Raw genomic sequence first — 225,607 nt, 5'->3', positions numbered from 1 at the left:
CCTGCCCTGGGCAGGGACACCTCCCACCAGCCCAGGTTGCTCCAAGCCCCGTCCAGCCTGGCCTTGAACCCCTCCAGGGATGGGGCAGCCACAGCTTCTCTGGGCAACCTGGGCCAGGGGCTCACCACCCTCACAGCAAACAATTTCTGCCTCAGATCTCATCTAAATCTACCCTCCTCTAGTTTGAAGCCATTACCCTATTTTTGAAGATAAGTATTTGGTCATGTACTACTAAAACAGAAGAAAGTTTAGCCTGCGTGGTTTTTCCCTCTTCCTGGAGAAAGACTGGAAGAGGTAAAATGTCAATGGCTCATTCGGTGTGGGGTGAAGCCAGGAGATGAGCCCTCCTCCACCCCCCAGGATGCTGATGCTGTCGAGTCAGGGTGCTGGGGGCCGCTGGGGTGCCCCAAGGTGGGGAGGGTGCCCCGAGGGATGCTCAGCTGCAGCGTGGGGGCAGGGGATGCTCAGCTCCGGCGGTGGCTGTGCTCATGGAGAGCTCTGTGTTTGCATGACCAAGAGGCTTTATGCTACAGGAAAAGAATGTAACTAGGGACCGTGTGAGGTTTGCCTTTTTTGTGTTTTAACTGCCGAAGAATTTCGGGGGTTGCTGTTGTTGTTGTTAAGGTCCTGTATCCTTGGAGCGGTGGGTTTCTTTGTTTGCTCTTGCTTGAGCTCCTCTTGGCTTTTTCACCCTTGGCCCTGTTACAGCAGCCTGCAACAGTCGCTGTGTAGTTTCCCTATAAAGCGGTACATAGAGCTTAATCAGCATTAAAGCAGAGCTGACTCCCCTGCTTTGTTAGAGAAAATGAGCTGTTTTCCAAATCGGCGTTGCAGTGGTGGAGCAGGATGGACCGGGCAGAGCAGGCAGGGGAAGAGGAACGTGATGAGCAGGTACCACTTGCTGTCAGCCCAGCTGTCCTTCTCCCAGGTAGAAATGATGCTAGCAGGCAATGTTCTCCAAACACGGCTTAATGGAAGGGGCTTGCTCCCTCAGATTATGTTTTATCCCTGAGGCAAACTAAACATAGTCCATCTCATTTATTAAAGGTATAAACAACTTCAGAATGGCTGTGTCAGTTTTACTTATAGTGAATACAATGTTATGATGCTTTATCATTCAAACAAGGTAGGGGTCGGTTTAGTTTCTTCTCTATCAAAAAAAAAAGGTATCTAGAAACATTTCAGTTTGGGACTTCCATAATAAAATGGGAAAGATGAGGGGTGATGGGTACAAGTTACTCCTGGGGACATTCCAGTTGTACACAGGAGGAAAATTTTTCACAATGAGAACAATCAGCCATTGAAATAATCTCCGCGGGGAAGTGGTGGATTCCCCAACATTGGACACTCTTAAGATCCAGCTGGGCAGGGTGCTGGGCATCTTGTCTAGATCGTGCTTTTGCCAAGAGAGGTTGGACCAGATGATCCTTGAGGTCCCTTCCAACCTGGTATGCTACAATTCTATGATTCTATGAAAATTAATTCAGCATTATACCCCGTCGATCAGCTGTAGCGGTTCAAGGTTCTCTACAAGTACACAGGACTGTGTTACCTCAAATAGCTCACAGGTGCTTCTCAGAAAGAAACAGTCTCCGCCCAACAAAACCCCAAATTTATAAGCGTGTCCCTTGCATGTCTGCAACAAGGGAGAAACTGAGTAAATCCTTGGTTCTCAAAGCCAGGAGGAGTCTATCCCTGGGATTACACTGGGCTCTACTGAAACTCTTGGGCCACCAGATGGGCAATGGGAGTCCATCGACTCGAGCCACTCCTCGTGGAATGGTTTGCCCCCTGCTCACCGCTCCCAGCTGCACAGGCAAATTCCAAGCTTCGGGGCAGAAACACCAGATAAATTCAACGTTATGGTACCTTTAGGACAGGAAGAGAAAAAGGTCAAAACCAAAGGAGGGAGCAGCAAGGGAGGAGGAGGTAGGAATGTGTGTACTGATAGCAGAGAGGGAAGATTGCTGCCTGTGCGCTGCATTTCGTGGGCTGAACGTCTTGGTCCAGACTCGCTGCGCTGCTCAGGGCAGGACGTCGGCTCGGCTCAGAGTGCTGGAGCGCACGCTCACCGAAGATACGGAGGATGGAAACTTGCCCTCCTAGACTAGGAAATCTATAGAATGCAACTTCTCCCAAGTACGTGCAGGAAACAATATTTACAGCCAGTATTTAATTTCAATGTGCGGAGCTGACGGATGCCATTCTGGGGTGCCTGCGATTTGATGTCAGAATGTTGTGACAGAGGCCTGTGGCAAAGCTCCGTGGCTAAAGGTCACGCTGTATTACGCTGTATCTACGCCTGTTAATTATAGAGGGCTGTAATCTGCCGCTGCAGTCACCATTCCGCTGGATCTTGATTCTGCGGAGAGTTCATGAAGTGAGGGAGGACTGGAGACACAAAGTCTCCGCAGCTGGCTGGGGGACACGCAGATTTCAAAGGGAAAAGCTTTTTTTGTTTTGTTTTGTTTACTCTAAGAAGCAAAAACTTCAGCCCGGAGGCCCCAAAACTGTAGATCCCTGTAGCTAAGCCCAGACAAGTCTTCATGCGTTTTGGCACATACGGGAATAAAAGGACTTGGGTTTCTGGATAATACTCGATGCTGTGACTACAGCGCGGTTTCCTGGATATCCCAAAGGAGATCGCGGCTGATCGGGGAAGATGTGACAGCAGGGTTACAGTGGTGCTTTCTCCCGACCAGAACCTCTTCTCTTGAAATTGTTTGACTGTCGGAGGTGGTTTATCCTCTCTCCGTTTAACTCAGGCTGTGATGTAGGAATGCAATTCCCGCTCTAGCAGAGAAGGGTAGCAGACATAGCTTTCTTTTTTCTTCTTCTCTTCTTTTTTCTTCTCTTTTCTTCTTTTTTCCTCTTTTTTCTTCTTTTTTCCCTTCTCTTTAATACTCCATACCCTATAGCATATCGTAACCCATCTCACTAGTCCCGTATAGTTTGTCACAATGCTTTGTCACGAAAGCATACAGTATCATAATCTGGAGGTTTTAGGCTTAATATATCTTCTCTCCACTCTTTTTTTTTTTTTCATGGTGTTTCCATCAGTCACTAATTCCTTCTCAAATCTCCTCCTTTAACCGAGGGGAAAATAATGGAAGTTCATGTTTTCCTCAGTGCATTCTCCTCCTTTCTGGTGTCCGTCCTATCCCCTATGCTATGCTTGCTTCCCGGTAAATTATTCCACACTGCTCTCTTCCATATTGCTCTCTTCTGAATTGACCTTTTTGGTGCCATGTGAACTAAAGCTCCTGCATGAATTAGTAATTTGATAACCAGAGTCCAGGCCAACTGCCTGTATTGTCAAACAGTCAAGTATTCAGTGTTAAAAATCACGAGCGCTCTTTACATCACATTATTTTCATATGTAAATGCAGACTGAAAGTTAAGCTACTTCAACTTGACCTATTAAAGTGACACGGTGACACAAGTCGGAGGCGGGTATGAGAGCTGGAGAGAAAAGGTTGCGTAGCCTTAGCCCGGCTTCGTGAATGGGGAGAGGCAACGATTAATGCAGGACACATTCCTGGGCACCCTGTGAGCGTTACCAGTTCGCACAGCATCCAGCCGACAGAGGCGCGTTAAACGTTCCCAAACCACTTGGCGGGGGGAAACGGGGGCGATGCAGCTGAAAGACATGCCCGACGAGGGGTCCCGAGAGGGTCTCAGAGATCCTTGGCGCTTCATTCCTTGCTCTTTCCTCGAGCCACGGGTGACCCGCAGCCCCGGGATGAGATATTTCATCCGCACGTCTCACAGTACAGAGATGCTACAGCGGCGGCATCTGTGCCCTTCAGGTTGTAGTGAGTGTGTGGCTTGTTTTTGCTGCAGAGCAGAGGCCGAGGCTTAAAGCAGGGCGCAAACCAAGTACCAGCATATGCCACCCTAGGAATATAGAAGAGATCGCAGTGTATTGTGTCTCCCTTTCCCAAGGTGACAAAACTAAAGTGCAAAAAGACTATTTAGCTGTTCATACGCTGTTGCTACTGCAGGGTAGTCCTAAACTAGCATAAAGCGGAGTGCGTGCTTTGGTAAGAAAAGCTACTAGTGCTTGAAGTAAAGAAAAACAGGATACACACAGCAAGGAAGATAAGGGGGGCAAGGAAGATAAGGGGGGGTGGGGGGTGGGGGGGGCATCAAGAACTAGTAGCAAAAGATACAAAGGTAAAGAAAATCCCAGAAGCAGTGAGACACCCCCCACAGCCCTTCCCCTGATAGTGCTAAAGAACAAATCTGGGAAGGAAGGAAGGAAGGAAGGAATGATGGATGGATGGATGGATGGATGGATGGATGGATGGATGGATGGATGGAGAGGCATCGCCCGCGGGAATAACCTGGAGAATCAGGATTGTGGCCCCCTTTGAAGCAGCCACACAACCTGGATGCAATTTTCATTTCCTGCAGGGAAACTCAGCCTTGTTCTTCTGAAGTGGATGAACCAAGCCTCGTAAAACTAATTGTGGGAGGTGGTTTGACATGAGAAATTAAAAGTCAAGGTTCGGCCTCTCTTATGCACACAATAGTGAAGCAGGGGCACTTCAGATTAACTTCCCTTTTCCTTGATTTTTTTTTTTTTTCCGAAAGAGTTTTGAAACTGCTGTGAAATTGTACTGCTGTTCTCCAGAGCCAGGGGTAACTGCAATTCAGTAGCATTCCGTTATGGATGTCGTTAATAAAATATTTGGGACTCTTTTGTGATAAACTATCAATTAATCTATCAACTTCAAGACCATAAAATCAGTGTGGTAAAATGCAAGTGTTCCTTTCTGGTTAAGTTTTGGGGAAGGAGGAGGAATTCTGATAATATCTAGTTCATTCGTGCTAGTGAATGACCAAGATATAATTGGCTCCACGTTCTCTGTTAGCAAATATTTTGACTCAAAATAAAAATATTACCATTTAAGTGAAAAGCCATGTGGGATTACCAAAACTCTATTTAGAAGTCTTTAGTTCCCTTTGACTGATTTTTTTTAATGGGGAAAATACCTTCAAAGAATAAAAATGTCTACATGTCTTTTATGGTGGCCTTCTACAAAGGGATCGTCTATTTTAATACTAATGTTTTTAACCAATGTGCTGCATGGAGCACGTACGTCCTCAATGAGATAGTCAATAGAGTTCATTAGTTTATATTTTAAGGGATGAAATTATGCTGACTTTAGCTGTTAAAATGTAATTGATAATGGCTGAGTAGGGAAAATTTAGCATTTGGGTATTTAAAGCTATATATAGGATAATCCTCGACTGCTCGCAAGGATAGGGGGTTCCTGGGAAGGGGGGGTGATGAAGAAAACGTGTGCTGCAGAGGTGAGACGCGAGGGGTAAATGCAGACAGAGTTCAAAATCCAGAGCAACTGGAGGTGAGTCCATGGGTCTAGTTTCGGGTAAGGGAAGAAAATGTACTTTTCTGTGAAGAAAAGCAGCTGTTAAGAGGCCTTTCTGCATGTGCTTCCCGATCCCAGCTCTTTTCCAGGTTTATTTGTGCTGAGATTTGTGCTGACGTTACCACCATTATCCGGGGGATGTGACTGTCCCTGGCGCGGTTCAGAGACGCTCTCAATGGCACAAAGCCGGCACGAGGCACGATGCAGGGATCCGGCTTGGGAACGGCAGCATTTTGCACCCATTGAATTTCTGCTGGGACATTTATGCTCTGAGCTGGGGAAAGGCATGGTCTGGATCACTGAATGGTTCCCAGCCTCTGCTCCAGAACAGACCCAAATCCACGGTTCCAAAAATCAATTTTTTAAGTAGGATTGCATGGTCGTTGTGCTTTCTGACGTACAGACACCTATTAGGCCAGTTTTGCCAATTGTTTCACGCACAAGGAACGTGGGGCCAATCTGCAGAATTAAGTATCAATATCCAAAGTGCGATTTGGGAAGAATCTTAATAAATGCAAAATAAATCTGCGCAATGAAAGTGTGCGAGGATTTACAGGATTAGGATCTTTCTTTCTACTGCTCTGCAGCATTCTGCGCAACATGTGGGCGTTACATGTATTTTGGTGGTACGTTAAGGAATAGATAATCTGTATTTAGTTATTCTCCCAGACAGTCAGTAATAATAATTTGAATGAGGAGGATTTTAAAAAATGCATCTGGCAACTCTGTGGGTGTGTTGGTTGTTTTTTGTTGTTTTTTTTTTTTCTTTAAAAAAAAACAAAAACAAACCAAACCACCCCACAATATAAAATAAGTCGGAGGCACCAGGAACAACTCTGAAATAATTATGGAACTAATAAATAATCCCCGAGCTCTAACGTATGCAGATGGCTTTCCAGAGGAAGCAGCCAGGGCTGTGTGTGCAGCAGAAACGGGGAATCCTTGGCAGCTGGGAGGGAGAAGGCGGGGGGGACCCCAGAGGTGCCCCCCGCCACCCCCGCCGGAGCGGCGGAGGTGCCTGCGCGGCGGCGGGCGGTAGGACCCGGCGGAGCGGCGGGCGCGGAGCTCATTTGTTCCACGCTAATGAGCGCGGGGAGCGCAAGCCAGCGCGGACGGGCTGCTCCTTAATTGCAACGGTCAGCAGCATTTCCCTTGCCAAAACAAACAAAACAAACGAAAAAAAAAAAAACAAAAAAAAAACCAAACCATCCAAACCTCTTTAAAAAGGAAGAACAACTTTTTTTTTTTTTTTAACTTTTTTTTTCTTCCTTTTTTTTTTTTTTTTTTTTTTTTTCCTCCCTCCCCTTAAGAAAGCAGAGCCCAACTCATCAGCGGGAGCAGGAGGGGTTTTGGAGTTAACTGCATGCAGGAAATCTCTCACATCCTGAGTCCCGGCTCGCTCCTCTCTGTAACTGTATATTATGGTGCTGCTCTCCAGCCCCAGCTGATGAAAGTTTGTCTCCCTCAGTCTGGGCTAAGATGTCAAAGCGTCTCCATGCCGAGCGGCAGCGCTTCCCTCCTCCGCACCCCCCAGCCCAGATTTCCATGCTGCTGCTGCTCAGCCTCAGCTGGCTCTTCTTAGCATCACCCAGAGCGCAAGGTAAGTTCACGAGATAGAGAGAGAGAGAGAGATTTAATTTTTTTTTTGGTGGTTTTTTTTTTTTTTTAATACTTCCTCACCTTACGCTCCCTTTTAAGGGGACCAGCAACAGAAAAATGACTTTTAACAAAGCGCACCCACAAGCTCCCGGCGCGGATTTTGCGCGCCCCCCCCCCTCCCGCCTCCCTCCCCCGCACCGCGGCCGCGGTGCGGGGGAGGGAGGCGGGAGGGGGGGGGGGGGGAACCCGCGGAGGATGGGGGGTGCCCTGCGGGGGTCACTTATCCCCTCAGGGGTCCCCTGCGAACAGCAGCCTTGGGGCTGAATTCAGGTTTTGAAGAGTATTGTCAGAGAATTCCGACTCGTGTTTCCAGCCGGCGAGAATTGCCTGGAAAAAGCCAAATCCTGCTGGTCAAAAAGCGTCTCTTTCTTTTTTTTTTTTTTTTTTTTAATTTTTTTTTTTTTATTTTTGCCGGGTAAAAGTTTCCTCGCCGCCGCGTTCAGTCAGAGTGACCCGGGGAGGGGTGGGGGGGCAGATCGGTGTCTTCAGGTTTGGTTTGGTGTTTTGTGGTTTTTTTTTTGTTTTTTTTTAAAGATGTTTTTGCAAAGTCGTGGCAGATGGGGGGTGGGGGGGGGGGGAAGAGCCTAGAAAAAGTCACCCGTCTCTTTGTACGCCAAGTCTGGGGCTTTTTCGGGAATCCTTGGAGGGCCCAGGCCCTATATTTTACGCGAGAGTGGAAGGGAGATTCTCTGGCGTAAATATATGTAGCAGCGCTGAAGGGTGCGCGTGTCCCTACGTGTTACTACAAACTCTTGTCCCCCCGGGGTCTTTTTTGGTGGTTGGGGTTTTTTTGGGGGGGTTTGTTTTGGTTTTTTTTTTTTTTCTCATTGTAACTTTAAACTTTGTAAATGTTTGCTTGTCTCCAAATGTATGCGCAGCGACTCTTTCGCTGGGACTTGGGCTCTGGACTTGCGAAGAGGAAGAGAGAGATAAACTTTATATCCCGTTAGCCAGCACGTTGAAATCCTAGGGCAGACGGAGCAAGTTTAATGGAGCGGGGAGGGTTTATGTTAATGAAGTAACGGGAGGTGAAGCTTTGCTTGGCTTTTGTGAGGGGTTCTTAATTTCTCTTCGTTAACATTGGTGTTTACACCAAAGCAGCGTGTATGGGTTAAAGCCTGCAGCAGTTCTCAGGTAGATGAGGAGAAACAGGTCCCCAGCAGTGGTGGGTGGAGGGGGGGGCTGTTTGGGTGGGGGCACCACGTGCCCCTTCTCTGAGCGTGGGACCCCCTGGGGCTGCCCGGGGCCCTCCCTGTGTTGGAGGTGGGCTAGCACAGAGGGTAAACTTGACCACGTATCCAGGAAGGTTTGAGGTAAGATGCTTCAAGCATTCACCCCTGACAGAAATGAAGAACTAAACGTACCCCAAGCAGTCGTCCCTCCAATAAAATAAGAGGGCAAACTGCAGGTGACTTGGATCTAGCACACAGATGAGAGGGCGGAATGGTAAGTGGGGGTGGAAATCCTGCTACCTGTGGTTTGGGATCCCCCGAGAGCCAAGCTGAAGCTCTGGGGTTACGTTTGCGCCGCTGAATTGAGCTCCCGTAGAGTTTGTGTCAGCTGCTCATCTTCATGGTGCCCATCTTCTGGTGCCTGAGCTTGAGCAGCAGTGCTGCTTGCTGACCCAGCTGGATTTTAGGTTTGCCTTGACACATCCCTCCCACTCCTTTTCTTCCCGTAACATGTCTCTAACTTGCTCTTTTGCATCTGCAGCCAGAGTGCCCAGCGAGCAGAGCATCCTCTCCTTTAATTCCTTTTTTTTTTTTTTTTTTTTTTTTTTTTTTTTTTTTTTATCCCAGGGAAGCAGAGACCAGCTTTGGCTTTGCCAGAGCGTGTGCTGCTCTCTTGGTGGCAGAGGTGCTGAAAGTTACAGCCGCCTGTTTCAAGGCCCGGCGAAGCTGCCCGGTGACGAAAAGTCCTCTTAGCTGTGCTGGCACGCATCTCCACCGCCGTTCTGGAGCTTTGCAACCTCTACCTTTACCGCCGCGCCTGCCCTTGGCCCGGTTTTAGGGATCTGAGGTGCTGCCAGGACATGCTAATTTTTATATAAACGCATGCTTAGTGATGAAGACAGAAGTTTAAATTATGCGATGTCTTGAAAACTGGTTTTGAAATGTGGCAAGAGATAAGCATAACGTGGGACTGCCCTAGTAACAACTCTTAATATTAAACAGAAATTCTCAGGTTATGAGATAGACAACTTAAAGAGTAGCTTTGCTGCTCACTTTTAGTTTCCTTTCCAGTTTTTATGGTTTTACAATGGCCTTTTCCAGTTTTCGGTGTTGCTAGCTGTTGGTTGTTGGCTAAAGGACCTCATGGACTAAAAGGAAAACCAACTGAAGTACCAGCCTCAGCAAAGCGAAATGAGCTTTGCTATCCTGGCGGAGGGTAGTACCTAGTAGGATAAGATCTAGTCTTAGAGATTTAGTCAAATGCCTTAAAATCTACATCTGTATAAGCTTTGTGCAGAGTCAAGGCCCTCCTGTATCTGCAGGGCAGACCATGAAAGTGATGGTGTGTAAAGGTAAACTCCAAATTAGTGTGTGTGTGGAAACTCTTAAATCTCTTTGGGGTATTAGGCGCTGGCTGGAAGAACAGCGGAAAAATGAAAATCCTAAAATTGCAGTTGAGAATTTTTTACCTTCAATTAAAACAACTTTCTCTCAGTTTTTATTTTTGTTGCTGACTGCGACTGTGTTGGCTGGAATAGAAATAAATTGCAGAAGGAGAAATCTTTCCTTCTCTCTCGCTCTAAAACTGATCTCTCCAACGCGCTTCGTGTTTTAGAGCTCACTTTCAAATACTCTCCTCTTTCAAACCGTTCCAGCGTCTGTGGCAGATATTTACGGTCTGTGTATAATCACCTTCTTGTCTGCCGATTATCCCTATCAGGTCCCCTGCAGATAGCCTGGCATGAGCTGTCACTGTCCGTGGGGCTCCGTAGATCCATGCCAAAATACACCAGCTGAGGATACTATGCCCGCTCTTCGAATCATGTTCGTGTCGTTAGCTCTGCTGCTCGCTGGGGAGCTGCCGGCTTGTTTGCCGGTGTTTTGTCGGGGCTTCTCATCTCTTGCTTTCCTTGAGATTTTTGGAAAGGTCGCCATCCAGCCACAAAGAGCATCCTTGATTGACAGGCTATGTTTTGGGCGGCTTTTCATCCTGCTCTAAGGACACATGAGTGATGCTGGTGGATCAGGGCTGTGTTTATCTGCTACTTCCACTCAGGCTGTCAGCTGCTGCCGACGCTATTGATCATGAAACTCTGTTTTAAAAAGGCTGAATTTATGTAAAGACTTATTTGGTCCTCCACCAGCCTTGTTCAGACCTTGCCTATCCCAATCCTGACAGATTTATCACTAGTGATCCCTATTTTTCTAACATATCTCGCATTGCCAGTGCAAATAGTCCAAGGAGTCCAGCTGGGCTGTGTTTTATTAGCGTTTATGTGCATCCTTTTGGGCAGTACCGTTAGCGCTCCAGGGCTGCGGCGTTGCACGGGAATGGCGAGCAGCCTCCGCCAGCCCGGGGTGGCCGAAGCTTCCGCTGGAGGTGCCACCAAGCCTCCTGCCAGAGAACCTGACGTTTGGAGGCTGCACGTTTGAGGGCCGATGGGATGGGGTTTGGGCCTGACTTTTGCCGTGAGAGTTGGAAAGCGAGAAGTGACATTTCCAGGGTGTTTGCAATTAGGCCTGAAATACCGTTAACGTTGATATGGCCAGGCGCCGCTCCACCGGCAGGCTCTCCCCAGCTCTGCATCTCACGCAGCATCCAGCCCTGCTTAGGATGCCAGGCCCTCCATGCTGTTCACCTTGGAGAGGTTTATTAATTTAATGCCTTTTTCTGTTGCCTTTGTTTTTCCTCTACAAGTTCTTATATTTTACTCTACATCATCTCAGATTCTGCTCTTCATGTTGCGTGCACCTTGTACTTGCATTTCAAGTAGCTTTTCAGATTACTCCTAGGACAAAAGCACGTTATGTCCAAAATTTTCTAGTACTAGAGGCCGAAGTCACGCCTGCAGAGGTTTCTTGTAGGCCCTGCTGAGTCTCCAGGGCAAACCTGTGACAAACAAAATTAAAAATCCATGGTTTGCGTAAGTCTGTTTAGAGGGTTGGCGGTTGATTCTCGATAGGACAGTGCAGCCCAAAAGGACAATGCATCTTGTTTCTCGCTAACACAAAACAAAGTGCTTCAATTGCATTAAATTTGTATCTTTTTGATAAAAGGATCGCACTGAGAAAAGGTCTTGTTTCTTAGGAGGCCCCTGCTCCAGGACGTTGAACCTTCTCTTTTTAGTGTCTGAGTAAGACACTAAAGAGTAAGAGTTGGATATCGAGGGTGGTGTTGGCATCCGTGGTTCAGAAGGTGACTTGATCGGCTGCATCATCTAATCAGAAATGCTGACTCCTCGGTTAAATCACTTCATGTTGTTTCATAATTTTTTTTTACACCCTATATAAATGAGGTTCGCTGCTTTCCATGACTTGGAGATAGGATGGGAAATACTTGGTTAGCTTGGGGGCAGGGGGTTGTCCATTCACGAGGCCAACGGGATGGAACCGCTGATTTGATGAACACATTCTTTCTTGTCCAAAATATATAATCTAATAAGGCAAGAAGTGAATTTTTTTCATGGCCTGTTAACCATGCTGGGTAATACACAGAAAGGCATAAAAAGTCTTTTGGCGCAAAAGAATCTTTAACTACTTATCATATTCTGAGATATTTGTTAAGAGGAACCGTGTCAGTCCCTGTAAATTTAGTCCAATAGTATATGTCAGATGCGTTGAGTGAAAAACCTTCTTCTGACAATGGCGAAAGTTTGCCGTTTTTGTGCTTCTAGTTAATGTTTTCTAATTCTGAAAACAGCTGACCAAGTGAGAGAAATAAACCTCATGGGTGACTGCTTACCTTTGAAAGAATATATTAGAATATAAACTTCACCGAATCCCCCGTGTTTATGGCATTTTGTTTGGATGTAGTCATGTAAAAAACAATATTGAAAAAATGAAAAATCTGGACTTTGTCATAATGCTGCATTTAATAAGGTGAGCATGTGGGCCTGCCTGACCCTGCGTGGAGCTTCGCTTCGCCAGTGTCTTTATTCAGCAGTGACGGCAGCGTGCTGAAGAGCCTCTGCTACTTCAGCAGTTAGAAGACGTGAGGAGGAGAACCATTCAGTCTGGACTACTGAAGTCTGTATCGCTTTCCTTTCCTGCCATGGAGAGCGCTGCGGGGACAGAGCTATAGCTGAGAATAAACTGTGGCCTTCGCAGCTTCTAGGGGAGGATGCAGCATCTCATTTCTGATCCACGGCCCTTTTTGAACTGGAGGTCATAAAACTGTATCCAGGTTAAAAACCGCTCTCGCACGTTGATGCAGATGTTAAAGCATGAAGTACGCATTCCAAGTGAAATAGTATTTATTTCTTCGCGTATTGCCTCTCGAGTGAGGAAAATGCACCCCAATGAAGAGACGCTTTGATTAAACGCTTGTGGTTGAGGGGAAGGCCCGGGGTCATGGCAGAAGAAATCCTCACGCCTCAGAAAGAAGGAGCTTGTCTATTTATTCTGGGTTGTGTACATTCCTTGTTTGTGAGTCTGATCCTCAGCTGGGATGAACTGTCTCGCCTCCGTGGATGTGGCTCCTTTCTACAACCTGGTGGTGACGTTCCGTGCTGTTCATTTAAAATCTGCTCGGCGGGATGGGAGGATGCGTCGGTTAGACGAGCAAAGCTATGGGGAAGGTATCCTGGGGGTTCTCCCTGCCCTGAGGAAACAATAAAAAGAAATGGTCATTACTCCCGTAGCTCACCTCCTGAAGAAGCCTGTGAAAGTCAGGAGTTACGGACTGATCCGCTCCGTATGGTGACGTTTGTTCTGAGGTGGCACACGTAAGCCTGAGCAGGGTAGGTGGCTTCAGCAACATTAAGTAACTCTTAAGTTTTCTGGTCATTCGCGTTTTGAAAAATAGGAAGACAGAGTTCAGTGACAGCTTACGTTAGCACAGGTGCGGTTAATTTTTCTTTTTCTGCTGTTGTGTAATGCGAGTAGCAGGTATTCCCCATGCAAACAAAAACGCCTGATGGATATTAACTCCCCGGGCCAGTAGCTCATTTGCTAGGCTTGGGAAAGAACTACGGATCGTTTCCCATCCACGTTTACCTAAATTAGTACTGAAATTTGCTTCAGCTGGATTTTCTGTGTTTTCAGTGGGATTTCCCAGAGAACGTCTGAATGAAGTTGTGTGCGTGTGACGAGCACAACTCAAACTCCCACTCAATACTTTTTTTTTTTTTTTTTTTCACTGATGGTTGTATATGGGAAGGAGCATCCCTCCATACAGCTATGCTAGGGATTCCTTGTACTCAGTGGGGGAGGCTAGTAAATCCTTGGAGAAAAGGATTGTACCGTACCTTTTAAAAGACCGAGAGGAAATTGTATTTTGGGCAGCAATTTTGAACTTTATTCGGTGGAAAGTAGCCTTTCTTGAGGGTTCGGAGGGCAGGAGCTGGAGAGGAACGCTGGATCTGGATTTTCGTGTAATTATGTGGATTCATTGCTGAAAAGTGAATATATTCAGTGCTTTTTTCTTTGACATTGGAGCTCTACGGATTAGTTGTGTCTGAGCTTGTAAAACACAGGTTGTTACTTCTCTACTCGAATAAGTCTTTTTGTTAGGTGCTGCCTCGCTGATGCTGAAGGGTGAAAGGCTGAGTTTATAATCAAAATGAGAATCTCTGGGAACGGGATCTTTTGGGGAAGGAGCAGCGGTTTGGGAAGAAGCAGATGTGCCCTAGTAGTGCCTATGCTGGGGTGATGCTGAGTTAAGGTAGGACATCCTTCACTATGGCATCCTGGAAATTCCTGTGGGAAAGGCGATCCTCACTGTTTTTCACCTATTATTAGTCCTGTCCTATGTTTTTTCATGAGGAAGAATGACTGAGTCAATTTATACGGCGTGCATCAGGACTTGGAAATGAAGCAAACTTAAAACAGGATTTGCAGCAAGAGGACAGAAGTTCTCCTAAGCCGTTATATCACTTGCCTTTCAAAGCTGCTTTGGGTTTGAATCTTGTACTTACAACTTGCCCTTTTCTGTGCACTCTCCGGGCTGAGCAATTCCGTGGGGGGAACCTCTCGATACATACCCATCACCCGGTGTGCCGAAGTGCCCTCCGCCTCAGTGCTTCCCTGCTTTATTTCTCTCGTATTTTGAAATGTTCTCTTCTAGGAGAGAGAAAAAAAAAAACGACAACTCTGTCTTTGGACTGGTCCTGAATAGTAATCCCTCAGTCAAACGTAACAACATCACAAATGAGCCTGGGCAGCTGTTTCCCAAATATAGTATACGTATACATTCTATACACGGTAATAAAGCTGGGTTTTCACTATTTGAAACCTTCCGCAGTCTCCCTGCCCCCTCCTGCAGTCAATGGCAAATGTTGTTCTCAAAACTCCACTTGTCACATTTTGTTCTCGAGAACAGGGAGGATATTGAGATATACTGGCTTCTTTCCTTGAGTGCATTTCAATATGTATTTTGTATAATGAGAGCCCAAATCCTTCTCGCATTACTTAGGCTTTAATCACACTGTGCTCTCCCAAGATTGCTTTAATCGCATTTGCATCAGCAGGAGTAACTCTGTATGATGAGCAATATTTCATCTGCAAACAGAGGGGACCAATCTCGGGCGCGTGATGAGGAAGGAACTGGCTGTCCTGGATTCGTTACAGCGCAGCTCTCTAGCGAAGAATGGGGTAGCATCCTGATTTGAGAAATGGATATTCAGGAATTAGAATGAACAAAAGCTATTTTTACAGTTTTCTTGAGGACCTGTCAAGTGTGATAGTTCTCTTTTAATTTCCTAGTAAATGGCTTTTTGGCATGTGTTAACTCCCAAGAAGCGCGATGCTGCCCGGTGCAGCAGACATCATTTTGTACTCTAGCCATGACATTACCGTATATGAGAACTGAAAAGTTATATAGATATTACACCAATATATAAACCATGTGTGTTAGAAAGACAAGTTCAGTTTTGAAATATTTGACTTAGCTATGCTTTTCACTTTCAATCTGTGCCAAACATGTGCTTGAATGACTGATGGAGTCATATGGTTCCCTGAATAAAGCACTTTATTGTGCGCAAACTTAGAGCCTTCCAACAGTTGTATTACAGAAGCTTGAAGATTAAGATGATCCAACTGCTTAGGGGGTATGTTCCACAATGAACATTTTATTTTTCTTTTTTTTTCCCCCCCCTCTCTCTCTATTTTTCGCCCTAAAATGTGTCATTAGTTTGTTCAGCTGGTCGCGCGGTGACACTGACCGCAGAGCCTTTGGTGGAGAAGAAACAGCAAGTTACCCTCAAATTTAAGCTTTCACTCCCGTGTCCATGTTAAACTGTTGAACACATGACTTTTTCCATGGAGTTTATGGGCTTTCGTGGGGGAGGGGTGGTAGGGCTGTTTCCTGTGGCAGATTATTTCATCAGCAGAATTAGATTTAGGAAGGGAATAGCTCGTGCAAGAACAAGTGATGACAGGAGATAGTTCTTAGAATTTATAAAATCAAAATATTAAAAAGCATGTTTCTAATGCTGTTTAGTTAAAAGGGATCAGTGCCTCTCAAACTCCAATTTCTCATCCGGGCGGTCAGTGCCCGTGAAGCTGCTTAGTGTGAAAGATCAAGTGGAGATGCTGCGGAGTCGCGCACGGATCAGTTCAAAGTTGACAGACCTGTCAAGCTGGCGAAGGGATCTTCTTTCATTGGAAGCAGAAAGAACAGAAAATTAAATTCAGAAACGTGCGGAGTCATCTTACTGTTGCCTGTCCTCAGGCTCATCAAAGACCTTTGCTGACTTTTGATGTTTTAAACAATTTTGTACCTGAGTTGTAATTTTGCAGCGTGAAGGAAAAGGCAAGAATCAAGTCCAAGAAGATCCACAGAATTAGTTGCGTTCCAAAAGTTACTTGTGCTTAAATGCTTGAGGTCTTGGGTTTGGGAATGGGGGAGGAGTGAGAAGACAAGTAGAACTTTGTTTTAGTTAGGTGGCTTGCTTGCCTTTTTTTTTTTTTTTTTTTTTTCTTTTAAAGAATTATTTTCCAGGCAGGCCATGAAAAGCCTAATTTTACTAGATTTTGCAGAGAGAATCAATATACTGCTTAGACGTGCAAAGGTTAGTTGGAAAAATAATTTATGATTTTGAACGAATAAAAACTTTTCTGTAAGAAAAAGATTTTTATTTTATGCACAGTCAAATCTTGCCCAGACTTTTGTGCTTGTTCTCAGGTGGGGGCAGAGTCTGGCATGTTATGTGCTGTCTCTTTTAAAGCTGTATAAGTCGCTTTTAGCGGGATAATGGGAAGTACCTTATCAGTCTGGTGGAGCTTCTGATTTGTGTCCTTTCTTTTGAGAGGGCGGTTGTGTCTTCAGATGGTGGTTAGTGTAAAATTTAAGATGCATGGACAGTTGACTTGAAGGCAAGCTATTGCCCATTCGACCCTATGCAAGTTACTGGGCTTTCTTTCTTTAATGGTTACGCACTGGAAATCTTTTACGGGTTTATTTTGCAGCATTTCCTTATTTATTACCAGATATTATTATAACTTGTATTTTTGTTATGTTAACAGGTGACAATTTATTATTTTTCCTGTTTCAAACAGAACGGGTACCATCGCAGAAGGTGGTTTCAGCGAGATCTGTACCTGGATAATGTTTAGCTTGGGTAATGTTTGGGCTTTTGCTGGAAGACGGATTGAAACGGAGGACTGGGAGCACGCATCCTCCCCACTCCTTGGCTGGATAGTTGGATAGTTGACACTTTTTGGTTTTGGCATGATATAGTCTGAGTCCTAATGTTAACAATTTCCATTTAAAGCGAGTTGATTTTTAATTTTTTTTTTTTTCCTTAATGCACAAGAGCTGGCTGCAATCCTCCTTTGCTCTGAAGTCCTGTATTGCAATCCAATCTAACTTCATGTGTAGCCATTTTCTGCTCTTGCCATCTATAAATATATCAGCGCTGGCAAGATAAATACCAAGAGGTATATAAAGCTAAAGGATATTCATGGGCCCTGTCATCTTTGGTTTTCTAGATTATGCAAAATAATTCTCTTTAGTTCCCTTCTTGTAATTAAGTCTTTCCACTTCCCTGATCACCCTGGCAGCCTTTCCGATCCACCAGCTCCAGGCTGAATTAATGTTCCGTGAACGCAGGTGAGGAGAAACGCCCGCAGTATTCAGATGTTCTTGTGTTGGTAACTCTCAGCAGTAACTTCAATGTCTGATATTCACTGGAAACACCTCTTTTGATGCATCGTTCCAGGACTGTCTTTGCTTCATGTGACATCGATGTCATAGTGAATAGCATGTATGGGTCGGTCTTGTGTCATTTGCCTTTGGGGATGACCACATAGAGCAGAAAACTTACTAGTCTCTAAGAATACGGCCTTCCATTCTGTACTACGTGGTCTCAACCCTTTGCTCCGGTCTGCAAGTTATTGGGTTCTTTTGTAATATTCCTGTCCTTCTCTGTGCAGATGTTGTCTCCTAACTTGGAGCACTGGAATTCAGGAGGACATTTCTGCACATTAAGTAAAGGTTGCCGATAGAAATATTAAGGCTGATCCTACTACATTTTCTTACTAAACCTTGACAGAAGCCTTCCTTTACCTGGTTGGTTAGCGATGTGCTTGGTGGGTAGTCTCTATTCCTTACCCAGTTTCACGCCCTTCTTAAATTTTCTAAGTTCACCCCCATAGAATCATAGAACCGTAGGGTTGGAAGGGACCTCTGGAGATCATCTAGTCCAACCCCCCTGCCAGAGCATCTTGAAGGGCAAATGCTTGGCCCTCTCACTGTGTAAGCTTGGTAATTTTGGATTAAAAAGTTCTATTTTGAGTCTGGAGGCGATATAAAAATCGGCCCAAATAAGACACGAGAGAGAAGTAACAGATGGGGGGGAATAAAGCTCTTCTGATGGATGTCCCTGTTGGCAGTGGTGGCTCTCTTGGGGTTCCTGCCCAGCTTGCTGGTGTGGCGGCACAGAGCAGATCCAAGGTATCCTGGGCTATCGGGGAAGCCAGCTGCTGGGAGAGCCTGTGGGGATGCCTCCATACCCTGCCACAAAACTAATTGCCAATGTTCCGGTGAGTGCAGGAGGCAGCCGCGTATATACAGCCCTTCCTCCATAGCCAGAAATGGCCCATCCAAGTCGCGGATCCCACTGACTGTGAACTAAGCCGAGGAAGCTGGAGAAAACGAGGAGGGAAATGGATAAAGTATGCTCTTCCTGGCTTCCACGCCTTGCGATACAGAGCAGTGCCGGTAGCTGTTTTCAGTTTGCGGACAGATTACTCTGTCCTATTATTATTTTCTGTCCTAAGATGATTCCGGTGCATCGGTGCTTTGTTGCAGAGGAAAAAGGCGGCAACTTACAATGCTGAGCCCGTTTGTAATATGAAAGGTAACGCAAGGAAAATAGAATTTAATTTAGGCTTTTTTTTTTTTTTATTCCCCCACCCGCCGCTTCTGTTATTATGGGTGACACGAAGGGTGCCTGGGTGCAGTGTGCCGGGGAGATGGGCTGGAGATGGGCATCCCGCAGTATCACTGGGGCTGGGCTGCAGTGGGGCGCCCTCGGGTGCCTGGGGACCCCGATGGGGTCACGTTAACGTTTGTGGGACAAGGCGTGCGGATGGGACTCCCAGAACGCGCGCTTCCACAACGGGAAGGAAGCGCAGTGTCGTATGTTGGCTTCGTTGTAAATCTGTATGTGGATAGATGGATGGTTTTTATAAACCACCCCAGGTCTGACTCCGCGCTCCTGTGCCGCGCCGGGGCAGTGGGGAGCAGAACAAGCACTAGCAGGACGGCAGGGGTGTGCAGCTGGGGGGAATTTTATTTTTTATCTTGCGCTTCAGCCCATTTTATCCAGACCCACTCGGTATTGAGAGCATTCACCTTTTTGTTTATCCTGAGGACAAATAAATTGCACTGCCTAACTAAGAGCTTATTAATTTTAAGTAAATGCAAAACTGAAGTGCGTCTGGGCTTCTTCAGGAGGCAGCGGCCATTAAACAAAGATGTCACATCGCATGCTTGGAGTTTATTTTACATAAAGCTCAGAGGAACTGAAATACAAAGCCAAAAGATGAAAACTGTTCTTAACTTCTTTGCCAACAACTCCTTGTATGATACTGAGCAAAGAAGAAAAGTTGTAGAAGTACATGGCAGATGAAAAATATTTAAGGCGCACAAAAGTCACTGACAGATAACATCTACTCATCTCACTATTTGTACGAAGTATCTTTTATATTACTGGGGAAAAAAAAAAAGAATAAAGGGCGCTACATCAGCTTGTGGGCTGCTTGTGGATCAAAAGCGTTACCTTCAGCGCAGGCTGAAAATAGAAAACAGATAGACACGACTGTGAGTTTTTCATGTGAAAAAGTGGGAGACGAGCTTGCGTCAGGAAGAACTGGACAGAATTTCACTGAAATGGAAAATAAGAAGGTGAGTAAGTAGGTGCATGTGACACAAAAGATAGGAAACCTGGGTCTAATAAAAGTTTCTGGTAATACAGATGGCCTGATTTTCTTCCCCTCTCATGACACGTTACCAGAATTTAAATTCTCTGATTTCAATTATTACACTATTTATATTGCTGTAATACCAAGAGTCCCCGTAGAGAAGAGGCCTCATTATTAATGTAACGCAAACAACTCTAATGGTTCCAGCTTCAAAGAAATCCTAATGAAAATGGGTAAAGGAGATGAAGAGTGGCAGAGGGGAAATACCAGCACGTCTGCGCGCATGAAGGACGGCAGCGCTGGGAGCTCACGGGACGTGATCAGGGTGATGGAAACCCTTCGTTAGCGCAGATCTCCGGTCCTGTCCCACCGCGCTCTTCTCCTGGTGCTCCTCGGACAGGAGGGCTCCGCTTCTGCGCGGAGATGGGTGGCCCGAAACTAACAGAAGAAAACTTGGACTGTGTTTTGTTCAGCCATTGGGCAAGAGCCAGGGTGAAGTAGCCCTCACTAGGATAAATTCTTTGGCGTTTCCAACTTTGAGGCGAGGGCTATGAGTGCCGAAGGCGCTCCGAGGTTGCCAGCAGCCATCCCACCTGTGTAGCTACTCAGAAGCCCACGCCGCCGCTCTGGGGCTGCGCATCTGCTTATCTCGTTTCTTCAAATTTTCCTGCACACTTCCATTCCTATGCCTACCGTTTTTTCACCTGGCTCTCTTCGTATGGTTTTGTGTTGGTTTTTTTTTTTTTTTTTTTCCTCCTGACTTCGAGTCTTCCTCTACCTCTGTCTTTTCCGTCTGCGTCCCGTTGTTCGGTCGGGCTCCATGGCCCTTCAGATGCTGGCATCTTTCCCTTCTCGACAGATGTGTGTGGGTCGCTCTTCGTTGGCTGCGATCCCTTGTTTTCTGCAACGTGTTCTTTGGAGCTTTGCGGTCGGGCTGCAGAGTCCTATTTAAAGGATCTACCTTTTTATCTTCCCCCTACTTGTATATTTAAAGACTGATCTAGAGCTTACCTGTCAGTTATACGGGTTTCTTTATTATGTAGTCTTTCAGTACGTAAATATAACGACTTTAAATCAGGAAAAACATCGTTATTTGATTTACAAAAGAAACTTAAATGTGCATATATCACACTGAGGATGGTTGGGAGTTAAGCAAGTGCGTAACATTAAGCATGTGCCCAAGCGCTCTTCAGGTTGAGGCCCCGTGACTGGGCTGCGGTGCTTCCTCCGCCTCCTGCAGGAAGCCGTGATTTTTATCACGCCCAATAATTTAAATAAAAGCATTCAGATAAGCAGCAAAATATTTGGCTGAAGGAAAGCAACTAGGCAGAACTTGATCTCCTGTTTTATAAATGCTACGGCTTCAGAAAAGTTTGCAAACTCTAAAGCTTGTCTGTTTTGTTTCCCCCAAATAAATTATCTCTTCCAATAAAGATCCAACTGCTGCCTATAAACCTGTCTTGATGTCTGTCTCCAGACTATCAACGCGTCTGCACAATATGCATTTTCAGTGTGCAGATAAATAAGCATGTGTGTAAGATTAAATTTGCTTGTTGTAACCTTGCTTTGTTACGCACCGCAAGCATCACTTTGTCATGATGAATAGGAGTGGCAAAATCGAACCGCACTTTGTGTAGATATTGTTCCTTTTTCCCCCGTGATATTTTTATAGCGGTTGCACTTTCTGGACCACGCGATGTAATGGGGGAATAACACATCTGTGCACAAATGCTGATCCCTCCCCCTCTCCTTTTTCTTCCCTTTCGGGTAATGTTGTGATGTTAATGCTTTGCAGAATTAATAAGAAAGGCAACTTGCACATGTAGGAGTACCAGAAAGACTTTGATGCTTCCTGGTCTCTAGCTGCAGCTCCGTGGTGTAAGACTGGGTGGAAGCAATGTAGACAATGCATCCGTGGGAGGAAAAGTGTGCTCACAGGGTTTCTTAAAACTTAGATTTCATGAAACTTTCGGAGTGCAAATCCTACAAAATAATAGAAGGGCCTGAGTCATTTAATTCATATAGTTGAGACTGCTCTAGTGAGCCAAGAAAAAAAAAAATCAGGGCTAGAGCCAAACTTTTCTCATTTCTGTGAGATATGCTTCATAAATTTCTGTTCTGTGCAGGGACCTCACTGCCTGATAATCAGAATAAAAAGCGGTAAGGTTCTGTTTAGACCCTCCTAGGCAGATGAGATGCCTCCAAAGGGGTGAACCCATTCCTCTGCAGGGTTTGGAGCATCCCTTCCAAGGGCTGACACTCCCTGTCACTTGGGCTTGGGCTGTGCTGAAGGTGGGGTGAGAACCCTTTCTCTGCTAGAACACCCGTATTATAAGCACATTTCCTCTCCCAAATATACTTTATCTTTTTATCTTAGCCTTCCCCCCCTTCCCCCCTGCCCTGTTTTAGGGCGAGTGTCATATTTTTAAAAGCATGCTGGAAAATACTGAACTTGTCTTCTTTGCACTTCAGCTTAACCCTAATGGCTGCGTAGGTGTTTTTAAGCTAATCTAACAGTGGCTACAGTGGGCTCATTCTGCCCAAACGTGAAGTCGTGATCCTCAAAGAGTGTTAGGTGGCCCGAGAGGGCAGGGAGGTTGCTGGGATGGCAGTACCCGGCACTGGGCTGTGTGGGCAGGTCTGACCCGACAGCTCTCCTCTCACTCCCGTAACACGGTTCAGCCGCTAAAACGGTACCCCATCACCTTCCCTCTGCACCTCCTGGCACGAAGGCGATGGGGGGAGGAGGAAGGCGGGTAATGCTAGCGTTTCTCCACCTTAGTGGAGAACGGACGTGTTTCCAGAGCATCTGTGAAGACTCAGGTCTCATCCTCATGGGGTCCAAGTGCAGCGGAAGGCTCGGTGTGATGCTAGGTCAAAAGTGTGGCAAACCCCGACAGCATTTTGGAAGCCGTCCCTATCTTCACTTCAAGATTTATTCTCACCACCATTTCCAGCTCTTGAAGTAGGATACTGCTTTTTAGGACTCTGCTTTGACAGGCACGATACCATTAGTATGGTTAGTGAGAGGAAAAACACTTGATAAATGTTGCATGCAAATAGCTTTTTGACGTTGTAGTATGAATTGAAGTCGTCTGACTGTGTAGGAGTAGGGCATTATTTTACTGGGAGTTTATATTCTCTTCCAGTCTTTTTTTTCCCCACTAATGGGAATGTGCATCCTTGATGTTACGGGGTTCTCAGTATTTCGTGACTCCTTGCGTGTTCGTATAGAAATGCTGAGGCTGCTACGTAAATATTCAGTCTTTTGTTGTACACAGTTCGGGCTTGTTAAAATGGAGTACAACCGCACGTTTCCATGTTTAGCCGACTAAGATGGCTCATTAAGAAACGTTTGGGGGATAATAAAATAGCGAGGATTAAACCTGGTCAATCTGCCGTGTACGATAAACCTGGAGCTTTCAGCAGCCCCGAACCAGGCTGCTGCGTCTGTGCTGTGACTCTGACCCGCAAAGCAGAAATGGGAGGGAGATAAGGGAAAATCTGGGGTCACTGTCTGCGCTTAGGGAGCCTGTGTCGTGCAGGGTTTGTTCACCTTGGGGAGGGCTCCTGTGACACCCCCAGGGCACTGTCCCCCCTCCTACCACCGCTGCTTTGGATCTGATCCAGCGCGGCTGTATCTGGGACGAGGGATGGGGAGAAGCGGGACTGGGGAGTGGAATGATCAAGGCTAATCTTTTACCTTAATTGCGGAAGAATAGTCGTGATAAAATCTCTCTTCTAAATCCCTGCAGCTCGCTTCCCCTCGTAACGGTGACGTTGAAAAGACAGGCACCTACTGCATTCCCCCTGCTGTCATCTTCGATGGGGGGGAAAAAAAAAAATCAAACTCCAGTACGATAATTAGTGTAACGCTTTAAATAGTTGGTGCCAATACCTTTCCGAATTTTTTTTTTTTTTTCAGTCTTGCATCCCAACTCCTTATCTTTGTACCCTGGTATCTCTACTCTTTGTTTTCTGCTGGTGCAGAAACGCACCACCTCATCGACGGTGGAAATCACCTCCAAGCTTCTCTCCCGCAACCCCAGCTCTCTGAGAAATTTGTGGGGGCTTTTGACACTGACGTTATGACCCCACGGTGTTTTAATGTTTAGTTCTTTTCCCGAATTATTTCCTTTCGAAACATGCTGCCGGGTCCCTTAAATAACAAGGTTCGTGTTGTCAGATGCTGTTCCCCACTAACCTGCAGTGCTTCTCCCTGTCCCTAGGCGAGAATGTGGGCAGCAAACTGGAGTCCTCGAGACAGCAGATGCCAAAGGACCAGTCAAAAGACTATGAGATAACAATTCCCTTCCTTTTGAATGGAGAACAGTGGAGACCAGTAAATGGCATTTATTCAAAGGTTAGTCTTCATTTTGCTTGTTATTTTATGCTAAGGTGGGAAGGATTTAGGGGAAAGTAAACGCGCTTACTTCATCATATCAGTTATAAGAGTATATTTTATATTTTTGTAGAGAGTCTGCTGTCTAAAGTTGTCACCTAGTTTAAGAAAATGGGTAAGGTCTTTGGTTGGAATGAATACATTTTTTACTGTATAGTTGCATTCTCGTTTCTGATGGCAGAAAGGGACGCTTAAAGCGAAATAGTATTTTTGGAGAAGTTAACATACGTTGCTTGAGATTGTATCACGCAAGGGCGAAACAGCCCCAAAACTGAAGGAGGGGCAAAGCCAACGCACATGTTTGGTTAAATACAGTCCGACAGCCAGAACTTTAAGGAAAAGCGTAAATAATGTTGCTTCCCTGACTGCAGCTGGGGGCGTTACCCGGAGCCCGTCTGGGATGCTCCGCGGGGGAGTCGGGGATGTCTCCCTTCACGCTCCGCTCTCCCTTTGCCTAACAAGGGGATAACCTGCCACTGGCTGTGACTGAGCAGGGGTCGTTTCCCCCTCTTGACAGGCCCTGATAAGCTTCCTTCCTTTTTTTCCCCTCGGACGTTGACTGATAATATGGGTAGCTGGTTTTAGGAGAAAAGGGCTGTTTTCTGTCTCTTGCTTGGAGCATGAAGGCAGGTTGTTATTTATTATCACCAAAAATGTCATGGGAATATCTTACCCAACCTTTTAAACTCAGGTCCGGTTTTGATCCAGCTTACTTTTTTTTTTTTTTAGTGTTCTTTTTATTGTCAGAATGAGGAGAAAAAAAGTTAAATTTTTCTAATAGTTTAAAAAAAAAAAGAAAAAATCCAAGGAAGAAACTTCACACGCAAACAATGCAAACAGCCAGGGCAGCCCATTAGAAAGAGCTTGCTTTGTTGCATTGGGAAAGGGTTTCATGGAGAAATGCTACTTGACTACCGCCACCGTTTGCGGGACACGGTTTTGGATCAGCAGCTGCTGATTGACAGGAGTAGGTGGGAAAAGAGATTTCAAAACAAGGGATGTGACTTTCAAAAAAAAATCTTGTCCGGCTTAAAATTTTGCTTCCTTTTTCTCTTTCCCTTCCTAAATGGGAAAGAAGGGCCGGTCCTGGTTTTGGATATCTGCAGTGATGAAAGGGATATCGTTGTGGGTGGATAATGGCTTATCTTAGAGAGATAACACAGATGGCTTGGTCCTAGACGTATGTGCAACTCTATTTTTAGATCATTTAATTAGAAGCAGGCATTCTCCATATAGAGTTCTTTTAGCTACTCACTGTAGCTTTCTGAAAGAGTTACAAGAGTATCTTTATGTGAGTAATGATAATGTGATTTATATCATTAATTTGTTTCCCAGAATTGCTTTCAGTTTAAGATGAACATTAGAAAAGATTTGTGGTCTGGTAGAAAGATCCACGTGCTGCATCAGCACTTCTTTTCTTTGAATACTTCTTTTCCATGGAAACTGTTATAAATTAAATACACAAAAGTGCAGATCAGGCTGTGGGAAGAACAGCAGCATTACACTGGTAGAGGAGAAGAGTAATGAATAGCTTGTCACATAAATATTGATCAAAAGCACAAAAGTTAAATACTGTTGTATTTGATGGTTAAATAGGACCTATTGTTCTTCAACTCATTTCAAAGTGTTCCTCCGTTTTATTTTAATTTTATATGAAGTAAAAAAAAAATGCGAAGAAGCGTGTACTCGTAACCAGGGGAATGGTATTGCAATAGAATATATAGTAAAATAAATAATGTAGTGGTTATAAAAATGCCAAAGTATTAAAGTTATTTGTGTATAGATAATTGCCTCGCAATGATAGCCCCATTCTCCAATCCTTTGATCGTAAATACTCCCGCTTAACAATTAGTCCCTGGGAAACCACGCTAGTCATTTAGTGCAGCGTACTCTTTCTTTCCCATCTTGAAGATAAAACTGTCCTTTTATTTACCCCAGGAGTCACTGCAATATCTGTTGGAATATCTCATTCGGAATCTGTCAGGAGTTATTATTGAGCCAATGACTTTCTCGTTGAGGGCCATCTCTGCGGTACGCTGTGCAGCGCAGAGGCAAAAAAGCTGAAACTAGTCACACAGACCTGCTCAGCAGCAGCAGAATTACATTTACTGAGAAGAAAAAAATAATAAAAGTTACTTAGCTAGAACCTGGCTTTACTTTAATACAGTTAAGGTGTAGTCCTTCAAGGACACCTAATGATTTAGGTGCTTCCTAAGAATGACCGTTCAAATTAATGGTAGGAAAAATCCAATCTTAAAATCGTGTAATCAAATGATATATAAAGAATTTGGGTTTCCCTAAGTATAAATATAGCCTTTTGTTTCTGGAGAGAACCTACCCTTTACTGGGCGGATCGATTTTTCTCCCTGCCCTCCCCACCCCAAATCCAAGCCGTAAGAGACCAAGGCCAGGATCTCATTGTGGTAGTATTATTTCAGAAATGCTGTTACTTCTTCCTTGTTTAAAAAGACGAACATTTTAAAACTAAATTTGTACACTTAAGAGAAGTTAGGATGGAAATATGTTTATGTTTTTGCAACCGTATGATGCTGCTCGCCTAGTTAGTGGTTCCTAACCTTTCTCCTGACATCTTTTGTTGAATTCAGAAAATTTAGATCATTTTCAGTTGGAGTTTTTGAATGGTGCCCAGTTACATTCTTTTATGAAGCGGATATAATATTCCGTTGCTAATCCTGAACACGCTGCTAAAATTAGTGGCTACTATTTCGAGGATCCAGTTGTTGCTAGTCAGGACTACACTGATGAGTAACTGCATTTGTGGGCGTGTGACAGGGAAATCGGGACCCCGAAGTGTTGTGCAACGTTGCTCTGTGCTTTCAAACAATAGCTGCCCATATTCGGTGCAGATGTGATTTCCGTCTTCGCTGAAATTTTGTGTGCATTATAGAACGTGTTGATAGGTCATTATACATTATAGCTCCAGTTCTCCTTCCACTTCTCTTTTTCATGTGTTCATCAATTTGCATTCTGAGTCAATTTTTTTTTTTTTCCCCCCTTCCCCAATGCTTGGTTTAAACCCAAGAGGGTTGGGTTCTATTTTTCTTCACTTTTTCTAAGGTTTGAGCAAAATTGTTTCATTTTTATATTATTCAAGTGCAGGAAAAAGGCACTTTTCCCCGCATGTTTCCAAGCTGAATATTTTTCTTCAAACTTGGCTTGAGACGTGCAAATCAAGCCAAGTTCGATGAGCGTAGGGTAAGCGATGTTTTAGTACACAGAACACTTTAGGGAAGATTTTTAGAAGACCATCTGTTTGGCTTCAGCTTTTATCCTCACACCCTGTTAGGGACACACACTGGTTAATGTGCGCCAGATCCTTGCACCACAGGAGCTGTAGGTCAGGTAACACTGGTTGTGTTAGACCCGAGCCTGAAGCACGGGCCTTCTCTTGGAGACACAAGCGCTAGGTAGGAAGCGTTTCACATGGGCATTAAGGGTTTCTTGGCTCCATTTCTATGCTTAAAAGGTCGTAACTGTGGGGATACATTCCCTGCCAGAGACCAGACGGGGCAGGCATGAAATAGCTGTAACGCGGGGGGGGATCCCGGTGTGGCATTGTCCTGGGCTGACATTCATTCTCCCGGAGTGACACACTCATTAATGAAGTTGGCTTTGGATGCAGGGTTTAGTCCAAATCTTAAAACGCATTAAGTTTCTGGGAAATTGAAAGCGTTTTGTGCATATATGATATGATCAATTATGCAAGTAGACACAGAGTCCTCAGGTGGTGGCATCTGTCACTCAGGTCTGGGGCTTTTCTCTAGTCTTGGCTGTGCAGGATCTATAATGTCATTGCTGGCACCTGCAAGGACTCAAATATAATCATGAGGCTGATCAACTGCTTTAAAAGATTTAATCCTCTGCGGTTTCTAAAAGCATATGAGCAAGTTAGGCGCAACTCTCCTTACTGCGGGATGCCTTGCATCTTTTGATGCTCATGCACGTACTTTTGTAATTCTGATCATAGAATCACAGAATCACGGGGTGGGAAGGGACCTCTGGAGATCATCTAGTCCAACCCCCTGCCAGAGCAGGGTCACCCAGAGCAGGTGGCACAGGAACGCGTCCAGGCAGGTTTGGGATATCTCCAGAGACGGAGACTCCACCACCTCTCTGGGCAGCCTGTGCCAGGGCTCTGCCACCCTCAGGGTAAAGAAGTTCCTCCTCATGTTTAGGTGGAACTTCCTATGCTCAAGTTGGTGCCCGTTACCTCTTGTCCTGTCCCCGGGCACCACTGGGAAGAGCCTGGCCCCATCCTCCTGACACCCACCCTTTCAGTATTAATAAGCATTGATAAGATCCCCCCTCAGTCGTCTCTTTTCCAGACTGAAGAGACCCAAGTCCCTCAGCCTTTCTTCATCAGAGAGGTGTTCAAGTCCCCCTGACTCTTTTTAAGTACTGCCACTGACCTCAATATATAAAAAAGTGTATTGGAAAAGCAACCTCTCCCTCACCTTGCAGAGAGCGAGACCTCTTGTTCGGTGGTGGATGCTGAATGGTTTTCCACGCACCAGGAGATTTGGATCTGTTCCTGTTGGAGTTAGAGACAAGCAAAGGAAAAGAAAGATGCCCATGGTGGGCAGAGAGGATGGGAAGACCTGCAGAGGGTTCCCTGACGAAGAACAGCTATGACTATAACACCAACGACTCTTAAATCCAAATAAATCAGAAATTCATTTCCCCTTGGGAAAGGGGGCGTGGACTCACAGAACGCTAAAACCACATCACCAGGTTTAAGCTTTCAAGGCCAGATTCTGAGTTAGTGTGAATCAGTTTCCCTCCACTGGCTGGGCTGGTATAAATCAGGTTTGCAAAGCAAAATCTTAAAGAAGTGTTTTCAGAAAAGGAGAAAAGAAAGATGAGAAGATAGAATTCCTTTTCTTGTAGCAAGACTTTTTTTTTTTTTTTTTGGTCTTCTTTCTTGGTGTTATGTTGTACTTTGAATATAAACTCTAGCAATGAAATGCAAAGATAAAGATGCTATAAATATATGCTTAGACCATATTTCTTCTGGTTTTTTAAGTGTACGCTTGTCACAGCTCAAAAGATTCTGCATGTAAAGTGGCGGGAGATTACCATTTTTTACTGCTCAGCATGCACTGCGTCTCACTGAGCTTGCAAAGAAGTAGCTTTTGCATTGCTGCCTGCCTCATTCGTGAAGTATGGTCTTCTGGGTTGCGTTCATAAACAAACATCAGAGTCTTGATTATCCGTATGTCACTCTGGACACTATTTAAATTTCAATGTGAAACTCTGCACTATCTGTAAAAGTATCGTGTGCTCTGACTGTTGATAGTTATCTTTATGGTTCTCCAGATTTACGAAATGTATCGGATGTTACACTGATTCTTTTCACCTTTTTTTTTTTTTTTTTTTTTGCATTTTTTTCATGCCTTCACCGGAAGGCCCTAATTCAACACCTACTGAAACAGGGATTTTTGCCACCGAAACAAAATATCGTTGGAAGGAACAAGAAATAACTTTAAATTTGTTAAAAAGTCGCAGGAGTGATGCTGGAGATTCAAGACCGTATTCGAAGCTGCCAAGCAGGGATGAGCCTTACCCTTCCTATCTTTATACTCTTGCATCACCGCATTTCTCTTGCAAACTGGCAGAACAGGCACTGTCTGTCATAGCCCGGTCTATCATCTGGAGTTATGGTGTGCACACCAGCTTCAGTATTGTTATGAAGTTATTGGTGCACCCATTAGAAAGACCCCAATTTGACAAGATCTCGGTGGTGGTTCATGTTTCCCCTCTTTGCTGCACCTCTCAGTGTTCTCGCGTGACTCTAATATAGGGTTTGAAGCATGGAGTGCAGCTGAGAGGCCTGCTAGGTCAGATAATTAATTTAGTGCTCAATGTTTTCGAGAGCAAACCCATTCAAGTTTATTTCATAACTGGCATAGCCTTCGTGCAAGTGATAATTGTTTATATTCCCTTCAACAGAGCCTCCTGCTGTTCTTTTTCATTTGAAATAATTACCAAAGTTTAGGCTTCCAGACAATTGTATTAAGGGGAATCATACGGTGCTGCTTAAACAAGTCTTTGAAGGCTGAGAGGACAGCTTTCATAGCTCTTTTACATAGCTGTTTTACATATCTTAAGAGAGAGAGAGGCATAAACAGAATTTATAGTGCTCTCCATATTTTTATGACTCATGAGTATCAAATATAAGAGGCAGAGCCGTGCATGCTGCTAAGGCTGTGTCATCAGCTGGGAATGTAGCTTGGCACAGGCAGCCTCAGCGGTGTGAGAAACTGCACTAATCCTCGATAAAATTCTCTGGGAGATCTGCTCCTTGAGCCTTTAATTAGGAACCTGGTAGTCATTAATTTAATAGCCCAGTAAACAATCTGTTATTTCTTTTGCTTTTTATGATACCTATACCCCTGCCTTGTAGGGCCACTGCGAGGGCTAATTAGTTCGAATATGCTCTATTATTTAATAACTCTTCTGCATTTGTTTAATTCAGAAATAGCATAATTTTTGCACGGAAGCTATTAGGAAAGGGAGTGTGTCGCCTCCTCTGGTACTCGGTTGAATTTCTGTGACTATGCTAGTAGGGCTGGATTGCTTCGTTGGGTGACCAGAAGCAGCTTAAAGCCATCCCTCTCACCTTATCTCCCGCGAGAGGAGGTCCTCACGGAGGAAAACGTGTTCCCTTCTCAGCCAGCCCCGTACCCGTCTTTAGCCAATGGGTCAATCTGATAATTGCATTTATGAACCAGGATACTCATGCCGACGTCTCTAAAAAGTTTCTAGGGGCTTGCTGGATCTTACATACCAGCTACAAGCTTGAGAAATTCCTGGAGCTGGGACCACCAATAAAAACTTTGTGTTGGTGATTGAGTAGGGGAAATTCTTTTCTCTGTCTGCACTGAATCAGTGCCCTAGTTTCAACTAGATATACTAGTATTCATTTCCTGCCTGAAACGCTTGGGCATACTGGGAAGTGTTAAGCAATTGGGATTCATCCCAGAAAATGGTCCATTTCGTTCTTAGCTTAAGTGATACAGTGTGTTAAGTTTGTAAAGTTTTGTGCGATAGTTTATGCACAATATAAATAGCAGATATTATTGAGAGGGATTGCTGTTTCAATAAACAGAAAATGTAGAGTTTTATATTAACCATCCACCAGACACACACAAACACCCTCCCCCTCCCCTTAGCATCTCGGAGCCCCCAAGAGGGTGAAAGTCGCTTTCCTGAGCTCGTATCACGCTGAGCTGCTGGGAGGAATTTTGTCATACTTGGCCAATAAAGATCGCCAGTGATATAAGTCTTGGGCGAGCTCTGCCTCCCCGTACCACCCGGCCTCCCTCTGCCAGCAATTGTATACGATGGGACTCGGCGGAAGGGTTTTGTTGCGTTTGCTGCCTGTGAACCCACCCGCTATGAGGTAGTGTCTCAGATTTGAGCTTGAGGAATCCATTCATATGTTCCTCTGTAAGGTGATGGGGCTGAAGCGATGTTCTTTGACACAAGTTTTCAGACTGGTATTAAAAAAAAAAAAACAAAAAAAAACCCCAAAACCCAAACATCATCCAAACAAACAGATCATACTTTCCATAATAAAATGGAAAAGAAATATTTTGATCTTAATGATGCAGTTAATGCTCACAACCCTTTAACGTGGTATTAAAATCTTAAACTAAGTTCTTGCAATTATGTGGCATTATGCTGGGTTTGTAAAGTGCTTGTACTGAGGCATTTTCATATTGAATTAATTTAGCTTATACTTGGCTATTTCGTGTCTCTTGCAACAGATCTTGAGAGCGTAAGGTATGAATTTCAGTGTTGGATTAAAGTAATACTTTGCTTTCCAGCTTTGAACACGTGATTGGCTTTTTACAGGCAAAAGGAGAATCTCCCTTGTTCTTAATTCTTGTTGTGATTGCCTTGAGTCAAACTGAACCCAAGGCAAGTCCTGCCGCAGGCTCTCTCCCACCATGAGCTCTTGGTGTTCAGCTCCTACAAGGAGTCGTTCGAGGGCTCGCAGGTGACGGCAGAAGAACTTGGGGCCTTTCCAAGGACTTAAGTCCTCTGAGCAGGGAAAGACCGTGGAAACTAAGAGCTGCTGACACCTGCTGTGATCAAGACCCTTATCTCAGGAAGCCATAGTAAACTGAATTGTACTCAGTGTATATTTTAGGGACGAAGAGGTAAATTTAGCCGGTCGATCCACTGAGTCCTATTGTTAACAAGCCTGACGCCTTTGTTGTTGAATTATAATTCTACTTCAATATGATTTACTCAAACCCCAGTTGATTAACCTCTTCTACAGGAGTGTTTCTCATTTCTCAGAACTATAATGAGGAATCATAGAGGTTATATACAGTTTAAAGCTTGATAAGAAAAAATAATTAGGATTGATAATAAGCTTTTTTTTATTTTTTTAAATGCAGTAGTAATATCTTGACAACAAAAGGATTTCAAAGTGTTGCTATTTTTCTAGAAATAAAATGACTGCCAAAAAATCCGCCAATTGTTTTTGAAAGCTGGTGTAGATGAAGTAAAAATGATCTGTATTGTTATGATATTGTAGCAGAAAGTTTGTGTTCAATTTCTATCTTGAGGAAATTATGTGTCCCTTTTGTGCACTGTCTTTCCTCAAGGACACAGTTTTGAAGTATAATTGAGCGTTCGAAGCTTAATTTAACAAAACGATCGCAATTTGCAGCATTGCAGACACAGTGGAGTGATGAAGCTTAGTGAGACTGGAGATGAAATGCATTCGGTGATAATTTGTGGGATGCATTTCCATTTGTGAGATGTGTGTGTGCGGTGGGGATGCTGCCAGAGCTGCAGGCGTTTTACTGGACTTGATCTGAACCCTGTCCTGCAAGGATGTGTTTGGGATGTTTCTAGTCAGTGTAAGGATAAATCCGCTAGTGAAACTGGTTGTACTGAGGTATGTGTTTGCTCACCCTGATACAGCATTTAGACACACATGGTGCCTTTAATGGGGCATTGAATCCAAGGAGATTTCTTGTTGCCTCTCGTTGCTCCTCAGCAAACCAGAATCACAGAATGGTTTGGGTTGGAAGGGACCTTAAAGACCATCTAGTTCCAACCCCCTGCCCTGGGCAGGGACACCTCCCACCAGCCCAGGTTGCTTCAAGCCCCGTCCAGCCTGGCCTTGAACCCCTCCAGGGATGGGGCAGCCACAGCTGCTCTGGGCAACCTGGGCCAGGGGCTCACCCCCCTCACAGCAAACAATTTCTGCCTCACATCTCATCTCAATCTCCCCTCTTCCAGTGTAAAACCATTCCCCTTTGTCCTATGGCTCCCCTCCCTGCTCCAGAGTCCCTCCCCAGCTTTCCTGGAGCCCCTTTAGGGACTGGAAGGGGCTGGAAGGTCTCCCCGGAGCCTTCTCTTCTCCAGGCTGAACCCCCCCAGCTCTCTCAGCCTGTCCTCACAGCAGAGGGGCTCCAGCCCTATGATAACCTTCACGGCCTCTTCTAGACCCACTCCAACAGGTCCACGTCCAGAGCTGGACGCGGTACTCCAGTGGAGTCTTAGGAGAGCACAGCAGACGGGCAGAATCCCCCCCCCCCTTGCCCTGCTGGCCACGCTGCTGGGGATGCAGCCCGGGCTGTGGGGGGGGGGTTCTGGTCTGCGAGTGCACATTGTTGGCTCACGTTGAGCTTCTCATCAGCCAACACCTCCAGAATGCATTAAGCTCCATTTAGATCTCCAGCTCTGGCTTTGTCACTGCCTTTTCATCCTCTGCCCCAAGTCCCAGGATGCTATGTTGCTTCCTCTGAAGTTTGAATCACTGTCAGGAAATGAAGTGCTCCTAGGTCCTGCCCTCATTCCTTTGCCCTTACTCTGTCTCCTGCCTTAGGATTAACTTTATTTTGCTTCTGAATGAACTTGTTCCCCCTTCCTCTTCTGGCCATCTCCCTCCACCAGGAGCTACTGGGCGGTTTCTTGGCAGGGTTCATCTCCTTGTTTGCTCCTTCTGTCTCCACTGACTGCGTCCTTTGAGGAGCGCTTCAGCTGTCCTGCACAAAAATGGCCTTTTTGGGGTGAACCTGCCAGTCGTCACTGTCCGGAGTGATTTGCCTCCTCCTGAGGTGGCAGCATTTTACACTGTGTGTTTGAAGTGAAGCCTACAGATAATTTTAATATTCAGGAGGATTGTATTTGTTACCTGAGGCCACTTAAACAGGCACAGGAGCAAATGTTGTTAGTCAAAGCTGCTGCCTAGCTAGGGGAGGATCAGATCTTCATTGAGATGCCTCCTTTTGCACGCTGGTGGATGCTGTTTTCCGGCACACTTCATTTGTGTGAGTGTTGGAGATGGCAGGCTTCTTCGGGCAGCAGTCTTGGATGAAACCCTACACTGGTGTCTCTGAGATGACATTATTTACTTTAGTTTCACCCATTCCATCATCTTTCCCTAGATGTTTTCACATTAAGTACATCTTGTACTGAAAAAGAAACGCTGCTGAAGGAGATCTGCTTCAACTCCTGGCAAGTGACGATGAGACAAAAGCTCTTAGATGTGTTAATCTAAACAGCCATAGTATCCCTGTCCCAAAAAGGACCGTTTCCTTGGCAGATACTGAATCTGCCTTTTTCAAAGGAGAGGGGAGTTTCTGGAAATGAATTCGTTGCGGGAAAAGCCAGTAAGAGAAACTGTGTAATTTTGTCCTCAAAGCAACTTCGAGCATATTACGGTTTTAACATTGCACACTCCCTTCTGCCCACGCTGACATTGGCAGGGTGCGTTTTCAGCAGCAGAAGAAAAACTGGGATCCCCAAATCGAGTATCTCCAACAGAAACTGCCTTTCTCTTGGTTCCAACAGACAGAAACATTGTTTAAACCAGACTTTTTTTGGCATTTACTGGCATTACTAAGAAAGAGTTGGCAAGGAAAGCTGGCAGGAGGAGATGAGTTGGATGAGCTTTAAAGATTTTTATTTTTTTTCTATAAAATGAATATCCAGAAGCTGTGTAAATGTATTTTTTCAGTTTAAAAAAGTATATAGAAAGACAACATATACACATTTTTTTGACTGAAATAGCATCTCAGCTGGCCGTGCCCTCCAAATTCTTTTCCCTCAATTAAAAAGATGGGGGCGAGGGGAGGGGAGCGGGGAGAGAAAAGACAAAACAAAAAAACACCTCAGGAAATCCCTAGAATGTTTATTCGGGAACAGACCAGCCTGTTACAGTCATTAGCTTGCAAAGGTATTTCTGTTATAGTCAGAGGGCAAAGTGAATTTTAACCTTTTATTGCCAAGAGGTGTCATGTTTGTTAGTGAAGTAGCTACTGAGATACACCGAGGCATGTAAATCACTGTGAAAAAGTGAGCGGCATATGTAACAAAAACAAACCAAACCCCAAAAGTACACCCTGCAGAGAAAAATGAAAATCAATTTAAATGCCCGTAATTAAACCTAAAGTCCTGTATTTCATACTTTATTGTGTTTCTATTTATTACTTTGGCATTTCTGCTTGTAAAAGGCTTCAATTGCAACAAAAAGATATTTCAAAATATTGCTCTCCTTTTTTTTCGTTGCAAGTTTAGTGCAGAATTCCTTACTGCCGCGGTATGTTGATCATAAAGGAAAAAAGGGAATAGGGCTGGACTAGTTTAAACGGGGATCTGTGGGAGCCTGCCGACCAAAGCGGTTGTTTCCCAGGATCCCCATAGGAGGGGAAGAGGAAAGGAAAATGCTACTCTGTGGAGACCAAGCATCAAGAGCCTGGGAAGACTGCAAGAGGGCAAATTTAAGATATGGATAGAAACAGTTGGTTTGTTGGTTTTTTAGGTTTTTTTAAGATCGAGACCTAAATTGTTTGCTTTGTACAGTCAGACATCTCCCCTTTTGTTGTCTTGCCCTTTTCCATCTATAAAATGGGAATAAAGTTTAAACCAAGCCATGGGACACGAATTTGATTTTTGGTAATGGCCTTTTTCAGATTAAAAGTGTTATTTGTATTCGCACAACTTTTAGGGACCAAGGGTTTGCTGTTCTGGGGGAAAGGGGGATGTCTTGCACGCGTGGATAAATCACGCGTGTGTTGTCAGAACAAGGGACCAAATATTTTCACGATTTTAGTACTCAAAGAATCAAGGAGGAGGAGTGTTTGCGATGCTGCGTACAAGGATTTTCACTGTTACAATCTTGGAGGCCATTTAAGACCAGCTTGTAAGTACCACGAAGAACAATAATTGAGATTTTTATAGTGTATGATGAGCCATGTGAATCAGTCCAAGTTTAGCACAATCACCTGTCTTTGAGGAAGATTAACATTGACATGAAAACACTTGATTTTTAAGGAACGTTTTGAGAAATAATATTTTAGTGTATTATGTATTTTTCTTCCGCGCTCACATTTTTACTGCTCTCACATATGCAGTTTAATCATCAAGCATCAATTTATTTTTAAGATTGAATTTATTAGGTTTAACACACTTCCATACATCTTCTATTAACTAATTTAAAAAGAAATTCCTATGTGCGGAATTGAAATCAACTCTAATTTCCGCCTTCGCAGCATTAGTATTTAGCAATTTCTCCCAATCTGTGTGTTTGGGATGGAGGGAATGACAGCTAGATTTGAAGCATTTCTTTAAAAGAGATTCCTGAGGCCTTCGCACCGCATTGCTGAATTTACTGGTAGGTGTATCTGTATTTAGATCGATATCGTAGATATATCAATATCTATATTGCTATCTATATCTAGACATACATACAGATACTCTCTTTCCAACCTTGTCTCAGGATTCAGCTTTTAAATCATGGTTTGAAAAGTTTTGCAACAGCGTGCGAGGGGGAAGATGGTTGAGTAAGGTTACAGCAAGACTGTGTGTTGAAATCAAATCATAAAATCAAGTAGTTGAGAGGAAAGTTATATACCATTGAGCGAAATTCCTGTCAATGTTTCTGCTTTGCTAGGACACGTTCTTGGGAAGGAATTACATTTAGAAGCAGGGAGCTTATCAGTGTGTCCTTGTAACACGCTTGCCAATGTCATGGACTTCATATATGGAGACAAAGTTGTTCTAATTTTAGGACTAGGCAGTGGGGGGAAAAAAAATAGCATAATGTAAAAGAAATAAAAGCAGCATTCAGCCATTGAAAGTGTGGATATTATGTGTGTCATCATGAAAGAACTTAAAAATTGCAACAGGATCAGCAGCTACAGATATTTTAGTTGATGTATTTGAAGTAAGTGTCTTGTGGGGCTCCCCCGTTATGGTGTATTCGAGCTGAACAATGTTTCCTACAACTCTAATAATTTTGGCCAGGTAACAAAGGGAGATTGAGGTTTTTTGTGGGTTTTTTTGTTTGTTTTTGTTTTTTTGTTTTTTGTTTTTTGCACAGAAACATCAAGAAATTCTTCACAGCCTTCATTACTAAACAATTTAGACAAAGAGCCCAGTCTCTGCTTGAAGTCTTCAAAAGCAATGCTGGTTTGTTTTTCCAGCAAAATCTTTATCTTTCTCAGGGAAAGTCAAATCGATATATCACCGGTAAAACACAAAGCTCTGTCTCGCCGAGGTATATTACTTAAGCTGAATGTGAATTCTTACATTAGCCATCACAAACAAGCCAAGTGATTTGGAAATACCGCGATAGGCTTTGTTTTTTCAGCAGCCACCATACCAATTTATGTTTTCGCATTCTATATTTTTATATTATATGCGTATATTTTCTTGTCATAGCAGTAGCAGTTTCAAAAGTTCCTCAAGAACTGTCTGGCGCCTGACAGTCTACCGTGAGCTAGTGAGAAATTTATTCAGCGTAAAATAAAGTCATGTGGCAATTTATTGCTGTCTTTACCTATCCCACAAAAATCATTCCCCTGCATCTCTCGGAATGTGCAAATTCGCTTCTTCGATTTTAGGGAGCTGTATCTTGTCTGTTGATGCAATGTCACCGTCACAGCCTGGGTACGTGGAAAGGAAATAACTTGTCCCATGTATTTAGCCTAAGGTAAAGTTTGTATGTGCAAGGTATTCTTGTCTGTGAATTCCGATTTGTGGACTAAAATTTGAGTTGTTTGGAGGGGCAGTTGCTATATCTTCTTTATCAAATGTTTCATGAAATTTAGGTTTCTTTAAAAAGAGCGTCTCTATGTAAAAGCAAGTAACTGTTGTCTGAGGGAATAATGCGGCATCCCCCAGCTCAGGCAGTTCAGAGTCGGTTGCTCGAGTCCCTCTGGGGACGAGGACACACGTGGCATCTTCGCTCTTCCTAATTCTTTGTCTAAATGTAACCAATTTACTCAGTCCTCAAATGTTATTTTCTTGTGCACCTCGATGAATTGTCCGTCTGAGTTCCTCTCTGAAACGTCTTCAGTTTTCTGATGGGAAAGACTTCTCATTTCAGCTTTGTGATAAGGCTCTTTTCCCTCCTCCTCTCAGGAAATCAGCTCAGTAGGGGGAACCCCTGCAGAGCCCTTCTCCATTTATATGTTGATGAGCCTGGATGAAAACTTCCAAAAAGACTATATATGCTTTTAAACCTGCCAGGAGACTCTGGCTTGCTCTTGTGCTTCAAAGCCCTGCTCTAAACATACGGTATTTGCTGGCACTTTGCGATACAGCATAGTGGTACCTGTATCAGGCAAACACTTGCTATTTATAGAGACACTAATGAACCTTTCCAGAAGCCTTCCTCTTCGCATTCTGCGAACTTGTGTGACTCGGGAGGACAAAAACCAGAAGTCTGGTGTGATATGTCGTGTTTTAACAGGCAGGTTCATACACTCACATTACAGAATCATAGAGTGGTTCGGGTTGGAAGGGACCTTAAAGATCATCTAGTTGTTGAATTTCGTACTTTCATTTAAATATGCAACACGGTGCAGCATTAAAACTTTTTTTTTTTTTTTTAAGGGCTGTAAAGCAGTGGTAACTCAGTAGTTTAGGTGCATACCTCAGTGAAACATTGGGCTTCTTGCTTTCTGGAGAAAAAAACCAACCAACCAAACAAAAACCCCAAAAAACAGAAACAAGGAGTGTGGAATGGCTCAAGAACAACAGTGGGGTCCAAACCTGTTCATTAATAAATTAGTGGTTAATAATCTATGGAGTACTCATGAGTGTAGGTGGGAGGCTGCGGATCCGAGGCACTGAATCTCACAGGAGATTGCAGCCCTGGAGACTGTACATGTTTCATATTAGATCCTCGTTGAATAATTACCAGGAAGGAGGACAGCCGTTAAAATAAATGAGACAGGGGTCACCTGGGGAGAAGACAGGAAGGAGTGCAGGGGATGGCTGGAGGTCTGAAACCATGGCCCACGGTGAGGACCAAAGAACTGGGATTGTCAGTCTAGAGAGGAAGAGGCTGGGCAGGGACATGATAAATTGTCCAGTATGTAAAAGGCTGCGGGAAAGTACGAGGGAGTAATTAGTTTCTGTGTCACTGTTAGATATGCTCCCTGTCTAGCAGGGACAAGAAGAATGGCCTTACAAAGCAGCAAGTAAGAGCTCAGTAATGAAGATAATGAGAAAAGAATGTATTTACATGCATATAGCCAGGAAGGGAAGCTTTGAAGTCTCTCAGAGTGCACTTGATTTTCAGAAAAGCCAGAGAAACAGCTGCTAATGAGAGAGATATCGTTGATCCTGACATGGGGCAGGAAGCTCTGAGGTTCCCGTAAGCCACGTCGTCTATGATTTGATGTGCAGACCATTCTTTCTCCTTTATCAAAACCTGCTTTGCAAATTTTTGCCATCTCTACATTTCAAGAACAAGATTTGGATATTTCTGGGTTTTTAAGTACCTAAAACTTCACAGGGAACACTTCCGTTTCTTGCCTAGGATGAAGACATTGTTGCCCCATAGCTTTTCTTTCTCTTCTAATGATTATTTTTACACAACGTAGAACCAGACTCTAAATAATACATAGACAACTAAAACATCAACTATAATCATGTCTCAACTGGATGAAGAGAAAATGCTCTAGCAAAAGTTGAGCTTTTTTTTGTTCTTTTAAATTTTATTATTAATTCAAGGATGGACAGTGAAATCACAGAGGTGGATCAGGATGCCATGGAGCTGAGATGTTTATGACCCAAAGAGGTTTGGTTTAGGGAGGAAGTAGTTACGGCTCTGGCAGAACTTGTTAAATGTTGCGTTGTGCTACAGAGTTCCCCTGGACAAATCAATTAGCTTCTCCGCGCTGCAGTTGCCCATCTGTAAATGGAGATAGTGGCACATCTCTGCCTCACAGGTGCTCGGTTGCAGCAGTGGTGGAGGCTCTTACGGACATACAAGATAGTTTTAGAAAACAGTAGTAGACAGCCTGAGGAAATCCTTTCTTTGAGGAATCTTGGAGCTTCAAGAAAGAGATGTAAAAGCCATTCTGTTGAGACAGATTATGAAAAAATACAGTGTCCCCGTGAACTGTTGACTGTGTCCTGTAGTAGCACTTTCCTTATTGCCTCTTTCCAAAGTATGTGCTATAAAATATTGTAAACAAAAATTGCATGGGGAGATTAATCTTTTGAAAGATGGGTGAAGTCTCTTTTGTATATCCTCCTGGATTTTATGGAAAACTTGTTACATAGAAATAATCAGGCTTCACCTGAATTGAAGAGGCCCTTCAATGGCTTTCTGGGAGCATAGTGCCACGAACAATGTTGGGTGGCAGCAGCAAGACTCGTATCTGTCATCTGTTACTCTGAGAAGCATCAAAGCTTCAAACGATTTTTCAGGAAGGGGGAAGGGAGGAGAGGATTTAACTGCAGTGCATCATAAATAGACCAAATCCTGAGATGACAATTTCAACTGTTTACAATAAGCATGAAGTAATTCAAAACACGTTCTGGGACGTTCGGGTTGTAAAGCCCTTGTAGATCACACGGGCTGTGTTGCAGAGCTGTCTTAGTTTTAATTAGCAGTGAACAGAGACATGGTGATGGGCTTGGGTGGGGTTTTTTTTTGTTTTGTGTGTGTGTTGTTTTTTTTTTTTTTTTTTTTGAAGGATCATCTGAATGAAAACACACTCGCTCCAGAGCTGGTTGTGAGTCTTTTTTTTCCTTTCAGTATCTTTTCTGCAGTTTCGTGTTAGTAGCTATGGAGGAAGTAGACGGGATGCAGAGCGCGGCGTGGTTGGGGCAGATAATGCTGTGGTTGGCCTTTTGTTAGAAATTTTCAGGTGTTCAACAGATTTTTTCACTCAGTGCTCCTCAGTAATATATCTCTTTTGTGGTTACCAACTCTTCCCAGTGCTAAGCTGGAAAATATGATTTTTCTGTTTTCATTTTATCTTTTTTCTTTTTCTTTTTTTTTTTTTTTTTGTACAAAGGACAGTTGGTTTGTAGTTCTAGGTCTAGAAGGAAAGCTCCTCTGTGTCTAAAAGTGAGAATTTTCCCCCAGAAGACAATAAATCTCCAAAGCTGATGGAAATTCAGCAGCATATGGCACACAATTCATCTAGTGCAAATACCGAAATACTCCGTGTATCATAGCCCATCCCTGGGGAAACTGTTGTATTTAAATTTCCGTTGGGGTTCAATCCTGGGGGAAAAAATATCTCTGAAACTGAAATAAGAGAATTTGAGAGTATCACTAACATTTAAATCAGTGCGTTGTCAGAGCTTTACGGCGTTTGCTCAGGCAAAACCGCATCAAATAAGACTTGTCTCAGACAATCTTTATTATTCTCTCTTACCTGTGCTAATTCGCTGGCTTCTGGTATTGGGGAAGGCAGGCAAAATAGATCAGGGCTCATACAAATAATGGAGTGACTAGAAGAGGGGGAAACATTGTAAATACATGCTTGAATGATATATTAACATAAAGGCAGCTGAAAGCTGTCCAGAAAGGCAGACACACCACCCTCGCCCATGACGGGATGCTCCGGTAGCCTGGGTTTTGCCCAGGCAGATCCTGGACAGAGGTCCAGTTACGCAAAGAACAACGAAAATAGAGTTTGCTGTGTGTAACTTCACTTGCTCCTCATCTTTTAACTGCATGAACGACTGCTGCTTTCTTCCCGAATTTCAAAGCTGCTGTCAGGTCTATTTTCCAGCAGTCCCTATGGGTGTTTGACTCCGGCATCCACTGGCTGACCTGAAAAATATCGTTGCTCGTTCTGTTTTGCTGCATTGGTCCATGAGACTGGTTGGGTAATTGAAACATTTTACGAGCCTTCCGTGGAATTTTCATTTTTCTGTTTTCTAAGCCCGTGCAGTCAGTTCAGCAAAGAAATGGGAATATTTTTGTTCATTTACACTGGACGGTAGAGCAGCTGAAGGTGACAGCGGACTTTATACTTTTATCACACGTTGCAAATGCCTTTGAGATGTTTCTTTCTTTGTTATCTCAAAATACTGTGCTATATTGATTTTTGCTTTTTCTCTGAGGGCCTGAAAATTTCAGCACTAACCCTGAAGCCAACTGAAATAATTGATTATCTGTTTTTACCTCCTCTTCAGTTATTTACCTCATGCCCTTCAATGGAGAAAGGGTGTTCTATTTCTAGATGATTTAGTGTAAAGCAGATCTTTGCTGAGCTTTAATATCAATTTATATAACCTTGATACAGGGGTTATTTTTTAGACCCACAACTTTATCTAATATGTCATGGGAGGGCTTGTTCTAGAAATACCATGTTATAGCTTATTCTTATTGAACCTACGAGTAATAAATGAAACTGATTTTCTGTAAGCGCAGTTAGCAATTGAAAATACTTAAGCAAATTATCTACAGAAGGAATTATACGCATATTGGCCTTTTATAATCTAGTTAGATATCTTTTAAAATGTATTGTATAATTAATAGATACATTTTGTGTGCGGTTTTGTGTGTATATATTAATGGTAATGGCATTCTCATCTGTGTTTTGTCTTTGCCCTTTGTGGCAAGAAATATGCTGGTCATTAATACTTTAAATCTCTGGGTATCATTCAGAATAAAACGTATGTTTTTTGTTCTAGGGAGTACTTTCTTAGATAAGTTTTCTGAGCTTTCCACACTACTTTGTGTCATTTATTTTCTATGAGAATGTAGAGGTATAGATGTGGTATCTGCAAGTAAAGCCTCTTTCTAATTAAGCCGAAAAGTGCGAGGTGCTTCCCACAGGTTTGCAGTATCGTTTGCTTTACTAGGAAATCGTCAGATCCTTCTTTCTCTTAGGGCACATTCCAGGATATAAAAATGATTCATGTGTCTTAGAAGTGCAGCTTTGGAAAGTTTGTCAAGTTATCTTGAGTAGCCCAAGACTGGGGTGAAATCTCCCCTTCCATTAGTTTAAAAAATATTAATATTATATCTGTCTTTGTATAACTCATTCGTCACCTTCAAAAGATCATCAGAGACAAATTACAGTTTGAAGGAGTGGAAATTAGATACCAGCTCCTCACTCCTGGTTTGCATTCTGGTATTTGTGATGCAAAAGGGAACTTGAATCCAGAAGCACATCTGTGATTGCAATAACAAATTAGCGAAGAAGATTTAATCTGAGCCACATAATATGAAAAGATGTTTAGGCAGGACGAAGTCTGAGCTCAGAGATCTTGGCACAGACGTGGTGCGGTGGAGCAGTGTGATTGGAGGGGAGCGGGAGGGATCTGAAAGTGAAGAACGGCATGTGAATTAAGCCAAGTAATTAAGTGATTTAAGCATTAATCTAGCCAACCCTCCGAGTTCATTCAGAGAAGCAAAACATATATCATCACTTCTCTGGGGATTGTTGCATTGTCAAGGATTCCGTATAGCCAGGACATTTCGACCTACCCTTTACTTGCATTAAAAAAATTCTTAAATTTCTCATTGTCTGAAACTGATTGTATCTTTTTGCCTTTCAGTAAGTTTCATTTAGTTGCAATTACTCTGGCTTCAAAATCTTGAAATCAAGTGAATTAATGAAAATGGAAAATCAGAACTCTTTCCTAATTAAGAACTGAGCTTTTCAAGGAATATGAAAGGATCTAATTTAGAGAAAGATGTTTGGAGAGCATGAAATGTGGCTTGAAGGAGATACATGTGCATTTAATATAACTTACTGAGCCCAGCCAGATTTGTATTGACGGGAGACAAAAAGCATCTGAAATCCTCTTTCAGTGATAGAATAATTTATGGGCTTTCTTGAAGCATTCTGAGTTGACTTTCAGTTCAGTGAAATGGGTGGCCATCTCAGTTTGCTTCTCGATGGACACAGTTACTACTGAATTTTGCATTCCTTTTTTCTGTGTTAGCTAGCTGAACCATGGAATTATTGGGAGGGGGTTGTGGGTTTTCGGTTTTGTTCTTCGGCGGCTTTGTAGCTCTTCTGTATGGATGTGGAGAAGCCCCCATCCTGGAAATGTCGCAGTTGCAGGAGGCTCAGAGGATGCAGGTGACCCTGAAGGGACATAAGGAGTGGGCAGGCGGCTCAGATGGTGTCTATAATGGGCACAGTTCAGAATAGACTTAATTTGCTATTGACTCTGAAACCCAGTTCTCTTGGTCTGTCTCTTCCCCAGCATACACAAACACGTTGTGCCTGCCCTCCCCGTGTGTAATACATGGTGCTCATCGCCTTGTGCCCTCCTCAGCGTGCCGGCCAACTCCCACTGCGGAGAACGTTTTCAGATACTATCTGGAGGACGTGTCACTTCTTATCGTTGGGAACTGAGAAGTAATTATCATCATAATTCTTATCCCCCACAGTGCAAAGCACGTTGCGGGTTCCCCACAAATCTGTGCTGCAGTAATTACGTGCACAGAAGGAGAGAAGAGGGAGAGAAGAGGTGTTTCTAAAGAGCTTTGCTGTTCAGCTCCGGCTCTGTTAAAACACAGTGGATGTGTGGGTGGTAAAATGTTGAGCTATTAGGTGGGAATACTCACAGAAATTACAGCAGGAGAAAGGGAGCAAGGTGCATAAAATATCCTGACAGTGGGTAGCTACTCAGACTTGGACGCCGTCCATGCTTGACCTTGATTTTTTGAGTACATTGGAAGAATATGATGTTGTAATCAAACTTCTAGTAGAAGGAGGTCACGGTCCCCAGTTTCCTTACAAAGAGGAGGAATTTTACTTTTAAAGCTACGCGTGGTTTTAAACCCAAATGGGATCTACTAAATCTAGATGGCATAGTCCTCAAAGAAGTTCACGTACGTTTTAAACTGGCAAATATCAACAGCTGTTCATTCACATTATAATTACCCCAATTGCAAAGGACCGTCTGCAACAAGTCCTGTTCAATAACTACGGCTACCCAGACCCACTGCAATTGGCAGCTTCCGAGCTGCCAGCTCTATTAAGTTTTGTTTTGTAACACTTTGCTACAGAACAGACATGTTTGTTTTCTTTGCAGCAGCCTTCCACAAAGCATTGTTTAAGCAGCACATAATGTATTCCAACAACGAGGTACTTTTTGCTCCCATCTGTTTGATAGCAAAATGAACAGTTGTGACTCGTACGTACAGTGTAAATACTGTGTAATGACTATGGGTTTACTTTGAGCAAATTCCAGGTTATTTCATTCCTGTGCCAGGTTTTAGTCTGCTTTTGAGTCAGGGAAAAATTTCTGATGTTGGGCCTGAACTTTTCAGGTGTTAAGCATCCCTCTAACAGAGTGACCCATCATCATCCAGAGGTGATGGCAGCAAAAGGCTGCCACGAGCAGACCTGAGAGCGCAGCAGGTATCGGGAGGATGAGCTGCCACGTGCTTCTCGGACTTCCAAGGCTGTGTGGTGTCTAGGCACCTTTCCTGAATAGTAGGTCACGCAGACACTCCCCCAGAGGCTTAAAAGGGCTGTGGTATTTCTATTTTTAACCTTTTGGGGCAACACAATAAGGAAAAACAATCACAGAATCATAGAATCGCTGAGGTTGGAAGGGACCTTTAAGATCATCAAGTCCAACCTTTAACCTACCCCCAATGTAGGGGAGGTTTTAATTTTTAACCAGTCTTCAAGTCTCTCCAACAAGAGACTCTTCCCTCAGACTCTTCAACAAGTCTTTTTTTTTTTTTTTTTTTTACTATTAAAAAGACCTTTATATTTGCAGGTCTTTCAAAAAAGCTAAAATGTGCATCGCTGCAATCGACCTCCTATCCAACCTCTTCGGCAAGGTCACGGTGTGTCAGAGGAAGGGCAGGGTTTTTCCAGCCAGATTAGGGAGCGGGTTGTGATAGCAAACAACACACCCCTCCATCAAACTCGGATTAAAAAGCACTACTGCTCTTGACCTGCTTCCAAGCTGAGGACCTACCAGTTGTACAGATGGTGTGGGTAGAAAGTCCTGTGCTCCGTGAAGTTGGGTCAGTACCTGAATGACAAAATTTGGTGGCCTTAGGTAGCTTTGTGGAGATAGTCCTTCAAAGAGATGGCAGGCAGCACCTTAAGTGGGGGGCTGTTTGGGGTACCTCACAATAAATCATAGAATCATAGAATAGTTTGGGTTGGAAGGGACCTTTACGGATTGTCTAATCCAACCCCCCTGCCATGAGCAGGGATGTCTTCAACAGATCAGGTTGCTCAGAGCCCCGTCCACCCTGGTCTTGAGCGTTTCCAGGGATGGGGCATCTCCCACCTCTCTGGGCAACCTGGGCCAGTGTTTCACCACCTTCAGCATAAAAAAATTTCTTCCTTATGTGTAGTCTGAATCTACCCTCTTTTAGTTTAAAACCATTACCCCTTGTCCTGTCTCTACAGGCCCTGCTAAATGACAGCTGGCTAAAAGCATACATATTTTTTTATTATTTTTATTACTTGTTCTTAATGCAAAATTGAGTTCACAGTTTGGTGCAGTCATTTCCATTCAGTCGAAACCATATGTTGTTTCATTTTCCTTTCTTCCTTCCTTTGTGATTCAGGAATCTAACGAATCGCCCGCTCCCAGATGCGGAGCAGGCTCCTTGCAGGTCATCAGGCACGCAGAGAAGTGTAATAAATACACACCGAATGTTGGTTTGTGTTGGTTTGCATCCATCCTGCTCCAAAGATACAGGAAGGGCTTCAATACCTCGCATTGGCTGGTTTGTGTTACAGCACGCATCCTTCTCCCAAACCACATCCTGACGCGGAGGATAGCCGAGCTCGCTCCCCATCGGCTCTTTCAAAGCGTTGGCAACACCACTCCCCTTTTTCATAATTCACTAGCGTTTGTTCTCCCAACTTGTTTTTAGGAATCTTTGAAAGATTTTTCTTTCAAAGTTTGTCCTGAAAAAGGAGTATTGATTTTGACCTATTTTTAACCAGTATCGTTCAGCAGATAATTGGATAGCTGCTTTAAAAACCAGGGCTGCCCTATTTGCTCTGCTGAGATTTAGTTAGAAAGATAGAACACATTTTACTTTTCTTTTTTTTTTTTTATGTATAAAGTTGTGAATTTTCTGCTAAACCCAGTTTAGCTGGCCAAATGTTCATAGATATGTTTTAGTGCAACTTCAGTGCCGGATAATGAAAATGTGGCGCAAACGTTGAATTCAGCTTTTGTACCTGACTTTTTACTGGCACCAAATTCACAGCATAACAACTCAGCCTTCGAAGATGCAGATTTCTTTAAAACATCTAACTAGTTATTTTGGATTTGCTCCTGAAATATTTGATCCAAATATTTTGAACATGTTTTAGCAAGGTTATTCTTTGATTTTTAAAAAAAAAAAAAAAAAAGTAAATCGGGAATACCTCACAAAAAGGATGTAGCTAAATTGTAAGCATGCTTTCCCCTTCCCAGAGTAGTCATTAGCTTTGTATTTCTGCATGGAAACCAGGAAACTGTGTGCTAGAGCTGTGTAGTTTTATTGATTTTGGTCTGGCACAATTAACTTCTCAGTTTCCTCTTTCTGGAGTGTTATTTGCTTGAATTTTTAACTCTGGATAGGGATCTTGGGACACCAACAGTGAGCAAGGAACTGTTAATTTCAATAGCCGTTTACAGGGTTTCGTAGGAGCTTCAGCAGATGTAGCCCAATACCCTGGTGGCCGGTGGCTGGGACTGCCAGTGCTATAGAGGCAGTGCACCTAAACTTTTATTTTTTTTTACGTTTTAATGGAAAATCTTTTTTAGCTTATGAAGTCTGCTGAATTCGGGTCATTCTCAAGGTTGTCCTGTTGCTCCTGTTTCATGTGTGTCACATGAGCTCCATGGTGGGGTTTTCTATTCCTGTAAGGAAGCCAGGGAAGGGGCAGAAGAGCTGCTCCCTTTAGGAACCCGTCCCTGCTTTAGGACCTCAGGTGCAATGGTTTCTGCTGTGTCTTGTGGTGGGCAGCAGTATAGGACATGGGAAAAGAAAGAGGTGGAAAAGCCTGGCTACCTCCAAACAGCAGGTTCATTAGCTATAGAAGGAGGTAAGAAAAAAGGAAAGAGAACAGGAAAAAAAAAAAAATTAAATTAGAAATTATGCCTTCCACATGGAAGAATCTTGGACCTATTGGTACAGTCAGCAAGAAAGAGAAAAGAATGATCGTCCTGTTTTCAAAGAACCACTTTATTTTAAAGTTGGGAACAAACTTGGAAGTTCTTTTGGTTTCCTACGTTATTGGAGTGGCTCAGCCAATTTGTTAAGCGGCCGTGATTCTTTGCTGGGCCATTAGAAAAAAACCAAACCAAAACAAAAAAAACACAGCAAAACACTCTGTTCTCTTTGTTGCTACTCATTACATACGGCCACAGGGATACATGCTTGTCATTTGACAGTAAGGAAAGCACAGCTGAATTCACTGCCCTCAGGAACCTGCAAAACAATATGAATTAAATGTTTATACTTTTCATGTCCGCATGAAATATCGCTTGGTTTTGGAGGTGTTTGCAAGAAACATAGCCTCTTGTGTTCACTTCTAAACTAAAGCCAAAAGAAAAGGATGAAATTGATTTAAACACAATGCATGCAATTTATGGTATTCGTTGCCGTTTGTAATGATCTTAAATGTATATACTTTGTAGACAGCTTGCATTTGTTGGATTGAATTCCAGTTATCATGGTAAGATTCCCCAGGTGGCTTTATTTCTTATAGATTTCCCAGCTTTTCCCTCTTTGTGTATTACAGATAGTAGAGGAATAATATCAGCCCAGACATCTGACACCTGTAAACATACCTTTTAGCTTGTGAAGGCGCCAACACAGAACATCAGTGTGTGAGAAGGGGAAAAAAAGGTATTTTCATATAGATAGCAGAGAATGGCATAGAATGTGTCCCTACTGGAAATAATGTACTCTTTCCTCAGTTATGCAATTTCTAATTCCTGATGTTAACTCTTCAGATACGAGAAAAAGCATCTAGATTTGTGTGGAATGTAACTATCTGATACATCTCAAAAATCCTTCATTCCCAGAGCTACGCTTAAGAGATAGCATAAACTTATGACCCTCACTTTTTTGTGCTGGGATTTCTGTTTCCAGGAGCGTAGAGGAGAAAGTAAATAGAGTCTTATCCTTAGAGTAAACTTTGGTGCTTTTTTGCACAGTTTTAAGACTCTGGATTAAAAAATGCTCCCAAACTATCCCCTGTTAGACTACTTTGACTGTCACATCATCGAGTCTGGTTTGACGTGTGTTAAAGCTGGTGGAAACCAGGTAACCAAAAGGCGACAGTCCTCGTTGGCTGTCTTTGGCCACTTGTGAGTAGGTAATTTCTGCGTGAACGAGCTATGTATTTATTTTCATTCTAAATGCATGCTGAAGTTTCAGAAACATATTCTAGTTTCTTCACGTTACGGAGATGTCTCTTCGCTATTCCTCTCACTCTTTTCATAAACAGACCCTGATTTGCTTGCTTCTGCATCCAGCTGCCTTGTATAACACTGCATTAAGCTACCACCCACAACCACATATATATCAGAGCCAGGCTGGCTTTGCGCTAGCTGGTCAAAATAAATGACACTCGTCTCTTGCATCTCAATGTTCTTTATGCATCCTATGGGAAAATTGCGCTTTGTTGCTGTGGTTTGGTACAGCGATGACAAGCTTTGCGCAAGGCTGGAGCGGCTTCCAGAATCTCTTCTCCTGGGCTTGTCACTGATGATGTGATTTCTCTTACTTCACACTGAAGCCCAGGCACCTAATTATTAAATTTGACAGTCTATGAGGTTTCGATGTGTTTCTACTTTTGCCCTGTTTTTATTTTTGCTACGTTCTTATTTTTGCTCCATGTTGAATGCCCGGAGCCTTATTGCCTGCAACTATTTGCAATCTTATTGCAAGTAAGTTCTAAGTTCTCCTTAAAATTCTTCTTGTCCTTACCATCTTGCCAATTCTGACCCATTTCAGACGAGGAGTGTCCCACCAGTGACCCGTCAGGACAGTTCATGCAAACTGTGGCCTGGCCTGTGACTGGCACTTCGTGGGTGTAGGTCGACTTGACCACACGTATAAATTTGACTCTGTTGCAGGGTTGGCTTTTGCGAAGTTAATACCAGCTCTAGAGGAACTGGAAACCACTTTCTTGGATTAAACGAACTTGACTATCTCAGCCTACTATGTTAGGATGTAATTTAAAACTTTGAAACCAGAGAAGCGAAATCATCCCTTTTGGTTCTATTTCTTGTGCTGATGTCTATTCTCAAATCCTGCATGTGGACGTCTGACGCAGCTAAAAATGCGTTTCTCTTTCCAGATGAATTAATGCTGCTGTTTTGAGTTTATTTACACTCTTTCCCTTGTCTATAGATATTTCCTCTTACTTCTGTCATGTAATTGCTAGAATATTGTTTTTATTTAAAGTTGTAAATGCTGGTCTAACTCATGTATCATAATCCAATAAAATCCTTTATCTTTTATAGAGAGGAAGCTGCAAAAATATATGCATTAGAACTGTCCACTTCATCAGTTTTCTTTCTCTTCAAATGTAATAAGAAATGACTTGAAGTATTCTGTCCCTATCTCAACAGTCAGTATCAAGGGAAAAGCTCCCAGCACCGCAGTGCGATCACAGTGCGTGCCAACTCCACAGCCCAGAGGAAGAGATGATCCAGCAATGATTCAGACTTTTTCCTAGATCACGGTGTAGAAAAATATGCTCAGTGACAACTACTTTGTATTCAAAATCCAGAATGGGCATGCCGTCACAGCGAACAAATCTACTCCAAATGGACAGCTACTAGTATTTCAGGCATAAAAAATATTTGGTTTTTGGTTTTTTTTAGGTTATCATATCATTATTATTAGGAAGTAGTCCTTGAAAGTATGAGGAGTTCAAAATCTGCTATTGCGACTCTGTCTTGGTATTCGCGGTGATGTGATAAAACATGAGCAATTAAAGGAAAAAAAGTGTTACTGCTATTTTTGAGCCCCTGTTCTTATAATGCCTTGGTGCCTTCACCAAGGTGTCTTCTTGCTCACCTCTGCGCTTAGGGAGCAAGCCTTTAAAACAGTTTACATGCTAAGTAGACGAAGACAGGAGGATGAAAACTATTGCCATGCCCATTTTGGAGCGGGAAGTTGGAGGAAAGAGGTAGAAAAGCTGAATGAAGCGTAGGAGGAGTTGAGATGTAACAGGTTGGCTCAACCGGAGGGTTTTCCTGTTTCCCCCAGTGGAACACGGGTGTCCCAGCCAAGACACAAGTCCATGGTAGAGCTGGGCTCCCAACACCATCTCCGGGTTCACAGGGGAAGCCCTTAGTCCCCAAACCATCCTTTCTTTTCCCTTTCTATATGAAGATCTGGAGATCAATATGATTTAAAAGGGAAAAAATTAATAGTACCTAAAAACATGTACTAGTTAAACTAGTTTTACTGGCGCATAGTGATTTTAATTCCATTGGAAGAAAACAAGAAATCTTCTCTGACTCAGAAATAAGCTACTGACTCACCGACTTCCAGTTGTTCAAGTAGTGCTTTATTCATTATTTTTTTATGCAGTTTATCAGAGAGAATTCTTCCTTGGCCTTACCTTATTGTTTCAGTAACTTCCTTCAGAATATTAAATTTCACTAATGCCAATTCAGCCCGACATCCATCAGCAAGCAAACAAGCACGGAGCAAATTAATGGGGGAGATGATACTTTTCCTTTTCTGCTGGTACAATTTGATGTAGATTTTGAAAGAAAATCCTCTAAGAGGGAAAAGTTACGGAGAGTACTACTTTAACCGTCCTGAAGTCAGTTCTGCCTCTTAGGATATCAGGGAACAGTTTGTGTGCATCGATGAAATCTTCTCTTGTGCCACAAAAAAACATTGCCCAAAAGAACACAGCGAATTGTAGTTCAAGAGTAGAAAGAACTAGAAAACATAAGTCTGTAGAGAAAAGCAGGTAGAACCATACAAAATTATTTATTATGGTTTAAATCATGCTACTCTCGTAAGGTTCACTGTGCTTTCATATTTTATAATTTTAAAGGGATCAATGTGGGAATAAGTTGTGGTATCGGCATGGAAATTATTTTTTCTGGCTCTTAAGAAAGGCTTCTAACGAGTGGTTCTGCAGTGCTCTGAGCAGAAGTATATATGCCCTCACAACATGCTTTTTCGATTATTCTAAACAGAAAATATAAAACAGCAATCTAATATCTGTATTTATAGTAATTCCCATTTCATCTTGCAACTCAGTTTCAAAAATATTGATTGTAAGGGAAGAGCATTATGGTGCTTCATGAGATTCAAAATGAGCTTTTAAGGTCTTGTAGAAAACTGTGCAAATACTTTAGGGGAGACTCCAGCAATGCTGCAAAAAAGGTAAAGTAAAAGATCCGAGTTCATTTCACAAGTGTATACATTTTAAAAAGGGGATGAAAAAACCCCACAAAACTAAAATGCCCTTTCTGAATGATTCCCCCCCCCCCCCCCCATTAGAAATGTATCATTTCAAGTGCCTGTGTGTTTCCAATCTCCATACCACTTGAGCAGTGTTTAATTTTTACTGTATTTATGCTTATGGCTGCCAGTCAGAATAAGAAAAAGTGTAGTTTCATCTCTTCCCAGATGGCAAACAGGGAAATGAGCCATTTGTTCGAAAGAAAAGTCTGTGGTAAAGCAAGAACCTGAACCTGGGTCTCATGCAAAGCACTCCAGCTTCCGAACGGGGGACGTTACTGTGCTCGATAATAAGAAGTTTCAGCTCTAGGAATTGTCTGAGAGATGTTTTCGTCTCGTAGCAGTCGCTTTGATTCCGCAGCTGCTTTTTTAACTTTACAACTTACTAACATCAATTGACTGTCAAATAACTACCACTGTGAACTCATGAATAAACATAGTTATCATTTACATATTAACGGAGGGCCTTTCGCTGAAAAGAATCCATTTGTGCTACTGCAATATCTTAATTATTTACTGTGTTATATTGTAATTAATTGTATTTCACTCTCGCAAAACTCTATAGCATGTATATCTTACGGGGTTTGGAACCGATGCGCTAATATTAAAGTGGTAATCAATGCTGCTTCTAAATATTCATGCCAATAAATGGTTCCCATGTGTTTGCTGGGTGCCACGGATAGTCTGAAGCATTTATTTAGCATTCTAGTGGGACCCAGTTTCTGCGAAGTTCCCGTAGATGCAGAATTTCAATATTGTTGCTGTTTTGCATGGGGAGAGGGAAAACAAGTTTGAATTTGCACGAGCAGTGGGGCAGGACGCTTAGAAGAAAGCAATGGTATCTCCGTCAGTCTGGGCTTAATAACGTCTGAGAGCTCTGGGGAGCTGTCAGCTATTTTTTATTATAATAAAATTACAGTTTTGTTTAGTCTACGCCAGCCTCCTCATAATTTCACTTTTTAATAAACATCTACAATTTTCCAAATCACTTAAAAATCCTTACGTTTCAGGGGCGGGGTGCTCTGACTGCCACGCAGCCGGGGCTCCGTCGAGGCACCGCTGTAACAATCACAAATTCAGACCTATTTCCCAATAAATCAATTAAATACTACAACCCTAAAATTATCCTGCTTCAGTACTGCAACTGGCTGGCATAAACCTTCAGAAAAGCAGACTGAACATGCAGAGGAAGAACTGATTTGTTGAGCTACTGTCGGGATTTCAAACCAAGGGAATACTGTCTCGCAAGCCAGTAAGTTTGTTTAATGAAATGTAAGTTAAGTGTAAACAGTCTTAAAATACATGGGAGTTCAGTCTTTTGGATTAAGAGTAAGCAGCATATTGTAAACTGCGTTTTCCCATTTGAAGTGCAGTTTCAAGAGCCGATATAGGTGCTCTGCCCCTTTCTGCAAACGAGCGTTGGAGCCTCCGCTCCCCCCTGGCTCCGAGGGCGGATGGGCCACCAGGTCCTTCTGATGCTCTTTCATGGCTTCCAAAAAAACCTGGTGGATTTACCTTCGGATGCTTGAGATGGGAAAGAACTTGTTTTATAATCAGGAGAACGGCAAGACGAGGATTGCACGCAGTCGCGATGGTGCTGAAAATGCAATCCAGATGTCTCCATGCGGGAGTGCAGTTGGGATTTCCGTGTGCTCTGCCGTTGATGTCTTGTTTAGAAAATTCTCTTAAACACTTGTATACGTACAAATACTTTGTCTGTGGTTCTCACAGAGATGCTTGATGATAATACTGTTGACCGTATTTCTAATTGCTCCGACGCCAATTCTTTTCGTTTAAGCAAAAACTTAATTATTCCTCATGAAAAGTTTAAAATACATATTAAAATATTGAGCTGTTTATAGGGAAGAAAAATACTTCAGCATGACTGTACTTTATGTTTAGTTTCCGTGATGGTCTTAGATCACGTGTGCTGTTCTACATGTGAATATTTAGCATACTCTGCCTTAAGGGAAGTAGCATCTCTGTTAGAGCCAGTCAGTGATCACAGCACTTACAGGTCTGCTCTTAAGGCAGGAGGTACCAGCTTTGAACATGTTTATCTTCAACTAAAAATGGTCACACGAAGCCCAAACCTACTTACCTGTACCTCACTTTAAAAAAAAAAAAAAAAGTATAGCAAGATTGAGCATTAATGAGAGATTATATTAGTGTTTAATGTAGTTATGCTATTTTATGGGGAAGAAAAAGAGAAAATTCAAAACTTTGTCAGATGTCTCCTGGAACTGATGTCTACTGCATCGCTACGCTTATCTTCCCAGGCAAGATCCACTTTGATCTACGAGGTTGCCGGTGATGCGACTGCTTAAGGGCGCACCATGGTGTCTAGAGGACCTGTGCTGCCTCGCCGCGGTTGTTCGCACTGAGCTGTGGCCAAAGAGCTGGGACACCACGAACACTTCTTTTGGTAGCTCCTCCCAAGTAGGGCCTGGTGCTACGATGCCATGTGTGTGTCCAGCTCCCTGGAAGAGGGGGGTGCAGGATGATGGGCTCTGAGTTTGGATTCAGCCAACTCTGTTTTCCTTTTTCAGAGTCACCCAGCGCTGCTGCAGTTTGTAATACAAGCTGAAAGTAAACATCTAGTCATCAATCTGGAGAGGAATGAGTAAGTACCCTTATTGCATGTTCACTTTATATCGGAGGTTTTCAGAGAAGGGTTATAATTTTAAAATTGATGGTTTAAAAGTAACCTGTGGCCAAGTTTGCTACTGGTCCCTTACAGAACAGGGCCCTAACGAGAGTTTTGTTCCAGTTTGGAGTCTGTGTATTTGCACACTGATTATACAGCGAGAATCTCTATGGTCGTCTGCATTTATGTGGGACTGAAGATGGACATGTTGCCTCTCAATGTGTTCTTTTTATTTGATCATTATTTTTATTTGATTTGGGTTTGTCCTTTCCTGTGGCAAGCCCTGTTATTTACAGTAATGTGGAAAATCCTACAGTCTTCGGAACATTTTTGGAGGACACATCCCTCCTAATGCTGCCTGCATCCATGATTGCCTCCGTGCAGTGGCTGTCGGCATCTGCTCAGGGAAGATGAGTCAAGCATTTGGGCTTAACTCCTGCTGGACTTTTAAAGGGGAGTTTGCTGGCAAGGGATGTTTGTGCTGTTCACGAGGCCTGTGACCAAACCTGAGCTTGAGCCCTTGTTTGTGGGCTGTAAATATTGCATCTTCTTCCACGTGCTCTTGAGAACTCCTGCTCATGTCCATAAGCTTTCAGAGAGGGCTACCAGGGGCTGCTGTAGAGACGGTCCCATCAGCAGAAACCCAAGAGAGTTTTTACAAAGGGGTACAGAACCATACAGAAGTGAAGTCCTTCTCTGGAAGTACATGACAAATGCAACTAAAGTCATCAAAGTCTTAAGTCTACCTTCTCAACTGTTCAATTGCTTTTCCTCTAAGAGCGTCTCAAGAATATATTGTAGGAATCCAGATCAGGACAGCTACGTGCTGCTTGTCAAAGGAAAACCAAAGATCACGCTCAACCTAGGGAAAACTTTTTATAAATGTTAGCAAGCATCTATGTGTTCTGTAGGTTTCCCTGCTGTGAAATAAAAGCAGCAGAAATATTTTTTTTTACTGTAATAGAGAGGCCGTGGACTTAAGCGGTGCCGCTTTGTGTTAAGATGAAGGAATGTGCGTGTGAAAGCAAATGTCCAAGGGAGGCCGGGTACATGCTGCCTCGGGCTGGTGATGGACAACTTCAATGGAAAAACGACGGGGCACCTCTTTATTCCTCTGCAGTAAAACAACACAAAACGCTTTGTTTTCCCCGTCATTTGGATGAACCCTAACATTACCCAGCTGTGATAAAATCCAGCTCACTTTATTATTCAACATCGGGCCCAAATCTTTCTTTACATTATTTTTAATGCTTCTTAGTTGTTCATTTCCTATCCTAGAAGGGTATGTTGATCCCCCATACATAGGTTGCTCTGCTTCAGTAACTAGAGGAGGATTTAATTCCTTTAGTAAATAGGCATTTAACTTTATATTCTCTTAATCTTTGTCAAAGGGTGTGCCTTCCTCCAGGAATGGGAAGTATGCAGCAATTGAGGAAACTATTTACATTCCATGTCAGCGATTAAAAGAACATAAAACTGCTAATACAGGCCTCACTGAACGTACCAAACTCTCTTGTACCTGTAATAAAGTCAGATTTAGAGAATTGTAAGATGCAATATCCACCTCTTTTAGAAGCAGGACATGAAAGTACTGTAAATTAACTCTGTGAACATCTGTCTTGACTAATCAGATTGGGAGATGTTGAGATCTGCTACTTAAGAAATGTAGTATTTCTCAATGATTATTTTTTAGCTGACCTATCTCTATGGTGGGGTGTCCACCAGAAGATCTGCATTCTAGAAGAGTTGTGTATGGTGTGAACAACATGAGGTTCCTCATCTTAGCAGGAGCTTCTAGGTAGCATTGTGAAATGGTACAGTTAGCCTTGCCTGTGGTTGGCATTTGTAGGATACGAGGCAGTTCATAGATCCCAAACCACGCAAAAAGTTGGTCATGGTTTTGCAAAATCATTTCTCCCTTTTCGTCGAGTGTTACTGACTTTGATTTTCAGAAGAAATAATGGTCTGGGTGGCGCAAGCCTGTGCAGAAGTTGCTCCGGTGGGTGTGTGCGTAGGTCTGTTTGTTACCTGTTTCTGTAAATAGCACGGTCTGCACGACTGGGCAGTCTCGAGGCCTCTGGGCTTGTCTGTGGAAAGCGGTGGTTGCATTTCTTCTGCCTGCAATGACAGTGTTGGGCATGTTGTCACTGGCATGGAAAGGCAAGTGGCAGCAGAGGAGGTGAGACAGTTGGGGCATGAAGCAAGGGTGTCCTACAGCTTCATGGAGTGAAAAATTACGCCCAGGAGAGAAACGAGAGAATGCATTTCTGCAGAGCAGAGAATGGGGAATAACAGCTGGTGGCAGTGGGACAGACTGGACCCAAGGTAGATTACGGACTCCAGAGGTGTGAGAAGGTCATCACATAGAATCACAGAATGGCAGGGGTTGGAAGGGACCTCTGGAGATCATCTAGTCCAAACCCCTGCCAGAGCAGGGTCACCCAGAGCAGGTGGCACAGGAACGTGTCCAGGCGGGTTTGGAATGTCTCCAGAGACGGAGACTCCACCATCTCTCTGGGCAGCCTGTGCCAGGGCTCTGCCACCCTCACAGGAAAGAAGTTCCTCCTCATGTTCAGATGGAACTTCATAGCTGGAGAAGGGAGCAACGTTTCCATGCTGTGGGTCCTGCCCTTGAGTCTCCAAGGCTGCAGAGAGGACCAGCAGATGCGCATACAGACCCCGTCTTCTCCAGCCTGCTCTGTCTTCCTGATGCTGGCATGAAACACGCGGCTCAAATATCTTGAAAGCATTGATGCTGAGCATTGGAGTAGCCATTAAATGAGCATGCTTTAGGGAGAAGTAGAGCGTTAAACACAAACATCTTTTCTTGAGTAATAAGTGGCAACACACGTGAAGCTCTGATATGTGTGCTGTTACTTTTCTGTAGTTTCATGTAAAGCATGTTGTTCCTTGGAGAATGGTGGGGGTGGAGGTGGATGGGACCCCTAAATTACATAATTTCTGCATTGGGTCATGCAAAAAAAAACTGGATGTGATTTTCCATGGTTAGTAGAAACAGCTGCTTTGAGTAGTCTTGACATTAAACTCCATTTATTGAAAACCTTAGAGATTTTCCAAACCTTGAGTTACATTTCAAAACATGATTCAGATGCATTAGGCAACCCCAAGTGGGGCCTGATGTGTTAAACCATCTGTTATCTATGGAAATACTTAATGTCAGTTTGGTGTTTTCTGATATTTAGACTCAGCAAGATGTGTTCATATGTACTGGGCAAGATACCGTGAGTTAGTTCTGGAAGAGTTACTGGTACCTGACTTCACAGCGTAGGGCTTAAAATCTTCTCTATGGTTTCCAGCTGTTGAGTTCACTTTTGTACATATTCATTAAATGCTTTAGTGATGAATTTCCAGGCACTGCACATTTGTAATTGCAAAAACAAAATTATTTGCCGTGAATTCAATTTGTCAATCGTAGCGAACCTGCGAGTGAGCTTATGTTGCGAGTACATTTCTTACGATGATTGAGTTGCAAAATACGATTGCGCTCTTGAGAACCTTAAGCTCTGTAGTACCTTAAATGTTTTAGAAAAACTTGTCATATGGAGAGATTTCCAGAATCAGCAAATCATCGATCAGCTACAAAACAAACGACCCTTCAGAGGGACTGGCTGTACTGGTGTGCCTTACATCAGTAAGACTGATGCACTTCTGGTGTGCAAGGGACAGTAATGTATGCACAGAAATTCCTTTCAAGCTGATGGCAGCATGTGGGTCTTAGAGGAAAGTAGGCTTACGATTGTGTAAATGAAACAAAACCCCTGTAAGATTAAATCTGAGTTGGAGGGTGGAACGGTATGTGACTACTGGCTGTTTTTCTGCAACTGGAAACATTTTACACCCTGTCAGAAATCGGGCTGTATACAGCAAAGTACTTAAGTGTTCTTTTAACTTTAAACATATGAGTAATCCAGGTAAAGTCAGTGGAATTACTTATTTCCAAAATTAATTTCATGCTCAAATGATTTGCTGACAAAGGTCATAATTATGAATGTCAAAGAAATATAATTTTGAACAGATGTTAGAGTTTTTCAACTCCTGTATATACCTGAGTCTATGGCAGATGAAGATAGAAAGCTGAGATAAGTCAAGAGCATGTGAGGGCAAGTAAGGAGGTAGGGTGGCTTTGCCCTGAGGACATCGGCCTCGGCGGCATCTCTGGTGTGTCCTGGATGGTTTTCTTCTGGTGGGACCTCGTTGACCAGCTTTGCAGAGGAGCAGCGAGGGTGCAATCAGTGCAGTCATGGCTGAGGGGCCATTGGCAGTGTCCAGGGAAACGTGGAAATGGCAGAGATTCTAGTGGCAGAGATTGTAGGTTGTCTGGTGGGACTCGATGATCTTAAGGGTCCTTTCCAACCATGAAGATTCTGTGATTCTGTGAAATGGAAAGAAAAAGCTCAAGTATTTTAGGGAAGCAGAGATGACTGTTCATTTCCCCATAACTTCATACCCTTTATCGTCAGGTTTATAACACAGCCTTTAACAAAGCAATATAAAAAAGGGAATATATGCGTTTAAGTTGCTGCCTTTTATTGCCTCAGTAAAAATTCTTTATATTTTATCAGGAGGCAAAATCCACCCCAGGCCATGGTATAAGTCCCAATCTTATCCTTTAAATCCCCTAGGATCCCAGAGATCTCCAGAAGTTCAGAGCATCTGTGACTGTCCCCCTTGCACGTATACCACTTCTACATGGAGACACAGTGCCAGGGATGCATTGGGATGTAATGGTCCGGTACTGGAGGTCACTTTGCAAGCTTAGCTCCAGGACAGAGGAGGTTCCAGCAGTATTCCCTCAGTCTGAAAAGCAGGCAACAGGCGACTTCATGCATAGTGCTAAGGTGACCTGTTCCAATGAGGCTTCAGTGTTCGGGAATTTTTGTATTCTTTTTTGGTTAAAAAAAAAAGTAGTTCTCTCTTCGCCTTCGCTTCGCCTTCGCTTCGCCTTCTCTTCGCCTTCCCTTCTCTCTGACCTTTCTGAATAGGAGCGCTGATTGGTGTGCAAGTGACATTCTAGCTGGATTAATTTAGCAGGGAAACAACCCATTTCCAGTGCCAAAGAAAATAGCTGACAAAATTTGTTAATGAATTGACATGCTTACGTACAATCAATGGCTTGAAATACAGATAGAGGAAACAAATCTAAACAAACAAATACCAAATAGAGAAACGGGACCTTGCGGAATACACTTGCCATTATAATTCTGTGCTGTAACTTAGCCGAAAAACTGTGACCCATGACTCTCCTACCTGCAAATGCGGGAGCTGGCAGCTGTACTGCAGCGTTTCAGCGTGAGCTGACAGTTGGGGTTTCACTTCAATTGAAGTAAAAGTTTCATTTTAATGGGAGTAACAATTTTTCCCTCCTCTAAGGGCAACAGCCAAATGGTCTACACCATGCCGAAATGCAAAGATTCAGCTCCCACAGCTACAGTAATGATGGCGTCGACGCGTGTCTCTAAGGGTACAGGTATTTGCTATAGCTTTGTGGTATACGGATGGCAGACGTAGTGTGGGCATTGAGATACCAAGATTTTTTCTGTAATTGAGGGAGTACTAGTGTAGGGTGGTATTGGCAGTGGTGATCGAGGCTGTGTGACTGGGGCTACCTTTGGCTGTGTCGTTGTGGAGCTGCGTGTTGGAGTGAAAGGGTTCAGCTCCATCAGGAGAGAAACTGCTGCTTTCTTGATCTGTTTTTTTCTCTCCTTACATAAATACACCAACAGAAAGGAACAATGAGAGAAGATATTTATACGCTGATATAATATGCTGGAAGTGGAGAGGATAAAAAGACTGGAATTTGTATTCTGGATCCTTGTGGCCAAATGTCATAATCTCTTAACACGGTCAGGCTTCTTCTCTTCCCGTGCCCCATAAAACAGTGGGGCAGTGGGGCTGCGCCAAGTCCCCTGGGGAGAAGAGAGGACTGTGTCCTGGTCACAGCCCAGGCCCCGGGGCAGTACGTGGGGTCGGCAGAGCCAGCGCTGCTCTGTCCCTGCCCCGCAGCTTGGCACGTGGGAGGGACTGGGGCAACGAACCCCTTTCTCAGATGGGAAAACTGAGATGTGGGGAAGGTTAACATTTCTGTCTGTACCGCGGAACGACAAACCTTGTTCACGTAGCATGCAAAAAAATTACAGTCTGGTGGGTAGGCCAGGTACCGTTTTCTCTGCGCAAACGTTTTCCTGAGAATGGTGGTTTCCACTGCTGCATCGGTTGACAGCTTTGAACCAAGTTAGCACAAGGTTTTGCTTGTTCAGTGTCTGTCAGTCGGAGCGACCCTAGAGCTCTACCTTCCAATTAAATTTGTAACAATAATGGAGAGGGGAATGTCCTTGCTGGTGCAATAAATTTAATAAAGGAGTGTCTGCTTTAGATTTTGCTCCCGAGATATATTGCAGCAGTAGAATATTATATTTTCAGAACTGTGTTTTAATCTCCCTTTGTACTGCAGAATACGAGGTTTTCGGTGTTTCATTTTGACGTCGCTCAGCAGAGAGGTCGGGGAGGAGAGCTGGCTATAAGAACACAATAGGAATGTGCACTCCCTCCCTCCCGCGGGCGGGCTGGAGTCAGCTTGATCGCGATGATAACGAACACACAGGCAAAATGTAATCATCTGGGACTGTAAAATAAATAATTAGGGGAGAGACAAGAGATAAAAACAGCTTTCTGGGAACCTTGCAATCTCCCGCTGATAGTCAGATGCCAGCCCGCGTGGCGCAGAAGCGTTTTGCGCCCGAGGAGCGATGGCCAACGCCGAGACGTTTCGCAGGTTGGCAGGCGAAGTACGGGTGCGTCCAGCTGGACCCAGGCGCTGCTCGCAAACCTCCGGGGTGTTCCTCACGTGTTCCTGCTATCTGCTGCTTGGGCAGGTTTCAGATTGCTTTTGTTTCTAACAAGAGTGAGCAGCGTTTCGATGGCAGCAAAGGGAAAGCTTTGCATCGTCATGTGCCCCAACGTTACCCGGGGTGTTTGGTCTCCTTTTCCCAACACATGTAAAGATACCGGGCCAAAACCGAGAGGATTCTCCTGCTTTTCAGAAACATTTGTAGATATTGCTTTCTGCTTCAGAAACACAGGGAGGACTGTAAATGAGTTTTCAAGTCAAAATTGAGGCTGAACCTGCTTTTGATGAATTTTCTATTAGATGTTTTCACTTTGATGCTCAGTCCCAGGGGTCCAGTGCCTTTGAATAAGAGCAGATATGTGACAGTATGTCCAGCGTCTCTCTTTTTGCATCTAGTGGCATTTTGCTGGCACACGCTCGGTTCCTAGGATCTCAACTTCTCCTGGAGGCTCTGCAGAGAGAACAGTGTTGCCTTCATAAAATTCTATAGGGAAAGATGCCAACTATTTAATTTGCTTATGGTGTTCACTGTTTCATGTATTTATTTTTAGGGGGTTAGTGAATAGAGAGTACACTGAAGTACAGTTCCTCAGATGAATTCTCCATTATTTTATGTTGCATGTGGAAGTGTTCAGCAGGAACAATTCAGTTCTGCTCGTAATCCCCGTCCAGGAGCCTGGTCCGCGTCCCCACCAGGCACAGGGCTGGGCACAGCACGTTGGGTTGGTGCTGGTCTCTTCTCACAGGTAATTAGCGACAGAACAAGATGGAATGGCTTCAAGCTGCAGCAGGGTAGGTTTAGGCTGGGCATTAGGAAAAAATTCTTCACAGAAAGAGTGGTCAGACACTGGAGTAGGCTGCCCAGGGAGGTGGTGGAGTCACCATCCCTGGATGTGTTTAAGAGTCATTTTAGATGTGGTGTTAAGGGATATGGTGTAAGGGAGAACTTTGTAGAGTGGAGCTGATGGTTGGACTCGGTGATCCCAAGGGTCTTTTCCAACCTAAATGATTCTATGATGAATATTGAGTAATGGAGTTAAGTTCTGTAATGCAGATTTGTGTCTATAGATGTCCAAAGTTATGTAAAACGTAAATTAATCTTCAGCATCTGAGCGAACATCCACTCAAGCCTTCCGCTCTGACCCACCAAAGCACAAACTGCACACGTGCAACGAAGACGTACACCTTACTGTTTCCCTAAAACACATATTTTAATGTGGTGGACTACCTATACATCAGATTGCCGCTGCTGTTGGCACGTGTTTGTATCGTGGCCCATTCAGGTAACTGTCCCTTCCCTGAGTTTGCACTCCTAGGATTTTAGCTGGGTGGTGGATGTATCAGAAAGGAGATAACAACAGGAGGAGGATGTCCCACGTCCAGGCAATACATGTCCATGTCAGTACAGACTGGAAAAAAATGCAAGTATTTGAAGTTCTTTTTAACTTTCTCTTTTGTGATATTTAAAACTCATATCCGCAAGCTTTTGTGTTCTGTCATAAGTTAGAAAAAATCCCACACCAAAACAAAACCCTAATAATATTGTCGCAGTCATGGTAAAATCCTAAGGTTTGGCAGCTTTGCCATGGAGTTTGATCAAGGAGTTTAGGTACATGAAGGTCCAAGAAGACTTACTCTCCCACGCACTTCACCCCAGGTGATTTGTATTTTTAGGTCCTGGGACATGGTTTTACATCCCTGTAGCCTTAAAGCAATAAATGTTTATGAAGTTCTGAATGTAGGAATATTTTTAAGGGTCCAAAGAGAAATTAGTCATCGTGTTCTTGTGAAGAGTTCATACCTTAGGTTCCTTTAAAAATCTCAGTCAGGAATTTAGTGCAGGAACTTCCACATTAATTTTGGTCTAATCTGTCTCTCTTTTTTCTTTTTTTCCTCTTTCTTTTTTTTCTTCTTTTTTTCCTCTTTATTGCCTTTTTTCAAATCCCCTTTTCCAGGTGTATATAAATTTCCATAGACAAAATAGGGCAGCCATCAGCTTTTCAAGCTTTTCCCTCCTGCCAGGGGTGCAGGTAAGGAGGCCAGCGTGCCCAGACCCCTCTCCAAAAATATTTGGGTCGTCCTGTCTCACAAAATACAGGGAAAGAGGAGGGCCAGGGGGAGGAAAAAATTAATGCCCCACGTCGGCAGGAGAAGAATATGATCCCTGGATGTTTCTTTGGGCAAGACCTGATTCAACATCCCTGATGTAACGGTTTCTTTTACATTTTTTGAGAGAGGCGTTGTGTGACTCAGGCAAGAGGCATGTCTGCAGAGCTGCTCGCTGAAACAGCTGTTTCTCTGCATCTACTTAGGGAAGGTTTTCCTCTTTAAGTTAAAAAAAAAAAAAAAAAAAAAGAGGAAAAGAAATGAAAAAAGAGAGGAGAAGAAGAAAACAAAAAGAAATGAAGAAAGAAAGAGAGAAAAAGCCAGAGGCAAGGTACTTAAGGACAAGAGTCTTCTGTATAGGGCTGGATTCGGAGGAGAAGCAGATACTTTCCTGGACGCTAAATGTGAGACGCTTTCCAGAAAATGTCAGTTCCTTTCCAAGTGACAGAGCAGTTTCTCAGGGCTGCAGAGGATGGCAGAAAGCACTGCCGAAGAAATAAATGCCCGCCTGCGAAGTGCGGTGGGGCGAGAGGTGCTCGGCCGCCTCCAGCTCTGCGAGCCCCGGCCAGGGCAGCTCGAGCCCCGAAATAGGGCTCAGGGTATTTATTTATTTCATTTCCTTCAAGCGGAGCCTTGAGGATTAATTTGTTCACATTTTGAAGATGAAAAGCAGCATACGAGCACTAAGTATTGCAATATCGGCCAAGAGGGATGATTCAAAAAGCAGAGTCTATACGAAGAGTCTGAGTGTGGAGGAAATACATATATGGAAACATAAGCTTGGCAGTAGGGCGCTTTTTTTTCCCCTTCTTTGATGTCTGGCCTCAGTAATCCAGACAGATTCCTTCAAGAAATTGGTCCAATTTATTTCTGTGCTTTTATCTTACTACCTGCTACTTGTTCATTTGAAGTAGCTATGGAAAAAAAAAAAAAAGAAATTAAAAAAAAAAAATGGAGTACCTGGCTGTGTGTAGCAGTATGCTTTTTGTATGAATAAGGTAATTGGAGTACACTGTAATACTCCCCCTAAATGGGACTGTTCTTGGCAATTTGTGCTTCCTGAGTCCTCTCGGGACGAGAGCAGAGCTTGCCTGTTCCTTCATCTGACCCACATATTTGCACTTTCTCAGTGTTGCTCAGGCCAGTGAGAGCAGGCTCTCCTCTGCCTATCTGATGCTCTTTTTTCCCCTAAGGGAAAAAAAGAGTTATGTTCAGTCACGGCTCTAGTTATGATCCAGTTTCAACGCAGTCTCCATCACATTACGTATTTTATTGCACTAGCGTTCTGGTATCTGTGTTTTGCTAGTGCTTATGTGTAAAATGATCACATCTTATTGCAGTTTTTCTGTCAAAAAAGAGAGAATAAGAGGAAGTACGTATCTCCTGTGCTGTGATCAAAATATGTAAACTTTTGGCTTCAGAAAAGTTGCATGTGACATTTAGATATAAAGTAAAGCAAGCCTCCTAGTCCAACTCACTCAGAAATACATGTATGCAGCCCACTCTGACTTCAGGGGAATGGTTCTTGATTTACATGAGAAAAGAATTTGATAGATATGAATGTTATTTTTATCCTGGATATTAGAAAAAGGAAAAAAAAAACTAAATAGGAACTAGGAGATAGAAGTAGATAATATTTTTACAACTTAGCCTTTGCTACGTCTCTGACAGCCATGGAAATAATAGTTTTCTTTACATTACATACAGTCCCTCAAATATAGCCTAGAATTTTTGCCTGCTTCCCTCTGTCACTCGTGTTGATGTGGTTCACAGACAGGTTCTGCCTTTTCTTCTCAGCACAGGTCCTTGCTTGCCCTTGGTGCTCTCCATCTCTTCCCCTTCCAAGTGATAGGCAAAGGACAAAGTCCACATTCTCCCCGCCGCCCCCCAAAATCATTTTTTCCTGTTATAATTTAATACTAAGGCAGTAAATGCCTTATCAGTTTTGAAACAGCAGTCTGGATAATTCCAAGCAGATGTCTCTCTCTCTTTAATCACAGCATCAGTTATTTCTTGGTCAGTCTTGATTAGCTGATTCTTACATAATGAGAAAGTATAGTTAATGGCCACTTATATGTGGGTTGAACATGCTGAAAAGAACAGCTTAGCCCCTTGAGAACAAGAGGCTGATGAGCCAGTAAAATCAAGCTAAATGGAATGAGTCTTCATTATGAGTCATTAGAAAAGATGACGCTTTGGCTAACAGACGAAATATCTTTGATGAAGACCAGTTGTAAAAGCACAACTTAATGCTTAATAAATGTATTGGGGTGACTCATAAATTCAACGTACACATTTGTTTCTTCGCAGTACGTGTCAAGTCCGGTGCAACACCATTTCCTGTATTAGATGCGTCCCCTGGCTGGATACGGGCTTTAAAAAGACACTCTTACAGTCACTGGGTGAAAGATGACGGTACGATAACTTGGCAGAGGACTCAAAATGAAAATAAGAGTGTTCAGACCCACTGCATTTGGCTGGAAAACGGGCAAATCTCCCTTTACGGACTGGCTAGTGCCTGTTAGGTGTATCACTCTTGATTAGATTTGAAACTAAGCTAGCTGGAGATGGGGTTGATGGAAGCTACAGTAGTTTAACTTGTTCCACAGACCCATCGGATCACTTATGCAGTATTAGTTGGACAAATAAAAAACTAATTTATGAAGCGGCAGGGATTTTGAATGCTACACAAGAAATGAAAAATAGAATATAACTCTTACCCCTACGTAAACAGCAAAAAAAAAACCAAAACAAATGCAAAGTAGATAATGTCACTTTATTAGCTGGGCAATAGTGTTGAGGTAGCATAAAAACCAGCAATGATTGTAACATAAATGCTTCTAAAACAAAAATATTTGGGGAGGAGGGGAGGGAATGTGATCGGAAGATCCTTTTGGGTTTGTTGAAGAAGTGGGAAGCTATCACTGTCTTCTGAAAATAAAAGAATCAAAAGTAAGTAGCTACTATTTTCACTTTTACTTGCATTTGGGTTGAAGAGTAGTACAATCTTTGTTCGTAGAGGAGTTGTACCATCTTTAAAAGTCTTCATCACTTTATTTTGTGGATATAAATTGTGCCAAGTTAATGTCTTTCCAGATTGTTATGGGAACAATACTTAAGTAGTGCATGCATTTGACTTCCTTCAAACTCAGAGGTGTAGTCATTTGGTATAATGGCCTTTTTTAAAATGACCAAACCCATTTTGTGTTAAGGTATTTTTATTTAGTGTTACCTGTTTGATCTTTTTAAATAAGTGCTGTTATTTTCAGAAAAAAATGTGGATTTTTCTACAAATTTAGAGGAGTATCCATCAAAATTGCAAGCAGCAGATCCTTGAGAGGCATCACAGATGCCTGAATGTAAAGATGGGTTTATCTTGACAACGTTTGCCCAAGCTGCTCTGCAAGAAACAAACATTTTCCCTTAGTTTAGCAATTCCTGGAAGAAAAATATTCGCCATTGTCTAGGCAGCATCAGAGAGACTGCTTTATTTCTTGTTTTCCAGGGGGTGAATTAATTTGTTTCATTTCCACGTGTCCTAATAATTTAACTCCCGTCAATGGTGCAGTCCCAAAGACTTTCTGTCCTTCTTGCTACAGCAAGACTGACATTGTTGTAGACCCAAAATCTCGTAGTAACAGGAAGAGATGTACTTGAATCTTCAATTTTCTCCCCGTGCTTGTGCTGCCAGCACAGGGCCTTCTCCTTCCCCCCAGGCTGGAGGTGCCCCAGGGGCAGCATCGCTGCCCCCACCAGTGAGCCCCAAGGTGTTGGGGTCCAGCAGTGAGTCACTGGGAGCAAAAGAGCCAGCAGCAAATATATATTTTTAATAAGTAATGAATTCACTTAGTAGGAAAGGGCAGGGTAGAGAATGAATTGTTTAACAGATTAATGTGAATGTCTTTTATATTTTATAAACCTCTTAAGTCCCTGGTGTGCTGAGCCAGGTTTTGTTTATGCACATGGAAACACAAAATCTTTTCCAGTCCCTGTGCAAATAACACAGAATTGGACTTCATTACATTGGCTAATTTAACAAGTCCTAGGAGGCTTTTTGTTACTCGGTAATAGAGGAGGAGGCACAAACCCCAGAACTGCTGCACCAGCACAATCTCTTTGAATGAAATAATCTTCCTTGCTTTCTAAGCTCTCCATCAAGGGTTTTGCCTGCGAGGCCTGAGTTCACAAGGAACAAAGATTTGGGGCGAGACCCAGGTTTCCTCCGGGGCTACCTGAACTGCTGAGCCCTGGTGGCAGGCTCCAGCCCAGGTTCCTGCTGCGGCATTCTCTAATATTAGTTTCCCAACAAATAGTTGGAAGCATCCAATTTTGGTGAAGCTATGAGCTTTAATGAAGGATTTGAAGACCTTTTCTTTATGATGAAAAGCACTAAAATTCTGAAACTGGGAATTTATTTATCTCTCATCACTGGTGGATAATCATGTGGCGCTGAGAAGCGAGGCATTTTAAACTGCTGATATTATTGCAGCTATGCCCGTTAAATAGAACTAATGCAAGCATTGCATAAATATTTTAATAGCTTTTTACAGTATTTCTTTAGAAAATGTTTAAAGAGCCACCTAATGTCAGAGATACTTCCTATGTAAACCCTTGTTAATTCTCTTTTAATGGCTTTATTAACATTATTTAATTGAATATTGATGTATTTAGCAGCCCTTTAAGCGTCCTATTTTATTGAAGTTTTAAACTCACATATTGATAAGTAGCACAATGTAAGAGCACTGATTAATTGCATCTTTGCTTAATTCTGTTTGAACGAGTTCAACATGAAAGATGAAATGTAGGAACAGGAGAGCTCCCTTCTTTTATCAACTTTATCTAATTTACATGCATAGTTTGTACCACTTAATTTAGGTTCATTTTGATTCCCAGTATGCCCAGTTAGTATGAGTGTGATCACACTCTCAGAGCTAAGGGGGTCTAAATATTTTACTCTGTGAAATGTTCTGTCTTTTATCTCTTCTGTTATGAATAATTTACTTGTTGCTACAGCTTCAGAAGTGAATCCGGTTCTGCAAAAGCATATATGTTTTACTGGAAAAAGTTAAGTATTACAGTGATATTAGCTTTCTCCTTGGAAACTGTCCTTACAATATTAGAAGTCTGCAGAGAGGTGGATGCCTTGTCTTGTGTTACTTGGCTTAATAGCCAGCTGCTTTTCTTGTATACTTCCACGAGGAGCACTGGCATTAACCATACATATTTAATCATAACATGGTTGCTTTTCTCATCTCAAATGTTCTTCTTTGCTTCCTTATGCACATTTTTTACAGAGTTCAAGCAGGGTGAAAATCGCTTCAAGAGCAGAGGGAATGTGGAAGATCGTGTAGTGTACCGAAACCACATCTCTAGGGCTTTTGCTGTTGCTGGATTTTTGCGTAGGCTCTCTGCACTGGGGTGAATTGTGTAGATTTTTACGAATATTTAGTCACCTATTGTTAAGACAATTAGAGGTGTAGCAGTTTTATTTAGTTTTTCATACTTCTTTTCATTCACACAGTCAGCTGAAGCCATAATACACTTTGGGTTTGAGTAGAGTTACTGGGTAGGTTTTGAAGGGTCTATCAACATCTGAGCGTTAAAGCAAAGCAGGATGTGACCTTATTTATTTGTGTTTCAGTTGGAAAACGTTCTCATTTTTGTCAGTAGAACTGAAAGGAGAAAATCCCTCTTTTGTTGGCTTTCCCATACTACTCTTACTCTAAAGGAAAGGTATGGATTTTTCACCCAGGTAGACCACGGGGAGAGTATAAAGCCCACAGCACAACGTGTTTTGCAGGAGACTCAGATCCTGAGATCTGATCTTAGCTCTGTGGATTTTGCCGTGTTTCCTGAAGACCATGCAAGGGGGCATGTATGTCTGTGAAAATTCAGTAGGTGATAACTGAAATGTCCAAGAACTTTAGATCCCACGAGGTTCCAAAATTTTACATTACTGTATTTTTTTTTTTTTTTTGAGAAATCAATATGGTTTGGTGACTGCGGTCTACAACCTGAGCTCTTCCTTACTGTAACGATGGAGTTAGTCTTAAACATCGGACAGATGCAATTTCTTCCTCCTTACTTTATGTAAAGGGATCACCTAAAAGACTGCTGCTGCTCGTGACAGTTGCCGTGAGCAGTACCCTGACACTGCTGTGGGACTGGAAAACACGGTGTAGCGCTTGTGCGTTATTAGAAACGTTGGAGGAGGAACGCAAAAAAGGTCTTGTGCGTAGGTTACACACGAGTTGGAGCACCAATTTTTAAGTAAAAGTCTAAGATGGGAATGTGGGGTATAGGCAATCTCTTTAGCCATGATTATAACTTCGTATCAACAGCAAAATGAAACCATTGCCGCAGGCGCTCAGGGTCTTGACTGATAGTCGCTTCTCAGGAATGCCATCCTTGGTCCAAGTGTAAAATGTTGGAAAATTGTCCTGATGGTGAAAGAGACAATCTAAAATTAACTTTTGAGTATTAAAGGGTTTGGGTGTTTTTACTTTAGGGAGCGTAAAGCACCTGGGGAGTAACTGAACAGAAATGCATCTCCATTTGGATATAAATCAATAATTCACTTGAGACATGGGTTGGATCAGAATTCAGTTAGCTCTTCTAGAGTTTTGCATTCTTAGCAGAAATATATTTGACATAAGTTAGCTAATGGGAATATCAGACACAGAGCAGAAACTCATTAAATGAGACTGTCATGTTCTTTGTTTACCAGTTTCAGTGAGGCAAAGGTAGAGAAACAACGTAGTGGAATAGTGACAAAAGAATCTGAGGGAGGAACTGGATGAAGACAGCAAAAATGACACAGGCAAGTCTTTTCTGGAAGAAGGAGTAAGAATTTTACCATCGTTGATGATTTAGGGGGAAAGGGGAGAAATGGAGACTCCTTTGGGAAAGGTTTAGCACTGAAAGGTAAAGAGGTCAGTAGGAAAAAAAATCCTTGACGCTATTGTCATGTTAAAAGGAACAAAAAAGAGTATGTGAAAGAGAGCTGGAGGTAGTAGAGAAGTTGTGATTGATAGTTTGGAAGAAGTAAGAGGTAGTACTGGTACTATGAGGGTAAGGAATCTGGGGGGATTCAGTCAATCTGGATGCGGATGGGCTTGCTGATGCCACGCGATCACAGAATTAACTCACCTGGCTTTCACACAGGCATGAAATCCTGCAGTGAGGTGGTTCCCGAGAAGGTGCGAGAGGAGGCTGTGATTACAACCCGGTTTACGTAACACAGCAGATATGCCATACAGTACTCCACCCTGGGCACCACTTCTAGCTCTTCACAAGAGGCTAAGGAGCACTGGAGGGGCAGATGTGTGTTTTGTGTAGGCGATGGCAGAGAAGAGACGGTCAGGTAAGCTATACACGTAGGAATCTCCTAGGGAAAACCTTTTTTGCATAGCAAGCTTGCACAGGAACTGCTGCTAATGACCTGGAAGTCAGGAGATCACGTATGCACCCGGCTGCCCTGCTAAAGCTTGTTTTGGTTTTCACTCCCAGAAGGATTCTGAGAACAGAATTTATTAAGAAGGGATTATTGCAATCCAGAGATAAGGAAAAAAATTAAGATAATAGCTCAGTCCAAGCAATGGAAGAATGTCAAGTATGTGATTGACAGTATAACCATCGATAGGACTAAAATATGCAAATTACTTTAACCCTGGAAGTTGCACACTAGGTACAAGGTAGAGTGCCCAGATGGTATTGGAAGAGGATGTTGGGAAACTGTCTTTCCCCTTAGGAAATTATGTCAGGAATGAAGTATAAGGAAACCAACACAACATGATAATTCCTGACTAAAAATTGTACAGGAAGAGTAGGTTAGGTCAAGAGGACACATTACTCATTTAAGGTCATCTTAATTTGTAAAGCTGTAATGGTGTCAACCATGAGCAATTCCGGTGTGTTCTCCGTATCCTTGTTTTCAGTTGCCTAAGTAAAAAGATGTTTTCAAAGAAGAGAAGAGGTAGAGAGGAAGACAACAGGTAGCAATGGGAGAGAACAAATTGGTCACAGGATAGATTCTTTGTTTAACAAAACTTACATTAAAAAGAAAACTACTGGAAAATATGCCATGGTAGAGAAGTAAAATGAAACCTAATAATTTAAAAGACTTGAAAATATGCTCATTCTATAGTAATGTGTAATTTTTTATTTTCTCTGGGATAGTGAAGAAACAATTTTATTGATACCAGAATTAGCTGGCTGATTTTGATTGCTCACGCTTATGTAGTAGAGGAAGCAACTCTGTTTTCTATAGAAAAATAGAAAACCTTATATTTAGGAGGGAGGGAAACAAAGGATTCAGAAGCACAGGATTTTCTCAAATGGAGCACAGACAGAAGTCTTTGCATCCACTAGCAAACGAACAAAGACTTGGCAATGGTGCTGAGTTGAGGTCCAGTCAAGGAAAAATTAGGAGACTTCAGGCTTAGGAAGAGGTTTAGGATGTGACTTAAACTTAAGTACTAAAATAGCCCAATCTGGAGCTTGGGTATATTCATGCTTTGTATCGTCTGCATGCGCTTAGTTCAGAGGAGAATGGGAACTCCGCTCAGACATGCTTAGAGAAGAGCTAATGTGCTATTCAGATATTTTAGCGAAAGTCAATTCTAATTTATTTCCGTGTATTACTAATGTCATTGAATGAATCATTGCAAAAGATATGGAGATGAGAATAAAAAAAAAAAAAGTTAAATTGGAAAGGCCTAGTATTTTTCATACCTTGTCAGTTATGACATTTAATCTTAATTGTGTCTGAATTTGACTGATTTTCCAATTGCCTGAGTTTAGCAAGAGTTATGTTGTTGCTAGGACACAGCTACTTCATGTGATACATCTATCATAATGTAAAAGAAAGATTCTAAAGACTGATTCTTCTATTTACACACACGAGTATATTTTGAGCAGCGGTGTCCTAAATGCAGAAGGACCATAACACCCTTATTCTGAAATCAAGGCATCAAGTGGTGGTTAAGAAATGTTTCCTTTTCTAATCTCTCTGTGGATAAATAGGGAAGAGGAGCATGCTTTACGCTTGCTCTTGTTTCCTGTGACTCCTTAGTCACGGTTTGTTTTATCATTTTGAGGTTCGCAGTGGCGAATTTGATTTATTCTGTTTCTTTTCTGTTGCATGTGAAAGGTATCCCAGTACCATTCTTTTCTGCTGCTGATTTGTGTCCTCCTTTTGAAAAATGAAATTTGAATTTTTAATAGTCACAGATACTCTGCTGGTTCCGCATTCCCTCACGGGGTATCTCTGAATTTATTTTTTTTTTATTATTGTCATGACATAGGGGAATTCACTGCATGTGTTCATCTGGACTCTGAACTGTGCATGTAGTAATTCTATTCCATATTACAGGTACTAATTTTATAGTGGTGACTTCCAAGGCCAACTTTTGTAACGTTTTTATGGAAAGATTTTATGGAAAGATTTGAGACGCTGATTTTTCAGTGGGCCTGGGTGAACTGAATGCCTGTATCAGCAACAGTGCGTTCGTTTCTGACTCTCATACCCCTGAAAGGCCACAGTAGAATTTCTGTAATGATGTAGAATAAGACCTATGAGGTCCTTCTCATGTTTGATTCATGTCCCTAGAGCCCACAGGTGCTCTGCAGGGGGCTCAGATGTAGAATTGCTCCTCACAGCTGTAGTAAATGAACCTCTATACTGTTAATTGGTTTGAACTATTTATATCTGTGACCCAACTGTTACAGCGTGTCACAGCTCTGGATGCATTTCTAGAACCAATATCTTGCCCTTGGTGACCTGACAGGGTTTTTTTTAAATCCTGAGAGACAAGTAGCATGGAAATGGACTCATTAAGACTCATCTATTAGTTAGGGGTCTTCCAAATTATGGCCGTGTCTGGGTCCCAGTACGTTCACACCACAGCCTGGCCACATGATGAACTAGCTCGGTCACATCTATTATCACTATACGGGTAGTAAATATGTAGGATGGCAGCATGGTTACAGGAGCGGAGCTGGGAAATCCTTTGGCTTCCTATTTTTCTGCTCTGAACAGGCCTCCAAAATAATCATGAATTTGAACTGAATATATCACGCATTTTTTCCTAGGAAATAAGAGGGACATTTAGAACATGCTAAAACATTTAATTTCCCAACTTTATAGAGAATTTTATGTCAGAACTGCTAAAACTTTTTCTTGATATCAACTTTTTTGTTGGAACTTAATGTTTCGATATGGCAACACGGTGCAAAGCCAAGGCCTCAATAATGTGTTATGAGAACAGTTAGAATGTCATTCATCTTCCGAGTTCATGAAAAACTGAAAGAAGTTTGAAATCTATGATAGTAGAAGACAATGACTATTTTACTAGGGCCATTTAGGACTGTCATTTGCATGAAATTAAAGATGGTTTCTTATAAATTTATGTATGAAGTTCTGACAATCCACATCATTTTAGAGGCAAAGATTTAGAATGTGATACCGGAATAACATTTGGTAGATATATTGCTAGATCAAAGTATGTTGACATTAATATGAAATCTCAGCTTTCTTTATCTTTTACAAGGGCCTTTCCCCCCCCCCCCCCCCCCGGAGCAGGCTCCAGTAATCAGTGGTTCAGCGGGATTTTAGCACGCCCTACGCGGGGAAGGGTAGAACACTCTTTTAGCACTCGTTGCTGCTTGATGTGTTTAAAAGGTTTCTCCAAATGGGCACTTTTGAGGTGAGAATTCAGTGCGAGGGGAAAAAAAGCTCCTTTATCCAATATGAAAGCTCCATATGCCAAAAGAACAGATAGATATTTATTGATGTACAGAGAAGCTCTTGTGCTTTGAGGGTGGAGTAGCTTGTAGGACTATAATACAAATTCAGATGCCATGAAAAAATGTAAGCAGTCATGTTGTATGCCAGAAAAAAATAAATGGATGATATTCTACTAATAAAATATGCTCATGTTATCACCCTTGGCTAGCGTTACTGACTTAGCTTGGGTTTTGTATTAATTATTGAAAATTGTGGGTTTTGTCCTCCCCAGAAGAGTGCTTTATTATTACAAATGCAGATGACATCTTGCAGCTGCCAGCACCTTTTTAAACGAATTCCATCTTCTTACTTCTTCTGTGTTTTAATGTACGCATCAGCTTGCCAGAATGACAGTGTATTAGAGTATTAGACATCATGGCAGGGGCAGGCAAAGTAGCATAAGTTAGGCAAAGCTGAAAAATAAGAGCAAAGAAACCGGTCGAGTAGATCCGTCATTGACATAAAATCAATGGCCCTACACCAATTTATCTGACTATGCTGATTTACAGTAACTGGTGATCTCGTACAACAGGTGGTAGAAAAAGCATATTAGAGTAGATGTAATGACCTAGCATTCATCATCAGGTTAATGGCTAATTGACCTAATGCTCATCTTTGGTTAATACATTTATAATCATGATTTCCGAAGATGTCCATGATATCATTCATGGTCTGTAGCCGTAACAGGCAGTGTCCTCCTGGCTGAGATCTCGCACTGTGATCGCTTTCTTCAGGTGTCTGTGACTACTAACCTGGCCACATTTGAAGACCTCTGTATTGTGACGTTGTCAGTAAAATATGCTCTAGACATCTAGTTTCACTCCTATAGCAATTAAAAAACCAATAAATCATAGGATGTTTACCAATGTAACTACCCTCTAGTTACAGAATGTAACTACAACAAATGATTTTCAGAACATCTGGAAGAACATGGATAATGATATGCAACTGTAACTTATCTGGATGCAACTGTACTTAATTTATGATTAATATTATATCTAGATGGTCATCTTTAGAAATATTGTTTGAACATAATACTCTTTATTTTGAAATGTCTGTTTATTTTGACAGTAAGATAGGATTTCCTCTATCATATGGATGTAGACGAGTGAGTACAAAACTCTCCAGGTAATTTGGCTGTCCGGGTGTTTTCAGCTAGCAAATCTGTTGCTGACGGAGGGATTTGAGGCGGTGGCAATACCTTTGATCTCTTCTGCTGTCCTCCTGTGGCACAGCAAAGTTTTATGGCTTCTGGGCTTCTTTTCTGAAGGCTTTTGTTTTATTATGAGATTCTGGGAATTTCTCAACCTGAGATGAATGGAAGTGGTGTTATATACACCCTTCTGAAGTGAACGTTTATTACCAGGTGAGTCCTTCTACTCCTACATTCCTGTGATTCTTTTGCAAACTATTATGTCATGCGGTTTTATCAAGAAACAATGTAATTTAGTCATTTGAGGGTGGAAATGTAAAGATCAGGGACCTAGGATACTGGGTGAAGTTTTGTGGCCTATTGAATTTGAATGATATCTAAGAATATATACATTAGGCTCCCTGAAAACAAAGCTACAATCTATTTTTAATATGTTAATAAGGAGGTCTTATCTGCTGAATAGAAAATATTACTTTATCAGGTACAAATTATCTTTAGGTTGTGCTTTAAAAATCCTGTCAATATTAACATTTTGGTTTTTCAACTGTTCTTGAACTCAACTTTTCAGAATATCCTTTAAGACCTCAACTTGTATTGCAGGAATACATGTATGCAAGATTTGACTGGTATTCCAGTATGGATCAGTGCTAACAATGTTAACGCAGGAAGATGAATCAGAATAAACATTAAATTATTTTTGCATTTGTGCTTGTGTCTGTGCAAGCCTTGTGTAGTGCGGTGACTGATTTCTTCAGGGGAAAGATATCTTTGAACGTAGTGTTGGATCAGTTCCCTGCAATCTGTCTAAGTCAAGCTTTCAATACAATTTTCAAGCACGTTTCTTTGAAGAAAATATTTGACCTAGTAGATCATCATATTTCACTGTCACAATTGTCATTCCCTTGATAATTAGCCCTGTTTATCCAGTTTCAGATGTTCTGTTGTGCTCTTCCTCACCGGTAGGAAGCTGATGCTTTGGAAATGCAGTTCTGGCAGGGGTTTATGCGACCTCGAAGGATGGACCTGCAGTTTCTGTCCACGTGCTCTTTCTCCAGAGGCTTCTTCTGGGGCTGACCAAGTGGACTGATGAATCGTCCTTAGTGCGGGACCACCCCCTTCCTGGGGACAGAGTGGGGAATACAATCTATGCACCTACAGTGCACAGTTAATCAGAGCCTTGCAGAGGGTGCTGGGTCTTCTCTCTGCTGGTAAAGTCTGTAATTAGAGCGGGGACCGAGGTGTATGGCATTACCAAAAGGGCACGGCGGATCGGCGCGTCACTGCGTATCAGCAATGTGACGAGCCGGGCCAGAATGGAAAACTTCCATGAAGGCTTTGGAAGCTGGGGTCTGATCTCCACCACAGTTTTGTTATGGTTTAGGGAGATTCAAGCAATTGCGTGTGGTTGCCAATCTAAAGTGGTTTGGATTCCAGTGTTTTAATTTGTTCCTTTAGCTGAAAAGTTTGTATAACGTAGCTGTAGCTGAACTCTCAAGCATGCGAGAAGGCATAGCGTGAAAAAGGCCTGGAAGAAGACCCAGCTGTTTAGCAAACAGTCCGAATCATCAGCTGTGAATCCTTTCATTCGAGGAAATAATATCGGATTAATAAATGAGGCATTCAGGGTCTGGGCTGGGAGGTATGCAGGATCGAATAACACACATTCTAGGCAAAGACAAACTCAGACTGTAAATAGAGCTAAGAAACCCTCCGAGTCTGAACAGCACGGGCTGTGTTACAACCTCATTTGGTCAGGGAATTAAGAATTGATCCTTTTAGGGACTGACACTGAATTGTTGACACTCATACGTGTCCTCCAGCAGCTTTTACATCTACGTGAGACTTGTTACTCTGCAATCTAGAATATCTTAATCTAAAACTCTATTCATGTTGGGCTTTTTGTGGTTTGTTTTTTTTTTTTTAAAGGCAACTTGTTACAGCGAGATGGTCTGAGAGACTGGGACAACAGCAAAGGTGCTTTTGCCATTTATTTGCAAGTGTCACGGTTGAACTCTTAAGCCGTAAAGGACTTTTCTACAGATCGTAGAAAACCCCAGCTAGGGCTGTAAAACTGACTTCCCTGTTTTGCTGGTGGAGATTCAGAATTATTCCTTTTTCTCTGGGGATCACAAGGAATCAGTGACAGACTATAAAGGCTGTGCATGAGATTTTCCAGTACTGACCTACTTCTTCTCTCATTAAAATCACTTTGAGTTTTGCCATTGACTTTTCAGGCAGAGTCAGGCCAATATTGTATGCTAATGAAATTGCTTTCCAAAAAGCTTCTCCAGTAGTTTTGTCCAACTGTTCCAAGCCATGGGTCACAATATGATTTCAAAAGTCCTGAGGAGCCCGTCAGCGTTGTGAAACACATTTCCTGGCCCTGGGTGGCTCAAATTTGCATCTCGTAAGCTGTGGCAGGAAGGGAAAACCACACAGAGGGCCCATTTCAGAAGAATCTGCTGGTGCGTTTGCCTCTGTGGTCGCCTTCTCCAGGTCTGGTGGAGCAAAGGCATCGCATGGAGGAACCTGGCAGGAATACATAGGGGTTGCAGAATTCATTGCTTTAAGATCTCTATCATTTCTATAAAGATTATTATTTTTAAAAAAATTTTTTTTTTTCCTATTAATTCTTTCCTACTTTGCACCGTAGCTCAGTGCTTCACCCTATCTGGACACTCATCAGCGGAGAGAGCTCTGCCAGAACAGCACAGGCATAATGAAAAAGGATTTTATTTGGAGTTCAATGCATTTCCTAAAGAAGGAGCTTTACCTGGGTCAGGTTTTTCCTCAAGTATCTAGAGGAAATGCTGAATAAGCATAACAGCCTAAATGGATGTAAGCCCAATTTTCCTAATATTCAGGGCAGAATCAGAGCCAGGGATTTGGTTTTGGTCTAAATGAACTCCAGGATATAAAGCCGAGACCAAAAGAAAAACAGAATTTTAAACTGTATGCTTTAAAGTTAATGAATAGTTACACTGTCTGGAACGCTACACAGGAAATAAAAACTCTGGGGGTTTTTTTTGGCTTTTTATTTTTGGGGGTTTTGTTTTATTCTTGCACAATTTAGCAGTCAGAGTTCTATAAAGGGAAGACTTGTGCATTCAGACAATTTGGGGAGATAAAATATTTTTTCAAAGGGGAAAAAAAAAAAAAAAGATTATCTGTCCAAAAATGTATGTGATGAGCCTGTGAAAGCCTGTGAAAGCAGCAGCAGTGTGCCCTCCAGTGACTGCAGCTGCTACAGCAGCAAGAATGACAGTCTCTTGCAAGCTCCCTGGGGACTTCTCTACACAGGGAAGCTCGGAAAGTTAAGATGGATTAATCAAAAATACAAAGTTAATACAGGCTAAGTGGAAATATCTGCATTCCACTCTCACCACCCTCCCTTCAGCAGATGCTTTCATTCAGATGTGGAGTGCCCTTGATTTGCTGTAGTCTTCATACCCTTGGACATTCATAGAATTGGTTTTGGCTTGCAGACTAAAATACACCAGAAAAAGAATGCAGTTTCCACATACATAAGTAGCTGTCAGTTGTAATAATTTTATATACTTTGACGGATAGTCTTGCAGGAACAAGGAGCTTTGTGCTGTGCGGTACACAAGACCTTGATTTTGCAACTGGATTCCAGAGGAAACCCACTGGTTTGGGGCAGGGAGCTGTGACCGAGGGTGCTCGGCATACTGCCCTTCCTTGCACTGGAATTACTCCAAGGACCGAGCCCTGAAAGAAAATAGTCTGGGTCACAAGAGAGGAGAGAGGACCTGGAATTTCCACTGTCCTCGGGGCAAAACACTTGTGCTGGGGGCAGGGGACGGACGGGACCAAAAAGACCATTGCAATGCAGCATTTTGGGCTAAAGATACTCGGCGTTTGCTGGTTGCTCTAGCACTTCCAGCCTTGTTGGTGGGGCACGAGCGTTCCTTGCATGGCATACAGATGATTGGGTTGTGGTTTTTTTTTCCCCACATTGAGGCAGCGTTGTAAACTTGACTGATTTTACAATGAGTATCATTATAATCGTGTCTTCACTTAGGCTTTCAGCATTTGCGTGCCCTAAGGGCATCCCCAAAAGACAGGCAGTCAGAAGGTAAATGGAGGCGTATTTGTGTAATGACTTCAAAACTGGATCTTGTTCTTCGGCGCGGAGGGGATATAACCACGGGGATTGCAGGTCAGAGTTGGCATCTTTTTCTGAACCCTCTTTTATTGTTTGAAGTGTGGGTATCGATGCGAGACTCCCTCGCCCTCCCTTTCTCTTTTTCTCATGCACATACAACTGTTTTCGGAGAGAGAAATCCCAGAACAAGCGGGAAACCGAGAAAGGAGAATGAAATCAAGAAAGCATAACAAAAGGCAGTGTTTTTTAAGAGTCGTGTTTTGTTGATCCGGGTGATGTGAGCAGAGATTTATGGGTTTGCTTGAGCAAAAGTGGAATTGTCTGTCATCTCGCGCTGCGGAATAATCATATTGCACACAAGGTCTGCCTTAAACATATGAAGAGGGAAATCCTTTCTCTCCAGTGAAGTGAACCGATCATATGGAGAGCAGCTGGAATTGAGCTAGCTCTTGATTTAATAAAGTATTATTAGTAGTGACACTGTCATGGCAGCACTTTGGAGTGGCACTCACAGTAGTTGCCAGGTGGGAATCACCAGCTTTGTAACTATTCTCTCCTGGCTTTTTTTCTGCGCTACTTTTTCAGAAGGGGAAAAGTACAGAGAGACCTCAGGTTACATAGACATAAGCGCAAAAAGAGATATTTTGATTAAAAAAAAAAAAAAAAAAAAGATATTTCGGTCAGATGACTGTAAAACATCAACTTCTTAACCAATATTTTTAGAGCTTTAGAGTGCAGCTGTTTGCATGTTGTTTCCATGACTTCATGTAATTTTGAAGAGAAATAGTTGGTTTACAGAGTAGAAGAAATTGTTGGTTTGCAGTAACTATGTCATTGAGGAGAAGATGCAGGTACACGGAACCACGTTGGGTTCCCAGATGGTAGGAACAGGGTTCTCTTCTCTTAAACACTTCTTAAAGAATGAAATAATTTGATTTTTAAAGCATGTCATACAGTGTGCAAGTTCTCTTTGGTGTCTGTGGTTGATCCACTTTTTAACGGGAGCCTTCTGTGACCTGAAAAGTTCAGAGAAATTTAGCTTGTGCATATCTGTAAACTCAATACTCCTTATATTATTTAACTCCTAATCCAGTTTCCTGATTTCTGCAATCTGAATCGTACAGGCAGATCTTTATTCTTTTGTAATCCCACCGTGTTGATCAAATTTCAGGTTGCTCTTGAGGTGTCTGGGTAAGGGCGTGGAGGCATTTGCATGTACCTATAGGAGAAATGGATTGAAAATCTTAAAACTTTCTTGGCGTTGGTGAACACACCTTGTTAAGGAAAAGGAATTCCATTGCTTCGGCATTTGAAAGGAAAAAATATTAATTTCTGTATTTGCTTTAAATTGATTGAGCGACTGATTGAGCGACAGTACAGTTTTGTCATTTTATTTCCAAAAAATATGCAGCTCTGTTTAAATGGATGCTAAAAGAGAAACATATAGCTATGAATAAAAAATGTACCAGACATGATAGGGCTAGTAATTTCTGATTAGAAATCACTGCTGCAGTTGTTACTGTTGTAGATCAAATTTACAGCTGTCTGAAGGTGTTACATTTAGAATAGTCTCGTTTGGAAATCATTACCAAACTTTGAATACACTTTAGGGGGTTTGCCTTCCTTTTTTTTTTTTTTTTTTTTAACCTCATTTACAATCAGCGTGTTGAAATCAGCGTGTCTTATTTCTGTTTTTCTTGTTTACTTCCTATTTGTGTTATTAGGGCTGCAGACTTTTAAAAGCAAATTTATTCCTTACGGGGGAGGACTATGCATAATGTAGAATTCATGCTATTTATCAAAGCCTGAAAAATAATTATGGAATTTGTGCATGAAGGAATAGAATTTACACGTGTTAGTAGGATGATATTGTTGTTTATCCACCAGAAAAAATTTGTTTGCCCGAGGCCAGGAAAGTGTAGTATTTTGCAAGACTTGCTTATCAGAAACCTCCCAACTTTGTACGATTCTTGTGTGGGTTTAACTGCCAGCCGTGCTCTTCACTGAAAGAAAGCAAAATAAAAATAAAAAAAAAGCCTTCAGTAAAACATGGGGTTTTTTTTCCAGTGGTTTTGAGGTATTTGGTCTCATTCTGACCTTTCAAATAATTAGAGATCTTTCAAAGTAGCTTGTCCTAGCGAACGTGGAGCTCAACCAGTCTGGGACTGCCCTGAGCCGCTATTTTGGCTACGATGGCTATCTTGAAGAGAAATTACTGTCTTTGGCTACGTGAAAAATTTAAACGCACTTTAGACGCTTAGTTTTCAGTGGAGTCTTTCGTTACGAAGGTTTAACTACAGCATTAATGTTATTGTCTCCATGAATCTGCCTACTGAAAGTTGTCTTTTGAAGCCAAGTGGTTTTCACTCCGTTGCAATTTAGCCTTGTTTTATTTGTATTTGTAAATATTTCAGAAACCTAGAGTATTTCTGATGACTTAATTCACAAATTATGCAGCAGAAGGCTTTAGACCGAATCCTCCTCTCCCTCAAAAAACACCAGCATTCCTGAACAACCGAGACAACGGCACAACCTCAAGCCTTGGTAGCCTTAAACGGGTGTTGTAGACATTGCTTTTCCCTTTGTGAATCAGAGTTTCAGTAGGAAAAAGTAGAAAGAGAGGAGAGAGTCACGTGTCTGAATGAAACCCCTTCCCCTGCAAAACCCCACCTGAACAACTTCTGTCTGAATTCAATCTCTGTAGACTTTGGTCGTGACAGACCTCATCCCGAGTATATCCCTAAAGGCATGAAAATAAAACACCAAAACCTCTCCCTTCAAATATTGTCACCGGCAAGGGACCTTAAAACTTTAATCCAAATGTTTGCATTTCTTTGTGTCAAAATACATATATAAAACCTTCTAGTTGCACAACAGCTAAACTAAAATGAATGCAAAATGCTATTTTATGACTTATGTAACCTCCGGCTGTTTAACTGGAGACTATATGCTATTTTACGCAATAGCAATTTGGAATGCTATAAAAATAATTACTTTTAAAATCTATACTGCACATATGCAGATGGTTAGCAAACTCTAGCTTGCTCACCAGATGAAAATGATATTGGGAAAATCCATGCTCTAGAGATAGTGCCTTTCCATTATGAATGTGCAAAGTATGCAAAAACATTACATCTGTATTGTTTTCCAGAACAGACTGTATCTTAATGCCAGATGTTTTATTCTTTGCATATCTTGTTATAACTTAACAATTACTGTTCTTTGAGTTTGTCCAGACTAGGGAAGGAAATGTGTGTTAGATGCACTAGCTGAATGCTTGTCTGGTACAGACGGAAGAGGTTGTAGCTGGTTGATCTATCTACCAGCCCTCTCCTGGTTATTCCTCTTGCCTCGATAACACCTAACTCCTTTTGTTTTGTCCACGCTGGAGTTTAAAGCACAGTATTAGTGCTGCAAATACATAGATTTTGCGCCAGTCAGGACAGTTGCGTCCACGGGAATGAATGGGAGTTTCTGTCGCCTGGAGAAACGGCTTAGGCACTAATTAGCCAAGTGAGCCACCTCTGCTGGCCTCATTGATTCGTCTTGTAGCCTTTGCCTGAATGAAAATTCATCCGTGGTGGGAAAGACCAGCTGAAAATTTCCATTTCGTTATGGGTCCAAACCTAGATTTTACTGAACTGAAATTTGTAACATTTTAAAGGAAACATTTAGATGCACTTTTAGAGAAAATTTGTAGCTACACTTTCCATAAAACTACTTAAACCTGCCTTTATGTGGGATCATTGCCGAAGGGTGCAATACCATTTCAGCCTACGTATGAGTAGCATACACGTATCAGACATTTACAGATAGATTTTTTTCAGTGAAATCAAGATTTAAAAAGTCATTTGTTCAGTTAAGACTGGATGATAAACAGTGAATTTGCTGGTTTTCTTCTCAGAAGACAGCTTTCCCCAAGATTTATAAAGCACAAGTATATTTTGTAGTATACAGAGGGATTTTTATCATGAGTTAAATCTATTTCAGTTATCATCCTTTATTGTTATTACTGAGTTATTTAATCAGTAGTTTCTGAGAGCAGCCATAATAACTGTCACAGATATTATAGGAGAGTCATCAACGCTCTGCACGTTAATAAAATTTTAAGTTTTGTTAGTTTTCCAAGTGTTCCTGTTTAGCACCAAATACTATTGCCAGTGTTTTGCCCACAGTATTTCATAACTGAAGGAAATCTTTCCTTAAGTAAGTGTGGACTGCAATTGTAGGAGTCTTCTAAACTGCAGCGCATAGTCTGCGTAAGTATGCGTTAGGAAAAGAATCTAAAATATGGTTTAACAAGCATGTGACAATAAATTAAGGAAATACATTTTGATATGTGAGAAAAATTGGTTTCCACAAAAATACTCATCTCCTCCTAGTCACAGCTGTGACTTTTGAATATGTATTAAGGTCTGCAAGGATAGCTAAGCTAGGAATTTGGCAGTAATAGTATATTCATAAATATACATGAAATGTGAAAAAATAGTTTACAGAATTGAAAGTGAACATTGGAAAGGGTAAGCATACATACCTTGAGATAAAAATTGCAATTCATTGTCAGCATATGAAGCCTGTGCTTTTAACTTATAAATGCTATAGTGTCATTAGGTTTTCTCATATATGCTGCATTACTTATAATTGAATAGTGTATTAACAACTGAACGGCTGTTGAAAGAAAGAGAAAGAACCCTCTACCCAGGTAGTTTAAGTTTTAATATCTACTCTCCAGGAGAAACAACTCATTTAACAGTCAAAGAGAGATCTTGGCTTTTTCTCTCAACTCACTTTGCCTCAACAAACCAGATGGCAAATGTCTCACGGAAAGAGCCAGTGGAAACTGTGTCTGCATCTGCCCACCCTCGTGTTTTCCTTGCCAGTAAAGGGGAGACGATATTAAATTTAGCGTCTTCTATTAAACCCTTGCAGCTACATTTCTAGTTTTTCCCGGTTTGCATTCTGTGTATGCCAACACGCTGACAGATTTTACTTACCCTGATGTAGAGCAGGGAATGAAATGTATTTATTGACATCGTATTTCAGGTGACATCTTCCAACAATGAGCAAATGTGCCTTTGACTGGTATTTGGTATTTTCCTGTAAATGTTTCACTTACGTAAGTAGAGATCTCATTTCCAAGGTGATCATTTGTGATTTGAAGGCAGAGTTTTCTTGTAAATAGATGGTTAATACCTATACCTCCAGAAGCCTTGCATAGCACAGATACTAGCTTGATTTACCAATTTAAGCTTTTGTACTTCAAGTAGCCAGAAAAATGAGTTTATTTCTTAGGTTTTTTATTGCTTACGTCACCACGGAGAACTTTGGAAATGAGCATCGCACATTGCCTTCAGATTTCTGGGGGTTTTCTGGGCCCTGTCAGCTTATAAGAGTCAAGAAACAGGAAGAATGGAGCATATGGAAATTGTTTTCATATTTCTTCCCGTGAAATCTATTTGGCATTAATATTATCACATTAAGAATTTGATTACTGGCTGATGAAATGAAAAGTGAGGTAATAAATCATGTTCTCAATGAGTTCATGCAGGAAGAGTGGGCGTGTTTTAAAGGACACGTTAAATTATGACAAAACTTAAAATGGCACAAGAGTTTCTGGTCCACGTCGGTGGTAAAGGAGAGATCTTTAGGAAGGAGGGATATTGGAAGAGAGAGGGTAAGACGGTAAATTAAACAATATTGAGTCAGATTGTGTTTAGTAGGAGCCAGTGGTTGCACCTTACTTATTTTCTATTGCACATATAGGTATTTTCTTTAATTTTTATTTAACGTGCTCCTTGGTGAGTTTTGCAGTGGAGAGGTATGTACTGCAACGTGGCTCGGTGGTTTCAAAATATTCCCCAAACTGGATAAGCAATACATTGTCAAAATAAGCACACCTGAAAATCGCAAGTGAACTCTGAGCAACGGTGGTGGTGCTTTCATGGACCTTTGCCGGAAAGCACCACCACTATTTTCCGTAAAGGGCGGGGAGGAGGGAGAAAAGGAAAATCAGATGTTTTTGATGTTTTTAGATTACGCTTGAGATGATAGACAATAGATGTGATCAGTTCAGAGAATCAGGGGAGATTTTGTTCGCATAAATTGTAGCTGCTCTACATACTTAACCTTGAAAGCCTTCAGTCAGAGAAACGCCGTTTTGTTAGAGAAGTATCAAGCCTCCTGCGCTGCAATACCTCATTGTTCTGGAATACCTTGCATTCCCGGGCAGCCGGCAGGCGCTCCCAACGCTGTTATCTGCTACTTTGAACAGCAATGTCCAATTTGTTTATCCAAACCAAAAATGGTGGTTGTGGAGAATTCGCATTAATTCTGAGCAAAAGTCCTTATTGGGAATTAATACACGGGCTAGCTGTCTAATTGTGTTTTCAGACCACGGTATAATTTAAAGAAATATGTATTTTTAAAAAATGAACTTTTCCTGCTGCGTATTTTAACTTGCATCCCAATAACCTGATGGATGGTTAGTAATTACAGGCAACATGTACGATGGCGGTTGAGAAGGTTTCCACTAAATTCAAAGAGGAAGGAGGCCTCTGAGTAGGAGCAGTCACCAGATGTATTGCCAGCAATGCTCCTCACCTTTGTGTTCTCCGCATAAGAAATGCGTAGCTTTCAGAAGGTCTGGTATGACACAGAAGTTGAGATCTCACTGTTATGAGCTTTATTTTAAACCTTCTGGTAGTGAGTAGCGACATAAGCGCCTTGGTATTCTCCAGGCCACTTAATATGCTGCTGTCTGTCCCCGCCGTGGGTACAGTAAAAAAGGCCACAGCATCCCATATCCACAATTCCCAATTTATGCTGCGTTGCCCTGGGAGATGCATTCCCAGCAGCCTTTTTCTCCTTGAAATATTTTTGCATCTAATCCCCTTGTTCTCGATTGCGAGACTCACACTAATAACGTTTCCTTCTGCCTCCGTGGTGGATATTTACACAGAGATGCGTACAGAACATGAGGTCCAACTGTTATTTTCTCTAGACCGACCTCTTATTTATTCCGGAGCAGTGGATGCTGTTGAGTTACGCTTGTGCCGGCATGGTTGGCAGAGTGAGCTACCTGGGGTGTGCTTTTTGCTTGGCAGCGCAGTGCAGAGCCCCCTGACATGCCTGGTGAGCTAACTCAGACCTTTCCAGACAGTCCCAGTCTAGATCAGAAGAATCTTCCTCAATATTTTTCTCTCTTGTTGTTTTTTCCTTTGTGAAGCCCTCAGAGCTGTGAAGCTCCCCCTCTCTCTCACTCTCTCTTCTTTGCTATTTTCTTAAAGGTCCTGTAATGATCCTTTGAACCACTCACCGAATTATCTCAATTTTCTGCTACTTGGGGGCACTTTTCCTGATTCTCCCAATTTTGGGTCATTCTTTCACTTGGCTGCTTTTTCTCATGTCCAGAGACTCGGATGGCTGATGTTACGTACAACCCTGTGTTCTTCTACAGTCACCGCTTTCCAAGAAAAATCTCTCCCCCCTTCTTTCTCACTGACTGTACCTCTGTAGTTATATGCTGCATTCATACATTTAAGACTATCAAAACCACCACTGATTTGGAGAAGTTTCTAATGGATGAATGGCTTTGTGTTTTGCTGCACTAAGAGACACCTTCCTTGAAGTGGCCCAATTAACGGCATAGTCCTTTAGTCCTTTTGTTCTCATCGTATGAATTTTCTTTCCAAGTTTGAGTAAGCTGCATATTTTATGTTTGCTTCAAAGTTGTTGATTGCAGTGCAGAATAACACAGTGCCTGCTACAAAAGCCTGTGGAATCCCACCAGGAACTGAACAAGACCATTCTTCGCTGACACTCGTTTTTTTAAATTTTCCTGCTTCACTAATCCCTGTTTCATTTAGGATGTCTTGTACATGGATCTTCTGTCAGTTTACTGTACGATACTAGGTCAAATGCTTTGCAACAATTTAAACCATGTAATCATCTTCATAAAAACAAACGTGTAATCGTGTCAAAGAATGAGATCAGGTTTGCTTGACGTGACCTATTTTCCTCCAATAGTGCCGCCAAAGATTCACTTACAAAACTTCCTTTTGCTTGTAATTGTTTCACAGGTCTCAGCCTTTTCAAAATGCTAACGCGGTGGCTTTCGTCCTCACTCCAGGTTAAACTCGTACGTTCTCGACAGGCAGAGCCGCTCGTAGTGAACACCCCGTGGGCGTCATGTTGTAATATTGCTCCATGAAGTGGGGGGGGTGAGCTGAAGTCGTTCCCAGTTCAGAGTCTTCTGCAGCCATCTGGTAATGGAGGAAAGAAAGGAAGGGCAATTAGAGGTATGAAATACGCCCTGATATAAAAATAAAGCACACGGAAGCCTCTGTGATGCTGCTTTAGGGAATGTTCTTAAATTCATGAAGGCTGGGATATCAAACATCCCGGATTTAACATAGACCCATCTAAATTTCTGTTGCTTGTTGGATTAGATTCATTAACATGTTTTCCTCGTTTGATTTGAAATACAATTGTATTATGATCATTATTTTTGTGACTTCTAGCCTGCTGAAGGGTGCCTTGCTGGCTCAGTTTAGGGTTTTAAGTTGTATGCTGGAGCTGGTCAAACCCGGAGCCTTTTGGTATCAGTGACAGAACCTCCATCACGTATTCCCTTTTAAAATCTCGGTTTCCTAATACGTGAAGGAAATGGGCACCATTCAGGTAGACACAATGGTGAATGTGTGAGTGGAAGAAAGGCTGGAATACAGCTGAGGAGAATAAAATGCTGAAGCTACAAGACAGAGAGTATAATGGGAATCTGAAGAGGTCTCTCCAGCCAAGACGACAAGATCACAGAGTCTCTAAGTGCAAGAACTGGCAAAGTCGCTCTCTATAGAATCACTGCAAAATTTAAAGCCAGAGAAACAGCCATTAAGGGATGTCAGCATCCAGGTCTGGCTGCTTTGTATTGCCTTTGTATTGCACACGTCTGCACCTTACAGAGCACTTGAAAGCCTTGTCCTCCTGAGGAACAGGGTATGATTTTAAACGCGTTTTAAAAATGTGCGTTGAAATGCTAAGATAGGAAAGAGGCGTTATAATTCTAATGGATTTTAGCTGGTAATGCTGAGTTCCTCTCTAGATTTTCCTTCAACCAACTAACTGATGTTAAAACTAACAGTTTGGGGATCATGTCTGAAAAATAAATGACTTCGCAAGATCTCCTTTCTTTTGAATACTTTATGTAAGAATACTTTTTACACTTGAAAGAAGTGGTAAATGTTATATACCTGTAACTCATCGTGTGGATTTGAGCTTTGCTTTTTGATGAAATGGGACAAGGGTGATGGATAAGAGTGTGAATGTAAGAATAACTTCTTTAGATCAGTGCTGAGAACAAAATAGAGGCCATTGGCGGCCAGTTCTTCATCTGTACTCACACTGTTCCTCATTCTTTCTTGCTGGCTAAATAACTTTTTTAAAAGGTGATGAATACTAAGTGTTTTAATAGAATATCATAGCTGTTGGAGGTAGTGTAAAACTGCTAAAACCTAACAGCAGAACAACACAACATACGTTGTTTGAAGACACATGTGTAACGAGGTTACAGTAGAGTTTTATTGGAAAGGTAAAGATAGAAGTATTGATGCAATTCTAAAACAAACCAACAATAGAAAGATATGCATTTTTATACAGACAGCAGTAAATTACCCCAAATAACTTGTAATTCCACATATTAAGGTGGATTATTATTTAGCAGTAGTTTTTACTTTCCTATTTCCCTTCTTCTGGAGCTTCTTTCTCACCTGGTAATACAGTTCTGTTCTCTTCCTGAGTTCTTAAGAGGTGAACACGTACTCGTCATAAAGCCTTTCTCTGCTGCTGATGTGATAATGTGTTTTGTGTTGATAATTAATAGCGATCAGGCTAACCACTTGGCTAGAATTTGCCAGCATCAGAATAGCTTGTGGTGTTGTGTAGTCAGCTCTAATTTGCCTGTGGCTGTAGTGAAGATATGTGTATAAATACCGGTGTCTCTTTCCTCCTCTGACCGGAGCACTCCATCATCACACCCACGGTGCTACTGCCTTCACCAGCCCATTGCCCCATGCTCCTCTTTGACCGTCTTCGTGCTGCGCAGATTGCCTCATCTGAGCACGGAAGTTCCTCGCTTCCACAATTGTCCCTTAACGCTGCTGCATTTTTAGTCTTATTTTCATTATTCCTCTCTTGAAGAGAAGTGTCTGAATTGTGTTTCAGTTTTAGTTAGGAGCTTTATTTCTCTTTAAGATCTTGCGTTAGAAATGTGATAAAACTAGATATGGAACTCTTCACATTGTGTAACCCTGGAACTGTAGATGTTTTGTAGCACCAGACTCCACGGGGCTATGTGATATAAATGGTGAAGATCGGCAGATCCCACAGTCTCGTCTGCAGTACTGGCGCCTGAGAGCGTAACTGCATTTCACAGATGAAGAAACTATGGAATTGGACAAATGAAGAGAGCTCCTGAAGGTGCTTCAGCAGAGGAGTTAGGATTAGACCCAAGGGGTTCTTTCTGCTCATTTTTCTCTTGTGTCTCCCTCATTACTGACTGCTCTGAAGTATTATTTCAGATGTTTCTCTTTTGGTCAACCTTTAAGTATCAGATGTTCTTTTTTTCCCCCCTTCCCTTGTTCTTCATCATATTGAGGAAGCTTCAGTGTGTGTTTCAGGGATGGTGGGTAGTTATGCTTATAAGAGATAGAAGGGTTAAATCTAACCTAGCACTTCCCAGTGTAACCAAACCTCGGCAGGGACTGACTGATAGTTATGCCAAAAGACACACACTCTTCAATTTCCTTAGCAGTCTTCCTGTAAAACAGCAAAATTCATTCACCTTCATACTGTGAGATACAATCATAGCGCAATTCCATAAATGAAAGTCTGCCAGTACCTCTTTATACTTTAACCCTTTGACTTCATTTTATAATGATGGATCGATACCTTCACAATAGCCGTTCGCTAGGATGGGCGCCCTGCTCAGTCTACAGCAGTTAGACTAATGGCCTTTCTTGCCACTGTCATTCTTTTTCTTTCTTTTCACATGCTTACATTGAAAATCCTGTTCTGTTATCAGCTGATGTTTTTAATTCATTTATAGCGACTCAGCATTTTACGAACTCACACAGAAGTCTAACGCTATTATTGAGATATTAACGTTAATATTGAGATATTAAGCCTGAGATATTAACGTTAGTGTGAGAAGTAGTGAACTAGCTGCAGTGGCATGTTTAGTAAGTCATAGCTGTTGGCTTGAACTGGTTATGAACATTTTGGAGGCCGCATGGAAAAGATGCTTTTATTCTGGAAATTGCGTAACCGCTGACACCTCAGAGTACCATTTGGACCACTTGTATAGGACAGTGATCCTCCATTGTACTATACCACAATTTCTGTTGCTGTTCTGCAGTGCTTGGCTCAAGATGCTGGTGAACCCGGGTGTTATGGAGATCCCTGCTACTGCAGACCCGGTGTTGGCCTGGAGAAGGCAGGCGAGTGAGGAGCTGTAGAAGCAGCCCACCGGTTTCTGTGGTGCAATCTCCAGATACTTTTAAGTTGTTATAAATAACTTGAGAAGACTGTAAATTGTGCTAAGGCTTCTGCGGTCTTCTGGTTTTTCAGAGCCGTGTTCCTTGTCTCTTCCATTTTCTCTAAAATATATTGAAAATTCTCCAGTGAATTTTATTGGATTTCATTCTGCCTGGAGTACAGAAGCTGCTGATACTGGAACTGTGGTTTCAAAAGGCTTCTTTTCCATAGTTATCCCTTCTTTTATTTTAATGAAGATTTTTTATAGTGTTTGCCAGACTTGTACGGGAGCTAATCAGATGAGAGGCAGAAAGCTTTTGATACTTGTGGGTGACCGTGAATACCTGGGGGAAGCAGAAGCTTGCCTCGCCTCGTGTGCTGCCCAGATCCTGCAGCAGTTGAAACCGAACTGCTGGTGACCCATCAGCCTGGCGTTCAGCGGCTCAGGGCCCGCCTGGTTTTTTGGGAGGCAGGAGCCGAGCAGTCAGAGGACACTGATTTCTGAGCTGCTTAGGCCAGATGCCAAAGGGTAGCTGTAGAGAGAGAACAGGTGAACCAGCAAGAGTAGGGAAGCCAAATTATTATTTTCTCTTATGACGACACTTTTTTATTTCTTGACTGGACCTGCCAAATGACTTTGCTAACTCATCCGTGCTTCCTTCGTGATAGGATAGGGTGGCACTTGCCGTACTCTCAACTTGTGATGTTTGATTTGCTTTCGTGCTCCGAGGAGCCGGCATTTTTCTGTCTGTACCTGGATATAAGAGCGGCTGCAGTCGATCATGCTGGCACGTTTCATCGGTACACTGAGCGCTGGTACTTTTTTTGCTCTTTGTGTCGTAGGGATGATTTCTTTGTTAAATGGGCCACAGTTAAGAGTCATACTTCTGTCTGGATGTTTTCAAAAGTTACTGTGCACAAGCGAGATGAAGCACAATTCATTTTTTTTCTTCCTGTTTGCCGCGTGTTGGCTTTCTAGATATAGAAACATCTTGGCAGAAAGTGCCCTGAGCAAACCTAGGCTTGTGTGCTGTACAAGTCCCAGTTAAAACCTACACACTTGAGTGCTGCTTCTCTTCTGAAGCACTCCGTTACTTAACATTTACTTTTATCAAGCGGTTTAAAAAAAAACCCAAAAAACAACACTTAAAAAATCTTCAGCCATGTGCTTAAAGACTTCTCTGAAAAGAGCTGGAAATAAGCATGTGTTTTTACTTAAATGGGTGCTGAAATCTCAGCTGGATCCTAGCCATAATTCTGCAGTTCCCTATTTAGTTTTGGTAGGCTTTGCCCATTGGGAAGAGGAGGAGATATTTTTCAAAACAGGAAAATGAAATTGTACCCCCCCACACACACAATTGGCAGGCGAATAAAGGGAAAAGAGAAAACTTGAAAATACTCTTCACTGCAATTTAAATTGACTGGACTTCATTTTCTTGGCAGCAGTTCACTGTTGGCATACTTGATGCATGTCTACCTCTGCACAGACACAATTTAGCTCTCCAGTGTATTATCTGGTACATGTCTGTATGTCCGTCTTAGACTGAATGCTGTCTGCTGGCTTACCCCTTTCTTCTTCTACCTACAGATAAACCATATTTGCGGTAATGATTTGAGTGAAATACTGGCCCTGATGAAGACAGCTTGGGGTTTGACTCCAGCAGACGGGTTTTCATCTTGTGTGTCAGAAAGCCACTGCATGACGTGTAGCATCATCTGCACCAACCAAGTGTGAAATCAGCTGTGCCAAGCAGCTAGAACGTTATAATGAGGAAATAATTTCTCTGTGGAAATAAAATATTCATTCTGTGGCACACCTGCTTTTTTAACGTGGAGACATACAGTGAGAAAGAGGATTTGTCAGCTTTTTTCTTCCTTGCTACGCACAGCTGACCCCTTACAATAAATACACGGCAGGTTCAGGGCTCTGCTACAGCAAGAGCTGTGTCTTCATGAAAGAACAGGATTCCTAAACGCTGATGTTTACATAGGGGGAGAAAAGGTCTGAACAGTCCACCGAGAGCTGCGTCAATGAATGCAGGCTGGCCTGTAATTTGTTTGTGACATGTGGCAGCTTTTTTTGAATTTGCAGCCTTCAGAATGACAGTTTCTCTTCCTCTCCCATCTTGGATGGATTTTTGTAGACGTTTTGAAATTTCTGCTACTGGAGAGATATTGTTTTCTTGAGGATTTCTCTTTAAACCGGTATGTTCTTCACGTCTGTGATTCCAGGAGCAGGTAATTATTAGGAAGAAGCAAAGGTTAAAAAGAGCATTATACATTCCCAGTTTTGCTGGTGGGCAGAAGCCTGCGGGTGGTCGGTCGGTCTGCACCACAGAGCGCATCTTCCCGTTACCTTGGCATTGATGCCGAAAGCAAAAAGGTTTTCTTCCTTCAGCTGGGAAGCTTTCCATAGCAACTCAGCACATAAGGGCCGTGATTTAGCAATTTTACATGAATTTGCCTTTTGGATTAATCTTTGGCATCTTGAATTTGGTACGTTATGGAAAAGATACGCTGATATAGAGTGGATTAGTCTACTATCGCACTGACTGCAGTTGAGAAAATAGACTCCTGCCTTTGAGAGGCCAGAAGAGGAATATTCTGGGAAGTAATTTGAACTGATATTGTTGGGAGGGTAATATTGCTTGACATATCTGTTATGACAGCTGAAGATATGCTGAAGCACGAAACAGAAAAGGAAAAGACAGTTGTTAGGCTCACGACAAGATGAAACCGTACTACTTACGACAGCTGTTGGCAGCATGATATCACTGTCCTCAAGCTTTCTACTGATCTGGAGTATTAGAAACTTCAAGATCGCGTTCGTTGTGTGTTTCTAGAGATCTTGTTAGGGGTAATGCTCTCTGACAGCAGCCAACTGTAATTGGCAATGGGGATTCTTCAAATACAAACAAATATACAAAGCGTCAACATTTTCTTGCTGATCCTTTCGTAGGGTGGTTGGTCATTGCTTTCATACTGGAACCATTTGCATCTCAAAAAGTTATAAGACTTTCTTGCTTCTAGTCCATCAAAGCAAAAAATATCTGAAGACATATAAACACAAATAAGCTCAGTGAGATGCAGATGGGCATTTTGGGAAGCAGGGGAAGCTTTGCCTTCAGTTTGTTGAGGTGTAGAGTCACAAGCTGAGATGACATGTTGCGTGATCAATCCAGCTTTAGAAAAGCTTTCAAGTAAACAGTATCTTTACGTACTGTTACTTATCTGTACGTATCAGCAAACTGTCCAGAGATGTTCCTGTGTCCTCCCCCTTCCAGACACGCTCCTGGCTATTTTTCTGCCACCTAGGCTTTCCAGGTGGTTTTGCTGAGGTTCTGCTACCATTCCAGCTTTTAACCATAGGGAAGCTGAGACAAGCCAAATAGTCTTTGGTCAGGTCTTGTTAAAGTTTAAAATGCCTTTTTGGCAGCACTCTCTGTCTCTTGGCAGATTGGGGTCTCTGTAGCTGCAGTTACTTTCCTGTCCCAGTGACACTATACTTTGAGCCTCTCATCCATCAGAAAGGATAAGAAAAATTTCCTCTTAGGAGAGCAGATTTCTGGAATTCCAGTTCTGTGATGGTTTGGGTTTTCTTCTTCTTTCATTAGGCTACAATTACTGTCTTGCATTGAGTTCAAAACTCAGCTTCATTTGTTTGCTGCCTGATTTTAATCGAAGGACCCAGTCTCTTTTGCATTCTGTGTTTCATTGTCATATCTCTTTCAGCTGATATGAATCACCATAGCTCAGGAGGAGATAATGAGGTTCTCCTGATTTGCACTAATAATTATGAAATACTTCTTCCCGCGCACTTTCTAGGTGTGTCCAAAATATGCTTATGAAACCAAGTATGTACATTCATCACTTGAAGTACTCTTCAAGAGTAAAGATTTCTATCAGATCAAGGTGAAGAAATGAACTGCTGCACGGAGGACCATCTTCCAAGGAAAACTTCCTCATGGTGCTGAAAAACCCCAGTATCTTGGGCTGCGGACCAAAGCTCATCTCTCTTGGCGTGTCACAATATGGGGAAACAGCACGTCTCAGAAGGTCATGTGAACTGCAAGCCATTGCACTTCCCAAAGTACAGCTGGAGTATTAGTTCTCTCCGGAGCATGACAAATTGGAACAGACCAAGGGGAAACCCAGGACCAAGCAGATTGGCCTTAAAGGGAAGGGTCAAGTAGAGGTATTTCATTAATGGCATCTAAAAATGTTAGGGCTGTGGTGACAGTGGTTATCGTAAAAACTTCTACCCTATCTAAAAGCCGTGGCAGCGTACATGTGGTTTACTACCGAAATGAAGGGTCTGACTCCTATACGGAAAATTAGGCCAAAATGTGAACGCAGCGAAGGTGCAGTGAAAATTAAATTTGGAAAAAACAGCCACTTCCCATAAAAAATAGTCAGGAGGTGGGGAAGAAAAGCATTCAAAGCAGTAGAAGGATGTCCTAAAACATTACCGACAACTGGGAAATGCCTACAAATATTAAGGAAAAATTCTACCTACTTCTTTGGTGGTTGTTGCTTTGATTTTCTAGCTGTTTGTCCATATTTCTCTTTCTCTTTTGTTCTTTTTATTGCATTAGTTAGCTGTCTGAGATGCCGGGCTTACATCTCTGGGACTGATGAGCTCTGCATGCAGAACCTGTAAACCGGTTTTCCTGCACTCTTCTATTCCCTGCCCGCTTCATTTACCTCAGTCGTGTTCTGCCTCCTGTCTCCCAATAGCGAGAGAACAGTTGGGAGTTTATACAGTATCTCCTTCCTGCTCAGACTGATAACAAAAGCGACAGTTGGCGGAATTGAGGGGGGAAAGGGGAATGTGGCTGGATTGAGTGTATTGTACTATGATATCACTGTCTCATCGGACATCGGCTCATTTTTTGCAATCTACGCATCAGCCATCAGTTGCTAAAAACCTTTCCATTATTCTGGACAAGGATCTAATTAAAAACACAAGTCTGGAGGGGAAAGGCTCAGTATCCCATTACACGTTTCCCAAATTGTTGAATTCCCTGCTATTTTGTTAGTAGCTCCGATCGTGTCTTCTGGTCTCTCACCTATCCGAGCTGGGGGAGAGCGTCTATGTTCAGTATTATCTAGATCTCCCTGACAACCTGGCGTCTCTTCCGTAACGTGTGCTTTCTCTCTAACCTTTGTGGACAACGCTGTCATTGGCTTAGCAGAACAGATAACGTGAGTGGTAGAAGGTCTCCGTGCACCTTTAGTGGGTGCTGGGTTGTTTGGGCAGCTGGCACGGTACCCATAAAATCTTACGTCCTGCTTTTTGCTATGGAAGCGTTGTAGCTAATTCCCACAGTGCAGCACAATGTAACATCTCTCATCAAATAAAACAGCCGCATGATTTCTCTGTCAGTATTGACCTAATGGCAGAGCCCCACTTAGATAAAAAAAAAAAAAAAAATTTAGGTAGGATAATCAACAATAAAATATCGCATGCATTTTCGGGGGACACAAATACATTTAAAGGCTAAAAATTCAGCGATGTGCAAGAAAGCAAACAGAAATTTCTGACGTTTGCAATGCAGTGGACAATTATACGTCGATTACCTCGAGCTTCTTATAGGGTCTCAACAGTTCTTCTTTGGAGAACTCTTTTGGAGGGACTTACTCTAGGGGTTTTGTCATCTTAGCGCTGTCGTTAAAAGCAATCTCTTGCCTTTTCCAATACTATCCGACACTGAAACATGGAGGAATATGTCCTGGCTTGAGTGTAACTCAACTAAAATAAAGATAATTCTGAGTAGTTTGGAAATAACCAGGAGATAAAGCAAAAAAAATCTTATCCTTTCACGTAATGAATTAACCTTTCTTTTGGTATTCCAGATGTGAAGGTTGCAAAATTTTCCTTTTGGCTATCGACTGGTATTAACGTGTGTCTCCACGTTCTCCGGGTTTAGGTTTCTCCAGTTTGCAATGTGCTTTTCTGGGCAGAGGTTTTTGTCCTGCTGGCACAGCCCGGTCCAAGGCACTGCCTTCTCCTGTTGCCAGGAGGAGACAAATTGAAGGGACAGAATAATATAGTCTCGTCTTTTCCATGTCCCGGTCTACTCTTCAGCTTTTTGGCAAAACTTTTACCCTTATGAATTCCTTGGTGATGTGCGCCGTTTCTTTGACTGATATGCATAGGCAGGGGGACATTTCTACATCACTGCCCAAACTTGCTGAAACATACTTAAATAATTTACATAAAATACAAATCTGCATGTGAAATATTCTCATGAGTCAAGGGTTTATTCACTGTGAATTCATTCTGTGCGTGGGAGGAAACCTAAACTGTCTTGGATAAAATGGCCTTTATAAAATATAGATCTATTTCCCAATATTTATGTCAGAACCTATTCATTATATTTTTTTCCTCTTTCTTACTTCAATCTGAAACTACCTCACCAGCCCCTTGCTAGCGGTGCTTCACATGGATGTTAATACTAAATCATTAGTTTCTTCTGTGCCTGTGTCATTAAATAGTTTCTCTCTGATTTACCAGAATGTGGATTGTAACAGAGGCATTAAAAAAGGCGCGTATCTGTAATTGCTTCTTAATGCCGTTGCTATTTATGGGTAATTTTAGTTTCAAAGTACCCTGGAAAGCCATGCAAAAACATAAAGCACTTGATGATAAAGGTGTGCCAAGGAAAATTCATCATACGTGATGTTATTTAATTGAAGTATTTTTAAGGATCCTAGAATGAAGCAGGTCTGTAGGTGCAGTGTATTATACTTACGCAAGTCAAACACGGTGTCGTAATAATTATTAAAAATTTATAAACAGTAAAAAAAAAAAAACATATGTAAGTTTTATAAGAGCATTATTAACAATTATAGCAGTTCCAGGTATGACAGACATGGCCTGATCCATAAATAGTAAAAAAAAAAATATTTAAACTGATGTTAATTTGGTGCTGCGTGGAAATGGATGCCCTATATTTATACAGCAACCCAGATTTTGTATGTGAATGATGTAGTTCCCAACGCAGAGGAAGCTGAGTTAGCTCAGATGTCTCCTAATGGGTTTTACATCGCTGAACAACTTCCAGTATATCACTTCAATCTTAGCTCAGGAAGGATGGCTCTCCAGAATCCTGTTGAACGGTCTCTCAAAAGATTTGTTTCTTCACTCTGGGCATCTTCTAAGTCAGTAACACCTACACAAGATAAAGCTGCCAGGATTTCTCCACTCATGCCTGCAGTAGTAGCGTACATATGCTTTTTTTAAATGTGAATAATTCTGTGCGGTCTAAGATGATGGGGCATCGGGAGCATGTATTTTATGTAGGTAACAGAGAAATATGAGCATAACAAACATTTTCTAAAGTAATTGTCTGTGTCCAACTTGACCAAGTGCCTTAGAGAAGACCGATTTTCAGAGGATGGTTATCCAAGTGTCCGAAGGTGTGTATCTGAAATAAACATTTGCTTTTAAGAGTATTTTATGTATGTGCAAATGCATATAGTGCTCCAAAGTATGTTTGACTGCATGTTTCACTCATGTCTGTGTATATGAATAGCTTGTATATAATCCTATGGAACTTTATTTTCTGGCAGATGAGTCTACATTAATTCCTAAATCCCTGAGCAACAACAGAATTACTTTGCGGTGTTAGGGGGGAAAACATTACAATAAAAATGAAGCATACTTTTAATTATCTGTAGTCATTCGGATGAAATCTATAATGAGCTTGATAAATGCTGATGCTCTAGGCATCAATTTTTCAAATGAGAGTAGAACCAAATATATCTGGAAAGGCATTGTTAGCTTAGAGTACACAATATTTCTGAGGTCTTGGTTAGTAGGAATAATTAAAATGACTTATGTAAGATAAGTGTCATATCTTTGTCAGCAACTAAATGTTAAATGTTATTATAAACTAATTACTTCCTTGAATTGAAAAGAAAATCATAATTTTGTGTCTTAACTGCTAAAAGACAGTGTCTGATCCTTCTCTCGCCCAAGCTCTTTGCCGGTTTATCTTCATTCCTTCAGTGCCATGAGATGCCCTCGAAGTGAGTGAGAACCAAGTTTGGACCCCTGGGCCAGCAAAAAAAACCGTGCTGTAGCAAGAAGTCAGAGTCTCTTTCTGACATTAATCGCTTCCTGAATAGGTAAAAGCAGAAGCAGCCGATGCTGTGGGGTTTTTCCTTGTGTTTCTGACCACAGGCTCGCTGCCGGAGCGGGGAGGTGGGATCCTCATGGCCCAGCCCCACCGCCTGCCCTTCCTTCCCACCTCTGTCTGATGCAGCTCTGCCACGCTCCTGGTGGCTAAAGCCACAGGTATTGATCTGATGTTTTCCTGCGGTCGTTTGCTGTTGAATTAATGTTCTGTTTAATTGGTTCATCGAGGCTTCTGACACGTGGCAGAGTCAAGGAATTAGATACAGTGGAGGAGTGCAGCAGAGAAAGAGGTGAAAAAAACAAAGAAAAAAGTTAGTAACATAGTTTAACCTTATCACAGTGTCCTAATTTCGCTGGCTGTTCTTCCTTTCCTGCCTGAAAAACTTGAACGTGGAACTTGATCTGACAAACAAGTCCATGTTATCTCCATTGGAGGTCCCACTGAAGTCACGTCTTGTGGAGCTGGTTGCCTGGTGCCCTGGCAACTGCCAGCCTCATGTAGCACGTGGTGGTAGCCCCGGCTTTGAAGCTTGTTTAAGAAAAGCACCAATGTGGTTGTGTTTCTTTGTTGTGTCTTGCTCACTAAGAAAAATGTATCTCCTGTTTAACAGCGTAATAATAAGCATAGGCATGTAAGAGGTGACGAAAGGAGGGCTGTGGAAGAATAGCATGGAGAAAAGGAGAGGGAATGGAAAGATGGTGAAGAATGGCTAAGGTAATATGTAGGACTGTAGGAGAGTAGTTAATGCGTAAAAGAGAGGAAAGGTAGGAGGACTATTTTAACCCCCATCCTTTCTCTCACATTCCCTCACTCTGTAAACTTGCTCGTTTCTTGATACCTCAGGCCCATGCTTTTGTTTTGCAAACACCCGAATCACCTCATCCCCATTTTAAGTCTTAAGGTGAAGCAGAAGCCATCCTCCTCCGAGAGTGTTGTTTACTTGATGTTAACTTGAAAAAATCACTCCAGGCTTTCCCAGGTCACCTGAAGTGCCGTATGCCAAGAGCTGATGCTGTGTTTGGGATGGGCTCCCCAGCTGCAGGGGCTGGGGCGGTCGGTGCAGGGCAGGAGCATCCTGCCCTCTTCAAGCGTGAACGGTGGCGGATGTGCTTGTTCCAGAAGTGGCTTAGAAAATGTGCAGTTACACCTTCCTGCGAGAAATGATGCTGTTAGCAACGCCAGAGAGTGAATGTGTTTTTATTGGATCAGAGGAGTGTTAACAGGAGTCCATGATCTCATGCAGCTTTGCTTGCTCCAGTAAGAATCACCTTAACACACCTGAAAACCGCACGAACATTCGTGGTCAGACTCCAAACAAAAACTCACAGGTTACTGAGACAGTGAGTATATTACTGGCTGTGTTTCTGTCCCGGTAAAATGGTGCAAAATCAAAGCCTTATCCATCGACTTCCACGGGAGCAGACTTCAGAGCACACCACGCTGTAATTGCTGTCATTAGCCTTAAATCTGCAGCTGCGGTCTTGTTGTGTTACCAAATTAATTGATCTTCATGGAAGTCACTGCTTTAATTGGAAAGAAAGGCTTGTCAGGAGAGAGCGAGAACACCCTTGTGAGTTCTTGTTCAATCTCATAGTCTCCACTCCGCATTTGTCCCTGGCTCATAAAGGATTTGGAGGCAGAGCAGGAGCACTATTTCGGGTAAATGTATCATGCTTGCTCTCTTCATGAGTTATTTCCCTAGCATTGGCTGCTGTTGGAGACAGAATATAGGATTAGGTGGACCTTTCATCTGACAGCCCGCAGCCAATCTTACGGCTTTTGCACCTACTTAGTTTTAAATGAGCACGCGTACCAGATTTGTAGGCTTGAGACCTAAACACAGATTTTTTTGCACAAAAACTTCCCTACGCCGCGCTGCTCTCTCCGTCTAGAATTTTAAAAGGTTAGAGAGAGACAGTGAGGCGTAGGGCAAAAAGGAAGGCGTATCTGTAAAAGTCACTGGTGTCCTGCAAGTGAAATACGAGTACGGCCTGCTTAGAGCAAATGGCTCGTTCTTGTGGCAAGGAAAAAATTATGAGTTTAGTAAAACAAAAATACTATTTTATGTTTCAACAAACTGGCAGAAATGGTAAGACAACTGCATTTAAATTAAAAATGCAAATGTAAACCTACAGGCACACACTCAAAAGCAAGAATAAGATACGGAGAGGATGTGATTGTCGGTTGGAGCCTAAGAATAAACCCAGGCTCAGTGACTTTTCATTAATGTAAGAGCCTGGCTTTCTGAAAGTATTGCAGATACTTACATATAAGCTTTTGTAATCCCACAGCGCTATTTACATTTTGTTAGTTATATTTTAATAAGTTCTGATTTTTCATTGGAATTGGTTATATTTCTATGTTTATAAATTTTCCCTGTTTGGACTAGTTTCCTTGGATGTTTTAAATACAATTCTGTACTAGTCTGGAAATGTTCAGATGAAAGTACAGTTAGACAATTTGGCCAATGACATCTGTTCGGCAGCAGAATTTTGCTCAGCTACAAATGACATATTTAATTGAATGAAACATTTCAAATAGACTTTGACAGTTTTCCAGCCCAGTACCTCCAAACTTACTATTGAATGAAAATATGCCATCCTAGAAGTGTTACAGGGGCTATAAAGGATTCCTTTTATGAAAGGCAGTACTGTGATGTTAGAAAAGAATGCATTAAAATATTATGTCTGCCACTTGTGATATACGTACTACTTAGCTTCTGAAACATCTCAATGTTTTCTAGTGAATCTTTTGAGCCACGATTTTACGGTCCTGTCTGTGTTGCCTACATCTATAACTCTAATGCCGCATGCAAGATCGGAATGTTAAAAAAAAGCCCCTAAATTATCTTGTACAAATTTTAGTGGAATCATAATAATAGGAAGTATGTATTTCATAACAAACCACAGTATTGTCATCTGAGGAACAGATCCATGGAAGGGGAGCCAGAAGTTTCAGAGCCATGTTAGTCTTTAGTCTTGCCAGAGCCAATTCAGAATCCTGAGTTGCGTAAATTTGTCAGGGATCAGCCTGCAGCGTCGCAGTGCGTGTTACTTTTGATCTTTGCCATAGACACTTCAGAGGTGTAGTGGTTCAGTGGTTATTTCCAGCATAATGCTTTACTTTTGGCACGTTGCTTCAGGCTTTCGCAGCCACTTCCAATAGTCAAAGTTAAAACTACTTAATATAGCTCACGCAGTAAAGTAGCTCTAAAGCGGTCAGCCTACATAGTTTGCCTAAATGTAAAGAATTGTATTTTCCTTCAAAAATCAGTTATCCAAGAAGTGCTGTCATCTCTCCGTAGCTGATGACGATTTGTGGCTGGTGTTGTCCTGGAGCCTATATGAAGGTGTTTGCTTTTCATGGTATGCTGCCCAGCTGAAATGATAACATGATTTCTATTATTCCACTCCCCAGGGAAGCTTGAGGAGGTAATGTAAAATATTCCTCACAAGGAGCCCTCCTAGGACAATTCCGTCAGAGAGATGCTGAAGACTTGTCAAATGCTGCTCTGGGATATTAGAGTTGGCCGGTGAAAAACAAAGTCAGAACATCTTTGAGGTTAACGTGGGCGGGATGCTGGGAAACCAGTTCTGACTTTGGCTTTCAGTGTGTGGGAGATGAGCAGTTTTAGTCAAAGCTCACAGAAGTGGAGCCGTTCCCTCTTCTGCCAGAGAAGTTTTCTATGTCTCCGAGCGCTCTTGCGAAGACAGAGCGAACCGTGCTGGTATTCCGCTCATGCCCCCACGCATGCCGTGTGGTTTCTTCTTCCCTTAATGACCATCCGAGGTGCAGGGTACCTAAAGCTGTCCCATTATGAGTTTGGCCCAGCTGAAGCCATTTTAAAGAGAGAACTTGTTTTTACCCATCTGCTTGGTTGGAAAACATGTTGTTTATCTTCTTCCAAAGGAGAACATGCTTTCACCGCAACACTGGTTAGCAGTAGTCTCTTCATTAACATTTTGGAATTAGAATGAAAAAATAAATGCCACAGTTGTGGCAAGTGAATGTTTGCTGTAAACATTACAATGAGTGATGGAAGCAGCGTGTGCAGCCAAGAGCCTGGAGCAGCACGGGAGGCCGCTGACGTGCTTAATTTCACGTCAATCTTTTTCTGTTGAAGTTTGGGGAGGTAGGGTTTATGGTTTATTTTCCAAGCAGTCAGGAATAAGAAAGCTCTCAATCATTCAGTGAGTGCCAGCTAGGGAGGTGGTTTTCTGTCTTTGTTGTTCAGATTTGTTTGCTTGGACTGTTCGTTGGGTTTCCGTACGCTGCAGCCTCATGTAGTGACTAGCTCTGCAGACAGGGTGCTTGTAGGCTTTAAAAGCCGTGCTTGTCCCTCTTGTCTCCCTGTCCCCAGCACACCAGGGAGCGGCTATCGATGAGAGTCCCTGTGTTTCAACACACTTTCAGGGACAACTCGGACCATGGCTCTTGCTTTTGACATTGTAGCACGTGTTCATGAAAATTTGCTCTCTTTGTGCCAGATACTGTTCCACGCATGCAAAGGGATGGGAGTGGGATTTTAACATGATCTCCAGTTGACTCAGGATTGTTATGAATTTCTGCATCAAATGAACTGGGTGGAAGTAGAGAGACGTATTTTTCAAATGTAGCGTATGATCAACTCAAATTGTCTATCTACAGACCATGTGAAATAGGCCAGAGGCTACTACTATAGAGTTAATGTTGAAACTTTGGATGCTTGGTTGATTTCCTAGCTATTATAGTTTTATTTTTCTCCCCTCTTTTCCTCAGAATTGTTGTGCTAATTAAGCTCTGCGAATTTCAATCTCTCAGGTTCTTCAATTATGACATTGCAGTCCCTCCATGGCAGCACACTGGAGTGTAGCAGATAGGATATTATGAAGTGGAGACATTCAATGGGAAAATGTCCAAAAGCATTTCAAATCACTTAAGATAATTAAACAAGGGGAAAGAATGTGGCGTGTTTAAAGAATATGTGGTGGTTTTGTGAATAGGATGATGTTAGGTGCCTATGCATGGGAAAGTCATTACCCATGCTTCACTCATTCGTTATATTGTAGTGAGAAAGAAGAATTGAAAAACGCCTCTGTGAGTATCTCCTTTGTGAATATCAGGAGGTACTTGCACGGAGACACGGCTGCAGGAGCAGTAGGCTTAACAGACTCGTTTATTCCTATGGATATACCGGAGAAGATTTACAGCAATTGAAGAAATAACAACTAATTCCAGTATAAAGGTCAAAATGACCTGAATTGAGATGCTTAAGAATTAATGGAGTACGCCGGTGTCAGTAGGCAGAGGTTTAGATGACATTTTTTATAACTGCCTATATGCCATCCTGTTTCACTCTCCTCACCTCCCCCGGTTGTAGGCAAGGTTTAAAATGGATAGCCAGAGGGCTTTTAATAAGAATTTGTGTAACAGAGTGAGGCAGTAGTTGGATGGGGGAGAAAACAGGCGCTTTGTCATTCGGAAGGAGGAGAAAGAGTAACACGTGTAAGTAAAGGTCAGATGTCTGTCTGAGCTGCAGGCGGCATGTCTGAGGGGAAGGAAAGCACCGCAGGCGGGTCTGAGTCAGCTCTGCGCTACCGGTGGCTTATTATGATCAATGCTCCCACAGGGTAGGTGGAGCAGCTGATTGTCATCACTGAAGAAGTCACAGGAGTATTTAATGTACTTCCTAAAACACCAGTTCTTACAGTAGCGTAACTATACCGAGATGTTAATCAAAACCAAAGGTAAGCAGAAAAGCAAACTTAAGAGCATGAAAAGTGTGTGTTCCCCTTTGAAGCTCAATAGGTTGAGGGTAGATTTAGATTAGATATTGGGAAGAAATTTTTCACTCTGAGGGTGGTGAGCCCCTGGCCCAGGTTGCCCAGAGAGGGGGTGGCTGCCCCATCCCTGGAGGGGTTCAAGGCCAGGTTGGCCGGGGCTTGGAGCAACCTGGGCTGGTGGGAGGTGTCCCTGCCCAGGGCAGGGGGGTGGAATGAGATGGGTTTTTTAGGTCCCTTACAACCCAACCCAAACCAAAAGCAACTCTGTGAAGCCTCCTAACCAAGGGTGCATGTGATGTTAGACCCCAGAACAGAGAGGTCCACGTGTGACCGTATTTGAAACAAGATTTAAGGTGACAATTAGGGGCTGCATTTCCAAACCTTTCCACAGGATAAGGAGTCGCTGAAGGAAAGGTCAAGTTTTATGCTCCATGTCATGACAGAGCAAGACATAGTCCTTCTGAGATGTGTAACAGTGAGACACACACCACGCAGGGTGTTGTAGAAATGTGTACTAGACCATCCAGACATCATATTGTTTGGCTTTAAGGCAGTGCTGTTGAATCGCGGTTGCTGGGTGTCACTTCAGTCTCGCAGAGCAGCTTTGAGACACTCGTAGATCCATTTTGATGGATAACAATGTTGGTGTCTTCCCCCTTATATCTGTATTGCAGGGGGATGACCTGGAACAGGGAGGGCAACCAGGGAAGTTTCATCCTCAAAGACGGACTGGAAAACAAGCCTGTGTGCTGTTAGAATGAGATTTACTCCTCAGGCTTTTGTCTGCTGGTTTCTCCTGTGTCGCCGAGGGAAACCCTGGTGTCTGCTCCTACTGTGATCATGCTTAAATTCCTCCTGAGTAGCACGAGCATAAAAAGCACACAGCTCTTGTCATTTTCTTATAGCCTGATATGCTAGACTTGGCACATGGATGGTTAAGGGAGAATTTGATAATAATCTGCACCTATCGGAATGATGTATGTACCAAGAAGGAAAAGCAATTGTTTCAGCTAGTGAAAGAAGTGTAACTAGGAAAAACTAGAAAAGGCTGAATATCAGGAAATGCATCATGACAGTAACATCTGTTGGAATGCAAAGCAATCTCCCGTTGAAGGTGGAGGGGTCAGCGTTGCTTCTGACATTTGAAGCTCGATGAGACAGCACCTAATTTGATCTACAGCATGCTTGGCTTCCAGGGAGGCCGTTGGTATGATCCACTAGATTTTTCCCATCTCTAACTTCTGCCACTCTGTCTTTCTGACTCTCCCTGGGTGATGAAATATCATTATAACCTTTTGAAATAATATATTGGTGCCTGGAGAGCAGAGAGTGATTTTCTCATTTGCAAGTGAGAGACAGTGTGTTAAATTACCATTCCTGTCATTAAATGGATTGAGTAAAAAATTTGATGTGTTTAAAACAGGACATTTTCCCCCTCCACAAACAAACCACCTAAAACTTCGTGTTGGGGGCGGGGGGGGATGCGAAGGTGAGGGTCAGAGGTTTAAATAACGTTCATCGTATTCCCTGAGGCTTAGGTTAGTGGAAGCTGCTTGACACCTGAAAACGTTTCCGCAAATCTGACAGGTAAGCTTCCTGCTGATTTACAGAGGATGAGGAAGCCTGTGCTCTGTCTGTCATAGATCAGGAGGGATAAAACTTGTCCTTCTGGGCCGTCGAAGCTTCTACTTGATAATTTGGCTCTGGGAAATGTGAAAAAATCCACGGTGCTGACAAACAGAGTGACTAAGTACGTAAGTAATTTAACTCAAGAATGGCACTTTCGCATCTCCAGAGAGTAAATTAGAAAGTTGTGGTGTTGCCCCAACTGATGTTTTTTAATCGTATCCAGCAGTTGATGCAGTTCTCGGTAGCGTTTGTGTCTTCTTCATGCGGTGCAGAAAATTGATAATCATCTGGTACTGCTGAGCGTCGTAGCTGACGACATTTGGAACTCCAGACACGGTGATGAATTGCACTATGATATATTAATGTTATTTTGATCCCTGCTCTTTCAGAATTACATTGATCCAATTAGGTTAAGTAGCTTGCCATCTAAATTAATTTACTTTCCTCTATTAATCTCCTTCACTGTGGGTCAAAAACAGAAATGTAAATCAATGTATTACACTGCATATCTTTGGGTGGCGGGGGGTGGGTAATTAAATTACCTGATAGATACGTATGTTGAATTCATTCTTTGGTATGTTAAACGTTATTGCCGTAATTGGAAAGTGAAGTGGTGCACACTCAGTTGTGGAATTTGAGTGCTTGTTACACTCAGTTTTCATAATCTTTCAAGAAATGCTTTTACATGACTCGCTGTCCCTGGATACTGATGCCGAGTGCTTGTTCGGCTACGCAGCTTTTAAGATATTAGACGTTTTGAAAGTGGGGATAACAGCTTCTTTCTCTGCCAGAAATTGTTGGACTCCCTGGCGACATGTCTTGTAGAGGTCCCCAGCCTCTACGGCGTGGAGGAAACCTGTCCTCCGGCTCACTCTCAAACCAGCAGGAGTGCCGTACGTGGCAGGAAAACACATGTCTCAGCAATGATGTCTTAGTTACTAAACTAAGGAGTGTTAATGCAGACTCTTGAAAAAACATTCTCTTGTTCTGAAAAAAAGGTCCTTCAGCGGTACGTGAAATTTCCACGTTTTGAAATCCTACTTGGGCTTCTACATTGGGGCATACTCTTTATTTTATTGGGTTAGTCCAATAGTGGAACTCCATCCTCTTGGTGCTCTTGCCGTTCTTGTACTCCTCGCACTGGGAATTCTTATGTTCAGACGGTATTTTCATCAGGATAGATAGCAAACTTTCATCCTGATGAAATGTGTCTGATAGGGAGGTGGGTGACAGCTACACCAGGAATTTGTTTACCTGCTGCATTTCCTCACTTTAGTAAGTAGAACTGTCCATGAAAGACTCCAGTGAAAAGGAAGCATTGATGTAAAGGAACGAGATCCAGTGGCTGGAAAGTGAACTTTGACACAGTCAAACTATCTACAAAGCGCAGTGTTTTCCACTGAGCTTAATTAACTGTTAAAAAGTTGCCAGGCTTGTGATAGCTTCTTCATCATGAGTGATCTAGACAAGCGCTCTATACAATAAGAAAACGCATCTGGTTCCATCACGGTCATTGTACCAGAAGGTTAATTCAAGTCAAATGACCTATGTAATGCAGCAGGTCAGATTGCTGATCACAGCGCTCCCTTCTGGTATTAAAATCTATGAATCTATGAAATATTTTCTAAATCTGTGCCTGAGGGTAGAATGAACAGAAGCAGAAAGGTCACCTTTATCATCACTGCTGTCAAACACTTTGGAAACAGCAGAGCACAAAGCCGGTGTATTGCTCAATCACTTTGCCCTTACGCTACATCTGTTACCCTATCAACGCCTGTAGTTTGTCCCATTAAATAAAAATCGCTCAGGTATCTGATATGAAATCCCATTTCCAGAAAGTGCACAGCAGAACTCTGTTGGCTTCAACAGCAATGGATCTTTACTTTTGCCTTTACAGAGGTAATGAATGCGTGCTAAGTGCAGACCTTAGCAGTGTTGTTATATAAATAATAATGATAATTAGGAAAGCAGCTGCTCTTTGTGATAATGAGACAGTAGGAAACATGGATACAGCACGCTGTTCCAGACGGGCCTTCCAGAGGCTGCAGGCACAAGGGGTGAGATAAACGTAGGGGTTAAGTGCCATCCGAGACACCACAGGGTGTTTAAGATGTCCCTGCGGAGCTGGTTGGTGAAACGTATAGCCTGTCTAAACCAAGGCTAGGTGCTTGGGTAAGCAACCAAATCCTGCTCTAGGTGCGGTGGTTGGCTGAGATCCAGAGCAGTTCCTCTACAACCCGCCATGCGCCGCAGTGTTTCAAGTGTCGGTACCTATTAATATGCTAATATTTCCCACAAGCTGAAAAAAGTAAAGTGAGAACCTGTACTTGAATATTCATTGTGTTGGGGCTTTGCTGTCTTCATCTTTTTACGGTGCCATCTCCTTTTTTCTTTTTTCATTTCTTTTTTTGTCTTGTTTCATCGAGTGTTTTTTTTTTCTTTCCTTCTACCTTAAGGTAGAGGCTTTTAAAGGTGGGGTTTCTCTCTAACAAGTGTTTATACAGTTCCTAGCACAACCAGGTCCTGATCATGACTGAGCCATTAGATACTAAAGTGATGCAAATAAATCAGTAATGAAAATTAAATGGTTTTTCGTGTTCTAGTTTTAATGTTTATACCAAGTGCAAGAAACGTGTACCGAGACTGTGTACTGGTTCACAATGGTATGTATGCAAAAGTGCAGCGTTAACCTGCTTTAAACAAAAGAAAGAGTCTGGTTTATTCAAATGAACAACCCAAGGGAGAAACTATTCATCGTGAAACCCTATGCCAAAGATTTTCACTAGTCCAAACTCCCCAGTTTTCAGAAGGTGATGGCGGCATTTAGGCTTTGGTTTCTTCTATATTGTGCTTTCCCATTTCACCAGAGTGTTTGTCAAAACTCAAGCATGTTTGTATTGAGGTACATAGCTTAACACCTACGTTAGGAGTAAATGTGAATGTGTATTCTTCCTTCTGGCCTTCACAGAAATGCTCTTTAGATAAGGAGTTGAAAAACAGATCAATAGCAAAACCTATTATTATTTAAAAAAATTTAAAAAAAGGCAGATGTTGCTTTCCCTATTCCATGAGTTTCCTGCAAAAAGAAAAGTTTTCATCATTGTCACACACCATGCCCCTCTCTGGAGATTTCCGGAAGATGTTAATTGCGAGTCAGAATTTTTTATATCACTGCCAAAGGCAGGAGGAGAAGCATGGGGAGGATGGGAACAAAATGTCTCATCACAGACATGGTCTTTCACGGTCTCCTGATGCATCATTTCAAGTCGTTAGATTTCTATTCATGAATATCCTTTCCAGATGATCAGAATAAATCCAGTACTCTGACTTCTGTAATGTTCTTTCAGTGTTTTTCCTTGAGTGTCAGTGGAAGAAGATGGTTTCATTTACCGAGAGCTAAAGTAGTCTTTGGGTGGTCACTTGCTGGTGAAGAGAACACATCATATAGTAAAATAAGTAACACAGGGAAAACATTTTTCTTTTCCTTGAGCCACCATTACTTAACAATACTCCAAATGTCTAGATTGCAGATTTAATGTAAAACGTGTTGAAAATTACATGGACGATTCAACACCGAGATGTGCTGGCACGCAGGCCTCATTTGGAAGAGAAAGCAGTCTGGAAACTTGTAGTCTTTTCACAGTTAACGAAGGAAGCGTTCGTGTACTGCAGCTTCAGTATTTGGAGTTATCTTTTTCCTTATTTCGCACACAGCCCCGGTAGTCATCGTTAATGCATGGCTTTGATCGCTATCTCAAATGGAACCACTAAAGGACAAAGTCGAGGTGATGTGACCTTAATATTACGTTTGCTCTATTTTTTTCAGGGGCCTGTTAGCCAGCAGCTTCACAGAAACACATTATTTGAAAGACGGCACTGATGTGGTTCTCACACGCAATTACACGGTAAGGTTGGTGTTCCGTGGGTAGGTGATGCTTCATCGTTAAAACCCAAAGTGCTCTCCGCCGGGATCTGAGCCATGGGATGAAACAGCGAGATGTGTGATCTTTTTTTATTGTTGCCTTCAGTACCTTTTTGACTGCTGTGATCCTACACATGAATTTTTAGAGAGAGAGAGACTTTAAAGGCAAGCTGTGGGGTTTTAACCAGGTAACTTTTAAAATCGGTAGGATTTATTCAGCTTCTTAGAAATATAGCCATTAAAATTTTATAATAAATGCAGCCATTGTTGATCAGTTATGGAGAAAGTCCTGGTTCAGTTAGGAAGAAAGCCCGAAACACCTGATTTCCATAATGCAGAAGCTCACAACAGAGGTGTTGGAGGCTTTGGGTGTCCTTCTGCCCTGGGGGAGCCATGGCTGGGGATTGGGACAGGCGGTTGGTTGTTTGGGTTTATTATTTAAACCAGACCATAAGATTGTTAGGGACATATTTTATCATATATGTATGTATGTGTATGTGTGTGTGTATGCATATATATATATAAAAGTGTGGCTAATATGATAAATATATATATATAAAATATATATATAAATGTGGCTAATATGATCCTTGTTAAAATCAGTAGTTAAAAATACTACTAAAGTATTAGTAGTTAAAAATACTACTAAAAAAACCAAGTAGTTTTATAAATCAAAAACACTTTAAGGCAGTAACGCTTTTGTCCTCTGACAGTATGGACGCCTTAATGAGAAACAATGCAGCAAACTATTTTAATTAGAAAGTTTATCTTTTATCTGCCTAAGTCCTATAAAGTATTTGTTGTGTTTCGTTACTCATTTATTGACGCTGTCAGAGGAGGCATCGTGCTTTGTATTCCCATCCATAATGGGCTCAGCTGCTATCAGTGAAAGGCATTATTTCTATGCCTAGCATCTTACTTCTGAAAAAGCATCTTCATTATAGCCCCAGACCTCCCAAGTAAAGCAATCACTTTGAAAAGTTTCGGTGTTTTCTTTTTTGCTGGATGCTCTTGTCTTCTTCAAAACCAGCTTAGTAGAAAATAGTCATCTGTTTTAGAAACAGGAAGGTTGTATAGGCTGCTAAAGGAAGTAAAAGGAAAGAAATGAAGCACACACCTCTGACGGATTAACCTACGTTAATGTGAATCTGTGTACAGCTAATGATAGCTAGGCTTTCCCTTACTGAAATAAATATCTGTTTTCATAATGGCAGTAAGTCACCATTAATACTGGCCTTCCATATCGCTGCCTAAAACATTTCTTTGAGAGATCAGTGAATTAATTTCTTATTAAATGTTGCGATATGATTTAAAAAAGGGTCAGTCTCTGTGATTTTCTTTTTACATCTCTTCTTCACCGAGGACATCAATATAGTCTGTAGTTGAAACCAAATCCAATTTCCCGGTGGAAAGTTGCTTAGTCAAATTCTGCCCGGAGGTCAAACCAAGGCAGGTGTGTGGAGCTGTCGTGTGGGGAGTGTCTCTGGCACGCGAGCTAGTGTCCAGGTTATTTTTCTGGTTTATAGCACTTGAAAGATTTGCAGTTTTCAAAAGCTGGTATTTACTAAATGATCTCGAGGCAGGGTAGAGTACTGTTTTAAGTATGACAAATCAGCCACGGTAATTATTTGTTTTTAAGGGGTCATCCATTTTATATACTAGTTTACAGGAATAAAAAGATTTGATAGGAGAGAAAAAATAATCCTGCAGTTCAGTGGAGTTACTGAGCTAGAAATCAATTTTCTACCAGTCCAATTGCAGGCCATGGTCTGATAAGTTTACATTTTTGGTATTGAGCTTTGGCATCATATAGCATGTGGATCGCAGAGAGGCTGTGAAATGGGGCACAACAAGGAGCTCAAAGTTAATAAAATGACAAGTTGTGTGTGGAGAGGGAAAGAAATCGGGACCTTTGCCATAATTCACTCTTTGATAAAGACAGCTAGACTGCAGCAGCAGCCTGTGTGGGACGAGATATCAGCCTGTGCTTAACACTGGCGATGCTAAACCCCAGCGACTGCCTTCGTAAGAGCTCTGAGCTGCACCTCTGCCTTACGCTCACTTTAAGTGACAAGAATAAACCCACTTTCTTGTAGTTTTTAGACTGTTTCAGGGTCACCGTATGAGAGTCAGTGCTAAGGCAGGGGTTGTTTTTTCTTCTGTCTTATCAACTGGATGCTGGTAACTGCTCCTATTGAAGTGAAATAGTACACGCACGCTGAAAACTTCGGCGTCCACAGCAATTGCGACCGAAGCACTCATCCCCCAAAAATTCAGTCTATGACTTCCTCCCTTTTATTGCGGCTTTATCCTTGCTAATGTGTTACTGACTCTTTACGAGTACTGATGATAAAAATACCCAAGAGTAAAATACTATTACCCTGTTTCTGTTATTTCTTTCACTGAGAAAAACTATGGAGATTTGAATTTAGAAAGTTAGACGATGCCGTTCTGTTCATCTGCTCATGTTGGAAATACAAATGCTCTAAACAAATATTTTTCATGGTATAGCCTTATTTGCAGAAAAATCATATCTGATTTATTCCATCTTGCCCAGCATTTTTATGGCCATTGCTTTCGTTAACAAAATCGAGGTGGTCTTTAGAAGTCTGCTATGTGAGGCTTTGTAAGTGAAAACCGTGCCCCAAAACTGAAAAGGTTAATTAATGCAGCTAGATGGATGTGAATGAACCCAGTAATAAAAAGGCACGGTGAGATGACTGTCAGGTTGAAGCATGAGTGATAACTTTCCTTTGCGCTAATAAGATAGGAACCTTTTACAACAGTGTTTGCGGTTTCCAGGTGGCATTCAAAGGAGCCATGAGAAAAGAAATGCTGGACGTGACACAATCATTGCTTTCCAGCCAGCCACATAATTGGGAATGTAATATAACCTTTAGTCAACAATAAAATTAACCTTGATTCCAGACAGATATGTGTATGTGCTGAGAAAGTATCTCTGTTGTGGGTGCCTTTTGCGAGCAGTGGATTATTAAGGAAATACAATAACCTCGCCGCAAAATGAAATTGGATTGTTGCCTCTCAAAATAGAAGACCCTCTTATTCTTGGTTGTTCTCAATAACATGCAGCCACTCGGTTGGGTAATTCAATAAAAGGTTCCCTTTCCAACCTGTTTCCCTTCCCCTTCATTTGCTCCGTGATTATTTTCAAACTATAGGGCTGGAATTGGCTTTTCTTGTACTTCCCTTTATACGTAGCTGTCTCTTATAGACAGACATAGATGTACTTGACCTTAAAAAAAATGTGTCTACAGAAAGTAGTAAAATGTGTCAGCTGATTTGTTCATCTGATTAATTTTATAAAATATTCCATATGGTAGCTTTGAAGTAAATAATGGAAGAAAAGGTGGTCGGTCATGCAATTTAAACGCTGTTGAACCTCTTTAAAAAGCACCACACAAAACAAACCAGACAGAAAAAAAAAACCAAACCACTCCCACGGTTTGTGTTTTGAAAAACACCCAAGATTTCCATTTAGGAGCCATTGGGACTGTTAAGTATGGAGACTATTTAGTGGGGTGGGAAAGGTGCTGTCAGTGTGGTTCTGAGTGCCGTAGCCTGAAATTGAGAGTCGCTTTGAAATAAAGGGGGCGGGAAAACCATGAGAAAACTAGAGAGCAAAGAGCGCTTGTGACTGTTGAAATGTTTTCTCTTTTTTGCAATCAGGGTCACTGCTATTACCACGGCAATGTACGAGGGTACCCCGACTCCTCCGTCAGTCTCAGTACCTGCTCTGGACTCAGGTGAGCCAAGATCTCAGTGATACTTGGAGAAACCGTCCTAGTACCCGTTGAGTTTTTGCCTTGCCTTTTAATGAGTGTATCGATAACCGTTTCTCAAATGTTGGCACAATCTCTGCAAAAATATTTTCACTCCAGTTGCTCTGAAGAGCAAAAAGGGAATAGATAATGTGATCTGGAGGTTTTCCGTGACGTCCTTTCTCTGTTGCTGCCCATCCTTGTCTACACCCTGTTGCAGCAGCGTGGTGCTTGGCACTTTTTTTGGGCTGGTGGTGCCTGGTCCTCCTTGTCCTCAAAGCTGTTTCCCCAGTGATGGCAGGACTGCCTTGCCGCTGTGAACTCACACACCATCCAGCGGCCTCCTCTTTAGGAAAGTTTGCTTTATAAAAGTGGCTGTGGAGCTCAATAAATTGCATTCGTGGCAGGTATGATGCTCAGCATTAGGATTTTAGCTACTTGTGAACAGAAGAGTAGCAGACTCACATCGCTGAAAACCAAATCTCTTCCGAGTTTGAGAAAGGAACAGGCTGACAACATATTAAATACACAATGGACACAGTTCAGGAAACAATTATCTTCCTTACTTGGACAATCAGAGACTGGTATTTACTCACAGAGCAGTTCCAAATCACAGTAATTAACTGTAAATTGGCTCTAGTGTTCTCCCTGGAAAACCCAGTTTTCCTGTCAGATTTCCAGCTGTCTCAACCTTTTCTGGGTTTGTTTAATTTATCTACAAACAGCATGGGTAGCTGGAGTCCTTTTCCCTTGATTTTGCATTTTGTGCAATAGTGGTATTATCAGGGCTTTTAGAACAGAGCTTGGGGACAGAGAGCAGCAGAAAGAGTTACCAGGAGCCCTCTCCCTGTCTGAGGGACCCATTTGCTGTAGTGGATGGGATTCCTGGGGCTCATTCCCACACAGAGATGGGGTTTTATGGGTCCTTTGTATGTATCTGGCATCTTCCACAAGTTTACTCTAATAAAGCCCTTGTGTGGACCATGGCGGTCTGTGTTCAGCAGTTGTTCTCGCAGCCTGTAAAAATACAATGCAGTGATTCCAGTATTTTAAGCACTGCTTAGTTGAAGGGATCGCGTTGCTGCAAGGTCCACAGGGAAGATTTGCACCGAGTGAGACAGGGTCTGCGCCAATGTCTTCTTCCAGAGATACCTAAGAAATGAAGAACTCTCAAGAGAAATTATTTTTCTCCACATTAAATGCATTTCCTTTTCTTCTCTAATGTGCGCGTCTTACAGTTCTTGAGCTCACAGAGTCGTTTCTCAGTTTTAGGTAGTCAGGTATGTCAAGGCAACATATGCTGGCAGTGACATTTTTCTCTCATCTGGCACTATCGCAGATAAATCCCCAAAGTGCAAGCTGACAGTAGTAGGCTCCGTCCTTGTAGAAAAAGTGTAGCAGCATCTTTTCCAATACAGTTTTTCATAAAGTTTCATAAAATTTCCCTGCCAATGCATGTTTTGCTCTAGCAGGAGAAGAGCAGAGGACATACCGCAGTAGCCATGCCCCCTTAGCTGCTGCATTCGCCGCTGAGGTTGGTTACAGGAGTGTCCATGAGTGACAGCAGATTGTGATAAGGGTGCTTGTCGACTTACTCCACAAAACTCGTTTCACAGCCTGCTAGCCAGCAGTAATAACTTGCAGTCATTACCTGAGCTTGATCTGAGCCAGTGATGTCTATTTGAAATAGTGCATAATGCACTGGCAGCTCCTTGAACCATCCAGGCCCTCTCCTTTAAACTGGGTAGGGATAAAAGGCCAGGTGGTGTGAAATTCCGTGTAGCTGCACTGAGGTCCTGAGGGCACTAAACTTCTTCCAGAATCAGGCCCACAGGTCACTGTATACCAAAACATTACTGTGGCACCGCGTCCCTTGACAATTTTTGGGTGGAAATATCTAGCTGAAGATGTCCCTGCTCGATGCGGGGTGGTTGGGCTAGATGGCCTTTAAAGGTCTCTTCCAACTCTAACCGTTCTATGATTCTGTGATTTACTGCACCTGATCCAGTCTGAAATAATATGAGGAGAAACAGGACAGTTCAAAACTACTTCGTGGCATACTTTGATGGCAACTTTACTGGTATTATGGCTTGAAAGAATAGCTATGGATGGGATGGGATGAAGTGGTATAGGATAGGATGGGATGGGATAGGATAGCATAGGATAGGATGATGTACTTGCCCATCAACTTGCTGGAGTAGGGACTCTTGTTCATGGCATGATAAAGACCGCAAGCTTCAGGGGTAAAGACATCGTGTGGCCATGGAGCCCTGGGTGAGGACAGTCCCTGGGGCAGCCGTTTCACTTGCAGCAGCCGGTGGAAGGAAAGACTGGTCTCGTTCTCAGTCTGTTCCTGGCTTTGTGACAGTTTCTAAGTGAATTGGACAAATCTCTCTGTCTCGGTTTCTCCATCTGTGAAATTCATTTAATGATTCTTACCTACCTCACACAGCTGTTGCATGGGACTAAAGTTTAAGTGCCTGAAAAACATCTAATGAAAGGAAGTGAAGCTGTTAGCTCACTGAAATCTCAGAGCACTAATATCCTCCCACTCCTGCTAGACAGGCACCTGGGCATTGTTCCAGGTGTGGGTAGGTAGGGACCATGTCTTTTCCCCCAGATTAGGAGAGTTCATTAAAAGGCACGAAACTAGTCATAAAGAATAGGTTCCATATTTTAGCATGCTCTGAAGCCTGAGTGCTCAGCAGTAGTCAAAGAAGCAAAAAGGATCATAGGAATTACTGAGACAGAAATAGAGGATAGAACAAAACCCCTCATTACCACTTTATAATCCGTAGTGCACTCGCATCTTGAATTCTGCATGCAGTTCTTGTTTTCCCCTCCCCATCCCCACCTCAGAAAAGGAAGCATTATATCCAGAAAAGTACAGAGAAGGGCAAAAATTATGATCAAAGGTGCGGAACAGCTTTTATCCACGGAGAGAAAATAGACTAGGATTTGTCACTTTTGAAAGGAGATGACGGAGAAAAGGGGTGTGATGAAACGAGGTTGAATGTCACGCTGAAGAGGGGACAATTACTGAATATTTTTCATAACCCCTGAATTAGGAGACATCAAATGAAACTTTTAAGCGAAGGGAAGTATTTTTGTTCACCACATAATGAAGATGTCGCAGGTGGGTATCACTGTAAAAAGTACCAGTACATTCAAAAAAAAGGAGACAATCTGGGGCAGGGAGCTGGAAGGGCCTCTCCAGGGCCGTCAAACCCAAAGGTGTCCCTGACACTCGCACTGGCAGAGCTGGGGGTGCCAACTGGGGTGTGCTTGTCATGTTCTTATCTCTTACCCCTATGTATCTGCCAGAGACAAGGTGCTGAGTTGGAGCAACCTTGCTCTGACCTACCGCAACCATCAGTGCAGCCCCATGGTTGAGCATTTGAGATGTGTTATTAGCTTGTCAATACGACATGATTACTCTGTGATGAGGAAAAATCAAGTGTGAAATCTGCAAACGGAGACAGGTTTGACTAGTTTATGGTTTTTAGGCAAATAGAGGGGGTGAGATATACAGATAAGGGAGAAGTAGACTCCATTCTCTTACACACAGGCGCCCACGTATTCCAGCTATATTACGTCCTCTCAGACATAACATTCGAGCGCCTCACTTCATGTAGGATTACAATGGCATAAATAGTTGGATTGACACAGATAGCTGCCTAAAATGCAGGTTAGAGGAGGATATAATCATGCCATAATCTGTATCCTGCTGGCTCCTCCGGAGGAGGAAGAGCTGAATGGCGGAGAGGAGACGGTAAATGCTGAATGCACGAAATGGGAACAATGGGCAATCAGGATTTCCGGCGCTTCCATCTGGGAAAGAAAGCAAATTAGACTGCCAAAGCTTGTGGGAAGGTGAAGGTACGACAAAGTCAAGTCGTTTCCTTCCTGTCCTCAGGAAATACCCTTCTGTTTATCTAGCTTGAAGGCCCTTCAAGTTTTTAGCAAATAATTTTGGCCTGTAGCCACCACGCACATCTTCTGTGATAAATTTATATAGACTTGAATGGTTTTTCCCTATTACTTTCTCTGCAAGTGCAGAACCTGGCAAATACACACAAAAATACAGCCTGAAGAGCACAATCTCCATGGTCCAGGGGCTGGCAGGGGGTGGTGGTTCAGGGATGTGCGGCCACAAAGGCATCTGCAGTGACCTCTCTGGTGGGGGGAGCTGCAGAGGTGCTCTCAGAAATGCCTCATTGCCTCAAAATGTTCAAGGGAACAAATCTCCCAGGCAGCCTTTTCTTTCTGAAACACCAAAATGCTTTTGAAAATACTGAGAATCACAGAATGGTCAGGGTTGGAAGGGACCTCTGGAGATCATCCAGTCCAACCCCCTGCCAGAGCAGGGTCACCCAGAGCAGGTGGCACAGGAATGCGTCCAGGCGGGTTTGGGATGTCTCCAGAGACGGAGACTCCACCACCTCTCTGGGCAGCCTGTGCCAGGGCTCTGCCACCCTCACAGGAAAGAAGTTCCTCCTCATGTTTAGGTGGAACTTCCTATGTTCAAGTTTGTGCCCGTTACCTCTTCTCCTGTCGCTGGGCACCACTGAGAAGAGCCTGGCCCCATCCTCCTGACACCCACCCTTTCAGTATTTATAAGCATTGATAAGATCCCCCCTCAGGCGTCTCTTTTCCAGACTGAAGAGACCCAAATCCCTCAGCCTTTCTTCATCAGAGAGGTGTTCCAGTCCCCTCATCATCTTGGTAGCCCTTTGGTGTCCCCTCTCCAGCAGTTCCCTGTCCTTCTTGAACCGGGGAGCCCAGAACTGGACACAGAATCCCCCAGAGTTACCCAATTGCTAGATAATAAACACCTTCACACATACAAAAAGTGTTCAGTCGTTGTCCACCCTCACCAGCGACTGGAGGATGCTGTGTCCACCGTGACACTGATGGGGATAAGGCCCCGGAACTGAGCAGACAGTCATTTTTAATGGGATTACGTAGTTACGCTGCACGAGGCCGCCAGCACTAGAGCCATCCATTTTTCAAATGGTCTGGCTGAACTCACTGCATCCCAGACACGGTCAGCTGATGAGGGGATTTAAATATGACACTCCAGACATCAACTATTTAAAAAAAGGAATGGAAGTAGGAAACCAGTGAGAAAAAAAAATTAAATTCCTCACGACTCCTCAAGCATGATTTCCCCACAGAGGGTGAGATTTCATCCAAAAAAGAAGTTAGGAGAAAATCCCAGCTGAGAAAAGCACTGGTTTGGATGTGTGTTTTTTCTCCATACTTTCTGAAGAGCTTTTAGTTCGTATAAACATCTCGCATGGTTTGTAAGTTATCTGACTGTGAAACTACTGGAGGTTTTTGAGCATAGAAAGCATTCAGCTTCTGGGGGTTCATAGCTTCTGTATTTTGTCTGTTCCAGTGGTAAAAAGCTCCTGGATCACACTCACCTCTGTGATCTGAGATGAATGCTATCTCTACTCTGACAATTGTGCGCACCCTGTCCCTGGGTGCCTGGTAATCCCCCAAGCATCCCTGCTTCTGCCGGGACGAGTGTGACAGATGATCTGTGCCCGGCTGTTTGAGCCTGCCTCTTCTCCATCAAGTCTGTGTCTGACAGCACTTAATTAAAAAAAAAAAAAAACAACAACAACAAACACAAAACTTAAAATATTTTCATATATTTTGTGTCTCGAAAAAGCATCCTATAAGCCTTAACATGATGTGCAAGTTTGAATCAAGCCTTCTTTTATTGTTACGCCGTTCGCTCACAAAATCGGCACTGCTGCCAACGTCTCTTTCCTCCTCCATTTTTCTCTGCTTTCCTTGGTCCGCCTTGTCACCCTCCCCGTCCAGCTCACATGGGACACTTTCTCTGATAACACAATTACTGTTTCTTGCAACCCAAACGCTGGACATGAAATTGCATTATCGCTTGCGATTCAAGTAACTCCCTGCTTAAATTCCAGGCATCAAAGCTGCAGCCCAACAGGCATTTGCTCTGGGCAAATCTGTCTTGCACTGAGAAAGGATTAAGTGCGGACTACGGTAGTCTCTGGGTATGACTACGTTTTAGACGCTGTGCTCTAGGATATGTTTTCAGGTTAGTGAAAGGCTGGAATAAAACGTGTTTGACTAATGATGTGTCTGCGTGAGAACACCTCTCCCGCTCCTGCAGTATGTAAAAACCAATAATGCTTCTGCTTTAACCTCCCTTTGCGAGGCTGCCCTTCGTTGATTTGGGTCAGGCTTGTTATTTTAATGGAATCCTGATGTGCAGCATAGGGGGATAACAGTATTACTCGGGTCTTCTGTGAGGCCCTTCATCAAATAGATAATTATTGTCTGTGGTTACTAAAATTTACCCCATTTTAAAGGTGGGGAACCGATGCAGAAAGATGTGCGTTGCCTGCCCAAGGCTGCCCAGGGGCAGTGGTGCAGACAGGAGTACGTCTGTTTCTGGAGTCCTGCTCCCATTCTCTGCCTTTCCCAGTACTGTAGAGTTAAAGAAGGACCAAATCATTTGGAAAATATCTAAGGATCACCTAGCCTGTTAGAAAAACAGTCGGTAGATCATCTTGTTCACTTATCCCAATAGTATTCATCTGCAACTTATTAAAACAGGCTAAAAGTTAAGTTTTCCTTCACTACTTCATTTTTCTTCCTCGCTTGTTTGTTTGCCTGCTTACTTGCCTGGGAATTTGTTACACAAAATCCTGAGAATGTAGAATTGATAAGAAAAACAAATAAAAATCCCCTGTCACTTCACGGATCACCTTCTGCTTTCACGCGTGCTGAGACGCACTGCAGCGAGTAACTGCTGTACCTCCACCCTGAGCATCACCAGCACAACGCTCCCGGGCCACAAGGCTCCAATGCTGTTATTTATTCACCTAAAACCCCCGTCGAAATTGTCGGTGCGGTTATGGGGTCAGACCCTTTACTTGAGAAGCTGTAGCATTAATTACGAAAGGAAGGTCCTGGAGGTTTCGAGGTGGCACGGGAGGACTGCGCAGCCTTTCGCGGTGCCTGCGGGCGGAGGCAGATTCCACGTGAGTATGTGGTGTGTGAGCACGACAGCCCGCTGTAGTCTAATTAATTTCTTACAAACTGAAAACATCTACATTCCTCTTCCAGTGGTAATAGAGCTTTATATTATTATTGTTTAGAAATGAGTATAACTTTGAGCTTCATTAAAACCAAATGTTTAATTGCATTCATGGGTATCAGATTTATTGATTTACTTAACTTTCCCTGTATAGTACAGCAGAATAATATATCACAGTTTCATATAATGCTGTCATAGCCAAGTTTTACTTCAGCATCACAATTTCTCAGACAAGTATGCATTGATGGTTTATGTTGGCAGGGCCTTTGCTTCTGCTGACAAGTTGGAAAAGAAAAATCCCATTTATATTTTGAGATTTCCTAAAGCCTGTTGATTTATGAAATACGACTGGCCTTGCATTAGGTTTTGTTTTGGTTTTTCTTTCCAAGAGAAAAAAAATAACGCGTTTTACTTTATCAACGATTTAAATAGTGGGATTATTCCATCAAATTACACTTCCCTAATTGAGAGATTCCTGGCAAGTTAAACAGCAATTAATAAAAAAGTAATTATTTCGTTTCTGTTTTAATTTCTTTTTCTTTGAGATGGAGTTGTCCCGTCATAGACCATCCCATATACACATTTCCTGTGTGTCCATACGGTGTATAATGGCACACCGTGGGCAAATGCCAATGTGCCATTTCTGTTTAGAGCTGATGAGCAGCAACGTGGATGTGGCTTATTTGGTGCTGACCACCAGACACGAGCAGGGTTCGAACCCTCTTGAGAGGCAGAGTAAAATATTAGCTCAAGACCACACTGAAGCTGCTTCCAGTTGGCTTGGAGCCTGTGAACTGATGCCTGGACATACTGTGTGATATAGATTTTATTTTTTTTTTATTTCCCCCTCCCTCTCTGCTACCAGTGATGAAAAGGACAGCCCCGTGGGGGTTGAATTGTCTTTCCTGCCCAGCTTATTCGCAAGATCTTTCTGACTTAGCGTCACCGTGATTTGGGACTGGGGAAAGCACAGATGCTATGAATTAGAGACCTGGTCACCAAAAAAATGTATACTTTATATTGCATTTTTCCCAAATATTTATAAGCTTGGGAATTCTGGTAGTCTTTTGTCTGGTAGAGCTAATGTTAGAAATCCCACAGATTTTAGCAGAATAGCAGGTCTTAAAGAATAGCCGCTCTTCAGGCACTCGCAGAGCTGCTGAAATCCCTTTAGGGTTCTTGTATCATTTTTGGTTGGGGATCTGTAGTTTAATATACTATTTGCCGCATTGGAAAATGTTACATTATTTAACATTAATGCCTCCTGAAAAATGGAAAAGCCGCACCACCTTGGTCTTTGGGGAAGACAGGCTGACTCTGGAGGGTGGAGAGCCACAGTCAAGAGGAAGATGCAGAAATGGCGTAGGAGTAACAGAGGCTTTTTTGAAACACCTGACAAAAGTCAAAGGAAAAAGTAGTTCTGTATTTGTTTTATTTGCATCAAATTCTAAGTACTGAGTGACTGGTGGGTATTGTTCATCTAATCCGGCCACACCAAAAAAAAAGAAAGACGCTGTAGCTTTTGACTAGTTGCATTTTTAAGGTGCTGTGCTTGGCACTGATCACTGGGGGGGAAAATGCAATTGTAGGAAAAGAAAATTAGTCAAAACCAGAGAGCTGGCCAAGTTAATTCATATTTGATATTCATTATCTTATTACAGATGGTCACAGGCCAGGTGTGATATCCTGTAGGCGGCACTCAAAGGAGAACTGTGCATTAAATGAAAAGTGTATTTTCCTTTATGCTGAATCTGCAGATTTTTTTTTTTACCGTGGGATTGCTTCATACGCGAAGGTGGAACTGTTCTCAAAGGCTCATGCTGTTGCTTGGGTTGGGAGCCTCAGTGGCTGCCCTGGCTCTGGCGTGCTCAGCAGGAAACAAAATTAATCACCTTGGTCATTTGTCCATATCCTCTGCAGCTAAAGAAAATGCAGGGTAAAGAAAAGGTTATTCAGTTGTTTTAGACATAGCTGGGAATACAAGGGCTACCTTGGAAACCTGGCATTGATGTAGCATGTTTTGGGTATGAACTCTTGACACCAAGGTTCTGGCTTTTTTTTTTTTGTTAAAAAAAAAAAAAGAAAAAAAGAGAGAGTGCATTACCCAGGAAAAAGATATTACTAAGTCTCTCTCTTTCTAGTGTAAATAATTAAATTAAGTTATTTAAGTCTATATATTTTTAAGTGAATGTTCTAAGCAGGATAAAGTTTGACATGAAAAATAAAACCCTTCATGGTTTTATGTTGTTTTGGAGTTGTCAGTGAAGGGAGATGGTCAGGCTGGCCCATTTCAAACAGTGACTAATGGACTTCTGCCTCCACTGCTGGTTCCAGCTGCCTCCAAAATTAAATGATTAATTGCACAAGGGAAGGACAACAATCCTTATTTGATTATGTTGGCTGATTAGAAGAGTTGCTGATTATTGGAGCAAAGGGAATATGTTGCCCTAGTTTCCTAAATTCTTCAAGGAATAAGGCAGATCTGAAAATAATTTAGAACTGTAGGGTGTAAGGTTACTCAAGTCACGGGGTGACCTGCTCGGAGGTCTCTAATAGGTCACACATGCGATAGCGCATCCGAGCTGTAGCTACAAGGGTTGTAGTGATAAATCAGTGCTGCTCTTCCAAACGTGATCCATCATACACAGCATGCCTGTGCGATGGGTAAATAACGTATCTCACCTGATTTGCCGAGGTACTAAGGAAGCTACAACTGAATTATCAGACCCCGAATCTCGGTTCAGATCAGTAGAGCAGGCTCCTTTCGCTGGAGACGCTTCTCCGAATCCTGTTGCCCAGCCTTTTTAATATGGGTTTCCAGTCTTTTTTTTTTTTTTCCCTCTTGGACTTCTAGCTGTTCTAGTTAACAGTGAGATGGTCATCTGTTGGCTCGGCTGAACTGACGTGAATGATGTTTTGTAGCAAAACTGCGCAGTCAGCTTGGAAGGAAAATTCCAGTTGACTGGTTAGGAGGCAAAGGCTTTGAGTTTCTTCAGCATCTCTTGCTAAGAATAGAATAGCTAGGGCAGTTTTTTCCTTATAATTTTACTTTTTATTTTAAAATCATTCTTTATGGTGTCATTAACCTGCTTCCAGGTCCTTGCTCTTTTTTTCTTTTTTTTTCTTTTTTCAGCTTTCTGCAGAAGAATTGTATAGAGACACGTATCAGTCTCACAATGGTTATAGTGTCTTACCTTTGTCACAGTACAGACAGAAATAAAAAGAGCAGACACTTCCTATACACCAAAAAGACACACTAATAAAATTGGACCAGTCTGGGGCTGAAAATGATTGCTTTGTAAGTGCATATATATAGACAGTATAGAGCACTTTAGAGGAGGAATTGAGGAAGAATGCCTTGGCCAATTAAAAGTTTCATAGGAATTCCAGGTAGGTAGATGGTAATTATTGCTGCTGAACTTTTGCCGCTTCTTAGGGATTAATGCCTGTATAATCTAAAGACAGGGAAGAAATCAGTAATGCACTGCACTCTTCAGTGTAGTGTCTAATTGATGAAAGCTTACAACACACCATAAGCAAACGCTTAGCCCTAGTTTAGAAAAGAGAAATGGTTTTTAAAGGGTGCCTTTCTTTGGTCACACAGTTACCCAACAAAACCTGATGTCCAGCTCGATGTAGGAACTATCTAGGACCCTCCTGGGTGGTTGGCAGCATGTTGCTCAGGGTGCAAGTTAGACATTTGTAAGGCACTGAGAATTAAATTCCATTCTCTTACAGTGATTTCTACCTGAGCGCTGTCTGTAAATCTGCTTCATGCCTTCTTGTTTATGCCAGTCCCAACGTACAGTCTTTTTACTCTGTGGTCTTCCAGCTGCAGTTATGATGGCTAATTCCAGTGGTGGTGTTGGAGATGATTGTCCTACTTTATACCATATAGTACCAGAAGTCCTATTCCAGCATGTGCAGACCATGGACACCCATACCACGCTGCCGATATTTCTCTGCTGAGCTGAAAGGGCGGCCTTATGCCAGAAGCCTCTTCAGCAGGAGAAATGGGAAAGATATTCAAGCTTTTGTCAACTTTGTTTTACTGTAGCAGCTCAGAATAGTTAGGCAGGATCCAGCAGAATAATCCAAGCACAGGGTTTATTCGGTGAGTTGTCTGGAGCATACCGGGAGGGTGGTTTTTGGTCAGGAGGAGGACATAAAGCCCAGAATCGGCTGCATGTCCTATGTTTTTCCACATATTCTTGGAGCGAGGTGTTCTGTCTCTTCCTAAAGCCCTCTTTCCTCTTTGTGTGCTGTAGCTGAGTAGTGCAGCAAGAGAGCTTTCCTTGATGGAAAACCCTTGAGATCCTCAGAGAGTAGGTGGTATTGCTGTATAAATTATTATTATGGGTAGTAAAATGCGTTAAACAGGTTCCACTGGTTAATATACTGAAGCTTTATTCTGCTGCTCCACTGTGCAATATTTAATAATCCATTTTGATACTGCGGTGCATCTTTCATCTGGCAAAGCTGATGCTTGCATCAGCATTTGGTTTAAAACGTATAATGCCCACTGCAGTTCATAACGAATGCTTTCACTCTGTACCTCTTCTTACAAAAGCATTTCACCACGCTTTCATTCATTACTGTTTGCCACAGGTCCTCAGGAGCACACGCATCATGACTCCATTCAGCAATAGCAATGCATCACTGGGAGAATGGAAAACACATGAAAAACAAATGTAATTTTGTTCTACAGTACAGCACTTCAGAAAAGGAAAATTTTCTTTGAGCCATTGCTTCTCTTAAAGTATAGTGTGCTGCAATGACAAATATACAGCTTTTATATTTCCTGCTCTACCCGACCATGACGTTGTAAATCAGCGTTTTGCTTTTTCATATGCCATCATTATTAAAACCTGTTGTAACTTGGTTGCAGACAAACACGCATTAGCTCTTGAAAACCATGTGTCTTACTCTGTTCTCTCCTGTAACAGGGGAATTATTGTATTTGAAAACAAAAGCTACATTCTGGAGCCATTAGAAGGTGCTACAAGTGAACACAAGATCTACCGAGCAGAGAATTTGAAAATAGCCCCGGGATCTTGTGGCCACCAGCTGGACATCTCTGCCATGAGAGCTGGTGACGATGACACATCACACCATTCCCAAGCTGGCAGGGTAGGTGAATGACGCACTTTTATGTTTCTGGTTTGCTGACTACGTCTCTGGTAGCATTTCCATATTACTGCCCACCAAAATTCTTTGTTGCAGAGCTCCTACGGAGCAAAACGTTCAACCTTCTGATTTCTGTTGACATCATGTTCCGAAGTGCATGCTTAAAATCAAGCATGTACTTACACAGTTTGCTAAAGCTTTATTACTTTTTCTTCATCCTGCATGTGTAACTTGCTTTTTACTTTCTTTTTGTAATGAGACGTCACAGAAAAGTTTATGGTTTCATCTTATGGTAATATATTTTGGTTCATGTATGATTATAACAAGAATTTAAGACCCCCCTAAGAGCACTGAGCAATGTCTGGAAAAGTTCTTGCCCACCCAAGATGGAAGAGAACCTGATAGCTGTGATGCCTTGCTAATATTAGATTTTGAACCTTTACATTCTAGTAGGGAAGTGTCTTACGCAGGACAAAACATTATCACCGTATTACTTTACAGATGTATTATTGTAATTGTTTCTATGTAGGAAGAAATGCACTTAATATGAAATGCATCTAGCTAATGGAAACTGCAGAAAATTAAATGAGCTAAAAATCAGGAAGAGGAAATACTGTAGTAATATCATCTGCATATTGGATGGGGATTGTAGAAAAGACTGGCTTAGGTGTTCAGAAACTATACAATGATATAAATCTGCCTTCAGCATTTATTAAATATCCCATATTGGGATTTATACTTACATGTACTGCTAAGCCTTTGCATCAAGTTAATTCTTAAGGACAGCAACCTAAATGGCATCCCTAGATATTATTTATGTAGTGGAATTAAATTATTTTACTTTTAGGAGTATTAAATATTGCTTCTAATGCCTTTTCATGCACCATTTTCTGGGCTAAGCTTATTTCTGAATACGTACGTAGCATTGGAAAGTGCTTTTCACGACCTTATTAAGGTTGCCCCCAAATCTTTGTGACTTTTGACTGAATTTCACTGAAGTAATCAATGTAACACTGGGAAACTGAAATAAAATGTGTGCACACAACTAGCTGATACAATCGAAGCAATTTTACTGTTACCCTCATGCTTCTCACATTCTGTTGATGGCTTCCACTACGTGTCAGAATTCGCCTTAAATATCTGAAAAATATTTTTGCTGTGGTTGAGTGGACGTAATTATAAAACCTGTCAACAGTCACATCATATGGGTAGGTACAATATATATAATGAGTATGTTGGATACGCTTCTAATGTATGAATTTTGAAAGTTGTCAAATGTAACGCGTGGAGCGAGTTTTCACATTTCAAAGTTGTCATCATCTAAGTAGACTGTCAGGACGTACTGAATAAAGATGACCTGCAAAGTATGGAGACGTAAGGCTGCTCCATATTACACTGGGTGACACAATTCAGCAGAAATCTATCTCAGGTTCAGGCCACGATGAAAATTTTTGGTTTATTGCTGCGTGTGGGATGAGCTTCTTGTTTGTCCCCTGACCTTTCACTCAACTATCTACACAAAACGCTTATTGAGCAGAGCTGAAATGTGAGATCAATATACCACAAAATTAGACTAGCCTTTGGGTTAGATTTAAATACAGATAAATGGTGGGACAAACAGTAGACTCAGCTTCCCAGATCCAAACACGAGATTTAATAGAGCAAGTCAGATAACGTAGCAGATGTGTGCAGACACGTTTTGCTCCATTGGAGCTGGGTCTCATAAATATTGGGTCCTTTCATAATTCAGTGGACCCTCAAATTGCAGCAGGGAGTGTGTTTTCCAGTTGAGCTCCATTGAGAGAGGATCCTATCTCACATCTCAACCTACACATCTCAAACCTGATGTGTAAGACAGACCCTACAGCATGTTTTTTTCTCTGTGGCCACACAAAATAGCCATTTTTGGTGGTGCTGGTGGACCACAGATCAGGCAGTTGAGCCTTTCAGGGCAACGGAGAAAAAGAGGAGCTGCAACACTGCAGCGTGAACCTCAGCCATGCCGGTTCCCAGGGAGGGGAGCATGAGGAAGGGATACAGCGACACGGGACAGTGGCTTTGTGATGGGATCAGGTGTGGTCCTGACATGGTCCTGTGGCAGGGGAGACAGGCAGCGGTCAGCAGCACAAAGCATATTGTCTCCCGTCATGTGTATCTATCATGGCTGTAGTATTGACTCTTCGTTTTAATTCTGAAGGATTAACTCAGGCAATGGATTGCGCATTGATGCGGTTGGCTGCAGAAAGCAAGCTGAAAGAAGTCATAATTAGGTACATTTTATAAATAAATATTGTATCCAAGGACTGTGCATAGCCTTTGGGCAAATCACAGGAATGGATTCGTTATGCAAGTCAGTCACCAGAGGCTTATATGATTATACCCTGCTAGCCAGTTTCTCTCAGGCTAACCCTCTCCAGTCCAAGCAGTTTTACTCTTGGCAGAGCGTAGATGGTTTAAACTGACTGATGTAACAGAGCTCTTCTTATATCTTTGTACCTGGATTTTCATGTCTCATCTTTTACTCTTCACTTGGAAGAAGACTAGAGGCGCCTTGGGGGTACATCTCTGATCAGGACGACATAATAAATTTCAGGTTTATGTCTTTTAGTGTGTGAGAGAGCAATTCTGCCACAAACAAAACCTACATGCTCATTTGCCTACGTGGCATCTCACTCGTGTCTGATATATTTTGCAGGGAGGTAAATCAAGCTCTGCCAGAGCACGACAGATCCATCTGAAGTCCACTGAGACATGGAAGGCCCTTTTGTATTGCATCTGCTGCTGTTCCAGGAGCAGCAGGAGGGGACATGGTAACTCCTTGGTGTCCTGGTTCCCAGCCAGCATAATCACCAGGCGCTGCTGATGGTCTGTGTGACAGACGAGGTGTGGGCATGTCCGCCAAGTCTCTGCGCACACCATGTCCCCATGGTGGTGACAGTTTCACAAAAGGGTGACAAAGAACCCAAATACCAGGAGATCTACCTGAGCTCATTTGCCAGACCCCCTAATAAGTGTAATCCTGTGAAGTGTTTGTATCATTGATGCTTAGTTCGTTAATGATAGCTTTTACTGCTTTCTCACTTCATAAATACTGTCCAAATGGAACTTATCTATTCTTCAGTTACTGTAGTTCAAAGGCTGTGTAACACTATTAAATATGAGTTTGAAAGTCAGAGTTACTAAAGGTTATATCGGTCATTTTCCTCTGAAACACAATGCTTCTTGTAAAATGTTCAAAATCATTAGCCTGCAGATAACAAAGAGGAATGCTTTGGTAATGTGAAGAAACCTTTGTGAGATTTGGCTCGAAGGTGATGTCCAGCACTGACTTAGCTTAGGAGATCATGCAGTTTGCCTTGGAACAGTTTGCTTTGGAAAGCTTTAGTCATGTTTTAGGTTACAGAGCATTAGTTTAGTTCAAGACATCGTGGTCATTAGTAGGTCATACATCTGCTTAAGCTCCTTCAGTTCTGGCATGAAGATCAGATATACTGCTGAGACCTCTTTTCCCTAACTGTCTCGTTCCAGAAACAAGGGAGGAATGATAGAATAGATGCTCAGCTGCTGTAAATCACGGAATTTTTACAGGCATTAATAGGTCACTTAAATTTAGGGTAGCAGAGGAGCTGTGCTATGACTAGTTCTATTACGAAATCGTTTCCTTTTCTTCAGTGATCTTTTTGCAGCTAAATATTATGATTCTTTTAGACCTGCATTTAGAACTGCAAGTAGCATGTTCGGCTGTTTTATATGAATATACAGATACAAAATTAAATGTATGCCTTCTGTTTTAAGAGTATTAGTTTGCTTCTCCAGACGCTGACAGTTCAGTCCGTTTTTTTCTGCAGTTTTTGTTCTTCCGTTTTTCTTCCTACATGATTTATCAGTTGACCACTTGATCTCTTCTCTGCTTCACTCAATATCCCTTTATCTCTCATTTTTCTTAGTAGCCAGTTTATCTATTGTGTGAAATGTTTGATAAAAGTCATCTCATCATTTCTTTAAATGAGCCTTGGAAATAGCAAAGGTCTTTCTGCTAGAGATGAGATTCTCCTGCGAGGAAGATAACTCAAACATTTCAACTGCAGAAAGCTGAAAGGTTGAGAGAGTCTTTGCACCACTTTCCTGCTTGCTGTGATCAAATCTTGGGTGTTTTTGTGTTTTTTTTTCTTGGAAGTACCAAGTAGACTATTTCTGTCGTGGTAGATAAAAGGAAGACTTCCATGAGGAGAAAGAACACAATAACAATTTGTATGTAGTGAAGTCTTTGGAAATCTGAGATGTTGTGTATCTGCTCTTGCAAGCGCTTTGTTGGACTGAGGAAGAGCTGATTCCAAGGGTCACATTGCAAAAAACAAAATGCTATTTGCATGTTTTTTGGCAGCACAAGAGGGAGACTCTGAAGACAACGAAGTATGTGGAGCTTGTTATTGTGGCAGATAATCGTGAGGTAAGAAACTTAAAACTAAAAAGTTATGGGAAGCACCGGTGGGAAACAGGTAGCTCAGTTCAGCTCCCACGATATTGTGAGCCATCAGCTTCAGATAGTAACATGGGGGTTTTCAAAAGTAAAGCTTCTTCCATAATTAGGGGTAAGCAATGGAAGGCACTATTAAGATAGGGCAACGTTGAAACTAGATCGTAAAAGTTTCTTGCAATACTTCATAGGGAATTTGACTCTCAAAAAATTGGGCTATCTGTCAGTAAATCAGGAAGAGACAAATGCAGATTCACTGCCCAGGATCCTGATAGCAGCCTTGCTATAAAGGGGGTCTACAAGAAAGATGGGGAGGGACTCTACCACGAGTGTAGAGATAGATCAAAGGGTAACAGTTTTAAATTGAAAGAGGGGAGATTTAGATTGGATATCAGGAAGAAATTGTTTGCTGTGAGGGTGGTGAGCCCCTGGCCCAGGTTGCCCAGAGAAGCTGTGGCTGCCCCGTCCCTGGAGGGGTTCAAGGCCAGGCTGGATGGGGCTTGGAGCAACCTGGGCTGGTGGGAGGTGTCCCTGCCCAGGGCAGGGGGTGGCACTGGGTGATCTTCAAGGTCCCTTCCCACCCAAACTATTCTATAATGATGATTTTAACTAACCCTTTCTGCAACTTCTTCAAAAACATTCTCCTTTGGTGCTGAAAAATAGATTCCTCCTGCACTTGCTTTTCAAGCAGTACTTCACCATCAGGTTGCATGAAGCACAACTGCCTTCCTGACAGTTTGCAAAGAAAGCTTCAAAGCGAGCAACCAGGACTGACTGTAGAAACGTTCCAGTGAGTTGAATGGCAACCATAGATCCCAATCTTGATTTGAATTATGTTGCTACTTACATTTTGTCTCCCTGGACACTCCTAGTTAGGGAATTAAAATCAGTCTGCTGTAAGAGCTAAACAGCTAACAGAAGAGCCTTTTCCACAAATCAGTCCCCGAAAGATCCCTATGTAAGACTTAGGGATTTTACAATCTTTTTGTGAGAACCAAAATCCTATCCCGTAGTCTGTGCTTATTCTGAGGCAGACTGTGGTCCCACGAAGCCAACAGGAGTCCGCTGATGGCCTTCGGTTGCACTGCGTAATCCCTAAACATCACGGACACTGCTGGCAGAGTAAGGTGGCTGTTGGGGGGGAAATGCTACAATATTTGTGCTGCTAGTACATTGATCCTTTACCTTCCAAGTTTCAGAGACAAGGCAAGGATGTGGAAAAAATTAAGCAGAGGCTGATAGAAATCGCAAATTATGTTGATAAGGTAAGAACATGAGCGTTACTTCACTTTTTCCAAACTTTCTAAACTTTCTGAAGGTGTTGTGAAATCTATGTTTCTTCTACTAGTACATTAAGAAAGCGCCATGCTCAGATCAGCAGTTTTCTCAGCCTTTGCCACATCTCCTTATCCACCCACTTTTCAAAGAGCTAACCCTGCTGCTTTCTTAATACTCCAGTATTTAAGAGCAATGCTTCTCTCCAGCCAGTAAAACCCAAAAAGTAAACTTAAACCTCTTGTATGCCCTTCAGCGTACTAAGCTCTGCTCTGCGCAGTGCTCAACAACGCATGAACCATATGGGATGCATCTATCTGTGAAAGCACTGTTCCTAAGGAGATCCACCATTTAGCCCTACCATTTTACTAACCTGAGAAAAGGGTGGGGAGAATCACGTATGGAACAGCCCATAGGAAAGGGCTTATTTTGAGGAGGAATTTGGAGAACAAAGTCCTTTGAGAAGGAAGGGAGGGTCCAATTGTATCAATAACATATACAGCCCAAGGAAGGTGGCAGATTTAAAAATATGCAGTGCTTAAGGAAGGAGGAGTTGATGGCTGAGTGAGAGCAGTAAGAGAGAGACATACACTATATTTTTTGTATTTGAAGTAATTTCTTAACAATAAATGCTAAGAGTCCTCTACAGTGTTTTTGAACAAATCAAAGTTTATTTTTGCTGGGCTGTATGACCAGAAAAAATTAGGAGTCCAGTAGTGAAATTATAACTGAGGGAGTCTTAATTTAGTTGAGAACTTATCAAGTGATACTTCAAAAGCAATAACTCAAGGAGAAGCATTCTTGATTAAAAACAAGCTGCTGAAGACACCTCCACCTCTTCCATAATTGTCTCGCTGACTTATTACTGGAGGATGGATATGTGTTTATATGTTACCTGCTCAAAATTAATTTTGCGCATTATAATATATTTATGTTTCATGCTTAATTTATGCCCAGCAAATGCAATGTTATCCAAATGACTGTAATGCATACAAACAAGACAGAGATCTAGTATATGCTTTTCTCAGACTGTCAGCAAAATCTGGACTTGATCGATTCTTGAATCCTTCTTCACATTAGTCTCACATTAGAATTGTTATCTCTGCTCCATCGTTAATGCTGCTCTGGCTCCCCTTTCATAGCAACTGTGGCATTTACCAGTGTGACAATAGTGTATGTAGACCACAGCACTAAAATCCTTGGTTTTATCTGCTGTGAACAAACCTCGATGACTCTGGCTAATTTTCAGCTATTATTTTGGACCGCAACCATAGTACAGCACAGCACAGCTGCCTCTACCTCTCGAATTTCGTTGGTGCTAATGACGGTGGGCAGCCATGGAGAGAGTCACCTGCTGGAGCAGCATGTCTGGCCAGAAGTGAAGGATGTGTGAAGGTAGTTGCAGAGTTTCATCTTGAAGGAAGATACCAAACTTGGGTGGGACACAGAGAAGTAATGTATCTCTGGATGTCTTTGAATGCCTTACATTATATTATATTTAGTCAGGTCGGAACTGTTTTCTCTAAGTCACGGAAATGTTTTGTCTGAGTTAGTCGTATCAGGTGTTCACTATTGCCCTGGAGAAGAGACCATTTAAGCCTCTGCAAGAAAGGTTCATATCCACATTATGCTTCCGTTGAAATATTCTAATCCAATGTGGTCTAAAATGGGTTTTATAGACATGTTACTATTTTTCTTTTCTTATTAGTTCTATAGGCCACTAAATATTCGAGTAGCGCTGGTTGGAGTGGAAGTATGGAATGACATGGATAAGTGCTCTATTTCTCAAGACCCTTTCACCAGCCTCCATGAGTTTCTGGACTGGAGAAAGCTAAAACTACTACCTCGTAAACCCCATGACAATGCACAGCTGATAAGGTAGACTTGACACCGTATTTAATATCGGCTGGGATTTCAGTGATTTGAAGATAGCTGTACTGAATTCTTCCCCAGTTGCTAAGCTGTTGGGAGGAACACCGGTGCTCCTGAGGGTTTGTCTTTCCCCTCTGCGAACATCAAACATAAAAGGGCTTTGCAGAGCCCTTCAGCAGATGCTTCGGATGAATTTCCTTCCACAGCTTTGCAATAGCCCTGTTACTTGTAGGCCTTTCCTGAACACAACTCATGTAGAAGTGTAAATGTGTAATAAGCTGGTAAAGACTTATGGTGTGAATTTACAAGGGGTTTAAGCTGGTCTCAGTCTAAATCGTTACTGAAAAAGGCGGTCCTGCCCTCACCCCAAAAGGAGCTAAGGGGGCACTATGTGAAGCCTGTTTGTTAGTAGAAAGACCTCAGTAGACTTAAAAATGCAGGCTAAATTGGGCAATTCGTTTGCATTTGTGACTTAAAAATTAAATCATACACATCTTTTACCCTGCTGCTGTTTCCTGGACTAAAGTAATTGAGTAAACATGCCCAAAGTAAAAGCACTCTTTAAAAAATAAAGGTAAGAGAAACACCTCTTTCTTGAACCAGGTATCATTTTGATCCGTGAACCATTCTTTATACTATGGAGATAAACAAACCTGACGTCTTAGTAATTAAAAGGAGCTCTTTACTCGTTACATAGATATTCTTACATTATTATATATTTGATCACTCTCTATGTATAGTAATACTTTGTTTGGAATTATTGCATTCTAGACAGTGTATTGAAAAAAGTAGCATATAAACTTTTCACTGCATTAAAATAACCCTTCTTTGAGCTAGAGACATTATTTTTACATTTGTATTTCTATTCCCAACTTCAGTCGGGCAAAAAAGAAAGGGAAGAAGGGTCCTATTATGGCAGTAAACCCAAAGGGTGGTGATCAAACAGATCTTTCTCACAGCAGGGATGCTGTCATTGTCAGTTCGGCAAGTCGGCATGACTAATCTGTGCTTTTCATTGTTTTAAACCTGCAAATGTCTGGAGCTGACACATTTGAAATGGGATCTTTGTTAGAGATTGGCAGAAATACAAGACTGAAAACTAATAGGGCGGTATCTTGGCATTGAGTGGTGATTCCGTGCTTCTTCTCCTTTCCCTCCCTCCTGCAGCGGGGTGTACTTCCAAGGGACTACCATTGGCATGGCGCCCATAATGAGCATGTGCACGGCAGAGCAGTCTGGAGGGGTCGTCATGGTAAGTGGTAAAAGTGCAGGACTTGAAACTGGCCCAACTGGTGCGACACGATCTCAAGTTTTGTAGCACCGTATTCTGTACCAGAACATCAGCCCCTTTTGTCCCATTTTCAGTCTCAATATTATCTATATCCACATTCAGATTGCTTGTAAATCATAGTTTCCATAGTGAAAAAAAAATAAAATACTGCATTAAACTATAGCATGACAACTTTGCAAGAATCTTCCATTCCTAATTGTCATTAAATCAGGTGCTGAGGTGCTGTGACAGATGAGAACCAGAAGATGTATTTGTTATGCACTTGGGTATACTAGTGTTACAGGCAACAACAGTCTATCCTGAATCTTTTATTATATTGATTTTATTCTGTATTTACAGAGTTTCCTGTGTAAGGCCTTATTTTCCATCTTTGCAGCACAGTGATTTTATTGCATTACCAGAGAACGAGAGCAAACAATGGCAGCATTTATTCTTCCTGAGCCTCTCTCAAAGAGTATTACTAGTAATGCTGTTGTTAGGTGCTAGACATGACGAACATGCAAGTAAACATCTTAGCCAATTTCTGGAAGTAGTTCCGAAACTACTTCTTCCAGAACTCGTTTTTTTTTTTACTATTTTTAACAGTTCTATGCAAAAGAGGGGGAAAGAATTTCTGTGTAAACTAAGCTTTGCAGTAGAAGTACTTTAAATAAAAATAGATGTGGAGTCCCACAGCTTGCAGGCCACTAACAGGCTCAGCTGCTGACCTCAAAGCTCAATTCCAGAGCAGAAAGCCAGGGACCCCTAAAAATCTCTTAGAAAGTCTCGATTTCAGCCTGCACATGCTGAAAACCTGTGTGTTTTCTACAGCTTTGTGGAGATTTCCAGCACCTCAGGTGGTGTGGTTGTTCTCTCCACCTCTGCTGGACACCTCAGCTGCACATCCCTACATAAATGAGGTGGAAGCTCAGGATTGCACAACGCTCAAAGGTTGCATGGTCTCAAAGCTCCCAGTTCTTCAAAGCTTTATGGGACTAACGTGGAGCTCAGGACACTAAGGCTTTTGCCGCAAAACAATCCACATAGCAGGGTAATCCCAGAGATACAGTCTCTTGAAGCTCCTGCATTTCCTTCCTTCTTAACTAGCATCCAAGCTGAGGTTGGTCCACAATGCAGGGCCCCTTTGTGGTCTCTTGGACAGCTAGGCAAGAAGCCAAGCTGGGGTGATGTATGCATTGATGGAAGATGATGTATAGACGGTCCAGACTGGGAGAATTTACGAGGTAAGCAGGGAAGCTGAGGTGTAGGAGAGTTAGAAAGAACAATCAAATCACATAATTTGGAGGAACAAAAATGTAGAAAAGACAAAGGCTTCCGTCTCTTGGTAGCTTTAGAAGCTGCGTTTCTAATGGGTGTTTTTAACAGCTTTTCACTGGGTGCCTGGGCGATAGGTACAAAAGGAAAAGGAGGAAAAGAGGAGGAAGAAGCTGTAGGAGTCTCCCAGTGCACTTCCAAATCCTGTCAAAGGCACACATGAGGCAGAAGCCCCATTTTAGCCATTTCACCCTCAGGCCAGCAGTCACAGCTTTGGCTTTATCTGCAGCCAGAGATGCCCTTGATGATGACTATTTTGTCCTTTAAATTTTTAGCATAAGCTTTAAAATACACTACAGTGTATTTTACCGCAAAGTCAGTCGCCTTCACTCTGGAAACTGTCGTTCTAAACAGAAAGAACGAAAAAAAATTTCATTCCGGTTACAAGAAAACAAGAATCAGCGTTTCTTTAATTGCTCTGAGGGACCTGACAGAGAGACTGATTTATATGTCCAGGAGAAGTCCAGTGTCTGAGTATGAATCGTGGGCCGGGCTGCAGCTCGGTCGTGCAGGGGAGAGCGATGTTTCCCAGAGGCTCCCACCTCAGTCAGCTGAAACTTTTGAGGTGCAAATTAACTCGAGGCTCGCACAGCGTAACTAGAAATGCTTTCCAGTTCTTTAAGCAAACCCTCAAAAAGGAGCCAAATCCCAAACAAGCAAACACTCACCCTCGAAACCCAAATGGGCAGCTGCCCAATCTTCCCCCCGCCCGCAGTTAACAAAGGCTAATTCAGGTACATACAAAAAAGTTTTTATGTATATCAGTACCTACAGAAGAAACATCTAAATTTGGAAGATACTCAAATGAAAGAATGAATAACTATTAACCGGAGAGGCTACAGAACTCAACTGTCTCAACACTGGGCAACTGAACATTTGGCCATCCTTATAGTTCAGCCAACCTCATCCCACTCCAAACACTCAATACCAAAAAGCTCCCAAAGCTGTTCTGAAAGAAGAGAATGGAGAGACTGCATGAGAAATAACATCTGAGTACAACAACTGGAGTCATCCTTGTATGATCTGATTTTCCTGACTGTTTTTGCAGTTATTCAGCTCTACTCTATGATTTAAATGCCTCTGCCGTGCCTCCCTGAGAGCCTGCCCTTCTCTGCTTTTCGATAGGGCTGAATTCTCTCAGTGGTAGGTGACACCCCGTCTCCCACTAATTTTAAGAGAAACTCAAAGTGGGAAGAGCAGTCATCTGAGTATGAGAAGCTTTTGGTGTATCAAGAGCACTGTAATTTTATTTTACTGTGACGGTTCTGTCGTGTTATAGAAAGACCAAACAAAAGTTGACATTAAAGCAAGTCTTTGACACGTGATTCGGGCTTCATTCTTCTGTTTCGAAAGATTGCCCGCTAAATTCGTGGATTTAAAAGTTAAATATTGCTGAGTTGCTGCAATGTAATGTAGTATTCTCTCCCAAGTCAAATTTTTATTGACTTTAGTGGGAAGTTAGGCTAAATGACAAGAGCGGAACTGAGGCACTTACATTTCAGAGAATTGCTCCAATGAAATAGAAGTGTGGTTTAGGAAATGTATTCCTACGACTGAGTGAACCTGCATGGAAAGTACCAGGACTGGGGCATTTGCCTGTTCTAGCTGTAGGTGACAATATTTTATTATTACAATTTGATCTGAATCTCAGTGGAATGAAGCAGAGTTCGGCCGAAAGCAGCTGCGTGCTTTGTGCAACAGTTTATAATGGCTTAACAGTAGATGGTTGCTTACTCAGTGGTTGTGAAACTGTTTGGTAATGACTTTTACTGCTCAAGTTAACTTTAAAAGACCCCAGTGGAATAAATCAAAGTCACATTGCTATTCATTTCTTTAGTCCTTGTGAGACTTAAATGGTCTCAGTATCAAATGGGACATGTCACTGTTTGTTTTGATAATCTTCATTTACTCTGTTTTCAAATAACCTCTTTTGCTGAGACATCACATTCCTTGTTTTAAGAACCCTCTCTAGAAACTGATAAAATTGCATTCCAAGTGGATCTGAGCAAGTAATGAGAACCGCATGGGCTGTAATAATTGTTTGCCTATCCAAGACTCAAATTACATTTCAAATCATTTATTGCTCTAGTTTCAGAGTGGACTGTGTGAATTCTTGGTTTTAATTTTAATTGCCAGCTTTAGAGGTGTTCAAATAAGTATAATCTCTGTTCAGTAGGAGAGGCTGGCAAAATGAAGAAGAACTGAGCTGTTTGCTCTCTGTCCAGGTAGCTCAAAGCTTAGAGGAGTTTCTGTCTTGACCATATAGCCCCAATTTCAAGGCATCACTCCAGTGTGCTGCTGGTAAATGATATGGAATTATATTATTATTTTCTTAATCTTCAGTCCTGGATTGTTTTCCAGTTGAGTGAGAGGTTGCGCTCTTTTTATAACATCAGGTTTGAACACATTGAATTCTCTAAATAGTTCATAAATTGCTTTGAGTACAAAGATAAATCAATCTGTATGTGACCAGTAACTAGATAAGACATCTCCATACGTAGGCATTGTGCAGGATCACGTATTTTCTTGATTATTACAGCTTATTTTGGTGGATAGGTTTACTCTGTTGTTTCTTTTACTAGGACAGGTTGTACAGCTTCTTTCAGCAAACAGGCATCTTAAAATATAACTGCGCACAAACTGGCTGTGATGTTTTATATTAGAATTTTAAAATTCAGGAAAAACTAAAAAGAGATCCTTTGTCAAAAGGTAAAATTCTTCTGGGTTTATTCCAGATGCAGAAGGAGTCGTTTCTTGTTTTCAGAATGACTGTATTCTCTTTTTGGTTTGGTTTTCTATTTGAGGAATGATTTACTAAAAATATTAGTGCAGACAGATGAAAGAAGAAAAACTTAAATCTACCCCAAATCATGCATTAAGGGCTTCATTAGCATATAGCTAACGTTTTAGACAGTTTTACCTTTCACTTCTTTTTAGTCTGAAGGTTGGCTCCGATGATACTAAGAGTTATTTAAACTGAATATATTCATATATGCTCTTACAGCATATATAGCGATTCCATTTACTGGCTGATAAATAGTGGATCATGCATTTATATTACATGCTTATACCTTTAGGGAAAGCTTTTATATGAACACAGTGGAATTTTTTCCCTCAAAGAAAACGATCAATGTGGAAAGGTCTCTTACTTGTGGTTAAGCCAAAACATCAGCCCGATCAGCAGGCTGTAATCAGAGCATGCAGTGAATTTCTCAGAAATAATTGTCCCCAAAATCACCATTTCAACAAGGATTAACGTTAATATTTCAATTTTGACACTTACAACATTTAGAATATTTAACAAGAGGCCATCGAAGATTTTGACTTGCTTTGCCCTTTCATTTTGAAAAGAAGGTTTTCAAAGGTACTTGGCTTTTCTTACAAGGCTTGTGAAATCTTGGACTTTCTGATATTAAACAAACAGTCTGAAGAATTATATAATTTCTGATATTAAAGAACAGTCTGGGGTTCTTCAGCCTGGAGAAGAGAAGGCTCTAGGGAGACCTTATTGTGGCCTTTCAGTACTTAAAGGGGGCTTATAAGAAAGATGGAGACAAATATTTTAGCAGGACCTGTTGTGATAGAACGAGGGGTAATGGCTTTAAACTAAAAGAAGGTAGATTCAGACTAGATATAAGGAAGAAATGTTTCACACTGATGGTGGTGAAACACTGGCTCTGGTTGGTCAGCGAGGTGGGAGATGCCCCGTCCCTGGGAACATTCAAGGTCAGGGTGGACGGGGCTCTGAGCAACCTGATCTGGTTGAAGATGTCCCTGCTCATGGCAGGGGGGTAGGACTAGATGGCCTTTAAAGGTCCCTTCCAACCCAAACTATTCCATGATTCTAAGAATATTAAATAGGCGAAGTGAAGTATCTTGCTGCATTTGTAATTTATCTCCTGACATGACAGATCTTCTCGTTTTTCCCTCATCCTCACCCATAAGCCTTTTCAACACTCCACATCTGGGTGGGTTCCTGTTTTATGCCACTGCCATGTCTTGGGAGTTTCGGGGATTTATTGAGCAGGGGGATTTTAAGCTCTAAATAAAGAGATGTTCAGATGTTCAGAGTTGCCCAATGGTCTCAAATGTCTGATGTGCTGCGGAAACTGGATGGCCAGGACAGATAGGCTGCCCTGAAATTCCCAGTCTGTACTCAATATATGCGGATGAATTTAAGATTGTGTCCATTTAATAACAGCATAACTACAGTTGGTAAGTTTATAAAACATTTCAAGGACAGGCAATAGGACCTTAGAGGTGGAATGTGTATTTTGAGTTGGTTTTATACATGCACTTCACTAGTTCTTTTATGTTTTTTTAAGGATCACTCAGAAAACCCTCTAGGTGCAGCAGTCACCCTGGCTCATGAACTGGGACACAATTTTGGAATGAATCATGACACATTGGAGAGGGGCTGTAACTGCAAAGCATCGACCGATAAAGGGGGTTGCATCATGAACCCTTCCACAGGGTAAGTGCGAGGGTGAGCACTGGCAGCTTACAGTTATAGTGGGAAATTTTTGTTTTCATTTTGTGTCTCAGGAACGTTAAAAGGGAGTAAAGAAAAACCTTTTCAGCACCTGTCAGATCTTCTCGCAGTTATCCCCCTCAAGCTGAAACAATTAAACTTGTTATCAGAGCATGACATGTACCATTGTACCTTTCTATTTCCGTGTTACCAGTGAGAGAGACAAAAATGCCGTAAGCAACTAGTTAATTTTAAAAAAAACCCAGCAGACTGCAAGTGTTGAATCAGAATTTCACCTTCTCTCATCTTGCCAACTGAGTATCAGCCATAATAAGGAATGAGCAACATCCCAAGGCCAAGACTAAGATGAATGTGTAGCAAATAAAGCAATACGGGAAATATATTATTAGACTCTCCGTAAAGCCTTTGTCTTGTGCAGATAAGGTTTTTAGTTTTGCCCAAACTTTTGCATTTCACCCCTCGTGTGCAGCACTATTAGCGTTGAGCAAATCAAATCTTTAAGGACAGTGGGGTTAGAGTTGTTCAGTGGCCGAAGGGAGATCTTACAGGAAAAGATATCAGACACTGTGGGAAATAAAGCCAGATGGACTCGGTCATCTCTCCGAGTCAGTGCTGAACAGTTGCGGTGCTGATGGTGAAGGCACGATGTCGACGGAGAAGACTGGTGTTTTTGTAGACAGAGAAAGTTCAGGCACCGTGACCAGGGTAACTAAATACAGATTGCTTCTTTGTATTTTAAAGCACTGTTAGAAACAGAATGATATAATGAGTGAGCTCTCCATGTCCATATTCAAACTGATAGGATTAAATGGAAGTAAGAGAGAGTAGATTTACCGAAGCTTCCTGCTGGTAAGTGATGTGCTGGACTGGAGTGCCTGCAGAAATGTTACTGCCTGTGAGTGGAAGCTGGTAAGAACCAGTCGGACAAATATCTGTCAGCAGTGTCTTGTAGGTACAGCTGGATTTGCTTTGGGGCAAGAGGATGGTCTAGATGATCTTCTGATGTCTCTTCCAGCTCCAGCCTTCTCTGTGTGTGCCTCAACTTCGTCTGTTGCTTAAAAATCTCTTCTGGGAAATGTGATCAGTTCGACCTCTGCCTTCTCCGAGACTGCTTGTTTCTGGGAAAGGAGGAGGGCAATGTGGGAGAGGCCAAGGAGTGCTGGGCAGGATTGCTCCCTGCTGGTCAGCCTAACAGCAGCCTTGGCGTTTCTTCAAAGGCGTGCTGTCACCCTCCTTCAAGGCAGAAAAAGAGATTCTGGCCAGAGGCCAAGCACAGCAAGTTAAGAGACAAACAAAAGAGAGTTGTGTGTGTGGAGGAGAACAAGGGTGATTTCTACAGTTTGGAAAAGAAAAATAAGTCGTCTCTTCTAAAACAGTAGGTAGTAAATATCCGTATGGAACTGCATTCTGCAGCACGTCAGGGCTGGGATGCACACTGTGAAAACAAACTGGAATTGGAAACGGGGCTCTGAGGTGAGGTGATGTGATAGCGGGTTGGCAGTGGGCACACAGGTCTGGGCTCTGAGCTCCTGAAAGATGCAAGCAAGCTTTAGTCATCTCAGGTAGTGACTGGTTGGGCATCCAGTTACTTCAATCTTGGAAATAAATTGCAGGAGATGCTCTCAGGATGGAAATTTCTAGACACTTATTGAACTCACCTTGTGAAGGTCTCTCTAACGTGAGGTTAGACAGCTCTTCCCTGCTCCTGCCTTCTGCCCCAAGTCCTTTGGGTGTATCTGAAGCCGTCGTCTGTGCTGGATGTGCCAGTCCGGACACTTGGCTCTTGGTTGGCTCGGGACATAGACAGAGCAAGGTTGTACCTGCTCAGCCGGTTCCTCAAATGTGACTCCAAGCAGCTCGGCTCCCTCCGTGCTGGGGTTCCTGTAGCCCCTACAGGTTACAGGCTGTGCTTCCGTCAGGTTCGACGGTGGCCATCAGGGACACTTCAGCATCATAACGCCCTCTTTGGATTTTTACCAAACTTTGTGTACAACTTGTGCCTGCGGAAGGGTTGTGGCATTTACAGAACTGGGTAGGCTGTTGTGTTTGCAGTGATTATTGATTTATAAATGGAAATTTTACCATTGGGTTTATAGCCTTAGGCTTTACCTTCATACTGTGCTGTCGATCTGTAATAAGTATTCCGGGAGAATACTTTATGCCTTAAGCCAAACTGCGTTTTACCAATTTAAAATTAACACTTTGAATATTTACCCAACATCTGACCAATAGTAATATTCCTCTGAGCACCATTATTCAGGGCACACTGAAGAGTTTTTGGCTCTGGAAGTACGTGTCTGTTAAGGGAAAGCCAAATGAATATTCCCTACCTGAAATGCATTCTTAGAACAGCAAAAACATCAAAACAAAGAGCATCCCATGGAAGCCACATACATTTAGAGAGACAGCCTGCTCTCTCAGTACACTCATTAGCACTCACTCTGTGCCCTTCTAATTTCTGTTGGTTTAGGGTAGATTTAACAAGTCCAAGAAAAAAAATCCTTGGGCTGAAACTAGTGTAAAAAGTACAAGCCCCTGAGAAGTCCTTATCTGATGTCTGAAAAGAATAGGAAATATCTGGGTTATAACAGAAAGGCCTCTGTAAACTTAACTTTGGAGTCATTTGTGTGGTGGTGCAGCAAAACGGAATGTTTTAGGGCTTTTTACTTAAAAGCTATTTCATTAATTATTGCCATTTCTTTCAGTTCTTATGTTTCAGTCTTTGAAGAGGTCTTGGAAATTACTTCTTGGTGGAAAAAAATCTCCAGGGATCAGTGTGGGATTTAAACTCTGTCCGATCTATCCTTTAATGAGCTTCCTATAGCTTTCACTCTTGAAAGATACCAGCACGATGTGTACCACTTGTGTGTGAGCTGCAAATGCCTTAAAGACCCACTACTTCAGCAAAATATATTTTGTATAACATGGAATTAAGCACATAAAACCCAAAATTTGTGGCACTTCAGGCCTTTTAGAGATTCAAATATCTGCTATGGAAATCACATAAATCCCACTGTAGAAGTTTGGGGGTTTGCTATAAAAAATAGTATCAATAAGGGAATATTTAATACTAACACATTGTTCCCTCTTTTGTGCACATTTTAAATAATATTCCTCCAGTTCTTTTAGATTTTTTTTGACCATGGACTGTTCCAAGTGAAAAAGAAGGCTATAAGGTGTCTTAAAGATATTTGCAGTTCTTTTTACTGAGATCGCAATATCTGAAAACAAAGGGACTAGGCTGAGCAAGCAAGGCCATTTCAGTATTCCACTTGTTTTCCAAGTATCTCCCTAAAGTTTCCAGTCTTAGGAGTGAAAATAATCTTCCTGACAGCTAGATAAATACAGAAAAGTTCTGGTGAAACCCAAGGCGTTAGTCTAGATTTGTACCACTGCAACTAAAGCAGAATTTATCACAAACAGTCGAGCAAAATTATACCAATTAGCAGTGCTTGTTTATTTAATAATTTTGGAAATGGGACTTCATCAGCATTGAGCACAGGTATCTCCATGGGGGTTGAAATGGGGTGAGTTCCCCCAAAGTAGCTGAAAGCTTAAGAGTTCATATATGCTTGAAATTTCTTGCCAGCCTTAAGAGAAGCAAAAATTTTATAGTTAGTCTTCTCCCCTCCTGTAAACCCAAGGGTTTATACTTCCCCTCACCCACATATCTGTGTCCTTGGCAGTAGCATGCTCTTCTAGTTTATATATAGGTGACTTACACAGCTAACTTGTCATCAGGGAAGTTGAGCATACCGGAAACATGTTCTTCCTTCCCTCTTACAGAAAGTATAGACTCATAGGATAGTTTGGGTTGGAAGGGATCTTTAAAGGTCATCTGATCATCAACCTCGTCCAATGAGCAGAGACATCTACAACGAGGTAAGTTTTCTCAGAGCCCTGTCCAACCTGACCTTGATGTACCTTGGAGTACCTCCTTGTATGTACCTCCTTGATGCCTTTCCATTTCTCACACCCACACACAATTTAGGTGTTAATGAGAGACCAGGAATCCACTAAGGGCAGATAGTTTTACCAAGCTCGTTCAGATGCTGATCCTACTGTAGTCTCCATCCCTTTGCAGAGACCCATAACTTGCTATAACGAAAGAGTCTTTCATTGTCCTCTTGCAGAAGTGTGTTGCACTTACCAGGATCATTGCTTGTTGCTGAATCATCCCAGCCACGGCTAATTGAAATGCCAGGCAGGCTTCTAGGATAGAGCCGTTTGTTTCATCTCTCTTTGCGCTTCCGTAGACAAAAGCAGGTTTTCACCATGCTGATAGAAAAGAGGATGACGGGATAAGGGCGGCTTTGTTGTCTCCCCTCCAGTCCCCTTTGCACCTGGCTGGGGGAATGACAGAGATTTTTCACCAGATCTGACCTACTACCCACACCCCATTTCTTTTGCTATCCATGTATTGTGAGATTAAATACCTCATCTTGACCTGGAAGCGTGCATGCTTTAACCATAGGCTGAAAGCTGCCTTTACAGCTATAAATCATGGGGGGCTTTTACACATCCATTCAGCAGACCCCACTTACCCCATTGCACTGAAACTACACATGGAAAATGCAAACCAGCTTGGAGTTTGTCCCTGCAAAGAAATACAATAGTAGGAAGGCAGGATGGGTTTGTGCTGAGGAACCGTGACTGTGTCTGCAAGGGCATGCCTTCAAATGCCCTTGAACTGTAGCATCAAGCACCATCACTTTGTGTCCGGTCTTCCAAGTTCTAATGCACGTCAAGGCCAGCATGGCAGCAGGTTGTGTGAGTCCACTTTGACTCTTATGTCTACCTTGGCTGTGAATTGCTTCTTGTCAGAGACAGCGATGAAGGAGAGATTAAATAAATGCAAAATAATCGAAAATAACAAATCCTTAGGAAAAGAAAAATACTGTGTGTGCTATTGTTTCAAGGCGTGGAACAAGTGATATATATTTAGGAAGTGCCAAACCTAATGTCTGAGAGAGAGCCTGGCCATTGCTATTTGCTCAACAGAGTTTTGAATGAAAGAATACCTCTTCAGAAATTTTTATTTTAATCTAGGTCCCTAGGAGACCTGTTTTTTTTCCCTCTGTTCCCGGAGTTCCAAGGCATATGTGGGTTTGCACCCCAGAGATGGCACGAAGCCTAGGGACAGAAAGCCGTTTGGTGCCATGCAGGAAGGTCTGGGCCAGGGCCACAAACAAGGGAACAGCTTCTCCATGATAATTTCTCCACACAACTCCTCCTCTTCGTCACGTTCCTTTTAGTGTGACGTTCCTTTTGAAAAGTCAAAGAGTGAATTGAATCCCTCCATGCCTGCCTTCTTTTTTTTTTTTTTTTTGCTGTTCTTAATCTTGGATCTTGTGTTACCATTTCCATTTTCACCGCTAGAATTTAAAGCCACTATATCTTTCTGATTCGGTCAGGTTTTCAATTCAGTTTACCCAGATAAATGTGACTGCGTATGTTCCAGGGAAGTTGGGTTTGGACTGTCGCGCTGCGACTGTGCTGGTGGAAACGCCTGTGTTTCGCCTGTGCTGCAGGATAGCTTGGGGCTCTGCTCCAGCCAGGGGACCGGCTTTAGTGTAGTGATCATAAGGGAAGCAGAAGGAGAAATGGAATTGAGATCAATTCTTTAACCTCTCAGCTGCTGATCATCATTTTAGAAGGTTGGGTTGTTGGGTTTTTTTTATGGAACTGTGCCTCTCGGTAGAAAATACCAGATAATTTTGAGTAATTGCCTTTCAGTACACAATTTTGCTTTAATTATGGAGTTTTTGGAGGCAGGGTTTGTAGGAGGAGAACAATTAGGAACACAGAAAGAGCACATAGTAGAAATCACGCAAAGCGTGTAGAAAAATACTGGTTCATTTACTACTGGAATTTTGAGAAGATTCTTTTTTTTAACCAATCCAAAACCCATCCACTGTTATCGGTATATTTTTAAGTAAAATTGAAACCTTTGTGCCAGAATTAAAGCAGATAGCCAGTGGGAAGCTGCATATTTGTGAATGAGAGTGAGAGTGAAATACAATCTGTTAAGAATCAGCTGAGTGACAATCCCAAATTAAAGCAATTGACTCAATCTGAGTACTGCTGGGGAGAAATGGGGGAAGACGGGAAGGACCATCAGGTGGGCTTCTTCCAGATACTGCTGAAAAAAAGCATTGGTGTGTACTATGTTTTAATTCCCTCTAGGAACAATTAGGTATTCTGCACTGAAGACCAAGTACATTAGTTACAGTTAAGGCTAAATAAAACATTTAAGTGGAATCATAGCGGTTTTTTCCTAAGTAATAGTACCAGATGTCTATGAGTAGCTAAAAAGAAGAAGAAAGAATCATAAGTTGCACAGAAGATAGATATAAATGTGAACATTCCCGTTTGCCCCACTGGTGATAAGCTGTTCATTGTACGAGTGGCCCAGACATCCAAGGCTTAGGTGAGGAAACATTTGTTCTTTGTTGCACGTCACAGGCCAGTTCCCAGCTGTTTTAAAAGCGTAGTGCTGTGTGAGCTGGGAGAAGCAGCTATGCTTGAAAGGCAGCTCTCCTGCAAGTGAAAAACAGTTATATTTGACACTTTCCTTTTATGTGTTAACTTCAGTGGCCAAGGGGAGGTGCGTTACGCTTTGGTTTGTGTCATTTGTAGCATCCATTTCTGCTGGCAAAGAAAACTTGGTTTTATTGGCTACACTCTATTGACAGCCCTCTGTGGTAGCAAGTATATAATCAGAGACATCTAAAATAGCTGTTTCTTTGCTTTCTTCTCTTCCCCCATTCCCAGTTCATGCTACTTTTGCATTGTTGAAGGTCTGTCTTTGTTTTGGTTCCTAACTTTCCTTGTGTTAAGTGCCCTGATTCAGATTCTGCAGTGCTCAGGCTTTTAAGATTTCTCCATCGTTCATGCTCAGCGGAAGGGTAGGGCTAGTAGAAGTCTTAGCACTCGCGCGTAGCTAGTGTTTTAGGAGTCCAGCAATCGCTGCGCTCCCTCTTCCCCAAACAGCTGGGGTCTAAGGGCGCTTCTGGTGATGCTCCCCAGAGCCACGGAGGTGTCACAACTTGGATTAGGTATTTGTTCTCTCTGCTAAAGTAAAATTAAATGCTAGGTCATGAGCATGTGAGTTATAGAATCTACGTACAGGGTCTCTATCCAAAAGCTGTCAGATATTTCAGATTATCACGTCACACGCACAACAAACACCGTGACATATGGATTTGGGCAGAGAAATTGGCCTGTGTATGTAGACCCCAACCTGGTTTGTGCCTGTGCTGCGGTTTACTTCCACCTCTGGTGAACTGGAATAGTGTTTTTTGGGGCTACGTGATAATCCAGCTGAAAGAAATCATCCAAGTTAAAACCAAGGCTTGTGGGGGCAGAAGAATGTATAGTCATGAGGATTATTTAGCGATCTGCCTGGCCGTTCAGGTGCACAGTTATCCCGATGCAAGTGGGGTAACTGTGACCAGCAGGACTGGGCCAGGGTGAGGAGGTGCTCACAGCTTCTCTGTCTTCCGTCACCACCCAGGGCAGCGTCTGGGGGAGCAGCACCCTGTCCTCTAAGTGTCTCACACAACCGATGTCCTTTGATGGTGCTGAAGGCCTGTTCTTCCCCCGTGTATCACCCATTACCATTAACGAGCTCTAGGACTGCACATCAAAAGAAGGCTAGTAACAGTAATGCTGATTTTCTAATGCAGAAATATATATTTGCATGATAGATGGGTGGCTGGTGTCTCCTGGAGAACCGTTTTGCTCAGTAGGGTTGACTCTCCAAGGCTTTTGTGGGGAGCCTTGTTGTTTTGTCATCTGCTTTTGTTTGATTTTTGGTTTTAAACTGCTATGCAAAAAAAAAAATAAATTTAACTATATTATGAAAATGTAGTTAAATAAATCAAACATAGTTTATTAAGGACAAGTTAGGAAAGCACCAATCATATGTGTCGTTTATTAAGTATTAGTTTCAATCACATTTCTTCTTTTTGAAAAATGATCTCAAGGAAGCAGGGTATAAAGTCACCTTGATTTTGGTTATTCGTACTCTGAACTGGAGTCTACCAAACCGGGCTACGTAAACATACACCCTCCGGAGATTTCCAGCACGCTAGCCTCAGGAGACTGTCAGGTATGCCATGAAAACAGCACCTTGGCTTTGGGACCAAATCGACTTGAAGTGAAAACCGTTTATTCCAACACTTCACAAGGTTAAAAAAAAAAACAAACATAATAATTAAAAAAAGATGGGGGAAAAATAAAAAGGGCAAAAGGTCATGCTAGAAATGGGACAGAAATCAGAAATACAGTGTGGGAAAGGACACTTTAACTTACTGACTGGTTCTTTTCTTCCTTCTAGACATCTCGCAGCATCTCGTAGCTGCAGCGCTGTTAAACATCAGATAATCGAACCATTAGTAGTTAGCACGGTGTCGCCTGACCCCGCGCAGTGAGTTTTCGGTTGCGCAGACCTCACTTTGCGTTTTTCAGTCTGGCAGCTTAGAGACGTTAAACTGTGGAGTCAGCGGTCCTATCTGGAATTACCTCTGTTACAATTCGAAGAAAATGAAATTATCTTTAAGATGTAAACAGTTTCTAATTAAACTCTGAAGCTGTTTATGTTTCCAAACCGGTCTGAGCTGAGCTCTGCACAAAGACAGGCTTCCTCGTTGTCTTTTTCTTTTTTTAATAAAGTTGATATACTGATGTAATAAATTGCTTGTGACAGAGCGAGGTCTGTTGTGCCAGCGGTGCAACTGCTTTTTTTAAAAAAAAAAAAACTGAAGCAACGTATCCCTGTGCCTTAGTAATTGAGCACATTGCATTCTGGTCCTTCCTTTGGTAGGAAACAGCCACGAGATTACAGAATAGATTTATGTCAGTCTTTCGCTTAACTCCAAGTAGCCCCATGTCTGCAGTGCATTTGGCATTCCTTTTTGTTAATAATTTCCATACATTACAGATAGGTTTAATTGTTGAAGTAAATAAGATCTGCGTTGAAGAATTAGTAACGTTGGTTGAAATGCATTGCATGCTTCCCAGTCCTTCACTGGAGTGGGGCACTGTTAACAATTAGCACACAGAGCCACAGGGCAGGTCTTAGGAAAAAAAAAAAAAAAAAGATTTTGCTTTTTATTGTAGTTTAGTCTTTCACATCCCAGTAGATGTGCCGTTAGAAATGAAAATATTCGGCTTTTCTGGTGTATTCTAGAGGAGAACTCGTGCAGATTTACGGCATGCGTTTTCTGTAAGTGAAGCTGACAAGGAGAGAGGTTACTGCTCAAATGAAAACACATTTTACTTCTGGTGTGATTATTTATAGCAGATACTTAAGGACAAGTCCTGTTTTCTACTATGTGATGTGTCCAGAACGGGTACAGTTTTACTGGCTTGGATGCTGCTACGTGAGAGCTCAGCTGCATTTTGTCTTGTCACTGTAATATCCATAGAAAATACAGCTCTGGAAGGGACATTTTTCTCCCGCAGTGCTGCTGTTGCCATGACCCGTGAGAACAAATCATAGAAGGACATTTTCCTTTATCTTAGCTTTCTGTTTCATCAAAAAAAACCTTTTCAACCTGCAGGGATAAATCTGTAGCGCAGCGCATGGAGAATTAAGCGCGCAACGTCCAGTTTTAATTGGTGCTAATGAATTTCAAATTCCCAGAGTATAAATGGAAACATACCTTAAAGGGCATATTCTTAAGGTCACATGAATGCTCCTTTTTGAACATGTGTTGTATGCCCTGAAGCACTTTAAGGAATTGATGTTGACTTGGAAGTCTGAATCGCTGTAATTAAATGATGCCTACAGCTGCATTTGCCACAGTTGTCATGGGAATCACAGGGTCTTTTGTGCCTGCGATAGATGTGCAAAATGTTTAAAATTCAGAGAGGGGAAGGTGTCCATTTTACCCCAACAATTGCTTCCTGCAAAGTCATTCTTTTCCTTTTCTAATCTCAGAGCCTATTACAAAGTCCCAGACGCGTTTACCGTGGGATTCTCGTGGCAGAAGTGCAGGTAGGCCCCGTTTCACCTTCTTAAAACGGAACGGCACAGCCCCAGTGGTGAGATGAAGATAAGCAACCACCTATTTTAGTGTAAAGTCACTGAAAATAGAGAGGTGAAATAACTTTGGTGTCCTGGGGAGCCTTTCTGGCTTCTTCTAACATAGCATGGAAATTGCGTTCATCTTCGTCATTGATGTTCTCCTGGCAGCCGACCAGCATTAGATGCGAAATCCAGGCTCCCTCCAAGTTGATAGGGAAGCTCCTGTGGACTTCAGTAAGGCCAGGATTTTGTCAGGATACCTATAGATTCCTTTAGATTTCTCAGGAGCCTTTCATTCCTGTGAGTGAAAGCTTTAATTTGCTCGTTTAAGGATCCCTAAGTCTCAGATCATGGCTCAATCCATTCTTTTCTCGTGGCTTGAAATGATGATTACGTACAATGTTGCTGCTAATTAGTTTATTTTCTTTGTTCAAGTTCCATGAAAAAGAAAAGGGAAGGTAGAAAAAGCGATGCATTTATTGTTTTTATTTTTAAATTTATTACTTTTTTTTTAAAAAATTCCACTTCCATTCGTCTGAGGTGATTTAGGTGAGAGGGGATAAACTGCTCTTTTGTCAGTGCATGCCTCGTAGCAGGAGAGGGGAAGGTGGACGTGTGGAATGATTTCTGGCACTGTTATGCCTCACTTACCTTTCCTTTGAATCTTCTAAAAGAAATAAGAAAATCTTGAGCTGTGCTGCTTGCAAGTCAGATACTCCTGTCTTGAAGTCCTGATTTACTAAGAGACCAGGTAGTACAGATGTTAAGTGAAATCAATATGAGCCTGTCCTCCGGGTATATATTCTTTCCAGCCTTTTGCAGGGCTCAGACGTTTTTCTCAAGCGCCCACGTCTCGCCGACGGGCATTTCCATAAGCTTCATTCTCTTAGAACTTCTGCTCCCGCTCTTCCCGGTGGGCGGCTTCTTCACGTGCTTTGTCCAGAGGGCTGCTTCCCAAACCTCTTCTCCCTGGCCTGGGTTCCTTTCTTGTGGTGTTTAGCCCTCCGCGGAGCCCTCTTCCCTTAGCTGGCCGTCATTTGGTCTGCTCACCTCGTGTACGGGCTCCTCCTCCCCCAAATCCATCTGCTGAGGCCAAGTGCCCACAGCAGGGCAGGTCTTTGAATCGAGCTGCTCGCACTGACCACATCGGCTGGGAGAATAACCCTGAATGCTTCTGTCGTTCTTTAGCCTGCAGCGTATCACGGGTTGTGTTTAGGATACACACGGGCGGGAGAGGAACTTGTCCTGGTGAAAGGAGGAGATGCCCATAAATAAATATCATGACCTGGTTTTTCTGTATTACAGTCGGGGTTTGATGTTCCTTTTTGTTTGATCTGCTTTGGTTTTTGAAAAATTATTTTGTTCTTCTCCCTCACCCAAACACGCTCTCTATAAAGTGATCCTCTCCAAACCGAGTTCCCAAAGTCAGATTATTATTTTTTTTCCTCCCAATCTGCTCCCGACCCACTTAAAAAACAATTTCAAGGTTTTTTCAAGGGAGAAAATCAGAATGTGAGTCCCTAAAACAAAAGATGATTGTAAAATCACATTGGGAACTAAACGAAGTGTCCTCATGATGTAGCGCTGCCCTGGCATTTCAAGCCAGGTCAGAGAGTGCATTCCCTCGAATCAGAAATCAGCAGGACGCTGATGTTCAGCAAGGTATTTTGAGCAACGGGACGGACCGTTTGTCTTTATTTGCCTGTCACATGCCGAGGATGTTGCATTTTATACCATTTGTCTTCATTTGCTTGTCACGTGCTGCGGATGTTGTGTTTTGCGTGACAAATTTAAACACGGGCCATTCTGGTTGTGCTTCTTATCTGGAGTTTCCTTCGTTGCCGGCAGCTGCTGGCAGGCACGGTGCGCCTGCGCCCTGCTTTTCTTTAGCCTGGGACCAGACCTGACCTGGCCTTTTCATCCCTCCCCTCTGCTCTGTGTTGCTTTTTTACTTTTCCTGTAGTCAGCATTGGATTAACCTCAAATTCTAAGTAGCAGATTGTGAAAACCAAACTCTCAGCAATCCAGCAAATTTTTATTAATGAGGTAGTGGTCTAAAAGGAAACAGAGCAAAAGATGAGCCAGAGGCAAATCCAAACTGATTATAGCTACTTTCCTCGGCTGTCTGGTTTCCAACAGGAAGAACAGTTGCCTGAGTTCAATTCCCATAGAGCTTTTGCAATGCAGATAACTCCAGCCTACAGTCAGAATACTGTCAGGATTGATAAATTGGTTTAGTATCGCTTCACCCCCAGAACACAGAAAGGAGAGTCACAACAGGCCTCTCAACAAGAAAAAACTTCTCTGGCCATACATTTGTCAAAGTAAAAGTAACTGCTAATAATGTTTTCTTTGGCAGTTTTGTGACGGCAGAAATATCAAGCCACGACAGTGTATACTGTGTAAAGCCATTAAGTGTTGTTCCTTTGCAGGAAGTATTTTTCTGAACCATCCAGCTGTTTGTTTCATCGCGGCTTTCTGCCCTGGAGCCCCACATTCAGAATTATAAATCTGCCTTTTTGAATATTTCAGGTAGTTAAATTTTCACCTTCCGTGTAATGGCAGAGGTCAGGTCTCAGCTGGGTCTATGACAACCCAGTCTAGCACCTGGAGTGAGGTTACTGGAATGCATTCTGGGAATCCGCACTATCCCCAGGGCCAAATTAAAATGAACCTAAAGCATTTGTGTGTGAAGTTTAAGCATTTACTTGGAAAGACTTTCTTTTCAATAACCCTGGAAGTTTCATCGTGGCACAACAAGCCATTGCCACTACACATCAATTAAATTAACCACTAGTGTGACGTATTCACAGTTATTTATTGGAAGTGTAAAAACTACCATGTAATGGACATGACAAAAGCTGTAGGAGAAATCTAGGCTTGTTTTGAAATCACTGGCCATGAACTCAGACAGCAAGAGCTTTGATGTCATGCATAAGTACATGGCCCAATTCCGTGCTCTACTTTATTGATGCTCTAGGGATTAAAACTATAAAAGAGGAGCAAGAGTGAAAAATAGGCTAGAAAAATCAGTATGAGTTGTCAGACTTCTACTGCCTTTTGAAGCAAACTTCCCATTTCAACAATATATAGGTATATATGTGTGTAAATATATATATATAAAACCACTCTATATTTTTAGCTAAATCCTTCCAACACTGCCGAAAAAGGTGCCCCCCATCAGCTCTGGCACTGGTGTCTTGTACAAAGCTCTATCCTGTGCTGCTCGCAAGGCTCTGCACATCTTCCAGGAGCCCAAAGGGTCCTCCAGTTTATCCCGTCCTCCCAGTTGTCCTGGGTGTTTGCCATTTGCAAAAGCTTTGGGTGGGAGAGAATCTGCAGGTTCTCCCTTTATTGTGCTTGTGGGATCTACTTTAAAACTCCATTTGTGTCTTTCTCCCTCAAAAGTACTTACAAATGAAGACATTGTTTAAATAATAGATTAAAAAGCCCTTCCATATTATGTCACTTGTCTAATTTTAAACAATTGCTATTAAAACACGAGGCGTATGAAATAATATATAATGACAGAACTTGATACACGACGGGATCTGTAGTATTTGAACACCTATTTCAATATCAAAGAAAACTAGATTTTCGTTCCTGCTTAATACCTAATTCTGTGAGGTTCTTTATGCTCACTAAATCATTAACATACATGCTGTACAGAACAGCTGAAGTGTCAAAAAATGTCACCTAATAGCAAATTCGGTTTTATTCTAGTAGGCTCATATCTCTTAGGAGACCATAAAAGTTGTTTTCCAGAGATGGAGAGCAGTAATAATGTCTAGAAGGTTAAAACCAAGGGGGATGCTTTTTAGTGGTAAAAATTATGTCAATTAGATCAGGAGTCAGAGGAGGCTGGAAAATTGTCATAGTTCCTTGAAATCAGCACCTCGCTGGGTCTAGAAACGTTCATGTCGCTTGAGCTTCTACCTTCTGGAGGTTTATTCTTGTGTTACTCTCTCTACTGCTGACATTTTTTCCATGGAAAAATCACTTATACCTTAACTAACAAAAGCTATCTCTATTTTTAAGTTTAAAAAAAGCCTATTTTTAGGCTCCTTTGTAAGACTGGAATATGCAACAGAAAACCATAAGCATCAGTCATTCTGTAGAGTATGAACAGGAGGGAGCTCAAACTCACATCTTCTGCCTCCGGTGAAAGGATCTGAGCTGCTCTCCTCCTCTCCAGTTGTGAGCGAGCCACCGTGCAGCCAAAAATCAAGAATTTTGGAGGCTAAGGAGGGTAAGTATTCATATTTGTTATTCTGGAAGCACCCTAAGTTCGAGACAGACACACAGAGACACTGAGAGGTTCAGTCCAGACAAGCTGTTGCCCTGGCAAGTGTTGGAAATTCAGGTGCTTGACCAGTGAAGCTTCTGTCTCAGAGGGCTGGGACTCAGCACCCCTCTTGTCTTCGAGCACCTTCATGCTCCTAAAAACCACGGCTGGTGCCGTAGCTGTTTCCAGATAGGGCCTCTCAGGCTGGATTTTTCAAGCATTCTGGACAAAGCCCGGTCCCAGTTTTCTGCACCTTTGGAAATCAGCTAGTCAACAGTTGTTTCAATACGGATGGTCTGGAAAATCAAAATGCCCTTTTAAAATTAATATAATCTCCAATTATCATATTACCTCGGGGAGGAAGGCCTGGTGGTACTTAATAGAGCTCTTTGGGGCTGTTGTGCATTTTAATTGAGTGAATAATTGTAAAACACTTCAGGGCCTTTTGATAAAAGGCTCTGTATAAACATTGCCATAATGCTGAATAATCGGGTTGCGATATGAACTGGAATAAATGAACCCTATAAATAGATCTATCATTTATATATACATATAATGTATGTGTGTATATATTCCAACATTTTGGAAAAACCAAGGCAGTTACTTTGTAAAAGTCCTACAGTTCTTGAATAACAAAAACCAAGTGCCTGAGATTGGCTAGCGATAATCATAATAATCAAAATGTTAGTTTTCAAGATATTGTGAACCTGCAGTTTATCCTCCTGTGCAACGCATAGAGAATTGCCAGAAGCATCGATGGTGTTACCGCTTCAGTGATGCCTCTTGTGATACAGAAAAATACGGTGTGGAGGAACTCAGAGGAGGTAGATCCAAGGTACTAAATGTTTAGATGCCTGAAGGTGTTGATAGACGTGATTTGGAGGAACCAAGGGAGTTTCACTGTGTATGGCTTTCCCAAGGTGTTGCTGCAGTGCGGTGGTAGGGTTTGAAACAGAGCAAAGATCTCCTGCAGGCCCCGTCCATGCTGCTCCAGACATTTTCCAGGTGGAGCAACGGGAAAGACAGCGATGGTGAAGATGGCACACCAGCCTCAGCGGTGGGATCGGTGCTGGGTCTGTAGCTGATCTGCAGCGTTACCCTGCATGAATCAGTGGCCGCTCTGTTTCTCCCAAACGATCTCTGAAGACTCTAATTTTCTGGGGCAGTGGCTGTCTCTGTTTCTGTGCCTGTACTCTCTTGCTATTCAGCCTGTTCAGAGGGGGAAACACTCTGGAATGGAAATGGTGGAGATGAACTTTTATAGTTAATGCAAAAAAAAGCCTATGCTGGGCAACGCGGTGCCGGTACAAAGCGCTCTCTATTTTTGAAAGGGACTTGACACGGGGATGATGCCACTTCACTTAGTTAATGAAAGGAGCCATCTAATACAGGCCAAATGCAAAACTGCATAGAGGAAACTGGCATTTGAATGGTTTGAGTGCTTGAAATATAAATGAATGGGAGAAGACCGGACTGTTTCTAAAGGAATCAATTACCAGGCATCCTCTTACTGCTGTGAAGCTCTCATTTGCAGGAGCAGTCAAAGCTATTTTTGCTGGGAACTAGGATATTCATTGCTTGAGATTAAGTGCATCTTTTAAGCACCAAGGAGACACTGAGGAATGCTGTAGATTCAAGAGAGACAGAAAGACTCTGAAATCATTTTCCTTGCTGTAAACCCACTGAAGAGACGGATGTAGTGCTGGGCACAATTTGAGGTCTGTAGAGTTGTACCCGCAGACAGAATGGTTTGACAAAGGGGTCCATTATGGATTAAATCTACAGATTCAAACAGTGTAGAAAAATGTGTGGGCTATTCAGGATCTTAGAATAGGAATTAGGTTGGACTAAAGTTTCCTTTCTCTTCCCAGCTGCAGAAAAATAAGGATACGTAAAAGAAAATGTCTCGGGTGGAGGATAATGGAATATTCTGATTGCTAATGAATTTTTTACCTCTGGGAGTTCTCCAATGGCCTATATGAGCTGGTAGCTGAGGGTTTTTCCAATAGGCTAAGTGTCTGATCTACCACAGAAAGCACAAATATCCCTGTTAAGCATGTTACTGAAATCTTGGAGGCAAGTCAAGGACTGGCTTTACTGTGGAGATCCCACTACCTTTTCCCACCCAACGGTAGTTCCTCCAGGTGGGGTCTGAAGCCTCTGAACAGGGTAGTGTGCAAGGAAGCTTGCTGCATGTGTTCAGAGGATGAGTTTCTTTCACGTGACCATTAACTTTGTCATTTTTCACAAGCTCCAGATTCACTTAAACATCATGTCTAATGCTGCTGACATCTGATAGCTATAGCTTCCCTTCCCATCTGCCAGGGATTTCATGCTTCTGATGAAACAGCTTTAAAATTGCAAAGACAGCCAAAATGTAGCCCAAAATCACAATGATCAAATGCTGTGGCTGTTACATGGGATCTTTTTTTGTCAAAAAAATGAGGAATGGTTGAGTGTCAGAGTATTACTGTATTAAAGATCAATTATGTTTCCAATGAAATACCAACTGGCATCGATTGATGTGGGATCTTCCCTTGCATGGTGTGGTTACCCTTCGGTTGCTCTCTGTTTCCACTTGTTGGGTTCGTCTCTGGTTTTGTATTGCTTTATTTTGGGCTTACTTGGTAAAGAAAAAAATATTTTCAGAAAATTTCATCAAATAACATGTGCTGCACTGATGTCAGCTGAGGAAATCGGCGTCAAGAGCAGGAAAAGCCAGAAGATGAATGGATCTCTTAGTTCAAAATAGGAAACAGCTTGAAGTTCCTTTGGGGGGAAACAGAAACCTCATTCATTAACAATGACATTATTTCACCTCTGGTAGAGAGTAAGGATTCTGTTCTCCTGGCGAAAGACAGACACATCTCACATTCATGCAAATGACCCTGAGCATTCACGGATACAAAGGAACAGCCCCAAAATATCGACAGTTTTGACTGGTGGGCTGTCCTCATGATGCGTGTGTGGCTGAGACATATGGCATGGGGAAAAATGCGTTATTTGTGTTCCTGAATTGGTTTCAGTCTGTGCGAGGTACATATGTCTCCCCGTGCCATCTCGGTGGGTATCAAAGCAAATCTGTGTCACTGAAGTGAAGGGTCTTGCCTGGATGCTGCACTATTCATTTATTCGTACGTTGAGATGAGGGTCACAACTGATCAAGCACTCGTGTGTTTTGCGCGGTATTTATCACTCAGGGGTATCTGGGTTTCTTGAGTTTTTTCTGGTGTTTGATAGCGGCGTACAGCCATCTACTTGTTCATAGTCACGTACACAAAATTTTGTGGTTTTTTTTTTTTTCCAATCAAGCTAAGAGGAGGACAGGAGTTTGTGGTGTCCTGTTAAGAATACCTCTGATTGCTCAATGTAAAATGGTCAGCAGGAGGTTTCCCAAGTGCCTTTATTTTCTGTTCCATTACCCTGAGCGCCTCCTCTGTTTTCCCTTGGGGCCCAGAGCTGCAGCGAGCAGCCTGACTCCTACCTCTTGCTATTCTGAAATTTCTTTATTTATCTTAGACGCTGTCATTTTGCCTAAACATTGTTATTTTCCAGAAATCAACTTTTTATGTGGACGTGCCTGTTAACTTTCTGAAGTCACTTGTCAGTGAATCACAGAACTGTTTAGTTTAACTAGACAAGCCTTATATAGATATATGAAAATTATTTTCTTCTTCAGAGTCATGTTTATGTTCTTTTGCAATGAGCTGGCTGTTTTATTGCAAAAGAATCTGTAAAAGTGGTCATTTTAAATAGGCACAAAATAAATTCTGTTCTGTAAGGTACCTGTAACCTTTCTAGAAGATCCTAACTAACCTCTTTATGTCAGCATAGGAAGCCCTATTGCATTTGTAATTGTCAAACATTTCTTTTTTTTTAATAGAAGTGATCCCTTTCTCATACCTATAGGCATCATCATTCACAAAGCAAGCTTTTAATTTCAGGATATTAGAAACAACAGTAGATTAATCGCAGTCTGAAGTTCAGCAGTGCAGAACTTCCATCTGTTATCTTGCTGGTCTGTAACGATTATGCCCCAATAACACGTGAGCGATACAAAGCATCGAGTGAATGATGTCCAGTCATTATCAGGTTGGCTCCCTGTGCTGCCGTAACGTTGAATGACTGCTGGACCATGTAGCAGCAGTGGTGAACGCACCAAGTCTTCGGGGAGGTGCTGTTTTATGACTGGGTTGTGATACAGATTCAACGAAACCACGTGCACATCTCAGCGCAGAGGGGACACAGTAGATGTTAGGATGCGACACCGGTGGCCAGATCCAGGTGCTGCTTTGGCTCGTGTCTGTGAGTCAAACTGCAAACATTCATTAGAAAAATGGAATTAAGTCCTCCGACAGGTAAACACAGATTGTCTGGTGATACTTGTATGACACTGGATCGTTTTGCTAACCTTGTCCATGTGTTTTGCAAAAGAAATCAGAGCTCCTGTGTGCCTGCACAACAGGGTCAAATCCTGCTCTCGACAGTGTGAATTCAAATTATGGATATTTTCAGTAGTGTCTTTACAGCCATGCTGATTTAAAATAAGAACTGTATTTGCTTGAATCACGCAGTTCCCAAACTGGACTTTGATGAATTGCAGAGGCAGGCTCTTATCAAGTAACTCAGTGGTTTTCTCTATTATTTTTTTCCTGAAAAGAGCAGGAAGTTTGCCGTATTGCAGAGCAAGATGAATGAATTTGCCATTTGAGGCTAAATTTTCCAAGAAGGATTAGGATGTTTTGCAGTCCTGTAAATGCAGGAATCCTCCTTGCAAGGCCAGAGTTTCTTTAGGATCGTGATCAAAATTTGCTCTGTAAGTTATATATGCAAAAGAGGGAGAAAGAGCTCCAAATGTGAACACAGCAGCTACAAATTTAAGTGAAAATGGTGGAAATTCCCTTACTTATAGTCAGGAATTGTAAATGGGTTCCATTTTGCAGTGAATTGCTGGATCTCAATCCTGTGTTGAAGGGCTAAAAAAAAATTAACACAGTCTTCTCGTTTGTGCTCAGGTGTGCTAAAAGGTCACCGGTGTGACAGGGGAGAGATGTTTTCATCTGATAAAACTACCTTTTTTTTTTGTCTCCGTGTATTTTTCTCCTAGCTATCCATTTCCCATGGTATTCAGTAGCTGCAGTAGAAAGGACCTGGAAAACAGCCTGGAAAAAGGAGTGGGAATGTGTCTGTTTAACTTGCCTGAGGTCAAGGAGTCCTTCGGTGGCCAGAAGTGTGGGAACGGCTACGTGGAAGATGGAGAGGAGTGCGACTGCGGGGAGCCTGATGTAAGGCACCACCTGAGAATCACTGCTCACCTCCTGTCTGCAGGTTTTTAGCAGCAGAGGCGCATCAGAATTGCTCTGGCATGTCTAACGCTATTCGGTGTAAATCAAAACTCTTCCTTCTCTGCTTCTACCTTATCAGCTTAGAACTCAGTCCTCAGGCACGCGGGGAGTTTCCACTCAACTTGCATTTGAGTTGCTACAGTTCAGGCAGGGCTTTAGTTAAGAACGTTCGTGCTTCACCATTAGAGAGCAAACTCTCTCATGGCTTGTCCAACAGGTTGGCCATGACTAACTCTCATGGTCCTAACAACAGAAATTCCTTTAAGTGCTAGCTAATGAGATAAACTCAAAACAAACGTGTTAACATTGCTCAAATTTCTCAAGATGCCATGCACTAATTGAAGGGGTTTTTCTATAAATAAGAAGCCAGTCATATATTAATACAAATGTAAATATTTATGTACTTATTAATATTGCCTAGGTACTTTCTCATTGTAGCCAGCTTCAGATTTTAGGTGCAAGACCTTCCCCTCCTTCACTCTGAGAATTTTCTTTGCCACTAACCAATTACCTTACTAACAGAAATTGCCTTTACTGCCTCCCAAAAAGATTGCTGCTACTTCAAAGATCGTTCCATCTGGTTCAGTGAGTGTGTCAGAGGAGTGCTCAGATCAGGAGGAGATAGGCAAAACCTGGGGCTCAAATAATATCTGAGCCGACATCCTTATCCCTTTGGCTTCCCATGCTCATTGGCTGTATTGAACTTCTCTCAGATTATCTGAATTAAATAGATCAGCAGATGAGGGATTTGTTTCCTGTGATAAATATGGTTCTACAGACAAAATAGATCGGGGCAGTTAAAACAGCAAGATATTGCTGTATCCTGTCTATACAGTGTATTGGATTTACACAAGCCATAAGGATTTCCTGACAGTTCACTCATTCTTCAGGGTAACAAGGTTGGAGGAAGCAGGCTTATCTTCTTGTTTAAAGTCAATAGACTGCAAGCAGCTTGCAAATGTCTTTCTAACCCAGTTATCTTTCTCATTTTCACTCTTAAATGTTAGCGATACCTTTTCAAGTCAAAGCCAGTATACTGCTATAATCTGAGTGGTACCAGAAAACCCATTAGATTAGTTAATAATTCACTGCCCAGTCATTTGTACCAGCTGAGTTTTGTCAATAGTGTTGCAATACTTTATGGCATGGCAAGCTGTACAATAACAGATGCCGGTTGTATTTTATCAGCGATCAGAATTAAAAGACGGGCAGACGTGGTGCTGAGGGACGTGGTTTGGTGGTGGTTTTGGCAGCATTGGGTTGATGACTGGAATCGATGGTCTTAAAGGTCCCTTCCAACTTAGATGATTCTATGATTCTGTGATTCTATTCTATGAAATACTGGTTTGAACATGTAGATGTAGGTGGTTGGTAGGGATATTTCTCCTTTATTCTAAGTAAAATATTAGCCCTGTGTTGAGGTCCATGCTCACTGACACTCCTTAGCAGTAGGACAGCAATGGGCTCATAAAGGTGGAGAGTCGTGACTGCAGCACGCCTCGCACCCTTCGGACAGCTCTGGAAACGCTTATGCAGTACGGACTGTTTGACCACCTCCATCCACACTACGGTCTCATGTGCACCAGGCGCTGGTCATCTTCTTGAGTGTAACAGATGCCGGCATGCCCACCACCAGGCCAAGAGTGTATGAGCTGACCAAGGATGATATTACCAATTAAGCTCCAACTTCATTTTGGATCATATTACCGAAAATGTCTGACGTGCTGCAGTGTCTGTGGAAGGAGAGTTAGAGTAGATTACACACGGAAAGATAGAAGAAGGAAAAAAAAACTAAAAAATATCCTCAGTCCCTGAGAACCGAAGGGTGACAAATGTAGCTAATTTTATAACAGGCTGCAAGGGGGATGAGAAAACTACAAATTGGTAAATCAGAAGTCAGACAAATTACTTCCAAATATAATTAAGAGCTAGTGCCTGAACAGCTGTGACATGCCAGGGACGAGTCAACACAGCTTTTGTGCCAGGAAATCTTGTCTTACAAACCTATCACAGTGCTCCGAAGGGCTTAACAAGCGGATGGAAAGGGATGATGCTGTTATTGCAGCCTGTTAGGAGTTCAGAGAGTCTTTAGACCAAAGCCTTTCACCGACACCTCTTTAGGAGACTAAGCAGCTGTAGGATGAGAGAATATTGCATGCATTAAAAGACAGGAAATCCAAACGGGTATAAATCATCCATTTTATGCAGTGGAAGGAGATCCGCTGTGATGTATCCATGAGATGTGTCCTGGGGACTACAAAATTCAGCATATTCATAAACAGCCTGGGAAGAGGAATAGTCTTGAATTTGCTGATGGTATTAGTTAGGATGGTAGAGGTGAAAGCTGGCTGTGAAGAACTGCAGAGGAACCTTCTGAGGCAGCTGGACCGGGCATTAAGGTGACAAATGGGATTCAGTGTGGAGTGATGCACGTTCCAAACATCACATATAAGATGATGGACTCTGAGCTGACTCTGACCGTAGAGGAACAAGACTTCATATTGCAATAAATAGTCTCATGAAAATGTCAGCTCAGTGCTCGAGAGTGGTCTAAAAGGTAAATAGGCTGTTAGAAATTACTCGGGAAGAAATAGGAAAACAAAACAAAGCACCAGTAAGCCTCTATAAATCTGCAGCGTGCCGTGTCTGAAACTGCATGAGCAGGTTTCTCCTACCCCTCCCTGATCTCAGGAAGGATAAAGCAGAATGAAAAAGGTTGAAAGAAAAGCAATAAGGTGGTTCAAAGTTCTGCAGGGGCTCTGACTGGAAAAGAAGAAAGCGAAGGAAGATGTGACAGAAGCGGATAAAACCGTGAGTGAAATGGAAAAAGAGAGTAGGGAGTGATTGCCCCCAACAAGAACTGTGCGAATGAAGTTAGAAAATGGCAGGTTTCAAACAAGCAGAAGGAGCTGCCCCCAGACTGTGTTGATCACTTGCGAATTCCTTTCCACTCAATGTTAGGGGTGATAAAAATGTCCATGGAGCCAAGGGAAAGCCAGGAGACAAGGAAGGTATCATGTATGTGTGTTCACATTCTTGTCCTTAAGCATTTTCTGCTGGCAGCTGTCAGGGGGCCACAAGGCTAGAAGGGTTATAGGCCGACCCAGTGGGGTCTGTCTTGTGTTCTTAGAAAAGCAGGGTTGAAAACAAGATGTCCTGTCCACAACATCCAACAGCGTGTAGGTGATGCTGCAGTTGCTGTTGCATTTGTCTGAGATGCCCCGATGAGCTCAGGAGACCTACACCAAGAAACCCAACTCCCGTCATTGCTGCGGTTACTAATAATAACAACTAATAATAATAAATTACAACACAGCGGTAATTTTGGGTGGCAGCCTCCAGCCTCCGAAAGCCTTGTGAGCCTTTTCTGTTTGCATGCCTGCTTGTGTTAAAACCATTCCTGACAATTTAATAGCCCGGGCACAAAAACTATTTACCAAGCTCATTCCCTCCAATGAGTAATAAGTGAGTGAGCAATTGGAAATTTCAGAGGCTGCAGTAACATCATTCAAAGAGCCGTGTCTTTCTCCCAAGCTGTCTGTGGAATGCCGAGGCTGGCCGCTATAGGGCCAGATGATGGGGATATAGGAGCTGACGGTTTCAGAAGTGCCTTAATTGGACTGACATTGCTTTCCTCCCCTCTGCTTTTCTCAGATGGCTACTGAGATGAATTTATAAAATGTGCTTCTGCGCAGAGGAACGTTACTTCTTATATACGGCAGCTGCACAGAAATATTTGCGTAGCCTTCCGGCATGATCAAAAATAGGTGCAGGAGGTTGTTCCACTGCTTCCGAGCAGCACAGTTAACTTTGTATATTCGGGCCAATATTATCTAAGGAAATGGTGAAATGCTGAGAATCATTTTGCTCTTCATTTGTGAGTGCAGTGGTAGCCCAGTCCTCCGGTTAGAAAGCTTCACAAAAGCCAATAAAGCAACAAGACGCTGTGAACATCATTCTAACCCACTTATTTTTCCTGTGTTCCCTATATTGTTAGTGATCCCTTGTTAAGTCAAACTGACTTAACGCAGCTGAAGAGCAATTTTATCGGCTGCTATTTTTGTTAGAGAGCTGAGATTCCAGCGCAGCTGATGTAACTTGCAGCTTGTGAGCATAATCTTGGAAAAACAAACCCATTATTTTCCGAAGCTTCTTACTAGCTCATTCTATGGAGAATAAAGTTTGCAAAAGCCCACACATGCCACCATCTAATCCGTAAGTGTGAAAGTGGGATGTATCAGTTAGCGAGGATGCAGTTCATACTCCTTTTGTTTCTCAGAGCTCTGTTACTGGCATACCCTGCTAAGAGATTACGTGGAATGGTGCCATCAGCTTTCTTCGTGGCAGCCACCAGCCTCCGTGAAATACAGAAGTTTGGTGAGCAACTATCACAAGGCAGAGAGCTGTAGTGGTGATGCTCGGTAACTGTAACCCAGGGCCTGGATCCTTGCAGGAGGCAATGGCATCATTCCACTGATTTTTGTGGAAATAAACCACCATACTACTGCATCAGGATTGGTATCGGCATACTTGAGTTGTTTGTGATATTTGGGGGTGGATCCACAGCTAGAATAAACCAGCCTTCCTCAATGGCCTCTCTGGTTTTACTACAATTATTGTGCTTGTCGAATCTAAGGACAGACAAGACTGACTGGATCGAGTTGTGGGATTTCATGCATAATTCATTATTTCATGCCTAGATTTTCTTGGCGGAGCTATAGGCAGCCTCTTGATTTACAGCTCGTTGTGACTGAAAGTTGTCTGCTCTAAATTTATCCTCCCTCTAGGAATGTACGAACCCGTGCTGCAACGCAACCACCTGTGCTTTGAAAGCGGGAGCAGTGTGCGCGCATGGACTTTGCTGCGAAGGCTGCCAGGTGAACCAACGGAGACGTTTCTTACCGGTGTGGGGTGGGCGGAATTCCACGGTCTTCCCAACCGCCGAGCAGTAAGCATGGAGGCAGAACAAGCAAATTGGTATCATTAAGCATTAAGATGCTTGCCTTTCACGTAAGCGATTCCAAAAATTCTGAAACCGTAACATTCATGGAAGGAGCAGATCAACGGACTTTTTAAATGGTGTCTGCGCTGTTTGTCCCCATTTCATTTGCTCATGCAAAACCTCGTCTCTTTTCATGAACTTTTGTATGCTTTGATTTTTTTTTCACGCTTATGTGGATGTTGTGCTCTGGCAAGCACTCATTAAATGCTGGACCCTCTTTTTGTGGGAAGACTCTTAAAATATTAATTCTGTCAACAGCATATGTATTTTTAATGGCAGATCATCAGCTCTTGTGGACTCCTAACATACTATAAAAAGCCAACTTGCCACAGGCATTTACCTTCTTGAATTCTCAGACCATCTCTTGCATATGGGCTAATAAAGCATTCAGCAAGTTTCCATTGTGTCTGTGGCAGCCATCTGCCTAAAAGCTCAGTAGCAGCGAGCTATCAAAACAGCTAGCAAATGCTTTTTAGCAAAATCAGTCTTTGTGTCTTTTTGCTTTTTACCAAAGGCGCTGTGTGGTGATGCAGTTAAAATTCAGTGCTGCTCCCGGAGCACACCCATCCTTTGCGGTTGCTGTTGATAAGTGAATGCTCAGATTGGCACATTCTGCCATTGCCTACTAGCTGCCTTCAGTGCTGAAAAAATGTAGTTACCCAGGGAAATCAGGACAGGACAGGAACAGTTACATGACCTAGTTGTATAATTAAGTTGAAGAAGATCTTGATGCCCGTGACAGGGCGATGTTTCCTGGAGGAAATGCCGCTCCATCCCAGGAAGCTGTCAGGCAAATGAATTCGGGGTCAGGTGGGCTGGTGGCTTCATGAGCCGTAACATGGGAAGGGAGGTCATCCTTCCCCTCCCTGGTGAGGAGACATCTGGAGTACTGTGTCCAGTTCTGGGCTCTCTGGTTCAAGAAGGACAGGGAACTGCTGGAGAGGGGACACCAAAGGGCTACCAGGATGATGAGGGGACTGGAACACCTCTCTGATGAAGAAAGGCTGAGGGACTTGGGTCTCTTCAGCCTGGAAAAAAGACGACTAAGGGGGGATCTTATCAACAGTTATAAATACTGAAAGGGTGGGTGTCAGGAGGATGGGGCCAGGCTCTTTTCAGTCGCCCGGCGACAGGACAAGAGGTAACGGGCACAAACTTGAGCATAGGAAGTTCCATCTAAACATGAGGAGGAACTTCTTTCCTGTGAGGGTGGCAGAGCACTGGAACAGGCTGCCCAGAGAGGTGGTGGAGTCTCCGTCTCTGGAGACATTCCAAACCCGCCTGGACGCGTTCCTGTGCCACCTGCTCTGGGTGACCCTGCTCTGGCAGGGGGTTGGACTAGATGATCTCCAGAGGTCCCTTCCAACCCCTGCCAGTCTGTGATTCTGTGATACCACATAACTTAGTGTTATGTGATCAGCTGACTGCCCTGGTCACTGCTGCGTTGTTAAGGCCACGTGGATGAAAGGGTTTCTGGTCTGACTTTTGGTCAGTGCTAGAGAGCATCCTTTGCCGGAGGCACTGTGAAAACTTTGATTCGTATTTGAAAACCAATAAAAGGTTGGGTTTACCTTCTGACCTAAGCCACGTGAGCGATGTTTGCAGCTGCAGCTTCAGTTTGGGCCTCCTTCCTGCCAAACCCTTCCCAACCTGTGTCACATAAATGTATTTAAGAGCTGCATAATCCTTATACTGTCCTCTGCGGTCAGTTGGTGCAGAGCCAGTGGAAAGAGTTGTTCGTGTGCTGCATGGGTTGTACCACTGCAAACCTCTGATTGATTGGAATTACAGCAGTTAAGGGGTTTTGTTTGTTTTGCAGTTAAAGCCGGCCGGAATTTCTTGCAGAGAGTCAAGTAATTCCTGCGATCTGCCTGAGTTTTGCACGGGAGCCGGCCCTCACTGCCCAGCGAACGTGTACCTGCACGACGGGCACGCGTGCCACGGGGTGGACGGCTATTGCTACAACGGCATATGCCAGACCCACGAGCAGCAGTGTATCACCCTCTGGGGCCAAGGTGAGCCTGAGAACCAGGAGATCTGGTTTTATGAGAGAGACTCGGGAAAAAAGAAAAAAAAAAAAAGTGTGTGATTATGGATGGTTTTGGAGGAATTTTATACAGTACCAATCTGTACCTATTCTTTTCAGAAATAGGGGAACTGAATAATGAGGGAATCATTTCGTGATTCATTTTATCCTTGATTTGCTGTCGTGTTCGTTTCTTGCAGCAGGATGTAGAGAGCAACAGTAACTAGGCTCATTCTGCAACACTGCTGCAAATGGCTGGGTGAACTTAGACAAATCATCTAATGCTGACTTCGAAATGGCCTTAGGTCATCCCACCCAGCGCCAAATGCTCTTGAAAGGTTAAAATCACATCCCTTTTTAGACTGGTATTTAAGCTTCCTTCTGCGCTCTAAATTGCTCATCTGCAAAACATATATGTCTGTCTACATCCCAAAACAGGTCTCAGTATTTGAATTAACGTAGGATTCTTGTATTATTGTGTGTATTTTATTAATTGGTTCTACGCTGTAAACCGGCCTCCTGACAGTACTCTTAGCAGAGTACACACCGAAGCAGAAAGAGATTTTATTCTGCCTTGGGAATTTACTTACTTTTAGCAAAAATCTAATAGCATGAGTTCTTGGGTTATCCGAAACATGATATCCCAGGAAAGCATTCACCTTTCTGTAATGTCCTGTGGCCCTTCCACTGGAATACAAGTGCTAACTCAGCATTTTCCTGTTGCCTCCTGCATCGCTGGCGACAAGTCGTGTCTCCTTCAGCATCTCACCCCTTCTCTCAAATGGGAATACCACTTTTACCTCTCCTGAAGAGAAGCATTATTTAGAGCTAGATTTAATTATTTCTTTTAAACTAATTTTTTCCATCTCCCTTACTCTCTTTCAATTCACTATCTCTCTGCCTTCGACTCTGTTCCAAAACTTAGGTATAAATATAATAACACACAGATGTTTCCCTTGGTCAAAACCCTCATCAGAAGTCTATTGGAGGATTTATCTGTTATCTTCACAGGGACTCAGACCATTCGCAATTTTTCTTTTAAAGAGCATTAAAGCATCTGAAGAAATAATGCCACTGATGCAGACAGCAGGTTAGATTGGTCGTGTGGGTATAAGAACACGTTAGAGGAGTTCCAGTTCAAAATTAATCTCCCCACGTGGAACAAACCACGTACCTGATATACTCCTCCAAATCCCACTCGCGTCGTAGAGCTCATATGAGCTCATATAGCCACGTACAATTATAGCCTCCAGTCTTAGTCATACTGGGATTTTCAGTCCCCTGGATACAGAAACATTTTCTCTTGTATAAAGCAAAATCTCCTTATGAACCAGTTTCCCATGCCATGGAAAGTTACTCGGTCGGACTGTTAATAACTTCAGTCACTGAGAAAAATTCAGCTAAAGGTCAGGGAGCTGAATTGCTGCAGCTCCTTTGCCAAGTCTGTTTCCCAACACAGCACATCCTCCAACACCCCCCCCACCCCCTCCCCAGGCTTCCCTAATTCTTTCTTGTCTTCCTTCTTGGGACTATTCAATATGGGCACTGCTGTGGCTGGAGTCTCCAGTGGTCAAGGCCATGGGGGTCTGCTTATGAGAAAGATGACTTTGTTAAGAACGGAGCACAAACAGACTTTAACTGGAATACCCTTATTTGTCTTGGGAATAGCCAGGGATAAAGATTTTGAAAGGGAGGATGGGACATTACAAAACCTGAACTGAAAGGCTTGATTCTGATCACATTCTTGGAAATATGAATTAGAAATAATGCCAGTAAAGTAAACCTTCAGACAGTTTAGTACATATGGTTCAAGTGAAAACCAAGGCCTATATTCTGGATTTAAAGACTAGGGAGGTGAATATCCACCACTTGATGACATCTGGTTGGAGTATGAGCTGGCAGACGCAGGGTGGCATGGGAAGAAGGCTAGCTGGGAAAAATAGTTGGGAAAATATCATGGGACAGATGGAAGAACTTTCCTTCCAACTTAGCTTGTAGCAAAAAGAGAGACTTGACATTCTAAGATGTTGTCTCTGGACATTGTATCAAAAAGATACATTTGAACCTTTTACCAGATTGTTGTAATTGATTAAAATTGTTTTCAGCAACTGCGAGTGTTGGAGTGGAGGGGGGTTTTAAAAGAAAACTCAATACCATAATGAGAAAACAGATCATAGTTAACTTACGTTAATTCCTCTTTTCTTGTTGCCGGTAGGAGAAAGCCATGCAGAACAAAATACAATAACTTTCTTAAAATAATGTTCAGTATATCGAATTCCTTATCAATGTCTTCTCTTATATATCTTCCTTTATTCGTCAGGTTACGGATGTCCAGTAGCCCAATGATAAACGTCAATCTTAATATTTTTAGATCTAGTTAAAGAAAAATGATGAGCACTGTCAGAGCTTGTTAACATTAGGTTGAGCAATAGGAACCTGTTTCCAGAAAGAGGTACTTGCATTTCCTTGGTGGGGTCTTTTTGTCGCTTTCAACAAATAAATTCAAATCAAACGGAGGAATACTTTTTGCTATTCCCTATCTCCAACAGCGTGGAAAGCTTGGAGTGAAAGAGGGGAGGAGCACATAGGGACAGTCTCTGAAAATAGCCATAAATTCCTCTTAAAGACCAAGTTCATTCCAGTCTGCTCACAGAACACGTAAAATTCTCTACTCTCTCTCTCACCTTAATTCATGTCCTTTTTATCCTTAAGGAGCAACATGCGTGAATTGCTTGTGACCTTTTTTGTTTCGTGTTCAAAAATATCAAATTGCACTGATGTGACCTATTGATAGTGGTGTGACTGAAAGACACATCGATAGTAATGCAGCTGTGCAATGTCTGGTACTCCACTGGCATTTTCCGGGAGCAGCTAGATACACAGATAAAGCTATTTAAAAGAGAGAAATTATTGATTACCAGGGAGTAGAAGATTCTCAGCTTTAGCCTCATGGCTTTTTCTACACTGACGAGAAAATGACTCTTTAGGGAGAAGGAAAGGAGATGTTTGTCAGTGTGTTTTCCTTCCTTTCCCTGAGAGGGCCAAAAGCAGTGATTTGGGGGAGCCAGTGGCAGGCATTGACTTAATAATTAGAACATACTTAAATTAGTTGCATAGACGTGGCCGTTTGTTTAAGCATGAACAGTCTTAATTTTAATGTCAATATTTGTTACAAAGGCCTGTCACTGGTGTAAGAGCTTTGCGTTTTTTTTCCAGGTCCAACCCTATAGGCAAAATAGATGGGCTTCGCCATAAGTTAGCCGACTAAACCAGTGCTAAGTGCTTTTTTTTTTTTTTTAAAAATACTAGTTTATCCAAGCACCGTAAAGATTTGAATTCAGTAAAAGCAAAATATTTTGATGATCACAGCTTTATGGCCAGGCCTTTTCTCTTGGAGATGTGAAAGGCATTCAGCCATATTCACGGAGCTAGTGAGATGCAAAAAATGCATCTCGTAAACGCAACAAATAACAGCTCAACCCCATCTCACTCTTGCACGGACCTAACAACAGGGATCACCGAGATGAAGAGAGAGGCCAAGGGGAGCTCGCGGAAAGTTTGCTTTGCATCATCAGCGCGGTAAAACAAACTTAATGAGATATAAAATCCGGGTGCAAATCACGTGACAGAGAACAGTAGTTTTATGCTTGCATGAATTTATACAGTTGCTCGTGGTGCTTGTCGCTATGCTCCGAGCAACAGAACTCCCGCCTTTTGCTCAGAGGGGTTCCTTTTCCACCTCCGCGCCCATAAACACTGTATGTATTTTTTGTTAAAGTAGGTCTTGAGCCAGCGTTGGCGCCGGGGTTGAGTCCCGTTCGCGCTGTCCGGGGGGCGTCGCCCTGCGCTGGGAATCAGCACCATGGTCAGAAGCCCCGCCTCTCCCGCGGGACGCCCGCGCCGTGCGCTCTCCTGGCCCCGGCTCTCGCACCGGTCCGAACCCGCGCGGCGGTTCTGGAGCGCTTCCAAAAGCACGGAACCTCTCTCTCTCTCTCTCTTTTTTTTTTTTTTTTTGGCAGCCGTATAGGGAGAGAAGTAGGCTCATCAATATACACGTTTGGAGGGGGGGGGGGGGGGGGGGGGGGGAAAAGAAGTCTCCACGCTGACAACTGCAGTGGTGAGCTTTGACCTTCCGCAGTTTCAAGTGGCTGATTTAATCCCTTGAATAAGGCTTGGCGTGGAAAGGCTGACAGGACCTTAATTACGGGGTCACGATACTGTAATTATCAATAGCAAAGTGAAATAAACTCTGCTCATCCAGCTCAAAGCACTTAATAACCTCTGGAAATCCCTCACAAACCATTTTGCCTTCGCCTGTAGAGGTAGCGAAATAGAGAAAGACAGGACTTGCTGCTTCAGTTTATACAGTGCAATCATGATAAATGGGTTTCCTCCAGAAACACAACATTACAATTCTCTTCCTTAAGCATCCTCTGAAAACCTCCTTTTAACTTGGTAGCTCCATCTGTTCAGCTTCCTACCCTCTGATGTTTTCATCTATAAAAAAGTCCAAATATTGTGAGAAACCAGTCAGGAGAGGGAGCAGCCATCTAAATCCCAAGCAACAACATGTTTTGGTTTGATACCAAAGACAGAAATTGAAGCTAGATTTTGGTTTCCAAGCTGCAGATGATCATTGGGTACCAGGTGTTTTCATACACAGACTGCTCCGAGCCTGGCAGGGGAGCATTTTTTTGTACTCCATGAGATCTGTTTTCTTGTCAAGTATTATTGGTTGGAGTTAAAGCTCACTGTCTGAGCCCTGCAAGGATGCTGCAGATGTGTTCTTCTTCCTGCAGGCTGCTTTCCATCATGTGTAGCACACTTGACTTCTACATTCAAAAAAACCAATCAAGCAAAAAGGTTTCACCAGCTGAAAGGGGAAGACAAATACCTTAAAATCCTAGTATTTCAGGGAGCCCTTTCTCTTTTTAACACCATTTCTGTAACAAGTCTTTCTTAGGTCACTTGCAGTCACAGCGCAGGATGTGAGCATTCATTTTGCTTTTGGCAGCTTTTGGAGCCACACACCACTCTGGGGAAAGTGTGTCTGAGCTCTGGGCTGCTGCTGACACATCTCCAAGGAAGCCTCCAGTCATTGCGACGCTACACCATTGCCTGAACTGGTTGGGGCAAGAGGCTCCCGGCCAAGAAAAAACGAGACCCAGAGCAATCGCATATGATAGTGGTAGATGGCTGGGGGGTTATTCCTTTGGCGAGGTAGGTCTGAGCAAGTCAGCCTTTGCAGATGTGGGAGAAAAAGCAGTTTTACTTGGCCTCTTGCTTACAGCGTATTTTTTTCCTTCCCTCCCCTTCCCTTCTGAAGCTGGCATAGTATATGCACATGTTAATGTTTGTATCAAGCTGAATAGCTAATGTGCCTGCCCTGGAAAGACGAGGAGGAATCTACATGCTGAAAATGGAAATTTTACTTTTCCTTTTTGCACAGTGCCTTGTCTGGATGCTTTTGTTGATTTTTTGATTATTGCTTGTGGTTTAATGAAAAGAAGCGAAAGAATCCTGTGTGAGTCCCTTTTAATAGTTCCAGATTTGAGAAATATTCTGAACTCAGCAAGCTTGATCGTAATCTTCCAAAGAATTTCAAGCTCTTGTCCTGCTCCCCAGGGAAGCAGCAGCTCACATTCTGTTCCTTCTGTGCCTTTCTTTCTGGGTTTTCTAGTTTCAGTATGTAAAAATGTTAGAAGGAGAAGAGGGTGCCATCTTAAGCCTCTCCAAGTTTTAATATTTTGTCCTTAATAGCATTAGATTGCTGTTCAGCAGTATATAGTATTAGTCAAGCTTCTGACTGTGAAATGCAGATAATTAATTGAGGCTTTAATCTCTGAGTTATTAGTGAAAAGATCCACATTAATTGGAAGTTTTAGAATCATATTTGTATTTTCGTCTCCAGGAATGTGACCCCTTTTTAAAAAAAACCTTCTTCCTCTTTGAAGGCTTTCAAATGGAATCTTCAGGATGGTTTAAATAAATGATATGTTTTACCCACAGTTAGAGGCATACGCACTTGGAAGTGGCTCAAAACATTTGAAAAAAAATATAACATTAACTCAGATATTCTGTCTCTGTTAAAGATCAGGGAACACTGCAGAAATTATATATTCTCAGCCTTTAGGCTATCACATCATTTGTTGCCAGTTCTTTTTGTTTGAGTTTGGCTGATCTATCAAAAGTACAAAAATGCATCTAGCAGATATCTGTTAAGAGTTTTAGCCAGTCTATCTCCTCACCACCTTGTCTCCTCAAAGCAAGTCTGCCTGTTGAAGTACTTGAAATGGTGGCAGTGACTTGATTGTGCTATTAATTGTCTTCATGGGAAGAAAATACGGGGTAGTAAAGAGCCCTAGCAAAGGGCCTTTTAATTTTGGAAGGACCAACAATTATTGGCTGGAAATAAAAGCCACACTTTGAAATGGAACAAAGGGATTAAATTCTAATACAGGGACTAATTCATTGTTGCACAAGTCAAATGAGGGAAGTAGATCTTCCACCTCGTAGACGTTTCAGGTGAACGCATGTATCTTCCCTAGAAGATATTCAGTACTATTTTCAGAACTATTTTCTAGGGGAAAATGGACAGGAGCTTGTCTGTATAAGACATTAGAATCGATGTTCTAATAGTACCTTTTAACTTCTAAAATGTAGGGATGAGTAATCTGTCTGCACAAACATTTCCAGTACTACTCCCATCTGGGAAGTTCCTTTGCCGTTAGGATATGTCTCCTTCATAAAATCCTAGAGTAGATAAGAACCAGATGCTGCCTGTCTTCCCAGATTCCAACTTCTACCACCATGGTAGAAACAACCCTTCTTTCAAGTCGGTCTTTCCTCTCAGGAGTGGATTTGCTGAGGATTAGGGTGGGGATGGGTTCCCTTCCTCTCCTCAGTACATTAGCTTCTGCAAACAGCAGTGGATTCTCCTTGCCACAGCATGTTGTCGTGTTTTTACAGTCATATAGCACCCTGGTTTGCAACTGGATTTTTTCTGGTTTCTTGTTCTTCTGAATTGCACTTAAAAAGGCCTTTCTTGAAAAGTATTTTCTCTGGCTTCAGCTCCTGGGCTCTCACTAGCATAATGTGGACTCCTGTAAAAAGAAGGGAGTTGACTTACCAGCTGGCCTTTGTCTTTCTTCACCAAACTGGATTTGGCATTTGTTAAAAGTTTTTGCGTCCTAGGAGGATTCACAAGAGGGATATCATCTAGAGAAATTCTAAAAGAGAATGAGTTCTGCTTTCTCTATTGCTCAGCATTGCCAAGAGAGACAAATAACAGTGGGAAACCCGCACATCCAGGCTCTTCGATTAGCATGCTGATCCAGCACTCCTGTTTTGTTGTGCTTCATCGCTATGCAGAGCGCATCTTACCTTCCCCCAAAGCATCAGCGGAGCTCAAAGAAAATTATTGAAAACACCTTGTATGAGATGAAAGTTCTGATTAGGTTTTGTTTCAGGTGCGAAACCTGCTCCTGGGATCTGCTTTGAGAGAGTCAATTCTGCAGGGGATCCATACGGCAACTGTGGCAAAGACTCCAAGAGCTCCTTTGCTAAATGCGAACCCAGGTAGGGTCTCCCCCTACAAACACAGGACCAGATGTACGGTGGTGGGAGAGGGCTTATAACATCTAAAATTATTTAATTAATCTTTGGTTCTCTTTATTTCCTTCAGAGATGCTAAATGTGGCAAAATTCAGTGTCAAGGAGGAGCAAATCGACCCGTAATTGGTACCAATGCTGTTTCCATAGAAACTAATATCCCACTTCAGGAAGGTGGCAAGATTCTGTGTCGTGGTACCCACGTGTATTTGGGGGATGATATGCCCGACCCTGGGCTCGTGCTGTCGGGAACCAAGTGTGAAGATGGAAAAGTAAGGTTCTGAAATACTCCCAAGCGAGGAGAACATCACTATTCTCATGTTGCCAAGTATTTAGTACTAAACTGACCGGGTTTTGCTTTGGGATATTTTTTTTTTTTTTTCCATAAAAGAATTGTTTCTCATGCTCACACTGAGTCAGATTTTTACTCCCTTCCTTTGTTGGCCAGTATTCTGGGTTTCAGATTTGCAGATGCAATAAAAGTTGCTTAAGTTTATTACTGATTTTTTGAGGGCAGTCCCAAGTATCTGTCCATGTTAGAGGTTTTCTGCAAATAAGTACAGCAGAATACCTTACAGGATGGTGAATGAGTTTCTGAGGAGTTCAATGTATTCGCTTTCCCAGTGTCTATGGCATTACAAAACTGTCATTAACGTCACTTTAGGTTTCAAAATGTGTTATATCTGCTGATTATGGCTCCCCCTCCTCTTTTTTTTTCTTGCGGGAAAAGCTATCTCTGTATATGCTACTAGAAAAATAGAAACCCATTGATGTTCAGCCACCAAAACTGATTTTTGCAATTGTATTTTGCAAACTTTGTGAATTATCCGGTGTGAATGTAGTCCAGATTTCCTATGGCTGTCCCATTCTTAGGTTTTCTTTCGTGAGAAAAAGACAGGAGAAAGGTGGGAGACAGCCATGAGTTTACAGGGGGGAGCAATGGAAAAGACTCCAAGAACTATTGAAATGAAGAAGGTTTCCACACCCTCGGTGGATTACTTGCAATAAGGAAGAAAAAAAAAAAAAGTGCTTTGATAATTTGTGGCACATTCAAATAAGCCTCTGAATTTCTGAATGCTTTTGAGTTATGTGGGATTATCGCACTGCACTGGGAACGGGTTTAAAATACGTCCCTAGTGAAACTGCAGCTCTGTTACAGGAAAACAAGCCTTGCAACATTTCTAAGTCAATCTGTTGTAAAATGTCTTTTCAAAGAAAATTCGACGCTGAGAAAGCACCCCATTATGTTTTACTAATGAGTATTTAATCTTTCTAATCTATCTAATCATACACATACACACTATAGAATACACAGGCTAATACTTATGAAATTGTATGTTTTACTTTGAGGACATTAGTGCATTTGTATTATGGATTAAGAATATGAATTTAAATATTCTTGAGTTTTCTAAGCTGAAGACACACAATTTGAAACGCAGCCATTTTAATGTGATCAAAATTCTGTGAGCTACTGCACTATGAATATTTGAATTGTGAATACTGCTGTAATCAGACCATATTCTCTACATGCGTGCATGTTGATGCCAATTCACTCTAATTTCCTTCCCATTTTTCCTTCTCCCCAGGGGATAAGTGCCCTGATTAAGCATCCCTGTCGTCTCCTTCAACACTGTTCCCTGCTTAATGCTAATTATTGTGACGGACTTTTAGTACTACTGAACTGAACTGCAGTTAAACATGAGCAAAATTGTGCAGTGATTTTTTTTCTTTTTTCTTTTTTTGGTCAACATGGCATAGTAACAGTTATTCCAGTCTTAATATCTTCTTTTTCTCAATTTTGAGTTGGATAAATTCTCATTGCATCTTCATCAGTCATTTGATTGTTTGATGGTGTTATTAGATGGTACTGATCTTGCTTTGCCTCAATTTTCAGCTATATTGGCACAGTAAAGTTTACCTGTAATGTCTGGAAAACAAAAAAAATTGAATTTTATTACTTCGCGTATGCCATTTGTTTACGTCCATTTCCTATAAGATTATTATTGTTACACTTTAAATATGGTTGGTTTATAATTGACACCCAAAAAGATGTTTAGCTTGGGAAAACTCCTAGAAAGGTCTCAGTTTTGCTGAAGAACAATGACGAGCCCATATATATCAGTGCCCTCAGCTAAATATTCGGGCTGTCCTGGGTCCAAGTTCTTTACTAGCACAAATAAGTATTGCACTATTGATATAAACAGTTATGCTCATTTACACCATGAGGGGACCTGAACCTTGCCTCGAGGAACCATCTGCTGCCATGAAGACATGAATGCAGCCAGATCAGGTACACGAAAAGAACCTTGCTCAATGCATTCCTGGTCCTGAAAAAATGCAAAATGCATTTTTTTTTTAAATTGGCTTTAAAAAATCCCAGAGCCCCAGCAGCTCACCACGAGTTCCACTTCAGTGAAACTCTTGAGTGTTTCTTTACAAGCTCAGCACATCGACCCAATACGAACTATGTCTGAAATTCAGCGTTGGCCAGGATGCCGATCGAGAGCAGCATTCGGCTTCCGCAGAGCTGGACCTGGACTTACAAAGGTGTAAGAAGACGACGACCCCTAATTCTGGTGTCCTTATCTTTCTGTCAATGTAACGTCGGCAATGCAGTGCGCGTATTGGGAAATCTTGCACTGCTAAAAGCACCGTTGATGGATGAGGAGATGTAGGGAGCTGGAGAGGGACGTGATGCCGTGTGAGCGCCAGCAGTTCTGTCCCTATTAAAACTCCTTTTCTCTTATTTTGCAGATTTGCCTTAATCGCCGGTGCCAGAATACGAGTGTTTTTGGTGTACATAAATGTGCAACAAAGTGCCATGGACGTGGAGTAAGCATTATAGGAACACTTTTTTACCATCAGACAATAAACACTAGACAAGAAATCATTTTATGTAATAGCTTTGGGATCTATGATTGTTTGGAATATATCAGTCCGTCACTGCAATATGTTTTTATTATGTATTTCCATTTTCAGTGTCCCTCATTTGAACTGCAAGCGATGAAATTATTTTTCTTTAACAAAGAAATATTTATCAGGTAGTAATTATCTTGTTCTTAATTAACAATCTGTGATAAAAAGGAATTTTGTCTTCTTCAAAGCAGTTTTAAGTCTAACCTTTCTTCATGAAGAATTCCCATTAACAGCTAAAAAATACAGTTTTTGTGTGGATACAGAGAAGTTAAAATATGCATTCGAATTGAGATTCAAATGGAATAGCACTTCCAAAATTACTAAAATAAAGTAAGACCATATCGCTGAGTTTCATGGTATGAAAGTGGTGCAGGATGCAAAAGTGATGATATCAGTTAATAGTATCAGTGTTCTGAAACCTAGTTTATATTATGAAAATGGTAATTATGTCAAGCTATGCCTTATTACCCTTGATTGGCTGATGAGCTGTTTGTTTCTGTGAAAAGCTGTTGCAACCACATTGGAAGAGGCATAGGAAATTCTCTGTCCTCTCCTGAGAAGGGATTTTAATTTGATTCAACTTATTTTATCATCCCACATTTGAAAAACTGTGCAGTGTTGATGGTGCTGCATGTTGGCGTTGTGCTGGAATGAGCATCAGCTTGGGCTGGCATCTTTACGTCCGTACGAGGGAGAACCTCCGGTGACTCCTAAGTAGCAAAAGAATGACCTTGTGGAATTACGGATGGGAACTCCTGTAGAGCTTTAATTTAAGAAATAATGCTTAACAAATGATATTTTTAGTTATCTTGCTGTCTCTGAAAAGTAAATATTTTTTTTTTTTCTTTTTGCATTTTACATGACCGTAACCAGTGAACGATATTTTAAGACTCTGCGGACACAGCCAGTATAGTCTTTCTGAAAGCCTGCTGGCTGACCTTGCCAGAAAAATGCATATTTGCAGCCTCCTGTGAACTACCTAGTGTCTTACTCAGAAACCCATTTATTAATCTGTTGTGTGGTTTCTCCGTGGTGGTGGTAGATCAGTGTTAGCACAGAATTAAGGACCATATTGACCACTATCCCTAAGCTCAAAAAGTTTCCTTAAAAATCATTTTGAGCATCTACGTGTGACTGTCCCAATTTTGTCCTCTGCGACAAATTTTTACGCCCGTTCAGTTCATGTATTCTGTCGATACAGCATGGAGCTTTGGCCTCTGCATTAGTCACATAGCCACTACTTGTGTGGCAGCAAAAGGAAATAAAAAGCGGCCCTTCTTTTGGTGGGTGTTTGGGACTGTGGGACCTCCTGAGGAAAACGGCGTGAGTCTACCGGCTCCTTCTGCTCTGTGCAGTGGGAACAGACTGATGTTAATGATGGCAATGGCTTCAAACTAGAAGAGGGGAGATTTAGATTAGGTATCAGGAGGAAATTTTTCACTCTGAGGGTGGTGAGCCCCTGGCCCAGGTTGCCCAGAGCAGCTGTGGCTGCCCCGTCCCTGGAGGGGTTCAAGGCCAGGCTGGACGGGGCTTGGAGCAACCTGGGCTGGTGGGAGGTGTCCCTGCCCAGGGCAGGGGGTGGAACTAGATGATATTTAAGGTCCCATCCAACCCAAACCATTATATGATTCTGTGAGAGCTCTTTGGAGCTCTCTTATTCTGCAGAGAGCATTTGGTAAATCAGGTCTTGCTAGTTGTTGCTTAACCCAGATTAAAACCACTGAGGACTGTATCCATATAGAAAATGAAGGTGCGATATCAAAGGGAGGTTTCCCTCAGCCCTGATTTCAGTTTCACATGTTCTTCCAGCAACTGGTCCATCTTAGAGCTGGGGGAACTGAGCAGTGGTAAAATCAGCATGCAGCCTAGTGCCATCCTTGATGGATAGGAGTGTTCAAGTGGGCTGACAAAGCTTTACAGCATTAACAGCGTAGAGAGACTCTTATTCGTACAAAGGCAGAAAGAACAGAAGTTAGAAAGCAGATAACGTTGCTCCTGGAGGCAAAGAGCGAATAAGACTTGAGGTGTGTGATTATCCTTATATTATTGAAGTTGTCAGCTGGTGCAACTCAAAACAATTACCTGCCAAATAAATAATGCTTTTTTAGGTTCCCTGTTACTCCATGGTGTCTTGCATTCAGAGTCGCTGTATGCCCTCTTAGTTATGCCAGCAGAGAGATACCAGTACATCTCTTTCCTTCTATAAGTTTTATTTCTTTCAGATGGGTCACTATCTGATTAGGGGGCCTTATCAGCCAGTGCTGCTCTCCGATGTATAGGGTAATCTTTTTCATGTTCAGTCATTTGTCTTGTTTTGCAGGTCTGCAACAATAAAAAGAACTGTCACTGCGAGGCTGACTGGGCCCCCCCCTACTGTGACAAGCCCGGGTTTGGTGGCAGCATTGACAGCGGACCAATTAGGCAAGCAGGTTAGTAGTGATTCATGCTTTACCTGTTGTTCCTGTGATAGAGAGTCGTGTATGCAACAAGCAAGATCGGGAAATAAGTCATTAAATCAAATGGCTTAATCCAAACACATTGGCACCAACTTGAAAATGTAGTGGAGCAAAACCAAGGCTAGCGGCGTGCATCAATTTTCTTGCGTAACTCAAGGCACAGTGGTCCAGGTGGTTTTTTTTCTTTGCCTTTCCTGGCCTTTCCTTGCCTTTCTGTTTTTTTTCAGGATACATAGTCATGTTGAGTATCTCACTGCAATAAGTAGGAAATGGTATTGATTTAAGGCGAGGATGAGGAGCTAACTCCCACGCTTGAGCTAATCCTGTTGCCATGGTAGATGAACGCTGCAGTACTCTTGGATTCACCTTGAGATATGCCAAGCTCCGGTGTTCTCCACCGAGTGCATCCGGACAGGACTACCTTATCGTACACATAACCTGCTTCTGTAGCTGGGTGCCTAACGAAGAGTGGATATTGCAATGATTACAAATGCAAAATAACTGCAGAATCAAAAATCAGAAATATATTTGATATTGTGCTTCTGAGGAGGATCTTTTGTATTGTGGAAAACAGCAGATTTCTGACTATCTCAGATTAAAACTACATTTTATAGACAGCTGTCACACATTTACTAGAATTCGTCCTCACATATGATAGTAGTAGGAGATGCGCATTTTCCATAACTTGTATTTCAATTTCCCCTTGTTCCATCTGCAGAACATTGGCTATAGTATCTTACTTCACCTTGGGCCAACCTCAGAAAGAATTATTTCTACACATTGTGAACTTTTATAAGATTTGATAATCATCACATGCCAATTTTCCCCCAGAGTACTGTCACTTCAGTGACTGCCACAGAGATTTTTCTGATTTATGTCTGAGTAAGTGACAGGACAAGCAGTCTACTCGCATATACATATATAGACTAACACTTGCCGGAAGAATGATCTGCATGTTTTCATATGAATAATGCTATTCAAAACCAAAATGGATTGTATTCTCTACATGCCAGATCCTGCAGTGAATTGTAATAGTAGATTTATGACATCAGTCATTTCCATGACAAAGCTTCACAGTACGATTTCACTGTTGAAAGATCTTTTTTTTTTTTAAATACCTACCAGCGGGTAAGATAGCAAAGAAACCGCACTCAGGCACTGAACAAATGTGATTACTTGTGTGTTAAATGTTTCCTTTTAAGACTTGCTCTAAAGCATTACAGTCGATTTTCAGCTCACCTGAAAGCTAAGTATCCAGGGGAACTACAAAATATATTATAATAATATGCTGCACAGACAACACTAACTGGAGAAGGCAAATATAGAACATCCTTGATAATTCCTGCGTTTTGTGTTTTGGAAGCTAACTCTTCAATTTAACAGAAAATTGTTTTAACACCAGTTTAATATAGTGTGGTAGTTTCACCATTTTTCTCAAAAGACAGTGCTACATGCAGGAATACTGGGAATAAACGAATACGGAAATTGCTAGAGGACCTAATTTTCTATCGCTGACACTTGGATTGGAGTACGAGCACTTGATGGGGTGGCTTGGATTATGATCTGAGTTTGCACATCTCTAAATCAAATTACAGAAGCATTAGCTCAGTAAAATACTTTCAGCTTAGTCAAACAAGGCACACGGTCTCATCAGTATTTAGTAACTGATTTTACCCACCTGACTTAGCATAAACATGTGTGTTTGACGCTCTGTATTTTTCTTACAAAGAAGCCTTAAATATTTAATTGTTAGGTAGAAGTGTTAATTAATTTAAATTGCATAATCTTAGCTTATCGATTTTATTAATCTTTTAGAGATGGTGAGGGATTTATGACTCCGCAGCGCTCTAAGGTAAAAAGCGTAGCGTTCATGCCCCATCCAGCCCCACGTGGAGCTTGTTCGGTCAGTGCTGCTGACTGTGTTCCCCGGCACCCGAGTGGGTTCAGGCCAGTAGATGAGAGCCAGCTGGCTGAAAATCAATCAGGATAAAACTGAGACAGTGATGATAGGTTACCAGAGCAAAGATTAAAGCTGTTTCTCCTACTGCAGGCGTGTGCATTTTTTAGGTCAGCAGTCCTGAAGAATCACAACATCCTCTCCTCCAGGCAATGGCCATATCACATATCTGTAAGGATCAGAGCTGCTGCTTGCCTCTTCCTAAAAATAAGGCTTTCTTTCAGCTGCAAGTCATCTAGTCGGGGTTCACCTCACCGTTGTGCCTCGCTTAGGTCCCAGCAAGGTACTTAAAGCAGCTTAAAGCACTCTGAAAACTGGAACAAGTACAGAAGGCTGCAGCCCCGCGCTAAACAGAACATCCCTCTGAGAGCACACAAGGCTGCTGCTGAAGGCTTTCCTTCGACTCCTCGCTTGCCTCCAGATTCAACTTGACAGCCATCTGGGCTGGGCCGCAGTAGCCCAGATTTCAGGCTGTTTTCCCAGTGTTAAAGCGCAATGAAACCCTTAAAATTCTGGTTAGAAAGGAGCTAGGGTTACTGCTTGTGTTTGAGGGACGGAATAATTAATAGTTTGCGCTTTACCCCAGCCATGATTTGGGCATTTCTGTCCCTTTTCTTTCCCTCTCAGCCTCTGTCTCCCTCCCACCCTGGCAGCAGGCAGCCCACGAAGAAGGTGCCAGTTGGCATTGCTATGGCCATCACCCTGTGGGTGGCTGGATGAGGCCAACAGCCCACGCACCTTATGGCCCCATTTGCAGGTGACAACCTAAGCAGGACCTCAATATAGGTGCAGAGAGAGGTGTTCATGTTTGGACCTAGATATCTGACTACAATAGAATAGACTAGTTCAGTTGGAAGGGACCTACAACATTATATTTTAACCAATTTTTCCCCAGATGTTAAAGAAGCAACTTTAAAACCAGGCAAAATTCAAGCATCAGGCTAGAAGAAATAAGAGCTTATTAGTCTTTAATTCATAGTTTATTACCTTCACCTGCATTGCAGTTAGAAACCCGGGCCAGGCAACAATGTCCTGCTCCATCCACAGCCCACCTTTCAACAGCGATGGCTCCTGGCAGAAGTTAACTCAATGTGTTTTGTTGCAGATAATAAGAGTTTAACCATAGGAGTGTTGATAACCGTTCTGTGCCTTGTCTTCGCTGGATCAATCATGTATCTGAAAAGGAAGACTTTCATGAGATGGCTGTTTACAAGTAAAAAGACAACAATAGAGAAACTAAGGTATGATCTTCTTCCCTAGTTATACTCCACTAGATATCAGTAGAGAGTAGCTGTAAACGTGGCAGCTCTCATCTTGACGTTCATCACAGGACGATGTGAATATTTCAGAAAGAGCCAGCCTTAACAAAAATATGCTACAAGTATTAACAGCGGTGTTTTTCCTGGTTTAGTTCGACTTTGCTGATTGTCAGTAAATAATACAGGGTTTGGTTTGACTCTGTACCTCTTCTCTTTTGTGATAAAAAATTCAGAAGTGAAGGAAGTATTGCCTTTATTTTCATTTGCTTGAAATAGTTTCATTACACTGCGTGGCCTTTTATCTAAACTCAGTCAAGTGAGCTGAAACTTTCATATTTGAGGTCATTACTGTTTAAATGCGAGATTCATTAGAATAGTCTCTTGGGTGTTACAAAGCTGCTTTTCCACAGATTGCAGAACCTAATTTAACAGACTACTGGTTTCCAAAAAATCAATATTTATTTTTATTCTTGCAGGAGCGCTAGACAATTTTTACTTTCCTTGTTTACTATAAAAAGTCGCAAAGTCCTTGCAAAATCTCATTCTGAAAAGAGGCTACTGTTTGAAAATAAAATGTTATAAAGCAGAATGTTGTGGTGAATAAGTATATGTTTGTATTGCAGGTCTGTGGGTCCAGCGAGACCTTCCAGTTCATCTGAGCCTAGTCATGTTCATACCACATCTCTCAGTAAAAATCTCATCATGAAGCCACAAAATACAAACATCCAAAAAGTGAGTACCTAAATAGTTTAAAAAAAAAAAAAAAGAAAAAAAAAAAAACCCATGTTGTATATTTTGGATCTCATTTAAGTCATTAATTAAAACACAATTATTACATGATCTTAATTTCATGTAGAACTAATAATATGTAAAATGGGAGAAGATAATACATTTCTTCAAAATGTATTTTGAAGAAATGTATTATCTTCAAAATACATTTACATCTTCCAATGCTTCAAAATACATTTACATCTTCCAAGTTTTAGATAGGTGGAGGTGTCAAGTGGAGAAAAGAAATACTTTATTCTGCAGGACAGAGCCAGCCAGCTTACACCAGAACACTACGTCTGAGCGGTGAAGGATTTGTGCTTGAATGTGCCACCTGCTCTGGGTGACCCTGCTCTGGCAGGGGGTTGGACTAGATGATCTCCAGAGGTCCCTTCCAACCCTATGATTCTATGGTTGAGTAGGACTCTGGAAGCTGTTAATTGCGTCTCTGGTTGCAGAGGTGTTGAAGGTAGACGAAAGCAGAGTAGAAGAGAAAAGCAAGTGAATAACAGAGGTCTTAAAGTAGCAATGCTTATCTCAACTCGTGAAGTTTATAACTTTTGTTTGGGGTTGTTCTTACAGAGAGATGGTCCAAGACGACCGCTGCCATATCAGATCATTGACATCAGTAACCCTGTGAAGACACACGATTTGCCACAATTAAAAACACCGCAGCGAGTCCTCCCACCCCTTCCCCAGCTGCCAAGTCACCAAGCTGTGCCTGAAAGACCCTTGCCAGCTAACCCTTCGCTGAGGTTCACCCAGGTAACCATTGGTTTTCTTTATGCTTCTCTCTGTTTAATATTTAGTGAGTATCTGCATGTGATGAAGAGGAACAAAGTGTTTTCTCATCTTTCATATTGGCCTTTTTTCACAGTATTTCTTTGTACGAGTTTAGAAACGCAGTGTAGATATATTGGTTTATGCCAGCTGAGGTTGTGATCCTAAAATTTAGGATCCTGAACTCTCTCTTCACTGCTCAGAAGGCACAAGAGTATAAACAAGCTCCATATTAACAGGCAAACACAGGCTCATCTTGCCATCTGCCCAACCGGAGGGGAAACTGTACAGTTTGTTAGCAAGGTGCCAAATACAGTGATATAGTTTAGGAAGTCAACTTGCAGATGTCTTGTGAAAGAGCAAAAGGTATATTAGCTTGGATGTGCTTCTCTTCTGCCAAGGGATCTATGAATTGAGTATTTTTTTTCCAGAACACAGACCTGAAAAGCAGACTTGTAATTACCCACACTATTTCATGTAGACATATCTTTCATTGCAACATTTAAATAGAGCTGGCAACCCTTTTTTTTGTAATAAGATGCATCTCAAGGCCATATTCGGAGTAGATGAAGTTGTCTGTGCAGCTGTCTATATTAAATTGTCCCTTTTCTTGTCACTGGCTTCTCTCTTTTGGTTGTATTTGTAGCGTGACTGTGTCCAAGCAAGGGAATCAGGCACCCAGCTATTTCTGTTACGTTGACATTGTGCTATTCTGGATATAGTACAAGATTAAAATGAAGTGAATGTCATTATCACCAAGCTATCTTAAATGAGTATCACATTGATTTGGAGGCACATACTGCAAATCCGTACGCAGATAGCTGTGTCCCGAGTGACTGTGCCCATCTGCACCTATGGGGATGTCCAAGGACAGAGCATCCTATTCCCACAGCAACCCTGTGAGCTACTCCCCATTCCCAATGATTTGTAGGAGGATACGGCTATGAGAAACAGTCGCTGAAGTGCAGTGCTTTGAAAAGTGGTTGTAAAAACAACACAGAAACAAAAAGGGAGGAGACACTGCCAAGCGGCCATGGCGGTGTGCTTATGTATTATGACAGCAGAAAAAGCGTGTCTAGTTTTAATTTTGTCTGAACACTGAATCACTCAGGTTAGACCAGCTTTTATAAGTGTTTAAGCTTTCTCCTCTTCCCTCTTCCATCTTGCTAGGTATTTATTTTACTTTTCAGGGGAATGGGAAATACTGATTCTTTCCAAAATCAATTATGTAGGAAATCTGAAGTAGCGTTGGTTCGTGTTGCTTTTGTCTGTAGCACCAATGGTTTCGTTGTTTATTTTCTTGCATTCCTTAAAACATTCTGCATTTTTCACAGTGGTCAAAGTTAAGAGTTTAAGTGCAAGTGCTTTTCTGTTTCTTAATCAGAAGATTACTTAAAAAAAAAAAAAAGAAGGAATTTCTTCTATTTCTTCTTATCTAGCAACTTACTAGCTTACGCTGTCTCCCCCTAGCAGAAGAGAGATGGAAAAAAGGCTTTCCAAGAGCAAGTAACCATTTCTCACGCTGATGGTGCATCTGTATCTGCCCCAGCCTGTCACGGCACATCAAAGCAGCCCAATGTGCCACTACAATTCATGTTCCTAAGTGTCCTCCCCTTCAAATCCCACATAAAGGGCAAGGCAGAATACCAGATCTCTCTACTCCTATCATTACCAAAGACTGACAGATCTGAAACTGCCAAAAAGCTTTTCAGTTTGGCAGATGGATCCTCCATCAAGCAAAATATCCCTGTTTTCAATTTTCAGTTGCTGCATGAAACGGAAGTAGGACAAACGGGATCAACTCCAGGCAACCTAGTGAATAAGCAAGAGTGACTTCTTTCAAAATGTCCATAACCTCAATTCAAGACCGTCAGAAATAGCTCCTTTTTATATCCTAGGGACACACAAAACGCTGTATGGAAAGAAAATCTTTTCTTCTGAAGTTAACAATTTTGCTCCCTCAAAGCTTGGAAGAAGTAAATTAACTTGAGAATAGTTTGGGTCTAGTTTATATAGATACTACTTGATGTATGGCTTCAGCACTCTCTTGGAAGTGCATCCATCAGGTCATCAAGAGGAAGCACTTTAAAAATCATTGCTACATTCATAATATCATCCAGATGCTCGGTACTGCAGTATAGTGCCGAAGAAGAGTATCCGAAACCGTTTATTCTTTCTATGGCTCCACAGCTGCCTCCTCCTGCCTCTCCCTTCCGAGAGGTACATATATATATATAAGCACCAGCTACTTCCGTGACGCTTCTAGGCTTTGACCAGTGAATAACTAAGGCACAGCATACTGAGTAGACTCTAAGACTCTCTTTTTGCCTCTAGTGGCTATTGAGACAGCAATGAATGGATTATTATTTTGCTATAAAATTTCCTTGCAGATGCAAGTAAAATAGTTTAAAAAAAAACAAAACCAAACACACACACAAAAAAACTTTGCAAATGAACTGTGGCCAAGTTTAATATTTAACAATCTTTTGACTGATAAAGAGCTTTTTCTTCTTTCAGATGCTCTCGCAAGGCAAACATACATACTTTATTTAGGGGCCAGATTCCCAGCCAATATAAATCAGCACAGCACCGCTGAAGTCAAGGAAACGTTGCAGGTTTATAGTGACTGGGGGTTAAGTCCATGCATTCCAATTTGATCGCTTCCACTTGGTTTTGTTACTGTTAGCATTCGGTTGCTGCCTCGGGTACTGTCATCATCTTATTAGCAAAATACATCACATATTTTATAGCTCATCTTTATTACAGGAAATACAGCTTTGTATTTTTACTTTTCCCCTAGTAAAACTAAGCTGGGCTCACCTTCTGCACATTCTGCCGTAGTTAATCGTGTTAATATCTCTCCTATGGCACCTCAGGCCGGCTTTAGGCACAAAGGGCTAACACAAATTAAGTCCCCACCAAGACAGATTGGGGAAGGCCCTTCTCACCCACTGCATTTCAGGCAAGAACCTTCTTCTAGTTGCTTATTTTAAAAAAAAAAAAAAATCTATCGGTGAAACAAACTAAAGCTCCATGCACCCGATGTCTTTGTAGCTGCTCGATATGAGAATTATGTTTTTCTTTCTAGCTGTAAAAGGAGATCGTGACAATATTTAAAACAGTAATTCCCCAAATACAGACGGAGACTACATGCGTTAAATGCTAACTTGTTGATGTAAAACTGGACAAAGAAACCCATCAAGAAACTCTTTGTATTGAAGAGCTGAAGCTCTGCAGGGGACAAAAATGGGCTGGGAGAAGGGAGAGAGAGGTGAATCAGGGAAGCCCAGCCATGGTGGTACTAGGAGCTGTGCTAGGGACTTGCCGGGACAGCAAAGGCTACAGCAGGTTTCCACACGTGTTAACATACAAAGCGGTATCCATTTGGGTTCTCCTGAGGCACATAAAGAATATAAAAGACCATCCTGAAGTCAGTTTGGGGGAGGGGATTGATTTCTTCAAATATTTTTTCCTCTGCTTCTAAGGTGTATGTTTTCCTGGGGGCATTTTCCTGTGCTGACAACTCTTTAATATGAATTTCCCCTCCATTTTTCATCTCTGCCATTACACACTCTCCATCTTCATTTTTATCTGCATTCCCTCCCTTTTTTTTTCCCCCTCTTTCTTTTACCCTTTCTTAGCAGCTCGCCACGTTAGACTTTCTGTCAAGCTTCTTTGCTGCTTCCTCCTCAAGTATATTTACTCAAAGATGACATTTTTAAAAGCCTTGGGGGAAAAAAAAAAAAAGAAAAAAGAAATCAGGAAATCAGGTGTTGGACTTTTCTACCCATCAGAGTTATATTTACAGTATGATTGCTGCTTCAACATACTTCCTCACGTGGATGCTCCTTCTGGAATAAGAGGACCTAAAGAATTCCTTTGGTTTAGGCATCAAAGATTATCTTAATGTTTAGCCGTGAGAAGATGCGCGCTCCATAGCTGAAGAGCTGTTCTAGATCAGCACATACGGATTAGCCATTTCAGCCAGCTTCCCCTGCAAAAAGGGGGAAAAAGACAACGGGCAGGGTCCATCAATACTTCGCTGCTCTGAGCTTCTCAGAAAGTCAATCTTTCTCCACTACCACGTGTTGCAGGTGGTGACTGGACATGGGACACAGCTAATAAACACAAACAAACAAGGAAAGATCTCCTTTGTTCATTCATCCTTACCAGATCTTAAGCTCTTCAGATCTTTGTTTCTCCAGACTGCTGAGCCTGGATCGGTTCCTCTTCCCAATTATGATACCCAAGCATTCTGCCAATTGACGAGTAAATACAAATCATGCAATAACAATTAGGGACTGATCAAGCACACAGCTGAATACTCATGTGATCAGACTAATTCATGTGATTAATCATGTAAAAGTACTTGAGGGAAAAGGCCACTTCTGTGAAGGCAATCAAGGGAATAAAGGCTTTTTGGTGCTCAAAGACGCATTCGTTGTTTGCTGTCTTTATAATGCTGATGGGTTTGTGTTTGTTACAACTTTTCTTTTTTTTTTTTTAAATACTGTCACACTCGAGGTGATGATCCATATACTCTCCCATGTAATAAATAATAATTTTTTAAAAGCCATAAAGTTTAAGAAAAATAATTAAATATTATTATTTATGTTTTCTGCAGAGATAATTCAGTTATTTAAAAATATCGGTTTCTGCTGTTATCTAGCTTGTTCCAAATTGGTATTTTTCACTTCAAAACACATACAGCAAGATTTCATTGTGTAAGAAATTTAGTGCACAAGGTAACCTTCGGTTAAGTAACCCTGATGGTAAGATTTCTTCTCTTAATCGTTTCAGGGTTCTAGTTCTGTGTCATGGGAAATGATCATGGTTTGAAGAACTTCCTTGCAGGTGTTTAATTAAACTCTGTGACTTTCAACAGGATAGCCCTACGAGATAAAGCTACATAGAGTATTTACAAGCATGCTGTTTATTTAATCATTTGCCAGCTCTGATCATCTCAAGAATACATGCAATTATTTTTTTTTTCCCTAAAGACAGAACTCACAGACAAGCTTCTTATAGCAACATGTGTTGATCTTGTTTTATAGTGGAAGAAGTTCTTCTGGATGATAGTTGAGACTCATTTTTATATGGAATGAGAGATTGGCAACAACAATAAGTTAAAATAAGAAAAAACTTCTCATGTTGCTATTTCTTATTCACTCAAGAACTAGTACATGTTATGTCAGTAGTGGAAAAGAAAAGGGACATTGTACACAGCTTTAAAATGTAGTTTGTGGCAAATTTGAGACGACTACATACAAGGTTTACTTAAGCTCCGTATTTTCTTCTTTATCAAAATGCCTTCTGGTAGTTAACCTGCATTTTCTTCTTGAAAGAGCAAACATTTGCCATGAAAAGTGAGAAAACAAAGGGATGCTCAAAGCAAATAATGAAAATTTGTCCTTTATTCGGGAGCAATTTGTGCCTCTGATTGCTTGGTTTGATTGCGTCTTTCAGGAGGTTTTTAGCTAGGTTAGGCTTGTAAGCTCTTGTTTCTTTTCCGTCAACTTTACTAATGGTAGTTATTGCATACTAATGGTAAAGAATAAAATTACTTAGAAAAAACATGACTGTGCAGTTCAAATAGTAGAAGGATCTGAAGTGAGTTTTCGGATAACATTGGAGAGTTTTTGTATGCCCTGAGCAAGTCACTTAATCTATCCCAGTTCTTCATAATGAAGACCACAAATAGACACGTTACCATGTTTGCAATGTTTCAGGGACCACACAGAAGAGACATTAGCTCATGCCTGACAGCAGATGACTTCTGTTCTTTATTAATGAATCATTTAATTCCACAGAATGAAAGCACAGCAGCATCTCTAAAAAAATTCCACAGATGCTACCAATTCAAACTAGACTTGAGCAGTTTGTTTCTGTGGTCATCTGAATTTGCATTTTAAAGCGGTTTCTAGTGTTTCCATATTTTTATATAACTCCTTTTACAGTTTTATATATTCAATCTACGTTTTTTTCATTTACCACCAATTAATCATCAACTCCAGTATAGATGCATCCAATATTGCTAGAGTAAAGAATGAAAAGAAACATAATCATCAAAATACAGTATTAAAACTTTGTTTTAAAATGTAAAACCCGGTTAATTAAAAATAAGTTATGGCTTACTCATTTAAATATGAGTAAGTCACAACTACACTTGAACTCATCTTCAATTTAACTCAATTGTTGCTATGTTAAATACGTTATGCTAGTGCCAAAGACTAATATGTTTTATTTCCTAATACGTTTATGTTTTATAATAGGAAACCCACAAACCAAACCCTCCTCGGAAGCCTCTACCAGCAGACCCTCTGACCAAAGTGCGCTATAACAGCGCGTGCACAGCAGTGCCCGGACACACGAAAGCTCTGCCTCACGTTACTCCCGCAAGGTTAGTTCTTCTAATCAAAACGCCTTGACTGTTAGCACTTCGTTCAATGACGGGTCTAAAATGTCTTGAGTAACTATGCTCTGCTGTAACTACTCACAGAATCACAGAATGGTTCGGGTTGGAAGGGACCTTAAAGACCATCTAGTTCCAACCCCCCTGCCCTGGGCAGGGACAACCTCCCACCAGCCCAGGTTGCTCCAAGCCCCATCCAACCTGGCCTTGAACCCCTCCAGGGCTGGGCCATTGACAACTTCCCTGGGCAACCTGTTCCAGTGCCTCACCACCCTCACAGTAAAGAATTTCTTCCTGATATCCAACCTAAATCTCCCTTCTTCCAGTTTGAAGCCATTACCCCGTGTCCTATCATAACACTGCCTGATAAAGAGTCCCTCCCCATCCTTCCTGTAGGCCCCCTTTAGGGACTGGCAGGGGCTCTAAGGTCTCCCTGGAGCCTTCTCTTCTCCAGGCTGAACCCCCCCAACTCTCTCAGCCTGTCCTCACAGCAGAGGGGCTCCAGCCCTCGGATCATCTTTGTGGCCCTCCACCAGACCCGTTCCAACAGGTCCATGTCCTTCTTGTGCTGAACTACTGCCAAGAGCTACACAACAACCATTTTTTATTGGTTTATATAAAATCATGCAATATCAGACTGATTCTCACTGGGCACAATTGCACTGACTTCCACACAAGTATGAGAATTTATACTACATATGAAGGTTTGGCTGTGAGCATCTGACAGTATATTTACAAAAGCTGCCCAATAAATACAATACCTTTCAAAAGAATGGAGTTAATAAGCACCAATTTCAAGAGAAACAAAGCTCGGAGAAAAAAAAAATCCTACTCAGACCACCTACAGAATTAGGCTGAGAACTGAATACTGTTAAGTTCAGCCACCAATAAAAGCATTTTTCCATTCACACATTTCACAATGGAACATCAGTTTCTATCATCTGAACATGATACCCAAAACATTCAGAAAGCACACAAATTGTACACTTCCAAAAGAGGATGTTGAAAAAACAATCTGGAAGTGAAATAATCATGCCCAATGTTAATGGGCACAGTCAATGATATTTTCTTACCCAATGTTCTTCAGTTTCCTACAAGTAAAAAGTGAGCTCCAAGGAAGGTAAAAGTAGTATTTTAAGTTACAGGAATTCCACTAGTGAGGCACTTAACATTGCTCAGAAAAATTAAAAACAATCTTCAGTCTGGAAAAAAGACAGCTGAGGGGGGATCCTATCAACGCTTATAAATACTTCAAGGGTGGGCGTCAGGAGGATGGGGCCAGGCTCTTTTCAGTGGTGCCCAGCAACAGGACAAGAGGTAACGGACACCAACTTGAGCATAGGAAGTTCCACCTAAACATGAGGAGGAACTTCTTTCCTGTGAGGGTGGCAGAGCCCTGGCACAGGCTGCCCAGAGAGGTGGTGGAGTCTCCGTCTCTGGAGACATTCCAAACCCGCCTGGACGCGTTCCTGTGCCACCTGCTCTGGGTGACCCTGCTCTGGCAGGGGGTTGGACTAGATGATCTCCAGAGGTCCCTGCCAACCCTCTGATTCTATGAAAAAAAAAAAAAAGTTAGTTTCCTAATACTTCTAGCAAAAAGACTGCAAGAGTGAACTTTAGTTAAGCTCATGGCTCTCCATTCTAGTAAAATACTCTGAAAGTTCTAATATTTCAAGCTGACTACTACAACTTTTTGAAACCAACTGCTACTCTGCAACATTAAGTAATATTTTTGAACGGGTGCAAAATTGATGAGCACCCAAAGAAATGAAGAGTTTAAAGAGCAACACCTGAAACATTGAGCTAGCCTATCCCACTGTCCAGGCTGCAATTAAAACATGAACTGAAAGAAAGTAGTCACCTGGTACCGTTTACGCTTCTTGATGAGACCTGTTTATATAGTAACATAGAATGCTAGAATGGTTTGGGTTGGAAGGGACCTTAAAGATGATCTCGTTCCAACCCCCTGCCCTGGGCAGGAACACCTCCCACCAGACCAGGCTGCTCAGATGTCCTCCCAGGATGAGAGTCCCATGCTACGTCTCTGAAGTTAACTTTGACAACTCTCAGAGGTCTTACCATTCATCTTCATGCCTCAAGCACGACACGGCAAGTGAGACCTAACAAAAGTTTAAATAACAATTTGCTGTTTTCTTTCTTTCCAACAGACCTGCTCCTAAGCATCCACCACAGGTATCCAGGTTCAGCAACACTGCTGATGTGAAATGACTAGAAAATCTGACACCTTTATTTTAAAAAAGTGAAGACAGAAGTTTGCACTACCTTTAAACTCCAGCTGGAGTTCATTTTTATGACAATACTTAGAATTTTTAATGTTTAAAACAGCATTATTTTTAAGAATTCTGAGCTACTGCCTTTGGTGCTGTGCTGTGCTATGGTGCTCTGTATACTTGCTCAGGTACTTGTAAATTATTAATTTATGTTGAATATTTATTACAGTGCAGTGCACTGTAGTAGATATTTTTACCATAGCTGAGTTTTCCTAAAGAGGAAGCCTTTTTTTTGTAATATTTCATTGAACTTGAATAATTCTGCTCTATTGGTCCTACGTAGAGATTTTAGTTTTGATCTGTTCTTTAAGGAGTGCTGATACTCATGGATAAATCAAATGTAGAAGCAACTCAATCTCAATGGTTCATAACAAACTTTTGAATAAATATGTCAGGGTAAAAAAAAAAAAATCTCTTCTGGAACATGGTGAAATGCCCGATATCTGCACACAGATGTGTAACATATGTATTTAACCGAAGTATCACTCAGTGTTAGCAGTTTTACTGTAATTTCAGCTTTCACGTTACTGTTTGAAATCGTCGAGAAATCTGTGCTGAAAGAGGACGTATTCCTTTTGGACAAGTTCTCTTACTGAAGAAGTACTGTATATCATGAAACTGTATTTTTTTTTTAAACTGCATTTTCCTCACACACGGTATGGTTAGTACGTATTAATGCAGATATCAGGCCTTCCAGTGTCGTTACCTTTGCGATGCTTTGGTAATTAAATTCAGCCTGGACTGTGTAAGGCAGTACCATCCCACGGTGTCGCATAGCTGGCCTGCTTGGACCGACAATACATTACACGTAGCATTACGAAGCTGCGAAGCTTTACGAAGCATTACGAAGAACCACATTTTAAGAATCAACTATTATACTTACTTCTTTTGCCTCATCGCTCTGCTTACCAACTCTATTTTGCATATTTACTACTGTTTTGTATTTAACTTCTAAAATATTGTGCTGGGTTTCCTAATTTTCAAATCAAAATGTATATTTTAATACATAGACTTTGGTTATCCTAAGACATGGCAAAAAAAAAATTCATCTCTTTAGTATGTGGTAACGTTACATCTGATCTCTTCTGTACCTTCGCAGTAGTACTGCTGAATACGGTTTTCAACTATGCTGTAATAAAAACAGTTTTCAAATATCAGTTGGAGAAATAGAAGGAACTATAACCTTATATAGGTTAGTTTCCTCATTGCTTGTAGTTTTTGTTTCTTTAAGCAAAAATAAAAGCATTGATAGAAACTTGGATCTCATTTCAGTAAGTGCATTTTATGTATTTTACGTATTTTGCATTTAAAATACTAATTTCTTCCTGTCACCACTAGCTTTATATCTAAAATGAGGAGGTAAGGGGGACATCTCAGTTCGAAGCAGAGATATGATCTCAGTTCGTGGTTTGAACACTCCCATTTTTAGGATGCCAAGTCATCAGACTGTATCAAAATGCTTCTGATAACCGCTGGAAATCGTAAGTTGAAACTGTAAGTAGCCAAAGAAGAAGGTGAAATTAAATTACTAAAAAGTTTGTCGTATCTGTTTGCATCAGCAGCTCTAACATCTGAATTTAACGGTACCAGCTTAGGTAAGATTTAGCACATATATAAGCTTAAAGCTTTAAAGTAAACTTTAGGCTTAAAATAAACATGACCCACCTATGCAGTCTTACAAGTATAGAAATAGAAAGATCCATTCAGGGCACCCAAACCTACCCCTGTAATCGCCAGCAGCTGTCTCGCCAACACGGAGCCCAGAAGAGGCCTCGGGGCTGTGCAGCCCAGCACACCAAAGCTAGAACCCTTCTCAGGTGACGCCGAGAACCTGTCGGACATACAGATGAGTGCCTCCACCCCACAGAGAAACATCCCAGCCACACACTTTTTCATGTATGGAGGAAAATGGCAGAACGATGGTAACAAGGACACTGCTAGGTGTCCCCAGTCCCAGCACAGGGGAGTTTTTAGATTGAAATGCCTGGATGGACTTACTCACTGGCTTGTATCCCTCAAAGAGCCCCGCACCTGGCTGTCAGTGTATTCCTGGGCTGAGGACAAGCATCCTGCACAAGCATCAACGCGCGCTGCCTGGTGTCACGTCTGCTGTTGCTAGAATAAGAAAGCCCAGGGACTCATCGGGGATGAGGTGCCAGAGGACACCCTTGGCTTCTGCAGCGGGGCAGCAGGAGCCTGGAGGCAAAAGGGCATCACTAATGTAATACCTTTTACTGTCTTTAACAAATCATCGAGAGAGAGAGGACGAATGAAAAAATGTGTTTAAACAAGCTGTGAAGTAAGCACGTTACTAAGCAGAAAAGTATATGTCAAATTTATTAACTATTAACACTTTTCTAAAGCAAGCAGCTGAAGCACGTGTATCCAGTGACAGGGAACGGAGTCTTGCGGTGAAGAGTGCGTGATTACATGTACGTGTTATCTAACAGAGTTACTACCTTATGTTAGAGATAGTAATCATAGAGACGTTAGAGATATCTAAAGCTAGAGATTTCTAGCCATTTGGGAAAAAACAAAAATGTTACTTCCCTGTGTGAAACAAGGGTGAGCAAACCTGAACATCCTGTAAAAATGATTACCAGGACTTGAACCCAGCACAAGGTAGTTATGGCGTGCTACAAGCTGATGGTTTTTTTGTAGTAAAACTGACGGGTAGGTGCAATGTGTACAACACTCATATAATCTGGAATCCTTCCAATTAGCGGATATGCAAATATATTTATACATATTCAGATGCAAAATACTACAGGCAGAAAAGGATCTGTAGCTTTTAGAGGAGGGAAAAAAAAAACCCAAACCCAAATCCTAGCTATAAAATACTTCTTTTGTTTTGGTGCAGTTTTTTCCCCCGGGACGTGAGCAGTAGCTGGCTGTGTGCTGTTTTCATACCAAATTAGTGTCTTTATGATTAGACATGCAGATGTCACGTAAAATTCCATTGTGAAAAACAGATGAATGGTTTTACATTCTTAAGGACAGTGTAAGCGAACAAATTACCATGGGATACACCAGGATGCGAAATTTAACATTTACTGTACTCTGCGGTAGCTGCTCAGTGCAGGGACCTGTAGTATCTGGCGACAAAGACGTGCTGTCAGCACGGGCTTTAAGTCCTGTCACAGTATATTCATCTATCTCTGTGCTCAGCAAAGTTTAACTTTTAACTCACCTTTAAAAATTAAGATACATCATCCTTTCAATCCTCTGGTTTTTTACAGTGTTCAGTTTCTCTTGGCGGGAGAGATGTTCCGAACAGGCCGCGCTGGTGTCTGCTCCTCCTTCCTGTCGTCTGCTTCCACGCGGGTATTTCAGCCTCCACCACTCAACACGGGGCACTGGTACAGACGAGTCCCCTTTCCAGAGGCAAGGCAAGAACGCCGTGGGCTCTCCCTAAAGCGCTGCCCGACGGCGCTGCTATTACGCTAATCGCTAGAACAGCGAGTACAAAACACCGTCAATGAACATGAATAAACAGGCAGTAAACAAAAAGAAAATGGCATATTTGCCCTCTCTCTCCCCATCAAATCTCGCAGTTTTATTATTCCTAGATTATTTTTTTTTAAGAGCTATCAATTATCAGAGTAGCAAGATTTTTATTTTTTTTTAATTCCACGGAATATTTTGAGAGCCTTTTCAAAAGCTGAGAAAAGAAAGAGATAGCTTTTTTTCTTAGTTTCAATACTGATTTCTTCTGATCATTTGAGTACACAATACTAACTCTCTTTTATTAACTTCCAATCAAATAACAGTAGTTTTTAATTTGACTATAAATTACCGTGTAGCAGTTAACAAATTCATTGTTTATCTTACAGACATTCTCCAAAACAATTTTTTAATGCTAAAACTCATTCTGCGTGCGTATCATCCTTCCAGATAAATACACCCCACATCACCAGAAGTTAAAGATGCCCCAGACATTACAGGCGGGTGCCCTTTTCACGTAATAATTTTAAGAGAGAAGCATTAAAAACCTAAAGCATATTGAGATTAAGTTTTGAACTCTTGAAATTCAGGTAATTCAGAAATCCAGTACCCAACATCATCATGACTAAGTTTTGTTTCTTTTCCATTGTTCCTTTTTTTTGAAGCAACGTGCAGGTAGGGTGTGGCTGTAAAAATGAACAATACGTTTCTAATGCTTCGCTACATGTCTAATTTTTACATATCTAAATTTATATCCTTTAACTTACCTATGAATACACAACTTTCTGGTGCACAGCATCAGCACAAGAATAATTTTATATATTTTTAAATATACCATTATAAAGTGCTTCCTATGATTGTAACCAATCAAACTAAGAGAAGGAACAGAGACCTTTTTAAAACACTTTAAGGCAGGCTGACTAAAAATAAAAGCATATTTTTTATTTGAAAATGTGCTGTTGTTAAAAAAGAAATTTAGGAGTGATGAGTAATTAACTGTTTAACGTCACTACGGGCTGATATGAATGCAGATAGACCAGCACGCCATTTTTGTGAACTACTCATTTACAATCCTTCGATTAAACTTCTGTTTGCTACACTTTTTACAATCATCTGTGCTATATAGCGGGGTTTTTTTACCCATGCAGCAGGTTTTAACTTACATGTGGATTTCTAGTAGAATCTTCCACTTGAAGGTGCTCCAAGCAAACGCGATCTGGTAATTCCACAGCTGAACTATCTGCTCATTCTTAAGTACTATCTCTCCATAAAGACATGCTTCATTATATCTGGTGGTTCGCCTAGGTAATTACCCAAATGGTTAAGAAAATGCCAGAGTTTCCACAACATAAAATACTATATGCTGTGAGAAAAGGGCACGTATGTTCTCACTGCTTCAAATACAAGTAAAAAAAAAATAAAATACTATGCCATAGATAACTGCCTTTGTTTTGTACCTTTCATTGTCACCTCACTGGTCTTTATATATGTAGATATTCGCAGGATATTTTCCTCCCGTTAATCAGAACTGGAAAAGGAGAGATTTGCTAAATAAAAGCGCTTCAGTTAGCCCAAGAAAAGCATCCCGTTCAGAAAAAAAGGCCACCGGCGGCATTGGCTGTCCTGTAAACTGAAACCACAGAAAGTGCTGAGCACGGAAAGCGCATGAAGCAGAGACACGGAACATCCAGTGGCCACCGTTAAGCAGAAAGGCTCACGCAGCAGCCGTTGTTGGAGCGGTTCCAGCGCAGAAATGTAGTCCTGCAGAAATCGCTCACCTGCTTCTCCATGGGCCAGGCGTCCCTTTGGGCAAGCGCACAAGACGGGTCACTTTTCAAGATTTGAAGTATATGACACTGAACGGCCTCGCGTTAGCTGCGCTTCGGCTGTGCGCGAGCACGCCAGCAATATTTAAAAGCTTCCAACACTCTGCCCTGCGGGCAAATTTGCAAGAGTAGGGGAATCATGACCTGCAGACCCTTTCCATTGTAGAAAATGCAAGCAATGTGTACCTACTACTACTTTTATTTTACATTATTGGTGTGCAAATGACCCTGTGGGGAAAAAACAAATACCTGGTGATGCTATATATTAGATGGTGCTTTATTTGGAGGAAAGGACTGTATTTTTTTAAAGAATGCAACTTTAATTTTGCATTTTTCAAGGCTTGACTGTGCAATCTGGATGCTTCTTGGTATGAAGACATCTAAGGCCACTTTTTAAACCCTGAAAACACCGAAATCATTCCTTATGGCATGCCCAACTCTACCTGACCACCCTTTTTGTTACAAGCGGCAGCAATAGATGGGCTTCCAGAAGCAGCAGTGGGTAGAAGACGAAGCATGTATTTGATTATCAGTGTCCCAGATGCTCGCTGCCAGGAACGGGACCACAGAATCCTGCATCTTGGCTCCATCGCAGCCAGACTGACTTTTCTGAGTCCCTCCCGATCTCCGTCACCCCGTCCAAGCCTCTGTCCCTGCCGTTCCCAGTTCCCAGGCAGCAGGTTTCCAATCTCACTCGTCCTCCTGACTTGTTTCCTTCTTTTTCCTGCTCTGGTCAAATTGCACCCCTTTCTCCACGTCTAGGTTTCTCTAAAAACTTCCTCAGCTGCTATAGTTTGAAGTCTGCATCACATGAAGATGAATTAACAGAAAACTGGGCTCCGTAACTTTCTGTGGCTTCTTCCAAAAATTTCCGTTGTGGCTTTTAAAATGCTGAGTTAACAGTTTTACTTGCAGATACTGCAGATACAGATTCCTCTCCCAAAGGAGAAGGAATGCTAGAAATATTTTCTGATTTTAAAATTACCTAAACAGAACAAAAAAATAATAGATGAAAGCATATCCTAGAAATATGGTGCTTTTTCCTTTTTCTAAAGCAGATAGTAAAGTAATATCACAGGAAGATACTCATATATTCCCCAGTAAAGTAAAATGTTTCTGCAACGATTTTAGAAGCTTTCTTCTTGTAAAGCGTTCAAGTAACTTGCAGAATTATTTTTAAATTGTATTTTAATTTCCACTTTCAATTTTCAGTAGCATTTTTCTATGAATGTATTTGTTGTTCTGGCAACCCGTCCACATCATGGCTTAGAAGACCGCTGCATTGAGGACCTTTGGGTAAAAGCATCTTTGGGAAAAATGTAAAGTCAAGAAGTAAAAAGAAAGGCACATGGCGGTTTTTGTTGTCACGAAATGTTGACTAGACTTTATCAAAAAATGAAAGCTACTTCTTGGAGCAGACTTTGTATTTTGGCATACAGTTACCCTGTAAGTTTGTACAAGTTATTCCTCGGCGGCTGGGTAGCGTGGCCATTTCAGAGCAAAGCAAGTACCCGAGAGCACTACGACGTTCCATGTTACAAAGTGGAAAGAATTACAAAATCTTTTAAATGCTAGTCTGTTCATATTTCATGCTATAACGTGCAGACAATCATCAAAAACTAGCTGTGGTTAAGATGAGTCAACATAAAATTTCTACACCCTGTTCTCAAAGTTACAGTGTCCTTTTGCCTTCTAAGCGGTCCTCCCACTCCGAAAATTTAATGCTATTTGTATTAAAACACAACTATTCCTCACCAGTCTGTAGGAATTAACCACCATTTCTCTCTTCCTGTGCAACTGATGTGGCCTCCTACTAAAAACCTGTTGATGTAAAAATATAATTTCCTCTAAATTTTTATTCAATGACTCTGTTTCAGAGTAGGCTACACACAGTAATACCCTACATACAATAATGCAATAATTTAAAGTAAATTAAGGCATTATTTAATACCAGGTTAAGTCAAATGCAAAAATAAAGGGTTTACATCTTCAAAGGAAAGGGTACCTTTTTCTGAGTAGAAATGAACAGTGGCAATTCATTTTTACCTTCCCATCTGTGCCACTGTCACACAGGTCTGAAAAGACCTCAGGTCATTGGTATCAGATTGTTTTACTGTTAAAGTTGCAAATTACTTTTTAACTCTGAAAGCCAAAGGCTAAAGTATATATTTTTTTACAAAGATACATCAGGTTAGTTGTAGCGTAATACACTTTTCTGAAAGAAGATTAGATGCCCTTACACCTCGAACATATTCTTCACTTCTAGAGCTGAAGCTACGCAAGCATTGTGCTCACGATTTGAAGTAAAGAAGCATCTCCTTGGAAAATTTAAAAAGATTAGTATTAACAAGGTTGGGTAAGAAATGCTAATCTTCTGTTCACTAAAGGGACAATCATGAAAGTAAAAAAGGTCTTGAAGAAGAGAGGGAAGCAGCCGAGAAGAAAACAAAAAATAATTCAGCATTTAATTTCCAGCAGCTTAAAGACAGTTTGACATATCCTGAGGGGAATGCCAAAAAGTATGTTTGTTTATTTGAATTTCTTGCTCTACATCTGACTCTGTACGCAAGAGGGTTTTGGTTTTGCTATAAGAAAACAGTGCCTGTAAATCCCAGAGAGACACTGAAATACAGGAGAACATGCTGAAGAGGATGCTGAGCCCCACGATTTAACGAGTGCCAAGGACCCCAAAAACTGCATACTAGAGGGGAAACAGGCAAGTTATAGCGTTTAACTGAGGTCCAGTATTCATATTTTCACTGTCTTGGTGGACAAAAACAAACTTATATCTAAATCACCCGTCTCTGAGCTGAAAGATAGGGAAATAGCTGGTTTTCCTCTTAGTTTTCTCTTCTTGTCCTCTAATAAATTGACCAAGCTCCAAACAAACAAAAATCATAAAAAATGGAGAAGGAAATACAATTAAAAGAATAAACCCAGAACCAGAAAAATCAATATATAGAAATTATTCATATCCGCCTGTGAAACCCTCCAGTCTTCCAGGAGTCCTTTACAATACTGAAAGACAAAACAGCATATTCCTTTTAACAATTAAAAAGAGAGAAAGCTGTGTTTACTTTAGCTATCTCATTTTTAACAGCAGTTTCTCCTCCACTTCCCAGCAGCACCAGAACAAGCTCTCTATTATTAGGTACCACTGACACCTGCACGTCTGACGAAGAGCGCTCTAGAGGAGTTGCATGGCGTTACCTGCCACACGCCAAAATGCGTTCACGCTCTGCAGCCCCCGTCGTGACTACAGACCTGAAGGAGAGCCACAATAATCAACGCTTTGCAGAATCATCAACATTAGAAATAAGATCCTAAAAAATGCCTGAAAATCAATCCCAACTGTTGCGCTTGCAGGTCAGGGAACTTTCTTCTGGAGTCCGAGAAGAAGCCGATACTGAAACAAGAACCCTAAATCCTCTTTGAAAGGTATAATCTATGTCCTATACCAATTTAATCCAGGGTGCTGGTGATGGGTATTAAAGCATGGACTGAGGTTTTAAGAAAGCATAAAGTATCAAAGCACTGTAATACCCCTGTTGCTACTTACAGCCCACAGAAGGATGCAACGCAGAGTCATTAGATTGGTACAGAAACCATTAATTTCATTTTGGCAGTAAGTAAAGCCTAGTAACTTGGAAACTGCATCAAACAGATGGTCTGAAAGATTTTTTAGGTAATGCCCAAGTAATCTGCATGAGACTTACATATTTATATAAAAACATAGGTCAGGAACAGCTGCAAAAATTAATCAAACTCCTTGTTTATCGCTAGCATCGTTTTGAAGTGTGTTAGGAAAGTATCAAAAATATATTCATCCAATGAATAGATTCAGCGCTTACAATTCTTTTCCCTACAAATACATTTTGTCTAAATTTTGGACTGTTCCTTCCTTTGCAATTATTTTCAACCTGTTACCTTAAATTACTAGCCTAAATTAAAGAAAAACAACAGCTCTGAAGACAGAAAAATCCTCCAGATTTAGTAGAGCAGAGAGATTAGATAAAATTCCAATATTCTCAAGCATTCAGTAAGCTACCCAACAATAGCGTAAACATGATTTTTGTGGTTTTAGCCTTCTGAAGCTTGCATTTCCCCTCTCGAGCACGGGTAGACATGTGCCTTTGCAGCCCTGCAACAGGCACATTCACACTCGCATTTTGCTCTTCAGTTCTCTTCAAGAAAGTCTTCACAATCTTGTTGGCCCTTCCACATCCAGCATACCCTTTCTTCACATATTCCCTTTTAATCATTTTTGGGTCTTTTTCTGTCATTCATTCCTTCTTTTTGTTGTACCCGCTTTGTGCTCTGTTGTCTTTTTGACAGACTTACGCCTCCCTTAGCCAATTTTACCTAAATCCTCTAGATGAATGAGCTTCTTTTTCCCTTCAAATTTCAGCCAGGCTGGTCTTTTGAGCATTATCTTTGTTTTTCCAAGGCATGCAGATTCGAGTCATTCCCAGGGCGGCACCGTGCCTGGCTCAGATGGGCACACTTGGTATTTGTGTAAGCGAGGAGAGCCCCAGGTCCCTAGAAGCGCACTGTGGGTACAGCTCACTTGCTATGCCAGCCCAGAGTATAAAGCCAAATTCCAGATTTACTACGTGAGTAATTCCCAGTGTCAGCTTACAACTCCAGCGTACAGCAGTGCAAATTCTGCTGGGGCACAATTCTCTTGCCAGACCATTTTTTTTCAGCCATTCAAGCCAATCCCAAACCTAAAGGTAACTACAAAGGAAGATCTTCTACAAGCCTCTCTAAGGAATTTCTTCTTTTTTTTTTATCCCTTTTTTCCCCCCTCTTTGTATCTAGTTTCTGCCATGAAGCTTTGCAACCTCAGATTTACACTAATAATATCCAGAAGCACCATCATAAATAACAGCATAGTTAAATGGGTTGATTGGAATAGATGAATTACACTTTCAATATGCTCACATTTCAGGTTGTTCTTTTCCTACAACTTTGACTTTTCTAGACTATTGAAACACCCTGAGACCTTGTTTCTTCATTCTGTGAACGTGCGCCTGAGCACCACCTCAGCACTTCACTGTTTATATTCGCCCCATCTGGAACATTCTGAAGTTTCTGAAAGCTGTAACCAAAACATTTTTTCCAACGAGGGGTCTGTTTGCTGCTGGAACTTCAACTTAACCTTGCTCACTTCTTATTTCACCACTTCAGCCAATGATTACTATTCCCTCTGTCCGAAAAGACTTTATTACTGCAAAGCCAGTACTTTTCCCAGCATCACGTTCTAATCACATATCCTTTAAGTTGTTTTTTACAGATCCTTTGTTTTTTTTTGTGTGGATAAGACCTCCTCGAGGGCACAGCTAGTGCTATCAGAAACTCATCCAAGTAAACATATTCACCATATGACTCCTTTGGAATGGGTACAGCTACGAGCCCTCCACACCAAAAACTAAGGTCCAACCATTCTATAGAAGCCTATGAAATAGCCAGAGTGGAAATCAAACACCGTAACAATCTCTATCCTGAGTGACAGTATAGTCACTGGAGTCTCGGATGCTTAAAATACAGATACAAAAATGGTTCAGCAGTTCTATTAATGGTGAACACAGCTCATCTCAGCAGATACCAAGCAACGTCAATGTCTTTCTTACAGAATGTGCCTATTCCAAGTACTGAGGATGCAGAAATGCAACAATAAAAGTATTGTGGCTGCAAGGAAGTCCCAGAGAATGTATTGAATTTGGTGGTTTTCCAATTGATATTCATCTCCAATAGCAGCCCAAAGTCAACCACAGTACAATAAGAAAATGGGCAAAAGCTTAAAGAAAGGTTATTTCCCACTGCAATACAGTGCTTGGAGAAGCGCTATCCTGCACCTTGCCCTTCCTCTTCAAACTCTCTTGTCTTTTGAGGAACAAACAACATTACTGCCCTTTGTACTCTGGAAACAGCATGAAAAAAGTAAAGACAAATGCCTCTCAGCAGCTACTGCTAAACAGAAAGTTTTCCAAACTTCACCTCTCAAGACATGTTCACCCACAGCAGAACGTGCCCAGGGGCAATAACTCCCAGAGAACTGCAGTTCCCACTAAAGAACTTTTCCTTCCTTTTCTTCTAAAAGCATCAAACCACAAGCATGAACAGCATGTTGTACTGTGCAGCGTTAGAAATAAATTAAGTAATACAAAGTATGTAATCATAAGCACCTTAGTCATAAAATTACTAGTAGAACAAATATCCAGCAGCATTAAAGCTATTAAGACAGAAACTCTGGTAACCTACTGATGGTTGAGACAGAAATACCGGGTAAATAATGAGGGTGCTCTGCTCCATCCTGCTCTCCAGAGCTGGGACATTGCTACACGCACCAGATCTCCATTTCATAGTTCACCTCCTCCTACTCTCCTCCAAAGACAGTTGAGCAGCATTTCTCCCTCAACCCAGATTGCTGGCAGAAGCGAGTAACCATATGCTTAGGTTAACGTTGGGAGCAGAGTGACGTGAGCTGAGGGGCAGAGAATCTCAGCCCAACTCACGGTTCCCAAACAAGACGACTCTGGCAAAAAAGGGGATTTGTAAGGGGAGAAAAACCCTCAATTCTATAAAAGAGTATACACAGTATAAAAGTTTTGAGTGACACCTATACCATCATAACATAACACGAATTATCATGACTATCTTTAAGAAAACCGTTAGGCAGAACTTAAGCTTATCCAACACATACCCAGTCTTTTCTTGCCCCTTGCTCTGTCTGCACTCCTGCAGACGCCTCTATCAATCTGATTTTTTTTTTCTTAATCTAAGCTTGTTTTACAGGTCATCAATTTAATTTCTCAGTGCTTTAGGTTCTCCGCTATTCTCAATCAGAATAACATTATACCCATCAATCCTTATCTCTGAATCTTCAGCTTTTCATTTAGCACTCCCAGCAGTCTTGATCAGAGCTTTTCAACACCTTATCAACTGCAACCATGTTGATTAAATTATACCATCCATTTGCTAATATTTACTGAGCCATTACTAAATATGTCCAATTTTGGTTGCTAATGCACGTTTGTGTCTCTCTGCAATGTGAAACCAAAACCAGGCAATGCTGCCTATCTCCTGTTTCACGGAAGCCTGCAAATAAAACAAAATATCATACTTTTATTAAAACTAAAAATGTACAGTTATAGGCAAGGAATGTTCCCTATTACATCCTGTATCAACTACTAATGAGAAAATTTCCCTTACTCCCTGTTCCCTATCACGGAACTTTTATTTTCCCATTAATTAAATATAGCTGAAGAGGAGAGATCTAATTACAAAACTGCTACAATGAAAGCATCCCTGTCCTAAAGTCTTGGAGGTTATTCTATTTATTGCTATCATATTAGCAGGGTTTTATCCACTCCCTCATTTTTCAGTCATTTTCACAGTTCTTCACTCTTCTGAACCCACACCATTGTCACCATCCTCTCAGGCAAATAAGTTTCCATTAAGGAGCAATACTCTTTTGCCCAAAGGATTCAGAAATGTATCACTGCAGGGTATAAAAGATTAACCTCTTCACGTTTGGGACAATGCTGTCTTCTCTGCAATATGTATAGATAAAATACTTACATTACAGCCATCATCAATCATCCGTTCAATGAAATGACGATGCCATCTGCCTGCAGCCCAGTACAAAGCTGTACGGCCTCCCAGATCTCTGGTTTCCCAAGAAGGACCTTATGATCCCAGGTATTTAACCATATCCAGGTGACCAGCAAAAGCAGCTAACATCAGGCTGTAATATTAAAAATACAGAAGAAAAGGAAATTAACCTGCTGTAAAACCAGGACATCATTGTCACTGTTCAGAAAATTTTAAGTGCGTTCACTACTATGTAAATTTCTGATAAATAAGAGTAAAAATATACCCACGGTATCGTAACTCTCATACATGAAAGATGAAAATACTTGAGCTTGTGAAGACAAGGAATAACACCATACATATATTCTAAAAGCTTGATGCACTCCTAAGAGCTTTCTGGAACCTCTTGAAGGGTCAGACAAGAGGACAGACAAGAGCACAGAAACAAGCGTTGAGAAATCCACATTTGAATTTCAACTCTGCTACTTCCTTAACTATCTGTTAGTTCAGAAAGGGGATGTCATTACATCCACATTTTACACCAAAGGTCATTCTTCTTCCTACTGGATTCTCAGTTCCCACTCTGATGCAAGGGTGCGACCTTTATGTTTCCAGATATCAGCTGGAAACCACTGAAACCTGAAAGACCTGGACTTATGCCTCTATTCCAAAAGAGACAAACTGTGGCTCTGAAAACAGGTTTCCTTCTCCTTGGGTAAAACCTTAAAATACCCTTTTCATACTTAAAAGGCCAAAGTATTTGAGACGCCTTTATTCTCCAGAGGTTTGTTACTGCATTTCTATACCACCTATTGCTGGAGGTCAGTGGCACTAACCACTAAAATAAAACCAGCAGATAGGTCTCTAATAGTTCTTCACATGCTTCAATAGACTCAAGTGTATGTGCCTGGAATGGCTTTCAACAGCTGTTTAATGTCTCCATCAGCTTTTGAGTCAAACGTTATCTCCAGGACAAATGGTCAGATTTTAAACTCTGCACCTTTTCTTTAGTGAATGTCTAGAACTGCCTCAATCATAGGATCATACAAACTGGCAGGGACCTCAGGAGGTCTCTAGTCCGACTCCTGCTCAAAGCAGGGTCAGCTCTGAAGTCAGACCAGGTTGCTTAGGGATTTGTCGAGTTTGGTCTTGAAAACTTCTAGGGATGAAGAAGGGGCACAGCCTCTCTGGACTACCTGTTCCACTGCTTGGCAGTCCTCACGGCAAGGAGCTTTTTCTCGTATCCAGCCAGAAACCTTTCTTGCTTGAGTTCATGTCTGCTGTCAAGTCATCGGTGGACTTTAAGCGTCTATAAGATTAGACTGGGTGAAGACATGAGTGAAATTTAAAACGTTAGACTAACGAGTGTTTGTCTTGCATTTTCACCCTCATCCTTCCTCTCCTTCCTCTCTTTTTATTGAATAACGTGCTTCAGATGCTCTCAACATCATTAACTGTACTAGCCACACCAGTGCTTCTTAGACGATCCACTTCTTCATTTAGTTTAAAATCATACTGGTTCTCAAAACCTTAACCATAACAGGGAATGAAAGTAGTTACTATAATGTCTTATCAGAGTCACAGAAATAAAAATACTGTTAAAGAACAGTACAACATCGTAGCACTCCAGCTAAACAACTGTCTCATTGGTGATTACTCTTACTTATTTTCTTAAATGATGAAAATATCAAATGATTGTGTTGATTTCCAGCTGACATCCTCTGCTACTCTGACTCTTCTCCTGTCCCTCAGTGTGGTTCCACAGCACCTCTCGTGTTATACTGTATGTTTATATATAGTAGATATATATACATATACACGTATCTTAAAATTTAAGAATGCAGGACTTAACGAGATCTTCCAGGCTATCAAGTTCAGCCTCCTGCTATTACAAGCAATCATACTATTTTATGCCTTTCAAAAATTTAGCACATACAGTCCTCAGTGTAAGGAGAATTTTTCCCCCCTGCTAGCTGGATAGCTGTTCCAAAATTCTCATGCTGATGTAGAAAACCTTTTTTTTCCTTTTTTCACCTCTGTGTATTACAGTCAGACCCAAATCTGGTTGGTGTTTAATTATCTGCATTTATCTCTCAGATGTTACAATTAACAAAACTGTAGGACTCTCAATTAATGAGTCTTCGATGCAGTGCTTGGCCAAAAAACATTTCTGTGTCAATCATGTCAAAACCAAACCAAGTTCCAGTTACCGATAGTTGAAGTTTTCTGTTTATTTCTTTTGTTTCTAAATGGAAAATCATTTACATTTATCACTATGCTTTTCCAAGTACTAGGATGTATTTATCCCACTAGTGAGCAGAGCAACCACCATGGAAACGTGTCAGCTACACTAATTCACATTAAAAGGCTTGTTGTTTTGGATATGGCAATGCATAATGTGATTCAGAATACAGTATTATACTGCCTTACCCTGTCACTGATGTAATAATTCTACACCATATCAATACATTTACTAAATATATAATAAAAATGTAAATGAAGCAAATTAAGCCAAAAGCAGAATGCAAGTGTGATCACTGTCCATCATCCTCAAACTGTCAGCCATAGAGTCACAGTCCAACCGACACTGCAGAAAATGGATTTTGGGGAAGAATTGCAGAGGGGGCCTGTGGGACAGTGTTGAAAGCCTGTCATGTACCCCGCTTAAACAAGCTGGCCAAGTGAGTAAATGCAGTTCCCAATTCAGATATTTAGACTAACAACATCATCTCAGCAAGTAAAAGTAACTATCCTGCTTTACAATATACTACCCATTGAATGTAGAGTTGCACCGTGGTTTTATCTAGAAAGCCTTAAAAACTTTGTATGCTCAGAAACACTTCAAACCCCGGCTCCTTGGTCACAAATACGTACTTTGACAGGGATGAAAACATGCAAACCATGATTTTTTTCAAGCAAAGACAGTAAATCATCACCTCCACGTCTTCAATGAATGCAGAAGAAAACTTACAAACTTTGGGACAATATGTATATGAAATCATACACGAGCGAGTGACCCCACCAGTTCCTGAAGCACTTTAAGCCGTTGAAGAATGATGGGCAGGTCGTGAAAGAAACCAACCAACCATTCCCTCCGGCACAATTTAACAAAATTCCATGCAGAATAGCACGGGGCATAACGCTGCCCAGTAAAACCAGCACTGCTTACCAGATTAATGGGAGAATCAGCAGAAGGTAGTTGACAGATACATGGATGCTCCACGGGAAAGGCCTACAGAAGGCATGCGGCTGTCCCACCCGATACGTGAATACGACAACACTGCAAGAACGTACATATGAGTTACTTATTAAAGAGCACCAAGCTACAGTTAGGAGAAATAATTTCTATGGACGATCAGAGCCCAGGGAAGAAAAATCCAAGACAGTTAACAAAATGGTCACAAGGAGCACAGGTTTTAGGCACAGCATTGCTGGAGGCTAACAACAATTTTATCAGCTTCCCCACTTCGTCAGTTTGGTGATCGCCAACCATCAGGGTTGAATATGTGTCAAACGCTGTGGCAATCAGCACACGTATGGATTTACAGTTTAACTAAGAAACATCTGCCAAATCCCAAAAGTAGTCTTTGTGCTGAGGTTCTGTAACTTAAGCCACTGGACTACCTAGCAGATGCCCTTTAACACACCAGATGGAGGGGGTGTTCGGTAACAGCCTAGAAATTAAAGACACAATTACCCCCCTACAGAACCCTAGATGTAAAATGACTTCGTTTGGACGTTCTAGTCTACAGAAAATTCCTTAAATTCTGAAAATGAAGAGCAATGCCTAATCCAGATTAATTTAATTCAGAGCTACCTCCCTCTTTCTTCGCCATTATGCTTTTAAACAGTGCTTCTGCACACCCAGCACACTGAACTCGCCTACCTGAGCTACTTCACTGCAGCTTTTTAATCCTTCAGTAAAAGGGACTTAAAAACTTGACCTACCACAAACAGAAACTGGCATTTGACTGCTTATTGGATTTTCAGTGAAAATTGCACAATAGTACTTTCAGGATACAAGGGAAGTTAATCAGTAGGACACGCAGCACAGTGCACAGTGATGTACAGCGATTCTTTGCTTTTGAATATGGAAAAATAGGTTTTCTTCAAGCAACTCCCTCACAAAACGTACATGAAGTGGAGAGGTCTGACACAGCAAAGGATGCCTGCTGATTAGCTGTCAGTGCTCCCGTGTTATGTGGAAGTCTGCTAGAGTTTTGCTTGGGACAGCCATTTTTAAATAAAGGTAATAATTTTGTTTGATTTCTTTCTTTGGAATACAAGCATACGTACATGGATTAGTGAAAGGAAAAAAGATCACTGTTGGTTAGAGCCAAGTACATGCAGACCTTCAGTAATATGTAAAGAAAATACATACAGCAAAAGTTTCCTCTTTAGACCCCATCTAAAAGACAACACTTCTGACCTGCAACATTCAGTGCTCAGAACTCAGAAGCAGGTTATCAAAGCCTCCCAGTTCCCCGAACAACACGGACATGAAGGCACAGAGGCACAATTGTGCTAGACACCGCTACGGGGCTGCGTGCTGTTATCCCTCAGCTGCGGGATACCAGTTCCCTGGCTGGAAATCACCGTCCCCTCCAGAGAGTCTGCAAGCAAACTGCAATCTACTTCAGGGCAAGTTCAACCAGCTCCAACCGTATTCACTGGATATTAAACTAAGTGGCTTCAACTAAGCAGGTGAGAACCTGCATCCTGGGCATGGGCTTAGGGAATGGTAACCAGCGCCAGTGCTCTGAACCAGCATTTAATTGTTTTCACCTTCAACATCTGCAGCAAAATCTGGGAAATATCAGATAACCAAAGATAAAGTTTAGCAAGACATTTTTTGACTGTGATCTAAACCAGATTATAAATCACAATCTCCAGATATGAAAAAGCAATGGCATAAAAAGTACATCATATATTTTAATATCCATATTGATATTATTCTAGATACATACGGTAATGTTTATATGTCATATAGTCTCTATGTATCATATAAGAAACATATTCACACTATACCTGTCTCTTCCATTCTTCTGTCTCTTTTTGCTTCAATATGAATGCTTGCAGAGTAAGTTTTAGCTAAAATTTGCAAATACGACAGCGAAGCCTGATACAGAAGATACACTGAAGATTGAATTTTAAAAGTACAATAGCGTGTCATTCATGCTATTAAAACATTATAATGGCAATTATAATGTAAATAACACTTACAGAACATTGTATAACACCATTAAAACATTTAAATAACATTGTAATGCTATTTAACACTTCTAAATCTGTTCTTTTGTCCAGAACATTTTCTTACCCTCCTTGAAGAATGTAAAAAACTGCCTCTACGCCGTTTACGCTAACAGCTAATGGAATTGTTGTCCATTCATCGGTTCTCCTATAGAAAGTAAAGCACAAACCATTTTTTCTGAAAAATAGTTGGAGACATTAATTTTAGTCATGTAGTATTAAGCTCCTGCTGGCAGATGATTAATCTTCACGTTTCATAATACAGTGTTCTGGTATCTTTTAGTTTCCAGTTTACCTATTCCAACAACAGAGCCCATATCACAATTTTCAGCTATGTTTCATGTAATATGTTATTCAAAGTTGTGATAAGATCTGATACCATTTATGTGACAAAATATTTCAGATATGGGCTTTGGAGACTTTGAAATGGCTTCCAAGTCTGTCTTAAAGTCCCTGCCCATGGCAAGGGTGTTGGAACTAGGTGATCCCTTCCTTTAAGGTCCCTTCCAGCCTAAACCATTCTATGATTCCATGAAAGAAAACAGCCTCGAATGAAGTGGTTGTATCCTTTTGCTTGCCAATTAATTTTAACTTATTTTTATTAAAACAAAAGCAGAGCTTATGTTTGGATTTTGAATTTTTACAGTTTTTTGTGTTTATTAGTAGGTAACCCAAAGCAAATACTTTTCAGGTAAATACGTAACACTGGAATAGTCCCAGAATCATGTAGAGAGGCCCCCACCAGCCACTCCATGGATGAAGAGGGGAAACAAGGACAATGAAGGCTCAAAGAAACAAGTTGCAAAACCAAAATATGATAAACAAACCCAGAGGCAAGGGCAAAACAAAAGATAAGAACATAACAATTGAGCACAGTGACAGTGCTTAGCTGCTAAAATTACTTGCGAGGAGGAGGAAAGAAAAGAAGATACAGAAGGGAACAAGACAAGGGAGAAAAAAGTATGAAAGAACAGGAAGGAATGAACAAACCACTCAAACTTTTGTCAAGTTGAATTGAAGTCTTATATTTCACTATGTCCCTGGAAAACCTTTCTGCAAACCTGCAAATGAGCAGTCAGAAAGACAAAATATAGGCAGTAGGACAACATCCCAACCCAAAAGAGGAGCTGTAAATTAAAGTAACAGGGAGCTTGTGGAAAATAAATATAACTAAATGAAGACCTATGGAGAAGAGGAGAAAAGACACAAGGGCTGCCCTCAACTATCAAACAGAGGCTGCAGAGAAGGTGGGGAGACTCTTCCCTTCGGTGCACAATGGAAGCAGGGGTGGTAACACGTTTGCCTTGGATGATGGGAAATTGTCACTTGGTATCAGGAAACAATTTCTTTTACCATAAGGTGGTAAACCACTGGAACTGCAGCCCAGAGAAGGTGTGGGATCTCCATCCTTGGAAAGCTTCAAAACTCAACTCAACAAGGCCTTGAGCAACCGGCTACAGGTTCGGCTAGATCCGATCCGAGCAGAAGGACGGACTGGATGACCTCTGGACATTCCCACCAACCCACAAGGGTCTGTGGTTCTACAGGAGAATCCTTTTTCAGAATGGGAAATCTTCACAGCTTGGTATCATTTTAATGAGAAATTAATCTTTCAGCTAGGAAGATTAAACACGTTTTTCCCTTGGTTTCACACAAGAGATCTGACCTTTCCCAGGAAATGTGACTATTAGATGAAAACAATGAATCTGTGAGGGTGAAGGTAAGATATTTGTCTTTCGAAACAAATTCTTCATGCATTATCTGCGCTGCTTAGCTGCAAATGTACAGGCAGTCATATTGCACGATGATAACACCTTTATTTACAGAATTTCAGGCTGCACTGAAAGCAGTGAATAAATGATGAGTCTGTTGGCGAAGACATTCACCAATTAACAAGCAGCAGCTGTTTGTCTGCTTTTCTTAGGGTAAAATTGATTAAAATTGCATGCTTCATTTAAGCAGAATTCTCTTGTACTTTACCAAAGGGGGAGAGAAAAGTTATTTAAAATAGAGTAGTTTCTTTTCTGATTTATTGAACATCTTTCCAGCCAAATACAAATTAGAAACCTATTCTGTTTTGTTGTGTATTGTATGGAGACACTATTTTAAAAACCGGAGTTAAAATATTTTTAACGTTATTTAGAAATAAATTGTAACAAAAAAACAGTTGGTGCAACAAGTTATTTCAGGCTTAAACCTGAGACCTTAAACCTCCTTTTCTGTTTGGTCCACGTGTGTATATATACACAAAACCACACATACGTATGTTATATATATGTGTATTAGTACGAACCGACACGTTAGTATTAAGACCTTCCGAATGTTAGATCAAGCTGGGGACTGCTATGAACCAGCATGGTTAATCTGCAACGCAACCAACTACAGCAAAACTGCTCTAAGAGATTTCTGCTTTGTGCAGTTATGAAATATAAAAGCTTGAATGCAGTTTAAAAAGCATTTAAACAGGGAACAAAACCCGATGATGACATCTCAGCTTTTCAATGTAGTAGGCAAAGGCAAAGGCAGAGTAAGATGCATTGACTGGAGACTGAAAGTAATGAAGTATACACCAGAAACAAGGTGTACCTTTTTAACAGGGATAACTGATCTCTGGAAGAACTTGCCTACCACCGTAGTGGATTCTCCGCAATTATTCCAGTTCAGCCAGCGAGACTTTGAAAAGAAAATCCTACTGCTTAGGTTATGCAGAGATTAGATGCTGCCTGTAAAGATCTGGGCAACTTATGCACTAATGCTTTTCAACTGAAAAAATTATGTTAAGCAAGCTCTGATTACTTGAAAAGCTGACAGGTTGTTACAAACACATGAAGAAATAAGTACCAGCTTTGGAAGATCTGCTTCGAAACAAATGAATCTGCTAAAACTTACTTTACTGCAGCTAAGTCTCTCAAATATTCCATACAACAATTCTTAAACACTATCAGTTTGAAACATCAAAAGCATCTATGAAAACATGGTCACATTTTAGGAGAGTTCTCTTTCCCTGTGGAAAAAACATCTGCGATGCCAACTTGGAGATTTAATGAAAAACGTTCATAGTAAAAAACTAATTCCTGAAGTCATTTCAGGTGTCATCTAAGAACACGCAAAACTAGAACTTCCGAAAAACTTGAAAATGAGTTGCCTGACTCCGAGTAGATATTATTCAAGCCTGAGAATATTAAGGAAAAACAAGTATTTATTATTTTTATAGTTAATGATTTTTATATTATTCTCATGATAGCTGAACATCTGCCAGTTACAGAAGTTACTCTTGCTTCTGCCTGCCTAAGAACACCCTTCCTGTAGTTGATCTCATCCCGCTGGGCACCTCCAACAGCAGTTTTTAACAACTTCAGAAGTACAACACCTTCAAGGCAAGGTACTCATTGACCGGTGTCTCGGACACCTGAAAGGAAATGTAACTTACATTCTCGATAAAAAAGGCTGTCTCAGTAAGCCACAGGAAAGAGCATGCATGTCTACGCTTTCACTGATAGCAACATTTCTGGTATCATAATCTTATTCTTCCTAAACCCAGAAGGCATGAGATAGGCTACGTAAAAAGTACGCAGCTGCTCTTCCACCTGCTCACCTCAAACGACCAATGCTTGGCTAAGGAAAAAAGATTTTAAGAAATAATATTTTAAAAAAAAAAAAAAAAAGGAAGAAGGAAATCAAGTAATGTTTTATTCTTTAATTTTAAAATTATGTTAGAAAGCACTCTAGAGACTATTATAACTATAATTTAATCTACAGAATAACTTTAGTCCATGTTAGTTAATCTCAATATTAAAGTAAAATTACGTGATTTCCCTAATGTCTGCTCAGAGAACACATTTTTTTAAGCATTGATGTTTGGGGTTTTATCTGTCTAAGCAGTCCTTGAATTAGTAACTTAATTATAATTTAAAATCTGTACTACTTTCTAGTAGGGAAGACAGAGACAACTAGACTATAAGCAAAAGCTCCTCTAGGGCTAGTGACCTTTAATCGATATCTGTGGGACATTCTCAGCTCACAGCCACCTACGACATGCTGTGCAACGTAGCCTCTAAGAAGAAAACAAAGTCTGGTATGTTCCTTCAAATATTCCAAACACTTCCCAAACATTTCAACACATAGCAAGTGATCAGAGATGTTCCTACAATGTTTTCAAAACATGGGCATTACCCCTCAAAATAAAATGTCCTCAAGTTCTGCATGGCTGCTCCCATACTGACGCATCTGTCAAATCTAGGCACCAAGATATAATCTATATTGGAACATAATGATTTTTTTCAATATAAGCTAAGTCATAAATGAAGACCAGAATACAAATGGTATAATTACTGTTTTTCCAATTAGAGCAGAGTTTTTTCAGTTTTGCTTATGTCCACGACTAAAGAGATTCAAAATTGTCCCACACAGGAAAAACTTAATTTGTAATTAACCCTAAGTGTGCCTGTGAATTAGCTGTTCTCGTATGAAAACTGGCTTTCAGAGACAAGAAAAGACATCTGCGCATATAAATACCTCATCTGCACATGTAGTTAAAGCAATATCTTAGTATTATACATCTTTGAAAAACACCGAAGAGGAACAAAATGTTTTCATTTACTGACCATAATAAATATACTAAATACTAAAGTACTTCTAAAATGTGGGAGTGAAGATTCCAGAAGAAGAGCGGGTTTTATCACAAATCCAAAGTGAAGTATTAATCAAATACTTACAACAGTTCTGAAGCCCAGCATATTATACCTGCTTTTCTTAAAAAATACTTCTTCAAAAGAGATGCATTTATTAGAATTTATTTTAACATTTAGATATTTGTGAATGCTGGGTATAGTCAAAGAGGTATTTATGGAATAGAAAGATGCCAATTGGACAAATCATAAAAAAAGTTAGTACTAATACAGTCTAATTCTGCCACCTAGTGACAAACTTTTCTATGTAAATTTTCAAAGGGCATGAATAGGTGTCACTAGAAAACACATTCATCTAGAGGAAAAGGACCCAAGTACGCAGCCTTTATAACCAAACCAGCAGACTCGGAATTTGACTACCACTGCCGCTTCACATTTAGTTCAAAGGAAAGGGAAACAGAGAGTCTCTGTACTCATTTGTGACAGCAATTAAAAAAGTGAATATGTTATCTAAGCATACGGAACTACTGGTTTGCTACAAGTGACTTCAGAATTGTCAAGAGCTTATTTGGGAAATACCTAACGTATAAGCAGGGTAAAAAAAACCCCAACAATCAGCCCCAGTGAAGTCAATAGAAGTTGTGCACGTCACCCCTCCACGGACAGACTCCCTCGATATAAGCAGTCACAGCACAATAGAGCTGGAGATGGAAGACATGGCAACAGCTCTGAAATGATTCAGGACTTGCAATGTCCCATTCTGAAAAAAAATCCAAATGCAGCGGAGTAGAAAAATAGTCCTTCATAATATTTACAGTAAAAATGGTAGTATTCAAGATATTTCTTAATAAACTATTTTAAACGTTAATAATATAACACAAAAATCTAATCTTACATTTTACTTTTGCAACTGATACATTTGCGGCAAATATTCAGCGTTTCAGTCACTCTCAGCTTTAAAATGCTTTACAAGTCTGAAGACAGTACCACATTAACTTTGCACCTGCATATATATGATTCCGTAGGTAGGCGACATTGGATCTCCTGTCCTCAGCTGAATATTGTAACCATTGCCTTTACGATCCTCTTCTGTCTGCTGGGGCCCGAAGCACCTGAACACAGGGGTGTAATCACTTCCGTGACCGGAGGATGGGGTTTATTGATGGTTCTTTTTCCTAAAATGAATAAATATTTCAAAACATTACTTTTATAATATAGTTCGTATAAATACTTTCACATATGAGCAAATAGATTTTGGACCTTCAATAGTAAATTATGTTAAAATAGATTTTGGACCTTCAATAATAAATTACGTTACTGTTTGATTCAGCACTTGTACCTATAGTAGGTGCTTGGAGAAGCACAAGTACACACAAAAACTATGCGCATATTTTGCATCCATATCTAAGCAACAGAATCAACTTTTAAATTCACTATTTGATGGAGAAATAATATCTAAAGTTAATGCATTGGATTACTTCAGAAATCTGGCATGGTTGCCAAACTAGCATACTGAGCCTACGCATTCCCTTTGAATGCAGCCTTTACCTCTCACTATAAATATTTTCATACACAGAGAGCTCCTCTTACCGAATTTCTTTTCAACAAATCTGAGATGCAGGAAGGCTTCGGGCCGCTGTTTATCAATACGTAGCTCGAGTCACAAAACAAGCAAATCTAGGGAACAAAAGAAAACAAAAAGACCAAAAATTTGGAATAACAATTCAGCTCTTCCCTTCTATTTTCCTATTATTTTTTTTTTAAAAAGCAGATATACATAATATCGACAAAAGAAACATATTGGTGTTATAATATATAATGTTAAAAAAGAATTTAAAATAATTTAAATCATCACGCACGTGTGGGCCTACAAAGAGCTGCTTAATTAACCAATAAGTGTTCGCTTTCAAATACTGAGTTTCCTGACCGTATAAAAAGGAAAATCTCTATTTTTGTGATGACAGCACTAGCAGAGATGGTGGCCCTCCCGCTGCTATAGCCCAGATGACAACACACACGGTGCCCTAACCTGGAAAGTACTGTCTTACAAACACACACCCCAAAAGTGAGGATAACAAAAGATCTGTATGCAGGGATTTCAAATTAGGCAAGATTTACTCAGCTAAGGTAAATCATTTTAAAAATCCAACCAACATTTTTGTTTCTGGTTAAGCTACTTCCAATAACAAAAAACTGGATGTAAGAAAGATAATTTTGGAAACAAAATGTGACTCTTGGTGAGCATGAGTATAATGAGAAAAATACATAAATAAGAAAAATCTGTCTGAACGGTGAAAAAAGAAAGAAAATTTGGCGTTACGGATCTTCAGGGAAAATAAGATGGCAGAAGATAAAAATGGCAGAAGAGTGGAAGATGCATTTCCAATGATATGATGAGGAAACCCCTTGATTTTGCAAATGATTAGGACATCTGACAGTCAGGCTGGCAAGAAAGCATTTCTCAAAAAGAGTCAAACTCTGAAAACACACACAACCCTGAGGAGCTGGGATGCTCAATGATATCAACGCACGCAGTTGACTCTTAAAAATGTCATTTTTACGGAAATTTCCTTTCATAAAGAAAAAAAAGCAAACTCTACAGATGCCGATATCATAAATATTCTCTGAACTCTACACAAGTACTGCAAGATTTCCTTAAGAATTGTCCATTTCCAGAAGCTGGGAATGCAGCGACATGAAAAAAATGTAAATTGCTCTTCAGTCGTGTTTCAAAACATTGCAAGATGATATACTTACAGGTTTGAAACAACGATGAGAAAGCCAGTAGTGTTTTCTGTGAGCTATACCACACTGTGCCAAGACAGCGCGAACACTGTATTTTTTTAATCCTATGAGTAATATAAGTCCTATTGCATTTAACAAGAACCACTCATTATTTATTCTCCCTCTGATTCACACCATTCTGCTTTCATGACATTTAAGCCTACGTAAGCTAAATGTCAACTAAACTACTTCTCTTATGAGAAAAATACCTTACAAAGATATTCTCAACACGTTATTTGTTAATTATACCCCTTGGTAACTTATATGAGTTTTGTACAACATGGTAACCACCAACAGCGGTGGAGTTAAGTTAACTAAGTTCAGCAACATCCATACAGCATAAATAACTGATTTAATGCTCCCCACCTATGTGGTACGAATGTTTTTGTGTAAGACATCCCTTTTGCAGGGCCCTTTCCCTTTCAATGTACCATCTGAATTATTACGGCGTCTAAATTTGCTCTCGTTAGGAGGACCCGAGCTATGGCGGTAGGTGCTTGCTCTTTGATAAAATGGTTGCATTTCCCTGAAGAAAAGCTCTCTCTCATTCCAAAGCCATGAAGCAACATCCAATTTGAAGGAAAGTCCTCTAAGCTTCCTATACCATTATACTTTTACACATTGACAACTACAATTTACGTAGTTTCCAGACGCATGCAGAGGAGAACGGTGTATTAGCAAACACAACTCTTCAAGACTTACTACTACCCTCAGAAATCCTAAGAACCAGAAAAGGAGCAACCTTGTACTAGAGGGCCTGAGCTCGGCGTCCAGCTAAGTTCTTTGGCCAAAGAAACCTTCATAAACGGCTGGGCATCACATAATCCAACCCCTGTTTTATGGTTACATTTCTGCTGCCAACCTGTCTGGGTAACTAGGTCCTACTCAAACAAACTTAAAAATTCAAACATTTCCTGAATGATTTTCAAATCCCATCTTACCTCTGCTTATTTTTGGAGCACAGAGAAACGGTACAGACAAGTGATTTATCAGAAGTCTATATTCCTCCACTCACTCCCACCTATAGCAAAGTTTTACCAGAACAGTGAGGCTGTTTTTCTCCAGCTTAACCTAAAACATTTACAGCCATTTGTGTATTATACACACACGTACTGCATTTCTACTACCATATACATACATCTACCTTTTCCATTTGCTCTCACTTAAATCTCATTTTCTCTAAAAGAAGAGAAAATACTATCTCCATTGGTAACAGTTAACAGTTGAATCAGCTAAATCTCTGTCCGCATTTTAGCAATAGCAAATACTGTCCTGTAACTGTCCTGCATAAGACAGTTTTAATCACTAATCAAGAATTTGCACATTATTAAAATACTGTATCTGTAAAGAATTAGAAAAAAATCTTGCCATTTTGATCAAGGAAATCACATTTTCCATGGACAATGAAAGTCTAAAAATTTTCTGTATTTTAACCCACTGAATAATAATAAGCGCTGGAGAAAGAAGTCAATTTTAGTTCATTTTGGGCACTCTCTTCAGCAGCCTCTGCGAGCACAGCTCAGATTTTAGCCCCAGGCACAGAGCAAAGGGAGCTGGATACAACGCTGTCGCTCCTGCTCCGGAGATGAGAAATTGCACCTTAAGGTGGGGAGAGGAGCTGAAGGATGAGTGCATGGTTTGGGGTTTTTTTTACCTCAAATTATTTCATAATCTGGGCACTGGATTCCACACCTAGGAAAGCAAAGCTTACCCGCACGCAGATTTCAATGAGTACAGTTTTACTGCTTTAACTATTATTTCTGAAAAGCTTTTCCCTACCACCACTTAACTTGAATCGCATTTGCCTGACTTTACTCTCATTTCAGCAAACGTGCATTGCTCTTCATTAAGCAGGAAAGCACACACAACACAGCGCTTAGTATTAGACAGATTTTACGTTTAAAAAGAAACAAAACCCCCCACCTTCCTTGCTAGAGCCAGGACTGTGACGTATTGCCCCACTTGTATAAGATTGTTCTTAATGGTTTGTTCAGTAAAGACCATGACCGAAAGTAACTGAAAAGAAAGAGCGTAGAAATAATGAGTAGGTAAATTTGAATCTTCAACGGCCCATTCAAAGCTCATGAAAACGTGTGTAGTTCTTAGAAATAAACAATACTGTTTCATCCATCCAATTACACTCTGATGTGTAAAAGAAAATATTGGTATGTGAGCTATTACAGGAGCTTGACTCTTACAAATGGATGGGCTCTGACGCTCTCCACCCAAGGGTGTTGAGAGAGCTGGCTGACGTCATTGTGAAGCCGTGCTCCATCATCTTTGAGAAGTTGTGGAGATCGTGGGACATCCCAGAAGACTGGAAGGAGGCTAATGTCACCCCCTTCTACAAGAAGGGCTTAAAGGAAGATCCAGGAAATTATAGGCTCATCGGTCTTAACTTCAGTCCTTGGGAGAGTTACGGAACGAATCCTCCTGGGGGCTATCACAAGTTAAATGAAGCATGTGATTGGGAAAAGCCAGCACGGACTCACTGAGGGCAAATCGTGCTTGACAAACCTGATCGCCACCTGCGACAAAGTAACCTGCTCCATTGATGTGGGGCAAACAGTGGACATTGTCTACCTGGATTTGTCCAAGGCTTTTGACTCGGTTCCCCACAGCCTCCTCCTAGAGAAACTGATGTGTCAGGTCCAGACAAACGGTCCGTGTGGTGCGTGGGGAATTGGCTGACAGGCCGCACCCAGAGCATACTGGTAAATAGCTCCTTTTCAAACCAGCAACTTGTCACAAGTGGGGTCCCCAGGGATCGATATTGGGCCCAACGCTGTTTAATATCTTCGTAAGTGATCTGGATGATGGGAGAAGGGAAAGCCACCCTGCAGGAAGACCTGGGTAGGCTGGAAGAGTGGGCTTACAAGAACCTTATGAAGTTCAACAAGGACAAGTGTAAGGTCTTGCACCTGGGAAAATATAATCCAGGAGTACAGTACAGGCTGGGATCTTCTCAGCTGGGGAGCAGCTCTGTGGAAAGGGACCTGGGGGTCCCAGTGGACAACAAGCTCGATGTGAGTGATCAGTGTGCTGCTAAGGCAAAGTAAACCAACAGGATGTGGGGTTACATCAACAAGGGCATCACCAGAAGAGACAAAGTCATTATCCCACTCTGTTCCAGGCCACACCGGGAATAATGTGTTCGGTTTTGGTCCCCACTATACAAAAATGCTGTGGACAGGCTGGAGAGGGTCCAGAGAAGGGCCACAAATATGCTCAAAGAACTGGGAAGCTGCCATATGAGGAAAGGCTGAGAGAACTGGGTTTGTTCAGCCTTGAGAAAAGAAGGCATAGAGACCTTATCACCCTGTTTCAGTATTTCAAGGGTGGCTACAAAGAAGGTGGAAACTCCCTTTTTACAAGGAGTCACATGGAAAAGATGAGGGGTAGTGGGTACAAGTTATTCCTGGGGATATTCCGATTGGACACAAGAGGAAGATTTTTCACAATGAGAATAATCAGCCATTGGAATAACCTCTCCAGGGAAGTGGGGGATCCCCCAACATTGGACACTTAAGATCCAGCTGGACAGGGTGCTGGGCCATCTTGTCTAGACCGTGCTTTTGCCAAGAAATGTTGGACCAGATGATCTTTGAGGTCCCTTCCAACCTGGTATTCTATAATTCTATGAAAACACTAACTTTACATACCTACAAAAGGCAGAGATACTATATTTGCCTCCCACTTTAGAGGCTCTAATTTTTTTTAATCGAAGTATTTATTGTTATGAGAGACACCAGATTTCATTACCATGACCTTCCTAACAATGCAAAAGGGTTCTAGTGCTGCAGTTTGCTTTAGCGCTATCAAGGGAAAAAGTCACAGTTACATTTCTGGAAACTTTCAAAGATAAGGTGACATGAAAGGTGACATTTTCTCAGAAGGAGCAACATAGTTACTGAGAATGAAGAAAAAATAATAAAGAAGCTATTTTTCTTAATTGACATGTAAAATTATATTTACTTTCTCCTACCGAGGTAAACAGAAATTAAGGATCAAGAGATCACTCGCTATCTAAGGTTTAGTTTTTTGCTTGCATCTGAAAACTATAATGAAGTTTGACCCCACATAAAGGGTTACTGTACCTTGAGAAAATAAGCTACGTTTCCATAATTCTTTTAACCACACACATCTCACAAATACATTAACAACATTTTCCAGTAGAAAATTTGGCTTGATTTATATCAATGGCAAAATTCCCATTAAATTCAAAGGCCAAACATTTAGTTCTGCATCTGTAACGAAGCAGACACTCATACTAAATATTATCTGCATATACAACAACAAGAGGGACTTGATTTGGCAGAGTATAGCCATGCCAATTCACATTGACTTCCCTAATATTTTGGCTTGAATAATGACTGTAGGGTAAAAGCCAAAGAACGAAGACTGACTCCATTTAGGTCTGTAGCAAAACTCCTACTGCCATGATTAGGGTAGAAATACTGTCACACGTTGGGCAAAATCAATGCAAAATGGTGGCCAAAGCAATGACATGGGATTTTCAGGTTTTAAGCCGATGACCGCAGCATTACAACAGCTCTGCAATGAAACCCACCAGTGCCAGTGGCCAAATGCAGCTGAGAGGCACTGAGCCAGGGCAGTGTCACATGAAAACAACCTCTAATGTCAAAACAAAACAAACTTTTATTTCGGAGCACATTGATACTTGCCAGTTCCCAGTGACAGTATCTGTGGGACCAGAGGAAAACAGCCACGTCAACTCCAGCTCAGTTCAAACAATACTGGAAAAAAATTGCATGCAAAGCCAATTCTTCATAAAGGCAAAGTTCTCATCCTTTTGCCTCCGTTTTCGTTTGCAGTACTGCAGCACCGTATTTGTTTATCAGAAGACGTCTGTAATAC

General features: G+C 41.8%; 1 protein-coding gene across 2 annotated transcripts; it reads left to right on the top strand.

Annotated features, from left to right (window-relative positions):
• The first annotated feature begins 6,155 nt into the window (after positions 1–6,155).
• On the top strand, positions 6,156–196,456 carry ADAM12 (ADAM metallopeptidase domain 12). 2 transcript variants are annotated; one of them, XM_074591861.1, is made up of 23 exons: positions 6,158–6,996; positions 23,821–23,954; positions 55,224–55,297; positions 111,251–111,329; positions 115,034–115,110; positions 127,159–127,342; positions 131,724–131,789; positions 133,010–133,081; positions 134,800–134,969; positions 136,131–136,215; positions 141,894–142,042; positions 161,486–161,663; positions 166,511–166,600; positions 168,545–168,740; positions 176,221–176,329; positions 176,436–176,634; positions 179,117–179,194; positions 181,599–181,707; positions 184,797–184,932; positions 185,574–185,682; positions 186,301–186,483; positions 192,771–192,898; positions 195,079–196,456. In XM_074591861.1, the coding sequence occupies exons 1-23, from the start codon at positions 6,876–6,878 to the stop codon at positions 195,137–195,139; spliced, it is 2,787 nt and encodes a 928-aa protein (XP_074447962.1). In that variant the 5' UTR covers positions 6,158–6,875; the 3' UTR covers positions 195,140–196,456. The 2 variants fall into 2 exon arrangements, with proteins under 2 accessions (XP_074447963.1, XP_074447962.1); XM_074591862.1 differs by lacking the exons at positions 192,771–192,898; positions 195,079–196,456 and adding an exon at positions 188,263–190,718 and having other exon boundaries at positions 6,156–6,996.
• The last annotated feature ends 29,151 nt before the right edge of the window (positions 196,457–225,607 follow it).

This window comes from Larus michahellis, chromosome 6 (genome assembly GCF_964199755.1).
Source record: "Larus michahellis chromosome 6, bLarMic1.1, whole genome shotgun sequence".
In the NCBI taxonomy this organism is placed as follows: domain Eukaryota; kingdom Metazoa; phylum Chordata; class Aves; order Charadriiformes; family Laridae; genus Larus; species Larus michahellis.
This window is presented reverse-complemented; position numbering and strand designations above follow the sequence as displayed.

What these genes read in the sequence shown, in the direction of transcription:
- ADAM12 (XM_074591861.1), top strand. Translation starts at nt 6,876, where the DNA reads ATGTCAAAGCGTCTCCATGCCGAGCGGCAGCGCTTCCCTCCTCCGCAC. An exon ending in TTTGCTGCGAAGGCTGCCAG is followed by an intron (nt 166,601 to 168,544) that starts GTGAACCAACGG and finishes TTTGTTTTGCAG; the next exon opens with TTAAAGCCGGCCGGAATTTC. An exon ending in TATCACCCTCTGGGGCCAAG is followed by an intron (nt 168,741 to 176,220) that starts GTGAGCCTGAGA and finishes GTTTTGTTTCAG; the next exon opens with GTGCGAAACCTGCTCCTGGG.